Genomic DNA, 288,358 nt, shown 5'->3' on the forward strand with positions numbered 1-288,358 from the left:
CTGACCTCTAATGAGGGAGAAAAGGTACCAATTTCAATTAAATCTCACTTGTACACACAAGCAGAAAAAACATTCAGTCCCACAGAAAGAACTGTGAACGCAGTGCAAATCGCATTAGCAAATGAACGAGAACTAGCACACGGCAAACAGATTAATATCCTTACAGCGGAATCCGCCTTCGAGGCGCTATTCAGCCCAGTAAACCTGCCTACAGTGTCACTGGATCCGAAATGGATACAGTGTATAGATTCTCTAGGAGCGGAAGACGTGAAATACTATTTCGCCCCGCAATTTGAAGAACTGAATGATTTAGAATATGAAGAAGAATATCCTCTGCCAATCGAAATTCTGCCTCTCCCACAATACGCCTGTATAATCTATACAGATAGCTTTGTACAGCATTTCAACGTAGAGAGAAAATCCTACGATGCAGCATGTGCGATCATTAAAGGTCGTTGGCTGTGCGGTAAATTCAGACCGAAAGTAACAAAAACTGAATCTGTAAGAAACTGTTCGGTTCAGAGAACTGAAATCAGATCTTTAAAGATGGCGCTCGAAAATGCAGAACGTGAATTCCCGACACTTATAGTGTGCGATTCTCATTTTTGCGTCAACTCTTACAACAATAAACTGCAGAGTTGGATCAAAAACGACTACAAAGATGACGCAGGTGCCACAATAAAGCATAAATTGCTCTGGAACGAGGTAGCTCTTTTACACAAAGAACTACAAAAGACTCACGTGATTCACGCACAGAGTCTTCAACGTGATGGCGTTCACGTTGCAGGGAATTCATTGGCTAATACAGCCAAAGCGGAAGCAACTAAACCGGCTTCCGTAGCCACAAAAAAGCGTACAGATAAGTACATAGACGGGGAAACCATGCTGGCAGTAAAAACAACCGTAAAAGGCGACTGTGCAGCACTACCCGTAAACTATCCACTCAATTATGCATACATAATCGATGCAAACTCCGTTCCTTTTGCTCGAATCCCTGGAGTGGGGGACAGAGTAATTCCAAACAGGAGCAGGAGGGGCTTCCTCTTACTGGAAGCACACATGGGGTTGGGTCTGAGACACCAAACAATCAAGGTTTCTCTGAAAGAATTACAAGCAGAGTACTGGTGGCCAGGAATGAGTATAGATATTCAAGGTTTTGCTCAAAATTGTGAAAACTGCAACCGAGATCGCAGAAATGAACAGGCCAGTGTAGTTTCAGGATCCCTTCTAGACAGCATAAGGCGGTCTATCTGCGCAATCAAAGAAGAGAAGCGCGTCCCAGTGTACACCATTAAGACGAAAAGCACTTAAAAAAGGAGGCCTCCAGCGCTCGGCTGACGCTAGAACGGTTATAAAAGATTTGCGAGTCTATATCGGCACATACGCAATTACCACGTTCCATTCTGATCAGGGTCCTGCCTTTAGCTCTCGGGCTTATAGGAGGGCCATGGCTAGCATGGGAATTGGGTTGCGGTATTCTTGTCCGTCATACCCCGGAAGGGAATAGTGTGGTAGAAAGAAAAAACCGTGACATAAAGCAATCTATAACAGCGAAGGTATTAGGTTCAGGCTCTGGGTGGGTCAAACATTTAATAAGTGTCCAGACTAGTCTTAACAACATCCCAAGAAATTCTCTAAAAGGTTTCAGCCCATACGAACTATTGTTCGGAATTAGAATGCGAGTTCAGGACCTCGATAGTCAGATGTCAGTGGTACAAGAAGAAACAACAGACTTTGACATCAAAGATCGTTTGGCTGTTTTACAGGAACTGAATGAAACAAGAAAATCATTAAGCAACATAAAGTTAAAGCAACAGCCAAGTACCACTGACGAGGCTCCACCCGCAACAGCCCCAGCAACGCCTGTCTGGATTCCAAAGATTGGGGATCTAGTCAGAGAAAAGATCGCGGTGAAGAAGGAATTTGGGCCTTCTTACAGAAAAGCAGTACCTGTCTTGGCAGTCACCGGAACAAGATCAGTTGTGCTACCGCCCCTTGCTGGTAAAAAGGAGAACAGAGTCGTGTCTATCGATCTGGTAAAACCACAAGCATGTGGCCTATAATCAACAGTAGGCCCAGTGGACTCCCAAGAAACAACAGAATACCCAAACTTGCAACAATCCAAGAGGTTCAAACTGAAAGACTCATCACATTCGATCAGCCTGCAGTGCACAATGAAGGACTATGCAATAATGCCATGGAACTCGTGCCTCTTGAAACACAGATTGAAACAGTTCGTCAAGAAACAACACCGGTCTACAATGATGTGGCATCAGAAAGTGCTACCGAGAGACAGATTGAAAGATCAATCCCATCAATTGACAGAACTGCCTCTGGTTATTTCATCAACTTCGATAACTTCTATGAAGATCAAAACGACCCCGAAGTGATGCCAGAAACTAAAAAGACTTTTTAAGAAAAAGCAACGGGACTCTTTCATCAACTGAAGGAAATCTACCTAATTTCCCCTTGGCTAGAGTTCTGGTTCGGTCTAGGTGTATTTTTCCTCCTGCTTTGGCTCATCATGGTACTATGTTTGGGAAAATTCATTGAAGGAAAATATATTACAATGGACACAGCAAGTCAGAACATCAACCTAGTCCTGAAACCACACAGATCATCCCACGTGAAGAAAAGAGAACTGTCAACAGTAAATGTCACAGCAATTCCAATACCTGGTGGGGTAGTATGGGAGAAAACAGACTATGAGATCTATGGTCCGGTCAAAATCCTGAAGTATCCTCATCAACTAAAGGTTTCCTTAAGTGACTTTGTGACACCAAGTACATTCTCTGATGATTGGGACTTTAACAGTATTAATGACATGATGTCTGATTTAGTAATGTCAGCTAGATTCACAGATCATGATTATTTACAAGGTTCATCTAGTTATGAGCAGTTATTCTGTTACACCCATTATGGGGATCATTACTTGCATAAATCTGCACAGCCTAGAAATGTTTTTATGTATAATCAATGGGAACATTGTTCTACACCACCTAAAAGCAGTTCTAAAGCATTTTTTGAGAAATTCAAATACTTCTCAGGGTTTAACACCAGTGATGCAGAAACGTTTTATTACAAACTGTTAGATAAAACAGGAATGAAAACAATGCTGACAAATTCTAAATTGATATATTCAGAAGCATTTTATGACAAAATGATGACATTTGGTTTTGATTATTGGAAAAATAATATTGAAACGAAAACAATTTGGGGTACAAAAGATTGGCAGGTGCAAGGCATTGAAGCCCTACTTAGAACCTGCATGATACCTGAACAAATGTTATTTTTAAATGACACAATACACCAAACATCTTGTCTTGGCCTAGCTAAGATCAAAGACCTTAAAACACCATCTATACCAAAGCCAATACCTGAGAATACAACCACAGATATTGAGTTAGACGTGTCACAAATTTTACATTTCAACAGAACACATCCTGATTGGAAAAAGTGGTTAATCTGGCCTACAGACACAAATAGCTGTCAAGATAGATTCCTGAATAAAACACAGGGGTTAAAAATGACCAGATTAGACCATAGATATTCCCAGAGACAACATCCAGGGATTATAACAACATACAGTGTAGGGAAACTCTGCCTTGAATGGCTAACTACGTCCACACTGGCTGAAATTAAGCAACACTTGTCTTTACTAAAAGATGGTGCTGATTTGCGCGATTTCATTCTTGGACCACGCAAACAGCGTCAAAAGCGTTTCATAGCGACCAGTATCTATGCTGCTTACAACGAGGCTTGGAAAGTAAAGCAAATTGAAACTGCTGAAAAAATACGAGAAATTGATCGTATTAATTTGGAGAAATCACTTTCTGTGGTAGACAATGGGTTAACGACTCTGTCTTCCAGAATATATTAGTTGGACAATATTGTATCCTCTGCCTTTGATGTGATAGACAGAGATTTGCTAATGTTACAACATGGCCAATCTCAATTACGCTCTATTATAGAATTAGGCTGGACGCTGCAAAATCTTCGTTCAGGCTATGTGCCTTGGCGTTTAATCAACACGACGTCATTATTTTCCAGTTTTAACCTTACTGATAAACAGATCAGTTTGGCACAGAAAGGAGCAGACTATACAATCCTGAGCATCGAAAAACTCGAGAGATTACCATTGACAATGTCAGAGAGTCCTGTCATTGAATGGATAATACACGGAATTATCACAATTCCGATAACAACTTTCCGATTTAAAAAGTGCCTTGAGTACATACCTGCTGGCCAATATGAACAATTGGGTAAAGGATATGTAAAATCCGAATGGAAATTACCATACACTCATTCTTGCTATAGTGACAGTGACAAAAATGTATTTCTTAGTGGTGAAAATTGTAAACATTCACTAAGCGGTATACTTTTGTGTCAGGGTATTAATTTACACGGAGCATGTGATGGAAATTCAAACAACCTTTCATGCCACCAGCTAGTCACACCTGCAACTCAGATAGAGCCCTTCTTTATGCAACTCGCGAACGGGAGTTACATTCTTAGAACGGATCACAGATGTTGTGGCCTCGTGCCAGGGAAAAGTTATCTAGTAGAAGTAACATCCATGGTCAAATGCTGTATGCAAGCATTGTTTCCGAGTGGGCCTCCAGACATAGTGACTCCCATCTGGCCTCGTCTGAATCTCTATTCTATACGAATTGATACATTAAGCAAAATGAAATCTGTACTTTTACAGACAACAGTGCCTATAACGTCATCTAAAGAGACGTATGATCTTCTAGTTGCAAGGACAGCTACTGAAGTTCATGACCTTTTATCAACAAATTGCCCCGTGCCTTTCGTAGAAATGTTCAGCCAACTCCTTAACATGTCTAGTGCAACAAGCATCCCAGGCATATTTAAGACAGTCTTTACGGGACTGCTAACACCCTTCAAGGCAATTTTGGGAATCTTTCCTAATTTTGTGCACTCCATTTTTGGCGGCATACCATTATTTTTGGGACTCGTCGCAGGGATTCTATTTTTGACCCTCCTGCTTCGTTATGGCAAGCCTCGGCTCAGACATAGCTCCCATGGGAATGGAAGAGACAATCCTAGCAATGCGCTACCGGGACAGGATAACTAACGTCCTTGGATTGGCCAGGCTGAGAGATCTAAACATGACCTGGTTCCTTTCATTCAGACCGATATGGCAAAATTGCATTTTACCTGTGCTACGGTGTATGCTTTGCGGCGATGAATGCGTGTTGGACATCTGTCTTTCACTTCCATCAGTAGTACCAATGGACGTCGATACTTTGCTCAGTCCAATAACGGCTCACGCATTGTGTTGTCCCCAGCGGCTACCAATCCTGATGACGGCATTCGTGGAGACTCCTGTGCTACAGCCAAGTGGTAACAGTGGAGCGAGTGACAAAAGCAACATCATCCAGGTACAACGTTCTGTGAGCATTGCTGGTCCTGCCTTCGATGACAGCAATCATTCTCACACCTGCCAAGTTACAGCGCTATCTAATTTGGTTGAACTATCACCTGAATTTGTAGACCAATTCTTTGAGAGCCTGTCTGATACGATGTTCTCACCCACAGAGAAACAATAACTTTTGAGAAGCTTTCCGACACACAGCGTTCCCATGAACTCTGAATTCGGCCTTCAGTTTTGATCAACAAAAACTGCCAAGAGCTTTGGAAATCTATTTTTCCCCGTTCAAGCAATAATTCTTTGAATTGGACAATTTTTTTAATATTGACCCTTTTTTTGGCACGAACAATTCTTTGCTTAACGTAAAAACTATTCTTAGAGAACAGAAGCTTCACACTTCTATTTCTAAACACATCTAGAGACATAACAACATTACACCAGCCTCTAGCACACATGTTATTACAATGCATTTTTATGTGATGATTTATCTCGCTTTTCTTCTGTCAGAGATACTTCATGTGTAATTCCTTAATCATAATCGTTCATTGATTTCACATGCAATAATTTTTTGAATGATTACTATGCTTTTAAAAAAAACGTACAGTACCTATATTCCATGTATTACGAGTACGCCTATTTCGAATGCATTTATGTATTTTGGGGTGGGCAATGTTACACATGCATCTAATTGCTTTAGTTTTAGTAATTTTGATGGACATTAACCCGTGGAGTGGGTGTTGCGTGTTTATCTAGGTTCCTGATCGATACTGTGACCTTATGCCCCTATTCGGCTATAAATCCATTTATTCCCTATATTGGCATAACCGTTCAAGTGCGATTTTCTGAAAAGTCATCTCTGGCCTCACACGAACAGAGCCACATTCCAGCATAGTTCTCTCTGCCACTTCCTTTGCGACCAATTAGTGCAATGACAGAGCAGTAGTCACTATCTGATATTCCTAGATAACACTCCGAGTTCTTCAACAAGATAAAAACTCAGCAAACCTGGAAATCCCCGCTTGCTATGTTTTGATTAGTAATGGAACTCTAATGAGCAACTGATAACTATCACTTCCTAGTGACATCTTTAATTGACGTCTTATGTCCAGCAAACTTGCGTCAAACCCGGCACCTGTCAGGTATAAATATTACCAACGTTGCCTTAAGCAATGTGAGCTGTGAGCTGCAAGCTACTGTTGCTGATGCCAGCTGCCTGCAAGACCCCGTGTTGGTAAATCTAGCACTCTGTCGCTGCAGCCTGCTGTCCCTGTGGTGGTGAAGCTACTGATACCATTATCGCTGCTAAAGCGCAAACTATGGTGCAGTACGCTTAGGAGCTGAACAGCCGTCCCTCTGCGAAGACATCCAGCAGATTCCAGCTGCCCGCGGACGCTGTCCCCCCTCCTTCCTCGACGCGCTGAAGAGAAGCCGCTGCCTTTCTCCTGCAGAGAAATCCAGCCACGGCGTTTCCGGTCTACCCTCGCGGGTGACTGGGATATCGAGAGAGACCCCTGAAGGAGATACCAATCCTCCATCATTCTATTCAGAGGTATGGTGTTGACTAAACCGAGAATTCTTGAAACAAACCTTGGCAAAACCAACTTAACTTAAAGCTACTTACTTACTCCCCTTTCACGTGTTAGGCTTAGGTCAGGCACACTGGGGTAGGCTTAGTTAGAAGCACCAGTTGAGTATGTTAGCCTAATGTATATATGACTGTATATATGTTTTATTACTTTTAAACCATTGTATGGCTAAGAAACCATATCAATGCTTTTACAGTTCTATTTCGCAATACTTATCTTACTGTACGTACTTTTTATAATAACAATTATTGCAATTGTGGCAATACATTTCTCTTGTACGAGAAGAAAGACTGTTCAATAAATGTTAACCCTTTATTGACAAACGCCCGTCTCTCTATTCTCTACATCTCGTGAAAGTAAACTGCACTAGACTGACTGAGTGAAATACATGTCTATTGTTTCACACGACCCTAGAGATTGACTCTTGATCTGAGGAGCAAAGTTGTCATGTTGCACGGTTGTTGGAAAGCTGAATCCCTTCTTGTCTGTGCCATGGAAGCTGATCACTTCCTATGCAGAGAAGAAAGTTTCCAGTGACCTCTGAGCTAGTTGGTAACACAACCCAATTAAGTTTAGCATAGTCAGTGGAGGCCTGGAATATCCGCAGTTCCACGTCGATACTACTGTTTATGTTATTCCAATGCGCAGGGCCTAGTGGGAAACTAGGAACTACACTACACCGCTCCATACGTCTCGGCCGTAAGCTAACCGTGGCAGCAATGGAGGCGTATTCCGACCGAGCCAGTACGATGCGCGATTTGAACAGCCGGATTGAGTCGGAGCTTCCGGCTCACAAAAGCTCCCGGAGCTGGACTTTGGGGGTCCGCATCGGACCCCCTGTTACCCGCAGCCTTATGGCTCAGACACAGGGGGAGACCCATGGGTCTCCCCAACACAGGCATGTACGGTGCGGATGGCACCGACTCGTACACACTACAGGGGTCGCACTTGTCCGGAACGTACCCATTCAGTCAATGGGAGCCCATGTACTCGTTGTACGACCGACTCCCATTGACTTCAATGGGAGTCCAACCGAAACGAGCCCGACAGCATACGGCCGCTTCATACTCGCTCGTTTGGACTGTAGGAATCCGGATCGGTCAGAAAACACCCCGGATCCGGCTCAGTCTGAGTGATTTCCGACCCAGATCAGAATCGGCCCCATAAAATTTACAAAAAACTGTACATTTCCTTTTTTTTATTTCTGTAATTTGTCAAGCATACAGTCAAACATTTTGATTTTCTTTTACCTTCTCAACAGATTAAACCATATACATCAACAAGAATAGAGGAACACATTCATCAATCACAGCAAACTACAAAGCCCGTCACCAATGAAGAAGCCAAACTATACAAGGTAAAAATATTCAAAAACAACATAATGGTTTTTCTTTGCAGGTTTCAATTACAGAAGTATTTTATTTTAAAAAGTATCTTTGCAGTAAAAATGTCAGCCTCATAAACAAAAGCAAAATGACTTTCTTTGCAGGCTATTTGCCAAACAAAAAAATATATAACAAACTAATAACATTTCTTCATTTTTAACAGAACCAAAGAATCAAAACCACCTAAAACAACATAGTGAATAACTTAAAAAAAAATCCCAAATAAACCAGCAAATACACCAGGCCTTTTCAACAAGACAACAGAAAAACCTTAAAAAGGTAACCTTTACCATTCTGTAAAATCGCACCAAATTTAAACCTTTTTTCATCCAAGGAACAAAAGCAGGAAACTATTAAAAAAAAAACATTATCAAGCCAATGCAATTAAAACCTGGTACAATTATTTAAAAAAATAAAGATGTAAAATAAACAATGTGCACTAACTTTTCACTTGCAGGCAAATGATTTGTTAAAACAACAACACTTAAAATCGATAAAACAATCCCCTTCTCTTTGTCTTTCTACAGTGAATGGCAGCAAGGAAAGAAGCCAAAGATATGCAATCAAGCCATGGAAATAGACTGTTAAGTCACAGTTGGTACGTTTAATGTAAGGAGAGATTAACTGAGCCTAGGTGTCATTGGAGGTGTGTGCTTTATTACTCATCCCATTGCACAGGAAGAGCAGTTACTCTTGGTGACACTGTTGAAAGAACCACAGAGCATAACCACTCTGCCTCTGCAATGGCGATAGAGATTAGGAAGAATGTAAATGAAATTAAAGCCATGGCATCCACCTTCAATGAACCCTGTGGCTCAGTTTTGGGGGAGGTGTATCAAAACATTCAACACATGTAGCAAGTTGAATACCCACAATCCCCAACGCACGCAGAATTATTCAGCGTAATAAACAGGCAAGTAACCCCTTACGTGTAACACCCCAAAACTTTTCTAACATTAACATACTACTTGAACTTTCTGTAACCATTACTAATTAACCCTTTGTTTTGCATGACAACAAAAACCCTATTTAAAAGCATATTAATCTTTAGCATACAACATAATCTTGTTAAGTTGGAGAGTAGTGATATTTGGATGATGGATGGGACGTTTAGATCCACGCCCCATCAATTCACCCAAATATACACTATTCATGCCTACATTAATCAAACAGAAGTGCCCTTAGTGTACAGTTTACTTCTTGGTAAACAATCCTCAACATATACTGAATTTTTGTCAGTGCTAAAAGCTAAAACCATTAAGAAATGTCCTAAAAAAGTTTTAATTGACTTTGAATTACCTATGATTAAAACAATTATCAAAATGTACACGGATACCTAAATTCAAGGATTTTTTTCACTTTTCACTGCGATATTGTTGAAAATTTTAAAGAACATCCTTAGTTGAGGATTATATATCAGAAAGTAAACTACAATTTGAATTGAAGAAACTAACTTTTTTTGTCCCTCTTGACAGTGTAGATAAATAATACACATCTATTACTGAATCTGACTATTTTACTACAAACGAGGAAAAATTGGCACCCCTTTTAAATTACTTTGAAGACACATGGATTAGCCATCTAAGCAGGTCAGGTCACAGGAGGAAACCACGTTTCAATGTGAAGTGGTGGAACTGCTACTTGACCTGCTTTGAGGGAGGAGAAAAAACAAATAATTCCATAGAGGGATGGTACATCTCCTTCAACAAATCTATAAGTAAACCACCTCCTAACTTCTATACTTTCTTGGAAATTTTAAAGAAGAAACAAAGTTTCCGAGAAATGAGAATAGCACAATCAGGAACTGGTAGTCTCAACCCACAAATCTCTAAAAGAAGAAAAGAAATGTCAGAGTAACTATTGGGTGCAATTCAACAATTTTAGTTGATGGCGGATTCAGACTACCTATATAATATTGCACACATCCTACATTTCTAATCTACACTAACTCCTAAACCTCATTTATTCCCTGTTTTGACAAAGAATTCTGGTAATTCAATTGATATTTAAAAAGAAAAAATTATAAATAAAAAGTTGGGTTTCTTACCTTTAGATGTCTTCTTTTTTCAACTCTTGGACTTACGTACAATCCCACACTTCACCAAGGGTCTTGAGCAGTCCTTTAATCCACTATCCATGATTAGGGCTCCGGGTTTTATGGTATTTATTTTTCTCACATTTCCGTCTGTATTTATCCATATTTATTTTTTGGTCATTTTATCTGTATTTATCCACATTTATTTTTGAGGCAAGTAAAAAAAATGCTAAAGCTAGTATTTTTTCACATTTATTTAAATTGACATGCACACTTGCACTAGGTTGTTGTAGCTGTTTTAGGTCAGTCTGCAAGACCTGGGGTAAACAGAATACAGAGGGTAATCCCGGCTGCTGCTTGCCATTGGGTAACTCCTCCATTCTTCTTCTTTTCTGGCTATTTTTGGTTGGCTCTTTCGATACATCACTTCCGATGTATCGGAAGCAGCACCGACCAACTACTGTTTTGACACGCAGCAAGTGTTTAACTCTTTCGTTCTAGGACTACTTACTTTGTTTTGGCCTAGGGATATTTTATCACTGCGGCGCCAAAGGGGGCACCTAGTTTCATATTTTTTTTAATCTATCATCATGGTGCCCACTTCATGAGCCGCCATACACACATGTTAAATGCTTTCATCATTATTACCAGCTTTTTTATTCTCGTTTTTTTTCCTTTAACATGTAAACTCTGGTGTTCCCTGTGTGCTCTTTTCGGCCTCCTGCCTTCTCTCACTGACCCCTTCTCCGCTGTGTTTATGGGGGATGCCTGAATTAACTCTGCCCGGCATGGTGAACACTCACTGCTTTCTAAACACCATCCCTGCCAGCAGCCTGGATCCTTCTGTTTGTGCACTGCACCTGGGAAGGCAGACCTCGCTTTTAGCTGTTATACTGTTTCTCTATTTTCACCTTCAACAGAAGAGAACCGAGCAACGAATAGAATAGAGGAACACATTCATCAATCACAGCAAACTACAAAGCCCATCACCAATGAAGAAGCCAAACTATACAAGGTAAAAATATTCAAAAACAACATAATGGTTTTTCTTTGCAGGTTTCAATTACAGAATTATTTTATTTTAAAAAGTATCTTTGCAGTAAAAATGTCAGCCTCATAAACAAAAGCAAAATGACTTTCTTTGCAGGCTATTTGCCAAACAAAAAAATATATAACAAACTAATAACATTTCTTCATTTTTAACAGAACCAAAGAATCAAAACCACCTAAAACAACATAGTGAATAACTTAAAAAAAAATCCCAAATAAACCAGCAAATACACCAGGCCTTTTCAACAAGACAACAGAAAAACCTTAAAAAGGTAACCTTTACCATTCTGTAAAATCGCACCAAATTTAAACCTTTTTTCATCCAAGGAACAAAAGCAGGAAACTATTCCAAAAAAAACATTATCAAGCCAATGCAATTAAAACCTGGTACAATTATTTAAAAAAATAAAGATGTAAAATAAACAATGTGCACTAACTTTTCACTTGCAGGCAAATGATTTGTTAAAACAACAACACTTAAAATCGATAAAACAATCCCCTTCTCTTTGTCTTTCTACAGTGAATGGCAGCAAGGAAAGAAGCCAAAGATATGCAATCAAGCCATGGAAATAGACTGTTAAGTCACAGTTGGTACGTTTAATGTAAGGAGAGATTAACTGAGCCTAGGTGTCATTGGAGGTGTGTGCTTTATTACTCATCCCATTGCACAGGAAGAGCAGTTACTCTTGGTGACACTGTTGAAAGAACCACAGAGCATAACCACTCTGCCTCTGCAATGGCGATAGAGATTAGGAAGAATGTAAATGAAATTAAAGCCATGGCATCCACCTTCAATGAACCCTGTGGCTCAGTTTTGGGGGAGGTGTATCAAAACATTCAACACATGTAGCAAGTTGAATACCCACAATCCCCAACGCACGCAGAATTATTCAGCGTAATAAACAGGCAAGTAACCCCTTACGTGTAACACCCCAAAACTTTTCTAACATTAACATACTACTTGAACTTTCTGTAACCATTACTAATTAACCCTTTGTTTTGCATGACAACAAAAACCCTATTTAAAAGAATATTAATCTTTAGCATACAACATAATCTTGTTAAGTTGGAGAGTAGTGATATTTGGATGATGGATGGGACGTTTAGATCCACGCCCCATCAATTCACCCAAATATACACTATTCATGCCTACATTAATCAAACAGAAGTGCCCTTAGTGTACAGTTTACTTCTTGGTAAACAATCCTCAACATATACTGAATTTTTGTCAGTGCTAAAAGCTAAAACCATTAAGAAATGTCCTAAAAAAGTTTTAATTGACTTTGAATTACCTATGATTAAAACAATTATCAAAATGTACACGGATACCTAAATTCAAGGATTTTTTTCACTTTTCACTGCGATATTGGTGAAAATTTTAAAGAACATCCTTAGTTGAGGATTATATATCAGAAAGTAAACTACAATTTGAATTGAAGAAACTAACTTTTTTTGTCCCTCTTGACAGTGTAGATAAATAATACACATCTATTACTGAATCTGACTATTTTACTACAAACGAGGAAAAATTGGCACCCCTTTTAAATTACTTTGAAGACACATGGATTAGCCATCTAAGCAGGTCAGGTCACAGGAGGAAACCACGTTTCAATGTGAAGTGGTGGAACTGCTACTTGACCTGCTTTGAGGGAGGAGAAAAAACAAATAATTCCATAGAGGGATGGTACAACTCCTTCAACAAATCTATAAGTAAACCACATCCTAACTTTTATACTTTCTCGGAAATTTTAACCCCTTCGCTGCTAGGCCTTTTCCCCTCCTGTGCTGAGCCCTTTTTTGGCAATTTGGGGTAGTGCGCGCTTAGGCCCCTGTAACTTTTTGACCACATAAGGTATCCACGCCAAATTTGCGTCCTTTTCTTCCAACATCATGTGGAATCCAAAGGTGCCCAGGGTTTCTGGATTCTCTTGGAGGGGTCCCAGAAAGTAACCAAAATATAGTGATTTTTTTTGTTTTTTTCAGAAAAATTGGAAAAACGGGCTGCAAATGAAAGCCTCTGGGTTTTTCCCTAAAAACGTTATCAAAAAAGGGTTTGTGGGGCTGAAATCTCCATTTTCATAGCTTTTAGGGAATAACAGTCTTTTGTCAGAGAACCGACATTTTTCACACAGTATTGGCATTTTTCTGTGACATAGCCTATTTTTGCTATTTTTAGAGCTTTCTACCTCCTTCCAGTTAATGGTAGAAAAGAGTTTGAAAGCAATAATGGATCCTGGAATGCTGTACATTTTCGAAAAGTACACAAAATTCTGAATTCTGAAAGGGGTCATTTGTCTAAATCCATGAAGGTTTCTTTATAGAAACTAACAGTTAAATATCGAAAAAAATGAAAATTTGTTTAAAAAAACAGCCTTTTGTCTCAACGTTTTCACCTATAACTTTTTCTAATTTTGAGAACTCTTGGAAAGCAATATACCGTTATGTCCGTTAGACCTTCCTGGTTGTGGGGATATATAGGACTTGTAGTGTCACCAAGAACCCGACAAACCCAGATCCAAAAACTGAGGAGCAACTTGCAATGGTATTTTTTCATTTACCGGGTATAGAGCACTTTGTTTTGGAAAATGTATACATGGAAAAATCTGTATGAAAGTCACCTAGGTATTTCTGAATTGGGTACAAATTATAGAGTTCAGAAACAGTATATAATTGCTAATTTTCAAAATTGGGAATACTCATACTAGCATGAGAATTATTGGTCATTTTTCAAAAAATTTTTTTTTTAAACACAATGTGTTTCATTGAAAGGGAGAAATGCATGAAAGCTCAATGGGTAATAACAGTTAATTTACAAATTTGAATTACCCCAATTCTCCCGATAAAAACGGTACCTCACTTGTGTGGGTTGGCCTTGTGCCTGCGACAGGAAACGGCGAAAAATGCAACGTGCTCACACCTAAATTTTGCAGTTACAAATTGACCCTTTTTTGGCAAAGTGCCTACCTGTAGTTTTGGCACCCTAGCTCTGCCGGCATCTAGGGAAACCTTGCAAACCTATACATTTTTGAAAAGTAGACACCCAGGGGAACTCCCCCAGGTTTTGTTACCCAGAATCCCTTGCAAAGATAAGATTTTGACAAAAAAAACACATTTTCCTGACATTTCAGTGGTGGAAAGTTCTGGAATCTGCGTGGATCAACAAATTTCCACCCACCCAGCGTTCCCCCATGTCTCCCGGGAAAAATGGTACCTCACTTGCCTGGGTAGGCATAGTGGCTGCGACAGGAAACAGCGCAAAACGCAACATGGTCGCACCTCAATTTTCCTGTGAAATTTTGAGCTCTTTGGACAAAGAGACTACCTTTAGTTTTTGCGCCCTGGCTCTGCCTGCACCTAGGGAAACCTAGCAAACCTATACATTTTTGAAAAGTAGACACCCAGGGGAATTCAGGATGGGGTGACTCCTCTGCCTACCCTCAGGTTTTGTTACCCAGAATCCCTTGCAAAGCTAAGATTTTGACAAAAAAAACAAATTTTCCTGATATTTCTGTGGTGGAAAGTTCTGGAATCTGCGTGGATCAACAAATTCCCACCCACCCAGCGTTCCCCCATGTCTCCCGGGAAAAATGGTACCTCACTTGCATGGGTAGGCATAGTGGCTGCGACAGGAAACAGCGCAAAACGCAACATGGTCGCACCTTAATTTTCCTGTGAAATTTTGAGCTCTTTGGACAAAAAGACTACCTTTAGTTTTTGCGCCCTGGCTCTGCCAGCACCTAGGGAAACGTAGCAAACCTATACATTTTTGAAAAGTAGATACCCAGGGGAACTCAGGGTGGGGTGACTCCTCTGCCTACCCCCAGGTTTTGTTACCCAGAATCCCTTGCAAAGATAAGATTTTGACAAAAAAAACACATTTTCCTGACATTTCAGTGGTGGAAAGTTCTGGAATCTGCGTGGATCAACAAATTTCCACCCACCCAGCGTTCCCCCATGTCTCCCGGGAAAAATGGTACCTCACTTGCCTGGGTAGGCATAGTGGCTGCGACAGGAAACAGCGCAAAACGCAACAGGGTCGCACCTCAATTTTCCTGTGAAATTTTGAGCTCTTTGGACAAAGAGACTACCTTTAGTTTTTGCGCCCTGGCTCTGCCTGCACCTAGGGAAACCTAGCAAACCTATACATTTTTGAAAAGTAGACACCCTGGGAAATTCAGGATGGGGTGACTCCTCTGCCTACCCTCAGGTTTTGTTACCCAGAATCCCTTGCAAAGCTAAGATTTTGACAAAAAAAACACATTTTCCTGATATTTCTGTGGTGGAAAGTTCTGGAATCTGCGTGGATCAACAAATTCCCACCCACCCAGCGTTCCCCCATGTCTCCCGGGAAAAATGGTACCTCACTTGCATGGGTAGGCATAGTGGCTGCGACAGGAAACAGCGCAAAACGCAACATGGTCGCACCTTAATTTTCCTGTGAAATTTTGAGCTCTTTGGACAAAAAGACTACCTTTAGTTTTTGCGCCCTGGCTCTGCCAGCACCTAGGGAAACGTAGCAAACCTATACATTTTTGAAAAGTAGATACCCAGGGGAACTCAGGGTGGGGTGACTCCTCTGCCTACCCCCAGGTTTTGTTACCCAGAATCCCTTGCAAAGATAAGATTTTGACAAAAAAAACACATTTTCCTGACATTTCAGTGGTGGAAAGTTCTGGAATCTGCGTGGATCAACAAATTTCCACCCACCCAGCGTTCCCCCATGTCTCCCGGGAAAAATGGTACCTCACTTGCCTGGGTAGGCATAGTGGCTGCGACAGGAAACAGCGCAAAACGCAACATGGTCGCACCTTAATTTTCCTGTGAAATTTTGAGCTTCTTGGACAAAAAGACTACCTTTAGTTTTTGCGCCCTGGCTCTGCCAGCACCTAGGGAAACCTAGCAAACCTATACATTTTTGAAAAGTAGACACCCTGGGGAATTCAGGATGGGGTGACTCCTCTGCCTACCCCCAGGTTTTGTTACCCAGAATCCCTTGCAAAGCTAAGATTTTGACAAAAAAAACACATTTTCCTGACATTTCAGTGGTGGAAAGTTCTGGAATCTGCGTGGATCAACAAATTTCCACCCACCCAGCGTTCCCCCATGTCTCCCGGGAAAAATGGTACCTCACTTGCCTGGGTAGGCATAGTGGCTGCGACAGGAAACAGCGCAAAACGCAACATGGTCGCACCTTAATTTTCCTGTGAAATTTTGAGCTTCTTGGACAAAAAGACTACCTTTAGTTTTTGCGCCCTGGCTCTGCCAGCACCTAGGGAAACCTAGCAAACCTATACATTTTTGAAAAGTAGACACCCTGGGGAATTCAGGATGGGGTGACTCCTCTGCCTACCCCCAGGTTTTGTTACCCAGAATCCCTTGCAAAGCTAAGATTTTGACAAAAAAACACATTTTCCTGACATTTCAGTGGTGGAAAGTTCTGGAATCTGCGTGGATCAACAAATTTCCACCCACCCAGTGTTCCCCCATGTCTCCCGGGAAAAATGGTACCTCACTTGCCTGGGTAGGCATAGTGGCTGCGACAGGAAACAGCGCAAAACGCAACATGGTCGCACCTCAATTTTCCTGTGAAATTTTGAGCTTCTTGGACAAAAAGACTACCTTTAGTTTTTGCGCCCTGGCTCTGCCAGCACCTAGGGAAACCTAGCAAACCTATACATTTTTGAAAAGTAGACACCCTGGGGAATTCAGGATGGGGTGACTCCTCTGCCTACCCTCAGGTTTTGTTACCCAGAATCCCTTGCAAAGCTAAGATTTTGACAAAAAAAACACATTTTCCTGACATTTCAGTGGTGGAAAGTTCTGGAATCTGCGTGGATCAACAAATTTCCACCCACCCAGCGTTCCCCCATGTCTCCCGGGAAAAATGGTACCTCACTTGCCTGGGTAGGCATAGTGGCTGCGACAGGAAACAGCGCAAAACGCAACATGGTCGCACCTCAATTTTCCTGTGAAATTTTGAGCTTCTTGGACAAAAAGACTACCTTTAGTTTTTGCGCCCTGGCTCTGCCAGCACCTAGGGAAACCTAGCAAACCTATACATTTTTGAAAAGTAGACACCCTGGGGAATTCAGGATGGAGTGACTCCTCTGCCTACCCCCAGGTTTTGTTACCCAGAATCCCTTGCAAAGCTAAGATTTTGACAAAAAAAACACATTTTCCTGACATTTCAGTGGTGGAAAGTTCTGGAATCTGCGTGGATCAACAAATTTCCACCCACCCAGCGTTCCCCCATGTCTCCCGGGAAAAATGGTACCTCACTTGCCTGGGTAGGCATAGTGGCTGCGACAGGAAACAGCGCAAAACGCAACATGGTCGCACCTCAATTTTCCTGTGAAATTTTGAGCTTCTTGGACAAAAAGACTACCTTTAGTTTTTGCGCCCTGGCTCTGCCAGCACCTAGGGAAACCTAGCAAACCTATACATTTTTGAAAAGTAGACACCCTGGGGAATTCAGGATGGGGTGACTCCTCTGCCTACCCCCAGGTTTTGTTACCCAGAATCCCTTGCAAAGCTAAGATTTTGACAAAAAAAACACATTTTCCTGACATTTCAGTGGTGGAAAGTTCTGGAATCTGCGTGGATCAACAAATTTCCACCCACCCAGCGTTCCCCCATGTCTCCCGGGAAAAATGGTACCTCACTTGCCTGGGTAGGCATAGTGGCTGCGACAGGAAACAGCGCAAAACGCAACATGGTCGCACCTCAATTTTCCAGTGAAATTTTGAGCTTCTTGGACAAAAAGACTACCTTTAGTTTTTGCGCCCTGGCTCTGCCAGCACCTAGGGAAACCTAGCAAACCTATACATTTTTGAAAAATAGACACCCAGGGGAATTCAGGATGGGGTGACTCCTCTGCCTACCCCCAGGTTTTGTTACCCATAATCCCTTGCAAAGATAAGATTTTGACAAAAAAACCACATTTTCCTGACATTTCAGTGGTGGAAAGTTCTGGAATCTGCGTGGATCAACAAATTTCCACCCACCCAGCGTTCCCCCATGTCTCCCGGGAAAAATGGTACCTCACTTGCCTGGGTAGGCATAGTGGCTGCGACAGGAAACGGTTCAAATCGTACGGTGGTGAATTTACAATAACCAATAGCAACATTACCTTTTTTGGGGGGGGGGGGGGACTGAGTTTTTGGACCGGGGCTCGGCGGGCATCTTTGGAAAGTACCAAACCCAAACAGTTCTGAAAACTAGACACCCGGGGGAGTCCAGGGAGGTATGGCATGCGTGAGTCCCCCAATGTTTTCCTACCCAGAAATCCCTGCAAACCATAAATTTTGGTTAAAAAAACAGTTTTCCAAACATTTTTGCGTGGGATCTCCGTGTCGGCACAAATGTCCAACCACCCAGCGTTCCCCTTGTTCTCCCGAGTTAAATGATACCTCACTTGTGTGGGTGGGCCCAAGGCCTGTGTCTAAGGCAGTGGGGCTTAATTTGTAAAACATAAATACTACTTTTTCAAAAGTCATTTTCGGACTGTTCTGCTTTGGGGCACCCACACAAGTGAGGTATCCTTTTACTCGGGAGAACAAGGTGAACGCTGGGTGGTAGGACATTTTTGCCGACACGGAGATCCCACGCAAAAAAGTTTGGAAAAGTGATATTTTTACCTAATTTTAAGGTTTGAAAGGAGGTCTGGGTAGGAAAACATTGGGGGACCTATGCATGCCATACCTCCCTGGACTCCCCCGGGTGTCTAGTTTTCAGAACTGTTTGGGTTTTGTACTTTCCAAAGAATACCACCGAGCCCCGGGCCAAAAACTCAGGTGCCCCCCCCCCCCAAAATCAAGGTTGTTTTGCAATTGGCTATTGTAAATGCACCACCGTACGATTTGAACAGTTTCCTGTTGCAGCCACTATGCCTACCCACGCAAGTGAGGTACCATTTTTATCGGGAGACATGGGGGAACGCTGGGTGGGCGGAAATTTGTGTGAGCCCAGTGACGCCACGCTTTCCCACACAAAAAAAGTGTGAAAAAACGGATTTTTTCAACATAAATTGAGGTTTGCAAGGGATTCTGGGTAAAGGAACGTTGGAGGATCCACGCAAGCCATACCTCCTTGGAAGCCCCCGGGTGTCTACTTCTCAGAAATGTGTGGGTTTGGTAGGTTTCCCTAGATGGGCGTCTAGCACGGGGCCAAAAACCCAGGTAACCCCTCTTGCAAAAGCTGGCGGTATTGAATGTCAATACCGCCAGCTTTTGCAAGAGGGGTTACCTGGGTTTTTGGCCCCGTGCTAGACGCCCATCTAGGGAAACCTACCAAACCCACACATTTCTGAGAAGTAGACACCCGGGGGCTTCCAAGGAGGTATGGCTTGCGTGGATCCTCCAACGTTCCTTTACCCAGAATCCCTTGCAAACCTCAATTTATGTTGAAAAAATCCGTTTTTTCACACTTTTTTTGTGTGGGAAAGCGTGGCGTCACTGGGCTCACACAAATTTCCGCCCACCCAGCGTTCCCCAAGGTCTCCCGATAAAAATGGTACCTCACTTGCGTGGGTAGGCATAGTGGCTGCAACAGGAAACTGTTCAAATCGTACGGTGGTGCATTTACAATAGCCAATTGCAAAACAACCTTGATTTTGGGGGGGGGGGCACCTGAGTTTTTGGCCCGGGGCTCGGTGGTATTCTTTGGAAAGTACAAAACCCAAACAGTTCTGAAAACTAGACACCCGGGGGAGTCCAGGGAGGTATGGCATGCATAGGTCCCCCAATGTTTTCCTACCCAGACCTCCTTTCAAACCTTAAAATGAGGTAAAAATATCACTTTTCCAAACTTTTTTGCGTGGGATCTCCGTGTCGGCAAAAATGTCCTACCACCCAGCGTTCACCTTGTTCTCCCGAGTAAAAGGATACCTCACTTGTGTGGGTGCCCCAAAGCAGAACAGTCCGAAAATGACTTTTGAAAAAGTAGTATTTATGTTTTACAAATTAAGCCCCACTGCCTTAGACACAGGCCTTGGGCCCACCCACACAAGTGAGGTATCATTTAACTCGGGAGAACAAGGGGAACGCTGGGTGGTTGGACATTTGTGCCGACACGGAGATCCCACGCAAAAATGTTTGGAAAACTGTTTTTTTAACCAAAATTTATGGTTTGCAGGGATTTCTGGGTAGGAAAACATTGGGGGACTCACGCATGTCATACCTCCCTGGACTCCCCCGGGTGTCTAGTTTTCAGAACTGTTTGGGTTTGGTACTTTCCAAAGATGCCCGCCGAGCCCCGGTCCAAAAACTCAGTCCCCCCCCCCCAAAAAAAGGTAATGTTGCTATTGGTTATTGTAAATTCACCACCGTACGATTTGAACCGTTTCCTGTCGCAGCCACTATGCCTACCCACGCAAGTGAGGTACCATTTTTCCCGGGAGACATGGGGGAACGCTGGGAGGGAGGAAATTTGGGTGAGCCCAGTGATGGCACGCTTTCCAACACAAACATTGCTGAAAACATTGTTTTTTTTAAGTAATATTGAGGTTTGCAGGGAATTCTGGGTAAAGGAACGTTGGAGGATCCACACAAGCCATAGCTCCTTGAAAGCACCTAGGTGTCTACAATTCAAAAATGTATGGTTTTGGTAGGTTTCCCTAGTAGCCCATCAATTCCAAACACATACACACATACTGGTTGGATTTGGCACGAGGGCAAGTGATGGTTCAGTATATAAAAACATTAACAAGAGATTTCCCAAAAAAGAAATGCACTGTCAATTACATGGACAAAGAAACTGAACCAATTACTTGCAGCTCGTGAGCTGTAAAGCCAGCGTCAAGGCACCAACCGCTTTACAGGCCATTCACACTCCTTTCATACCTAAAACAAAGAAAAACAATCACACCACCATGCACAAAAGGAACACATCACAACATTTACAAAAAAAAAAAAAGAGCACCCGTACTGAAAAATATAAAAATTAAAAAAAAACAGCAAACAAATCCTCAAACACACACACTGGTTGGATTTAGCACGAGGGTGAGTGAAGGTGCAGCATATACAATTCAATTAGCAAGCAAATTCACAAATAATGAAATGCACTGCTAATAATTGGGAGAACGAGAAACTGAACCATTGACTCACAGCTCGTGAGCTGTAAAGCCACGACAAGGCACCAACCTCTTTACAGGCCATTCACACACCTTTCATACATGTGACACATACAAAACATTCACACCGCCAGCCGCAGGCCCTTCACATCAAAACACTCACACCAGCAGACAGCGCCATTCAAGGGCCCATCACATTCACACGCCCACATTCCAGACACAGCAAATACACAAATTGATGGACTGGGTGGAGTGGCACTTAGCTAGCACTGTGTGTAGTGACCATCAGAAAGTAAATACTCACACACCGCCAGCCAAGCGCAAGTCCACCAACACCACCAACCAAGCACTTGTCCACACTCACCGCCAGCCAAGCACCTAACCTTGCACACAAACACCAAAGCACCATCCATTCACACCGCCAGCCGAGCACCAATCCTTGCACACAACCAGCAAAGCTCCATGCACTCACACCGACAGCCAAGCACCTAACCATGCACTCCGCCAGCCAAGCAAAAATCCACGCACCCCCCAAGCACAACTCCAATCCATGCACTATGCCAGACAAGCACCAGTTCACACACACCACCAGCCAAGCGCCATCCACTCACACCACCAGCCAAGCACCTAACCATGCACTCCGCCAGCCAAGCAAAAATCCACGCACCCCCCAAGCACAACTCCAACCCATGCACTATGCCAGCCAAGCACCAGACCACGCACACCACCAGCCAAGCGCCATCCACTCACACCACCAGCCAAGCACCTAACCATGCACTCCGCCAGCCAAGCAAAAATCCACGCACCCCCCAAGCACAACTCCAATCCATGCACTATGCCAGACAAGCACCAGTTCACGCACACCACCAGCCAAGCGCCATCCACTCACACCACCAGCCAAGCACCTAACCATGCACTCCGCCAGCCAAGCAAAAATCCACTCACCCCCCCAGCACAACTCAAATCCATGCACTATGCCAGCCAAGCACCAGACTACGCACACCACCAGCCAAACGCCAGTCCACGCACACAGACAATCCAAGCATAATGCAGCACACACCACCATCGAAATTAGATTTTTTTAAAGAAATACCACAAATCAAATGATGAAACCTACAAATCTGCTAACACAAAGTCAAAAACTAAATGCTGTGCACCAATGCACACCTTAAAGCAGACTAAAAATATTACAGAATACAGACCAGACAGTACACTTACAAGCTCAATGAAACTCCCAAAACTTCTTTTGTGTGTGGTACGATTTAAAACAAGCTGGCACACACAATCCAGGTTTTGAAGGACAGTCAGGGCAGTACAAACGAGACTCCCTCCGCACTTCTCTTCGCCAACAGACTCTACATCTTTTAGTGGGATTGTCTTTTGCAGTTGTGGGAGGAATGTATTCTGGAAAGTGGCGATCTTTCAGTCTGGCAACTTCCTCCACCACTCCAAATCTTGGGACACTTGCCTGTTCCACTAGTACAAGGCTGCCTATTATAGTCTCCTGAAACTTAACAAAAGGCATCTTTACCTCAGGACAAGATTTCTGGAACACAACGAAAGCATTAAAGGATGCCAAGTGGAAAAGATGAATAGCCAACTTCTTGTACCAAATGTAAGACTTTCGTAGAGCAGCATAAGGTTCCAACCTCTGATCTACTCTGTCAACACCACCCATGTACTTATTGTACTGTAAAATGCACACAGGTTTACGCACTTCAGCACGCTCACCCCAAACAGGCAGAGCTTCAGTGCTTTCATCATGGATTGTAGTCAGCATGTACACATCTCTCCTGTCACAAAACTTCACAGCTAGAAGCTTACCACATCGCAATGCAGTAGACTGTCCCCGCACAAGCCTTTTGCAAACAAGTTCAATAGGGAAACCTTTCCGGTTACTGCGCATCGTGCCACAAGCAACAGTGCCCACTTTTGCCAATTCCTTGAACAAACGCACACTAGTGTAGAAGTTATCTACATATAAATGGTGGCCTTTGTTAAATAATCGTCTGCCTAGTTCCCACACAATTTTCTCAGTCACTCCAAAAGTGGACGGACAAGCAGAAGTGTTAATGCTGGAATCCTTACCGGTGTACACCCTGAAATTATAAACGTATCCAGTCTCACTGTCACACAGCATATACAGTTTGATTCCATAGCGTGCCCTCTTACTAGGAATGTATTGCCTAAAAACCAAGCGGCCCTTGAACAATACCAAAGACTCATCCACAGCTATTTGTTTTCCAGGAGCAAAGATCTCAGAAAAACGATCAACAAAGTGATCAAGGACAGGCCGAATCTTAAAAAGACGGTCACAATCAGGGTGATCACGTGGCAACGCTAAATCATTATCAACGAAATGCATCATGCGAAGAAGAAGCATATACCGATCACGAGTCATAACTGCTGGAAATATAGATGTTGCCATCAAGGGACTAGTGGACCAATAAGAAGACATTGATGGCTTCCTTAGCAAGCCCGTCAAAAAAATTAATCCCAAAAACTTCTTCATCTCTTCAACACATGTGGGAGACCAATAGGTAGCTCTAGAATGGGGCTTAAGGCTGGCACTGTGGTCCCTCAAATACTGCTCTGCATACAAATTAGTTTGCTCCACAATCTCTTGCAAAAACTCATCGTCAAAAAACAATTGAAAAAATTGAATTGGCAGAAAATTGTCAGTATTCACTCTACACCCTGGAACACCAGTGAAGTCTGGCAATTCAGGCTGCACCATGCCAGGGGCAACCCAGACGTCATCACTAATATCGGAAGAAGAAGCCACCCTAGCCTGCAGCCCAGCTGCCTCTTGCTGCACTACATCAACGGGAACACTAGCATCCCCAGCTGCCTCTTGCATCTCAACATCAACAGAGGAACTCGCCTCCCCAGATGCCACTTGCTGCTCAACAACAACAGAAAGACTAGCAGCACCAGATGCCTCATGCTGCTCTACAACAGGAAGACTAGCAGCACCAGATGCCTCATGCTGCTCTACAACAGGAAGACTAGCAGCACCAGATAACCCTTGGCGAACAACAGCAATGTGAAGCTTTTTGGGCGCAGCCTTTACCACACTTGCCTCTTCCCGACGAGAAAGTAAGCGAAACCTTAAGGACCTAGGCAGCCGCTCAGATGGCTCTTGCCTCTCTACCGGCACATCAATGTCCCTCTCTACCACAGGCACTTCATCAGCACTAGAAGAATCATCATCCGATGAAGAAGATACCATGCGAAGAGAAAACTCACTGCCTGAATCTTCTGCAAATTCCTCATGCTCCGAATCGGAGTCAGTGTCTGGACCATGCTCAGAGGAAGTCTCAAAAAGCAAACTAACAACGTGCCGAGCAGTCATTCTGCGAGCAGCCATTATCCTTGCTATGCAAGAAGACTACACACACAAGTGAACAACAAGCTACACTGTGCAAAGTACGAAGTAAACAAGGTAGAGTCTTCACGCAAAGAACAACACACTTTAAAAACAATTCAAATCTAACAAAATATAAGAACACTCACCAGCACCTACTCTGCTGAAACACAGCAAAAAGAAAGGAAATCCCACTAGAAAGAAAAAAAAGTATAGATTAGACAAAGTACACATCAAGCAGCAATACAAAAAAAAGTTAACAATCAAGAACCACAAAGCCACACAAACAGCAATAACTAGACTTTTCAAAAAAACACATTCATCTAGGGAAAGTAGTACAACATTTTTTTACTTACCAAGCACATGCAACTACACAAGCTGCAAAACCAGCAGTAACTGAACCACAACCTACACCAATAGCAACAGCAAAAGCCTGGATCAAAAACAAAGAGGAAATAAAAAAATTAATACTACATTTCACAAACTACATAACAAATAAACAAACAACACACAAATTTACCCACAAAATCACATCCACACAGATGGGCCATCAAAAAGGGGGGGGCAGAAAATCTAAGTTAAAAATCCAACCCACCAGGAAGCGACCCTTGCAAAAGGGGTCACTTCCTACAATCTAAAATGAAATCCCTGGTGCTAGTGGGGGCATTTCCACCGCACAAACGCAATGCTGTGCGCAACCGTGAGGCTGGAAAGAGACATCAGGAGAGAGGAAAATCACTTGCCTCTCCCCTGATGCCTCTTTGCGGCCCCACACCCCCAAGACTCTCAAAAATAAATTAACACCTCCAGGCGCAGGAAGCAAATGGCTTCCTGACCACCTGGGAATCCCTGAAGATGTTGCACATGCTGTGCGCGCTGACGTCATCAGGGATTATCATGGGGAGAGGGGCAACAGAATTACTGTGGATAACAGTGATGCTGGACAGAGGCACTTGCATCCTTCACTTTCACAAGCTACATCCAAAAACAACTCCTATCACCAGGAGCTCCTTTCACCCCATCTGGTGCTCTCATCTGTCTGTGACCATTCATACACATAAGAGGCATGTGAACACGCACAGAAGACCCCCGTTTGGCCCCGCCCACCAACTAGCGGAGTGCACCATCTTCCCTAAATTTACCCACTATGATGGACAGCTTACTCAAGGAACCTGTGCACACATCGGTGCGATGGCATAGTAACTCACACGGTCACTGGAGACAAAGCAAGCGCTCGAGTTGCAGCACAAATTCAGGAAAACATTCATCAGCCCAAAAACATTTGTGACCTTCCCACTATGATGGACAGCTCACACAAGGGACCCCTGCGCACATATGTGTGATTGCATAGTAAAGCACACTTGGACACTGCAGACAAAGATGGCGCTCGAGTTGCAGCACAAATTCAGGAAAACAATCATCAGCCCAAAAACATTTGTGAGCTTCCCACTATGATGGACAGCTCTCTCAAGGGACCCCTGCGCACATCTGTGTGATTGCATAGTAACGCACACATGGACACTGGAGACAAAGATGGCGCTCGAGTTGCAGCACAAATTCAGGAAAACAATCATCAGCCCAAAAACATTTGTGAGCTTCCCACTATGATGGACAGCTCCCTCAAGGGACCCCTGCGCACATCTGTGTGATTGTCTCCAGTGTCCATGTGTGCGTTACTATGCAATCACACAGATGTGCGCAGGGGTCCCTTGAGTGAGCTGTCCATCATAGTGGGAAGCTCACAAATGTTTTTGGGCTGATGATTGTTTTCCTGAATTTGTGCTGCAACTCGAGCGCCATCTTTGTCTCCAGTGTCCATGTGTGCGTTACTATGCAAAGATGGCGCTCGAGTTGCAGCACAAATTCAGGAAAATAATCATCAGCCCAAAAACATTTGTGAGCTTCCCACTATGATGGACAGCTCACTCAAGGGACCCCTGCGCACATCTGTGTGATTGCATAGTAACGCACACATGGACACTGGAGACAAAGATGGCGCTCTACTTGCAGCACAAATTCAGAAACACATTCATCACTATGATGGACAGCTCACTCAAGGGACCCCTTCGCACATCGCAGCGATGGCATAGTAACACACACATGGACACTGAAGACCAAGCATGTGTTAAAATTGCAGCACAAATACAAATAAACATTCATCAGCCCAAAAACACTAGTGAGCTTTGCCTAGGCAGGACAGGTGTGTTATTTAGCCACTTCTGATAAACACAAAAGTATACTTTATACATATATATACTTTACTATATGCCCTCAAAGCTTTACCAAGGGAGTAATTGTAAAAAAAAACAAGAAAGTGGCCAGGATGCAACCATGCCTCACTCCTCTGCTCACCTTTAAAATTAGCACTGTAATTGTATTTTTTAAATGTCCCCCATCAGCATTTTTTTAACCAAAAACGGCCAACACAAAACATCAGATGCTCGAAAACAGTTCATATTTTATGTTCCCCCAAAAAGGGGAGCGACCCTTCCCCAAGGGGCCGCTCCCCAAACAACGAAATTGCACAAAACATCAAAAAAAAAAAAAAAATACCTAGCATTCCAGCTGCACGATCGCACGATCGTGCAGCAGGAATGCTCAAAAGTGGCATCGAGGGAAAGGAAAAGCCTTTCCTTTCCCTCGATGCAAGTTTCAGGACAATCCCACCCGCCCCCGCCGCAAAACTAACCTGTTTACCAACGACGCGCAGGAAGCAAATGGCTTCCCTGCGCGTCGGTAAACAAAAGGCAACCTCCGGTGACGTCAGCGCGCCTCGCGCGCTGACGTCATTGATGACGCGGGCGGGGAGGGCGGGGGGAGGCAGGGGAAGGTCTTACCCTGCCATCCCCGCAGAAACGAACGAAATCGGACAGACTCGGGGAGAGCGCTGGCGCTTCCCCCGAGGGTGGGGTTCATGACGAGCTGGGCTCGTCATCAGTGTTTGAGGAGGCTACACCATGACGAGCCCAGCTCGTCATCAGCCCCGAAGGGGTTAAAGAAGAAACAAAGTTTCCGAGAAATGAGAATAGCACAATCATGAACTGGTAGTCTCAACCCACAAATCTCTAAAAGAAGAAAAGAAATGTCAGAGTAACTATTGGGTGCAATTCAACAATTTTAGTTGATGGCGGATTCAGACTACCTATATAATATTGCACACATCCTACATTTCTAATCTACACTAACTCCTAAACCTCATTTATTCCCTGTTTTGACAAAGAATTCTGGTAATTCAATTGATATTTAAAAAGAAAAAATTATAAATAAAAAGTTGGGTTTCTTACCTTTAGATGTCTTCTTTTTTCAACTCTTGGACTTACGTACAATCCCACACTTCACCAAGGGTCTTGAGCAGTCCTTTAATCCACTATCCATGATTAGGGCTCCGGGTTTTATGGTATTTATTTTTCTCACATTTCCGTCTGTATTTATCCATATTTCTTTTTTGGTCATTTTATCTGTATTTATCCACATTTATTTTTGACGCAAGTAAAAAAAATGCTAAAGCTAGTATTTTTTCACATTTATTTAAATTGACATGCACACTTGCACTAGGTTGTTGTAGCTGTTTTAGGTCAGTCTGCAAGACCTGGGGTAAACAGAATACAGAGGGTAATCCCGGCTGCTGCTTGCCATTGGGTAACTCCTCCATTCTTCTTCTTTTCTGGCTATTTTTGGTTGGCTCTTTCGATACATCACTTCCGATGTATCGGAAGCAGCACCGACCAACTACTGTTTTGACACGCAGCAAGTGTTTAACTCTTTCGTTCTAGGACTACTTACTTTGTTTTGGCCTAGGGATATTTTATCACTGCGGCGCCAAAGGGGGCACCTAGTTTCATATTTTTTTTTAATCTATCATCATGGTGCCCACTTCATGAGCCGCCATACACACATGTTAAATGCTTTCATCATTATTACCAGCTTTTTTATTCTCGTTTTTTTTCCTTTAACATGTAAACTCTGGTGTTCCCTGTGTGCTCTTTTCGGCCTCATGCCTTCTCTCACTGACCCCTTCTCCGCTGTGTTTATGGGGGATGCCTGAATTAACTCTGCCCGGCATGGTGAACACTCACTGCTTTCTAAACACCATCCCTGCCAGCAGCCTGGATCCTTCTGTTTGTGCACTGCACCTGGGAAGGCAGACCTCGCTTTTAGCTGTTATACTGTTTCTCTATTTTCACCTTCAACAGAAGAGAACCGAGCAACGAACAAGCCTTCAAGAGAGTAGAACAAAATTGAAATCGTGGAGGTAAACTATGCCCCACTGCTTTCGACAACACAAATCACACTTGTAAATACTGTCTTTCGTCCACTTTACTGGCTTTACTGGTTTTTCCCCAGAATTCAGCCTAAAGCCTCTTTTATGCACATTAACTCCGACCCCGGGAGCCCTGCATTGTTTCCGTCCTTCCATGTATCCCGATGTCTCCTATTATAGTTTCTTTTCATCAGACAAAGAGGTACAGAGTTCAATCGACGGTAAAACTTTGCAGCGTGGGGAGAATGTTCAGTCTTCATTTCTAATAGTCGTTTCACCTTTTAATGGAAACCCATCGGAATAAAAAATCATGTCAATGGAAGCTGCTAACTTGAAGCTCAGGACAGACTTTAAGCAAATACCAGAGAGCAGTCTCATTAGTTTTTTTTACAAGCCAGCCTTTGAACTACTGATGGGGAACTCTATGAATAGCCTGCCAGTGCTCAGACACTGGACCTTACCTCCACCAAGGCAGAAATAGATCTAAAAAATAAACTGTACATATGCAAACATTATATGCAACCTTTTTATGTGTACATTTATTCAGGTGTACATCTAAGCATGCATACAATATTAAAATCTATCACTCGCTACTTTTGGACCTCTGCCCCGTGACCCCTGCCCTGCCACATCAACCTCCTTCCCCCTCTCATTCAACAAGAAACAAAATGTTGCTGGAACAGCAGCCGATGTCCTGTGGTGTTTTCACACCTCTTATGGCTTGCACTGCTCCAACAATTAGAATGAGTGAACTGCCGCTGTGAGGGGTGCTGGAGTGTCTCTGCAAACACAGCGCTGCCAGTTCCCCCCACCTCTGGAGCAGTTTCAGGGCAGCAGATTCCTGTTTCTTTTGGCCGCCTCTGTGCATCTCTCACTCGTATTTTACTGAGAAGCACAGAGGCAGGAGGAGCATTTGCTTTTTAAGTATATTCCCGTTTCTATATATAAATACAGGCAAAAAACAAAACGTTTTCCGTCTGTATTTATATGTAAAAATCAGTTTAAGCGGAAAACCGGGAGCCTTATCCTTGATATAAGCCATGACCTGAGTTAAACTAACCAAAATGGACACAGTTTGGCAAAGCCATATTTTAACTGTGAAAATGAGCTGTGAAATGTAATGTGCTTGCATACAAACAACGCAACCATAAAAAGAATACTTGTTTGGAAAAAAATGCAACAGGATTCCATCAATGCAATTCTCTCTCGCTCGAATTTATGTTTAAAAAACCATGACAAAGTTAAAAAGATTTGTTAAAAATCACACCCAAAAAATCCATAGTTGAAATCCTCTCACGACCAAAGTCTAGCAAAAGTCCCAAAAACCATATAGCAATGGTTTAAAAATGTCCCAAAAAGGATTTTTTCAACACACCAAGGGGCCGATTAGGATGGAGGATTTTCCGCCTCCTCCGGGCCGGCGGAAGCCACCTCCGGCCCGGAGGAGGCGGAAAATCCTCTGCGGACTCACCAAAGACCCACCGCCACATTACGATGGCTGGTGGGTCTTGGTTTCTGTCCGCTGCTTTTCCGCCGCGGTCGGATTACAACCGCGGCGGAAAAGCTCTCATTTGGCTGGCAGTGTCTATCAGACACCGCCGGCCAAATTAGGATGCATTTGAAAACATGCTTTTCCGCGGCGGTTTTTCCGCCGTGGAAAAGCATGTGTACTTTTGCTTTTGGGGGCCCGTTGCGGGCCCCCAGGGTGTTGGTGGGTGGGGGGTGCACATGGGGGGTACCTATGGTACCCCCCAGCATTTACATGCACAATGCGGCAGGCACCGCGCGGTGCCTGCCGCTTTGTGCATGTAAATGTTACACATGCACTTTTAACATTGCGGCGGGTGCTGCTTGAAGCAGCACCCGCCGCAATGATAAATATCCAGGATGTGACCGCCAGGGTGGCGGTCACATCCTAATCGCACATGAGGGAACGCCGCAGCCCATGCGGACGTTCCCTCATACTCAGGGGTCGCGGACGGACTCAAGTCCGTCCGCGATCCTAATCGACCCCTAAGTCTTTGTCCATGTTCCTTTGTCCTATCCGGGAATACTGCGACGATGCAAAAACAAAATTTCTATAAACCCATTGAATCAAAAAAATTACCAAAAAGATTACTTTCATGACACTATTGCTTAATAGAAAATATAAACATTATTTTAAAAGTAATCCTATTAAACAAAAAGTGGCACAAAAGCATTCAACCTGATGTCGGCCTACAACTGTTACCTGCTTTGGATTTTTATTTTTAAGTTAAAACATACAATAAGATCAAAATACATCTTCCCAGTTCTTACTACCTCCCTCCTCTCTCCTTACAATAAACTATACCACCCTTAATTTATATTTAATAATTTAAATTTGTCCTACCTGGACGCAGCTCTCCCTTGCTTCAGATCCGGACCGCAACAAACCTCTCAATGACGGAACTTACGTACACGCTGCAACGTCATTTCTTTCCATAAAACGGAAAAAAGTACAATTTCACCCATTGACTTCAATGGGAAACCGTGGGAAAACCTACAAAGAAAATAAAAAATATATGTGACAATACATACAAAAAACTATGTTTATTTAAAAAAATACTACTACTAATAAAATATTTTTACCACATTTTTTGATAGTCTTATCGAGGGTCGTGATGGAGTGTGTTGTCAGTGTTTGGTATATCTGTCGAATTTTGTGTACACCCAAATCACTCGTAAGGAGGCGACCTTCTAATGGATGAAATTCAGGGAGGTTAGCTAGGTTTGTAAGCGCTGGGGTTAGGGCATGGCATAATTGGAGGTACATGTAAAACTGGGTTTTATGAAGATGAAACTTCTCCTGTAATTGCTGGAAGGATTTTAGAGTAGTGCCCTGCATAACGTCGCCTAGTGTGGAGATGCCTATCTGGTCCCACTGACGGAACCCCTACAATGCGGCCACCTGGCGTATATAATTATCCTGCCACAGGGGCGTTGTCTGAGTCAAACAACCATGCCACCCCATTCGCCGGACAGTATACCGCCATAGCCAAATCGATGTCCTGCTGGTGTGTGGTAGAGTTAAGATTCTGTGCACTATACAGTAACCGTAGGAGAGGGGTCCCTTCCATTGCTGCATGTTCTAGAGCGAATGCCAGATCAGCAGGTGTATTATACCACCAGTCATTAATGACCAAAAGGCGAGTGGCCACATATTATCAGTACACGTCTGCAGCAGTGATGCCACTGTAATAGATAGATTACACACAAGTCTGTAGCGCCACTCTAATTACACCTCTAACCCATAAGAAAATATTATGTATGGCGTTGATTTGCGTGAACCACTCTCTCGGTATATAATATGGGAACTTTTGAAGCCGATACAGCACTCTGGTGAGAGAGACCATTTTAAAAATTGCTGAATGTCTGTATAGCGAGAGAGGTAGGGGAGAACATATAGAAGTCTCATCTCGGAGGCTGGCAAGAAATGGGTTTATGTTGCATGCTCATGAGATCTTGAGACAAGGAGACATAAATATACCCAGATATTGGAAAACATCTGGGACGCGTTTTAGCTGAGATGCCCATCTACTTCTGCCCTGCTGACCGCATACTGGAAACAATACTGATTTAGAGGGGCTAGGATGGAGCCCGGTGGTCTGGCCAAAAACCCAGAGGATCTGTAGAATGCATGGGCCTGAGATCGATGGTTGAGTCATTAAGAACAAGGCATCGTCTGCATATAATGCAATACGGTCCGGTTGTGATCATGACCAATCGAAGCCTCTGAGCACCAGTTCCCGAAGAATCCATGTCGCCAAGGGCTCCACCGCCAAGGCAAACAGAAACGGGGACAGAGACAGCCCTGCTGTGTGCCCCAACTGATGGGAAAGAAGGGAGAGTGATGACCAGCAATGCGTACTGAAGCCGTAGGTTCTATATAAAGTAGGCGCACATATGCCCGGAAGCGTGGACCAAAATTGATCGCCTTCAGAAGTTGGAACAGTTACGACCCTGCTCTGGGGCAAATTCCATGGCATTATAGACCAGATGAATATTATGGTGGGTGGCCCGGTGTTGCATGAAGCCGGATTGATCCAAATGAATCAAATGTTGGATGCAGGTCCGCAGGCGATCCGCTACAACTATCCCCAGAAGTTTGGATTCAAAATTGATTAGGGAGATAGGACAGTATGAGGATGGGTCTTCTAGTGGGTGGCCAGGCTTTAAAAAGAGGATCATTTCAGCCTGATGCCAGTCCTGGGAAATAGTTATTTCTCGAGGGCCTCATGTATTGTTTACAACAGGTGTGGGCCCAACGTGGACATATTGGAGCAAAGAAACTCCAGGGGGAACCCATTGGGACAAGGAGCCCGACAGGTTCCCATGGCGTCCAGCACAGCCGTTAAGTCTTCCATTGTAATGGGGGTATCCAATTAGTCTCTCATATGGTCTGTCAATCTCTGAGAGGGAATGTCCCAGAAGGAACTCCGGTATGAGATCCACTGAGAGCTGTTCCCTTTGGGTGTGTAATGGGGAGAAATGATATGCAAATTCTGCAACCAATTCCTTGGGGGATGTATATAAGGCACCGTTGCTACCCCTGATAGCTGGGCTTGTGGCAGGGGCTTGCTCAGCTTGACAGAGTCTATGTAACATTTTACTCCCCCCACTGGTATATTTGGTATTGAGACGCAAACCAGATGTCTTTCCCCACCTCCGCAAGTTGATGTTGTAGCTGTTGTTGCATGAGGGACAAATTTCTCTGAAGGGTTTGGCTGGGATCCTGCCTGTATTGTGCTTCTAAGGATATGCACTGGGTCTTCAGTTCTGCCCGCTGAGCGGAGCATTTACCTTTGTTGTTTGCTCTGTAGCTGATATCCACCTCTCTGATTGTGGGTTTTAGGGCCTCCTAGAGGGTTTCTTTAGATGGTGCTGAGTCAGTATTTAGGATTAAATATTTTTGGATCACTGTGTGTAGACCCTCCTGATAATCAGGATCTCGGAGATGCCATGGGGACATCGGCCACCTAAAGGGTGGCCTTTGAAGGTGTACAAGGAGTGTCACCATAACCGGGGAATGATCGGACAGCCCTCTAGGGAGATGGGAGACCAGGGCAAACCTATGGATATAGCTCCTTGGTGTGAAAATGTAATCCGGGCGAGATAGGAACCATGAATCGTGGACAGGTATGTGTAGCCTATCTCGTAATATACATTTTTAAAGGATAAATTATATTTATTTGTTTTTTATTTAAGAAGTTTTATATAGCTCTAGCCTGACCGGGGGGTATCAGAACGCTTTACATCAGTTACAGAGCAGATGAAAAGAGAGCAGAACATAATACAATAACGCAAGCCAATCGTAATGACAATGACACAGAGTTCCATTTTGAGGACTTTCTAACACTGCATCCAAGAGGTGTGAGGTGTCAATCTCAAGGCTTCAGCTGCTTCTATCTGTTCGCTAGGGCTCGATCGAGGAAAAGGGTTTTGAGCTGATTTTTTAATTCAGCGAAAGAAGGAATAGTTCTGATGTGAGGGGGAATAGAGTTCCAGATTTTGGGCGCGTTACTAGCAAAGGACCTGGACGCAGTTTTTTGTTTTTGTGCTTTTAGCGGGATGAGAAGTAGGGTGTTGGAGCTTCTGAGAGTTCTGTTCTGGCCATCTTTCTTAAGTTTGGCCGCCAGATATTAAGGTTTGCCTGGGTGAAGTGCTTTGTGGGTGAGGCAGGCTGTTCTGAAGTTCGCGCGCAATTCTATTGGTAGCCACTTGAGATCTTTGAGTGCAGGAGAGATGTGATCAAATTTCTTTATTCCCATGACCATTCTGGCAGCCGCGTTGAGAGTTGTTTTCAGAGGAGCAAGATGTGTTTTCGCTATTCCAGAGAGGGCTGCGTTTCCATAGTCCAGTCTTGACAGCACCAATGCCTGGATGGCTTGTTTAAGATCTTTGGGCGGGATAAAAGGTTTAATTTTGTTCAGTAGCTTCAGGTTGAGGAAGGCGCTCTTCGCCGAAATCTTAATGTGTTTAGTCATGTCGAGTTTTGAGTCTAGGGTAATGCCTAAAGATTTAAGAATCAGCCAGAGTGAGGTTCCCATTGAGCGCATTGATAGCTTTTAACCATTCTACCATTTGTGGGTTCTCTTCTTTGTTCTAAAGGAGGAGTAGTTCAGTTTTGTCCGGGTTCAGTTTTAAGTGGTTACTTGCCAGCCAAAGTTGCACTTCTCTTAGTGTTTCATTGAGTCGTTGAATGTCTTTGGCCGCGGAGATTTCCAAGTAAATTTGAGTATCAGCAGCGTAAAGGTGAAAAGGGATGTTGGCTTTTCTGAGTAAGTCGGTGAGAGGTTCCATTTAAATATTGAAGAGTTGAGGGGACAGCACTGAACCTTGGGGTACTCCCCTATTGACGGGGTGGAAGTCGGACTCAAAGGTTTTGATTTTGATTCCCTGGAAGCGGTTGTGGAGGAAAGAGGAGAACCATTTGAGGACCACCTCGTCTAGACCGGCCCTGTCTTCGAGAGCCTTGAGGAGACGTTTGTGGTCTACTATGTCAAATGCTGCCGATTGGTCTAGGAAAATGAAGAGGCAACAATGATCAGAGTCCAATGACTTGTGGAAGTCATCAATTATGTTGAGGATCGTGGTTTCAGTGCTGCAACCTTTCCTGAATCCCGACTGATGGGAGTCGCGAAGGTTGATGTTGTCTAGGTGTTGGGTTAGTTGTTGGAGTACACATTTTTATAGGATTTTGGAGAGAAGAGGAAGGTTGGAGACGGGTCTGAAGTTGTTTAAGTCATTGATGTCTAGGCCTGTTTTTTTCAGCAGTGGGTTTACTAGTCCCACTTTCAGACAATCCGGAACGACTCCGGTTTTTAGGGAGCTATTAATAATCCTGCACCAGAGTGGGGCTGGGAAGAGTTTCAGCTTTTTAGTGAGTTGACCTGGTAGAGGGTCTAGGGCATGGGATGAAGGTTTGGAGGTGGAGATAAGTTTGACTATCTCTTCTTCAGGGATGGGCTGGAAGAGTGTCCAGGGTTTAGTAGCGAGAGAGGGAGCGCTACCAAACACCCCACCCAGGCTGCTACCGGGAAGGGGGCGCAATTGGTGTTGAGAGATTGCTAGATCTTGGAGTTCTTATCATTGAAGAAGTTGGTGAAGTTGGCGCACCTTTCTTTGGATGCTGACCCTAGGGACGTATCACGTTTGGAGGTTTGGCATCTGATGATATTAAAAAGCTCCTTGGGTCTGTTCTTAGCGCTATCCAGTGCAGAGCGAAAGTACAAGGATTTTTTGTTTTTGATATGACTGTTGTATTTCTTCCGGAAAGTTCTAAGTTGGTCGCGATGAATGGTAGTGGGCATGGTACTCCATCGTCTTTCTGTGGCTCTTAGTTGTCTCTGTTCATCATTGATGTCTGAGTCGAACCATGATCTGGACGGAATAGGGCGATTTCTTTTTTTTTTTAGTTTCAGAGGTGCAAGTTGGTCAAGCAAGGTAACCGTATTCGAGTTACAGAGCGAGGTGAGATCAGTTGTGGAGAGCTCATTGTTGCTAGGGAGGAGCGAGTTTAGCCTCTCTTCCATGACATCTTGAGGAATCTGGGTGATATTTCTGGACCATTGGGGTATCATGAACGGGCGGAAGGATTAAGACTTTTTGGTTGATGTGGAATAAGATCATATGGGGATCAGACCAGTCAACTGGAAGAATGTTGTCGATCGTGATTGCGTCCCGGTGGGCAATGATTGACTGAAGTATTTTGACTGACTGACTGAAGTATTTATAAAGCGCTCGAATGCCGAGGCGTCTTGGTGCTATAGTGGCAGGGAAAGCTGTGAGGCAGATCTTAATGTGAGGAGAAAAGCCAGGTTTTCAGTGCCTTTCTAAAACATTATTTTGATTTTTGTGAGCGCAGATCTGAGGGCATAGAGTTCCATAGTCTGGAGACTTGGTACGAAAAGGACCTGCCGCCCCATCGCATTCTTCTTATTTTTAGTTGACATATCAGATCATGATTTGCTGACCTTAACGTGCGTGATGGTACATATCAAGGGAGGAGTTTGGATAGGTCGTCTGGTCCCGTGCCGTACAGGGATTTGTGTGCCAGACAGAGGGCCTTGAACTGTATTCTTGCTCTAACTGGGAGCCAGTGAAGTTCCCTGATGGCTTTGGACGTGGGATGGCGGTAGGGAAGATTTAACAGAACACTAGCTGCAGTATTTTGGATAGCTTGAAGTTTATTTAGTTGTTTTTCTCCTGTGCCCAAGTAGAGTGAGTTGCAATAGTCCACTCTGGACATTATCAGGGCAGCCATTACAGGTTTTTTTTAGAGTTGGAGGGATATAGAGTAGAACTTTCCTAAGAACTTTTATGGTGTAGAAGCAGGTGGAGGTAACATGGTTTATCTGTGCTTTACAGGAGAGATCCTTATCCATCAAGAAGCCAAGATTTCTCACCTTTTCTGCTGGGCTGGGACAGGCGCCTGCCTCTGAGGGCCACCAGAGGTTGTTCCAGATGGATTGTTTCTGACCGAATTCGATTATCTCGGTTTTGTCTGTATTTAATTTTAGAAAATTACAGCTCATCCAGTTTTTTACATCGAGAAGGCAGTTTTTAAAACACTCTGCCATAGCTTCTATGGACTGGGATACTGACACTATAATTTGAGTGTCATCGGTGTAGGACACTAATTGTAGGCCATGCGATTGAATTAAGTCCGCTAAGGGGGTAACGTATAGGTTGAACAGGGTGGGCGATAACGCCGAGCCCTGAGGGACTCCGCCGGGTAGGGAGAATTCATCAGATTGCAAGCCTTCCCAGTGTACTTGCTGGATTCGAGAGTCCAGAAAGGATGTTAAAAGGGTTAGCGCAGTGCCAGTAAATCCTAGAGATTTTAGTCTGTTTAATAGGATCGAGTGATTCACGGTATCGAACGCCGCTGTAAGATCGAGTAAAATTAGGGCCGTTCTGGCGCTATCGTCCATTTTCCTGCAGATGTTTTCAGTTGCCATAATTAGAGCAGACTCTGTAGAATGGAAGGGGCGGAAGCCATGCTGGGACGGGTGTGGGAGTTTGTTATGATCAACATACCGCATCATTTCTTGATTTATGGCTTTTTCCAGAATCTTGGCTGGCAGAGGTAGGCAGGATATTGGGCGGTAGTGCTTGAGTACCGTAGGATCTAACAAGTCCTTTTTGAGGATCGGTCGAATGCAAGCTTTTTTCCAGCTGCTGGGGAAGTCACCAGACGTGATAACATTGTTTATCAGGGGGGTCAGGACGGCAGCCACCGTCTGTGGGATCATGTGTAATATACGTGGCGGACAGGGGTCTAATGGGGATCCTGACTTTATCTGCATAATTAAGTCTATCACCTGTATCTCCTCTAATAGGGGAAAACTGGGGTAGCTAGACCCTGCTAGGGGGGCAGTGATATTGTTGTCGTTGAGCATCGTTAGTGCAGATGAGCTAAGATCATCGTACACCGTCTGAACCTTTTTGCTTTAAGAAGGTTGCAATACTGGTCACGAGGTTTTGGTCAGGGCTGAAGACAGTGTCGCGGGGGCTCTTAGTCAGGTGAGTGACAGTTTTAAATAGTTCTCTAGTATTATTTGAGGCTGCCTGGATTTTATTTGTGAAATATGCTGATTTGGCCTGAACTATTGCTGTCTTGTATTCCTGTAGGGCTTCGGTTTATGCTGATTTATTTTGAGCACAATAATCTGAGCGCCACGACTGCTCAAGTCGTCGACATTTCAATTTTTTGTGATTCACCTCAGTGGAATACCACAGTGCAGTTGCGGATCGCCTTCTAGCTTTTTTTTATTTCAACAGGCGCCAATTGATCGACTGCCTGGTTGATCCAGTTTTGAAATTTGATCGCTCCCATGTTTTTGTTGCCAGTGCCGAGAGCACTGGCAACATGATGGCATCTTAGATTGCTCCTTTGTTATCCCCACTAGATCCACGACACAGAACATATGCAATATTTTTGCCTTATACCATAGCCTAAACCTGGAATTGCCTGCTGCGGCTGCACTTTTCGATGCGGCGAAGGCCTTTGATTCCATGGAGTGGGAATTCATGTTTACAGTCCTGTCCACAATGGGATTTCCGCCCCCCTTCTTGAAATGGATATCTTTATTGTATACTGGGCTCGAGTACGTATTAATGGTTTTACATCGAAACATATTGAAATAAGCCGAGGAACACGACAGGGATGCCCTTAGTCCCCTATCCTGTTTGCGCTCACCCTAGAGCCCCTAGCATGTGAAATCAGACAAAGACCTCATCAGCTGTTACCCTAATGACTCAATACACCCGGTAAAGTGCACATTCAGGGCCTGGCGCACCTTGGAGCTGCGAGCGCAGAAGCTACCGCCCTATGCCCCGGCGCTTCCGTTGGCGAATCACCCCAAACTATCGGTTACACAAGAAAAGAAGATGAGATCAGTGCTAGGAGATATGAGTTTAGTGACAAAGGGTGCGCTGTTCCCAAATAATGCTTTCATCCTGTTCCACAGCCCGTCCTTATGCGCACACCAAACGCCGTTAAAAATGTTCGCATATTTAAGATTAGCAATTAAAGATTTGTATGGAACATTTCCGGCAGAACCTGCACCATTACAAGCCCTACAGGTATTGTTAACTGCTCCCACACGCAAGAATCTAGTCACACGATTATATACTGCTTCCCAGAATGAACATATTCTAGGCCCTGATCGATCCCTCCAGAGATGGGAAGAGCTCACTGGGGAGACCATATCGGAGGACGACTGGAGCTATAGCTCGCGCAATTACACCTACTCATATTGAACTGTGACCTGAAGATCATCCATTTTAAGTTTCTTCATCAGACCTACTACACGCAGGTCAAGTTACACCGCTATGGCCTTAGGGCGGATGATAAATGTCAGCGCTGTTCCACACCGGGGGGCTGATTTTTTGCACATGGCATGGGCTTGCCCCGGTCTGTATAAATACTGGCAGGAGGTGACAGACGTGCTCGCATGCATGCTGACTGAACAGATCCTAAACGTACCAATAGTATGCCTACTGGGTATATATAAACTCAAACTGGCCAAAAGACTAAAGCAGTTGGCAGTGGCATTGTTACTTGCGAAAAGGCGAGTAGCCATTAAATGGGGCAGCAAACGCCCACCCAGATTCAAGGACTGGATAACTGATTTACTATACTGTAAGGAAACACTAAGCTCTTATGAGGAGGAAATACCTCAGGCCTCCATATCTAAAGATGTTTGGCAACCACTATTAGATTATTTACAGCAATGTGATAACGACTCTTAATCAGAAAGCAGAGAAAGATGCGCTGACGAGAGAGCGAGATTGTTAACCCATGCAGCACCATTGGTACATTACAATAAGTATGATAATTCACTTTGCTCATTGTTAGGCCATGGAGATTTTAAATGTACGGTTACTTGATTGTAACTATTTTTGTATAAGTAGTTCATGAAATGCCAGGAGTCGCTATGTGTATATGTATTGTTTATATGTGCTTTACCTGACGATTATTGAAGGCATGAGTACTCTGATTTGTACAAGTATTTCCATACTGTAATGTGTTTACCATTTACTGCTGCTTGGTGAATTTAAAAAAAAAAAAAGTTGCTCCTTTGTTGTGAGTTTCTTCCGACCAGTGTTGGGAAAGATTATTGTCACAGAGGAGGTTATTGAGAGATTGATTTAGAGAGTTGTTGGTTTCATTCCAGCGTAGGTTGAGATCACCCAAGATTAGGAAGTTAGTGTCTTTTAGTGCGCAATGGGCAATCAGGTCGGATAAGTGTTCCCCATATGTGGGGGTGTTGCCTGGAGGGTGATAGAGAAGGTGACAGGCTAAAGGGCTGTTGTACTTAGTCTTAATGATGACAGAAAGACATTCAAAGGAGCTGTACTTGCAGGAGTCAGTTACAGTGATGTCTATGTCGTCCTTGTGGATGATGGCTACACCTCCACCTCCACCTCGTTGATCTTTTCTATCTTTGTTGACGATGGTGAAACCTGGGGGTACAAGCATATCAAGACAGGGAAGGGAGATCTCATTTAGCCATGTCTCCGTGATGAACACAATGGCTAGATCAGGCGAGAGGATGGCTTCTGCTAATTCCGTTTCATGTTTGGGAGCTGAACAACAGTAAATGAGCAGGCAGTTAGTGGATAGTTTCTTTTTGCTAGGATACTTTCCTGATGGGGCCATGGGTATGGAGGAGAGTGAGGGCGGGGGTCTTGTGGCTTTTGAGGGGGTATTCTCTTCTGAAGCCTTTGATCATTTGGATATTGGATTTATAGGAGGCTGTGGGAGGAGAGTCAAATGTAGCGGCTAAGTCCGCTGCTTCTTCCACGGACATTGCTGCTTTGGTCCTGGAAGGTCTTTGCGTTTGGGTTACCGCATCCTTAATTAGGGGACTTTGAAGCCTTGACACGGGGGATTTGAATCTAGTGCAGGTCTGTAACGGGATCTCAGCGATGATTTTTGTGGGCCTCTGGAGCCGGTTTTCGAGGGTGAAGGAGGGCCCTGAATGGAGTATTTGGAAGATGGAGTCGGTTGGTGAAGAGGGCCAGGTATGGGATTGCTGGGGCAATCGAACCTTGTCTAGGTTGATTAGGATTTCGTCAAGGCCTCTGAATATTATTTCTAGCTGACTCTCTAATAGAGTCAGCCGGTGCATTATGTTTTCCGGGGCAGGGGGCATGCAGTTGTGGGAAGGGACCGCCCTTGAGGTGGGGGGCAAGATCTCATTGTGCGGTCCAATGCCAATTGGGTCGCCCAGACTGCCACTGTCCACGACCCTCAGTGGGGGGTAGAGTCAAGACCTCTTCCTCAGTGGTTCTACAGGATTCAAAAGGGGGTCTGTAGACCAGGCTCGTGGGATGGTGATGGGGTGTAGGGGAGGGTGAGAGGTGAAGGGGTCAGATCTACCTCGGAAGATTGACGGTCGCGATTAGTATGAAGGGAGGAGGGGGAGGAGCTTCTCGCGGGGGGCTGAATGGTCTCACCAGGGGAAAGGGAATGGGTATCTGGTGGGGATGGGTGACTGGGGAAGGGGGCTAGGGAGGTTCATATCGAAGGGAGTGAAGATGGGCGGAACGGAGAGCAGGGAAGAGGGAGTCGAAGGCCTCAAGGTTCTCGTTGTTAGCCTGTATCAACACTGTACCATGTGTTCCTGTTTCTAGTTGTCTGGTTAGGGAGAGAGGTCGTCAATTTACAGCTATGTGTGGTGGTCGTCGTTTTATATGTGTGAAGTTGCAATTTTAGTGTAGTGATCCAGTCCTCAGGTCTGTCCGTGTGGAAGATGAGATCCATCTTTACCTGCCCTTTGGAGGTGTAGTGGTAGGTGTCCACAAATAGTGTTTCAGAGTGTTGCCTGATTAGATTGTGTTTGCGATTTCTTCTCGCTTTGATGGAGAGATTGGGGGGAAGCTAATTGCATAGGCATTCGTGCCTAACGGTTTCGTGTGGATCAGGGGTGAGTTGACGGAAATTGGGATGCCCAGTGACATTGTTTTGGTTTCGTGTGGTTGGCAGGCACATGGGGGCTGTCGCTACTATGGTCGCCGAGGGGTTCGGTTGGTAGAGAGGGCTGTGGAGTAATGGATCAGCATTATAAGTGCTGATCCAGATCCAGTGTTCATCCAGATTCAGTAGGGAGATTGAGGTGAGTGCTGCCGAGGGCTGAAAATGACACAGACAAAGCAGGTACCTTTGTGTGGGCCAGGAGTCACCAGCATCTCTGGGGCAGTCGGAGGGTAATCCTGGGCTCCAGGAGGATGTCCCAAATCCTCATCAGGGATCTAAGAGAGTCAGGTACTGTGTTGGTTCGGGTTGCGCTCCAATAATCAATCTAGGCACGGTCCTGACTGTGTGGATACCCCGATAGACAGTCAGATGCCACTATCCATTTGCAGCGATGGAGTGTCGGTGGCCATCTTAGGGCAAGGCATCAGTGCAGTGCCAGTCAGGCTCCTCATCAGGCTTCCTACGGGGTATATCAGAGAAGGGAGGAGCCGCGCTTCCGTCCGGTGAGAGCTCCGGTTTGGAAGAGCAGGAAAACTGCGGAGAACGGGGCTGTATGCATAGGGACCATCAAGGTAGGTCCACAGCGTTGGCCATCTTAGGGCCAGGCAGAGCCTCCATGCAGATCCAAGGTGGAGTCGAGTGTCTTAATCAATTACCTTCTCGGCAGTTCAATGGGGGTAGAGGCGTGTCTTCCGTCCAAAGAGAGCTCCGGTGTGCAGGAGCAGGAAAAACTGCAGAAAACAGGGCTGTATGCATTGGGACCATCAAAAGAGGTCCACAGCGTCGGACATCTTAGTGCCAGGCAAAGACTTCATGCAGACCTGGAGCAGAGTCAGGGGTCTTTAACATCTAGCTTCACGGTGGGTCAAAGGGGTTGGAGCCGTTACCTTAATCCAAACTGCGCAAACGAACAGCAGGGAACATAGCTTAGAGAATTAGGTCCATGAGGCATTGTCTGTGGTGTCGGCCATCTTGGGGCCAGGCAACACAATCGAGCCCACAACTGAAGCTGAATCAGGGAACCTTCCCACTTTTAATCCATCCTGAGCACACGCGGGAATAAAGGGGAGACACTTGCGTGCTCCGGTGAGCGGGGCAGGGAGCCGGAGTTTCGAGGTGCTTGCTGAGAGTGGGCGACCCCCAGAGGCCCGTGCGGCGTCGGCACCGCTTCTTGTTGGCACTTCGTCGGCAGCGCTCCTCGTAATTTTACTCCCGGGGAGCGCCGGCTCCGGGATGCTGCTCTGAGCCTGGGGTGCCCTCGCTGCAGGACTCCTGCGGGAAAGATCGCTGGCTGACCTGGAAGACTGGAGAGCGCGACTGCCTCGAAGCCAAGGTCGCTCTCTGAATACTTTGTCCGTCACCCTGATTGTCACCGGTAAGTCCCGGGTCCAAAAAGGTGAGGGCTGTGGCGGGGTGAATGGGCCGGGTGGGATTCACACTAAAATCGTGAGCCCAAACCCAGAGCCCGATTCAGAGATCTTCTTCCTGCAGCCTTCCTTTAAATCAAATCACCCCTACCCAAAAACGCCCTGCATGTATCTGCAAATTACGTTTATACATGTTATTATTATATTTAATTAAAAAAATTACAATAAAAAAGTATAAATTAAATAATACTCAAGTATTAAAATGAGTACCTGAGTATTAATACACTTCCCCACCCAAACCCCCTGTTTACCATGCATCCTGTCCACGAGGATAGGTGCAAATGCCTTTTGTAAATATTATTACTTGAAGGACTCAAGCATTCTGAAAGTGTGTCAGAAGCAATGTAGAGTCTTTAGCTGATGCCAAATGTAATGTACAGCGAATGTTCCTCTCTCCATGCCTGTCCTACTCCTCTTTTTTCACCACAAATTTTTCTGTCCATTCCTACTTACTTTTCTTTGACTCTCAAAATACAAAATAGGGGCTAGCTATGAAAACACCAATGTTTAAACGACTACTACTCTTCTAGGCTAACCCTGTAACAATGGTTGTGATTGTATTCTTTATAAAAATAATTTACAAAAAAAATATTTAAAAAAAATATTTTTATAATGAACTATCACTAAATCTCAATATCAATTAATTCTCTAGAACTTCCCAAATCACCCCAGTTATCTGCAAATTACTTTTATACATTTCTTAATGTAAACATTTTACAATAAAAAAGTATAAACTAAGTAATGAATAATACTCAAGTATTAACATTAATTCCTGAGTATTAACACACTCCCCCTCCCAAAACCCCTGTTTCCAATGCATCCCATCCCAGAGAATAGGTGCAAATGCCTTTAAAAAAATATTATTACTTAAATATATTTTTATAATTAACTTGCACTAAATCTAAATATCAATTAATTCTCTAGAATTTTTTTAAAATACCGGAGTATTAATACACTCCCGCACCAAAAGCACAGATTTTCCACTTTTAATAGGCAAAAGCCTTTTAAATTAAATATAAATTATTTTTTAAATTATCTAACGGTAAAACTAAATTTTCATTAATTCTCAAGTATTAAAATGAATACCTAGCATTAATACATCCCCCAAACCCATGTTTCACATGCATCCATTCCCAAATTATAGATGCCTGAATATTTTACAATTATTCAAATTTAAATATCTTAAAATATTTCTATCACTATAAATACAAATTAATATTTTATTAGGATTAAAAATTATTACCTGAGTATTAAAACACTCCCCCACCCAAAACCCTTTTTCCCATGCATCCTATCCCAGATGATATGTACCTATGACTTTTTTAATAATAAAAAAAATGTTTTTACATTTTCTATAACTAACACTAAATATTATTTAATTCTTTTTTTTTTTCTTAAATTTTTAAAACCTTTATTATAAAAGAGCACACAGCTATTCAGCCTAACATCCCGGAGGCAAGGCAGCATAGACTCAGGAGGAGAATAGTGCAAGGCGATTTACATCAGTACATTGCAGGTTGTTTTTTATTTTTTTAATAACAAGATAACTAAACCAAGAAAAGAAACGCCAAAGGGCGCGGAAGATTGGCAATGGAGCGATAGAGACGTAAAGGAGTCGGCCATAGGCAGGGGGAGGACAGGTAGAGATTCGATAATAGAATGAGTGGTAGGATAGGGAGGGGGGGGGGAAGGAAAGAGAAGGAGAATTACAAACATCATAAAACAGTTGGTGTCACAGGTTACGGTGATAGGCGTTCGTCCAGGGGGACAGGTTCCGGCGGCAAACACACATCACCCCTGTATGCATTCCATGCCCCCCACACTTTATTCCATGTCTGAGGCCTCCCCCTGGCAACATAAACCGTCTTTTCTCTGAACATGCACCAGTCCATGTTGGCTTTCCATTGTACCACCAGGGGGGCTGTAGTAGCGTCCCACTTTTGAGCAATATCACGCTTAGCAACCATATTGCCCAATGTCACCCAACGAGTCTGTGCCGTGTTGTGGTCAGACGGTTCCCAAACGTTAAGGAGACACCTCCGCGCCTCTGCAGCCAACACAACCCCAGTCACCTCTCCCATAATCCGGTGTACTCTCTCCCAGTAGGGGGCAATGACGGGACATTCCCATAGAATATGCAAAAAGGTTGCGAGAGCACCACAACCCCGATGACAAAGGCCATCGGGCGAGAATCCCATGTGCAAGAGCCGAGGGCCGGTGACATACAACCGGTGAAGGATTTTGAATTGTACCAGTCGGAGACGTGAGGAGATAGCGACCTCCTTAGGGGAGGACACTGCACTCTGCCAGTCCTCATCGTCAAGTTCCAGGCCGTCCGCCGTCCATTGATCTCGTAAGCACAGGAGGAGGTCAGTTCGAACATTGATCAATTTCTTATAGGACAGGGAAATAGCACTGTCAGGCATATGGCCATCCAGAATCCTGTCCTCCAAGGGGGAGCTTTCGGGGATCTCACCCTCCGCCGGCTTGGCAGAGATCAACGCGTGTCTCAGCTGAGCGTAGCGGAAAAACTCCGAACCGCCCAAGTGATATTCGGCCTGCAATTGAGAAAAGGTCTTAACTTCGCCTTTAATAACCATATCGTCCACCCTGGAAATACCGATGAGATCCCATTTGTCAAAGCCCTTGGTATGCCACAGCCTGCCCAAGATATCAGAGTCATACAGTGGGGTAAACCTAGTCAGTCTGCCCTGCCAACCCTGCGCCTTGGTAATCGTCCGCCAAATGTGAACCGCAGCCTTGGTCGGGCCTGATAGGCGCAGATCAAAGGATCTGGAATACAGGGCACGATAGTAGTTGCCACCGCGTAAAAGCCACCTGTCCATTGCGTAACCTGGGCTATCCACAGGGCCATAAAAACTGTGGTTAATAGCAGTGAGCTGAGAGGACCAGTAGTACCGACGTACATCCGGTAGGGCGATGCCTCCGTCGTACCACGGCAATGTGAGCTTCTGGATGGCGACACGAGGTCGACCCTCCCAGAGCAAGGCGCGTTGCAAGCTCTCGATCTCCCGAAAATAGCGGGCCGGAACCGGGTCCTGAGTGTTCTGTAAAGCATACAGAAATCTGGGCAAGGACATCATTTTAAACAATGCTGCCCGGCCCAGAAGCGAGAGCGGGAGCCTGCGCCAACTATCCACGTCTCTCCGTAGTCGCTGGAGAGGAGGGAGGAGATTGTGTTCGTATCGCGCCTTAGAACTACCGGATATGTATATTCCCAGGTACTTAAAGCCCTGTCCGGCCATCTGGATATTGCAGCCTCTGGGGAGGCGCGGTGTGTCTCCCTTTAGAATGTAAAGGGAAGACTTGGCCCAGTTGATGACCAGGCCAGAGTGGCGTCCAAACAGCCTGAGAACATCGCATGCCACAATGAGCGACTTGCAGGGGGAACTAAGGTAGAGCAGAATGTCATCTGCGTACAGGGAAACTCTATCTTCAAAGCCCGGGGCCCAGGTTATACCGTGTAAGTCCGGGTGTACACGTAGCATGGCCGCAAGCGGTTCCAAAGCCAGAGCAAACAGGAGCGGTGACAGGGGACAACCCTGCCTGGTACCTCGGTGAAGGGCAAAGGACTCCGATACGCGGCCATTAACTGTGACATTAGCCAGCGGGCAAGCATAAAGGAGTTGCACCCAACTCCGAAAGACCGGTCCAAATCCCAGCTTTGCCAGCACCGCCCAAAGATAGCTCCACTCAAGGGAGTCAAAAGCCATTGTGGCGTCGAGAGAAGCAAGTACCGCCGGTTCCTCCAGGGTGTGAGCTCTGGCCATAACACCATGAAGCCGACGCAGATTGAGGGCAGTGTTACGGCGGGGGATAAAACCCAACTGGTCCGGGTGCACCAGATCACTAATGACTCCAACCAACCGATTGGCAAGCAGCTTGGCTAGGATCTTAGGTTCCACATTGAGGAGAGAGATGGGGTGATAGGACCGGCACACGTCTCTCGGTTTTCCCTCTTTGTGAATAACCACGATGGTGGCCAACCTCTGATCTAAGGGGAGGAGACCCTCGTCCCGTGCCTTCAAAAACATAGTCCGCAGGTGCGGGGACACCACATCCGGTCGAATTTTGTATAACTCGACCGGGATACCATTGGGGCCAGTCGCTTTACCCGACCTTAATGCACGGATCGCCAAGGCGATCTCGTCAGCGGATATGTCTCGATCTAGGTCGGCACGGTCCTCCTCAGAAAGACAGGGAAGGTCAATCGTCGAGAGGAACGCAGCCGAGTCAGCCTCGGAGCGGTCTGAGTTGGAAGTGTAGATACCCCGGAAATAATCAGCAAACGACTCGGCAATAGCACTCGGGTCCGTGATGGCCACACCATCATCACCCAGAATCTCAGGCACCACACGGCTAGCCATCTCGCGCCTGTCTAGCCAAGCCAGCAGTTTCCCGGCTTTGTCCCCAACGTCGTAGATACGACCTTGCTGTTCTTTGGCCAGGGTAATGGCAGCATTCGTGGCGAGATCATGGTACTCCGCTTGTTTAAGGGAAAGGTCATGCAAAAGAGAGGGGTCGGGCTCGGGTCCCAATCGGGACTCGAGGCGCAAAACCTCGTCCTCAACACACGCGAGGTCGGCATCTCTGACTCGCCTGGCCTCCGCAATGAGAGCAAGAGCCTCACCCCTCAACACCGTCTTGAACGCCTCCCACAGGGTGAGAGCCGAGCCTACCGAGCCCACATTCTCCGAGAAATAGAGGTCGATGGCCTTAGCAAGGAGTGCACGAGTCTTGAGATTACGGAAATACCATGGGTTAACCGCCACCGGACGGTCAGAGAGGACGATGTTAAAATCAAACGAGACCCACAACGGGGAGTGGTCGGAAATACCCCGTGCCAGAAAACGAGCCTCAGACACGGCAGACGCATGTGCAGCAAGGGTAAGAACGTAGTCTATACGGGAGAGACTACCATGGGCACCCGAAAGGAAAGAGAATTGGCGGAGCACGGGATGTAGTAGTCGCCAAGTGTCCACCAGACCCATGAAATCAAGAAAGGAAGGCAACCACAGTTGGGAACAGCGGAGATCTCTCGGCGGTTGGCGGTCCAGGGAACCAGAGCAGACTGAATTGAAGTCACCCCCCATTATCAATAGGCCAGCGGGCAAGGACAAAATGGCGCCACCAAGGTCTTGGAAGGTACTAGATTGCAGGCCCGGGGGAACGTAAACCGAAAGTAACGCTAGGGAACGCCCTTCCCATCTACCCGCCACTGCAGCGTAGCGCCCCCTCTCATCAATCACAGTGATGTCTATCTCAAGGGGAAGGGACGCACGCACCAGGATACCCGCCTCCCGGGAGCCCGAAGAGAACCCAGAGTGGGCCACCATCTTGTAGCCTTTTCGGTTAAGAGCTTTGCAAGAGTTTCCTATCAAATGCGTCTCTTGTAATAGCACAACATCGGGCATGTGTCTCTTAAGCAGTTGAATAACCACCCCTCTCTTAACACGGTCACCCAACCCATTAACATTCCAACTGATCACTTTTAATCTCCTACCCCCCATCATCCCGCAACCCGTCCCACCCAACCCCAGCCAACCCAAACATCAAGTAAACAGCAGTAAACACGATCCATTGCCTAAAGGAAAGATAAGAGAAAGAACGAACAAACAAATAAACTTGCATAATTGCACCCCCCACCCTGCACCCCTGCATCAGACTAAAAAGCCCCCCCAACCAGCAGTGTGCCTGTCGCCCCAAAAACTACTCTACAAAAAGAGACCCAGAGGAGTAAGGAATCTCCGCGAACACCTCCCGCCACCCTCCATTGCACGACAGGAAAGTCAACAGGGTCAATTAAGAAACAATACCCAACAGTCTCATGAAGCGGGATCATCAAGTGCCGGTGTCCCCACAATAGAGCCAAGTCTCATAGATCCGGGCCACCAGCCGCACCTCCATCTTGTTCATCTTGAGCGTCCCGACGCGGCGACAAAGTGTCCAACCATTCACTCACATTCTCGGCAAAGTCAAAGAACAGGGCACGGCCCTCATGCTCAATCAGGAGCTTGGCAGGAAATATCATGGAATACTTATATCCCATATCTCGCAGTCTCCGCTTTACTCCCGCATAGCTCTGGCGCTGCCGCTGTACCGTCCTGGTAAAGTCCGGGTAGAAGTGTATTTCAGCGTTCTGGTACTTAAGCGGTCCATGTCGTCTGGAAGCCTGCAGGACCGCATCCCGGTCCCGAAAGTTGAGAAGTCGTGCCACGATGGGCCTAGGCGCCACGCCCGACTTTGGCGGGCCGCCCGGCACCCGGTGGGCACGTTCTACTGAGAAAAAGTTACTAAGGCCAGACGGTGCCAAATGGGTCTTTATCAGGTCTTCCACAAAGAGGTCCGTCGCCGCGTCCTCTGATCCCTCCGGGACACCGACAATGCGGACGTTCTGCCGCCTGGCACGTCCCTCAAAGTCCTCCAGCCTCCTCGAGAATTGGTCCGCAGTCACCCGCAGGTTCCGGACCTCGGTTTGCAGGTCCGAGACGTTGGCCGTTAGGCTGGAGGTCTTAATGTCCAGTGTCTTCACTCTATCATTAGTCTTGCCCAGGTCGGCTCTAATGAGAGTCAGATCAACAGCCATGGTGTCCACCTTGTGAGTCAAGATCTCATGTTGGTGTTGCATGTCCGCCCGAAAACTAGTGATGGCACCCATAATGTCGCTCAGGGTAGGCTCGGAGCCGTCGGGCGAGCCCGTAGGTGGAAGGCTCTTGGCAGAGGATCCCGTGGCAGGCGGCGTCTTCGGCTGGACATATCGCTCAATTTTACTCTGCTGCGACTGTGTTTTCCCGCGGACACCCCTGTTTGATGTCTTGTCGGGGTCCCCTCTGCCCGCCATGTTGGTTCCGATGAGAACAAAGGGCTGCACCAGCCAAGCCCGAGCCCAGTGAGCCAAGTAGAGAGTCCGGGCTAAACAGTTAGGCCAGGCCGACGAAGGAACGCACTGTAGGCAGTAGTACTCCGCCAGCAGAGACAAAAGGCATTCACTCCGCAGCCCAATCATGCGGAGTGACGGAGACCGGAGAGACAATGGCACAGTCCTGGCACGGAGTTCCACTCGAAGTAGCTCAGCGTAGGAACCACCGATTCGAAAACGGAAGGCAGTTCCCGCCTCAGTAGACCATCAGCAATAAGAATCCACCCTCGTGGAACAGGATTTCAGACAGGATATATGAGGAGGATCGGAAGGTCCGCGGAGCTCCGAGCTTACGCGGCCATCTTGGTTGCCCGCGAAGCTCCTCCTCCTATTATTTAATTCTTAAGCATTAAAATGAATACCGGAGTGTTAATACACTGCCCCACTCAAAACTCCTATTTCCCATACATCCCGTCCCAGGGAAAAAGTGCAAAGCAAATTTAATATATTTTAAATTAATAAATTAATTTATAGATTTTTCATATTTTTTTCAATACATTTACAACTAATCAAAATGTTTAATAAAACTCAAATAATTAAAAGAAAAAACCTGGGTATTAATATACTACCCATCCCAGACCTATCGATTTGAATTAAATGATATGATATATATTTTTTAAACAGTTAAAATAAAACTATCACTATTAACTTTAAATTTCCTAAAAAATATATTAAAAAAATCAACTTACCTCACTTACAACCATTATTTACCTTACTATGCGTTGTAATGGCATGCGTTGTTATGGCATGCGTTGTAATGACATGCGTTGCAATGGCATATGCAATGTAATGGCATGCGATGTAATGGCACCTGCGTTGTAAAAATTGCATTGTAAAGGCGTTATGATGTAATGCCTGTGTTGCAATGGAGGTTTCTCCTTCAGGGGGGCCAAGGCCATGGTTCCATCGCCTCAAATCACGACCCTGGCACAGCTGCTTTTCTCAGGATATAGAGCAGCACTTAGAGAAGCCCTTGAGTCGTCCCCCATGAGGGCCACTCACAGTAGTCACCCCAGAGTTCCCGATCTCCAGGGCCCTGATTTTCCAGCGGGCACCTTGTCCCACACCTCCAACCAGTGCCACACATCCTCAGGATTGTCAAAAAGTTAGACTTTCCAGCTGACAACACCCATAACCTGGCCAGATACAGCAGCATGTACCTGAGGCCCATCGTACAAAGCTTAGCGCAGCATCAGTGTCTATTGTCACCGACCTTGTGAAAGCAACAGGATTGAACCCTTCAACCACGTTGGGATTGGGGTAGAGAGTATGCAATTAACATATAATATCCCAACTGGTATAACTTAGAGACAATTAGAGAAGATATGTATAAAACATTATCAAAAGGAGATAAGGAGTCTCTTTTGGTATTTCATTTAAGTGCACACGGCATCATATTTATTACAGATATAAAAAGGGAAACACACAGTAAGACAGAGAAATAATTTTGCAGTTATTGCAGCACTGCAAAGGGCAATGTAGCACATTCAAGAAAACCCAAATTGTACTTGGTGCTCAGTGCAAGTGAGTGAACGACACAGTAGCAACACAAGTGACAATAGTCAGCGACGGCGGCGCAGGTGACTGGTGATAGTTATGTACAGTGAGTAAAAGACAGCAAAAATGGTTCCTCATTTGTTTGAAACAAACTTCAGTGATACAGTTATTGTATTAGGAACCATAGGGTCTGGGGCGCCTATGTTCGTGCTGGACGGTCGACGGCGTTTCGATCCTTTTCAAATCAGGATTATCATCAGGACTTGGTGAAGGGGAAGTGCTTGGGCAGCGCGGGTCTAGCGCCAGGTCCGGAGTTGGTTTGAATCCGATGATCGGGAGCCTGGGGGTGAGTCCAGGGTTGGTTAGAATCCGACGATTAGAGGCCAATGACGGTGGGAATCCACGCGGGGAGAATTGGATCCGGCAATGAATCCGGAATTAGGTTTTACTTTATCGATCCGCGCAGGGATCGACAATCTGCCATCAGGGAATGAATCTCCAAGCGGCGAGGTATCTGCCGGGGAATGAGTCCGAGCTTGTGTTGCCCTTCAGGCCCTTCTAATTGTTTCAAAGTTATACCAGTTGGGATATTATATGTTAATTGCATATCTAGTCACCCGAAGCACAGTGTTGCTGTCCTTGTAGTTCAGTATGCGAGCAATGATGGCCCACAGCAGTGTCCTGGGTGAGGCAGAGCGGCCAATGCCCTATGTGCTGCCTCGATGGTGTACATGGGGGATAACCAACCTGGGGGCCTATTAGGAGGGCGGGCAGACCTGAGTCCGCCTGCCATACTAGCGGCACCGGGACCGCCTGCCTGCCATGTGGTGGTCCCACACCCCTGATCACGATGCAACCGCCACCGCGGAGGTTGCATCTGGCATTTTAACAGTGGGTCGGGTGCTGCTGACTGCAGCACCCGCCGCAATGGTAAAATGCCATGTTGTGCATTTCAATGCACAACGTGGCAGACACCGCGCGTTGCCTGCCCCCTTGTGCATGGACATGGGTACCCCCAAGTGCACCCCCCACCCCGCCTGGGCCCGCAACGGGACCCCAAAGCAAATCCCCACCAGCCTTTTCATGGCGGCGATAGGCACCGCCACCATATTTGAGCCCCAGCTCTGCCCGGCCGGCAATCGTAACGATTGCCGACCGGCGGAAAAGTGGCAGACGGACTTTCCGTCTGCCGCAATCGTAATATGGCGGTGGGTAATTCACGTTCGGTTCGAGGTTTCAGCAAAGTGTTACATGACTTTTCCTTCTGTCTGATCTGGGAACATAGCAGGTGCATGTTAGTGCCACATGATCTCCCCTCTCCATCCTCCGCACAAGCCTTCAGGGTGCTGGACTTAGAAGTGATAGACGTGACCTGTCTTTTCAGTGCAGTCGCCTCACCCTGCAATTCTTTAAAAGAATCCTCGGCCACCCTGACCTTGTGCGAAACTTTACCAAAGCTCTGTCTGCAGGGGAACAGACTCAATATTGTGCCCCAGAGCGGCCCTAGATGCCTGAATTGGCAAGTATCTCTGCCCTGGTAGGTGCTTCCATAGCAGGATTAGGGCTATTTCAGCCCTGCTTAAGACTTGTCATGTAGAGTGGTGCATAGCGGCACCAGGGGTGGAGTAGAACTCCATGGTGTTCCTGTGGGTGCCCCAGCTTGCTTATTACTCCCCATAAGGAGACAGACCCCTCTAAGTCAATAACTGGGCTGGAGTTTTGATTTGTCTGAATCACCTCCAAAATTGGCACTCCCACCTCAGCAGGTTTTAGATCCAGCCAAGATCAGTCCCCCTCCGGATCCAGTTCAGTCCGATGCCCACATTTCAACAGCAGCCCAGGAGCTCCCAGAGATATATTTTGCGGGTCTCAGCAGCAATCTGGCAGACCCATTCAGGTTAAAGCCATGCTGCTGGTGTTATTTCTAAAGCATGGGACCCCTGCGACTCCAATCAGCACTCCAGCATACAGAGAGACTGTCCTCGGGGTCTCCTCCAACATTTTCCCCAGGCCTCAACAGGGGCACCAGCAGATAGGAATGTTTCTCAGAGGGCCCGTTGACAGACCTGGCTTCATGGAATGGGGCTGCCACTGGGTGCTTTATTTCAAGGCCAAACCCGTTTTTGGTTGCAGTTGACGTGGCGCCACCTCAGTCACTGGGCACAGAAGATGCCACAACCCCACAGTGCTCCACCTTCAGGCATCCGGGTCCCCATTCCTTCCGCCTCCTCCATGACCACAGGAAAATCAGCAGGTTGAAAGCCATGCCGCCCTAGCTGGAGTAGAGACTACCCTTCACAGCCCTTCATCGACTGCCGCCCACTTCCGGCCTGGCATAGGTTGCCCCTGCACATTTTCCCACAAGCCGAGGCCACCCCAGGCACTCTTGGCTCCCTCTCCCATCAGAACGCACCTCCTGGAGGCCACAAGGCAGGCACTCAGCATCGATAAGGTCGTACAAGCACAGGAGGTGCAGCATTCACATGCTGTGCACAGGCCACGCCATCCTCAGTCTCCAGGCCTCCCCGCAGATGCTCCCTTGTTCGCTGCTGTGGGCACTCCCGGCAATCTGCTCAGCTGTTAGTCGGCATCAGAGCACGCAGAGAGTCAAAAGTCACTGTCAGTTAAATTAAGGAAGGATTATGCAGGGTATTATGGGGTCAGCCGTGATCCTCTTAGGAGCGTGTCCTGTCTGCAATCTTGCGTGGCCTGGCCCCCCAAAAGAATCCTGCTGTTAAAAAATTCTTGATGATTCTTCTTACTGGTGTGGCAGCAGAGGTAGATAAAAGAATGCTCATGAAAATGTGTTGTGGACAAGGGTTAGAAGGGCACCTGGAAGGCCTACTTGCTTTTACCAGATCCATAAATTCACTTTGTGATATTTGTTTGAAAGAATGCAGAGGCTGGGTCAGTCTACTCTTAGGGGGGATTTTGGAAATGGGTTGGTATTGGTGGTTTTCCTTTGTTCTAGATAGGAGTCCAAAGTGTCTGCTTTGGTTGTGTATTGATTTGCCAATATGTCTGGGTATTCTTGAGGTATGGGATGAGTTCCTTCTGTGCAGTTAGGTTTACAAAATTCTATGAGAATTTTATAAAATTTTTTATTTGCGCATTTATGGGCTGATTACGATGGCGGTTGTAGGCCCCTCAGTGGTGCTGGCGAAAAAACGTCCATTTAGTTACTCCTGCGGTGGACCGCCCTATTATAATGGGCAAAGATAGCCCAATTCTCGTCTGTCGCAGATTTTCCTGATCCGCAAGATATTTCGTTCCACAACGATGGTAGAGAAAGACCGCTGTGCGGAATGACGTTCCGACTGCTGAACAAATCACGATGCCTCAACCAGCCCATCAGAACGCAGAGGAGAAACCAGCCACTCATAGACGGTGGAAGCACAACTGCGGGGATAGAAACTCGAGTCCGAGACACCTCTGCACGTTCCTGGCCGCCATGCCCTTCCGCTGCTGTACTTCATCCATTGCCAGCAGATAAGACGCAGTCACAGTCAACACCGCAGGCGAGTCAATAACACATCCCCGCATACGACCCCAACACACTACTGCTGCGCTCAAATACATGTCCTGTCTACATCAGATACCCAGGTGGAGACAGGAACATATACCCCAGTGTAAGTACACATGTCCTACACATAACAATTTGACACCTCTGACTTGGAGTCACCCATCCCCATAGAAATTATTGCAACTAGCCCAGTTGTGCCGGTTATGTCACCACAGCAGTAAATCCGTGGGAAAACCTGCCCATAATGTAGTAGGAGTCCAGGACAATGTCCCAGATAAGCAAGACCAACATCACAACATCCACACCACATTTAACATAAAAGAAGCACCACTCAGCACAACATATCTGCAGTAAGAAGTCATGTGCAGGGACACTGTCTATAGTGTCATCTCATTAGGATCATCATCAATGGTATAGGAACATGAGTTTGGGGGGAGGCAAGAGTCCCTCCAACATTACAATAGTCATTGTTGCAGACAAATAAGGGTCAGTCCACATACAATGCGGAACAGAGGAGGGCAGACCAAAGAGGGTGTGTATGTGCATTTCACAGTAGTTCAACAAGGTGTCTGAAAAAGTCAGTGAGGCCAGGTAGACGAGACATTATATTATCCACCACTGCCACACAATCACAGATCACCACAGCCCCAATTAAACATTAATAGGCCCATCACATACAATGGCAGACCATATCACACAATGACAGCTCATACCATGCAAACCAGTAAGAAATTCCTGACTCAAACAGCAAACTCAAAGTAAGCACCACTGTGCATTTGACTCACAAGAGTACTGCTGCAATAAATGACACCATGTGAGTATATCCAGTACATCAACAACACCGACTACACTGCAGATTTACAGAACAACTACACATTACTCCACCTCAACAAAGGGAGCACCAACTACAAAGTAGTGAATGAATGCCAAAGTGTCAGGAAGACTCTATCTTGACAGCAGGAAACTCTGACCTGAGACTCATGACAACCCTCCTCCTCTTCACACCTGCCTTCTAATTATGTGAATCAAAGTGAGTAATTGAATAAATTAAGAGTCCCTGTGCAGATTAACAACCTTGGAACTGTTCACACTGATGGCAAGTCCTTCAGACAGCTCACACACTTAAACTTAGCCTCATACACATACCATAAGTCAGCAGCATTGTATGACAATAACTAAACTAGCCTAAAGTGGCGTGCACAGTGCAGGAAAAACATGGAAAGATTGCATATACCATTTGCACATGACATGCGAAAGGTGCCACATATCATACTACACCTAGGCCATCAAATCATACATGGGTGAGACAGTGATTGACATTGAACTAAAGTAATATCTGTGCAATATCCCTGTGATACAGTAATGCAAGCTATGCATTGGCCCAGGAATGATAGGAACAGTCATAAGCTATACTGTAACCAGCCCCTCATCTGTGTCAACTATCTTGACATACGTATGCCATCAGCACAACACTCATGGCTCATTGTCACACTCCTTGACAGTCAAACCCAAGAATGACCTTCACACATACCACTCATTTACCCATCTCACACCTTCACTACTCCACACCTGTAAGAAACACAGATAAAGTTGAAAATAATGTCCTGTAACTTTCATGATAACCAATGCCACACCCTTGTGTGTATCTACAAATGTCTGAATCCCCCTCAGATGTCTGAAGAAATACTGGTGACAAATCAATTGCAAAACACATGCATCACAAACAGCATCCAAAGAAGTCCAACAAGTCAGTCATGTGCAAGCAAACAGTGGATAGGCAATGTGATCGTAGACAGCACCGGAATAGATAACATTTTGTACTCTGGCCAACTGCTTAGAGATCCCATCATCCAAACCGATCAAAAAATACATGATCAAATGCCAATCATGAACCTTGACTGTGTACAATAGAACATATCTGCTAACACAGACAAAGACACTACACCAGTTACAAAGTGAGCATGGTGTCAATGTGTAGCACAAATATTGCACATGCACACTCCTGACAAGTGACTGTTGAAATATAGGAGGTCATAGAACAATTGTGGTGCACTCAAAACAAGCTAATAAACAAGACTCCACATTGCTGCATGTGACATTCACACAAGAAAGGCACACTACAAATTCAACACACATCTGTATGTATTCCAATACACACACTCCTCACACACAATGTCATGCAAAAATAACATTACACACACATGGACCTGTCTGTAGAAAAACCCAGCACAGGCCAAAGACTGCATACCTCTTCAACAAATACACAACAAATGCACATACAAAATCATCACGTAGCAAATTCAGGGGGACTCACAACAAGCAAGGACAAGGCAATATACACTGACAGCAGTGCATGCACAGTAATCAGTGTGGGAACACCAACACAATCAGTATCAAACATATCTGAGTGCTCCACCATGAACTTCAACATCACAAATCATCAAAGGGCACAGATCACATCACACTCGGGATGGTTAGCATTGTCCCAGCAAACAGACACACACTTTAGCTATCACCTACTGCTGCACAACTCTGGAAAACACTGATGCATGGAACATGACTAGAGGACTGTGCTGGAAAAACATCTGCACTGTACATGAGCAACCATGACTGCAATCAAGTAGAAGAAAATTGCACATAACAAATTGTGAAACAATCCTGAGTAGAACATTGGTCCTGGACACAGATCAGCCTCCCACAGTATAGTGTCACACTATGAAGTGGTGGGGAGGGTCACACACTGGCAAGGCATGGGGTGGAAGATTTTAGACTGAAGTGGTACGTACATTAGGATTGGACAGGTGAGGAGTGTACAGAGCAAAACACATAGAGGAGTAACTCACAATGTGTAGGCATCATATCCCCTATTGGGGATGGTATGACTCTTAATGCCACATAGTTGTCCAAACAAAGTGTAAATGGACATCAATTTATGAGAAAAGTCACTTAATATGTCAGTTTGCCTGAGCAGGTCAGCACAGAGAGCACACACGTAAGCAAGAGCCATGGCTGATCATCAAATCACAACACAGACATTGCAGTGACACACTCTGCATATTCACAACTGACAGTGACAACAAGTAGGTGTACCCCAGGACTACAAGTTCATACCGAAACACTGCACAGTGCTCAACCAACAACTCCTACATGTGCCCACAATCTAAAGCTGGTGTCTGATAATGTAAACAAACAGGTACTTATTACCTGGATCACACATGTGTAGGTGTCATGTTGAGGGGCACATACACATCAACACTTCAGCCAATGACAGGCCAATCACACTGTATAACTACTCAAGTGCACACATCCAAATGCACCCATGTGACTATGAAGCCAGGCCTACACATGATGACTACACAGCTACACTGCTGTTCACACATCAAGATAGATCCCACTGATTTGACGGACCCTGTCCACCCCGCAAGTTATCCTGTGAATAGAGTTCTCTTCTGTTGTGGTACAGCATTCAAATCTGACATGTCTACAAAATTGGAGACCTGAAAATAGAATGGTTAGGATAAGAGTACATCATCACAGACAACCATCATTTCACCCTTATGCCTCTGAGTCAAGATTCAAGAAGCACAAAAGTGGCTGATTATGTGTCACATGAACATATACACATATATTGCACTGCATCATTAGCAAGGGCAGTAACAAAGCTTACAACATGAATAACAGTCTTTATTACATAAACTCTGTATAGGCATCAAAAGTGCAAAACATCAAGGCCATTGGCCAGTCCAACTTTCAAGTCCGCACATGTGTGAATGAAAAATTGCACATCAAATAGGTAACACAGTCCACTGCCATGGGAATCACCACAGGTAAGGGGCTTTAAATGGGCAGTCCAGGCACCGCTCTGGGAGAAATGCTGTGGGGAGGGGGACTTGGCTTCAACTTTGAGTTGAAGTTGAACTGGGAGGGGACAGATTGTCTGGCCAGTTGGAGGAGTAGACCTGGGAGGGAGAGAACTGGCTGCAGTAGAGGGATCCATGGATGTGGGAGCCTGAGGACTGCTTGGACTGGGTGGAGTGGTGGCACAGGGAGGTGGAGACATGCTGTGTCGAGGCTCAGTGGCTGAGGTCTCAATTATTTCGGGATCCGATATCCTACCAGTGTCCTGGCTGGAGTGAGAAGTGAGGAGGGCACAACAGCCTCACTCTTCCCCAAAGGTGCAGCAGGTGCAGGTTGCATTACCATGGGGATTTTCTGGACCTGGTGGTAAGCTTGGGGTGGGCCTGCCTTTTCCCCTGCATCTCCTGTTGTTGATGTACACTCTGCACTATGCTCTCTTGTCCATGTTTCATAGGGGTGTGGGTGGGAGTCGAAGTTTTGGGTAATACTGCCTTTGGACTGTGTTTGGGCTTAGTTGTAGCAGGCCCCAGGTTCACTGCAGACAGGGCAAGTATTTGTGTGTCTTTGGGATCAGGTGTGGGGATGGGAGTGCCCTTGGATGGTGATGATTTGGAGGAATGTAATGTGGATGCAGGCGTGTTTGCCTTATGCCCCTAAGTATCCTGTGATGAGCTTTTTGTCCTGCGGTTATGTGTGCTTGTTTTGTATTGTGGTGATGGTGTATGGTGTCTGGTACACTTAGAGTGCTGATGTTGTGTGCTGCATGTGGATGACTGGGTGCCTGAGGGCTCTTGCGAGTGTGTACTCTGGTCAGGTGGGGACACGGGCAGGGTGGTTGCCGAAGGGACAGGAGCTGGACAGGGAGCTTGGGACTGCTGCATGGCTGCCTTCACTGTGGAGGACAAAAAATGAACAGTTCGGTGTAGGCCACCCACGTCCGAATTAATGCTCTCCTTGACTGCAACAACCTGTGACAAATTGTTGCCATGATCCTGGAGGGCATTCAGGAGAGCAGTCTGACCCACACACAGCTGGTGCAAAATGTCTATGGCCTCTACACTGGGGGCATCAGGGGAGACAGGGGCAGGGGTTCCTGGGGGAAGGAGACTCTATCCTTCTTAAGGCTGCGGGCATGGACAGCACTTGGTGGGAGCATCTGGGAGGGTTGCCACTGGACGAGGTATGCCGGAAGAAGATGCAGATCTGGTACTTCTGGTGCCCCCCAACATCGAGGATCATCACTGGACTGGGGAGATGTGGAGGTTGGTGTGTCTGGAAGGGAATCCTCTAGGGCAGTCCTGTCTCTCTCAGAGGTGCTGGTGCCCTCAGTGTCCCAGTCGTGCCAGTAGCTTTCCCAACACTGTTGGGCCCCTGCCCTTTCCTGCCTTTGATAGATGCTGCAAGAGACAGACACACAGGTTCAGTATAGTGCCATACTCACAAACATCATATGCAATCCAAACTCCAATCCTACAAATGAAATTCCCATGTTGAACTACTCCATGTACTTTCAGCATATGCCACATTTATGCAATCATCAGCTGATGCATGGAAAAATGCATAGTTGATTGTCATGTTCCATGTTGCATTGACACAGCCAAATAGCTGGGCCTGCGCCTACCTGTAACCACACACACAATTGTCTGTAGGCACACCTACGCTCCTGTAGGTAAGATAGCTATACATCCAAACATGTTGTCTTAGTCACACAAACACCACAGATACATATTCAAATATGTCCTTTTGCAAAGGAGATCACCTTGTTAAATCTACCATGTTGGGCTTTGAATCACAACTACAGTGGTCCATTGGTGTCAGCTGTGTAGCTGTTACAATGTATTTGATGTGCACAGCACACATCTCTAAATGCACATTAACATCGTGCTCACTGCTGTTCACTGCCAGTTGTTGTCTCTGACACTCACACTGCAGCATATGTCACAAGGCCACATTTTTACTATTAATGAAATGCAAATAAGCTCCATGTAACAATGTAGTCACATACACAATGCACAATATCAGAAGAATAGGAAATTAATGCTAGGCCTTCATAGGTTGTGACATGTCATATTCCAACATCTCCACAAGTGCCTGACAGGCCGTCATAGATCCAAGGCAGGATAGTGTCTTCTGTTGATGAGGAAGTCTGTGGACTCCATTGCGACAGCTAATGTGTGAGAATACCTAGGGTCTGGCATATGACATCCTTACGTTGTGCTGACTGATGACTTTAAGGACACATCAATGTGCCAAAAAGTCACTCACTGATTACATGCAGTAGCTACAACTTCACCATGCATTGATGTACATGGACACCCTTCTACAATGCACATACTGAGGACTGACACTCTGAGTAACCTTTGTTATCCAGTATTGGGGTATCCTTCATAGATTCACATGCCTGAATCATTCCCCGTCGTCGTGGCGGGAGTCCCACTGTAAATTTCAAAAGTAGTGCCAAAGGTAAATAATAATAGTAGGCCAAAAGAAAAAAGCCTGGGGCCTAAATCTTAGTAGCCTATCTACCTCATTATGGTAAAAGAACCAAAAGTCAGCTCCAACCAATCAGCTATCAGCACCCTCTAGAACACTCTCAGCAGAGTCAGTTCTCCTCAGATTTTCACCACACGTCGTGTGGAAGGGAGTCTCCCTGAGTGCCACTAAGTTTTCTTTACTTTAACTCCATGATGTCTGACAGAAAACCTTTATTCAAGCCCTGCAGGACCTGTGAGAAGAAGAGGGTCCATGTTGATGACCAACATAAGGACTGCATTTACTGCCTCTATCCTAATCATGAGGCAAAGGAGTGCAAGATCTGCTGTATCTTCCCTACTAAGACTCTTAGGGACAGAGAGGCAAAAGTGCTTTTGTGGCTCAAATCTTCTTCGGCTGAGGAGGATGACAGAGCCTCAACTTCCAGCAAGAGAGCTAGATCCCATGACAGCTCTTTGAGTGAGGGAAGAAAACACCATACATCTTCCCACTCTATTTCTGACCCTTCACAGAGGTCTCCTATCATTTCCTCTGGGTCAACGCTGTCACCACCGTCCTCTGCTCTCAAGGAGTCTAAGAAGGCGTCTACAAAAACTGTGAGTAAAAACCTTGTAAAATCTGTTAATTTGACTCCTTCGTCGATGATTTCTGTGACTTCTTCTGCTCCATCATCGACGGCTACGGTCTCGACGACGGCTATAACTTCACCTATTCTGTCTACGAGAGTTACTATCCTTTCCAAGAGGGATTTGTGCTTATGGTTTCCCCCAATACCACAAGAGTAATCGGCAAGATGAATCTGGAAGGTTGCCATCTGATCCTGATTGCACCCCAGTGGCCACAGCAGTACTGGTTCCAGGAACTTCTGTTACTATCTCAAGACAAGCCGATTCGCCTTCTTCCAACGCCCACAATGTTGTCAAGGGACAAAGGTCAGGAAGTTCACCCGGACCCACAGTCTCTACATTTACATGCATGGTTCCTGATTTCTTAGAATTCAAAGACCTTAAAATTTCACAAGACTGTCGTGAAATCTTGACACAATCTCGAGCCCAGAGCACTATGAAGACTTATCGTCTAAAATGGAAGCGTTTTTGCTGTTGGTGTGAGGCGAATAATATCCACCCGATTCAAGCTCTTGAGGAGCAAATTCTCCCTTATTTGCTCTCTATAGCAAGGTCTGGACTTACCTCTTCATCGGTCAAGGTCCATCTAGCTGCACTCTCCAGATTCTGAAAAGGCACCACGCTTCTTCTCTCTGTTCATCTTCATTCGGTTTTTCCGAGCCTTCCCTCCAGTACGGCCTCCACCGCCGGAGTTGGAACTCAACACTGTCCTAGCGCAGTTAATGAAACATCCATTTGAGCCGATCCACAAAGCCGAACTCAAATTTCTCACGTGGAAGGTCACCCTGCTTTTGGCTTTAACGTCCGCAAGAAGGATTAGTGAAATCCAAGCTTTCACTTTCTAGGAACCGTTTCTACATTTTACTCAGGTTTACGTAACCCTTCGGACAAATCCTACATTCATATCCAAAATACTGTCACAGTTTCATTTCAATGAACCAGTGCGATTAAGAACTTTCTTTCCGAATCCATCCACTCCAGCGGAAAGAGCTTTGAACTCTCTCGATATTAAGCATTGTTTAAAATTCTACCTACAAAAAACAAGACATCAGTTGATCCAACCAACTGTTCGTGGCCTATGGCCAAGCAACACTTGGAAATGCAGTCACGAAAGCCACAATTGCCAGATGGCTGGCATCTACAATTCATTTCTGCCATGACAAGGCCAACAAACCTTTGCTGAGGAAAGCCAAGGCTCATTCTACAAGAACTATGGCAGCGTCTACAGCTTTGTTTGCTGGAGTGACTCTGGAAAATATCTGTTGTGCTGCGACATGGAAGAATGTCCACACGTTCACGAAGCATAACTGTCTTCAATATGCACTACAAGATGATGCAGGGGTTGGACAGGCTGTACTACGCCATTTTTTTCTTTGAGGTCAGATTCAGGTACCTTTTTCTTTTAAATGCTATTTTATGGCTGTCACTATTCATGCTACATACAATTTTATGCATTTACAGAAATGTATTTTGTATATTTATACACATATTTATACATGGATATCCATATAGTGATATTTGAATGCATGTTTCATTTGATGAGGTATCTTACATGATTTTGATTTCTTAAAGACTTGTTTATTTTAAACTTTCTTAACCATTATGGATGCAGTTTGGGAGTTTACGAACACTTGTCTCCCACCATCCGCAACCGACTGTATACTTTGTATACTGCTTGCTACTCTGATTCAGGCATGTGAATCTATGAATACCCCAATACTGGATAAGGAAACAAGTTACTTACCTGTAACTACAGTGGTCCAGTATTGGTATCTTTCATAGATTCAAATGCACTCACCCTCCTCCCGGAGAATCAGTTCTCTATTATTTGGGATAATTTCTTCCCACTTGTACTAAGGAAAATCTGAGGAGAACTGGCTCTGCTGAGAGTATTCTAGAGGGTGCTGAAAGCTGATTGGTTGGAGATGCTTTTGGTTCTTTTACCATAATGAGGTAGATAGGCTACTAAGATTTAGGCCTCAGGCCTTTTTCTTTTGGCCTACTACTATTATTTACCTTTGGCACTACTTTTGTAATTTACCGTAGGACTCCAGCCCCGGCAACGGGGAATGATTCAGGCATGTGAATCTATGAAAGATACCAATACTGGATAACTGTAGTTACAGGTAAGTAACTTGTTTTCTTCCTTATCATCTTTCAAATTACTGTACAACACCTCAGTCACATCACAACTTGCCATACACACTGATCACTTCCAACCATGTTAAGCCATAGTGCCAAAACAATTTCACAATTGCCAGGTTCAGCTACATTGCATTTAAATCACAGAGTCTAACCATCCCAGTCAAGTTGCCAAGTGCACAAATGGCAAATGCAAATCAGCCAATGCATCACTGGATTCATCACCATCTACCCCATCAGCACCTATGTGCACTTGCTGTCACTGTGGCAGGAAATTACATCATGTGAATCCATGCTGATGATATTTGGCTAATATGTTTTGCAATGGTGCTGTCATCTCTATTATTGTGAAAAAAGGACCCATGAGACAGGTGTGACCTCTACCAACTCACTGCTCCCTGAGTCCACACTTGTGCATCTATCTAGCCACTTACACATCATCACATGAGCACACTATTGTGCTAGCCACACAGCACACACAAGCCTGACAAGTGTACTGAGCTACACACTTCACACAATGAATTATCCTGTGTAGGAAGGTCTCAGTTCAGACAGCATTCACAAAATGTGAGATGAAAACATGGCAAGATGATTTTATATGACAACGTTAATGGATTTAAACACGTGAGAAACACAATGTTGTACGAATGCAGAACTGCTGCATTCCACACTAAAGGCCACTTAGAAGCCATTGCATCACACTAGAGACAACACAGGGGTCGGCACTTGCTCAGGGCTGGGATTTATGCAGTCACTCATATGCAAAGTCACACTTTGCACAATATTCACCCTCAACTTGCTGCTGATTGGCCCTCAAGCGCCCATCCAGGTCTGGCTGCGTCACTGCCAGGATTAGGGCCATTAGTGGTGTCATGCTCCTGCGCGCCAACCTGCCACTTTGAGGGACCACCCTAGCATCATCTCGGTGAAGTTTTTGCTCAGGCGTCAAATGTCATCCCACCTCTTGTGGCAGTGTGTATGACATTGGTTTGAGACACCCAGAGACTGCATCTTGCAGGCAATGGCCCTCCATATGGCCTTACGCTGATGGATCTTAAGCTGCAGGCATGGGAGACAAGAAGAGGAAGTTTCTGTGATAATGTGTTGTGTACCACTGTGTGATAGTTGGAGCATGAAAATACATAGCACACTAATACATCGATGGAGAGCCGAGCCCATACATCATGTCACATAGTGCACTTGGATCAACCCATACCATAGCAATGTATACATCTATGATGATGGACACATTACATGACCATCTCATACACATGCAGAGTGCCAGCACAGAAACCAATGTTAAAATGGGCCTCCTCTGTGATGCACTATGTGAGTGAGCATGACATACAATACACTGGAAAAGATGTGTAGTGGTCAGACTCACTGTGTCCTACACTACACTCCCCTTAATGTCCTTGACCATTGTATAGCTACATGTGTCATGGTGGTCACATTTTGGTCCCTGATCTTACATTCTCACAACCTTCTCACAAGGTGTAGTCGTGTCTTGTGTACTCCTCAGGCCTATGATAGCTCATTAAGAAATAGGGTGGTGGACAACACATATGTTTTACTGAGTCCTTTGAGTGATGGGTCCTTGTAACATTGGGCAGTTACTGTGCATGCCAGAGGGCCTTACACTGAGGATAAACGTGGTCTATCACAGAAATCACATGCATGTACAATGAGAATGGAGAAACAGTGCATACACATCCTAGACTCAACACATCATAGAATCAATAGAAGGATGACCTGTCCACCTCACATTTAGCAGATGTGTCATAGGTGAATTACCACCAATAGTGAGAGTCGGGCATTGTACTCCTGCGTAGAATAGACACATCTCCATAGGGTCAATTTGAAAGCTGTACACACATTATTCAGTACCCTCTGGCCATTCTACATTTGAAATGTCACAAAGGAGTATTTGAACACTTAATGGCCTATGACATCACATGGCACAGGTAATGTGTGTTTAGAGTTCGAGTGTCTCAAATCAGCAGTGTAACTGTACAGCTGCTGAAACTCAGTATGTCATTCCCATCCTTAAATGCAGTCTGGGATCTTTTCGTTTAAATCTTTTATTGAAAGTTTAACACAGTAGACATAGGATACATCAACATCTCGGGCGAGCATGCGGTCACCTTGCCTTGAACCGCAACCCCTCTCCTCCCACCGGCAGGGTCCCTGATGGCTACAAGGTGCATGCCCTGCCGCGCCGAATAGGCCCTGCATACGGAAGCGAGTGATTATCCTGTCTTCCAAACATCAAACTCCCAACCCCCCCCCTGCCCTCCCCGGACCCACTCGCAATTCCCCCTCTCCGGCGTGGTGAGTGTGATGGCATCAGTTCGTCGTATTTGGCGCGGCCGCTGCGCCTAAGTAGGTGAGTAAGGTTCCCCCTGGAAATCCCTTGGAAGTCTAAGTACCCTAAGATATTTCGGGCAGGTGATTTCGTGGAACTCCGCTGACAGGAGGGAGACGAAGGGCTGCCATATGTCCAGAAATGCGTCCCGTGTTTGAGTGATGGAGGCCTGTATCTTCTCCATTCCCATAACATACCATAAGCGGTGAAGCCATCCCGTGTGTGTGGGTTTCCTGGAGGAGCCCCAGAGTGACAGGATATGTTGGGTGGCTGCTCCCATCGCCAGCCCCATCTGCTTGCCCCTGACCGACTTCAGAGGGAACGTGATGGCGTTGGGGAGGCCGAGGAGTGTGTAGGCCGGGAATCGGGGAATTCTGTGTCAAAGTGTGTGTCAAAGCTGTGGAGCACCTCCTCCCAGTACCCCTGAACCTCTGGACAGTCCCATAAGATGTGAGTGAGAGTCCCTCTTTGCCCGCATCCCCTCCAGCACCCGGGGTCTCTGCGTGGGTTGCCCTGGTGTAGCCGGGCCGGCGTGAGTTGCCAGTAGTACGCTATTTTCACCACCGCTTCCCTACTAGTCACATTGCGGGCGGTGTGGTGGGCCCGGAAATAGATGTCTTGCCACTCCCTTTCTGTGAAGGTGCGCCCTAGTTCGAGTTCCCATCTGTTCTGTCCCGCCGACCGAGCAGCAGGGGGAGGGGGGCCGAGCATCGTGTATAGATCTGTGATTGCGTGTCTGTCGATTTGTTTCGTGTGAAGCCAGCGCTCATAGACTGTCAGGGGTCTGCCCACGTGAGGTTGCACGTCTTTCTTTAAAAGCCAGTGTCTAATCTGGAAGTATTGGAAGCGTTGTATCTGCGGAGCGTGTAATAGTCCTGCAGAGTGCCCATTGTCATAAAGCCCTCGGGGTTGAAGAGGTCGCCAGCCGCTTTGCATTCCGAGTCACGCCATTGCGGGAATGACCGAGGGGCCATGCCCGGGGGGAACGCCGGATTTTCAAAAAGGGGGGACATCGGGGACGGGAACGTGGTGAGGCCTTTTGGCACCGCTACCTTGTCCCAAACCTGCATCACAGTTCTCGTGATGGGGGACTTCTTGAGATATGAGGGCCTGTCCTTGCGGCTCAGGAACGGGATCTTCCATAAGGACATCTGGCCCATGGCGCGATCCTGAAACAGCCATCGTTTTTCAGATTCGGGCCTGTTCCATTCCAAGAGGTAGCGAAGCTGTGTCGCCTGGAAATAGCGAAGGAGGTCAGGCACCCCTAGACCGCCTTCCGCTGTGGTTCGTGTTTTGAGGTCTCTACGGAGGCGAGGACGTTTACCCGCCCACACAAAGTGCGTGATGGAGTCCTGCAATTGTTTAAGCACTCCGATCGGGGGTGTGACTGGGATGGTCTGAAAGAGGTATAGGATCTTGGGGAGCAGGGTCATTTTTACCGCTGCCACCCGTCCCAGCCATGAGAGCGGTTGACGCCGCCATCTCGCAAGGTCACCCTTGAGGGCTTGGACCAACGACGCGTAGTTCTCTTCAACTGTCTGAGTAGTGCTCGGGGTAAGAGAAATGCCTAAGTAGGGTATTGACATCTGCACAGATAACTCCCCGTACGCGTGATGTTCGCATCGCGCCGCCGTCGCGTGCCGTTCCAATGGGAGGACTAGGGATTTCTCCAAGTTCATCTTGAACCCCGACACCTCCCCGAAGCGCTCCACCTCCGAAAGGAAAGCCGGTGCCGACGTCGAGGGGTCCTCGAGGGCTGCCAAGATGTCATCAGCATACAGGCTCACGGTTTGTTGTTCACCGCCAAACTGAACGCCCTGTGTGGACCCATTGTCTCGGATCCGTTGGGCCAAGGGCTCGATGTACAGAGTGAAAAGCAGGGGTGAGAGGGGGCACCCCTGTCTGGTGCCACGCCTGATGTCCAGGGGATACGAGCATACTCCATTGACCGAGATCCTGGCCTGTGGGGTGGCGTAACAGCCAGCAACCCACGTGCGGAACCTCTCTCTGAACCCATAGCGCATCAGGACGGCGTCTAAGTAACCCCAGTCCACCCCGTTGATGCCTTCTCGGCATCCATGGACAGGAGGACCGCATCGGAGCCGTTGTAGTGAGTTTTATCAATGACATGGAGCAGTCGTTTAGTGTTGTCCGCGCATTGCCTGCTGGGAACAAATCCCGCCTGATCCGGCTCAATAATCCCCGGTAGACATGGTCCCAATCTAGCCGCTAGCACGCTTGTGAACAATTTGAGATCGATGTTGAGAAGGGAGATGGGCCTGTATGCCTTACACTGGGACGGGTCCTTACCCGGTTTAGGGATAACCACAATGTCCGCGTCCAACATGTCCTGGGGGATGGAACCTCTGCCCTGGAATGAGTTGAATAGCTTGGTTAACAGCGGAGCGATTTGGGGCAGAAAGCTTTATAAAAGGTGGCCGAGAAGCCGTCCGGGCCAGGGGACTTCAGAGGCTTGAGGCGCGCAATCGCGGAAATGACCTCCTCGGTTCTGATAGGAGCGTCAAGGGAGACCCTGGCGTGTTCGTTCAGGGGCGTTATGTTCGCGTCGCGTAGGTAGATGTCGGTGAGTGTCTGTTCGGGTGGCGGTTCCGCAGTGTACAGTGAGGCATAGAACCCGCGAAAAGCTTCTGCGATTTGGACATCGTCTTGGGCGATCGTTCCGTCTTGAGCGCGGACAGGGGGTACTCTCGCCTTCAGGGTCTTAGCCTTGAGGCAACTCGCCAGTAGGCGTCCCGTTTTGTTCCCCCCCACGTAATACGTATGGCGCAGCCGTAGGGCCGCGTACTCTGCTCTGTCCAGGTCCAAGTTGGCCAGTTGAGCCCTAGCCGCTTTAAGCTGCCTCCATATCCTGGGTGCCCCGGGTCGGCTATGGGCCTGTTCGAGATCAAGCACCCGTGCTGACAGGGAGAGCCTTTATTCCTTTCGAGTCTTTGCTTCTGCCGCGGCCACCGAGATCAGCTTGCCCCTCACCACCGCCTTAAGTGCCCCCCACACCGCAGTCAGGGAAACCTCCGGGGTGTCGTTAGTCTGTAGATAGTCTATGATGCGGTCTTGGATTTTTTGCGTCACCCCCTTGTGTTGTAGGAGGGCATCATTGAGACGCCATCTGCCCCTGCGTGTGCTAAGCGCCGGGGTCCGCAAGTGCAGTAGGAGCGAGTCGTGATCCGAAAGCGATGCTGGGAGCACCTCTACATCCTCCATCAAGGAGGACAGTTCTGCGCTGCCAAAAAAATGATCAATGCGTGCGTAAGTGCGGTGTACGTGGGAATAGAAGGTGTACCTCGGGGAAGTGGGATGGTGCTCGCGCCACAGATCCGTGAACCCTTCCTCTGACAGCCAACAGCTCCCCTCTCGTGTGATCGCCCCCGCAAACCCCTGTCGGTGGCCTGACCTGTCTATGTCGGGATTCATCACTAGGTTTGCATCTCCTCCCACCAGTACCGCCTTAACATTGGGTTGCAGCGCCTCCGCTAATGCCCCTTTAAGAAATGGTTCCTGTTTGGAGTTTGGAGCGTATAAAGACCCGACCACCATGTCTAGCCCCCCTATGTGAAGTGTGTAAGCCAGAAATCTCCCTTTAATGTCGGCTACTTTATCCCCTATGGTCCCCTTGAAGTGACGTGCTGCCAGAAGAGCCACCCCCGCCTTCTTCTCAAGGGTCGAAGAGTAGTGTTGTGTCGGGAATGCCCTGGACCGCATCCTGCCAGACTTTGGAGAGCAAATGCGTTTCCTGGAGCAGACAGATGTCGGCCCCCGAGTTTTCTAAAAAGGACAGGACAGCTCTGCGCTTTATGGAATTGTTAAGCCCTTTCACGTTCAAGGTGAGGATTTTCAGTGGAGGATTAGCCATTCACAGGGGAAATGTGGACTCGGCGTTGTATGCTATGTGTCCTATGTGCGCCCGGCCTCCATGCCAGTATGCGTCAACGTAGATGAGCCACGCTGTGAGGGTTCCGGAACCTCCCCTCCCACCCCTCCCAAACCCCGACCTCCCTCTCCCCCGATCCCCTTCTCCCCCCAGTTCCCCCGCAACCCCCGGCCCAACTCCCCGTCCCCTCCCTGCCCGCCCTAACCCCAACATGTAACTCCCGTCCCCAAGTCATAGTCCCAGGCCTATCCAAAGTCAAATCAGGCCTGTAGGTAAAGTATTATTATTTACCTTTGGCACTACTTTTGAAATTTACAGTGGGACTCCCGCCACGACGACGGGGAATGATTCAGGCATGTGAATCTATGAAGGATACCCCAATACTGGATAACAAAGGTTACTCAGAGTGTCAGTCCTCAGTATGTGCATTGTAGAAGGGTGTCCATGTACATCAATGCATGGTGAAGTAGTAGCTACTGCATGTAATCAGTGAGTGACTTTTTGGCACATTGATGTGTCCTTAAAGTCATCAGTCAGCACAACGTAAGGATGTCATATGCCAGACCCTAGGTATTCTCACACATTAGCTGTCGCAATGGAGTCCACAGACTTCCTCATCAACAGAAGACACTATCCTGCCTTGGATCTATGACGGCCTGTCAGGCACTTGTGGAGATGGCGTAGTACAGCCTGTCCAACCGCTGCATCATCTTGTAGTGCAGATTGAAGACAGTAATGCTTCGTGAACGTGTGGACATTCTTCCATGTCGCAGCACAACAGATATTTTCCAGAGTCACTCCAGCAAACAAAGCTGTAGACGCTGCCATAGTTCTTGTAGAATGAGCCTTGGCTTTCCTCAGCAAAGGTTTGTTGGCCTTGTCATGGCAGAAATGAATTGTAGATGCCAGCCATCTGGCAATTGTGGCTTTCGTGACTGCATTTCCAAGTGTTGCTTGGCCATAGGCCACGAACAGTTGGTTGGATCAACTGATGTCTTGTTTTTTGTAGGTAGAATTTTAAACAATGCTTAATATCGAGAGAGTTCAAAGCTCTTTCCGCTGGAGTGGATGGATTCGGAAAGAAAGTTCTTAATCGCACTGGTTCATTGAAATGAAACTGTGACAGTATTTTGGATATGAATGTAGGATTTGTCCGAAGGGTTACGTAAACCTGAGTAAAATGTAGAAACGGTTCCTAGATAGTGAAAGCTTCGATTTCACTAATCCTTCTTGCGGACGTTAAAGCCAAAAGCAGGGTGACCTTCCACGTGAGAAATTTGAGTTCGGCTTTGTGGATCAGCTCAAGTGGATGTTTCATTAACTGCGCTAGGACAGTGTTGAGTTCTAACTCCGGCGGTGGAGGCCGTACTGGAGGGAAGGCTCGGAAAAACCGAATGAAGATGAACAGAGAGAAGAAGCGTGGTGCCTTTTCAGAATCTGGAGAGTGCAGCTAGATGGACCTTGACCGATGAAGAGGTAAGTCCAGACCTTGCTATAGAGAGCAAATAAGGGAGAATTTGCTCCTCAAGAGCTTGAATCGGGTGGATATTATTCGCCTCACACCAACAGCAAAAACGCTTCCATTTTAGACGATAAGTCTTCATAGTGCTCTGGGCTCGAGATTGTGTCAAGATTTCACGACAGTCTTGTGAAATTTCAAGGTCTTTGAATTCTAAGAAATCAGGAACCATGCGTGTAAATGTAGAGACTGTGGGTCCGGGTGAACTTCCTGACCTTTGTCCCTTGACAACATTGTGGGCGTTGGAAGAAGGCGAATCGGCTTGTCTTGAGATAGTAACAGAAGTTCCTGGAACCAGTACTGCTGTGGCCACTGGGGTGCAATCAGGATCAGATGGCAACCTTCCAGATTCATCTTGCCGATTACTCTTGTGGTATTGGGGGAAGCCATAAGCACAAATCCCTCTTGGAAAGGATAGTAACTCTTGTAGACAGAATAGGTGAAGTTATAGCCGTCGTCGAGACCGTAGCCGCCGATGATGGAGCAGAAGAAGTCACAGAAATCATCGACGAAGGAGTCAAATTAACAGATTTTACAAGGTTTTTGTAGACGCCTTCTTAGACTCCTTGAGAGCAGAGGACGGTGGTGACAGCGTTGACCCAGAGGAAATGATAGGAGACCTCTGTGAAGGGTCAGAAATAGAGTGGGAAGATGTATGGTGTTTTCTTCCCTCACTCAAAGAGCTGTCATGGGATCTAGCTCTCTTGCTGGAAGTTGAGGCTCTGTCATCCTCCTCAGCCGAAGAAGATTTGAGCCACAAAAGCACTTTTGCCTCTCTGTCCCTAAGAGTCTTAGTAGGGAAGATACAGCAGATCTTGCACTCCTTTGCCTCATGATTAGGATAGAGGCAGTAAATGCAGTCCTTATGTTGGTCATCAACATGGACCCTCTTCTTCTCACAGGTCCTGCAGGGCTTGAATAAAGGTTTTCTGTCAGACATCATGGAGTTAAAGTAAAGAAAACTTAGTGGCACTCAGGGAGACTCCCTTCCACACGACGTGTGGTGAAAATCTGAGGAGAACTGACTCTGCTGAGAGTGTTCTAGAGGGTGCTGATAGCTGATTGGTTGGAGCTGACTTTTGGTTCTTTTACCATAATGAGGTAGATAGGCTACTAAGATTTAGGCCTCAGGCCTTTTTCTTTTGGCCTACTACTATTATTTACCTTTGGCACTACTTTTGTAATTTACCGTGGGACTCCAGCCCCGGCAACGGGGAATGATTCAGGCATGTGAATCTATGAAAGATACCAATAATGGATAACTGTAGTTACAGGTAAGTAACTTGTTTTCTTCCTTATCATCTTTCAAATTACTGTACAACACCTCAGTCACATCACAACTTGCCATACACACTGATCACTTCCAACCATGTTAAGCCATAGTGCCAAAACAATTTCACAATTGCCAGGTTCAGCTACATTGCATTTAAATCACAGAGTCTAACCATCCCAGTCAAGTTGCCAAGTGCACAAATGGCAAATGCAAATCAGCCAATGCATCACTGGATTCATCACCATCTACCCCATCAGCACCTATGTGCACTTGCTGTCACTGTGGCAGGAAATTACATCATGTGAATCCATGCTGATGATATTTGGCTAATATGTTTTGCAATGGTGCTGTCATCTCTATTATTGTGAAAAAAGGACCCATGAGACAGGTGTGACCTCTACCAACTCACTGCTCCCTGAGTCCACACTTGTGCATCTATCTAGCCACTTACACATCATCCCCTGAGCACACTATTGTGCTAGCCACACAGCACACACAAGCCTGACAAGTGTACTGAGCTACACACTTCACACAATGAATTATCCTGTGTAGGAAGGTCTCAGTTCAGACAGCATTCACAAAATGTGAGATGAAAACATGGCAAGATGATTTTATAAGACAACGTTAATGGATTTAAACACGTGAGAAACACAATGTTGTACGAATGCAGAACTGCTGCATTCCACACTAAAGGCCACTTAGAAGCCATTGCATCACACTAGAGACAACACAGGGGTCGGCACTTGCTCAGGGCTGGGATTTATGCAGTCACTCATATGCAAAGTCACACTTTGCACAATATTCACCCTCAACTTGCTGCTGATTGGCCCTCAAGCGCCCATCCAGGTCTGGCTGCGTCACTGCCAGGATGCGGGCCATTAGTGGTGTCATGCTCCTGCGCGCCAACCTGCCACTTTGAGGGACCACCCCAGCATCATCTCGGTGAAGTTTTTGCTCAGGCGTCAAATGTCATCCCACCTCTTGTGGCAGTGTGTATGACATTGGTTTGAGACACCCAGAGACTGCATCTTGCAGGCAATGGCCCTCCATATGGCCTTACGCTGATGGATCTTAAGCTGCAGGCATGGGAGACAAGAAGAGGAAGTTTCTGTGATAATGTGTTGTGTACCACTGTGTGATAGTTGGAGCATGAAAATACATAGCACACTAATACATCGATGGAGAGCCGAGCCCATACATCATGTCACATAGTACACTTGGATCAACCCATACCATAGCAATGTATACATCTATGATGATGGACACATTACATGACCATCTCATACACATGCAGAGTGCCAGCACAGAAACCAATGTTAAAATGGGCCTCCTCTGTGATGCACTATGTGAGTGAGCATGACATACAATACACTGGAAAAGATGTGTAGTGGTCAGACTTACTGTGTCCTACACTACACTCCCCTTAATGTCCTTGACCATTGTATAGCTACATGTGTCATGGTGGTCACATTTTGGTCCCTGATCTTACATTCTCACAACCTTCTCACAAGGGGTAGTCGTGTCTTGTGTACTCCTCAGGCCTATGATAGCTCATTAAGAAATAGGGTGGCGGACAACACATATGTTTTACTGAGTCCTTTGAGTGATGGGTCCTTGTAACATTGGGCAGTTACTGTGCATGCCAGAGGGCCTTACACTGAGGATAAACGTTGTCTATCACAGAAATCACATGCATGTACAATGAGAATGGAGAAACAGTGCATACACATCCTAGACTCAACACATCATAGAATCAATAGAAGGATGACCTGTCCACCTCACATTTAGCAGATGTGTCATAGGTGAATTACCACCAATAGTGAGAGTCGGGCATTGTACTCCTGCGTAGAATAGACACATCTCCATAGGGTCAATTTGAAAGCTGTACACACATTATTCAGTACCCTCTGGCCATTCTACATTTGAAATGTCACAAAGGAGTATTTGAACACTTAATGGCCTATGACATCACATGGCACCGGTAATGTGTGTTTAGAGTTCGAGTGTCTCAAATCAGCAGTGTAACTGTACAGCTGCTGAAACTCAGTATGTCATTCCCATCCTTAAATGCAGTCTGGGATCTTTTGGTTTAAATCTTTTATTGAAAGTTTAACACAGTAGACATAGGATACATCAACATCTCGGGCGAGCATGCGGTCACCTTGCCTTGAACCGCAACCCCTCTCCTCTCACCGGCAGGGTCCCTGATGGCTACAAGGTGCATGCCCTGTTGCGCCGAATAGGCCCTGCATACGGAAGCGAGTGATTATCCTGTCTTCCAAACATCCAACTCCCAACCCCCCCCTGCCCTCCCCGGACCCACTCGCAATTCCCCCTCTCCGGCGTGGTGAGTGTGATGGCATCAGTTCATCGTATTTGGCACGGCCGCTGCGCCTAAGTAGGTGAGTAAGGTTCCCCCTGGAAATCCCTTGGAAGTCTAAGTACCCTAAGATATTTCGGGCAGGTGATTTCGTGGAACTCCGCTGACAGGAGGGAGACGAAGGGCTGCCATATGTCCAGAAATGCGTCCCGTGTTTGAGTGATGGAGGCCTGTATCTTCTCCATTCCCATAACATACCATAAGCGGTGAAGCCATCCCGTGTGTGTGGGTTTCCTGGAGGAGCCCCAGAGTGACAGGATATGTTGGGTGGCTGCTCCCATCGCCAGCCCCATCTGCTTGCCCCTGACCGACTTCAGAGGGAACGTGATGGCATTGGGGAGGCCGAGGAGTGTGTAGGCCGGGAATCGGGGGATTTCTGTGTCAAAGTGTGTGTCAAAGCTGTGGAGCACCTCCTCCCAGTACCCCTGAACCTCTGGACAGTCCCATAAGATGTGAGTGAGAGTCCCTCTTTGCCCGCATCCCCTCCAGCACCCGGGGTCTCTGCGTGGGTTGCCCTGGTGTAGCCGGGCCGGCGTGAGTTGCCAGTAGTACGCTATTTTCACCACCGCTTCCCTACTAGTCACATTGCGGGCGGTGTGGTGGGCCCGGAAATAGATGTCTTGCCACTCCCTTTCTGTGAAGGTGCGCCCTAGTTCGAGTTCCCATCTGTTCTGTCCCGCCGACCGAGCAGCGGGGGGAGGGGGGCCAAGCATCGTGTATAGATCTGTGATTGCGTGTCTGTCGATTTGTTTCGTGTGAAGCCAGCGCTCATAGACTGTCAGGGGTCTGCCCACGTGAGGTTGCACGTCTTTCTTTAAAAGCCAGTGTCTAATCTGGAAGTATTGGAAGCGTTGTATCTGTGGGAGCGTGTAATAGTCCTGCAGAGTGCCCATTGTCATAAAGCCCTCGGGGTTGAAGAGGTCGCCAGCCGCTTTGCATTCCGAGTCGCGCCATTGCGGGAATGACCGAGGGGCCATGCCCGGGGAGAACGCCGGATTTTCAAAAAGGGGGGACATCGGGGACGGGAACGTGGTGAGGCCTTTTGGCACCGCTACCTTGTCCCAAACCTGCATCACAGTTCTCGTGATGGGGGACTTCTTGAGATATGAGGGCCTGTCCTTGCGGCTCAGGAACGGGATCTTCCATAAGGACATCTGGCCCATGGCGCGATCCTGAAACAGCCATCGTTTTTCAGATTCAGGCCTGTTCCATTCCAAGAGGTAGCGAAGCTGTGTCGCCTGGAAATAGCGAAGGAGGTCAGGCACCCCTAGACCGCCTTCCGCTGTGGTTCGTGTTTTGAGGTCTCTGCGGAGGCGAGGACGTTTACCCGCCCACACAAAGTGCGTGATGGAGTCCTGCAATTGTTTAAGCACTCCGATCGGGGGTGTGACTGGGATGGTCTGAAAGAGGTATAGGATCTTGGGGAGCAGGGTCATTTTTACCGCTGCCACCCGTCCCAGCCATGAGAGCGGTTGACGCCGCCATCTCGCAAGGTCACCCTTGAGGGCTTGGACCAACGACGCGTAGTTCTCTTCAACTGTCTGAGTAGTCCTCGGCGTAAGAGAAATGCCTAAGTAGGGTATTGACATCTGCACAGATAACTCCCCGTACGCGCGATGTTCGCATCGCGCCGCCGTCGCGTGCCGTTCCAATGGGAGGACTAGGGATTTCTCCAAGTTCATCTTGAACCCCGACACCTCCCCGAAGCGCTCCACCTCCGAAAGGAAAGCCGGTACCGACGTCGAGGGGTCCTCGAGGGCTGCCAAGATGTCATCAGCATACAGGCTCACGGTTTGTTGTTCACCGCCAAACTGAACGCCCTGTGTGGACCCATTGTCTCGGATCCGTTGGGCCAAGGGCTTGATGTACAGAGTGAAAAGCAGGGGTGAGAGGGGGCACCCCTGTCTGGTGCCACGCCTGATGTCCAGGGGATACGAGCATACTCCATTGACCGAGATCCTGGCCTGTGGGGTGGCGTGACAGCCAGCAACCCACATGCGGAACCTCTCTCCGAACCCATAGCGCATCAGGACGGCGTCTAAGTAACCCCAGTCCACCCTGTTGATGCCTTCTCGGCATCCATGGACAGGAGGACCGCGTCGGAGCCGTTGTAGTGAGTTTTATCAATGACATGGAGCAGTCGTTTAGTGTTGTCCGCGCATTGCCTGCTGGGAACAAATCCCGCCTGATCCGGCTCAATAATCCCCGGTAGACATGGGCCCAATCTAGCCGCTAGCACGCTTGTGAACAATTTGAGATCGATGTTGAGAAGGGAGATGGGCCTGTATGCCTTACACTGGGACGGGTCCTTACCCGGTTTAGGGATAACCACAATGTCCGCGTCCAACATGTCCTGGGGGATGGAACCTCTGCCCTGGAATGAGTTGAATAGCTTGGTTAACAGCGGAGCGATTTGGGGCAGAAAGCTTTATAAAAGGTGGCCGAGAAGCCGTCCGGGCCAGGGGCCTTCAGAGGCTTGAGGCGCGCAATCGCGGAAATGACCTCCTCGGTTCTGATAGGAGCGTCAAGGGAGACCCTGGCGTGTTCGTTCAGGGGCGTTATGTTCGCGTTGCGTAGGTAGATGTCGGTGAGTGTCTGTTCGGGTGGCGGTTCCGCAGTGTACAGTGAGGCATAGAACCCGCGAAAAGCTTCTGCGATTTGGACATCGTCTTGGGCGATCGTTCCGTCTTGAGCGCGGACAGGGGGTACTCTCGCCTTCAGGGTCTTAGCCTTGAGGCAACTCGCCAGTAGGCGTCCCGTTTTGTTCCCCCCCACGTAATACGTATGGCGCAGCCGTAGGGCCGCGTACTCTGCTCTGTCCAGGTCCAAGTTGGCCAGTTGAGTCCTAGCCGCTTTAAGCTGCCTCCATATCCTGGGTGCCCCGGTTCGGCTATGGGCCTGTTCGAGATGAAGCACCCGTGCTGACAGGGAGAGCCTTTATTCCTTTCGAGTCTTTGCTTCTGCCGCGGCCACCGAGATCAGCTTGCCCCTCACCACCGCCTTAAGTGCCCCCCACACCGCAGTCAGGGAAACCTCCGGGGTGTCGTTAGTCTGTAGATAGTCTATGATGCGGTCTTGGATTTTTTGCGTCACCCCCTTGTGTTGTAGGAGGGCATCATTGAGACGCCATCTGCCCCTGCGTGTGCTAAGCGCCGGGGTCCGCAAGTGCAGTAGGAGAGAGTCGTGATCCGAAAGCGCTGCTGGGAGCACCTCTACATCCTCCATCAAGGAGGACAGTTCTGCGCTGCCAAAAAAATGATCAATGCGTGCGTAAGTGCGGTGTACGTGGGAATAGAAGGTGTACCTCGGGGAAGTGGGATGGTGCTCGCGCCACAGATCCGTGAACTCTTCCTCTGACAGCCAACAGCTCCCCTCTCGTGTGATCGCCCCCGCAAACCCCTGTCGGTGGCCTGACCTGTCTATGTCGGGATTCATCACTAGGTTTGCATCTCCTCCCACCAGTACCGCCTTAACATTGGGTTGCAGCGCCTCCGCTAATGCCCCTTTAAGAAATGGTTGCTGTTTGGAGTTTGGAGCGTATAAAGACCCGACCACCATGTCTAGCCCCCCTATGTGAAGTGTGTAAGCCAGAAATCTCCCTTTAATGTCGGCTACTTTATCCCCTATGGTCCCCTTGAAGTGACGTGCTGCCAGAAGAGCCACCCCGCCTTCTTCTCAAGGGTCGAAGAGTAGTGTTGTGTCGGGAATGCCCTGGACCGCATCCTGCCAGTCTTTGGAGAGCAAATGCGTTTCCTGGAGCAGACAGATGTCGACCCCCGAGTTTTCTAAAAAGGACAGGACAGCTCTGCGCTTTATGGAATTGTTAAGCCCTTTCACGTTCAAGGTGAGGATTTTCAGTGGAGGATTAGCCATTCACAGGGGAAATGTGGACTCGGCGTTGTATGCTATGTGCCCTATGTGCGCCCGGCCTCCATGCCAGTATGCGTCAACGTAGATGAGCCACGATGTGAGGGATCCGGAACCTCCCCTCCCACCCCTCCCAAACCCCGACCTCCCTCTCCCCCGATCCCCTTCTCCCCCCAGTTCCCCCGCAACCCCCGGCCCAACTCCCCGTCCCCTCCCTGCCCGCCCTAACCCCAACATGTAACTCCCGTCCCCAAGTCATAGTCCCAGGCCTATCCAAAGTCAAATCAGGCCTGTAGGTAAAGTAGATGTAGAGGAATGTGGCAGTGGCAGCCATTGCGGCCCCTGCCCCTCCCCCCCTACGAAGTGGCAATGCAAGTGTGGCCCCCCATCAATGCACAGTTCAGGGTGTCACAGTGGTGTCTTTAACGACCTCCTCGATGGCCGCGGCCTTGTCCTTCTCAATCGTTCCAGGGTCCGGGTGGTGGGTGTGCCTGGGGCCTCGGCGTCTCCTCACTTGCTGCCAGGCGCCCTCGGTCGAGCGGGGTCGGGTTGCCTGCGATGACCCCGGAGAGGAGGCCCGGTCCGAGTGTTCGTCAGGGAGTTCAATACCCAACAGGGCGCAGGTGTCCTGGAGCGAGCGGAGTTGGTGCAGGGTACCCTCCCATTTGAAGATCAGTCGGAATGGGTGACCCCAGGAGTAGGGCACCCCCTTGTCCCTCAGGAACGTGGTTACCACTCTGAAATCCTTGCGCTTCTGCAGAGTAATCGCCGAGAGATCCTGATATAGTTCAATGGGATGGTCACGGAAGCGGATGGGTTGTGCCTTACGCGCTTCTCGTAGGATCCTCTCTTTCAGGGGGAAGTCCGGGAGGAACGCCAGAATGTCCGGAGGGGGGGCAGGAGCTCGGCGAGGCAACCCCACCCGGTGAGCATGGTCAATGCGGATGGGGAAGTCGGCTGCTTCGTTGAGAACCTCTCGGAAGAGGTCTTGGAGATATTCCGTGACGCTGTTCCCCTCCGCCTTCAATGGCACACCCCGGACCCGTATATTGTTCCTCCGAGAGCGGTTTTCAAGGTCCTCCGCTCCTGAAGGCGGATGACTTCCTGTTGGAGGAGTACCAGATCGTCCCCCCGGGTCTGATTCGATTCTTCCACCGCCATAACTCTTTCTCCCAGGCCCTCCAAGTCCCAGCGCAGTTCCCTCTGCTCGCTCATCATGTCTTGCTTCAGAGTCTGGAAGTCCTCACGCAGCGTGTTGAAGAGGGACTCTAGGAACGATTTCGTGATGGGGGCCTCCGCAGGTTCCTTGGCCAGGGTGACAGTCTGAGTCGCCGGCATTGTAGGCGATTGGGTTTTCCCCGATTTAGAGGAGGATTTCAGGAAGAGTTTGTTGATCGGGCGGCCACCTCGGCGCGTATTGCTCGACATAGGTGGGTCGGGAACCAGCGCTGTGAAGGCGTCGTAACAGGGGGGACCCACCAGCCACGGCACCCGTGTAACACAGAACGCCGGGGAGTAAGGAATGCGGCCTACCGGGCTCGGTCCCCACCACTTGGGCCGGAAGCTGCCGTGTAGGGAGAGGGTAGCTGGCGCTCTTGGCTCCTATTGGGAAATCGGGGTGCAGGGCAAGCTTCGGGGTGCAGTCTACGCAAAAAAGTGTCACAAGGTCCTTCACAGGACGGATCCAGGGCTCCCAACTCCCGTCCCTCCGCTGGGGGCGCGACCACAGGCCCCCCGAGTTCCCAGCTCCTCACCTGAGATGTCGTTGGGTTGTCTGCGGCCCTCCCAGCCGCCCGCGGGGCCCGGTGGTGCAGCTCGGGCGGGCCCCAGCCGGTGCGCAGGGTTGGGGGGGGGGGCGGGCCGGGTCCCGAGTGTGCCTCTTACTTCTCCTCCTCAAGGCCCAACGCGGGGCCCAGCGTGAGGCGTCCTCCAGGCACAGCCCGCCTCAGTAGTAGGGTGCCTCACCGATCGGGAGTCTGCATCAGCCCGGGGGCCCCCGGTGCGGCGTGCCGAGGCCCCCCCCGGTCCGCTGTCTGCCTGTTTGTCGGGGGGGGCGGCTGCACACACCGCCGCTGGCAGGTCCGGGGCCCGCGCAGGCCCAAGCCGGGGAGCAGAGTAGTGGCGTTCCCGGGCAGCGCCGCGGGACAGTCTGGGGGCCGCCCAAGCCCCCAGGAGGCAGAAGATGGGGCCTGTTCTCGTCGGAGGGGGTCGCGTCTCCAGTCAGCAGTCCTCGACCCCCTCCCGACACTCTGTGGCAGGGCCTGGCACCTCGAGAGCGGGGGAGAGCCGTTGGGTGCGGGCCTGGTCCTTGGCGTCTTTCCGCTTTGCAGAGCGGCGGTGGCAAGGGTCCGTAGCGGTCGCCCTCCACGGCGGGTTCAGGGGTACCAGGGTGCTCCCCACAGCGTGTCGCGCTGGCAGCGACGTGTGGAGGGCCAGATGCGTCAGAAACTAGGGCTGCAGCGGGGTTTTCAGGGGATCAGGGCGAGGAGCTCCGCGGCTACATGTCCGCTCCGGCCGCCATCTTAGCCACGCCCCCCGGATCTTTTGAAATAAGGCTACACACCCCATTGACGTGAAGTCAGCATGCTCACACATTTACATTACCCAGTCTCAGAACAACATGTGTGTTTTTTGGCTTAAACAGAGCTGCGCAAGTGTTTATGTTGCCATCCTCCCCACATACTCAAGTGCAATAATTACTAGGTCATGTATGGACCAGGCTGTTGGCAAAATATTGATGCATGAACATTGTCTTGCATTCACAAGCACATACTACTGTAAAGTAACATCATGTGAGCATTCTGAGCAATCTCAAACTTTTACTCAGACACTTACCAGTACCTCTGGAAGACCATATAGCCTCCCATACTGTGCAAGGACCTCGTCAACCAGGAATTACAGCTCCTCTGTGGTAAAGGGACGAACCCTGATGTTCTCTGTTCGAGCCATCACTGGGTCCAGAGTACAGGTACAGCAGCAATTGGTGGTGATGAATGGCAGACAGCAGTGTCTGCATGCAAGTGACGTATGTGGTTCTCTCACATACATTTACAGGCCCCTAGGGTTGTTTCAGTGGTACTCTGCTGATGCAATTGGTCTACCTGGTTTGCATCTTTCAATTGTATCCAATGCCTGCGACTGTAGCGGCGCTACACGCCTACCGCACGTTTCAAAACTGTATTGCACTACCGCTACGGCGGTTGACATTGGTTGCAATGGCATTGGGATAGGCGTGTCATACCGCATGGCCAGGTGGTGTCTACTGCAATCCAGCATCTTTCAATTGTATCCAATGACCGTTACCGCAGTGGCCGTGCACGCCTACCACGATTTTCAAAACTGTATTGCACTACCACGATTGCAGTTCCCATTGGCGGCAATGGCATTGGTGGCCAGGTGGTGTCTACCACAATCCCACATCTTTTTTTTTTTTTAAATCTTTTTATTGAATTTTCAAGAGTAATTCATCTCAAATACAGTAAGAACAACTCCGACCAGTACACAACATCATTCGTCCACCCAATAATATGGGTTCCAAAAGTATACATATGTTGCACAGATACATCGTTACATTAATTAATTAGAAGGACATATACCATCTATATCATGGAGTAGTCGGATTAGCACTCAAATAATGTGTTAAATATTGCCAATAGTCTTTGGGTCTGGATCGGGAAGGGAGTTCTTCTTCATATGTCCGCAGAGTGTCTTAACAGTGGGACATATCACTGAGCCATTGTTTAACATTCGGCGTTACTTTACTGTCCCAACACATGGATATACGCAGCTTGGCGAGCAATAGGGCTACAGCACAGAATTTGCGTTTTGCAGCTCAGATTTCACTCAAAAGCCCCAATAGGCGCACCTGGATAGTGCATCCAAGGGTTTTACCCACCATTTCTGTCAGTATTGAGGTGACCTGTTCCCAGTTTGAGCGTATCTTTAAGCAGTTCCATGCTAAATGAATGAAATCAGCTTGGTCAAAGCCACACCGTTTACAGTTCGCGTCTCAGCGAAGCCCATATTTGCACAGTTTTACAGGTGTGTGGTATGCTTGGTGCAGATATTTGAAATGTACCACCCGTAGATTACCATTTGGTGTTAACATCTTAATCAAATGACAAGTGGTTTGCTAATCCACCTCTGAGAGTGGATCGTCTAATATCGAGTTCCATCTGTCCATGGCTTTGTGGGCATTGCCATTAATTTCATTTTGCGCTACAGTGTAAAGCCGAGACACTAAATGTGCAGTGTTTGGAGATGTCAGTATTAGTTGTAGCGAGTTGAGTTGCGGCGGTTCATCTGGATAGTCAAGGTATACTTGTTTGATCGCTTTTTGTAATCTGTAGTGGGTGAAGCGAAACATTAGCGTTTGGTTCTGTACATATGACAGATCTTGAATAGTTTTGAATTTCCCATTATTATAGAGATCTCCTAATGTATCCAGACCAACCTGTCGCAATAAGCCCATTCACACCTCCTCATTGGTGACCAATATGTCAGGGTGAAAATGAAGTGGTTGAGCTGGAGCGTAGAGTGGAAGTTTGTGTGCCATCTGGCCTAGTCTTTGCCATGCATTATTTGTAGCGTCAATAGTATTGATATCTTTATCATGTAGGGGCGATCGTTTGTGTGTAACAATTGCGGTTAGTGGTATTGGTCTTGCATCACCCTCCTCTATAGCCGTATGTGTCATGTCTGGAATTTGGTGATACCAGTACGTGGCATACTGTGTCTGCACACATAGGTAGTAAAGGAGAAAATCTGGAACACAGAGTCCCCCTTTGGAGTATGGTAGTGTCAGTGTGCGTAATTCAATACGTGCTTGTTTGCCTGCCCAAATCAGCTTTGTCACTACAGCTGATACTTGCTTGAAGACCTCTCTTGGAGGGGGGATTGGGATATTGTTTAATAGGTAAAGGAGTTTAGGGAGGATTACCATTTTGACAATCGCAATACGGTCGGCTAGTGACAGTGGCAGTTGTATCCATCGGTTCACCTTGTCTTCTATTGACGACAGTACCCGACCATAGTTAGTCCTAATAACAATTTCTGGGTCTCTGTGATACCATACTCCTAGGTATTTGATGGGATCTTCCTGCCATTCCAATGGGAATTCAGTGGTGTGTGGTAGGGTGGTGTCAGTTAGGGGAATAATGAATGATTTGTCCCAATTGATTTGAAGTCCTGACTGCCCTCCGAATGTAATGTACTCTCGCAATAATGGTGCTAAATGGGTCTCGGGGTCGCGAACATATAGAAGCATGTCATCCGCATATAGCGATATGTGCAAGGGCCTACTCGGGAATTGGAGCGCGGAGGGGTGGCGATGCTGTCGTACCTTGCATGCGAGTGGTTCTAAAGCTAAGGCAAACAACAAGGGGGATAATGGATAGCCATGTCTTGTCCCGCGCTCTATTTTTATGGAGTCAGGAATATAGCCATTGACCCTAATCTTAGCCACTGGTTGTCTGTATAATAGTTTAACCCAATCCCACAACTTTCAATTGTATCCAATGACTGTGACCGCAGCGCGGGGGAACACGCCAACCACACCTAGGGACACATTGTGCTAATGCATTGCCACTTGGCAATTTTCAGCACTGATCACTATACATTTACACTATATTTTTGCACCTGCATGTAAAGTGAAATGAGAGTGTGACAATTAACTCAATTCATGTTAGTACATATGAGTACATGCATTGGTATGTACTTCCTCACATGTCAAATATGATATTTGTGTGCATGTATACAGAGTCCTGCCGTCCCCCTGCCCCATCATGCCTTCTGCCCCGGACACGGAGTACACCCGTGACCCTTGCCCCCCCCCCTTTTTTCCCCTCTTAGATTCATTTCTACCCCGCCGATCTTCGCTGGACCACTGCCTTGATCTACATTCATCCTCCCCCAGATCGGACCATGCTACCTACCCTCCCCCGCATACTTCGAACAACCAGGTAATGCGACCACGTTCCCATTCCTGTTGTTTAGCCTGATCCTTACGGCGCTGGCTTGCACCCCCTTCCCCCCACCCATGACTGACCCCCCTGTCTTCCCTTGCACAGCGCACCGCCGCTCTACTGCCTTGCCCAGCTCTTTCCCTGCTGATGACCGTACTCGCTACTCGTAGCTGCCCCTTCCTGCACCAACATGTGCCCCTTTCTCCCACCCGTCACTGACCCCTCGCCAGTCATTTCTCGCGCAGCCGATCGCCGCTCTGCCGATTTCTCCCGCACCACCATGAGCATGGAGCTGCTGCCTCCTTGTACAGTCATTCATCGCGCAGCCGATCGCCGCTCTACAGGCCCATCCCGGACCAAGATGAGCATTACGCTACTGCCTCCTTGTCCGTTTTCGCACCCAAAGCGCGGCTTTTCCATTTCCACTCCTCACTCGTGACTACCACTCAAATGAGCCATGGCCACCAGTCCCTTCCCTTGGATGATCCTCTCATCCACCCCTACCCCCAGTGCCCGCTACCCTGTCCCTCCCTAATGTATGTTGATGCCTTCCAAGCCCTTCCATCCCACTAACCAACTTCTCTTACCCCATGTACAGCACTGTTTCCACCAACCCAGTCCCGATGAAGATCCCAAGTTAAGAGGATCGAAACGCCGTCGACCACGCAGCGCAAACATAGGCGCGATGATACAATGTTGTTCATCTAGAACAAAATAGACCACAGCTTAATTGAAACCATATTGTTGCCTTTATTCACTGTATATATTTGCACACTAGTCACCTTGCGCCGTCCGTGCTCTGCACATTGTCACTTGCGTCGCCACTGTGTACCTCACTTACACCCTATGAGCACCAAGTATAATTTGGGTTGTCTTTATTTGTTTTACTTACAGTGCTGCTACAACTGTAAAATTGTTTTGGATAAACATGATGCCTTGTGCATATTCATAACTATGTATGAGTCTCCTTTTTCCTCCCTGATAATGTTTTCTACATGTCAATTGTATCTGCCTTGAAATTATACCATTTGGGATATCATATGTTTACTTTGTACTACTTACCCCAATCTCCAATGTTGTCCCGTCTCTGCCCCTGATCTCGAGATCGCTCCTTGGCATTATCATGCGTTCGCTAATCCCCCTTTACACCTCCAGATTTAATCTTGATCCCGGGCCGATTACTCTCGGATCAACGCTTTCACCACGCCAGACAGGCATTCCGGGCAATCACGAACCTGTCCAACGAAATCGGAGCTTCGGTCTCCGCCTCTACTGGCTATTCCGGGCCTCCTTTCAGGTGAGCCCGACCGTCCCCCTGCCCCGTCATGCCTTCTGCCCCGGACACGGAGTACACCTGTGACCCTAGCCCCCCCTTTTTTTCCCCTCGCCCCCCCCCCCCTTTTTTTCCCCTCTTAGATTCATTTATATCCCGCCGATCCTCGCTGGACCACTGCCTTGATCTACATCCATCCTCCCCCGGATCGGACCACGCTACCTACCCTCCCCCGCCGACTTCGAACAACCAGGTACCGCAACCACGTTCCAATACCTGTTGTTTAGCCCGATCCTTACGGCGCTGGCTTGCACCCCCTTCCCCCACCCATGACTGACCCCCCTGTCTTCACTTGCACAGCGCACCGCCGCTCTACTGCCTTGCCCAGCTCTTTCCCTGCTGACGACCGTACTCGCTACTCATAGCTGCCCCTTCCTGCACCGACATGCGCCCCTTTCTCCCACCCATCACTGACCCCTCGCCAGTCAATTCTCGTGCAGCCGATCGCCGCTCTGCCGACTTCTCCCGCACCACCATGAGCATGGAGCTGCTGCCTCCTTCTCCGGTCATTCATCGTGCAGCCGATCGCCGCGCTACAGACCCATCCCGAACCAACATGAGCATTACGCTGCTGCCTCCTTGTCCATTTTCGCACCAGCAGCGAGGGTTTTCCATTTCTACTCCTCACCCGCGACTACCACTCACATGAGCCATGGCCACCAGTCCCTTCCTGTGGGTGATCCTCTCATCCCCCCCCGTGCCAGCTACCCTGTCCCCCCTAATGTATGTCGATGCCTTCCAAGCCCTTCCATCCCACTAACCACCTTCCCTTACCCCCATGTACAGCACGGTTTCCACCAACCCAGTCCTAATGAGGATCCCAAGTTAAGAGGATCGACCACGCAGCGCAAACATAGGCACGATGATACAATGTGGTTCATCTAGAACAAAATAGACCACAACTTAATTGAAACCATATTGTTGCCTTTATTCACTGTATATATTCGCACACCAGTCATCTTGCGCTGTCCGTGCTCTGCACATTGTCACTTGCGTCCTCACTGTGTACCTCCCTTACACCCTATAAGCACCAAGTACAATTTGGGTTGTCTTTATTTGTTTTACTTACAGTGCTGCTACAACCGTAAAATTGTTTTGGATAAACATGATGCCTTGTGCACATTCATAACTATGTATGAGTCTCCTTTTTCCTCTCTGATAATGTTTTGTACATGCCAATTGTATCTGACTTGAAATTATACCAGTTGGGATATCATATGTTTACTATATCAAGCTATGTTTAGCATGGTGCTGCCTGATATCGTGTCCGCATTGCAGACCTCCAAGGACCGCTACATCCACTTTCCAAGGAGACATGAATTGGCAGATATGAAGGGTGATTTTTATGACCTTGGACACATACCTAATGTTGTTGGAGCCATTGACTGCACACACGTTGGCCTAGTTCTACCACAGGCAAGTGAGCACATATACTGTAACAGGAAGCATTACCATTCCATTATTGTGCAAGTGGTATGCCAAGCGGATATGATAATCTCCCATGTATGTGCCAAATATCCGGGTTCTGCACATGACTCCTACATACTGTGTAACAGCATCATCCAACAAATGATTGACAATCTGCATCCGGAGCGTGCATGGCTTGTCGGAGAGTACTCTGAGTTGATTAGTGTGCTGTATATGTGACATGCTGTTCTCGTCAACTGTTTGTTTTACAAAATCTGTCAGTGTATCCCACACCTAGGTGACTCTCCGTATCCCAACCCGCCTTGGTTGCTAAGCCCACTGAGGAATTCAAGGACCCCAGGGGAAGTCCTCTACTATGATGCATATGGGAGGATCTGTTGTGTGGTGGAGTGTGCTTTGAAGCTTCTGAAGTCTAGATTTCGGCACCTGGACAAGAGCGGTGGTGCACTACTCTACTTTCCCCCAAAAGGTGTGTCAGATCATAGTTGCAGACTGCATGCTCCACAACCTTGCTTTGCACAAAGAGATCCCCTGATCCTGGACGATGATCAGCAGCAGATGCCCACTACTGCAAATCCACACATGCCCAGTGACTATGATAGTGGAGAAGTGGAAAGTGTGCGCCAATAACTCATCAACAACTACTTCCCTTGAGTGTAAGTAGCATTGTACAACAGTGACATTGGTTTTTAGCTTTGCAGGTAGTGGCTAGGCATAGATGAGGTTTTTGGTTGCTGGCTGTTGTTGGCTCACTGCTAACGGCTGATGTGTGTGGCACAGTGTATTGTTTTCCACATACCTCATGTCCTTGTTGATGGTGTTGGTCATTGTTATGTGTGATGGGTCTTGTCACCTGACAACTAAATGTCATTCTCTTGTGTCTTTCTAGGCTCCTTCACCCCATCAATGCCTCGTCACAATCAGAGCTTGTGGTGAATTGGAATCAGAGTTGACATTGCACATGCTGTGATAAACATGGAACTGACACAAAGGCATAGGTGTGTAAATAGTGTTTATTTTCAGTTATGTTTGCTTAGAATTAAACTGGTTGTTAGGAAATTTGTGCATAGTGAGTGTATGAGTTGTCGGTGATGGTAAAGGATACAAATAGAGGAGTCACCGCATTGATATAATCACACAGTCCAACAAACTCCTGCTATCATCATGGCAATGTGGGATAGGATAATCAACAAAGTAAATTTCCTGGGCAAAACAAATGCCATTATGGCTGGCTCAGCGACTTGGCTTTGGTTGGTGTTTTGCCATGTAATCCTCCTGTGGTGTTTCTCGGACGTCCCTTCTTATGTTTGGGAGGGGGGCATCTGCTGCAGGCTCAGAGGTGTCTGAGGAGTAATTGGTCTTGCAGCTCCCCCCTCTCTGTGGCCGCAGCTGAGGTGGTGGGAGTATCAACAGGCAGGCCACTGGAGGGGGGTTGTGCCGTCATTTGAGCAACATGTCTGTCCCTCAGAACTCCCACAAGCTGGCTCATGAGATCCACAAGTTAACCCATACATGTGTCCATAGACCTCAGAAGCAGGCGGAGCTCACACAATTCTTCAACAACCTGGCCCATCTGTCCCTGGTTTTGATGGTATGCACCAAGAACTCTTGCAATGATGGCCAGGGCTTCTATCTCAGTGTCCTCCTGTGATTGTTCCCCAGTTGCCCGCCCACCTGCCCTGCTGTTATAATAAATGGGTCCACCCACTAGTACTGGGACCTGGGTAATCAATGATATATGAGGAGGGGTCCCAGATGGAACAAATTAGAACCCAAAAATCAACAGTTTGACAAAATTCACTTCATCAATATGAATTTCAAAGAATGTTATTTAATATACATCCTTCTTTGAAAACTAATTACCAAGTTTTTTACAATAATATAATTTAAAGCATTTCATGATAAGCCCAGAGAAAAGCGTGAAGGGGGGAGTGAAGGAAGGAAATTTGTGCAACATAGGTTCAAATTAGTCATAGAGAAATAACATAGTATGCGGTCTCATCAGTATTTGCACATGTAGTACCACATTAGACATTTACACATTGTCATGTATCAACTCATAAAATAAAACAATCCTATCCTGTTAATGGCTGGCACAGTCACAAATGAACAGTTTGCCAACAGGTAAGAGCAGATAACAGTATGTCGACGTTTCGACCCCAGTTGAGCAGGCAACGCTATTGCCCTACAGCGGGGTCTTCCTCAGGACGGGTGATAGTGGGGTGTGGGGGTAGTATACAAGGGCACCTATAAAGGAGAGACTTAATTAGAATTAATATATTCTTAAAGGAAGAGATGGAGGCTCATTAAAGCCAAACCAAATTACCTACACGAAGCACGATGATTCTAATGGCTCCGTCTGATACCGTTGTTGGGCCAAGGGCTCCTAATGTCAAGAGAGCGTGATCCTAAAAGTAAATTAGGCATTTGTAAGACAGTGGACTGTATTTGGCTATAATCCACCCAAAACCTTAATTAATATAAGCACAAGTGTCTGAATTAATAGAACATCAAACACTACCCAGCCGGGTTAAAAACACATAAATTGACAAAACACACACCGGAGAACCAACCAAACCTGCCAACCTCAGGGCTGGCCTTAATCATTCCTGACATTCCTTATTCAAAACCAACCAGTGTAACACTAGTCAAAGGCTCACCTATTCACGCTGCGGCGCTCCTAGGTGTTATTTTATATGGAAAACAGCTTCTACTGTTGAAAAATGTCTCATCTGTAATTAACAAAAGAGCGAGAAAATACTGTTTTATCAAAAAACATATCTCTCATATCACAATGGCATCTAAAGCCACTATTTCGTTATTTTACTCACCATTAAAGAGTGCAACAAGCGTTTACGCTCGCAATGGCTTTTCACTTCAAAATTATTGCTTGGAAATGCTGCCTCTTCAAAGGCGCTAGAAATTTCCTCTCTGGTTTTTCCTGCGTCCCTGTGGGACAAAATAGATAGGAGGAGCGTTTTAAAATAAACACTAGCAAACTCCGCATGGAAAGGGGGATGATTAATGATTCATCTGAGGCTTACCCGAAGAATGGAGAAATGCAAGCGGGAAAGAAACCTCGCTACTCATCAGCACATCACTCCGTTTACTCGAGTGACTCACCGCGAGGCCAGGAGCGGTAATGGGAAAACGGGCAGCAGCTAGATGTCAGTGCTTTTAATGCAGCCAATAGGCGCACACTTGCAATGGTGAACAGACTCGACCCCGGTTGAAATTAAGCGGGGAAAATGCATGGTTTGTCGTTTTTACCGCGTTGGTGATTCTTTATTAGCACAACAATATACATAGTATAACTGCGAGGGCGCACAGACATCTATTACAAAGTCTGCTTCCTAACGCATCTGGATTGGGGTGACGAGATGCTCGTCTAACGTTTTACCGCGTTAGTGATTCCGAGCCATATTTAAGCACAAAAACAGATTGTCCTAAAAGGCGCACAGACATCAACTATTTATATTTAGTAAATCTGCTCCTGAACGCGTCTGGATTATTGTGACGAGATGTTTATCAGGACAAAACACCCAAGGGAATTCAGTATGTTAAAGACAATGTTCTACCCACCAATCCTATTACATTTCAAAAATGTGGAGGCTTACAGAAGTTGCAGACATGTAATAATTAGACACATGTAAACAATAATAAAAAGCATCTTATCTCAGTTGAATTACAAAAAAACCCGGCATATCACAGTTGGTGTTACAATCTTAGCACTGACAATTATATGTCACATCAGATAATCATGGCATGACATTACATTGGATCTGACACTATAAGCATGCCAATTGGGCATAATTATTCTCTTGTTCATTGAGCCCATGCACTATAGTGTCCAAACGGTGCATCCATTTGCTTTCTCTTACAGTGAGGATGGATGATATACTCCCTCCGCGGGGTCCCAGGGTCACCTTTTCAAGGACCACCCACTCTAGCTCATCTACTGTATGGCCAAACCTTCTGTAGTGGTCTACGAGTGGTGCCCCCACTACCTCACATCTGATCCTGCTTTGATGTTGCAAAATTCGGACCTTAATTTTCTGTTGTGTTTGGCCTACGTAGGCCAGGCCACATGGGCATTTAATACAGTAAATCACACAGGTTGTATTGCAATTTGTAAATGATTTTAAATCTACACATTGCTGTTTGTATTTGAACTGTTTTGTTTGTGCACACATTGGACAAGCTTTACACTGGCCACATCTATAATGGCCGAGCACTGATGGCAAATTCCACAAAGTTTGCAGGGTGGGTGGCTCAGGTGTCGCTAGGTAGGAGCTAACCACTTGATCCTTGATATTCCTAGATTTCTTAAACGAGTGCATGGGTTGCTGTGGTTGACCAATCTCATCTGACACCAGAGGCCAATATTTATTGACAATTTTCTTTATGTTGTTACTTTGTGTGTTATATGTGGTAACACAAATCATCCGCTCATTAATGTTGTCGTTTCTGATGTGCGGAGTGAGTAATTCATCTCTGGGACTATACCATGCCCGTTTCTGTGCTCTCTTCACGAGTCTTTTCGGATATCCCCTTTCCAACAATTTCACCGTTAGGACATCGGACTGCAAAAAATAATCATCTTTTTTGGAACAATTTCGTCTTATCCTGAAAAATTGACCAACCGGCAGGTTGTCCCTCAGGCCTCTAGGATGATGGCTATTATATAGTAAGAGCGAATTGCGTTCAGCAGGTTTCCGATACAGTGTTGTGGACAGTTGACCCTCTTCATGGAAGATAGTAATATCAAGGAAGTCAACTTTTTCTCGATGTGACTGCATGGTAAATTGAATATCAGTACTTCGTTGATTCAGCCAGAGGTGGAATGAATTCAAGGTTTCTTCTGAGCCAGTCCAAATCATTAAGACGTCATCTATGTAGCGACGCCACATCTTTAATTGTCCTCGGTAAGGATTGTCTTGATTCAGGACAAATTTCTGCTCAAAGTCTGCCATATAAATAATGGCCAGGTCCGGCGCAAAGGCTGCCCCCATAGCGACTCCCTTGGATTGTACATACAATTTGCCTTGAAACATGAAGAAATTCTTTCTCATTGCGATGGTTAGTAGTCGGATGATAAATTCAGTTGGCACCAGCACGGGTGCAGTCCGTCCATCAAGGGCCACACGTATCACCTCTAGTGCGTCCAGTTGTGGGATGCTAGTGTACAGCGAGACTATATCGCATGTCACCAACCTCTGTTCGCTACTATCGAAGGCAATGCCATCCACAAGGTTTATAATTTGCATTGTGTCCCTCAGGTATGTGATTGTTTGTTCCGCAATCGGTTTTAGAAAAAAGTCAATATATTTACGTAAAAGCTCAAGAATTGACCCACACCCGGACACAATAGGACGTCCTGGGGGTTCTTGCATGCTTTTGTGAACTTTGGGGAGGGTGTAAATAGTTGGCAATCTGGGGTCTTTTTGGTTAAGGTACTTGAATTCAAGCTCACTCAGGAAACCTTGATCTCTACCCTCTGTTGTCACTGCCAGGATCTCCAAGGCTAGGTCTTTGGTTGGTTCACTTCTTAATACCTGGTAGCTCACTCCGTCCTCCAATTGTCGTAGAATCTCGTTCTTGTATTTACCTACATCCTGAATGACGATTGCTCCCCCTTTATCCGCTGCTTTAATTACAATATTGCTATTGTCTCTCAGGGTGGTTAATGCTCTCCTTTCTCTTTGGTTGATATTGAACTTGGTGTACTTATGTACTGACAACATTTTTTCTACCTCCTTTAGTACCATATCTTCATAAGCTAAGATTTGGTTCGTCATTGCACTCTTGGGTGGTACAAATGTTGATGGTACTCTAAGGCCAGTAACAGATGGGCTGTTATAAGTTGAACTATTCCTAAAGAAATAGCGTAGCCGTACTTTTCTGAAGAATTTCATCAACTCTGTCTTTATTGTAAAGCAATTGGGGAGGGATGTCGGTACAAAAGACAGGCCCTTTTCAAGGATCCTGTATTCGTTCTCATTAAGTTCATAAGATGATAGGTTTACAACAGGACTAGATTCCGTGTTCACCACCGGTAGACCTTGCGGCGGGTCGAAATTTCCCCGTGGCTCTCCTGTGGGAAGTGCACCTGCTTCTGGGTCTGCCCTCGACCCTTGTCCCAGTTGTTGTTTTGGCCCCTTGTGAGTCCTCTCTGCCAGTTCCCTCTGCCCCGTGGCGGCCGCCATTGGCCCCCTCCTAAAAAAGGCGGGGGTTGATTGAATAGTTCCTGTGGCTGGTTCCACTGGTTCTGGTAGTTGTATCCTGAAGCAGTGGCTGACTGACCACTGTCACTATCACCACTGTAGGAAAAATCTGAGAAAGTGGTGAAGTTCCTGCGACCTCGGAAAGCTCCTCTACCCCTACCTGAAAAACGTCCTTGAGAATCTTGTTTGTAATAATCCTCATTCAGGTGTGGGTAGGTATTCTTCTTCTCATAGAACTTGATATCTTTAGCCAACTTTTCAAGTTTCCTCTGTTGTGTGTTGGTTTCAAAGTCCTTCAAAGTTTTTGATGCTTTTTCTAAAGCTTCTTTTGCATTAATTAAAGTTGCATCACCTGCAATCTCAGACTTCAGGTCTGCGATTTCACGGGTGAGTATTTGCACTTGCTGAGCAGCCGTCTCCACTCCCAGCACCATCCAGTGCCGGGAGCAATTATTAGCTACAAAACTGAAGCCTTCCTTAAATTTAGGCACGTCCACGAATATAGCAGGCTCGTTCTTAACCTGCAAACCAATTGGGATGATGTTTGATTCTAGATATTTGGTCAACAGATGGCCGTGCAACCGTGTCCTAACCAGTTTCTTTTCTAACCTTTCTAGGCGTGCTAGCTTGTCATTTAATGTATAGTCAACGTTAGGTGTATCAGAAGACAAAAATTGATTAGACCTGTCCTTAATTAGCTGGTTAATGTAGTCCTCGGTGTATGACAAAGTCTCGCTCTCTATCATTATGTGGAAAATAGTGACAGTGTATTTACAGTGATAATTCAAAACACAAAAGACCTCGCAGGCATGCACCTGCACAGATAATGTTATAATAAATGGATCCACCCACTAGTACTGGGACCTGGGTAATCAATGATATATGAGGAGGGGTCCCAGATGGAACAAATTAGAACACAAAAATCAACAGTTTGACAAAATTCACTTCATCAATATGAATTTCAAAGAATGTTATTTAATATACATCCTTCTTTGAAAACTAATTACCAAGTTTTTTACAATAATATAATTTAAAGCATTTCATGATAAGCCCAGAGAAAAGCGTGAAGGGGGGAGTGAAGGAAGGAAATTTGTGCAACATAGGTTCAAATTAGTCATAGAGAAATAACATAGTATGCGGTCTCATCAGTATTTGCACATGTAGTACCACATTAGACATTTACACATTGTCATGTATCAACTCATAAAATAAAACAATCCTATCCTGTTAATGGCTGGCACAGTCACAAATGAACAGTTTGCCAACAGGTAAGAGAAGATAACAGTATGTCGACGTTTCGACCCCAGTTGAGCAGGCGACGCTATTGCCCTACAGCGGGGTCTTCCTCAGGACGGGTGATAGTGGGGTGTGGGGGTAGTATACAAGGGCACCTATAAAGGAGAGACTTAATTAGAATTAGTATATTCTTAAAGGAAGAGATGGAGGCTCATTAAAGCCAAACCAAATTACCTACACGAAGCACGATGATTCTAATGGCTCCGTCTGATACCGTTGTTGGGCCAAGGGCTCCTAATGTCAAGAGAGCGTGATCCTAAAAGTAAATTAGGCATTTGTAAGACAGTGGACTGTATTTGGCTATAATCCACCCAAAACCTTAATTAATATAAGCACAAGTGTCTGAATTAATAGAACATCAAACACTACCCAGCCGGGTTAAAAACACATAAATTGACAAAACACACACCGGAGAACCAACCAAACCTGCCAACCTCAGGGCTGGCCTTAATCATACCTGACATTCCTTATTCAAAACCAACCAGTGTAACACTAGTCAAAGGCTCACCTATTCACGCTGCGGCGCTCCTAGGTGTTATTTTATATGGAAAACAGCTTCTACTGTTGAAAAATGTCTCATCTGTAATTAACAAAAGAGCGAGAAAATACTGTTTTATCAAAAAACATATCTCTCATATCACAATGGCATCTAAAGCCACTATTTCGTTATTTTACTCACCATTAAAGAGTGCAACAAGCGTTTACGCTCGCAATGGCTTTTCACTTCAAAATTATTGCTTGGAAATGCTGCCTCTTCAAAGGCGTTAGAAATTTCCTCTCTGGTTTTTCCTGCGTCCCTGTGGGACAAAATAGATAGGAGGAGCGTTTTAAAATAAACACTAGCAAACTCCGCATGGAAAGGGGGATGATTAATGATTCATCTGAGGCTTACCCGAAGAATGGAGAAATGCAAGCGGGAAAGAAACCTCGCTACTCATCAGCACATCACTCCGTTTACTCGAGTGACTCACCGCGAGGCCAGGAGCGGTAATGGGAAAACGGGCAGCAGCTAGATGTCAGTGTTTTTAATGCAGCCAATAGGCGCACACTTGCAATGGTGAACAGACTCGACCCCGGTTGAAATTAAGCGGGGAAAATGCATGGTTTGTCGTTTTTACCGCGTTGGTGATTCTTTATTAGCACAACAATATACATAGTATAACTGCGAGGGCGCACAGACATCTATTACAAAGTCTGCTTCCTAACGCATCTGGATTGGGGTGACGAGATGCTCGTCTAACGTTTTACCGCGTTAGTGATTCCGAGCCATATTTAAGCACAAAAACAGATTGTCCTAAAAGGCGCACAGACATCAACTATTTATATTTAGTAAATCTGCTCCTGAACGCGTCTGGATTATTGTGACGAGATGTTTATCAGGACAAAACACCCAAGGGAATTCAGTATGTTAACGACAATGTTCTACCCACCAATCCTATTACATTTCAAAAATGTGGAGGCTTACAGAAGTTGCAGACATGTAATAATTAGACACATGTAAACAATAATAAAAAGCATCTTATCTCAGTTGAATTACAAAAAAACCCGGCATATCACAGTTGGTGTTACAATCTTAGCACTGACAATTATATGTCACATCAGATAATCATGGCATGACATTACATTGGATCTGACACTATAAGCATGCCAATTGGGCATAATTATTCTCTTGTTCATTGAGCCCATGCACTATAGTGTCCAAATGGTGCATCCATTTGCTTTCTCTTACAGTGAGGATGGATGATATACTCCCTCCGCGGGGTCCCAGGGTCACCTTTTCAAGGACCACCCACTCTAGCTCATCTACTGTATGGCCAAACCTTCTGTAGTGGTCTACGAGTGGTGCCCCCACTACCTCACATCTGATCCTGCTTTGATGTTGCAAAATTCGGACCTTAATTTTCTGTTGTGTTTGGCCTACGTAGGCCAGGCCACATGGGCATTTAATACAGTAAATCACACAGGTTGTATTGCAATTTGTAAATGATTTTAAATCTACACATTGCTGTTTGTATTTGAACTGTTTTGTTTGTGCACACATTGGACAAGCTTTACACTGGCCACATCTATAATGGCCGAGCACTGATGGCAAATTCCACAAAGTTTGCAGGGTGGGTGGCTCAGGTGTCGCTAGGTAGGAGCTAACCACTTGATCCTTGATATTCCTAGATTTCTTAAACGAGTGCATGGGTTGCTGTGGTTGACCAATCTCATCTGACACCAGAGGCCAATATTTATTGACAATTTTCTTTATGTTGTTACTTTGTGTGTTATATGTGGTAACACAAATCATCCGCTCATTAATGTTGTCGTTTCTGATGTGCGGAGTGAGTAATTCATCTCTGGGACTATACCATGCCCGTTTCTGTGCTCTCTTCACGAGTCTTTTCGGATATCCCCTTTCCAACAATTTCACCGTTAGGACATCGGACTGCAAAAAATAATCATCTTTTTTGGAACAATTTCGTCTTATCCTGAAAAATTGACCAACCGGCAGGTTGTCCCTCAGGCCTCTAGGATGATGGCTATTATATAGTAAGAGCGAATTGCGTTCAGCAGGTTTCCGATACAGTGTTGTGGACAGTTGACCCTCTTCATGGAAGATAGTAATATCAAGGAAGTCAACTTTTTCTCGATGTGACTGCATGGTAAATTGAATATCAGTACTTCGTTGATTCAGCCAGAGGTGGAATGAATTCAAGGTTTCTTCTGAGCCAGTCCAAATCATTAAGACGTCATCTATGTAGCGACGCCACATCTTTAATTGTCCTCGGTAAGGATTGTCTTGATTCAGGACAAATTTCTGCTCAAAGTCTGCCATATAAATAATGGCCAGGTCCGGCGCAAAGGCTGCCCCCATAGCGACTCCCTTGGATTGTACATAAAATTTGCCTTGAAACATGAAGAAATTCTTTCTCATTGCGATGGTTAGTAGTCGGATGATAAATTCAGTTGGCACCAGCACGGGTGCAGTCCGTCCATCAAGGGCCACACGTATCACCTCTAGTGCGTCCAGTTGCGGGATGCTAGTGTACAGCGAGACTATATCGCATGTCACCAACCTCTGTTCGCTACTATCGAAGGCAATGCCATCCACAAGGTTTATAATTTGCATTGTGTCCCTCAGGTATGTGATTGTTTGTTCCGCAATCGGTTTTAGAAAAAAGTCAATATATTTACATAAAGGCTCAAGAATTGACCCACACCCGGACACAATAGGACGTCCTGGGGGTTCTTGCATGCTTTTGTGAATTTTGGGGAGGGTGTAAATAGTTGGCAATCTGGGGTCTTTTTGGTTAAGGTACTTGAATTCAAGCTCACTCAGGAAACCTTGATCTCTACCCTCTGTTGTCACTGCCAGGATCTCCAAGGCTAGGTCTTTGGTTGGTTCACTTCTTAATACCTGGTAGCTCACTCCGTCCTCCAATTGTCGTAGAATCTCGTTCTTGTATTTACCTACATCCTGAATGACGATTGCTCCCCCTTTATCCGCTGCTTTAATTACAATATTGCTATTGTCTCTCAGGGTGGTTAATGCTCTCCTTTCTCTTTGGTTGATATTGAACTTGGTGTACTTATGTACTGACAACATTTTTTCTACCTCCTTTAGTACCATATCTTCATAAGCTAAGATTTGGTTCGTCATTGCACTCTTGGGTGGTACAAATGTTGATGGTACTCTAAGGCCAGTAACAGATGGGCTGTTATAAGTTGAACTATTCCTAAAGAAATAGCGTAGCCGTACTTTTCTGAAGAATTTCATCAACTCTGTCTTTATTGTAAAGCAATTGGGAAGGGATGTCGGTACAAAAGACAGGCCCTTTTCAAGGATCCTGTATTCGTTCTCATTAAGTTCATAAGATGATAGGTTTACAACAGGACTAGATTCCGTGTTCACCACCGGTAGACCTTGCGGCGGGTCGAAATTTCCCCGTGGCTCTCCTGTGGGAAGTGCACCTGCTTCTGGGTCTGCCCTCGACCCTTGTCCCAGTTGTTGTTTTGGCCCCTTGTGAGTCCTCTCTGCCAGTTCCCTCTGCCCCGTGGCGGCCGCCATTGGCCCCCTCCTAAAAAAGGCGGGGGTTGATTGAATAGTTCCTGTGGCTGGTTCCACTGGTTCTGGTAGTTGTATCCTGAAGCAGTGGCTGACTGACCACTGTCACTATCACCACTGTAGGAAGAATCTGAGAAAGTGGTGAAGTTCCTGCGACCTCGGAAAGCTCCTCTACCCCTACCTGAAAAACGTCCTTGAGAATCTTGTTTGTAATAATCCTCATTCAGGTATGGGTATGTATTCTTCTTCTCATAGAACTTGATATCTTTAGCCAACTTTTCAAGTTTCCTCTGTTGTGTGTTGGTTTGAAAGTCCTTCAAAGTTTTTGATGCTTTTTCTAAAGCTTCTTTTGCATTAATTAAAGTTGCATCACCTGCAATCTCAGACTTCAGGTCTGCGATTTCACGGGTGAGTATTTGCACTTGCTGAGCAGCCGTCTCCACTCCCAGCACCATCCAGTGCCGGGAGCAATTATTAGCTACAAAACTGAAGCCTTCCTTAAATTTAGGCACGTCCACGAATATAGCAGGCTCGTTCTTAACCTGCAAACCAATTGGGATGATGTTTGATTCTAGATATTTGGTCAACAGATGGCCGTGCAACCGTGTCCTAACCAGTTTCTTTTCTAACCTTTCTAGGCGTGCTAGCTTGTCATTTAATGTATAGTCAACCTTAGGTGTATCAGAAGACAAAAATTGATTAGACCTGTCCTTAATTAGCTGGTTAATGTAGTCCTCGGTGTATGACAAAGTCTCGCTCTCTATCATTATGTGGAAAATAGTGACAGTGTATTTACAGTGATAATTCAAAACACAAAAGACCTCGCAGGCATGCACCTGCACAGATAATGTTATAATAAATGGGTCCACCCACTAGTACTGGGACCTGGGTAATCAATGATATATGAGGAGGGGTCCCAGATGGAACAAATTAGAACACAAAAATCAACAGTTTGACAAAATTCACTTCATCAATATGAATTTCAAAGAATGTTATTTAATATACATCCTTCTTTGAAAACTAATTACCAAGTTTTTTACAATAATATAATTTAAAGCATTTCATGATAAGCCCAGAGAAAAGCGTGAAGGGGGGAGTGAAGGAAGGAAATTTGTGCAACATAGGTTCAAATTAGTCATAGAGAAATAACATAGTATGCGGTCTCATCAGTATTTGCACATGTAGTACCACATTAGACATTTACACATTGTCATGTATCAACTCATAAAATAAAACAATCCTATCCTGTTAATGGCTGGCACAGTCACAAATGAACAGTTTGCCAACAGGTAAGAGCAGATAACAGTATGTTGACGTTTCGACCCCAGTTGAGCAGGCGACGCTATTGCCCTACAGCGGGGTCTTCCTCAGGACGGGTGATAGTGGGGTGTGGGGGTAGTATACAAGGGCACCTATAAAGGAGAGACTTAATTAGAATTAATATATTCTTAAAGGAAGAGATGGAGGCTCATTAAAGCCAAACCAAATTACCTACACGAAGCACGGTGATTCTAATGGCTCCGTCTGATACCGTTGTTGGGCCAAGGGCTCCTAATGTCAAGAGAGCGTGATCCTAAAAGGAAATTAGGCATTTGTAAGACAGTGGACTGTATTTGGCTATAATCCACCCAAAACCTTAATTAATATAAGCACAAGTGTCTGAATTAATAGAACATCAAACACTACCCAGCCGGGTTAAAAACACATAAATTGACAAAACACACACCGGAGAACCAACCAAACCTGCCAACCTCAGGGCTGGCCTTAATCATTCCTGACATTCCTTATTCAAAACCAACCAGTGTAACACTAGTCAAAGGCTCACCTATTCACGCTGCGGCGCTCCTAGGTGTTATTTTATATGGAAAACAGCTTCTACTGTTGAAAAATGTCTCATCTGTAATTAACAAAAGAGCGAGAAAATACTGTTTTATCAAAAAACATATCTCTCATATCACAATGGCATCTAAAGCCACTATTTCGTTATTTTACTCACCATTAAAGAGTGCAACAAGCGTTTACGCTCGCAATGGCTTTTCACTTCAAAATTATTGCTTGGAAATGCTGCCTCTTCAAAGGCGTTAGAAATTTCCTCTCTGGTTTTTCCTGCGTCCCTGTGGGACAAAATAGATAGGAGGAGCGTTTTAAAATAAACACTAGCAAACTCCGCATGGAAAGGGGGATGATTAATGATTCATCTGAGGCTTACCCGAAGAATGGAGAAATGCAAGCGGGAAAGAAACCTCGCTACTCATCAGCACATCACTCCGTTTACTCGAGTGACTCACCGCGAGGCCAGGAGCGGTAATGGGAAAACGGGCAGCAGCTAGATGTCAGTGCTTTTAATGCAGCCAATAGGCGCACACTTGCAATGGTGAACAGACTCGACCCCGGTTGAAATTAAGCGGGGAAAATGCATGGTTTGTCGTTTTTACCGCGTTGGTGATTCTTTATTAGCACAACAATATACATAGTATAACTGCGAGGGCGCACAGACATCTATTACAAAGTCTGCTTCCTAACGCATCTGGATTGGGGTGACGAGATGCTCGTCTAACGTTTTACCGCGTTAGTGATTCCGAGCCATATTTAAGCACAAAAACAGATTGTCCTAAAAGGCGCACAGACATCAACTATTTATATTTAGTAAATCTGCTCCTGAACGCGTCTGGATTATTGTGACGAGATGTTTATCAGGACAAAACACCCAAGGGAATTCAGTATGTTAAAGACAATGTTCTACCCACCAATCCTATTACATTTCAAAAATGTGGAGGCTTACAGAAGTTGCAGACATGTAATAATTAGACACATGTAAACAATAATAAAAAGCATCTTATCTCAGTTGAATTACAAAAAAACCCGGCATATCACAGTTGGTGTTACAATCTTAGCACTGACAATTATATGTCACATCAGATAATCATGGCATGACATTACATTGGATCTGACACTATAAGCATGCCAATTGGGCATAATTATTCTCTTGTTCATTGAGCCCATGCACTATAGTGTCCAAACGGTGCATCCATTTGCTTTCTCTTACAGTGAGGATGGATGATATACTCCCTCCGCGGGGTCCCAGGGTCACCTTTTCAAGGACCACCCACTCTAGCTCATCTACTGTATGGCCAAACCTTCTGTAGTGGTCTAGGAGTGGTGCCCCCACTACCTCACATCTGATCCTGCTTTGATGTTGCAAAATTCGGACCTTAATTTTCTGTTGTGTTAGGCCTACGTAGGCCAGGCCACATGGGCATTTAATACAGTAAATCACACAGGTTGTATTGCAATTTGTAAATGATTTTAAATCTACACATTGCTGTTTGTATTTGAACTGTTTTGTTTGTGCACACATTGGACAAGCTTTACACTGGCCACATCTATAATGGCCGAGCACTGATGGCAAATTCCACAAAGTTTGCAGGGTGGGTGGCTCAGGTGTCGCTAGGTAGGAGCTAACCACTTGATCCTTGATATTCCTAGATTTCTTAAACGAGTGCATGGGTTGCTGTGGTTGACCAATCTCATCTGACACCAGAGGCCAATATTTATTGACAATTTTCTTTATGTTGTTACTTTGTGTGTTATATGTGGTAACACAAATCATCCGCTCATTAATGTTGTCGTTTCTGATGTGCGGAGTGAGTAATTCATCTCTGGGACTATACCATGCCCGTTTCTGTGCTCTCTTCACGAGTCTTTTCGGATATCCCCTTTCCAACAATTTCACCGTTAGGACATCGGACTGCAAAAAATAATCATCTTTTTTGGAACAATTTCGTCTTATCCTGAAAAATTGACCAACCGGCAGGTTGTCCCTCAGGCCTCTAGGATGATGGCTATTATATAGTAAGAGCGAATTGCGTTCAGCAGGTTTCCGATACAGTGTTGTGGACAGTTGACCCTCTTCATGGAAGATAGTAATATCAAGGAAGTCAACTTTTTCTCGATGTGACTGCATGGTAAATTGAATATCAGTACTTCGTTGATTCAGCCAGAGGTGGAATGAATTCAAGGTTTCTTCTGAGCCAGTCCAAATCATTAAGACGTCATCTATGTAGCGACGCCACATCTTTAATTGTCCTCGGTAAGGATTGTCTTGATTCAGGACAAATTTCTGCTCAAAGTCTGCCATATAAATAATGGCCAGGTCCGGCGCAAAGGCTGCCCCCATAGCGACTCCCTTGGATTGTACATAAAATTTGCCTTGAAACATGAAGAAATTCTTTCTCATTGCGATGGTTAGTAGTCGGATGATAAATTCAGTTGGCACCAGCACGGGTGCAGTCCGTCCATCAAGGGCCACACGTATCACCTCTAGTGCGTCCAGTTGCGGGATGCTAGTGTACAGCGAGACTATATCGCATGTCACCAACCTCTGTTCGCTACTATCGAAGGCAATGCCATCCACAAGGTTTATAATTTGCATTGTGTCCCTCAGGTATGTGATTGTTTGTTCCGCAATCGGTTTTAGAAAAAAGTCAATATATTTACATAAAAGCTCAAGAATTGACCCACACCCGGACACAATAGGACGTCCTGGGGGTTCTTGCATGCTTTTGTGAATTTTGGGGAGGGTGTAAATAGTTGGCAATCTGGGGTCTTTTTGGTTAAGGTACTTGAATTCAAGCTCACTCAGGAAACCTTGATCTCTACCCTCTGTTGTCACTGCCAGGATCTCCAAGGCTAGGTCTTTGGTTGGTTCACTTCTTAATACCTGGTAGCTCACTCCGTCGTCCAATTGTCGTAGAATCTCGTTCTTGTATTTACCTACATCCTGAATGACGATTGCTCCCCCTTTATCCGCTGCTTTAATTACAATATTGCTATTGTCTCTCAGGGTGGTTAATGCTCTCCTTTCTCTTTGGTTGATATTGAACTTGGTGTACTTATGTACTGACAACATTTTTTCTACCTCCTTTAGTACCATATCTTCATAAGCTAAGATTTGGTTCGTCATTGCACTCTTGGGTGGTACAAATGTTGATGGTACTCTAAGGCCAGTAACAGATGGGCTGTTATAAGTTGAACTATTCCTAAAGAAATAGCGTAGCCGTACTTTTCTGAAGAATTTCATCAACTCTGTCTTTATTGTAAAGCAATTGGGGAGGGATGTCGGTACAAAAGACAGGCCCTTTTCAAGGATCCTGTATTCGTTCTCATTAAGTTCATAAGATGATAGGTTTACAACAGGACTAGATTCCGTGTTCACCACCGGTAGACCTTGCGGCGGGTCGAAATTTCCCCGTGGCTCTCCTGTGGGAAGTGCACCTGCTTCTGGGTCTGCCCTCGACCCTTGTCCCAGTTGTTGTTTTGGCCCCTCGTGAGTCCTCTCTGCCAGTTCCCTCTGCCCCGTGGCGGCCGCCATTGGCCCCCTCCTAAAAAAGACAGGGGTTGATTGAATAGTTCCTGTGGCTGGTTCCACTGGTTCTGGTAGTTGTATCCTGAAGCAGTGGCTGACTGACCACTGTCACTATCACCACTGTAGGAAAGATCTGAGAAAGTGGTGAAGTTCCTGCGACCTCGGAAAGCTCCTCTACCCCTACCTGAAAAACGTCCTTGAGAATCTTGTTTGTAATAATCCTCATTCAGGTATGGGTAGGTATTCTTCTTCTCATAGAACTTGATATCATTAGCCAACTTTTCAAGTTTCCTCTGTTGTGTGTTGGTTTCAAAGTCCTTCAAAGTTTTTGATGCTTTTTCTAAAGCTTCTTTTGCATTAATTAAAGTTGCATCACCTGCAATCTCAGACTTCAGGTCTGCGATTTCACGGGTTAGTATTTGCACTTGCTGAGCAGCCGTCTCCACTCCCAGCACCATCCAGTGCCGGGAGCAATTATTAGCTACAAAACTGAAGCCTTCCTTAAATTTAGGCACGTCCACGAATATAGCAGGCTCGTTCTTAACCTGCAAACCAATTGGGATGATGTTTGATTCTAGATATTTGGTCAACAGATGGCCGTGCAACCGTGTCCTAACCAGTTTCTTTTCTAACCTTTCTAGGCGTGCTAGCTTGTCATTTAATGTATAGTCCCCGCTGTAGGGCAATAGCGTCGCCTGCTCAACTGGGGTCGAAACGTCGACATACTGTTATCTGCTCTTACCTGTTGGCAAACTGTTCATTTGTGACTGTGCCAGCCATTAACAGGATAGGATTGTTTTATTTTATGAGTTGATACATGACAATGTGTAAATGTCTAATGTGGTACTACATGTGCAAATACTGATGAGACCGCATACTATGTTATTTCTCTATGACTAATTTGAACCTATGTTGCACAAATTTCCTTCCTTCACTCCCCCCTTCACGCTTTTCTCTGGGCTTATCATGAAATGCTTTAAATTATATTATTGTAAAAAACTTGGTAATTAGTTTTCAAAGAAGGATGTATATTAAATAACATTCTTTGAAATTCATATTGATGAAGTGAATTTTGTCAAACTGTTGATTTTTGTGTTCTAATTTGTTCCATCTGGGACCCCTCCTCATATATCACCTGCCCTGCTGACACGGATCTGTGGCGTTGGGAGTCGACGCACCCTCACACTCCCTCTGGCATCCTCAGATTGTGTGGTGGTGTTGCTAACCACTGAGGCAGGGACAGTGCTGCAGGCAGCAGTGGTGATGGTGGAGGTGGCTGCAGCACAGGTTGTTGTAGCAGGGGTCAGCGCTGTGGTTGTCGCTGGTGCGGTGGTGGGGACAATGAGGAGTGCACCCTGGCAGTCCTGAGGGGCCAGGTTGCTGCTCCTCATCCGAGAAACTGAGAGAATCAGCATCAGAGAGATCACGTTCCGGGGAGGGGGAGACTGGCTCTTCTGGTTGTTGGTGTTTTCAGCAGAAGTTGCTTGGGGACCTCCTGTCGAACAGAGCTTATATTGTCAGTTGAGTGCACTCCACAAGGTTGGTGTCAGACTTTTGGCAGTTCGGTAGATGTTTTCCCATGCAGACATATGACGGTCATGCATTTACCACCCTGACTGGGTCATCAGCAATTACCTAATCACAGTGTTCATAGTAGGGCTGGGCGTAGTTTGCGTAGCACCACTACGCACACTACGCAGAATTTTTTTTTAAAAATTGTGGAAAATAGGGGCGCGTCCTGAGGGTCCGTGTGCCCGGGACAGAGGTCCCTCGTGCCTGGGCAGACTCCCTGATCTCCCCGGCCTGGTTGGAGCCCGGGAGCCCGGGAGCCCCGGAGCCCGGGAGCCCCGGAGCCCTGCAGCCCCCGAGCCCTGCAGCCCTGCAGCCCCGGGAGCCCAGCAGCCCTGGAGCTCAGAAGCCCTGGAGCCCCTGGAGCCCTGGAGCCCTGCAGCCCCCATGGCCCTGCGCCCCCGAGCCCTGCAGCCCCAGGAGCCTTGCAGCCCCGAGCCCTGGAGTCCTCCTTGTGCCTGAGGCCCAGCGTTGGGTTTCAGAGCCCCCCTTGAGCCCTGCAGCCCGGGAGCTCTGGAGCCCCGGAGCCCTGCAGCCCCCGAGCCCTGCAGCCCCGGAACCCTGAAGCCCGGGAGCCTCGGAGCCCTGCAGCCTGGTAGCCCTGCAGCCTGGGAGCCCTGCAGCCCTGGAGCCCGGGAGCCCCGGGAGCCCTGGGAGCCCTGCAGCCCTCAGAGCCCTGCAGCCCTCAGATCCCTGCAGCCCCCGAGCCCTAGAGTCCCGGAGCCCTGCAGCCCGGAGCCCTGGAGGCCCCGGAGCCCTGCAGCCTGGGAGCCCTGCAGCTCTGGAGCCCGGGAGCCCCGGGAGCCCCGGGAGCCCTGGGAGCCCTGCAGCCCTCAGAGCCCTGCAGCCCTCAGAGCCCTGCAGCCCTCAGATCCCTGGAGTCCCGGAGCCCTGCAGCCCCGGAGCCCTGGAGCCTCGGAGCCCTGCAGCCCCGGAGCCCTGCAGCCCCGGAGCCCTGCAGCCCTGCAGCCCCGAGCCGTGCAGCCCCTGAGCCCTGCAGCCCCCGAGCCCTGCAGCCCCAGATCCCTGGAACCTCGGAGCCCTGAAGCCTCTGAGCCCTGCGGCCCCCGAGCCCTGCAGCCCCGGAGCCCTGGAAAGGCAGGCGGGAGCCCTCCCGCGGAGGCTCGGGGCAGGCAGATTGGCGTCATGTCGGTCCCGGCGATCTGGTCGCACCTTTCCACTTGGCCATCTGGTCGCACCCAATGCTTCCCAATAGGGTGACCAGATGGGCGGGCTTCCCTGGAAGTTCAGATGAGATGCCATTCGCCTCCAGGATCCCAGCCAGGGCTCCAGAAGGTCGGGCACTTCGCGCCTAGGGTCCCCTGAGCCGAGATGTGCGCACTTGTTCCCAGAAAGATGGGTAGCCTTCCTCCGGATTACTAGGGGCAAGGGTATGCCCGGACACCCTTCCGGGGCTGGCGGTTCTGCAGCCCTGCAGCCCTGGAGCCCAGGAGCCCCAGGAGCCCTGGAGCCCTGCAGCCCTCGGAGCCCTGCAGCCCCCGAGCCCTGGAGCCTCGGAGCCCTGCAGCCACCTGTTGGAGAGTGAGTTCTCTGACCCCAGGTAGCTCACATTAGAGGCAGACCATTTGGTGGATTTCAGAGGGTCTGGAGAGGCATTGGGGAGTGACCCTGAGGGGAGTGGCTCAGGTATCTACCAACCCAGAGTGGGGGAAGTGGTACAGAGTAGCCCAGCTAGGTCCCGTTGTAGTGGGAGGGGTGTAGGGGCTCACGTCCTGTCTCAGTGGAGCTGGAGTGAGTGTGGGGCTGTGTGTCCTAAGGTACCCAAAACCCAGTCTCAGAGCCTGGATGGTTCTTTAAGGGAACACAAGGTGGCGAGCCTAGGCAGCCCTGATGGGCCGCCCATTGACGGGGATCCCCTAGTGTCTGGTGAACTGGGAGTGTTTGTAAGCAGGCCTCCATAATTTTTAGCGTCTGGCAGTGCCACTCCTAAGTGGAGGGTGCAGAAGTCCAGACTGAGGGGTGCGAGGGGGCAAGAGTCCCCAGTAGATGAACCAGTGGGTCAGGGGCCAGCCAGAAGGGCTGAGTCACCGGTGAGTGACCATGGTGACACCACTTCTGTCCTGGGGACCTTCACACACTGTCAGATGGACAGGAGTCGAGAGATCTGTGCCAGGCAGACTGTCACACGACACATGAGTTATATGTCACCCTCGGGGGCATATGTGCTCCCAATGAAGTCCTGGTACGCTGGGCAAGTGTTCAACCACAGGGGTTGGTCCCTGGGTTGGGAAGCCAGGTTCAGGTATTGTCAGACCTGAAGGAAGGGGCAACTGAAACCAGTGTCCTGACCGATGTAGCTTCTAGGGGTACCACTCCAGTTTGGAGGGTGCAGTGCTTTGGAAGGGAGTGCAGTGGGAGGGAGTCTTCGCCTTTGACCCCGGTGCAGCCTGAGGGTTTAGACCCTAGGTTGGAGGGCCAGGTTCAGGGTATCCCCCCCTGACCCGGAAGCTCAGTTGCAGGATAGAACCCCTGAACTGGTGGGCAAATTGTGCAGGATACCTGCTACATGCACCCTGACCATTCTGGAAGGGGGTACCGCTCCAGAGGGGAGGGTACAGAGCCCCAAGGAGGAGGACCGGGTGTGGGAGAGCCCACTCCAGTCTCTTGTCCAGCTGCCGGGTCCAGGCCTGGGGCTGGTGGGTCAATGTTAGGATGTCATACCTGACCTGACAGGAGGGAGAGTGGACAAAGGGTGCCAAGCACCTGGGGCTACTGCCCCCGCTCTCTAACGCCACAGAGGTTTGAGAGCCCTGAGAGGCATAAGGCCTGGGTCTCATCCCTGACTACTGTCAGAAGCCACTGTGGCTTGCTGTCTGTCAACTGGGACATACCTGTGAGCAAGCTAAGGTTAGGCGCTGCACAGATGGCGTCCACAGGTCCATGTGTAGACCTGGAACTCCCTCCCGACCGACCCGCGCCTGACCCAAGACCACCTTGCCTTCAGGAAGAAGCTCAAGACCTGGCTGTTCGAGCAGTAGCAGCACCCCCCCCCCTAGCGCCTTGAGACCCTCCGGGTAAGTAGAGCGCTCTATAAATGTCTATGATTGATTGATTAGGTGAGGAGAAGGGTTCCCCAAGAGTTAGCATGGTGGGCCCTGAGAGAATGAACAAAGGGATCCAAAAAGGTTCAGACTGGGGTAGAACTGGAATATGCCCCTGCTGTTGCGGGCCAGGGACCATGTTCTATCGCCCAAAGCAGAGAAGCCCATCAAGGTAGTAATTGGTCCACCCTGCGTTTTGGCTGGAAGGGGGTTGTGTTGGACTTGGCCCTTTTTGCAGGGTCATCCCTGAACTTTTTGCCTTCCTCCTGTATTTAATCTGACCTGTTTTATTTTGTTTTATGACTCTGGGCACTTTACCACTGCTGTTCAGTGCTAAAGTGCATATGCTCTCTGTGAGAAAGTGCCATCTTTCTTGCATAGGTATGCCCCTACTTTTTGCTGAATTGCTGATGTGCTTTGACTGAGAGTGCCCTGGGCTCCTGCCAACCAGGTGCCCAGGACCTGTGTTCCTTCCCTAAAACTGTGTTGAAATCAAAACCCAATTGGCATCTCTGGCCACCTGTCAGCCCCTAGTAAATGGGACCCTAGGTACCCAGGGCATGGTGACCAGAGAAAACCCCTAAGGGCTGCAGCACTCATTGTGCCACAATTAGGGGCCCTGTCCAGTGACACCCACACACTGCCTTTGCAGGCTGATTGTCTAGGTACAGAACTAAACAAAGAGTCAACATGCCATGCCCACAAAACCCACTGCCCTGGCATACATCTGCGACCCCTCTAGCTGGGTGCCCTATGCCAGTGGTGTGGGAACAGGTGCATGATGTCAGGTGTCAGTTGCGCCAACAATACTAAGCCACTAACCTTCAGGACGGCCAGCAGGAACGATGCTGTGAAGAGTAGTTCCCAATGTCCCCTAAACACTACACCCTCCACAGTGTAGTAGTGCACTATGGGTAGCGAAGTATTCTAGGGAAAAGGGGAAGGGACAAAATAATAAAAGTAGCCTGTTCCGTCACAGGAATGAGAACCTTTTCTAATCTCCCTCTGGAATCCCTGCATATAGAAAACAACAAGAACAGTAATGAGTAGTTCCGCAATCACTCCCCCTTTTAGCACAGAAAAGCACACTCCGTTCACACTTACATGAACTGGTCAAGGATCTCTCTTCAAAGAAGGTTCGTAGGGAAGCAGGGGGCTTTGTGAGGAATGTTCCGTGGAGCGCTGGTCCCTGCGTGAGGTAAGAGAGGAACACGGACCTGCGCAGACTCCGCCTCTCCAGTTGCTCCTATCACCGGAGCGACGTCACCAGGAAGGGGGCTTACTAAGTCTTAGGGTTCACAGGCAAATCCGATGTGAATGTTCAAAATCAAATAATAAACGAAGTTCAAAAAGTCCTTCGGTTCGGTTCCAGAACCAGGACGTGAGAAGGAGGTGCTTCCGTGGAAACACAGTTCCGCTTGCAGGGAGGTTCAACTACACTCTCCCAACATGCGCAAAGGTATAGGCGTCTTCTGTTCCGCTCCTGGGAACAGAGACGCGTCTCTCTCTTGTTTCTGCGGTTAACCATGAACAATGCTGACAAGCTCAGAAAAGCGCCGTTGCGCTTCAGGTCAAGCGTTCCTCTTTTTCCGGACAGAAACGCTAGTGGAGAATCTCGGGAAACTTAGCAATCACAACGGCAATCAGGAATGAGCTCCGCAGGCAGTTTGCCAAGCGCCGTCTCATTTGGAGGCCGGGCTTAAATAGGAGGGTGCTCCTTCCTGTCGGCCTGCAATGTGCCCCTTGGCCTTATGGGAGATGTAGTCCCTACCGCATTCGTACGTGTCATGCGCAACCGAGAAAGGTGAGGGTTGGGGGCTGTATGCTGACCCGTGATCATCATGACAGAACCCCCTCTCAAGGACTGCCGACTCGGTGGTCGACCCGGCTTCCCCGGATGGGTGGCATGGAACTCCTCCAACAGTTCGGGACAATGGAGGTTATCTACAGGTTCCCAGGTCCTATCCTCCACCCCAAACCCTTTCCAGTCCACCAGGTATTGAACCCTACCACGCACTAACCTGGAGTCTAGGAGGGACTGAACCTCATACTCATCCCACCCTTCTACCTCAATGGGAGTAGGACGAACAGGTAACCTAGTGCTCACAGGGCATGGGAGGAGGAGAGAGACATGAAAGACAGGATGGATGCGCCAGGATACGGGCAAGGACAGTCGCATAGATACTGGGTTGACGACTTCCTCAATACCATAGGGGCCCACATATCGGGGTTTCAGTTTGTTCACACCCTTCAGAGGCAGATGTTTTGTGCTTAACCAAACTTTGTCCCCTACTTGGTAGGTGGGTTCAGGAGTTCTCTTCTTATCAGCTTGCTGCTTTTGAGATCGTTGGGCGGTTATCAAATGCCGCCTCGATCCGTCAATACTGCCTTAAGGTGAGCGTGGTGTTCACTGACGCTTAGCAGCCGAGACTGGATAGGCCATTCGAATGGGAGCATGTTAGGGTGGAATCCGTTTACACAAAAGAAAGGGGAGCATCCTAACGTACTGTGTTCTGAGTTGTATGTGAATTCTGCAGCCCATAACAACGGATACCAATCGGTGGCGTTCTGTAGGGAGAAGCAACGAAGATACTGCTCCAGGGTTTGGTTTAGACGTTCCGTTTTCCCGTCTGTCTGGGGATGATAGCTGCTGGATTGTTTAGCGTCAATGGACATGGATTTACACACTGCCTTCCAGAAACGGGATATGAATTGCGACCCTCTGTCTGTGATTATAACGTTTGGTATTCCATGTAAACGGACAATGTTCTGGAGGAATACAAACGCTAGCTCTACAGATGTGGGCAATCTTTTGAGTGGTATGAACCGGCCCATCTTTGACAAGTGATCCACAACGACTATGATAGTGGTGAACCCTTCACATGGCTGCATCTCTACAATGAAGTCCATAGAGACGGTGTGCCATGGCTTAGGAGGAACGGGGAGAGGGCGTAGAAGTCCTGTTGGCCTTGCATGGCTTGTCTTTCCTTGTGCACATACTGCACAGGTCTGAATATACTTCTCCACATCTTTTCGCAGCGTGGGCCACCAAAATGAGCGTTCTATGTTGGCGATGGTTTTAAACCGTCCCAAGTGTTTTCCCAAGTTGGAATCATGAGCCCATGCCAACACCTTGTTCTGGAGAGTGTAGTGTGGGACGTATAATGCATGCGCCTGGTATAGCAGGTCCTCCTTTTTGGTGCGGGATTCAGGGTTCTCTAGTCTGGAGGAATGAACCTCAGTTTGCAAAGCATTAAAACTTTCCAAGAGCGAGGTGAGTACTGCATTAGTATCCATCGCTCGGGCTGGCTAGTAACGTGGGCTTGACAATCTGACAGGTGTCAGTTGCGCCAACAATACTAAGCCACTAACCTTCAGGACGGCCAGCAGGAACGATGCCGTGAAGAGTAGTTCCCAATGTCCCCTAAACACTACACCTTCCACAGTATAGTAGCGCACTATGGGTAGCGAAGTATTCTAGGGAAAAGGGAAAGGGACAAAATAATAAAAGTAGCCTGTTCCGTCACAGGAATGAGAACCTTTTCTAATTTCCCTCTGGAATCCCTGCATATAGAAAACAACAAGAACAGTAATGAGTAGTTCCGCAATCACTCCCCCTTTTAGCACAGAAAAGCACACTCCGTTCACACTTACATGAACTGGTCAAGGATCTCTCTTCAAAGAAGGTTCGTAGGGAAGCAGGGGGCTTTGTGAGGAAGGTTCCGTGGAGCGCTGGTCCCTGCGTGAGGTAAGAGAGGAACAAGGACCTGCGCAGACTCCGCCTCTCCAGTTGCTCCTATCACCGGAGCGACGTCACCAGGAAGGGGGCTTACTAAGTCTTAGGGTTCACAGGCAAATCCGATGTGAATGTCCAAAATCAAATAATAAACGAAGTTCAAAAAGTCCTTCGGTTCGGTTCCAGAACCAGGATGTGAGAAGGAGGTGCTTCCATGGAAACACAGTTCCGCTTGCAGGGAGGTTCAACTACACTCTCCCAACATGCGCGAAGGTATAGGTGTCTTCTGTTCCGCTCCTGGGAACAGAGACGCGGCTCTCTCTTGTTTCCGCGGTTAACTGCGAACAATGCTGACAAGCTCAGAAAAGCGCCGTTGCGCTTCAGGTCAAGTGTTCCTCTTTTTCCGGACAGAAACGCTAGTGGAGAATCTCGGGAAACTTAGCAATCACAACGGCAATCAGGAATGAGCTCCGCAGGCAGTTTGTCAAGCGCTGTCTCATTTGGAGGCGGGGCTTAAATAGGAGGGTGCTCCTTCCTGTCGGCCTGCAATGTGCCCCTTGGCCTTATGGGAGATGTAGTCCCTACCGAATTCGTACGTGTCATGCGCAACCGAGAAAGGTGAGGGTTGGGGGCTGTATGCTGACCCGTGATCATGACACATGAGCCTTGTGCCCCTACAGTACCCAGGGTGTTTCCTGGGCACTGTAAGTGCAGTGATGCCATTAAGAGTATATGGTGCTGGGAGGTTGCTGTACTCAGCAACTTGCCCCCACCAGTTCTGACCCCCACTCTGGTGGGAAGACTGGTGGGAATCCCTACGTCAGGAAGGGGGATGTGTCAGCCTGTGCCAACTCCACCCCTCAGGTGGGAGAGGCGAGGTGAAGCACGACCCCGGGCTCCGGCCATCTTGAAGATGGAGAGCCATGCTCAATCACAGCTAAGCTCCTGCCCCCTCCCACAGGAGAGGAGGAGACTAGGGGGTGTACCGACCCCAGGACAGGGACCCATTGGTCCCTGCCCTTGCCCTACCTGTAACACCCCCAAATTTAGTATTTAGGGGCACCCTGAACCTTCTTTCCTCAGATCCCAATTGCAACAAGAAGAAGACCCAGAAACAAGAAGACCTGCTTGCAGCTGCTAACAAAAGGACAACGCCCACCGACTTGGCCCCAGAACCCTACAGGCCTGCTGATCCTTGAACCTGCTCCTGCGAAACTCCGGCGTCTCCTGCGGACAGCAACCTCGAAAACCCCAGAGGAACCTTCCAAAAGACTGGGACTTCCACGAGCAGTGGTTCTGCTCAAACAGCAATACCCTTGGTGCCAGCCAGGAACCGCAAATCCAGCCCACTATGCACCCGCCAAGGCCGGCCTGTGCCTGAGTGATCCAAGACCACGAGGACGTCCCCCTGGCAACTGGGACCCAACGTCCAGTGCCCAAAGACCCTTCTCGATGACCCAGAGGACGCCTGCAGCCTCAGATCCAGGGACCCCACCAACCGCGACCAGCTGAGGGCATGATTTCCCGATGCCAAAAGACACCCCTGCACCCGGCACCACACAATCCCCTGTGCCTTCCTCTGGGGTACCTACCTCTTCTCCAAGATCCCAACTTACCTCTCGAAGTGGTGGTCGTACCTGAAGAATCTCCGTCCCCGAGCCTGCAGCCTTCGTTCACTTTTTAACTTCCCCTTTGGATAACATTGAGCACCCGACGGCTCAAAAGCACCCTGCACCCAGCCGCCCGAGTGCCGCTGGAAATGCAACTACTACCCTACTCTACTTCCCCACTTGCCCTGAGTAAGTGACCAGGAGCTCAGCTCCCACAGCTGCGTGGCCTGCTTGCTTGCAGCCACCAACCAGAGGCCCCCTACCCGCCGTTGGATTGCATTGGGCCTACTCTCTCTGCACCTGGCTGCCACTGTGCCGCTGAGGGTGTAACTACTGTACCTTTCTGACCCTGGGAGATCCCTGAGTCTATGCTCAGTACCTTAACTCCACCAGTCGAGTACTTATCTCAAAGCCGATAACTCACTTTCCTTCCATAGGTTAACATTGACTGGTTTTCACTTGAAATTTCTTGAAATTTCTTCTAAGTGTGGAGTTTTGAAACTTTAAAATATTCATCTAATATCAGCCGAATAACGACTTGCGAATTACTCATCTGTGATCAGGAGAGAAGCTAGTACTGTACCTTTTAGAGCAGTACTGAACCGCGAAAGTAATCTTAACCGTACATACCAGTTACTTGTATTTTCTTCCATAGGAAAGAAACCATTGCTGAACTTAGGAGTTTAGTACTGGATTACAAAAGTAACAAGAACCTACTTTACCTGTGACTTGAATTTCCTCCCATAGGATAACATTGGTGGGTTTTCACTGAAAGTGTCAACTTTGAAAATACATTTATATTCTTTAAAAACGACAACTGTAACCAAAACGATTTTTCCTAACTGTTTATAGCTTATGTCCCGGGTCTGAATCCAGGATCCAGTCCTGTGGTTAGAAAACCAATCCTTAAATTAATCAACTGCATTTATGTAGAAACAACCATTGAGCTCAATATTACATTGTGTTTGAAATTGGGTTGCCTATTGCAACCACTGTAGCTATTGTACTTACAAAGTCTCTTGCCTTTTTGTGAAATAATTACCTAAAGTCACTCATATTGAGAAAAGTATATTTTGATACCTGTTGGTTCTAAAATAAAACAATTATATCTTTTAATATAAAACCATTGGCCTAGAGTTCAGTTCTTGAGTTTGTGAAACCTTTTGCTGAGTGGGTACAACAAATGCTTTACACTGTCCTCTGATACTGCCTTACTGCTCGACCAAGCTACCACTTTAGAGAGTAAGGTTATATCTAACTTTAACCTCTGGAGACTGGGGACTCTATACACCCACTGCACCTTACTTTGGTCCGGTATATATAGAGCCACTTTCCTACACTCTCCATATGGTAAATTGATGTATGGATTAGTGACACCATGATTGGCTGATTTGGTTTACTTGTCAGGCCCCAGTACAGTGCACTGAGTGTGCCCAGGGCTTGTAAACCAAATTCTGCGGGTGGGCTTGCAGCACTGGTTGTGCCACCCACAGAAGCAGCCTGTAAAATGTGTTTCAGGTCTGCCATTGCAGAGCCTGTGTGCAGCCTGGTACTGCCATGCTGACTGGGTAAGTGCACCCCCTTGCTAGTCCCTAAACCTTCCCTTTTCTGCATTTTAGTCAGCCCTATGGTAGGGCCAAGGGCAGGGTGCATTGTAAGTAAAAGGTAGGACATGCCCTGATGTGTGTGGCATGTCATAATAGTGAATTACAGCCATTTTCATGTTTCACTATTACAAGGCTACCTGTTCCCCATAGGCCAGAATGGGCAGTTTGATTATAACATCTTACAATCCTAACTGACTCAGGGAACTAGGTAGAAATTCGAGTTTAGTATGCCTGAACTCAGAATGATAAAATAAATCTATTAGTGAAGTTGGTTTTAACATTCTGTGTTTGAAACTACCACTTTTAGAAAGTAGATATTTTCTTGCCTAATTATCCAAGCCTGCCTCTGCTAGGTTGTGTATTCCTTGTCTGGAGTTTGAGTGACAGGGGCTGGGGGATTCCAGTAGACAGGGTGAGTCAGCATAAGGCTGAATAGAGAGATCTGCATGTAGATGGGTGGGAGGGGTTGCACCTGGGACCTGAATAGGGCTGTGCCTTCCCTCCACAATGCTGGCTCCACCTCCTGTGGTGTGTCTGATGTCCCTGGCCTAAACTGTGAAAGGAAAGAAGAAGTCATGTAAACAGAGTGCTCCAGGACTGACCAGAACTGGTTTGGACTAGGTAAAGGGCGCTCTACTTTTAAAGAACAAAGAAAATAGGTGTATAAAAGGGGGGACCCATACCCCAGAAATTTAGATCACTTTTGGGAAACAAGAAGAATCTTTGCTGAGGAGAGGAACCAGAGAAACTTAGGAGGAGACTATCCCGAAGCCGAGTGCTGTTTGGGGGATTGGACTGCAGTGGTTGCCTGACTGCCAAAGAAAGGAGAAAGGACTTTGTGCTACTTTCAAATGAACTTGTAAAGGATGTCCAAGGGCTTGAGAAAGAGCTTGCCTCCTGCTGAATTCTCAGGCACAACAGACTTCACCAACCAGCTCCCCTGCCTTCCCTTGCTGGGAATTGAAGTGCCTGCTGTTGAGCTGGGCCTTCTGAAAGACTGCGTGTCGCTGGGAGCTAGAATCTCGACTCAAGACAAAGAAGCCTGTTGCTGCCATTGTCGTTGCATCACCGGAGAAGAGTGTCACCGTCGCATCACCGGAGAAACGTACCGCCGCTGCTGCTGTCACCACCGCATCACCTGAAGCGCCTCGCATCACCGGAGAAGAGTGTCGCCGTCGCAGCAGACGCTGTCGTCACATCGCTGAGAGAGCGTGCCGCTGCTGCCGCTGTCACATTCCATCACCGAGGTGCCCTGCATCCTCGGAGAAGAGTGTCGCCATCGCAGCAGACACCGTTGCATCACCAGAGAAGCGTGTCGCAGGGCCTGTCGCGGCTCAGAAGAATTGTTGAGCCGTTGCACGGCTGTTGAGTGTGCACGCATTGTTGTCGTATCAAGAAGAAGACGCTATTTTGTTTTCATTGCACCGGATCTTCATCGCATCATGGCGCTGCTGGTCGCATCGCCACGGAAGCGCAGTAAGAAACCGACGCATCACCTCTCCACGCGGAGAAGAACCGACACATCCCCTACGCAGTAGTAGGGACTCAACGCATCACCGTTCTTTCGTGTAAGGAACCGACGCATCACCTTTCCTGAAACACTTTCATTGTATAGCGTTACGCATCCAAAGGTACATTGGACTTAAAGTGTCGCATTTTACATCTAAAGAGAACTAAGCTATTTCTTCCATTTTTGAAGTACAGTAGCGTGGATTTTTGTTGTTTGTGGTCTTGTGTTAAGTCTATATAAAAATACTTATTTTTATACTACAACTTGTGTGGTGTCCATCTGTAGTTTTGTCACTGTGTCACTGTATGTGTTTACAAATGCTTTACACACTGCCTCTGAGATAAGCCTGCCTGCTCGTGCCAAGATACCAAGGGGGTGAGCAGGGGTTATTTTAGGTGTGTACCCCCTTACCCTGACTAGATGCAAGGGCCCCTATCTGGTCAAAGGTACCTACCGCATCCAACTAGAGACCCCCAAATCTAACACCTGCCAGCAAGAGATTCAAACTTCTGAGAATATCCGCTCAACTCTGGATGACTAGCTCGGAAGCAGATACTAGCCCTGGTAGCACAGCTACCCTCTGATTACTCTGTAAATCACTCCACTTGGTGGTCATAGATGACTCTGAACCGAGTGGGATGGTTTAGGCCCCACAATTCAACTTTAAAGCATGAGATATGCAGCCACTGTCTAACTGTAGAACAATTTTGGGGTGGTTCTTCTTTTAAGGATCCTTTCCAGGCTGTACCTTAGACACAGCCTTTGTGTCGAGTGATGCTTCTCACAGCAAGGTTCTCTCCATCCCGAAGCACCCACAACAGAGGGTCAAAGACGTATGAGGTTTCTCCACCTGGCTGTAATCAGCCCTACAGAAGGAGCAATCAGAGAAAGACAAAAGTGCATGCCTCCTTTAAGAAGCTGAATTAATATTTGGGCACCAGATGACTATCCAGCTCAAGGAATAATCACAACCCTTGTCAGGGTAAACCCTCAAAGTCACTAAATAAACTAGAACTCAACCCCAGCCAGAACTGCCAAGCTATGTCTTCCCTGGACCGGAAAAAAGCATCCTGGGGCCGTTTTCGGATTCATAATCCTCATCAGCCAGGCTATACGACGAACAAAGCGATACCAAAGGGGATTGCTCACTCTGCCACTGGATTCAAGATAGCCTGGCTGATGAGGGTTATGAACCTGAAACCGGTCCCAGGATGCTGGTTTCCAGTTCAGGGAAGACATGGCTTGGCAGTTTGGGCTGGACTGTTACCATGAGGCACAGGGTCAGACTGATTTGCATGTGGCCATGTCTGAACTGGTGTGGTGGAGTGAGCTAAATAATGATGATGGAATAAACCCAGATCAATTGACTGGGAGTAAGTGTTTGGTTTGCTCAAGCACTCTGTCCATCATCCCCTTTGGTATCGCTTAGTATCTCACATCCAGCATGATTTAATAAATTCTTCTTTGGTGCGCACCACTTTTAAAAAATTCAAGCAAAATCCCTGTCTGAAGAGGGGCAACCATTGCAATCTCTCAAACCATTAGTAAAGGCCAGTATAGCAAGTTGCATTGTCCCTGCAGTGCAGGGTTGAAAAGAATTCAGTGCCAGACAAGAAGCACTAGCTACCAGACAGGGGTGGATGGGTGGGGGTGGGGAGATGAAAGTTATATAAAAAAAGACTTACCTTCTACGGCCAGCCGCCACCTCTCCTCCGTCCTCGTCATCTTCCTGTCCTGGACAGTAGCAGGAACCACCCGGGCACACAGGCTCCCCTGAGCCAATCACAATTCTGATTGTTCTGAGCGTCGTGGATCGGAGTTCAGCCTGGAAAAGGGAGCCTTTGCATGTTCCTTACCAGGCTGTGTAATGCAGCCGGGTAGGGACATGCAAAGTCCGCATGAACTGTTTGGTCGGTCCAAGAAGGCACTTAGGGAGTGCACACCCCTCCTTCCCTGCTCTGGCCAGCCCCGCCCGCCTCATCACAGACTGCAATTGGGAAAATAAAATGATGATAATGACATTTCTGATAGATACATCTGCCGTGTGGATTCCTCACCTTGTGAATATCCCCCTTGCTTCAGCAACGTTCGGAAATTTTCTTCGTAGCACGCCGACGTGGGCGACGTCACAGGAGCACGGCATCGCGCGCGACTCCGTCTGACGTCACCGACCCCATATCAGGCCCACGCCGGCGTGATGACGTCAGTTCCCTTTTTTCCGCGTCTCCGACGCTAACGGTTTTCGGGATCTTCAGCGATACCTAGTATCTTTCTGTTTAATAATTGTCACTGTTTCTCTCTTACGACTTGGTTCTTCTCCGGAGATGTCGTCGAGGAAAACAGGCTTTAAGCCATGTAGGTCTTGTGCCCGCATGATGTCCATCACTGACCCACATAAGGATTGTTTGTGGTGTCTTGGTTCGAGTCACGACGTCAAGAACTGCGATTCCTGTTTTAAAATGAATCCAAAGGCGCTTCGGGAGCGTGAAGCAAAATTGCTTTTGGCGAAGGTGAAACAGGACTCTGGACGACATTCGAGATCGACGTCACGAAGATCGAAGTCGAAGCAAAGGTCTCGGTCGAAGTCGGGATCGGCGTCGAGATCCGGAGCGGGTTCGAGGTCTGGAGAGGACTCGAGGTCTAAAGCGAAGTCAAAGTCCAGAGAGAGATCTAGGTCTAGATCTAAGTCGGCTTCCGGACATGCTTCGAGCTCCTCGAGGAGAAAGCATAAGAGGAGGAAGCACAGTTCGAAACATCATTCGGAGAAGGAATCCTCTGACTCGAAGAGAAGGTCTCACAAACATCGTAAAGACTTTGTCTCTCCTTCGCCTGCTTTGTCAAGAGAAGGTTCTCCGGCGCCGGAGCCGGAGCCGGAGCCGGACCCGGAGCCGGTTTCCTCGGAGCATGAAGAAGAAGAAGAGGTGACTCCTCAAGAACCGGCTTCAGCGGAGACTCCTGTGAACCCAGAAGGTCAGGGTGAGGATGTGTCGGGCGGCCTCCATTGCAACATCCGGTAGGTCCGTACCCTTCCTTTCCTGGTCCTGGACAGGATCCCTCGCATTTTCTCAATGCGATGTTTGGAGTTTATTCTAGGGCAATGTACCCCACTGGTGCACCTGGTGGCCCCATGGGTCCATTATCGTACAATCTGGGTATTCCTCAGTCGTACGCCCCTGCTCCATTTATGCCTTTCTTGCCGGCGCCTCTTTCACCATGGCTCGGTACGGCTCCACCGAGGTCTTCGACTCCGCATGCGGCTTCGCCGACTCCGGATCGACATCGCAGTCGAGATCGAGGTACCACACCTGTTCATGACTCTCGTCCTCCTGCTCCGGCTCCTCGATCGACGTCGGAACCGGCTCCGTCGGAGTCGTTACCGGATCCGTCGACTTCGATTTGTTTGGAGTGGTCGAGGCGAAGAGCTCAGCGTCTTCTCGAACAAAAGGATGATGAAAGTTCTGATGTGGAAGAAGGCGAGCTTCCTGATCATGATGACGATTTCGATGAGCTTCGGGATGCTAGTGGTCTGGAACTCTCTCCCGAGTGGGGTCTGCCTTCGACTTCTGATGCACCATCAAGGGACGTGGCACCCTATCACGTGGTTATTAGGAAGGCTGCTGACCTTCTTAGCTTAAAGCTGCCCACAGTGGAGTACAAGCCCAACACCCTCACAGAAGTCTTGCATTCTCCTTCTTCGATTGTGGAGCCTACACTGCCATTTACTGATGCCTTGACGGATCCAATTAAGGAGATTTGGAAGAGGCCGTTGTCTGCTCCTGCAGTTTCAAGGGTTATTGCAAGGCGCTATAGGGTGGCTCCTGTTGACCCTGCATTTCTTTCTACGCATCCATCTCCGGAAAGTCTTGTGGTTCAGGCGGCTTGCTCTAATAGGGCTGCAGGCTCTTTTCCTCAAGTGCCAGCTGACAAAGAGTCTAAGAAATTAGATCAGTCTGCGAAGAAGACTTTCTCTTCTGGGAGCATGGCTCTTAAGTCATCAAATGCTACTTGCCTTTTAGGTAGATATGTGCACGCGCTGATGGACTCAGTGAAGCAATTGTCATCAAAACTTCCTTAGGAGGATAAGAAAAACTTTAATGAGGTGATCTCTGACACTCAGGCTGCGGCCCGCATGGTCATTCAAAGCGGCATGGACACTGTGGATTCTGTTGCTAGAATTATGGGCTCATCCATTGCGACCAGGAGAGCCGCATGGTTAAAGTCATCTGATTTCTCAGCGGATGTGCAGTCTACATTGCTGGACTTACCCTTTGAAGGAACTGGCCTCTTTGGTAAGAAGGCTGATGTGGCCTTGGAGAGGTTTAAGGACAGCCGTGCCACTGCAAGATCTTTGGGTCTGCAGATGAGAGGGTCGACGACTAGAAAATTCAAGGGATTTGGTAAATCTTCTTTTCGTCCCTTCAAGCAGGGCCAACAACAACAACAGCAGCAGCAGCAGAACCCTCTATATAGGTCCTATAGAGGTAGACAGAGGGGTCGTGGACGTGGACGTCAAGTCTCCTCTTCCTCCACTTCCTCCAATAATGCCCAACCCCCACCCGCATCAGCAAAGCAGCCCTAGATCCACCATTCTGGATCATGTAGGGCCAGTAGGGGGTCGGCTTACTCACTTTCTACGAGATTGGGAATCGGTTACATCAGATCTTTGGGTTCTCAATCTCGTAGAGAATGGGTATGCACTTCCTTTTCAGGAGTTCCCTCCCAATTACCCTCCTTGCCAAGGTTATTGTTCGGAGGACCACCTGCTTCTCCTGCAGGAGGAAGTCCTGGCACTGTTTCGAAAGGGTGCAATAGAGGTGGTTCCAGAGCAGGAGAGGGGTCAAGGGTGCTACTCCCGGTATTTCTTGATTCCCAAGAAGGATGGCAGGCTTCGGCCGATCCTGGATCTCAGGATTTTGAACCTCTATCTCAAACAGGAGAAGTTCAAAATGCTCACCCTTGCTCAGGTTCTTCTGGCGCTGATGGAAGAAGACTGGATGGTGTCGATCGACTTGCAGGATGCGTATTTTCATATCCCAATCCTGAAGTCGCACAGGAAGTATCTCCGTTTTACGGTGGGATCGCAGCACTACCAGTTTGCGGTCCTCCCGTTTGGACTTACTACTGCGCCTCGAGTTTTCACCAAGGTGATGGCAGTGGTGGCTGCGCATCTCAGAAGGTCAGGGATTCCTGTATTCCCTTATCTAGACGACTGGCTGATCAAAGCAGAGTCGCCGGAGATGGTGCTCCATCATCTGCAGGAGACAACTCAGTTGTTACACAGGTTGGGTTTTTCGATAAACGTACCAAAATCTCACCTGGTGCCCTCCCAGCGCAACCTGTTCATAGGTGCGGTACTGGACACTTCTGTATGTCGTGCATTCCCTCCACCTCAAAGGATTCACGACATTCAGGAAATGATTCCTTTATTCTACAGTGGAGCGGTTGTTCCAGTCCTGAAGGTCCTTCGCCTGCTCGGTCTGATGGCTTCTTGCATTCTGTTGGTCAGTCATGCACGCTGGCACATGAGGGCGCTCCAGTGGTGCCTCCGCAGGCAGTGGTATCAGCACAACGGAGATCTCAGGGAGTCAGTGAAGATCTCCAGGGAAGCTGCAGCGGATCTGTCTTGGTGGGGCGTGGAAGGCAATCTGTCGCAAGGAAAGCCTTTTCAACTGCCTCCATCAGTGGCCACAGTGATAACGGATGCATCCACTCTCGGGTGGGGTGCTCATCTGGGAGACCTGGAGGTCAAAGGTCTTTGGTCTCCGGAAGAAAGGTTGTTTCACATCAACCTTCTGGAATTGAGGGCGATACGTTTGGCGCTCAAGGCCTTCCTCCCTTCCCTTCGCGGTCGTTCGGTTCAGGTCCTAACGGACAACACGACTGCGATGTGGTACATCAACAAGCAGGGAGGAGTAGGGTCGCAGTGTCTCTGCAGAGAGGCTCTGCGTCTCTGGTCCTGGGTTCAGGACCATCAGATTTGTCTGGTGACAAATCATCTGGCCGGAGTTCTGAACGTGCGTGCAGACAGTCTCAGTCGGCAGTTCTCTGCCGACCACGAGTGGAGGCTTCACCCGGAGGTTGTTCACGACATCTTTCAGATGTGGGGGACTCCTCGGGTGGACCTGTTCGCCACTCGCGAGAATGCTCACTGCCTGTCATTCTGCAGTCTCCAGTATCCGATGCAAGGAGCATTGGGGGACGCGTTTCAGTTGAGTTGGGGAGATCGACTCCTTTACGCGTTTCCTCCCATACCTTTGATTCCTCGGGTTCTGAGGAAGATTCGTCAAGACCGGGCCCAAGTCATATTGGTTGCTCCGGATTGGCCAAGAAGGGTGTGGTATTCGGACCTACTCCACCTATCCTCTCACCCGCCGCTCCGTCTCCCTCACAGGGCAGACCTCCTCTCTCAGATGGAGGGGCAGGTTCTACACCCCCACCTCCAGACATTACTCCTTCATGCCTGGAGATTGAACGGGGCAACTTGAGTTCTTTTTCTCTCCCTCACGAGGTGGTGGATGTCATTCTCTCTGCCAGGCGTGACACCACTAAGTCCATTTACTCCTATAGGTGGACAACATTTTTTTCTTGGTGCAGGGAGAGGGATATTGACCCTTTGAAGGCTCATTTGTCTAATATTTTACAATTTGCCCTTTATCTGGCACAGCAAGGTTTGGCTGTGGCCACGGTCAAGGGTTATCTTTCGGCCTTATCGGCGTTTCTATGTTTGCCGGATCAGCCTTCTCTCTTTAAATCTCCGGTGGTTTTGAGATTCTTGAGGGGTCTCATGAATATGTTTCCTCCTACTCCTTTTATTGTTCCTCATTGGGATTTGAATCTTGTGCTGACCTTTTTAATGGGTTCTCCCTTCGAACCCTTGCACAAGTGTCCATTGAGGCTTCTCTCTTTTAAAACTATCTTCCTCGTTGCAATCACCTCGGCAAGGACGGTAAGTGAGCTTCAAGCTCTAAGTTCCAAACCCCCATTCCTGACCATTCATGCTGAAAGGATGGTTCTTAGGACCAGGGCTGCTTTTCTGCCTAAGGTGGTGACTCCTTTCCATCTTGGGCAGTCCATTACCCTTCCTACCTTCTATCCTCCCCCTCACCCGTCTAAGGAGGAAGAGAGGCTGCATCGCCTGGACCCTAAGAGGGCGGTGTCTTTCTATCTGGACAGGACTAAGGACTTCCGGATGGACGACCAGCTGTTTGTTGGCTTTGCTGGCTGCAAGAAGGGCAGAGCGGTGCACAAGCGCACTCTTTCCAGGTGGATAATCCTGTGCATCAAGATCTGCTACTCCCTTGCGGGTAAGGACCCTCCTGAGGGTATTAGAGCTCATTCAACTAGAGCAAAGTCTGCAACATCTGCTTTGTCTAGGGGTGTACCTGTTGAGGATATTTGCAGGGCCGCGACTTGGGCCTCCCTCCACACTTTCGCGAAGCATTACTGCTTGGATACCGAGGTGAGGAGGGATGGCCACTTCGCGCGCTCTGTCCTCCAAGACTTCCTGGTGTAGCAGAGTGGACGCCCTCCTCCGGGAGTGGGGACTGCTGTGGGAATCTATTCACAAGGTGAGGAATCCACACGGCAGATGTATCTATCAGAAGAACAAGTTACTTACCTTCGGTAACGCTTTTTCTGGTAGATACTATATCTGCCTGTGGATTCCTCACTGACCCACCCGCCTCCCCGTTGTCCACTCTGCTATACCTGGTCTTTCTGTATATATGGTTATAATACTATTGTATTGATTTAGTTCTATATGTACTGTGTACATTGTATATTTGCATGTTTGCTATCGTTGGTCCGTCCGTGTGCCTCGAAGGCACGGAAAAAAGGGCGGAACTGACGTCATCACGCCGGCGTGGGCCTGATATGGGGTCGGTGACGTCAGACGGAGTCGCGCGCGATGCCGTGCTCCTGTGACGTCGCCCACGTCGGCGTGCTACGAAGAAAATTTCCGAACGTTGCTGACGCAAGGGGGATATTCACAAGGTGAGGAATCCACAGGCAGATATAGTATCTACCAGAAAAAGCGTTACCGAAGGCAAGTAACTTGTTCGTTATTATCATTTGATTTTCCCTTTTCTGCTGTGGGGTGACGCTCCTCCGCCTTAGCGGAGGAGCCCCCACTGTGGCATGACTAGGTAAACACCTAGCTTTATCATCCTCCTCAGTGGCAGAATATAAATGATTGATAGGTTCAATAGTTGTGTTAAAGTCACCCGCCGCAAGGCGATATGGTTTACCCTAAAGGTGAGACAGATGTAAGCCTAGCACATATATGGTTGTTGATGTTCTATTGTAAGGCAAGGACCAATTGTAAAGATTATAAATGTTCTATTCACTGTTGGTACTGGTTCTTATATTGAAGCCCAGCAGGATTGTGATCTTAGAATTCAATTTATTAAACCTAAATATTTGAAACAGATTTATGGTCTCCCTGATGTTGCTGGCAATGCTGGGACATAAAAAGAGTCATAACACAGTTTATGTACCCATGGCCCAGGTTTTCTAAAACAGACAGATGTCAAAATAATCTACAAAACTATGCCAATCGAGGTCAACCATGCCTGCTAAATTCTACGAGAAAAACAGAAAGGGTTCCATAATATGCTTGCTCCTATGTTTGCCCCCCACTATAAACAAAAGCAGAATCTTGGGCATTCTGTTTACTTCTGTATCCCCCCACTTTCAGGGTAACAAAGGAGAGCTTTTTAAGTACCCTGTTCTTTGATTGAACCCTCTGACCCAATAGTGCCTTGCGAGTCAAGGAGTGCTTTACTCACAGAATGTGTACCAGGCTCAACAATCATTGCAGGGACAGGCTGTAAGGCTGTGTATGATCCTTCATTGGTAGGGGACCCAGTATTAAGTAAATCAACTTTGCTGAGATCCGAGGCAACCAAGGGTGACCTTTGGATGCCCCTCCATGGATCCCCCTGTGGCGAAATATTGAAGTAACTAGAATATCCTGACTATGACCTATCAGGACATGCAGTTTAAACTGGATTTTTAAACCATCTGGGGGGAGGGAGAGTGTTTCGAATATCAACAACCCCTCCCTCTATTTATTATCTTTCAATATCAGTTTCACTGCATTGTATGGAAAGTTGCCCGGGGGAGGCTTTGGACATCTAAGAAGTCATAATTAATAAGGGAAAAACAATTTTGTTAATTTCTAGTTGAGTAAACTACTTTATTTTTTAATGATTCCAGGTCCTCCCTAACATGGAGGCCTAGCTCAGCAACGTCTGTCATTTATATGGTCAAACCTCATAATGTTACATCTCTCTGTGGGAGTCTACCAACTTTAGGTGAAGGGGTTATTCATTCTGTCTGTTGTTCACATGCACAACCCTCATGTAGGATCCTGTAGCAATTGTACCAGAGTTTTAATAAAAAGATCCATACTCCTAGCCACAACATTCAAAGCCAATGGGGAACCATGCGTGTGTTAGAAGAATCATTATGCTGCCAGGTCATAAACTTGCAATCTTGGGTGTGGGAGTCTAAAAAATATTTTACATGGGTAGTGAGAGCTGATAATGTTTGGTTAACTAGCTTGAAAGCAGCAGTACCTATTTGGGACATCAATTTTGCTATGTTCTTCACCTCTTTTAGTTAATTAAATATGACATCAAGCTTAGAATGAATCTGTTTCTATAATTCTCTCCCTGTAGGGCATGCCAATTATCACTGGGCTTCTCTTCAGAGTTTGTTTGCATTAGGGGAGTGTATCTATTTGAGCAAACAGTAACTGGTTCAACATGTGGAGGCACAGTACAAATGTGAGTTTGATGACTCTCCAGAGGGTCAATGGAGCTGTTCTCTAGGTTATGCACATACTACCCCTCCATTTCATGATAGCTTACTGTGTGGTTTTCTAACGCAGGCAGAACAACGAATGGGTCTGAACCACGCATTACATTTACAACCCAAGTCGTTACATTGACTTGCCTTAGGGGGTGGTGGACTTTGGAATAGTATAATTTACTATTCCAACTCCAGTCACTGTAACAGTAGGAAAAGCGTTGGACTTTAAATGCCACTTGACCTAACGCATGTCATTGTAACGACTTGTGTTGTAAATGTAATGCGTGATTGAGACGCATTCGCTACTCCGCCTGCGTTGTGAAGGCCACATGTTGCTCACTCCGTCGTTGTATTTGCTGTTTCCCCTGTTAATCACCTGGAGAAATAGGTGAAGCTCTGTCGTTGATCATTCCTTTAGTTTTCTGGTCTAACTAATAAAAACATGTAATTTTTTATTGAGACGTACGCAGGTTGGACGCAGATTTCCATGGATATAACAAAGACTCAATTTCACCAATAAATGTATCATTTTCATTAAGGGCATGCTTTCTGTGGTGTGCTTTGTCACCTTGGGTAGTTTTGAGGTCTGCTGTGCCTTACCCTTGCTCATTTCAAAGCTAAAATATATAACAGACAGAGTTTAGCAACAACTATAATCAACTGGGTACTATAGTCAGCCTGTCTCAGCTATGGCACACACTATAGGTACTCATTAAGGGACAAAAGTCCCCTGAATACAAATCTAAGGGGGGTAGTCCAGCCTCATCTCTTCCTCTCAATGACAGACAAAGATGGGCCTGCACTTGACAGTGGTAGTGGAGATGGCGCTAAATAGTGCAGATTGGGGTCTAGTTATTCCTTCCTTGGTCTTGTTGTTGCTGCTTCCAGACGAAGTGGTATGTGGGCCTTGCAGTCTCACCACCTATCCATACAAATACACTGGTCCCTTGGTCACTTAGTTACTTACCTCCTTTTTTAACCTTCCCAGCCACCACTTACACCCTCATACCTCAGTGAATCTGCAATGGTTGCTCATTGTCATGAGTGCTGTGCTGTATGGAAGGTTTCCAGGTTTTTAGGCGACTTTTAGGTAATTTTCCGGGAAGATTTTGTCAGCCTTCTTCAACTAATTTGAACAGAGACACTGTCAGCCATGCAGATAGGCAAACCGATAACCAGGCACACCTTGGACCTCCCACCCTGCCACATGTTCACCCTCCTAGCTCCCCAGTGGTGAAGAGCTGAGGTAAATGCTGGCACTCCGATGCCCAAGGGTCATGTAAGCAGGAGGGAAATTAATATATACTTGCTGCCTTCAAACATAGTGTATAGTGTGAGACGGGGCACATTGTCGGTGCCCACCCCTGGTGCTGAGTACCCAGCTGGCCCCGTCTGACAGTGGCAGCTGCACCGTGTTTGGGCCTTCTTGAGTTTGGAGGCCCCTTTGTGACTGCGCAGTGTGCCAGAACTTAATCTGCAGCGTAGGGGGCCAGGACTGTAGGGGTTGATGCCAGCTGACTGCGATGATGTTCAGGCTAATGGTTCATGTCCCCCTACCAACGTGATTTAGTCTGACGTAGTATGCCCCCCACGTTAAATGTGTTCATGCTAGTGAAGGTTTTAGTCCTGGTGTTAGCCGGCTTCAGAGGTTTCTGATGTTGCGCCTAATGTTTCCCCGCTTACGCATGATAATGCCTCCATCCTCATATGTCGCGGTGTAATGCTGTTACTTTTATTGCAAGGTGGCGAAGGTTAGGCATAGTGTACTTAGGCCTCCCGGGTTTATGATAATGAGGAGCCTCAGGATTCATGCACACATGTGAATGCCCCCACACTGAAAGTTGTTGTGCATAATAAGACCCTATGCTCACATGTTATGCTGTTGTGTTTTTTTCCCATGCAAATGCAGGAGGTGACGTATGCCCCTGATGCGGCCTAATGTTAAGGCACGATGTTCTAGGTGCTACAGTGTCTGCCCTGTTGTTCTGGGCCTATGGTGATACTTCCTGCCATTTTTTGCCTAAATATTATGCTTACAGCCGTACTGTTGACCTTGTTATTTCACCAGTAGGTACTGGTCAGTGTTCATTTATGGTTCTGCATTAGGTGACGAAGCTAAGCGCATTTCTTTTATTCCGCAGGTACGGACTGCTTCCAGTTATCATTATTGATGGACTTTGCATTGATTCTCCCTTGTCCTTTTGCAATGGTTCTGGCAGCGGCCCGATTGGCCCTGCCATGAAAATAACCCCCCCTTGTACATATTGCCTTGGCGCCAGTTGGCGCAGTGTAAAGTACTGTGATAATTATTCTGTGTTGACAATACAAAAGTTATTCTTTTCACCTAATCTACAGTGGTCTCTTTTTGTGGGGTGCCTTGTGTGTCGCCTGTGTGTACTGCGTGGATGCTTTGCACATGTCCTCTGGAGTTTGGCCCGCCCGCTCAGCACCATGCTACCCCATTTCTAACACTATGCTTAAAGACTTTGCTGTACAAATGGCAAAAGACTTTGTACCTTTCTATCTCCGCGTGGATGACATAGTGCTAATCCTATGCTTAAAGACTTCGATAGAAAAACAGACATTTGAGGTGAGCAGATCTAGAGTGTCACTGATGTTGAGAGTGCTCTATACATACCACCGTAACTTGAGAACTACCCAGAGTTCTCTGCATGTATATATATATGCTGCCTTCAAATATAGTGTGACTCTGTATATACATATCCTTCAAGTAATTGGATTAGATCGACCCACTTCATGCAAACAGAAGATACGTGAGACGCACTGCGGACTTACCCCCGTGAAGAATTTCCTGCAAGCATAGGTGGTGCAGTTGGGGACTCGAGGAGGCAACTAGCTTCTGGGGATACGGCATCTATGAGACACTGGAACTAGTGCAACTTTGCAGATCACGCATCCATTTGGCCGCCCTTTCCCGGCAGACTGTTGTATGCTGGGACATGCAGTGCATCAAACTACTGGGTTGCTGTGTATGGCCTTTAACAAAAGAGGGCGGAGTGATCGAGCAGCATTTCAACAGGTGAACTTTCAAACCAATCAGCGGCACTAGACTTTCCTTTCCTACTACACTGGGCGCTGAGGAGGCTACACGACAGCCGAAATGCATCCGCCCGATGTGCTTTCCTTTTGAAATAAAGAAACCTTCAAGATGTTCCCCGTTGTGGCCTCTGCCTTTCTTTCCGGAGGGTTCTGGTGCTATTTATCTTGCTTAACTGCCAGCGGCAAGTACAGAGGTCCCTGCACGCAAGTTTGGTCTGATCTACACTGGCTACTCGGCCTTTTGCCTCGGCGAAAAGCTACTTAATCTCCTTCAAGTAATTGAATTAGATCGGACCCACCTCATGCAAACAGAAGATACAAAACGGTGTCGGAGTTACTCAACCCCGCATTGGGTGAGACGCACTGCGGACTTACCCCCGTGAAGAATTTCCTGCAAGCATAGGTGGTGAAGTTGGGGACTCGAGGAGGCAACTAGCTTCTGTGGATACGGCATCTATGAGACACTGGAACTAGTGCCACTTTGCAGATCACGCATCCATTTGGCCGCCCTTTCCCGGCAGACTGTTGTATGCTGGGACATGCAGTGCATCGAACTACTGGGTTGCTGTGTATGGCCTTTAACAAAAGAGGGCGGAGTGATCGAGCAGCATTTCAACAGGTGAACTTTCAAACCAATCAGCGGCACTAGACTTTCCTTTCCTACTACACTGGGCGCTGAGGAGGCTACACGACAGCCGAAATGCATATGCCCGATGTGCCATCCTTTTGAAATAAAGAAACCTTCAAGATGTTCACCCGTTGTGGCCTCTGCCTTTCTTTCCGGAGGGTTCAGGTGCTATTTATCTTGCTGAACTGCCAGCTGCAAGTACAGAGGTCCCTGCACGCAAGTTTGGTCTGATCTACACTGGCTACTCGGCCTTTTGCCTCGGCGAAAAGCTACTTCTTCTCCTTCAAGTAATTGAATTAGATCAGACCCACCTCATGCAAACAGAAGATACAAAACGGTGTCGGAGTTACTCAACCCCGCATTGGGTGAGACGCACTGCGGACTTACCCCCGTGAAGAATTTCCTGCAAGCATAGGTGGTGCAGTTGGGGACTCAAGGAGGCAACTAGCTTCTGGGGATACGGCATCTATGAGACACTGGAACTAGTGCCACTTTGCAGATCACGCATCCATTTGGCCGCTCTTTCCCGGCAGACTGGACATGCAGTGCATCGAACTACTGGGTTTTAACAAAAGAGGGTGGAGTGATCGAGCAGCATTTCAACAGGTGAACTTTCAAACCAATCAGCGGCACTAGACTTTCCTTTCCTACTACTCTGGGCGCTGAGGAGGCTACACGACAGCCGAAATGCATCCGCCCGAAGTGCCATCCTTTTGAAATAAAGAAACCTTCAAGATGTTCCCCGTTGTGGCCTCTGCCTTTCTTTACGGAGGGTTCTGGTGATATATATATATATATATATATATATATATATATATATATATACAAAACAGCCTCCAGCGAACAGAAGGAAGGGGCCACACAGGGAATACAGGAACAGGCCTTTAGTTGGACAGCAGTGTAGGCATAATATATTTTGGCATACTTACCTTCCTCAGACGCCGCTGCTAACACTGAGAACAGCACCACACCTCTGCTTTTAAATAGTTCTGCAGGCCTCCTGTGATTGAAATGACACACCTCTCCAGTCATGTGATCGCTCACCTGCTGTAGGTCGGTAAGTCCTACAGCTTCCAGAATCCATCATCCCTGGGCTGGTAGTGCATGGGGGAACTTCTGATGTAAACTCTGTATGGCATTGGCGTGTTGCAGAGCAAGGTGCCTGTATCCAGTGTCATTATAAGTCCTCTGAACTCCCTGGGTCCCAGCATACGCTCTACCCTCCAAGATGCAAGTCTGCCGGGTCATGGGCTGATTTAAGTAGACCAGCACACCTCGTGAAGTCACGAGCTGCCAGCTGGCAGCGTCCCTTGCCTGACCTGCACTTAGGAGGTGGGCTAGAGCAATCGGATACCTCTGTCAAAACACAAGCTGCAAAGCAGAGCACCAGTACTGCCTCCAGCCAACTTGGCAGACCGGGCCCCTTAGCACGTCTCTGGCTGACGCGACAATATCCAAAACAGCCTTCAGCAAACAGAAGGAAGGGGCCACACAGGGAATACAGGAACAGGCCTTTAATTGGACAGCAGTGTAAGAATAATTTATTTTGGCATAACTGCCTTCCTCTGACGCCGCTGGTAACACTGAGAACAGTACCACACCTCTGCTTTTAAATAGTTCTGCAGTCCTCCTGTGATTGAAAGGACACACCTCCCCAGTCATGTGATTGCTCACCTGCTGTATGTCGGTAAGTCCTACAGCTCCTAGAATCCATCATTCCTGGGCTGGTGGTGCGTGGGGGAACTTCTAATGCAATCTTCGTATGGCATTGGTGTGTTGCAGAGCAAGGTGCACTGTATCCAGTGTCATTATAAGTCCTCAGACCTCCCTGGGTCCCCACATACACTCTAACCTCCAAGCTGCCAGTCCGCTGGGTTGTGGGCTGATTTAAGTAGACCAGCACACCTCGGAAATCACAAGCTGCGAGCTGCTGAGCAATCTCCCGCTCTGTCATTGCACACTGCTTTGCTTCATTGAAGCAAGAGCAGGAAACCTGCTCTCGCTTCAATGAAGCAAAGCAGAATTGCTTTTCCACAAGGGGAGCTGCATGCCAGCAGCTCCCCATTTGGAAAAGCAATGCTGGCTCCTGCAGGATGCGGGAAGCCGGCGGGACTGTGGGGGCATTGGGGCTCCCCCCACAGTCCCCAACGGATAGGGTCTGCCCTGGAGGATGGGGTCCCCAGGGCTAGAAGTGCCCCGGGAGGGGGGCCACATGGCCCTCTCCCCGGGGCCAATAGAGGCATCAGGAAGGGGGCCATGCAGCCCTCCATAAAAAAACAAAAAAGATGTGGCCATGCCCACACGGCCCCCTTCCCGTTCATATATTTATTTATTTTTTAAAAAGGGGTCAAGTCCTGGGGGATGGGGTCCACAGGGACTAAAGAAAGTAATAACAAGAGAGGGCCACACAGCCCCCTTCTTTTTAAATGAGCGCGATCGTGCCGGAGGCCCGTCCCCTCCAGCAACACTCTGCAAACGCACCCTGTGGTACGTCCTAAATTGGGGAATTAATTCCCCTTCAATACTGGGGGTCCCTGGGGGCCAACAAGCCACCAGGTACCTTCAGTAAGCGCAACAGTGCTGCATTGCAGAGAGGTGGTCCAGGCTACGCCCCTTTTTACACTTCTCTGCAACGCAGCTCTGTGGCACTTACTGAAGGTACCTGGTGGGCTAGTTGGACCCCAGGGACCCTCAGGATTCAAGGGGACTTAATCCCCCAACTTAAAATGCACCATGTGGGCATGTTTGCTTAGTGGTGAAGGGAGGGTGGTGGTGCCTGAGGTGACATGTGTGCACCTTTTACGTTGGGGAATTAATTACTCTTCAATCCTGAGGATCCCTGGGGGCCAACTAGCCTACCAGGCACCTCCAGAAAGTGCCACTGTGCTGCATTGCAGAGAGATGGTCCAGGACACTTCCCTTTTTACAGCTCTCTGCAATGCAGCTCTTTGGCACTTACTGGAGGTACCTGGTGGGCTAGTTGGACCCCAGAGACCCTCAGGATTCAAGGGAACTTAATCCCCCAACTTAAAACGCACCACGGGGCGTATTTGCACAGTGGTAAAAGGAGGGGGCGGGCCTGAGGTAGCATGAGTGCAATCACACCCTGTGGTGCATCTTAATTTGGGGAGTTAACTCCCCCCGTCACGGACCCCTCTATTTTGAATATTAGAGCCCCGGGGAGGTGGCGGTCCCCGGGGCGTGTGGGGGGGCTTGAGCCCCCCCACACAGGTTATTTTAAAAAAAATGTACACAAAGAAGCCCAGGGGGTGGCGGTCCCTGGGGCTGCAGGGGGGCGTGAGCCCCCCCACCAATATTGTGATGAAGCCCCGGGGGGTGGCGGTCCCTGGGGTTTTGGGGCCTTTGAGCCCCCCATCCATTACCTATTTTAAAAGCCCCAGGGGGTGGCGGTCCTCTGGGCTGGGGGGCTATGAGCCCCCCCACATTTTCTCTTGAAGCCCCGGGGGCGGTGGTCCCCATGGCTGGGGGGCCCCTTTGGGACCCCCACCCAATTCTTTCATTGCCCCGGTCTAATTACCACTGAAGCATGGGAGCCCGCGCTTCTTTTTGTAAAAATTTTGTCCGAAATTACCGCTGGGATAAGTGTATCACTTTTAAAACCATGTGCCTATGTCACAAAATCCTTAACAACAGAGGACCCCGCTATTTGCGCAACCTTGTAAGGCCTTACTTGCGTGACTGCTGCCTTAGATCCTAGGACACCGCACTTGCGGTGATTCCGAGGGCAAGGAAAGCCTGGATGGGCGTCCGCTTCTTTGGTGTTTGCGTAGCCAGATTATAGAACACTCTCCCCTTACATTTAAGATTTGAACCAACTGAGGCCCCCTTTAGGAAAAATCCTAAAACCTGGCTGTACAGACAAAGGTATTTTTCTTAATCTTCATTAGATCTTATCGCTGTCCTTTTCTCTCCGAGGTCCTTTTAATTTCTGATCATCTCCTGATCCCTCCTGTTTTCTGTCTTGATAGCAATCCTAGCGCCGGGATGCTCCAGCTGGAGCAAGCGGCATGCTTTACAAACCTTATAACATAACATACTTCAATCATGTTAGTGGGGCAAATAAAAAAACCTCAGTCTCATGTACTTGGTACCATTTCAGCTTCAAGACCATATAATTATGAGGACTAGTTAACAGTAAGGAAGGTAATAGTAAGGGGGCGTGGCTTGGATGGCAGAAGCTAATGGCTGCCTGATCGAGCCGTCGCGGCCGACCGGAGCCAGCGACTGGATTTCGTGAGCGAAGAACACAGCACCAAAGGATGAAAAGCACAGCAAAAGTGATCGGAACGGAAAGCCAACAGGAAACGACCAAAAAGTGAACCTGGTACGAACCAGGAACGGGACTCGGCGCTATTACACAATTGAGATGAGGAGGAGAAGCAGAGGCAAAATGGCGCTCGCCTGAAGCAGTTAACAACTCTGCCAAACATAAAGGTACCAGGAGCTTTAGACTTCAACTGATGACGGGAGTCAAGGGTGCAAGAACGAAGAGATAAACGTGCACACAGACAGAAACAGGTACCGTGACTCCCCGGCTGCCCCCGCCCTCGTCGTCCTATCCCAGCAACAGAAACACGGCAAACCAAGGCAGGCGAAGGGGGAGGGGCAAGACACAAGGGGATCGGAGCGAAGCAGGGAGGTCTTGGGCAAGAGCATCCAGGCAACCCGTAACCGCTACACCACCTCCCCATCAACTGCCAATCATCACCGCATCACTTCGCCCACACCGTCTCCCCTTGGGAAACAGAAACTGAGGCGAGGAGCGCAGCGGAGAGAAGGCGGAGTGGCGCCGGAGCAAGGAGCGAGTCCAGCAATCACTCTGCAATCACTCTGCACCTACTCGCCAGCAGAGCCAGCAACGACCAAAAGAGAAACTCAGGGCGTACCAGAAGCGGAACCTGGCACTTTTGCACATTTGAGACGAGGAGGGGACACGGATCCAAAATGGCGATCGCCTGAAGCAGTAAACAACCCTGCCATATAAAAAGGTACTGGGCGCTATAGACTTTAATTTACGACGGGAGTAGAGGGTGCGAGGAAGAGGAGAACATTCGGGCACACAAACAAAAACAGGCACCGCGACTCCCTTACTGCACCCGCCTCACCGGCAGACCAAGGCAGGCGGAAAGGGGAGGTGCGAGACGAGACGCAAAGGGATCGGAGCAAAACCCATCATCATCATCGCATCGCACCCACCCTCACCCCCATGGAGAACAGAAACTGAGACGAAGAACGCAACGAAGAAGGGGTGCCTAATCACCAGCAGAATCGGCTCCCCCTCATCCAGCAAAACCCAGCACGGCGTACATACTGTGAGCCGAGAATAACACAACAAAAATGTGCAGTTTACTATGAATATGCCTCACAAACTGCAACGGCACGGTGTAGCAGCCCCACAAGGATAAGAGGACCCCCATCAGGCAAATCGAGGAGCGGCGACCACAGCCTTGCAACGCGAGACCAAACAAACAGACACCGGGCACTACAGACAACAAAAGTAAAGAGAAACGGAGAAGAAGAAAACAGGGCGCACCTACTGCAACCCCTAGCCCACCGCCCACCTCCCCACAGCGACAAAAACAAGATAAACCGAGACAAGCAAGAGGGACGGGGGCAAAGAAAGACAGCTCCCCACTCCCCAGGTCCAGCAACTGCAGTTTGGGCACATAAGCCAAGCAAAGAAGGGCAATTCAAAAACTCGCCCAAAAGAAGCTGCCCCAGGCTCCAACTATACACTGGTCACGTCTATGGACAGATACTTTCTGCAGAGGCCCCCCACACTCCAGACACGGAAGGGAACGATCTGCCAACAAACACCGATAACACCAAAAACAGATCGTCGCGAGCTCAGGTACCCGGAGCAGAGAGCGAAAGTCCAAGCGTCGAGGGACTAAACACCCTCCTGCCATCAAACAACAGTGGAGGAGAGGTACGCCCTACGGTGGAACATCAAAAACTCAGAAAAACATGGCAGACAGGGAACCCAGGCTGCAGGCACAACTGCAGAAAAAAAGCAAAGGCAATCCTCTAATATCAGACTCACCAATGAAGCAGAAACCGGACATAAACACCACGCTGGACACCATCCTAAAGAAACTAGCTGAGGTGCACGACCTAGCGAAATCCACTAAACTCACCACTGAGTCCATTCAACTTGAGCTAGCTGCCGTCAGGGTTGATCTGAGCACAGTAAATACCAGGCTCGCAGTGGCAGAACAGCACATCAGTGACACGGAGGACACCACTCAACGCACCAAAAGAGAAGTGAGTGGTCTGAGCATAAAAACTGACTCTCTGCAAAGGCAAACAGCTGAATTGGAGGATAAGAGCCGTAGGGGTGTGAAAGATGAAAAATTAATTAGTCCTTTGGTGAAGGGATACATTAAAGTGAACCGTAGTTTTACATTAATTTCTGTGTTTCACCTGCTTGCAAATAATATGAGGCCACTAATCATAATGAAAGTCAGCTCCATGATTGGTTAAACTAAATTGTCTGAAATTCACCTAAAACCAAATGGATTGCAAATGAAAGAGTACGTGTCCCTTCTGTTGTAACTCAAACATGTGTAATAGTTCACTGGCCTTCATATATTTACAGAAGCCGGTTCAGAGAGTTAATTCCTAGAACTGGCTCTCTGAACTGGGACGTGTCAATCTGCTCTGCCCTGCTTGGGTAAAGTGTTTGCTTAGGACAAATATTGTGTGTGGAAATTGTGCATAGAAAGCAGAGACCACGAGCATCTGCTGACCACCTCAAACAGTGCATGTTTGACAAAAACAAGATAACAGATTTAGGCTCTAGGTCAGGAGGCAGTAGCGTAAGAGATTGGCTAAATATTAGCATGGTCATGTGCGTCATGTATAAGGTAAATGTACACGTGGACATATTTGTGAAATGCTCACACCATGATGTTGTTGTTAATGATTAATGTGTCTAGGTTCTGTAAAATGTATATAAGGACTGATTTCCTTTCTGTACAACTAGATCTCTTTGCAGTCCTACTAGCAAACTGTCTCAACTGCAGTTCATTGGCAATAAAGAGCCACTCTTGAAGCCTTTGTGTGTGTCCATCTTACTTACCCTTAAAAGACCGTGCTTTAACAGATGGTGCCGTGGACTCGCTGGGGACTGTTGGTCTCTGCAGGGGTTAAAGTACTGCGGTCTCAGGACTCTTCGGGGGCCTTCCAGTCTCAGTGTATGCTGCGCAGTTGCTGATTGGACCTGACATCAGATACCAGCAGCTCCCTTCGAGCCATCAGGTGATTTTTTTGCCACAACAAGAAGGACATATACAAAGGTGTTACTGGTCAGATGATCAGGTAGGCAGTGCTTAAATGCACTGAACTCAATTTTATAAATTGTATGTTGTTTTTATGATACCTCAAAGGGTACACACTGGGATTCATTAGGGGTCCCTAGGGGAGGTCTGAGGGCGCCTTTAAGATAGGTGCCTGAGGAAGGCTGTCCAGTCTGTGAAAGATCATGAGGATCCCAAGGGCAGAAGAGGAGCCATGGGTGGTTGCCCCAGGGGGCAGCGTGGGTGGTTGCCTCCAAACAGAGCATGCCTATGCATTCAGCTCTGAAAGACGTCTAAAAATATATGCATATGGTTAAAATAGGTTGCACAACTGTGTTTTTCTAGTATAAAAAATATATATATAATAAATAAATAAAAATGTTCAGTAAACTATTTCTAAGTACCGCCAAAGGGCGTAGGGCAGCCTTAGATGTCACTCAACCGACGCCTCCTCGCGGTACACCAGCATGGTATGTGGCACGAAAAAAAGGATATCCTACAGCTGTTCATCTAGATCAATGGACTCATTATACCAGGAAAAATCCTGATTTACAATGGCCAGAATATGGCACGTTTGATAGTGCTAAAATGCTTTATTTAGAAGATTGTTTTAGGGAACGTGAAAAGAAAGGGAAGAAAGTACGTTTATTACAATGGGATGCATTTCATGCATGGCGATCATATGCTGCTAATAGATGGTCAGGGGAACCTAGGACAACGAAAGGAAAAGCTATGGCACATGATAGGGAGAAGGCACAAGAAAGATGTGTAACAAGTTGTAGGGAAAAAGAAATGGAAATAGACAAATGCTTCACAGTTCACAAACCAATACCAGATGTTTACCCCACTCTACCTAATGCTCCCTTAGAACAGGAAGATACAGAAGATCTGTAATAGAGGCATTATGAACAACTCCACCATCATACAGTCCGCAAACAATGCAAACTCAGTCAGCAGTAAACACACAACAAGTTACATCACAAACTAGTAAGACAATAACTTTACCACAACAAGGTACGCCTGGTTCTCACAATGGAAGAAAAGGGTTACGGATAAAAATATCAGAAAAAGAACAGAAAGTGGTACACGAGTGGGTAACAGATGTTATGAAAAATGGTACTTCTCAATGGAAAATGCAAAAAGCCGCTTCCTAAGTGATTTCACGCCTGCACTTCAACGCAGCGCTTTGGAAACTTTAGACAAAAAATGTTTCTTCTGGTTTAAAGATTGGGAGAAATATTGGCCTGCTCAAGGCGGGTTCCCCCAACCTGACAATTTGTCCCGTGCTCATGTCAACACAATATTAGCAGTAATAGACAATGTAGGGGCACCAAGCACAGAAATATTGGATGCTGTCCAGATATTAGCTGAATGGCTAGACACGCTACTATTACTAGAACGCAAATGTGCAAAACTTAAAAAAAGTAAAGAGGAGGAAGCTAATACACTAACAAATTCTTGTGTTCTTTCTCCTGCTCACACCATGCCTTTGAGAGAAGTACCAGGAAGTCAGCCAGGACACACTACTATTAAAGTGCACACACCATGGTCTAACGTTGAGTTACACAGATTTGCGCTTCAGTTTCCAGATATTAGACAAGACAGAGAAGAATGGTATAGACAGACAGAAATAATACTAAGAGTTGGCACTATCACCCTGGATGACATAGAACAAATGTTTTCTATAATATTGCCACCAGACATTTGTGGAAAAATAAGGAGAGAGGATGATGAATATTTAAAGATAAAATGGGAAGATATAACTTCAGAAAAAAGGGAACAAGGAGAGGATATTTCAAATGATATTAAAGAATTACCTGCCAAAATAATGGCTAAAGTAAATATACTGGTACCAAGAAAACAAATTGACTGGCCAAAATTAAATGGATGTATACAAGACACTGAAGAAACTGTCTCTGCGTTTTTCACTAGAATACAGAAAGTGTTCACAGCTTCAAGTGGGTTAGACAGTGAAAAAGAGGCAACACAAAGTGCACTTGTCTCCTGTTTTGTAAATAATTTAAAACCTTCAATAAAGAAAGGGATTCTAGAGTACAACCCTACTTGGTCATGCAAACCTCTGACAGAGATTTTGCAATTAGCACAGTATTACGAGATGCTAGGGAAAAAGGATTTGGAATGTAAAAATAACAAAATAAAGGAGTTAAAAACAAAAGTTTTGATTCAGCAGGCAAACCAGTATAGCGGCCGAGGACAAAGGGGCAGGTGGAGAGGAAGAGGCCGTGGGGGCCCACAAAGGTAATTTTCGGCTCCCCCAGCACAGCATACCACCACAAATGAACAAATGACAACTACACAGGGATGCTTTAATTGTGGGGAACATGATCATTGGAGAGCTCAATGCCCACACCCCATCAAACAGTCACAAATAGGGGGTGGGATGGGGAGATCAAGAGGCCGGGGAAGGAGCATGGGAAGAGCTGGATATCAACAACAAGGACGTGACTCACACCCTGACCCAACACAGTACCCCCCAAAACAAATTTCTTTGATAATGCAGAAATACCAAAAATGCGGGTGCATCACCCTTATGAAGGGATCTATCAAGAAGGGCCCCAAGGGGAATGGGACTACCAATCACTAGCAGACTTCTAAAAGACTTTGCTGCCGGGACCCACCGATGACCAGGAATCCAGTTTGTTTAGTGCTGCTGGGGCTGAGAAAGGACGTGACAGGACACGCACTAGATTTGTCGGAGTGCCGCTGATTGCTGCTGTAGCGCTGCGGGACATGCGAGGCATTACCAACAGCTGTAGCCTCTTCCCACAGCGGCCACGCCCCCCTGCTTGCTGAGCCCATAACTTTTCGCGGCACCCGCTTCGCGGGTGCCACTCACTAGCAGACTTCTAAAAGACTTCGCTGCCGGGACACACCGAGGACCAGGAATCCAGTTTGTTTAGTGCTGCTGGGGCTGAGAAAGGACGTGACAGGAGACGCACTCAATTTGTCGGAGTGCCGCTGATTGCTGCTGTAGCGCTGCAGGACTGCGAGGCATTACCAACAGCTGTAGCCTCTTCCCGCAGCGGCCACGCCCCCCTGCTTGCTGAGCCCATAACTTTTCGCGGCACCCGCTTAGCGGGTGCCACTCACTAGCAGACTTCTAAAAGACTTTGCTGCCGGGACCCACTGAGGACCAGGAATCCAGTTTGTTTAGTGCTGCTGGGGCTGAGAAAGGACGTGACAGGAGACGCACTCGATTTGTCGGAGTGCCGCTGATTGCTGCTGTAGCGCTGCTGGACTGCGATGCATTACCAACAGCTGTAGCCTCTTCCCGCAGCGGCCACGCCCCCTGCCTGCCGAGGGCTACAAGAGAAGTCCAGGTTCTCCGCGGAGCGGGACGCGAGCGGGACGCGAGCGGGACGAGGCACGGGACGAAGCCCGGACAAAGGGCGGACAGTCTTAGACAGTCTGAGACTGGCCGTGACCGGACTGGGCCGACCACTCTGCTATTTTTACGCTTGAAGCAACCTCATTCTGTAAGACTATTTCATTTACTCCTACTACTTTAAATAAGAGGACTGTCGTTTTGCTCACCCCTCTCTCTTTCTATTTATGTACTGTTCGTCTACCGGCATAATACCTCCTATACAGGTTCATGCATCAATCTCGGCATTAGCGATTCCTTAATAGCGATTTTTAAGGAATCGCAATTAAGGAATCGCAAATGCCTATGCATGAAGAATTTGCTAAATAAATTGCGATTCCCTAGAATTCCTTAATTGCGATTCGCATTTTGCGAATCGCAATTAAGGAATCCCTTCCCCTTCATTCCTATGGGCCTAGAGGCCCATAGGAATGAATGGGAAGACAATCTCAATTTGCGATTCGCAATCAGCTAATCGTAAATTGAAATTGCGATTTCAAGGGTGCAGGGGTGTCCAAAGGACACCCTGTTGCACCCCTGAAATCAAACAATGCACATATGTTGTGTACACACATGCCCTAAGGGCATGTGTGTGCACAACATGAAAGTTAAAAATATGCACAAAATTGCATATTTCTAACATTTCGCAAAATTACCATGAGGTCCAACCTCATGGTAATTTTTTCACTCTAATTGCGATTCCTTAAAAGCAATCGCACTTTACAAAATCGCTAAAATAGCGATTTCTTCACTTTTAGGATGATGCATCCCAAATAGTGATTTGGGAATCGCAAACGGCCGAATTTTGCGATTCGCACCGCTTGCGTTTCCTAAATCGCTTGATGCATGTGCCTGATAGTCCTGTGGGTGCTAACTAGTAACTGTGTAATATGCCTAAAAAACCTGCTTTAATTGCGCCAAATACGATGGATAATTATATGGTCCAAGTAGCATCTAAAATAAACAGCGAAAGGCGTAAGTCATTAGGACTAAGCCAATCACCAGTACTCCCCCCTATAAGTCAATCCCAGCCACTCACTGTGGCCGATATATCCCTACAGGCTGCTGCTAGCGATGCCCCTGAGACCGATCTCCATGCCAGTGGCATCTATGATCAAAGCACACTACCAAAGGTCGACTTAGAAATTGATCCTGAGGTTACTTTGGAAAGTGATGATGATTTTGATCCAGAGATGCATGTTCAGGTCTTAGAAGACGACCTTTCCTCCGTAGAGCAGGAACCTAGGACAGACAGAAAATGCAAAAAAACTTTACCCAAGCGTGGTGGGTTACGCTCAGGTTTAAGGAAGAAAAGGGCATCACCACCCCGGAAAACTAAGGATAAGAATATGGACGCTGGGAAGGCTAGTGCCAAGCACACTATGGACGATGAGCTATTTATTAGGATAGCAGACATGATTGAGTGTAAACTCAAAGCCAATATTAAACCAATGGTGGCCAAAATTGATAAGCTCACTGCAGAGGTGAAAAAACTTGGTGGGATCCAGAATAAGTTAAATGGGGAGGTTGGTAATATAGTGACCCTGGTTTCAAACTTAACTGGTACTTCTGGGGAGAATGGTCAGACTGTGGTAGAGGCAGAGAAGAATATGACAGCAACTATTCCACCCGGTCAGGTACCAGCAAACGTAGGTATTCACACAACTGTAAGAGAGGAGGCTTTGCCAACATCCACTGCCCAACCAGCTCCTTGCCATGAAACAGATTCTCCCCAATTCATGGTAGAAGCTTCACCTCTGGTATTGGTATTGGCTAATGTCCCACCGCTGGCACCTGGGCAACCAGAATCCCCAACATCCCTCTCCAGTAAGGCGTTGCATTGGCTGTCAGGCAATATGTTGATGGCCCATGGAGGGAAACAGCAGCTAGCAGGGGAGATCACGTCGGTTAGAAGAACTGCCTGGATAGGGAGCAGACCGAAAAAGTTTAAAGAGGATTGTGTGGTGGTGAACTTTTCCCATTCAGCTGTACTCCCCAATGTTCTGTCAAATGTACTCCCGCCCCAACGTAGGAGTGGCACTTTTGTCCCCCTCACCTTAAATTTTTTTTACGGTGAGCGACAAAATGTAACGTACCCCACAACTCCAGGGCCAAGGTGGGATAACTGATGACTAGGTGGGGAGGAGGTCCTCAATCTAACGAATGGGGGATTAGTTTAGGAAATAGATATGGTATTCTGTCAGGGCTAAATGACTGCGACTGAATCCAGGGGGATCGTAGCAATGTATGTATTAAACTGCCTCAGGCCTGTGTAACGGACGATATTCTAGCTCACAGTCCCACCCACACAAGTGGTAGTCATTTGCCCCGGTCTAACATAGAGGGCACTTGTAAAATCCTAGAGGTTTTTGAAGGGACTGAGGGCGCAAATCATTTAAATGACTGGATGATATTAAATTCAGTTCAAAGTAATATCGATTCGAATCAGGAGGTATTGGTTACCAGTCTAGTTGGGGAGCTATCACTTAACCAAGACAGGGGTAGCGTTGACCCACATACTGCTCTATCAACTCTGGTGTCATGGAATGTGGCTGGGTTAAGGAGTAAGGTAACATCTCTGGACTGGCAAGCTTTTTTAGATAATAAGGATATAATCCTCCTGCAGGAAACATGGCAGGTAACTCCGGAATACAAACAAGGATATTTAATTTTTTATACCCCTGCCATCGCTAGTTTAAGGGGAAGACCAAAGGGTGGTTTGTTGACATGGGTAAAGCAGGACAGTAGACATTCTGTCACTCAGTTGGCTACAAACAGCCCAGATATTCTGCGAGCTAAACCTGAATGTACAGACCGTAAGGATCTTTTTATTTTTAATATTTACTCAAGAGGTCTCTCTGGTGGTAAACCTACTGAAGCAGTTGATCAGTTAGATAGTCTCCTTGAGCAATATCACTCAATAGGCAGTAATAATATTGTGTCAGGAGATTTTAACTGCTGCTTCGAACCGCTAGACAACCATGATATGGACCTCACAGTGGAAGAGGATTATATTTGGAAGATCCCTCAGCTAACAATATCACCGATCAAGAAATGGTCAGAGGCAGCATTACAACTCAAAGTCCTCAGCGTGGAGCATGGTTTACGTGCAAGAATGGGTTCTGATAAGCAGGGCGCCCCCACTTTTAATAATGGTATATCACATAGTCGTATCGATTACATCCTGACGAATAAGGAGAATTGGTCTACTATGGATGATATGTGGATAGAAGAACGGGTGGAGAGTGATCACAACCCATTAGTCCTTACATTAAGGTTATTTGATCTACCAAAATGTGAGGGCCCTGGTGACTGTGTGGAACTAGCCCTCTCAAATAACCTTAGACGGATTAGATGGGCAAACTGTGTTACGAACGAAGAGGGTCTAGCTGCCATGAGGGATCTAACAGTTCAGGCCATAAAAGACCTAAGGAACAATTCCACTGTGAGGCAATGGTGTTAAATACCTGTAGGATCCATGATACTCTCTTCACTCAATTAAGATCCTTTTTTACTAAAAAGGTGCCTAAAAAACAGAGTAGGCCAGCTAGGAAGGAGGACCAATGGTATGGAGAATTCTGTAGGGTTGCATAGAGGGCCCTATCAGATGCAGTAAAGACTAAAGAGATAGCTACTATTAAGACTGCCCGAGTCATGTATAAAAAAACACAACTTAAGGCAAAAAGTGACTGGGACAACGAATATTGGAAGTAGCTGCTAAGTGCTAGTAAAGAAAGATCTATGTGCTCCTTTTGGGATATGGTCAAATGGGTTAGGGGGATTGTAAGGGGCGACCCAACCAACTATGTCTCACCAAATGCTTGGGTCGCTTACTTTGCGTCCCAGTTTGCCGCTATAGATGCAGCAGGAGTAGAGAGCGAGGCTCTTTTAAAAGCAGTAGAGGGCTCAAACCACCTATCCTTTACTAAAGCTGATATTATAAAAATTTTGGATAACATCCCTAAAGCTAGGGCACCAGGCATGGACTCCGTCCCAGCAGATCTTTTTATGCATGACAAGGACCTTTGGGCTTCCTACATCCATTTGATAGCTAACGGTATTGCGATGGGCTCACCAATACCGGAGTCCTGGAAGGGAGCCGAGATTATTCCCATTTTTAAAAAGGGGGAGTGCACGGAACCCGGAAATTATAGGCCAATTAGCTTGATTGCCTGTATACAAAAGGTAGTGGCAAGACTCTTACTGCAGCGTATTCAGGGCTGGATAGAGGAAAAGGATATTCTGTCGCCCCTACAGGCAGGGTTTCGCAGTCATACTAGTACCATTGACCAAGTTTTTAGATTTGTTTTAATATATTGGCGTGTAGTGTTACTAGGGGGGGGGCATGCTTTTTGCAGTCTTCGTTGATCTTAAATCAGCGTTTGACCTGGTGCCTCGCACTAGATTCTGGGCAGCCCTACAAGAGCAGGGTATCCCACTTGAAATTCTGTCATTCCTAATTAGACTGCATGAAAATAATTTTGCCTGGGTACGCTGGAACCAACAGGGAAGCGTAACAGATACATTTCCTATTGATAGGGCGGTACGCCAAGGGTGTGTACTCGCCCCTACTCTCTTCTCACTATACATCAACAGGGTGATCGGCTATTTTGAGCGGCAACCAACTGATGCCCCTAAGTTGGACGGCAAGCCGATCCCCCTGTTGATGTTTGCTGACGATACGTTATTAATCTCGAGAACACAGCAGGGCCTTCAAAAGGCTGTTGGTGTCTTTGAGGTTTTTTGTAAGGACCATGGTCTCGTCGTTAATACATCAAAGACAAAGTTCATGATCCTACACAAAAATAAAATCGTCAGAGGGAAGATGCTTATGGATGGGGTCCAACTGGAACAGACCCAAGTATTTAATTACCTAGGCATAACCCTATCATCTAAATTAGATTGGAAACAGCATACCAACCAGCTTCTTACCAAACATGCACAATTGACAGGAGCTCTCACTAAGGAATTTTATTTATCCCATACTAAGCCAATTACTCTGGTCCTAAAGATCTATGATGCCAAAGTGGGAGCTTCAGTTCTATATGGGGCGGAACTGTGGGGATTTAGTAACTTGAAAAGACTGACGGGGGCGAAAAACAAATCTTTTCGTAACATCACAGGACTACCGGCCTCCACTCCACTGATCCCTCTCCATTATGACCTAGGGTCTCAAAATCTCGAGGACATGGCCAGATACAGATCGGTTGCCTACTGGAGGAGACTATGGGTTACTCCAGAACTCTCCCAGTATGCACGGGCCTTCGCCGAGGTAAGAGACCTTGATAAGGCCCATAAAATAGTATGGTTGAGGGAGGTTAAGGCTATCTACAAGGCTATGGGGTTATCTACATTGTGGGACGACCCAGTAGGTAATCTCTTCCCACCAAGAAAAACTTTTCGAGACCTGTACTGGAGTATGCTCGAGACAAAGAGATTTCGCCGTTGCATTGAACCATCTTTCACGGCAGACTTTCTTGAACTCAAGCACTCTCCGGCCTTTAAGGCTTATTGGGACTGGATTACCATCCCAGGGGACAGGAAGAAATACCATCAGTTTAGGGTGGGGACATTACCCATAAATGCTCTTACCGCCAAATGGCGAGGGGGCCAGGGATTGGCCTGTCCCTTTTGTCTTGACCAGTGGGAAGGCATTGGGCATGTCCTCTTTGCCTGTCCTGAGTATAAGGTTCCTAGGAGATCCTGGTTAAAACCAATTTGTCTCCAGCTAGGTCTCAAAACGGCTAGTGAGGCAGTCAGGATACTACGCTCTGACAACTCACAAGCTGTAGTTATAGCAACAGCAAAATTTCTTCACTGGATGTGGACAATACGGGCCCGTAAAATGAGCCTACAGTAACTTTGACCAAACAATACTTGAAACTGCAAATGTATTGAGGGAATAACGTTTCTGGTGATGAATTCTTCTTTTTACTCTGAAAGTTTTTATAATCATTGATGTCTTTTTTTAACACAACTTATTCATTGATTGTAATGTATTGATTTTAGGTTCGTTACCTGGCCAATAATAATTCTTAAATAACTGTTAAAGGAGTGACGAAGGGATGAATTGTGGATCTTATTAGCTATAAATGAGTTCTTTTTCTCTTTTTTTTTTAACCTGTTAAATTTTTGGAAATGTTAAATGTATTGTCTTTTATGATTGAAAAAATATCGAAATAAAGACTTTTTGATTTGATTTGACTACTATGTTCGATAGGGAGGCCCGAGAGAGTTAATACAGAGGATGGTAATCCCTGTAGATCCCACTGGACCATATATAAGGGGAAAGATTGAAGGTACACCTGTGGAATTATTAATAGATACAGGGGCCACCAATTCCTCCTTGACAAAGAAAATTTTTCCAGATGTTCCTCTCTCGGGACAAATAAATAAGTCAGTGGGATTCACTAACATACATGTAACAAGTCCAATTTCGGCCCCCTTGAAATACAGTATAGGCCCAATACAGGACACCCATTCACCTTGGGGGTAATTAACGCCGGCCGAGCTGCTTTGACCTGTGCTCCGCTGAGGCGTTCTGGAGATCCCTTGTCTGTGGGTGACGGCCGGGCTTTGCTCCGCTGAGCTGCAAGGAGGGCAGTAACCAACTTCCTGACTGGCTGGGCTTGGCTCCGCCGGTCAGGACTTCAACCCCCAGCAGCCTTGGACCTGGGACCCCGCCCCCCCGTCATCAGCCAGCGCTAGGAGGTGCATAAATCATCGAGTGTGCCCGAGGACTCTGTGGCTCACCTTGAGGGTAATTAACGCCGGCCGATCTGCTTTGACCTGTGCTCTGCTGAGGCGTTCTGGAGATCCCTTGTCTGTGGGTGGCGGCCGGGCTTTGCTCCGCCGAGCTGCAAGGAGGGCAGTAACCAACTTCCTGACTGGCTGGGCTTGGCTCTGCCGGTCAGGACTTCAACCCCCAGCAGCCTTGGACCTGGAACCCCGCCCCCCCGTCATCAGCCAGTGCTAGGAGGCGCATAAATCATCGAGTGCACCCTCGTCCCGCGAGGACGCGCGCGGGACACGCCGGGCGAAGCCCGGGCAAAGGGCGGGCCCTCTGAGGCCCTCAGAGACCGAAAGAGACTGGGCTGGGCCATCCCACTTGGCTTTGTTATCACACCAACTAAGGTAACCACTTCCCATGCTTGAGTGTAACAGGTAGTGGCCAGCGATAGCTCTGATAGAGGCTAAAAGTAGGGCTGCGGCCAAAAAGACCCCTATGCATACACGATCTGCAACCAGAAAAATAACATTGGCGCCAACCCCACTACCTACCCTAACCACTATTGATAGAATGCTGCAGCAAACAATTGGGGTTGTTGTGAATGCAATTGAAAATACTGAAAGAAGACTATCTTTACCACCTAGCATGTTCTTAATAACTCAATCACCACAAGTAGCAAACTCACCTGCAAATATTACAAATGTAACAACATTATCACATGACTCGCTTTTATTACAATCTTTTGTAGGTCTGTCAGGGAATGATTCAAACCAGGTTGTTGCACCGCAGCCTTTAGAACCTACTGTGTTTTCTGCTAGGGAGAGTAGTCAAAGTCAAGTCAAAAACCACTTGATTCGATTTAGTTAAAAATCATAAAAGCATTCTACAAGCAATTTAAAAAGGGACAATACAAATTCATGAGAAGTTACATACATCAATAACAATTTATATATACACAGTTTAAAAACAGCTAAAAGAAGAATAAATATTTAGCTAAAAATTACAGGTACAAAAAATACATTTCATCCTTCAGTGCAAAACCCCTATATTACATTTTAAGTCGTCTCCTCCTGATCCTAACAGCAGCAACAAGATAATTGGCCACGCTAAACATAACCAAAGCTGAATCCAACAATTGGAGATACAGGAGGGCTGGTTTTGCCTGATGGAAGGCTTTGTCCTTCAATAAAGGTGCCAGGTATTTCTGTCTGGGCACAATATAGAAATGACAGAACAGCATAAGGTGCATATTATCTTGCGGTGAAAAGTTGTCGCAGTTACAGACAGGTGCATCCTCCTGCTTATACCAACCTTGACTATCACAAAGGACCGTGTAAATCTGGTTAAACCGAAATTTAACCAGAAGCCACCTATGAAAAGGGATGTTAACAGTGGCAAGGTACGGTTGTATAGCAAGGCAGGTAATGGTCAAAAAATGGGCTCTAACCGTGGGTTTTGTAAGATGGCCTTCCTCCCTCTCCACGATTTTCAATTTGGAAAAGTTGAGCTTGACCCAATCTAAATCAGATTTCTTTAGACCTTGAGGGGCAGAAAAAATCTCAGGACGACCAAGGTCCAAAGAACACTTATGGATGTATGATAGCCAAGCAATATTTTTAGATTTATCCAATTTTAGACAGTCCCCCAGTATTTTATGATTCAAACCTAGATTGTTATTGGTCCAGGTCCTAATCCATAACAAAATAGGTGCCATTAGAAGGATATCAGTGATATACCCTAAACCAAGTTCCTGGTGAACTGAAAACGTGGCTGTTGATTGGGGGAGCCCTAGTATAGATCGAAGGAACTTATTTTCTTCCCTTTGAATAGATTCACAATTCACATAGCCCCACAGGCCTGAGAGGAGATTATCATTAACACCCAATCTGATAACAAGTGACATACCCCAATCTGATAACAAGTGACCGTCCTGACTTCGTCAGCAGCTGTCGCTCCCCCAGCTCCCTGCCTCCAGCAAGTGGTATCGTAGCGCTATCTGTGTAATTGATCATCTGCTAGTATCATTTGAGAATTGCGCTCGCACTGCTTTGTTAGTATCATTTTGAGAGTTGCGCTCGCACTGCATTGCTGAGGATATTTTGAATTGTGCTCGCACTGCATTGTTAATATTATTTTGAGAGTTGCGCTCGCACTACATTGAGTGTCTTGAGCTGTTCTTGCCGCATTTGCCTCACTCAGAGTTGCACGATTTCCTGCTCAGCCCACATCGTGACAATCAAAGTGTGCTGCTGCATACTGTAGCGCCTGTCCTGGTTTGTTTGTTTTGCCGCCATCTTGTTTGTTTGTGCCTTCCAGCCCGCCCCTCCACCCAGATCCCGCCTCCCAGCTGACCCTCCCTCGCCCCTCCCCTCCCACTATCCACATATGACAGATGCCTCTGCGCGCAGCGTTCACGCGCAGCGGTCGCGCCCCATGCGCGCTGAAGGCGCGCCAAAGGTAAGCCCGTCTCCGCCCGTCCGCGCCTGGACCGCGCCCAGCGCCATACCTCCTGGCCCCCGCACACCGCACTCCGGACGCATTAAGTATGATGCAGCCACCCTCCTAGCCCTTAACCCCGGACGCACACCCCAATGCTACGAAGCTGCCCCGGGACGTACTCTCGGGCCCTTCACCTGCCACTCCTGCAAATATACCAGCGTCAAGTCCCTTACCACATCCACTAACCCCAAACACAGCTCCGACTCTAACCACCTGAAGTGCATCCTGCTGAATACCCGCTCGGTCCACAGACACGCCACCGAACTCTGGGATCTACTCGACGCCATATCACCAGACGTCGCCTTCCTCACTGAAACATGGATGAATGCATCATCAACACCCGAATCGCCATAGCCATCCCGGACAATTGCAAGATCATCCGAAAAGACCGCTCCATTCAAACTGGAGGAGGCATCGCCATCGTCCATAAGAACACCATCAAAATCACGACCAGCTCTGACGATAACTTTACCACCGCCGAACACCTCCACTTCTAGATCCACACGGACCCCAGAACCACACTCAGAGGCACCCTCCTCTACAGGCCTCCAGGAACACGTAAACAATTCACCGAGGACATCACTGACTTCATCAGTCCTCATGCCCTCACCTCCGAGAACTACATTCTACTAGGAGATCTCAACTTCCACCTAGAAAAGAAAAACGACAGCAACACCACCACCCTTCTGGACAACCTGGCCAATCTCGGACTCAAACAACTTGTTGACACCCCCACCCATGTAGCCAGGCATACGCTAGACCCAATCTTCACTTCCAGCAAACACATCTCCTTCGATCGCACCACAGCTCTCCACTGGACGGACCACATTTGTGTTCACTTCAGCTACAAAACCACCTCGACCCACAACCCCCCACAACCTATTCCCCGAAGAAAATGGAATAAAATCACCACCGACCAACTCCTCACATCGCTCAACCAAAAACCACCCGCCTTCTCATCAGACCCAAACCAAGCTGCCATCAAATTCAAACAATAGATCACTCACAGTGCTGACGAATTAGCACCCTTGAAAAACAATCACACCAAACAAGACAGCAAAAAGGCCCCCTGGTTCAACGATGACCTTAATAAATCCAAGAAACTATGCCGTACTCTCGAGAAAACATGGAGAAAAAACCCAGCCGCCGACAACATGACCACCTTCAAGACAGCCACCCGCAAACACCACCAGCTGATTCGATCCACCAAGAAATCAGCACTCAAGAATCGACTCGACAACAATGCCCATAACAGCAAGGAACTATTCAACATCGTCAAAGAATTTACCAACCCCACCGCAGCCTCAAACGACATCACTCCCTCCCAAGACCTCTGCGATTCGTTATCCTCCTTCTTCTACAACAAAATTGCAGACATACATAACAGCTTCGAAAACAGTTCCAACGAACAATCCTCCCCACCCCCCTCAGAACCTAAACCGCCCTCTAACAATCTCAGCGCCTGGAACCCAATCACCACCGAAGACACCATCCGCCTAATGAATTCCATCCACTCTGGCTCGCCAACCGACCCATGTCCCCACCACATCTTCAACAAAGCAGACTCCATCATCGCACCCCATCTCCGTGATGTTATCAACTGCTCCTTCAACTCTGCTACCTTCCCAGAAAGCTGGAAAAATGCCGAAGTCAGCGCCCTCCTGAAGAAACCCACAGCAGACCCCTCTGAACTCAAAAACTACCGCCCAATATCCCTCCTCCCTTTCCCGGCAAAAGTCATTGAGAAAGCCGTCAATAGCCAACTCGCCGCCTTCCTCGAATACAACAACTCCCTCGATCCCTCACAGAACGGCTTTCGAGCCAAACACAGCACCGAAACCACCCTCATCGCAGCCACAGACGATATCCGAACACTACTGGACAACGGAGAAACAGTGGCCCTCATTCTACTCGACCTCTCCGCCGCCTTCGACACAGTCTGTCATAGCACCCTCATACAACGCCTCAACAACATCGGAATACAAGGAAAAGCACTGGACTGGATCATCTCGTTCCTCGCTGGAAGAACCCAGAGAGTAAGACTTCCGCCATTCAAATCAGAGGCTACCGAAGTCATCTGCGGTGTACCACAAGGATCATCACTCAGTCCCACCCTCTTCAACGTTTACATGAGTCCACTCGCATCCATCGCGCGTCATCACAACCTTAACATCATCTCCTACGCTGACGACACCCAGCTGATCCTTTCCCTCACCAAAGACCCTAACTCCGCCAAAACCAACCTCCACGAAGGCATGAAAGAAGTAGCCGAATGGATGAAAAACAGCCGCCTAAAACTTAACTTAGACAAAACGGAGGTGCTCATCCTAGGATCATCCCCCTCTGCCTGGGACGACTCATGGTGGCCCTCAGCTCTGGGCACAGCACCCATACCCACAGATCACACACGCAACCTGGGCTTCATCCTAGATTCCTCACTCTCGATAACCAGAAAAGTCAACGCCGTCTCATCCTCCTGCTTCAACGTACTTTGTATGCTCAAAAAAATCTTCCGTTGGATCCCCTCCGAGACAAAAAAGACTGTCACCCACGCACTAGTCACGAGTCGACTAGACTACGGAAACACCCTCTACGCCGGAATTACAGCCAAATTACAGAAAAAACTCCAACGCATCCAAAACGCATCAGCGAGACTCATCTTGGACATCCCTTGCCAAAATCACATTACCGGCCACCTCAAAGACCTCCACTGGCTCCCCGTCAACAAGAGAATAGCATTCCGTCTCCTCACCCACGCACACAAGGCCCTCTACAAACTCGGGCCCGAATGCCTCAACTCTCGACTATCCTTCTACACACCCACCCGCCAACTAAGATCCTCCAATCAAGGCCTCGCCGCAGTTCCGCGTATCCAAAGATCCACCATGGGAGGTAGATCCATCTCCTACTTGACGGCCAAGACCTGGAACTCACTCCCCACCCACCTCCGCCTTACACAGAACCACATCTCCTTCAGAAAAGAACTTAAAACCTGGCTATTCGATAAATAATGAACCCATCCCCAAGCGCCTTGAGACCCTCTGGGTGAGTAGTGCGCTATATAAATTCTTGAACTTGAACTTGAACTTGAACCCACAACATTGAATGATGTGCCTAATGATATAGGGGAGATGGATGGCTATGACATCAATGACATTATCGCTATTGCTGATTCAACTAACACCAGTCTGTTAAGTAGTGCGATCCACCATGGGTCTACCCGGCCCAAATAGAAATCCACTCACAGTAGGAAATTGTTGGTCGTTAATAAAGCTGGGCAAGAGATATAGATGCAAAAGAAAGAAAGTAACCCAAACTTCAATAGACCATGGAAGGGAGGGAGAGGTACTGCAACATAGCGGAAATAAACGCTCAAAGGAAAAACTAACCCCAACTAATATAGAGGGACTGGCGCAACATCTAGAGAATATGATAAAATCCTACATTGCACCAGTGACTGAAATTTTAGAATCCCTAAGTAAAAAAGTGGAGAACTTGGAAAAACTGGGCATAGCCAACTTAGATATTTTAAAACATCTGGGCATGCAAGTCAAGTCATCTATAATTAATGCACCAACTGGGAGACCGAGCAAAAACACGCCAAGCAGTGCAACCAGAGTCCCTAGTATGCCCACTATGGTAGAGACCCCGGTAGCAACCACAAGTGGAACGAAAATGTTACCCACCATCGCCCCAAATGTAACAACGGGCCAGAAAGTCGCTGTGGGACAAAGGGAGACAGGTGGCCCCATTCATAACAACAAGAACTTGCCAGCACTTAGGCGCCACACTAACAATATCATCCCTGCTACGATTAACCTTCCACCCGAATGTAGACCGTATGTAGCTATCCTTGCTAATGTCCCTAAACTGCAGCCTACCCAATTTGAAAATCAGGAAACCCTGAAAAACAAAACCTTGCACTGGCTCGTGAAAAACTGTGGATTTCCATCACGAGGGGCAAATCAGATTATTTCCACACAGAGAGTAGGATGGGTGGGACCAAGTAAAAAAGAGATAAATGGGGAATGTATAGTTATAAACTACAGGGCTACTGAATGGGCAAGAGACTCGATTCTAAATGCATCTATACCATCTAATCATGAATATAACACCACGTTGTTCCCACTTGACTATTTCTATAGGAACCAGTTAGGAAGACAAATCACAACACAGTTTTTCCAGCACCCTAGAGCTGTACATCTCAACTATCCCAATGTACCCTCTGTACCAGCACCATTGTATAATGTATATGACAATTTCACAATTCCGATCTGCAACAGATTTCAGGGGTTCAACTCACTAGAGGATTACGACTGACTGAATGTATCATCTATCGTTCCACATTCTGAATCTACGATATCTGGTGAAATAGCTACAATTGAACAAGGGCTAGGGGGTCAAAGTGGGGTAGAAGATGCAACTGTGTTAAATACGACTAGCATTGAACAATGTAAAAATAACGATGTAATTATGCCAAATGTAACCACACTTGCAGATATAAACATGAATGTGAGTCTAGAAACACTGTCACTGATTGACCATTCTGAGGTTACACAAGCAACCCTGTCGACTTTCTAAAGGTCACTACTTGGAATATAGCGGGAATGGCTGCTAAACTAACTACTTTGTTCTGGGATAATTTCATCATACAGGGTTACGACATAATATGTCTGCAAGAGACGTGGCATAGAGATCAAATACAAGTCGAAGGATATACCTCCTATAGTGTGGCAGCAGTAGCATCCAAGGCAGGCAGAGCAAAGGGCGGTTTATTGATTTTGGTATCCACTAAATTAACGGAATTCAGTACTGGTGGATATGTGGAGGTGGGTGAGCATGCATCAGTTTTGCGATTGACACATAGCAAATATAGGGATTTAGTTATTGTGAATTTTTATATTAACATTGTGGGGCCCAACCGGGGTATGATTGTATCGGACGTTGAGCGGGCAATAGAAGAAACACTTGCATTATCAAGCAAATGCCCTGTAATACTCTGGGCAGGAGATTTTAATATCAAAGCAGGTAGTCACGCTCAGAAGCGGATCTGTGGACATCGAGAGGAGTACCCTGTGGTGATAGCACTATCTTCAATCATTTCCCCCACAATAATTACGGAAGTGCATTGAACAATCTGGTAGCTAAATTTGATCTGGAACTACTAGAATGTACAAAGAATAAAAATAACGAGAAGTGCCCAACATTTAGAGGGAGAGATTCCCACTCAAACATTGATCATATCTTGGTGTCCAATGGTTCTGTCTATTCCAATGTCTGGGTAATAGAACAGCCAGTGAGTGATCACAATAGCATATCAATGGAATTAATGGGTTGGGGCCCAAAAACATATGTGTACGGTCGACCCATCCAAGGGATTATGGCTGAGAGACCAAATGGCATGAGGATCAAGTGGACAAAAATAGACCCCAATAAATTAATGGTGGATATTATCCGCAAATGTAGTAGAGAGGTAGGCTATTGCTTAGCACCTAATGTGATCGCGTCCCCTTTACTTTCTAATTTTTTGCAAATAACTAATACTGTTGAGAATTCCCTGGTAGCAAGAAACAGAAAGCCTAAGAGAAATAAAGCTGCGTGGATTGACAAGCACTGTGTCCAGTCACTAAAAAAGCAAAAAATAGTGCTCAATGTTAAACCGAGAGATAAAGACAAAATTAGAGAAGAGCGACTTAACTATAAGACTGCCATAGCATCTAGAAAAAAAGAGTTGCAAAATGATGCATGGCTGAAATTGGATATGGCTGCAGAAGCAAAAGACCACAAATTATTCTGGGAAATTGTAAATGGCCCCTTTTTAAAGAATGATAATATTCCTGAAATTAGTTCGCATGTCATTTGCCACGCATGGACTGCCCATTTTACTGGGATTTTTAATTCTGATTTTAATCCAGATGGGTCAATTTTAAGTGTTGATACAGTACCATGCCCTAAATGGCAGAAAATGCAGTTATCTTTAACTTTAAATGAAGTCACAGAGGCAATCAAAAATAGTAAGGGTGGCAAAGCACCTGGGCCTGACGGGGTACCCATGGATTTTTATAAACACAAAATGACTCTATGGGCACCAATATTGACACGTTATTTTAACGCGGCCGTAGAAGATAGTCTACCAATAACATGGGGACAGTCAATCATTGTGCCGCTCTATAAAAAAAGATCCAGGTCTGAAGCACGAAATTATCGTCCCATTTCACTCCTGGACTCGACAGTCAAAATCCTTAGTCGAGTCCTATTAGTGAGATTGGAAGCCTGGGTTGAGGAAAATGACATCTTATCCCCAGTGCAGTATGGGTTCCGCAAGGGGATGGGAACAATGGAGCAGTGCGTGAACCTGGAACTAATAGTCAGCAAGTACACTAAAGCTAAAGACGGTAATCTATTCTTGTGCTTTGCTGACTTGAGTTCAGCATTCGATCTGGTGGAACACGCACAGCTCTGGCCTATTTTGCTGGCAAAGGGTGCCCCTACTGAAATCATCCATCTCCTTGCCAGGCTGTACGACAACCTGTCCAGCAAAGTCAGATTTGGAACAGATGGAGAGTGCACCCCCTTTTTTAAAATCAAGAGAGGTATCCGACAAGGATGCGTACTTGCCCCATTCCTGTTCTCCCTTTTTATAAATCAAGTAGACCAAATTTTAAGACAAACCAATGCAGATGCACCTATCATTAATAGTAACCCAATCCCAATCCTTTTATATGCGGATGACGCGGTCCTTCTTTCCAGGACCCAAAATGGATTGCAATATCTAATCAATAGGTTCCACATATTTACTGAAAGTAGGAAGCTGAAAATGAATAAAGGAAAGACGGTCACAATGATATGTGGCAGGAAACCAAGAAAATGCAGGTCCTTTTTTTTTAGATGGGGAAAGATTAGAATCCGTCAAGAGTTTTTGTTACCTAGGCATCACTTTTTCAGGAGATGGGAGTGAACAAAAAAGTGTCCTTTTTAAAATGGCTAGGAATACAAGCTGTGTTTTTAGATTTGCTGCTAAACTAGGGGGTCGCAGAATTCATGAAATGTTGTCAATATATAATTCAAGATGTATAACATCAGCCATATACGGGGCCGGGATATGGGGATATAATGCCCAGAGTGCTAACTTGATTCAGCGCGAGGAGAACGTGTTTTTAAAACGATTAATTTGTGCCCCGGCTACGGCCTCAATTGAGATAGTACATACGGAATTTGACATAAATTATGTTAATGATCTAATTGCTTTAGGACCCTTGTCCCTATGGCGCTCAATCTGGGCAAAGGAAGAGACAAAATTTACTCAGCATGTAATTACTGATTGTTTAAAGCTTGATCGCCGCTCAAATATACCCTGGCTATGACACATACAACACTGGTATGGTCATAACATCTTTAAAGATTTAATAACAGGGTCCGTGTTGTCGAAGCGGGAGCTCAAACTTTCATTCCTTAAATATACAGATGGGATTAGAATGGAAAGATATGTAAAACAAAGTACGTTTAATCTTTATCTGGAATATAACATCAATGAAGGCTTCCAAACTTACCTTACTGTTGTTAGCACCAGTTCCCACCGTTTTGTATTGACCTGTCTACGGTTGGGAATTGTGCACCACCTAGTGGCATTCCCTACAATTAAGAAACCCAGTACATGTTTTTGTCCCTGTGATGGTAAATCCAAACAGAGTACTTGTCACCTTTTGCTATTTTGTAACTTTTATACTTCTTTTAGGAAATTTTACCTGAAACCCATCTTTTTAAAATACAATATGCTCAGTACAAAAACAGCGAAGCAATTGATGTTTAATTTAGAGACCCCAGATGTATGTTTCCATGTGGCCACTTATATTTTAAAATGTATTTTTGCACGAAAATCAATTATTGTATGAACTCAACCAATGATGCATTTTTATGACAGTTTAGCACTTGATTAAACTGCTTAGCATAGTGAACACTTTATATATGTAGAAATCGAATACCTCTACCACTTATATCACTTACAGCACTCTATACTGCCAATTTGCACACGTCCTGCCAGTAGAATGTAGTGAGAAACATTCCTAAAGCACCCGGATTTGTGCTGCTAAATGCATACTGCACTTTAGGAAGGATGGTACAGTCACTTTGCACTTTATTATGCTAATTTGCACATCTACTACCAGACGTATGCACTAAATAGGCACCTTAAAAAAAATGCCGGACATGTGCCGCTATTGTATATTGTACACAGAAAGAACGGGATAGCTGCTTTGCACTTTATTTAGCCACTTTGCACATGTACTAGTAGAAGTATGCTCCAATGTAAGCTATACATCTGTAAGGATGATATAATTAATTTTGCACTTTAATATTGCTAAATTTGCACATACATTAGTAGACAAATGTACTAAAAAGCACTTTAAAGATTCGGATATGTGTTGTTAAATGTATATGGTATTCAAGTAATTAAGGCATTTGGCAAACCAAAACTGACAAAAATGTATGCTGTATCTATTTTTATGTTTATTGCTATATGGTTGTATTCATACATACCGAATAAAGCATTTTGAAATTGAAATTGACACCCATTCATTTCTAATATCAGACAAATGTGCATTTAATTTGTTGGGATTGGACTTGCTAAAAAAAATGAATGCAACAATTAAGTGTAGGGCAGATGGAGTTTTCTTGGAAGTAGATGGGCAGATGACAGAGGAAATGGACAACTTTTTACTGTCAATAGGAATAAAAAATATACCAGCACAAATAATGGACCAGATAGATTCGAGAATTTGGGCAAAACATAAAAAAATGACACAGGGAGAATGAACATCACACCTGTAACAATTACAGCCAAGCAAAATGTGAAATTACCAATGATACGACAGTACAACATAGCTCCAGAAGGTCTAAAGGGGTTGCAGGATATAGTAGCTGACTTACTAAAAGAAGGGATTGTGAAAGAAATAACAGGAAGTCCTTGCAACAGCCCAATTCTACCGGTCCTGAAAAAGGGGGATGGAAATACTGATGAAAAGAATTACAGATTCATAGTTGATCTCAGAGAAATAAATAAAATAGTGGTGCCACAGTTCCTGGTTGTCCCAAATGTAGTATCAATATTGTCAACATTGTCACCAGAAATGGCATATTTTTCAGTAGTCGATTTAAGAAATGCATTCTTCTCAAATCCAGTAGATGAGGGTACCATGTACCTCTTTTCATTCTCTGTACACGGAAAAAGTTACTGTTTCCAACGTGTCCCACAGGGGTTCACAGAGAGCCCAAGCATTACAATCAGGCCTTGAAAAAAAGAGAACTAGACACATTCAATGTATCCCCCAATTCTGTGCTAATACAGTACATAGATGACCTGCTGATTGGTAGCACCTCTGAGACACACTGTACGACTGACACCGTTAATTTGTTAAACTTCCTAGCTGAACGTGGTCACAAGGTTTCACCAGAGAAAATACAATTTGTTCAACAGGAAGTGTCCTATTTAGGACACATCCTGTCGAAAGGGCAGAGAAGATTGGATGATAAGTGCATTAAATTGATTCTACATATACCAGTGCCATGCACCCAAAAACAGGTGCGAGCCTTTCTAGGTATGGCCAGTTATTGTCGACATTGGATAGCTAACTTTTCCTTGATTTCAAAACCTTTATTGGCCCTGACCCACAAGGACACGCCCAAACCCCTTCAGTGGTTACCAGAACATGAACAAAGCTTTCTTGCCATTCGGCAAGCTCTTTGCTCTGCTCCTGCTTTAGGCCTACCTGACTATTCTAAGTCTTTCCAACTCTATGTTCATGAGTTCATGAGTCTGACGGGTGTGCTCTTGGGGTTCTCTGCCAGCAGTTTGGTGACCACAAAAGACCATGCGCATATTTCTCTGCCACCTTGGATACTGTAGCCAAGGCTTTACCTTCCTGTATACATTCGGTTGCAGCAACTGCCTTATCATTACAACGTGCAGAAAGCATAATAATGGGACATGAAGTTGATGTCTATGTTCCACATGCCTTGGAGCTGATACTGAATAAGACACGTACTCAGCACCTCACAAATGCCCGCTCACGCAGTATGAGATCTGTTTATTTGCAGCACATGTAACACTTCACAAGTGTAATGTTCTTAACTCTGCCACTCTGTTACCTGTTCCCACTGATGATCTAGTGGACTCAGACCATGATTGTATTTTGTTAACTGGGGAGCAAACAAAAGGTAGAATAGATATGACTGATACACCCTACGCAGATGCTGAAGTAGAATTGTGGGTGGATGGGTCCTGCCTTAGAACAGAGGAAGGCAATACATCAGCAGCCTATGCAGTTGTAACAAATAAAACTGTAGTTGAGTCCTGTAAGATACCTGAGTTGTCTTCACAAGCCGCAGAACTTGTGGCACTCACACAAGCTTGCGAATTATCTGTAGGAAGGTGTGTTAATATATTCACAGACAGTCAATATGCATTTAATGTGGCACATTCCTTTGGAAGACTCTGGAAGGAAAGAGGTTTTATTACCTCACAAGGTACAAAGATACAGCACGGAGTGCTTATCACCAAATTACTTAACTCCTTGGCACTTCCAAAGAAATTGCCAATAGTTAAATGCAGTGCTTACAAAAAGGTTACAGACAAAGTAGGCCAGGGAAATGATTTGCTTATACAACAGCAAAACAGACAGCACAAAGTCATTCAGCATTAGTACTAACAGCCCAAGAATTACCTCTAGCAGTGAAGTCACTAGATCTAACAACTGAAGGCGTGAGACTAATGCAAAAAGGAGCAACAGCAGAGGAACAGATGAGTTGGTCAAAAAATGGGTCATTTGTTCAAGGATGCTGGATGAATGAGACCAAAGAGAAGTACATGTTGCCAGACAGAATGGTCTACTCCATGTGTTTGGCCATGCATGGCCCGGCCCACATATGCAGGGATAGCATAGTAAATTGTATGGACAAATTCTGGGTGAACAAGAACATAAGAAAAACAGCACAGGAGATATGTCAAACATGTATGGTATGTGCACAGAACAATGTGGGTAAGACTGCTCCAGTACCTAACGGCCACTTTGAAAAACCAACAATGCCGTTTGAAGCCCTGCAAATTGACTATGTGGAGATACCACCTACAAATAAGTATAGGTATATCCTGGTGGTAGTGTGTATGTACTCAAAATGGATAGAGGCATATCCAGTAAAACATAACAATGCCATCTCAACAGCCAAGTGCCTGATAAAAGAGTTGATCCCACGTTTTGGGGTCCCAAAAATAACATTTTCAGACAATGGCAGCCACTTCTGTAATGAAATAATAAATCTAACATGCAAGGCTCTGGGAATACAGCAGAAGTTGCACTGTGCCTATCATCCAGAGGCTGCTGGTGCAGTAGAAAGGAAAAATGGCGTATTAAAGAACAAAATAGCGAAAGTGTGTGCTGACACAAAATTGACCATGATGGATGCCTTACCAATTGCCCTAATGAGCATGAGGAGCACACCGGATGCCAAGACAAAACTCAGTGCACATGAAATAGTCACTGGGTTGCCAATGGTAGCTTGGGGAGTTCCAGACAAAAATGCTCTGCCTATGATGACGAATGAATTGTTGAATGATTACTGCATGTCACTTACACGTACTCTTGCTTCTATCAACCAGCAGGTGAAGGGGACCCTTCCAGAGCCACTGCAGGTCGAGGGGCACAAGTTCAAGCCCGGTGACTGGGTGCTCATCAAATTGTTTCAGAGGTCTAACTGTCTCTAAGCTCGCTGGAAGGGTCCACAGCAAGTCCTGCTCGCCACAAAGACAGCAGTAAAATGCACCAACAACAAATCCTGGATCCACGCCAGCCATATCAAGAGGGCACCTCCTGAGACTGCATCCAGCCAAGACCCAAGTCAGCAGCACATGCCAACACCAAAACTGATCAAAGAGGAAAAAAGGTACAATTTGAGGTCTACAAAGAAGAAGGAGATGAAATGTCAGTAATTCCGGTAACTGATCTTCTACAGGAAATAGATGAAGTACTACTACTAGATATTATCCTAACAGATATTTTCACAACAATTTTTGACTTTGAGAATAGCAGTGAAGAAAATAGCGAAGACGCACTCATTTACCTTCAGGAAGTATTTGATCAGCTAGAATACCAATTAATGCGAGATTTAAATAGTATAGCATTACACGAAGCTTTGAGTAGAGTACTTTCAGACTGAGAAAAATTCAACTAGGGCATATTGCACACTACCACCAGGGGTAATAGCATGTTTGCATAACAAGACAAGTCTTCAATAATTCATCAGGGAATGATTAGTCTACAAAGAAAGATGAATAGCAAAGAGTGTGCCACTGCAGCAATTAGTGGATGAACTGATCCAGGAGGTATTTGCGAGTCCTCCTGCCACTGCAAAGTGCCCGTCCCACTGCAGCAATTAGTAGATGAACTGATCCAGGAAGTATTTGCGAGTCCTTCTGTCACTGCGAGCACCCGTGCTGCTGCAGCAACCAGCAAAGAACTTTTTCCAGGTCATCAAGACAGCCAGCTTTAGAAAGCTACCTTTGGGGTGAGGTACAGTGGGCACTCCTGTAAAATAAAGTGTGGCTGCACTAACGATTGATATACATGATCAAAGGGTCGTGCATTACAAGAATTACATGCATATTTTTGGGAGGCGAGAAGTACCAAGAAATTCTCAGAGGCCATCTGAAATATTAACGAATAGCTGTTCGCAATATATTGTGTACTACAGCCTCACCTTATATGTGTTCATGCTTTTAGTGTGTTTAGCTTATATTATAGTAAAGATTCACAGTGATAATTCACAACATAATGTCATCAATAGCACTACATATAATTAAAGAAAGTATAGGAATAGATAGGTATGGATAGGGAATATAGGGGCATATTACCAAGCAATAGCGATAATTATCGCTATTGCTTGGTTAGAGACAAAAATTTACCGCTGGGCTGCGGCGATTTTTACCGCAAATAAACCTTGCTATTACCAAGGTTTATCGCAAGTGCAATAAAAATTGCCGCAATGCATGAATATCGCTGAAAAGTCAGCGATATTCATGCATTACCGAGCTAATGCTCTTAGCCATGTTATCCACCTCCCATTGGATAACATGGCTAAGAACTGCTCAGGGCAGGTGTTAGCTTTTGGAGATATTAGCGCTTAGCGCGAATATCTCCAAAAGTTGGTAATAGGAGATAGCGATGTTAGCGACTGTTTTCAGTCGCTAACATCTTGGCACGCCCACTTTGCATGTCATTAGTGATAAATATCACTGACATGCAAATTGGAGCCCAAGATGGTCGCTATCTCCTACTAGCTGTCGCTAACTGGTGTTAGCGACAGCTAGGTAATAGGGAGATAATTTTATCTCCCCTTTCTTGGCTTTTAAAGCCAAAAAAGCGGAGATAAACCCCCTTGATAATATGCCCCCAACAGCTCTAAAAATGAAGAAAAAATGGTACAAGTCTAAAATGTGCATACCTGGGGTGATATTCTGTCTGTTATTGCTAGCATTAATAACTGTATATCTATTGGACGTGTTCTATCCCATGGAACAGTTGGTCCCAACACCAACACCCTCTGCTACCATACCTGCATACACTTTGTCAACTGAAGAAATAGCCCACAGAGAAGATATGCACCACACTTCTTTTGTGACTTTGTTGCATCATACCAATAAGATATTAGCAAGGGGAAATTGCTGGATATGTTTGCAATTCCCAGCTTCTGTAGACCAAAGTCTACCCCTGGTTCAAGTTCCATTGCCTTTTGCAGCATTCTGTTACGCCATTTACATAACAATCGTAAAAATAGAGCTAATAGCTGTTTTGCAGAATTTAAAGAAAAGTACTTCTGGTGCAGGGACAACTATGGCTCCACCTGCAGGAACATTATATAACAAATATATGACAGATATTCTGACCTTGGGGAACTGCACGGAAGTAATAGAACAGAAAGCAACATTCCCCCTGTCTGACATCTTTACTCCGCTCTTTCCAACTCAGAATACAAGCACTGGGATGGTAGGTCCATCATAAGAGGCAAACAAGAATATACAACTTTTGAAGCTAAAAATAAGAAAACACAACGCAATAGGGAGTATTTGTATTAGAAGTAATGGGCCCTATCAGGTGGGCAATAGTACAAATTGTAACATGACATTTGAAATGACAGCCGGAAATAATAGCATTCTACTTTACATAGGTGACTCAATTTATTTTATTTGTGGAGAAAGGGCTTATACATGGCTTCCAACAAATTGGAGTGGTTGTTGTCACCTGGGTTTTGTACTACCTGCTATAGCGATAAAAGACACAAAGGAAGTACGGAGGGATATGCAAAAGTATGCACCATGGAGAGGCAGGAGAAGTGTGGATCAAAGAGATACAGCAGCAGAAATAACGGGTGATATATTAAAAGGAGTAATACCATGGATTGGTCCAGCTATAAATTCCAGGGATATACGTAGATTGTCCAGACTACTAGAAGCAACAATAAATGAAACAACAAGTATACTTGAAAATATTACAGTAGAGCTTCAAGCTGTGAGATTAGTTTAGTTACAAAATAGAATGATTCTTGACATGATGCTAGCAGAGAGGGGTGGAGTCTGTGCAATTATAGGGGCGTCCTGTTGCACCTGTGTCCCTGACTCCTCTGTTTCTGTCAGGGAAACAATAAAAAGACTGCATCATATAGGTGTAGAAGCACATAAGGATTCCGGCACATGGGATATAGGAGGTTCACTTTGGAGTTGGTTGAGTGCATGGGGTTGGAAGATAGGAATGGCGTTCATAACAACTTTCCTATTAATAATAGGCTGTTGTCTATTAATTAATTGCCTGCCAATGTGCTGTCAACTATTAGGACAGCTGACAAAATGCCCAGTGATGAGATCAAAGGAAAATGATAGAATAATGATGCAAACAGTCACTACTGAATTAATGCACGTAGACATTTCTGACAATGATATGGATAGACAATATAATTATTGAATATTGATGTGCTTCAAAATGAAATTATTTTAAACTAAGGTTCAAAGGGTCATTTATGAAAGATGAAAAATTAATTAGCCCTTTGGTGAAGGGATACATTAAAGTGAACCGTAGTTTTACATTAATTTCTGTGTTTCACCTGCTTGCAAATAACATGAGGCCACTAATCATAATGAAAGGCAGCTCCATGATTGGTTAAACTAAATTGTCTGAAATTCACCTAAAACCAAATGGATTGCAAATGAAAGAGTAGGTGTCCCTTCTGTTGTAACTCAAACATGTGTAATAGTTCACTGGCCTTCATCTATTTACAGAAGCCGGTTCAGAGAGTTAATTCCTAGAACTGGCTCTCTGAACTGGGACGTGTCAATCTGCTCTGCCCCTGCTTGGGTAAAGTGTTTGCTTAGGACAAATATCGTGTGTGGAAATTGTGCATAGAAAGCAGAGACCACGAGCATCTGCTGACCACCTCAAACAGTGCATGTTTGACAAAAACAAGATAACAGACTTAGGCTCTAGGTCAGGAGGCAGTAGCGTAAGAGATTAGGTAAATATTAGCATGGTCATGTGCGTCATGTATAAGGTAAATGTACACGTGGACATATTTGTGAAATGCTCACACCATGATGTTGTTGTTAATGATTAATGTGTCCAGGTTCTGTAAAATGTATATAAGGACTGATTTCCTTTCTGTACAACTAGATCTCTTTGCAGTCCTACTAGCAAATTGTCTCAGCTGCAGTTCATTGGCAATAAAGAGCCACTCTTGAAGCCTTTGTGTGTGTCCATCTTACTTACCCTTAAAAAACCGTGCTTTAACAGGGGAAACATACGAATACTAGGAATCCCTGAAGGTGCGAAAGATGAGGCGGGATCATGCGCCAAATTCCTAGAGGATCTCATCCCGAAGATCACAAACCTGAAATTTGACCGCCGATTCGAACTAGATAGGCTTTCAGAGTTCCTGCCTCAAGACAGCTAGAGACAAAATTCTCCAGACCAATCATCTGCAAACCACTGAGATCTCAGCACGCGGAAGAGATTTTTAACGACGCCAGAAAGAGCTACCAGATCATCTGGAAAGGGCAAAAAATCATACTGACACAAGACTACTCCAAAACAACAGTAGACATCAGGAAAGGCTTCCTCGCCCAATGCCAAGGGTTCAAGAGCAGAGAAATACTATTCACCTTCGTAGCACCAGTAAAGTTCAAAATAACCGACAGGGGCAAAAGCCACTTCTTCACCGACCCACAGGACCTGTACCAATACCTGAAAGGCCCCCGACCTCACAGATGGAAGTCTCAACTCATGGCACCGCCAAAAGAGGGCCCTCTCCTGATCCTACGAGTGAGTAATAACACAAGAGAACAAACCAAACTCTTCAAAAAACACGCAACCTTCTGCTACCTCAAGAAGAACCAGCCAGAACACTCCAAAGCAACCGTACCTACCTCACAAAATGAAGAAACACGTCTTGCACCTTACCTACCTCCAAGCAACCGGACCTACCTCACGAAATGAAGAAACACATCTTGAACCTTACCTACCTGAGGGAAAATTAACTCCGAATGTGCGATATGCTGGCAGTCCAGAGCGCAGAGTATCCTTTTCTTTTTACCCAGTATTTAGACTCCTACAATATTGTTTACAACTCAGGAATGTCAACCTCAATATGTGAGGCGTCCTGGCTCCCACTGCTATGCAACTCCTGAGCCGGTCACTATCCTATACAAGCTACTATCTTGAAATTTACCATTTGCATTGTCTTTTGAATCATACTTGGCTCCGGGAGGCGCAATGCCAACCCTGCGGTTGCACTTTCCAGAATCTAGATGCGGGGGGAGGAGGGAGGAAGTGGGAGGGGGGAGGCGGCAAGGGGGGCAGACGGGGGGAAGCCATGGACAGGGGAAAGGGAAGGGGTGATAGCACTTTTCTTTAATCTAACTTTCACACTTTCTAGACTTTACTTATTCAATCTATATTACAGCAGGATCAGGTCTTTGGGTTTAACGAAAATGCCAGTGAGAGTCGGGCACAGAGAGCGGAACACACACAACCTCGATAATGGCTAGCAACATCCCTGTCGCGCTTGCGACCGACCTCAAAATATCCTCACTAAATGTTAAAGGCCTGAATCATCCCATTAAGCGTAGGAAAATACTCGAATACCTTGCCAAATCAAAGAGTGATATAATCCTATTACAGGAAACTAAATTAGACGAGAAAAGCTACAAACTAGTTAGAGCAAAGTGGATTGCCCACTCGGTCTGCTCCCCAGCCACCCGAAAGAGGGGTGGCGTCATAACGCTCATCTCCAAGAACTCCAAACTCACGATAAACTCACACTCGTATGATAGCCAAGGCAGATTACTGATAACCAGCATCTCAAGAGGGAGCGATCAGATTCATGTAGTAAACCTATATGGCCCCAACTCAGATGATCTCCCCTTCTGGGAAGAAGTGGCTATCGCCCTTGATAAAGTGCCACAGAACGAGCTGCTAATAGTTTCTGGCGATATCAACATGCCCTTAGACCCACTATTAAACAGGCAATCCCACTGCCACTATCACCCCAACGGCTCCCACAGGGCACTCCTCAGCATATGCGCGAGATTCAACCTCAGAGACACATGGCGACTTACACACCCAACCACGAGGGATTATACCTTCTTCTCGAACCCACACAAATCGCACACAAGAAGAGACTACATCCTGAATTCAGGGACCCACACGCACATGACAGAGGAGGCCCTAATAGAGCCAAGGCTAGTATCAGGTCATTCAGCAGTCAGCCTGAAACTGGCTGGCCAGCATAACGAGGTAAGAGCCCGTAGTTGGAGGTACAGAAGCAGCGTCATCACAGACCCCGCACACAGAAAAGAAGTCACAGACGCCCTCACAGAATACATAGCCACAAATGATAATGACGAGGTAGGCATAGACACACTTTGGGACGCTCTGAAGGCCACAATCAGAGGGAAACTAATCAACATATCTGCTAAGATTCGAATGAAGGCACACTTAAGGGTAACTGAGTTTGAGGTGGAAATCAAAAAACTTGAACTCTAATTCATAAGGGACAATCGAGCGGACATCAGGCTTCACAGGCTAACGAGTGCCAGATATGAATACAACAAAATCACTAGCGAAAGAGCCGGCCTCTGGTTCAACAGATGAAAGGCACTGAACTTATGTGAAGCTAATAAAGCAGAGTAACTCCTGGCCTCATATTTGAAATACAAAAACAACCAGAGGGCAGTCGCATTGATCACTGACACTGACAGCAAAACATACACCAAGCACATTCTCAGAGTCTTCGGGCAATTCTACTCAGACCTCTACAAAAAACGAAAAACAGCTAGATAAAGACGCGTGCAAAAAGTACCTAGAAATGTTAGGTTTACCGAAGCTAGATAGTGCGGACAGCATGAAACTGGGGGCAGACTTTACCATAACAGAGGTAGAAATGGCAGTCAGGTCCCTAAAAAAGAACAAAGCCCCCGGCCCGGACGGTTACACGGGAGACCTCTTCAAATCCTTCCTACCGCAACTCGCACCACTCATGAAAATAGTATTTAACCATGCAGCACACACAGGGAGAATACATACCAACAACAATGACAGGAGCAACCATAACAGTTTATTTTTTTTAACTTTTTTTTATTAGCATTTCAAAAATACAACAATGTCATCTTGTGTCAAACATACAGTACAGAACATCGTATAAAACCACTGCATTACAACACTCCTCCTTCAATAGTGCATGCTTTTGTATGGTATCCTAAGGCAATCAGTGAGATGTACATTTACTTTCAGTTAACCCCCTGTATTGCAGAGTGTGCAATTCAAAGTTGAACATCGGGTACATTAAGGTAGGAAATTAGATAGCACCAATAGTCTCTGGGTCTTGACCGTAGTGGTAACTCTTCCTCATATGTCTGTAGAGTGTCTTTGCAATAAACCAGATCTTGTATCCAGTGTTTGACTTGCGGTAGATTCTTGCTGCCCCCGTTGAGTGAGACTCTGCGTTTCGCCACAAGGAGGGTTATTGCGCAAAATTTACATTTTAATTACCTGAACCCTGGTAATAATCCCAATAAGCACGTTTTTATAGTACATTCTATTGTTACATCAACCATCTCTCCCAATTTCTGCACCACTGATACCCAGTATTCCGCCACTCCTGGACAGTACCAAGCAAGGTGTATAAAATCTGCTGTCTCTGCACCACATCTTTGACATTTAGAGTCAGTACGGAGACCAAATCTGTACAATCGCGCTGGGTGTGATAGGTCTGATGTAAGTACTTAAAGTGGATCATGCGTAAATTACCGTTTGGTGTCAGTAATTTTGTGACTGTGCCTGTAGTGGCCCACTTGTTTTCAGTTAGTGGATCGCCCAAGCAATCGTTCCAATTTCGTATTGCCTTGTGTGGTGTTGCCCCTATTTCAATTTGTAACTCTACGTAGAGTTTGGAGACTAGATGAGTGGGGGTGGGGGATGTGAGTAGTACCTGTAATGTCTTGAGTGTTTGCGGTTCAGTAGGGTATGTCGGATACAGGGCTTTCACTGCTCTTTAAAGACGGTAATATGTGAATTTAAACAGCATCGTTTGGTTCTGCACATAAGTTATATTCTTCAACGTCTTAAACATACCCTCATAAAACAAGTCACCCATGGTATCTAACCCCACTTGTTTAAGTAGTTCCATTCCCACAGGTTCTTGCGTTATGGTTATGTGCGGATGGAGTGGCAGTTGTGGGGCGTAGATAGGAGTTTTATTCGTCTTTTGCGCTATGAGCCTCCAAGCCTCATTTGTGGTGTCTACGGTGTTTATATCCTGCTTGTGTATTGGAGGGTGTTTGTGTGTTAAGATAGCGTCTAACGTAATTGGTAGGGCATCTCCTTCTTCAATTGCCACATGTGTAAGAAAAGGGACTTAATGATACCAGTAATGAGCATATTGGGCTTGGGCGCACAGATAATACAGAAAGAAGTCGGGAACCTTAAATCCACCTCGGGCGAATGACATCGTCAGCGAGTGCAGGTCAATTCGAGCCGTTTTCCCTGCCCAGATCAATTTCAGTGTCACCGAGGTTAGCCGATGGAACACCGCCATGGGAGGCTTGATGGGGATGTTATTAAATAGATATAAAACTTTCGGTAGTAGCACCATTTTTACTATCGCCAATATGTCCGCTAGTGATAGGGGCAGTTGGATCCATCTCTCTATTTTCTCCTCCAGGGCCGAGACCACTCTACCATAGTTTGTACGGATGACCACTTCCGGGTCTCTGTGGAACCAAAACCCCAGATTGCGCACTGGTTCCGCTTGCCATTCTAAGGGATAATCTGTGGTGAATTGTTGTGTGGTGTCAGTCAGTGGTAATATGATTGATTTTACCCAGTTGATTCTAAGGCCTGAATGACGCCCAAATTTAACATATTCCCGAAACAATGGGTTTAGATTAGTTGACGGGTCTCGTACATATAATAACATGTCATCCGCGTACATTGAAATCTGTAGGGGTCTCTGCGGAAATTGCAACGCCGAGTAGTGATGCCATTGTCGTATTTTGCAAGCCTGTGGCTCTAAGGCTATGTCAAATAGGAGCGGGGATAATGGGCAACCCTGCCTAGTGCCTCTTTTTATGGGTATTGCCTCTGAGACGTATTTATTGACCCGTATGCGAGCAGTGGGCTCCGTGTACAGTAATTTTACCCATTGTAGAAACACTGGAGGAAATCCCATTCTATGTAATATCGTGTGTAGGTAAGTCCATGCTACTGTGTCAAACGCTTTAGCAGCATCTAGCAATATTGCGGCTTCCTTGGTAGTAGTGGATAGGTAGTGTGACAGTGCAAAAAGTGATCTGGTGTTATGGGAAGTGGAGCGTGTTGGAATAAACCCCGACTGATCAGGTAGTACCAGCCTGGTCATCAGGTGCTACAGTCTATTCGCTAACAATTTAGATAATATTTTGGTGTCTAGGTTCATAAGTGATAAGGGGCGATATGATTCGCAATATTCGGGGTCTTTGTCTGGTTTAAATAGCGTTAAAATCATAGCTTCTCTTAGTGTTTGTGGCAATATCAGTTTCTCATGCGCATCTCCAAGCATCGCTACTATATGGGGCACCAGTAAATCTGCATAGGCCTTGTAGAATTCCCCAGTAAACCCATCAGGGCCCGGTGCTTTTCCATTAGGAGAGCTTGAATGACTTCTGTGATCTCTTCTACTGTTATGGGCAATCAGAGGAACGTTCTCTGAGCGTCTGAAAGCCAGGTAAGTGCAATGTCATCGCAATATTGTGCAATTTCCCCAGCTGTAGCCGTATCTTCTTTTGTGTATAGTTTGCATATGTGTGCATAAACGCCTTCATTATACCCTGTGTGTCGTGTGTCAATGTGCCCTCAGCGTCTCTAACTGCTTGTATCACAGGAGGTGGTCTTGGAGTGCATATTTTGTTCGCTAGAGCTGCTCCTGGCCTGCCCCCTTCACCAAAGCTCTGCGCCATATGGCGTTTAGATACATATCGGAGTACTTCTTCCGCTTGTACTTGATATTCCGACAGCAGTGTTCGTATTTCCCCCAACAGGGTGGGATTGTTTGTTTGACTATACTCCAGTTCCAGAGCCCTTATTTTTTGTTCTCGCTGGACAAGTTGCTGACGTAAATCTTTTAGGATTCCCGCATTTGTGCTAATGCAGATTCCCCTAATGGCGGCTTTGAACGCTTCCCACAGTAGTTGTCAAGTTCACACTACGTCGTCCCTTACCTTTACAGCACTGGAATCTTGAGGATGACGTAGTAGATTTCGCAGAGACGCAAGAGACCAACTTCCCAAGTAACTAACTATAAACTTGGCTGACAAATCTACAGCTAAGAATAAAACTAGGAATTTGGGAGGAGGGCCGGTACTGGGTGTTGATGTGTAGGATTTATCTTGCTGTCAACCTGCGAAACAACAAGTGGGAAGGATTTATTAAACCTGTTCCTTAAGTCCTCCTTTCTTATCTACTTTCAAATCTAGTTTGGTTTCTCTTCTCAAAAATATGAGCAGTCAATCACTAAAATGACTCCTACCTGCGATCAGAGCTGTTCAGTCCTATGTCGAGTATTTCTTTGTCTTGTATAGTCGTGAAGTCGTCTGATGTTCTTGTCAGGTGTTCTAGAATTGAATTAGGATTATGGTCATTGCATTATATTCTAAAAACAAAAAAATATACCTTTAACAAATATTTTTATTAACATTAGTTTAGTACCCCCTCGGCACCTTGACTTACTTGCAAATGCTTTCAAAAGGGTGATATATTGTGGATTCTGTAAATTCTCTTGTGCCCAAAACCTGTTGTAAAACACGAAGAGAAAGAAGGCACTTCCCATACAAACACCTATCCAGAAATCTTTTGACTTTGACTAATAAAGGAAAAAACCTAAAATCAAACATTTACATTACAATGTATTCTTGCAATGTTTCTATCTTTGTAAACAACACTTGCACCAAGTTCTCTTCTTTTTAGAATGTCCAAAAGGTTCTTTTAACCAAAGCTTCTCGGGTTCCTGTCATTTTCCCCTTCTTGTAGAAAACGAAAATTGTTCAAACAATTATTTTAGGCTTTCTTGCATAGGGCGCCTGTCCTTAAAGATTAAAATGTACTTATCTCAAGTTAATTCTTTGTCTTGACAGGGTTCCGGATTGAAGGATGTGCCCAAGAGAAGTTTCTAGGAGCCGGATTTCTTCAAACAGGTAAGACAGCTGAGTAGCCTCAGACGCGACCTTTCTTCTTGCTGAAGCGGAAGGCAAAGCAATTTCTGGAAGCCTGGGTGCGGTTTAAATAGTTGACTGCACCCAGGAGATAACGTGCACACAACACGTTTAAGCCGCTGCGAGTAGAAACACTCAAAGCGGCTTTAACGTGAAGGACCCCAGAACTGGTAAAGGCCTTCCCAAGTGCAGAGCTCGCCCAGACCTTCCGAAATAATCACAAAAAGCAAAAGTCACATTAATAAAATAAACATGAGTTGTCACAATCCCTTAGTTCGGACTTGGGCGCTATACCAACATCAATCAGCATACCAAGTCTGCATAATGCATTGAAACTAACTCTTGAAACGCCTTCATAAGTATAATCTTTAAAACACATTACTCACAGGCGGTGCAGGTGCATGGGAAAGGGGTGAGATTTTCTAGAACTCAGATCTTAGGTCACGGCCTAATAAACCACAGATGAGAGAATCATGACAGTACTTCCTCCTCAAGATCCCCCCTAAAACCGGTAAGATAGGTTTTGGTTTGTCCAGATGTCTTACATGAAAGGATCTTACTAGTCTAGGAGCATTCTTTAAATGTTCCAAAGGTTCCCATGATCTTTCTTCGGGAACAAAACCCTTCCAATCCACTAGATACAAAAGTCTTCCTCGAACTCTTTTTGAATCCAAGATTGTTTTCACCTCGTATTCTGGGTTTCCTTCTACAATAATAGATGAAGGAGGTTGGATGAAGCGAGTTTGAGGGTGAAAGAGTTTAACTAAAGATACATGGAACACAGGATGAATTTGGTATTTTTGGGGGAGAGTCAATTTAACGCAGACAGGATTAATAATCTTTTCAATAGAAAAAGGACCAATAAATCTTGGTTTGAATTTACGATGGCCTTTTATCCTTAAATTCTTTGTACTTAACCATACCTTATCTCCAGGAGCATAGACAGGTTGTTTAGATCTATGCTTGTCTGCAGATTTTTTTTTATTTTCTTTAGCTTGTGCCAAATTGAAAGTGGCTTGTTCTTGAACGGAAGATAATTTGGAAACATAATCTGAAATTGTTGGTACTGAACTAACTTTCTTTATTTCACTAGGAAAACTTTTAGGATGAAAACCAAAGTTACAAAAGAATGGAGACATTCCTAAGGAAGTATGATCCACGTTGTTATAAGCAAATTCCATTTGACTCAACAACTCAGACCAATCCCCCTCTTCAGTTGTTAACATACAACGGATAAACTGTTCTATTGCCTGATTGGTGCGTTTAGTTAAACCATCCATTTGAGGATGATAGCTTGATGATAATCGTACTTCCATATTTAACAGAGAACTCAAATGTTGCCAAACGCGAGGAATAAATTGAGAACCTCTGTCAGAAATGACCACTGATGGAATTCCGTGCAAACGAATGATATTATTCATTAAAAGATGTGCTAATTCCATAGCAGTTGGTAACTTCTTTAGAGGAATGAAATGAGCCATACGAGAGAACTGATCCACAATTGTTAGAATGGTAGAATAGCCTTTCTTGGTTTCAGGAAGTTCAACTATAAAATCTAAGGAGATTGTGTGCCACGGATGAGGTGGAATAGGAAGAGGAGTTAGTAAACCACTTGGTGCCTGATGAGGTGGTTTATTTTGAATGGAAACACTAAAGGTTTCTACAAAAAGCTGTACGTCTTTATACATGAATGGCCACCAAAACGTTCTCTTGATTAACTCATAGGTTTTTCACTATGCTGGGATGAGCTGATAGAGAAGTGTCATGATGGAAATGAAGTATATCCTTTCTAATAGAATCAGTAAGTACAAAAATTAGATCATGCATAAAAATCAAATTTTCCCTTTTCTGCAAATAAGGAAGTTCTTTTTTCCAATCATCCAAGCCTTTCTTTTTTAATTCTTTCTTGATCTCAGCTACTATATCACAAGTGGATAAACTGGCTTGAAATCGAGATGTTGGTAAAATGGGCTGACTTTCTTCTGAAGGCTCAAGAATATTGTCGCCAATTCTGGATAAAGCATCAGCTTTTAAGTTTTCTTTTCCTGGACGATATGTGATTACAAAATTGTAGTCATTGAAAAACCTTAACCATCTCAATTGTCTAGCAGATAATGCCTTCAATGATTTTAGAGCTTGAAGATTTCTATGATCAGTATAAACTGTTACAGGATGACGAGCACCTAGCAAGTAATGACGCCATTCTTCAAAAACTGCTTTTATAGCCAAAAGCTCTTTGTCTGCTATTGCATAATTCAATTCTGCTTCAGACAATTTCCTGGAATAAAAAGCAATAGGATGCATTTGGCCAGTGTCTTTATTTCTTTGGGATAAAATTCCTCCAAGAGCGAATTGAGAAGCATCGGCTTCCACAATAAAGGGCTGATAGGGATCAGGGTGACTCAAAATCGGAGCAGAAGTAAATCTTTTCTTTAAATCCTGGAAAGCTGTTTCTGCCTGATCAGACCAGACAAATTTTACTCCTTTTCGCAGTAATTTAGTGATGGGAGTGATAATTTGGGAAACGTTTTGAATAAAGCGGCGATAAAAATTCGCAAAGCCTAAAAAGCTTTGTACCTGCTTTACTGTAGTGGGACTGGGCCAGGAATCAACTGCCTCTATCTTTTTTGGATCCATCTCAATTCCCTTAGGGCTGATGACATATCCTAGGAACTCAACTCTTGAGACATGAAATAAACTCTTTTCCAATTGTACAAAAAGTGAATTTGACAGTAGTTTTTTAAGAATGGCACAAACTTGCTGTACATGTCCCTCTTCAGAGTTGGAAAAAATCAAAATGTCATCGATATAAACTACACAGCATACATCGATAAATTCGTGCAACACTTCATTTATAAAAAATTGGAATGCAGCTGGAGCATTGCAGAGTCCGAAAGGCATAACTTGATATTCAAAGAGGCCGAATTTAGTGCGGAATGCTGTCTTCCATTCATCGCCTTTTCGGACTCTCGCAAGATGATAAGCTCCGCGTAGGTCCAATTTAGTATAAATGTTTGCCTTTTTGACCTGATCTAATAATGTAGGGATCAAAGGCAATGGGTACCTGTTTTTAATGGTTACATTATTCAAGGCTCTATAATCTATACACGGACACAACCCACCTCCTTTTTTTGGAATAAAAAAAGAGAAGATGACACAGGTGATCTGGAATGTCTAATGAAACCATTTGCAAGATACTCGTCAAGATATTCTCTAAGATGTACATTTTCATTTTTGGTAAGGGCGTATATTCTGCTACAGGGTAGAGTTGCACAGGGAACTAAATCAATTCGACAGTCGAAATCCCTGTGTGGTGGAAGGGTATTAGCTTTCTTTTTGTCAAAGACGTCAAAAAGATGTGAGTAAATGGAAGGGACTCCCTCTCAAGCCAAAACACTGGTAGAGTCAGCACAAAAGTCAAAACCCTGAACAACATCCTTTGTCTTTTCCAAAAGAAAACATTGATTGGAACAATGAATGGAATTAAATGTAATAGTCTTAGAAACCCAATCAATAATCGGATTGTGTTGAATTAGCCAAGGAATACCCAAAATTAGTTTGAACTGAGGGGCATCTATTTTTTTTTTTTTAAATCTGTTTTATTGAAACACTTGTCATACAGTTACATTTCTTGTGTGTATAATTCAAAGGGAAAAAGAAACAGTGATTCGAGTAGCTCTTACAATATCTGAGCGAGCGATGACGACGGTAGAAAGCCCAATAAATGCACTCTTAAGTGGATAACACCATCAGCTGTAATGGGGACAGTTTCTACATGCACCATAATGTACACTCCATCATTGTAGTACTACCTATTTCTCAGTGTCGATCCCACCAGGGGCAATCGGGGGGTAACGGTTGCTACAATTATTTCTGACCCAACAGGGGGAAATAGTAAAGGAATTGGGGGTGTAATGAACCTTAACTCGGGGGGGAGGAGGGGGTGCTGCAGTATGGGTCTTGACGTGCTAGGTCGGGGTATAGTGGCTACGCAGGGCGCTGTCGTCTAGTGGTCGCGGGGCGACGGTTCGGGTGGTGTGTGGGAGTTCCAAGGTCCTGGGCGGGGCTGCATCGCCGGGGTCAGCCGTGTGTGTGGCCCCTTCCGGCCAGGGGGGGTGGGGGGGGGAAATATGGGGGGGGTTCGGGTGAGGGGGGGCGAGAGAGAGGCCGCGGGGGTGGTAGCTCACGTCTATAGGAGTGTGGCACTTGCTCCTCCCTGCTGCTGTGTATCATTCTACCCAAATGTGTCCCTTCACGCCATGGGGGGGAGGGGGGCAGAGTGGCCATCATCTCACATCACCCCATTATCGTGACAGGCCTTGGTGAATGCTTGTAGGAAACCCTCCCAGATCTGGGCTATCGGGATGGCCCTCCGTCCCGCTGTTTCTTCCCTGCGTAACACTGTGCCTTCTGCAGTTGCCCAGTAAATGAGGGAGGCACTCCAGTGTTTCGTCTGTGGTGGGTCTGTGGCTTTCCAGTGACGTGTTATGAGCCTTTTGGCGGTTATCAGTCCCAGATCCCAGAACCTCGTGTGGGCTTTGTTGTGTTTTGTCCTGGTAAGTAGGCCCAGCACACAGGTGTCCCAATCGTGACGGAGTTCCATTGCCGTCCCTTTCGTCAACAGTGTAGTGACATCGTGCCAGTACGTACGCAGTTTGGGACATGCCCACAGCATGTGCAGGAGATCTGCATTTAGCAACGCGCGTCGTGGGCAGCTGGAGGTATCTAGGCCGAAATAGCGGTTGATCTTGTCCGGGGATAGGTATGCCCTGTGTGTGATGTAGTACTGTATTATTCTGAATCTCGAGTTGCGGGGGATGTGTTGTGGGCCTTCCAAGATCCTCTCCCACTCCTTATCTGACCAGTCCCTTCCCCTGTCAGCTGTCCACCTGTCTCTCAGTGACTGTAGGGAGCTTGTAGTGTGGGACCTTAGCGCCTGTGTTAGCCAGTGTATTACGTGCGACCCTGCCCCCATAACGTGTAAGTATTGTATCAAGAGGTGTGTCTGAGGTTCTTCAGTCATGTCGCCCCAGTGTTTCGTTAGGGCTCGGATCAGAGATGCATGGAACAGGAACTGTCCGACTGGCAGTCCCGGATTCTCTACTAGCCTCTCGAACAGAACCAGGGCGCCGTCGTCATATAGGTCCGCCATTGTCTCAAGTCCCACCCGCACCCAGTCGGTCAGGCGCGCTGCAGTCACCACACCTCCAGGCCTGGGCATCCCTTCCAGCGGAAGGGCTGGGGCGTAGGGCGTAGTCTCCTTAGTCAGTTTTAGTGCACGTTTGTAGCATCGTAGTGCCACCGCGAGGTGCAGTTGCGTCCCGCGGGTTGCGTTGCTGAGGGGGTGGAACATAGCGAGGGCCTCCGCTTGAGTCAGGGCCGGGGTCGTCGAGGCCGTGTCTTGCAGGTTTCTTCCCGCGAGCCAGGCCACCACCCACTGGAGTTGCGCAGCGAGCTAGTAGTGTTCCTGGTTCGGGACCGCAAGCCCCCCCGAGGACGTCGGGGCATATAATTTCTGCAGGGCCACTCTTGGTCTCCCTGTATTCCATATGAGTGTTCGCGCTAGGGTCTCCAGGTCTTTGAAGACCCGAGCAGGGACATACACCGGTATGTTCGAGTAATAGTAAAGGAGTCTAGGTAAGACTATCATTTTCGACAGGGTGATTCTGGCCGGAACGTTTAGTGGGAGCGTGCTCCAGAAACGTATCTGGGACCGCAAGGAGTTTATGGCCCGAGTCAGGTTACCATCCAATATGTCCGTCGTGTTTCTGTAAATGTGAATGCCCAGGTACTTGAAGGTGCCGGCATACCATGTCAGTATCGTGTCCCCCAACTGCACTGCCCACTCCTGCATTTCTGGGCGGAAGGGGTAAACCCATGATTTCCCCCAGTTGACCCTCAATCCCGAGTGGGATGTGAATTCTCGGAGGGCACCGGTGAGCCCCGGGGGTATCTGCGTGAGGTCCCTGACGTAGAGGAGCAGGTCGTCAGCATACAGCGAGACTGCATGTACGCCATCCGTCAGTGGAATGCCCCACTCGATACCCTGCATCCTCAGCAACTCTGCCAGTGGTTCCATAGCCAATGAAAAGAGCAGAGGCGACAACGGGCAGCCCTGACGCGTGCCCCGCCTTACCTGTATGGCGTCCGATAGGAGGCTCCCTATCCGGACTCGAACGTTAGGTGTTTGGTATAGGAGTCCCACCATGTCCAAATATGCATCACCCAGTCCAAACTTCTGCATAACCGCCCTGAGATACGGCCACTCTACCGAGTCAAATGCCTTTTCCAGGTCTAAGACTATACAACCCGATTGTGGCCAAGGACCCCTCGCGTATTCCTGCACCCTGAACAGCCGACGGATATTGAGTGAGGTGCTGCGTGTAGGTACGAATCCGTTCTGGTCAGGGTGGACCAGGGTAGGTGTATATTGGGCCAGTCTCCTCGCAAGTGTGGATGCTAATATTTTGTAGTCAGTGTTTAGAAGGGCGAGTGGTCTATACGAGCCTAGTAGCGACCCCTCCTTTCCCGGTTTTAAGAGGGAGACCAAGGTGGCTTCACTCAGAGAAGGAGGCAGGGAAGAGTCTTCCAGTGCCGTCTCGTACAGTTTAAGGAGTTCGGGGATCAAGAGGTCCGGGTATGCTTTGTAGAACTCCGCTGGGAGTCCGTCTGGGCCAGGGGACTTTCCGTTGGAGAGCGCCGCTATGACCTCCCGGAGTTCCTCTGAGGCAATGGGTGCCGCCAGGTCAGTGCGTTGGGCATCGCTGAGTGACGGTAGCGGTACCTGGCTGAGATATTCCTCCATGTCCGGGGCGGGGGTGGGCAGACAAGAGCGGTACAGTGTTTTATAATGTGCGGTAAATGCTCCATGAATCTCCGACTGTGTGTGTAAGGGCGTCCCATCATCGCCCAGCACTTTCGTGACTGGTTTCGTCCATTCCTCCCTGGCGATGAGCCATGATAATAATTTACCGGGCTTGTCCCCCCTATCGTGGGTACGTGCCGCATGCGCCGCATAATTCAAACATCTGAGCCTCTCCAGTAATCTTTCGCGACTCGCCTGCGCAGTTTGGAGCCCTGCAATGTTCCCTCTAACCGAGTCCCGTTCATGTCGGCTCAATTCCTCTTCTACCTTCTGTAGGTCCCTCTCCACCTGTCGCTTGAGATTTCCCTGCATGCCCAGGCATTGTCCCCTTATGACCACCTTGAACGCCTCCCATTCTATTTGCGGAGAGGTGGCAGAGCCCGCGTTCTCCTCGAAGTAATGCACTATATGTGTAGACAGTGAATCTCGGAAGGGCGCGTCTAGCAGGAGGTCTGGATGCAGTCTCCAGTTGGGGACAGGGGGACGTGCGCATGTCCATGAGATTGTGAGCATGTGTGGATTGTGGTCGGAGTGTGTCCTACCCATGTAATGTGCTTCTGTTACTAGCGGGAGTAAGTCGTCAGTGAGCATGTATCTGTCTAATCGGGTGTGTAGGGTGTGGGCCCCTGAATAGTACGAATACATCTTGGAAGTTGGATTCCGGTGGCGCCATACATCGTGCAAATTCCAGTGTGAGGCCCAGGCTACAAGATCTTTCATGGCGCCCACTACCGGTGCATTGGGCAGCGGTGGGAAGGAGCGGTCCAGTGAGGTGTTCAATACGCAATTGTAATCCCCCCCAATATCCAGGGAATCCCATGCCAATGTGCTAGGGTAGTGGACACTGTCTCGAGGAAACCCTGCTGATCCGTGTTGGGGGCGTAGAGCGACGCTAGTACCAGCAGTCGTCCATCTAGGCGTCCCTTCACTGCCACCAATCTCCCCTCCTTGTCTACGTGTGAGTCTTCAACTTCAAACGGGATCCCCGGTCTCACCCATATCAACACCCCCCTGGCGTAAGAGGAGAACCCCGTCGCGTAGATCTGGCCACGCCACCGCCTGCGTAGGGTGTGCACCTCAGGGGCTGTCAGGTGTGTCTCCTGAAGGAATGCTATCTGTACTCTGTGCCTCTTCAAGTATGAATATATCATGTACCTGCGTGATGGTGTATGTATTCCGCGTACATTCCAAGTACATATCCTGACTTCAGCCATCAGTATTCAACAAGTCAATTACGCTCGTCCTCCCCCCCGTTCCACACACCCCCCCAGGGAGCTCTCCACCATCCAGTCCCGGAACATCCCCACACTTGTCTGTAGAACACCGGAAAGAGTCTAGCGAGCACTTCCGTAGACCATGTATGCAGCTTAACACAATAAGGAGAAGGAGGGTGAACATGAACTGGGGAGAATACCATAGGGTCGGTTGCCAAACATGCAGCCGTCCAAACATTTTACAAAAAGTACGAACAATCCATTCTGGGGGGTTGCTGCCCATCACGCAGGCTAGGCGGCTGATGAGTGTCAGCTGAACGTGAAAGCGTGAGTGCCCTTTCAGGGGGGGAAGAAATATTGGTCCAGGCGGCCATCGGACGGGCCCACCGCCAGTTACGCTGTGTGGTCATAGAGTCATGAGATCGCTTCACAGTCCAGGTTCGGAGCCAGCGACCATTGCCCACCCAGTGGGACCCCTGCCATGTTGTGCCCCTTGAGGTGTGAGTGTCACAGGGCATCTGACCCGCAATAGGCTACTGTGAGTGTGGCACTGTCTCACTTACAGCGTGTTCAGCGTCAGCCTTCCCCGGTAGAAGCTGGGTCGACGCTTCCGCTTCACTCGATCGATCAATAACTCCCGGTCTTCTCCCACTAGTGCTTCAGGACCGTCGATTTGCAGGTGCAAGGGCAGAGGGTGGGAGGGAGAGTGGGGCAGGGCACTGAGAGTGCCGGGGTGCGGCTCTCCGTCAGCCATACAGGTCCGACGTTTGTGGGGTGATGTCTGGCAGACCACTCGAGATTTGTGAGTCCGGAAGACCATAGATCGCCTCGTCGTCGCTCGGCGACATCCTGGGGCTGGTGGCTGGCGGGGAGTGCTGTGACTGGGAGCCGCTGAGTTCCGAGACCATCCGCAGGGCCTCCTGTTGTTCCCGGCGCATTTCCTCCTCCGGTGGACTCGCGCTGTGCTGCGTGCCGCTTGCCGCAGGGGAGGTTGACCTAGCGCCGCGTCTCCTATTGGATCTCCTGCGTCTCCTTGACCTGTTCGGGTTTCCCGATCTCCCCGTGTTCTTGTCCGTCCCATTGTCCAGCCAGGCTTCCACATCTTCCGAGGAGTCAAAGAAGTGTGTTTTTTCATTTGCTATCACTCTTAGCTTCGCAGGGAAGAGGCGGGAATACGTAAGACCCAGTTGTCGCAGCCTCCGCTTCACCATCAGGAAGGAATGTCTCTGGCGCTGCACCTGAATCGTGTAGTCCGGGAAAAACATTATGTTTGCATTTTCCACCTGTATGGTGCCGAGTTTGCGGGTTTCTCTCAGGACAGCATCCCGGTCTCTGTAGTTCAGGATGCGGATGAGAAAAGGGCGCGGGTTAGAGCCGGTTTGGAGTGGCCTGGTCAGGACTCTGTGCGCCCGTTCCACCACGAAGTGCGGCGAGAGGGTGTCTTCTGGCAACAGGGTGCGCAGCCAATTCTCCACATGCGTGATCGGATCCTTTCCTTCCCATTTCTCGGGCAAACCCACTATGCGGACGTTGTTGCGTCTCGCCCGTCCTTCTGCATCCTCCGCCCTGTCTTCCAGGAACTCCACCCTGTTGAGGAGGTCTTTTATCTGTTTGTCTGATTGGGCAACCCGAGGCTCCAGGCCAGTTACTGAGGTTTCCAGGGTTTTGGTGCGCTCAGCTAGCTTCTTGTGGTCCTCCTTCAGGTGCGTGAGGTCTATGGCGACTCCATCTATTTTCGCCTCCAAGGACGTCTGTGTGGACTGGATGGAATTCTCCAGGCGTTCCATGGCTGCCAGCACCGAGTCCAGTCTGGCCGTTACCGGGTCCGCGTCCGTCTGCTTCAGTGACTTGTCCATTTTGCCCTTTTGGGACGTGCTCCCCACTCCTGTGCGTTTCCCTGCGCCTCCTGACATGGGCGGGTTCCGGCGCGCGGAGGATCTGGTTGGGGTGGTAGTCAGTGGTGGCGCCGATTGCCAGCGCCACTAGTAGGGACTGCGTCAGCGTTCCCAAAGTGAGAGGTGTTGAAAGTGTCCGCCGTGGAGCCTCACGAGGGGTCTAGTTGCGCACGTCGCTGTGCGGCCCAGTGTTAGCTGTGCCTCTGCTCGGTTTTCGGCCAGGGTGATGCGCTGTGTTGCTCTGCCTCCGCTGAGGTATGGCGCTGGATTCGTGTCGCTCCCTTGCCGTGCCGGCCCCCCAGCGATGCCGTGTCTCTGTGGGTGCTGGAGTCTACCAGCGTCCAGTCGTGTGCTTCGGTGGTGCCTGTGGTGTTCAGAAGGCGATGCCCTCCCCCAGTACCCTCCTCGCTGGGCAATCCACTTGGCCTGGGGGACGCAGTTATCAGTGGGACCCCCCTAGTAGGCCCCAGCCGTGGCAGTTAGCGCGGTCAGTCTATTCCCCGGGCTACCAGCTGGTCGATGGTGCCCCCTGGTGCTTCACCACTGTTGCCTCATGGTGTGGACTATGAGCGCGGCCTCCGGGGCGCCCTGTCAGAGGTGGCTCAGCTGCCCAGCAATTGGGTCGGGCTTGTGGTGCTGTGAGGGCCGGGGCCCGTTGATCCCGCTGTGTCAGAGGGGAGTCTCCGCTCGGCGCCGACTGGGTGTAGGGCCCTTTAGATATGCCCTGCGCTGTTGCACTCACCGCTCAAGTTCGCTGCAGGCGGCGCTGGGGGTCCGATCCTCGACCCGGGGGGTGCCCGAGTCCTCCGGGTGCAGCTCTATGGTGTCCGGGCGAGCATGCAGCGCGCTGGGTGTCCAGATGCCCACTGGGTCCGCTCCCCTCTATGCCGATGTACAGATCGAGGAGGGGAGGGGCTCCTCCTCGCGTCCTATTCAATCGCGGCAGCCCGGACGTCGGCCCCGATCCGTCGCTGGTGTGCCCCACTCCCGCTGTCTGGTGTTGCCAGTCGGGTCGCCGCCACCTCTCTGTTTCTGCCGAGGGCCCGTCCCGGCGCCGCCACCTCCGTCTAGGGCGCCCCATCCGTGAGGCTCTCGCTTCCGGTCTCGGCCTCGGACTTGCCTGGTGGGTCCCGCCGAGTCCGCGACTGTTCCCTCGGCTGCGGCGGACGTTCAGGTGCCGGTGCGGTTCCTGGGCTAGCTGGACCTCGAGACTCGGCCCGATGCTGGGTTATAGTCTCACGGCTGCCCGTCTCTAGTTTCGGCCGACCAGGTGGAAATTTTGCCGGATAATTTAACCCCTGATTATGGGATCACGCCGGAGCTCCGCTAAAGTGCAGCCAGTCTCGCTGCGCGCGTAGCCACGCCCCCCCTGAGGGGCATCTATTATGTCAAAATGAATCTTTTCTCTGTGAATGAGTGAACAGTCCATTTCCAATAACTCTGATTGTCTGTTGATAGGTCCTGAAGTCAGTTCCTTACCATCTACTGCTCTTATGATTTCAGGATGATCTTTTAGAATAGATTTGAAACCTAATTGAGAAAAGTAATGTGTGTCAATAAAATTACCAGTAGCTCCAGAATCAATTACTGCTTCAACTTTCTTAGATTGTGAGGAAGGAAGTAAACTTCTTAATTCTACAATAATACAGAAATGTTTACATCCAATAGGTGGAACAGTAGAGGCCAAACTGGAAATAGCACTCAATGAATTGACCTCGTCCTTCATCGAGTATTCTAGTTTTCCGAATGCTCTTGGATTAAAGCAACATCAGAGGATTTTGGCTTACCTTTATTGTGTCGTGTTGGACAGTCCCTGACAAAATGTCCTGTCTTACCACAATAAAGACATTGATTCATCTTACGTCTCTTGTCCTTTTCTTCTTTAGATAAAGGACCTCGAATAGAACCAATTTGCATTGGTTCTACCGGATCTAGCTTAGAGTTATTTCTCGGGAAGAAGAACTTCTCTCCTTTACAAAAAGAAATTTGTGATCACTTTTACCTTTTCCTCAAGTTTCAAGTTTTTATTGTATGATTTGGCTCTCATTGAGGGCCACATAAAATAACATACATATTAACATAACAGAATAAGAAATAATTACATATAGCTACAAAAGAAAACAATAGAAATTAGCCGAATAATGCACACATCAGCATCTCCCACTCTCATTAATATATGTCCATAAATTCTTTAAAATAGTTAAAAAGTCTGAAACAAAACATTTCATTAGGGGGGGAATACAGAGCATTACGGAACATTGTTATATTCAGAATTCCCAACTCAAGACAAATCGGTTTTATCCATTTTTTGCGCAATGGACGTAATATCGGGCAAACAAACAATACATGGTTAAGGTCTTGAGCAGCATAATTACATAGCTTACATAAGGGAGACACACCATACCATTTAGCGAGCAATGTATTAAGTGGAAGCAAATTGTGCCGTAGGAGGAACCATACCCTCCGAACACCATGTGGGATATTCCACCCAGTATATTGCTGTGCTTGTTTGGGTATATAAGTTAGGGCCAAGACTTCCCTTTCTTTATACTTCTGTTGATCCCTTATATCCATCTTATAGCACAATTCCCAGGTCCTACTTTTTAGTTTAAACTTTAGTTCATATGGGGAAAGAGAAAATAGCGTACTTTCATCGAGTTCTAATAAAGAAGCAGCTTTTCTGAAGTTTTTTACCAGCTGCGAGAACTCATTGAAATTACCTAAAAGCTCCATTTTTACTAATTCGCGTAGGGTTCCAGGTTTAGCTCTCGCCAGGGATGCTACCCACCTTACCAAAGCTGCTAAACCTTGTGCCCAACAGCTCCGCAGACCAAATTCCAGTCTGCATAGGGATGTGGAACACGCTGAATTAAGAGAGGAAATTTTCCTCAATACCTTTCCCTCCGTTTTTTGCATAAAATCCCATTGTTTTAAATCCACCAATTCCATTCCATAAAGGAGGGTGGAAGGGATCTTTGCGCGAAATACCTCTAAGCAAGACGAGAAATGCCTCTTCCCTGTGGCATTATAAAAGGATCGTAGACCCATTCCATGAGCCATAGCTTTTCTCGTATTGTTTTCAATGTGAGGCTTTTCACTAAGATTGGAAGATATTATTTTGCCCAAAAATGGATAAGAGTTGACTACCTCGAGTTTTTCTCCGCTTAATGACCAATTAAAGCTCCTAGATCTGCATTTCTTCTTACCGAAGATGCACATGATCTTGCTTTTAGAGCTATTAATTTTCATGTAGTGTTTATCTGCGAAGTTATTCAATGTATGAAGACGATTAGCGAGACCTTTAGGGGTCAGATCCAGAACTAATATATCATCTGCATACATTAAAATAGATATGGCAGTCCCTCCTATAGTTGGGGGGAGACCCTCACATTTAGCAACTATAGTAGGTAAATCGGCCATATACAGGGAAAACAGGGTGGGAGCCAATATACATCCCTGTTTTAAACCATTTCGGGAGGGAATTGCTTGAGTAAGTCCCCTTTCTCCGCCCTGTAACACTCTACACCAGGTATTACAATGTAAAGACTTAACTAAGTCTAATAAATATCTCGGCATACCCAACAGCATCAGTTTTCTCCACAGCGTCGGCCGATCAACCCTATCAAATGCTGCGGAGAAATCTATAAATGCTGCGTATATGCCCCCACCACGAACCCGCACATATTTATCTACGATTACATGTAGCATAGTTAGGTTATCTAAAGTTCCGTGGTCTTTTCGAAACCCTGTCTGCTCCCTAGGAATAATATTATTTAAGAATGCCCAGTCTGTTATTAATATTAGTAGGAGTTTGGCAAAAATTTTTCCTATCGCATCTAATAGCGCAATTAAGCGATAATTCGAGGGATTTTCACGGTCTCCTTTTTTAAAGATTGGAATCAAGATGCTTCCCCGCCAGGACTCTGGTACTGATCGATTTTTAAAACATGCCTGGAACACTGGAAGAAGAATCCTGCTCCAAGTAGTTATATCTTGCTTAATTATAGACATGGGAACTTCGTCCGGACCCATGGCCCCGGACGAGCGCATGCTCTTAATTGCGGAAGCTATGGTGTCCTCAGTGGGTAATTCCATTGAGTTAGCAATATTACAGTCTGGAACCACAGCCTCATCTTTTGTCTCATTGGCAGCATATAGAGTGAGCACAAATTGAGTCCAGACTTCTTCGGAAATGGCAATCGGCGTAGATGTTTTTACAACACCACATCCTTGCCTAATGATGGACCAAAAGGCTCTCGAATTTTTGCTCCTTGAAGCTTCTCTAAGATTGATCCAAATCATATCCTCTTTGTCTCTTTTGATCTTCGCTCTCAATCTCACCCTCCTTCTCTTTACCAAAGCTAACTGTCTCCGAATCTCTCCTGATCTATTAAGGTACTGCAACCTAACCAATTTATTAATCTCTTTATTTATCTTTAAGAGAGTACTAGGTAAGAAAGATTTCTTTCTAAACCTTCCTCGATTCCTGGCCATTTCAGTAACTTTTTGAATAAGCGTTTCGAGGGACCTAAATTCCCTACCTTGCCAAGAGTCGAGTTCAGTTAGAGATTGAATAAGGATGTTTTGCACATCCTTGTACTGACTGGTACCCCAGTAGCATCTCCCAGATTGGCAATTTATAGAGAAGCCTTTATTCTTTAGGGACCAGCGGTCAGATTCAGGAGGAGTTAGTGAAATAGATAATGTTATAATTTTATGGTCACTCAGCGGAGTGTGAGAGATTACCAGGTCTTTAAGAGAAGAGAACGTATCGAGATCAGTTATAGCGTAGTCCAAAATGGATTCACCACTAATAGAGGCATGTGTATAATTTGCTGGGGAATCGGAGGGCATTCTGCCATTTATGATAATTCCATCCACAGCACTGAGCTCCCCAAGAAGAATCTTACCCCTTTTATTCGTTTTTATTTTATTAGGGAAGAGAGCTTGGGGAATATTAAATACTTCTTCTTTTACCTTGTTTCTAAATATGTCAAGGGAAGTATTGGAGACTTTACAGTTTAAATCCCCCACCAATAATAAATATGGAGGATCATCCCCCTCTAATAACTGTTTTATGTATGTAAACATACGCTTTAAAACTGGGGTAAAAATGTCTTCGGGGGGAATGTAGGCATTTAAGATTATAAACGAAGATCTTTGTACATTATTATCCAGGTTAGAGATAGTTATGGATTGGAATAAATTACTCTCATCCTTGTAATGAGAAAATTGCCATTGAAATGTATTGGATAGCAAACAGGCGATTCCGCCTTTAGCATGGCCCCTTTTAGAAGGCGTTGCAGCAACTTCAAAGATGAAGTAATCATTCCCTCCAAAGGGGAGAGTATCACACCATGTTTCTTGAATACAATACACATCTGCATTCAAAGAAAAGAGATAATCAAGTTTCTCCGGACATTTAGACAGACCAGCAGCGTTCCAAGAAACTATTTTTAAACACTGGTTAAAAATATGCAGATGGTCGTGGGTTTCTCGAGGCAGTGTTTGAGAGAACTCCCGGTAACCAATTCCACATCGAAACATCATCAGCTAGAGGCTTTTCAGTACACCCAACTAGAGGAAAGACCTGCGAAACCATTCGTTTGCCTCTGGAGAGCCAAATCTTCAGGTCATTATTACCAACAAGAAAATCTTCCTGTCCAGAGGACCATTTTATATTTCTTTCAGAGAAAGAGAGAGATGAATTTTTATTAAGAAAAGGTACCACGTCTATTCCTCTACGTTGGAAAGCTTCTGCATGTTGAAGTACCAGGTTAGTAATTATTTTAGAGTAAAACTTTACCCTTATTCGTTGGTCATTTGTAGATCTTATAGGTAAAACTAGATCAATGTCATTCGTTAGGACCAATTTTAAACTTTCTATTTCTTTGCAACAGCTAAGTAGCCAAGATCTATTCATTCTTAAGTCCGAGTCAAGTAAAGGGAGAAAATCCAAAGTCAACGTATCCACATAAGAAATGTTATCTTTTAGTGTCGGATGTATTACATTCGTAGCTACATCTGTCTGAGGCAAAAAGATAGGAGCTAATGGATTGAATACTCTTGTTATAATTGGGGAGTGTTGGACAGCCACACTTGAAGGAAGGGAAACAGGGATTTCACTTGTGATTCCAGCTACCACCCCATTCGAGGTTACCTCAACAGCAGCCTCCATCACAGGTTCTGAAACCCCCCTGTTCGTAGAGAAAATAAGTGGGGTATCATTGGTAACGTTTAAGATCTCATCCCCATCCATATTATCCGAATTATCAGGAGATGGGCTATACCCTTTTCCTATAGTGACTGGCTTTTCAGTTATTACTTGTTTAGAAAAGATAATTTGTCTGGGTCTTTTCTTTTTGTATCTGCGTATAGGCTTCCCCTTTTTTCCTCTAGCTATCTTTTTGATAACGCGAGGAGACCCTAGGAGAACTTCTGAGTCCTTCGTTTCATGCACAAAAATGGGAAAGAGATCTTGACCCCCCTTTTGAACTGCTTCATCGCCTTCCTCTTCCTGCTCAGCTAGAGATGGTTCCATACTCAACGGGAGAGCATTTGAGGCACATTTATTAGGGGATTTATGGGTCACCACTTCTATAGGAAATCCCAAAGGGACAATTCCTCTCCCTTCAGAAGGATAAACCACCTCTTGAAGTACAACAGGCGGGAGATTAGGTGGGGAGTCAGGGGTCTTAGATACATTTTCAGCCTTTTTTGCATTTTGTGCTAACAGTGCCTGTAAAATTTCCGTAACTGAAGATAAAATACAGTCAGAATTTACAGCAAATTTTCCCATTAATAGTAATATGGAAGAAAGAATATGCTCAAGAGCTATAAGTGAATCAGAAATCGGTTTGTCATTTTTCGGGTAACTTGTAGATGTAAGGGGACAAATTCCTGATAAATTAAAATGAGGAGAATATTCATTACTTGGCGGTGACAAATTGTCTGTGGATTTAATGGAGGGGGTACTGCTATATAATAGCAGACCAGAAGGAGTTTCTCCACACGGTGTTTTATTAACTACTGAAGCAGGAAGACAGTTCTTATCCACATATCTTCCGCAAAGTTCGAAATCAATACTAGTAGCTATGGAGACATCACCCTTAACTTCCTCCAATATATCCTTCCCCCTGTGATCGTCATGTAACAAATTTTGTGATATTGGCAGGGAGACACCAGGGATCGGGAGTTCAGAAACAATTGAAGGAACTGCCCCATTAGTCTGACTTAGTGACCTATTCATTGCCTCTGTAGGCTCCACCTCACTATTTTCCATCTTATTGGGACAGGGAATTAATAGCTGTAGTGGATCTTTATCATCTTTTCTAGGGGCTTCAAGCGATCCATTCAAGCTTTTCTCCCAGATTTGTGTCAGTTGCGTCTGACCTTTCAAGATAACATTAATATTTTGTTTTTTCCTCGTAAGGCTCGACCCATGAACCGTACCATGGGTCTCCATAACAACCTTCCCGGATCGTAATGTCTTAGATTCCATAGTACTTAAGAATTAAAATACGCCCACTAGAATACCCCCGGACTTATAAAATCAGTAAATGAAAAAGAAGAATATAAACACACCAGAAATATAAAATGTAAATGGGAGAAAAGCTAACCCTACACCTCATTCGAGCCTATATTTCTATTAAGAATTATGTACTAGTATGACTTAAAATAACGCAGTCTATTGACATTGATAAACGCTTTGCAAGATTCAAAATACCGGGGCCCAGCCCGGCCTACCTCGGCCACTGAGGGCCACAGAGGGCCCGCCCTTTGCCCGGGCTTAGCTCCGGGCGCGTCCCGCTGGCGCGTCTATCAGTGCCTTATTATACTACACGTAGGCGGGAAGAGGGCCAGCTGAGGCGAATTGAGTTCCGCAGCGCCCGCTGGTCCTCGCAGTCCCTAGCACTCTGTAGCTTCCCTCGTCGATTTCCTTACAGGCTGACAGAGTCCGCAGATGTCAGGCACTCGAACGGCGCCCGCGAAGCGGGGGCCGTGAGTCGTGGGTTCAAGAAGCAGCAAAAGAAGCACCCGGTGGCAAAAGAGCAGAGTCTCACTTTGGCAGGTACAGACTATTGCGTTACACCTCCGCTTTTGAATCCGGCGGGAGGAGGAGGGAAGAGGGCCAGCTGAGGCGAATTGAGTTCCGCAGCGCCCGCTGGTCCTCGCAGTCCCTAGCACTCTGTAGCTTCCCTCGTCGATTTCCTTACAGGCTGACAGAGTCCGCAGATGTCAGGCACTCGAACGGCGCCCGCGAAGCGGGGGCCATGAGTCGTGGGTTCAAGAAGCAGCAAAAGAAGCACCCGGTGGCAAAAGAGCAGAGTCTCACTTTGGCAGGTACAGACTATTGCGTTACACCTCCGCTTTTGAATCCGGCGGGAGGAGGAGGGAAGAGGGCCAGCTGAGGCGAATTGAGTTCCGCAGCGCCCGCTGGTCCTCGCAGTCCCTAGCACTCTGTAGCTTCCCTCGTCGATTTCCTTACAGGCTGACAGAGTCCGCAGATGTCAGGCACTCGAACGGCGCCCGCGAAGCGGGGGCCGTGAGTCGTGGGTTCAAGAAGCAGCAAAAGAAGCACCCGGTGGCAAAAGAGCAGAGTCTCACTTTGGCAGGTACAGACTATTGCGTTACACCTCCGCTTTTGAATCCGGCGGGAGGAGGAGGGAAGAGGGCCAGCTGAGGCGAATTGAGTTCCGCAGCGCCCGCTGGTCCTCGCAGTCCCTAGCACTCTGTAGCTTCCCTCGTCGATTTCCTTACAGGCTGACAGAGTCCGCAGATGTCAGGCACTCGAACGGCGCCCGCGAAGCGGGGGCCGTGAGTCGTGGGTTCAAGAAGCAGCAAAAGAAGCACCCGGTGGCAAAAGAGCAGAGTCTCACTTTGGCAGGTACAGACTATTGCGTTACACCTCCGCTTTTGAATCCGGCGGGAGGAGGAGGGAAGAGGGCCAGCTGAGGCGAATTGAGTTCCGCAGCGCCCGCTGGTCCTCACAGTCCCTAGCACTCTGTAGCTTCCCTCGTCGATTTCCTTACAGGCTGACAGAGTCCGCAGATGTCAGGCACTCGAACGGCGCCCGCGAAGCGGGGGCCGTGAGTCGTGGGTTCAAGAAGCAGCAAAAGAAGCACCCGGTGGCAAAAGAGCAGAGTCTCACTTTGGCAGGTACAGACTATTGCGTTACACCTCCGCTTTTGAATCCGGCGGGAGGAGGAGGGAAGAGGGCCAGCTGAGGCGAATTGAGTTCCGCAGCGCCCGCTGGTCCTCGCAGTCCCTAGCACTCTGTAGCTTCCCTCGTCGATTTCCTTACAGGCTGACAGAGTCCGCAGATGTCAGGCACTCGAACGGCGCCCGCGAAGCGGGGGCCGTGAGTCGTGGGTTCAAGAAGCAGCAAAAGAAGCACCCGGTGGCAAAAGAGCAGAGTCTCACTTTGGCAGGTACAGACTATTGCGTTACACCTCCGCTTTTGAATCCGGCGGGAGGAGGAGGGAAGAGGGCCAGCTAAGGCGAATTGAGTTCCGCAGCGCCCGCTGGTCCTCGCAGTCCCTAGCACTCTGTAGCTTCCCTCGTCGATTTCCTTACAGGCTGACAGAGTCCGCAGATGTCAGGCACTCGAACGGCGCCCGCGAAGCGGGGGCCGTGAGTCGTGGGTTCAAGAAGCAGCAAAAGAAGCACCCGGTGGCAAAAGAGCAGAGTCTCACTTTGGCAGGTACCTTTTCCTCCTTTCCTTTCACCTAAGCGATGATTTAATTTGACCACTAAGTCAATGAAATCATTGATGTCTTCTGGTGGTTCCAGGATTTGTGTAACCATATCTTTTAAGTCGTCTTTTAAACCTCTATAAAAAATTGAAACTCTCTTATCGTAAGGCCATTTAGCTTCTAAAACCAATTGATTAAATTGAGAAATGTAATGAAGTAAATCAGAAGACACCTGCTTTAAGGTAAGCAACTCGTTATCAGCAGATTGTACGAAGACGTGCTTAGCAAAGATCTTTTTTAAGGCACGTTCAAAATTCTTAAAATTATATAAAATAGGATCATCCTTTTCTACCAAGGGAACAGCCCAAAGAGCTGCATCACCTCCAAAATAAGATAACATAAAAGCCACCTTGGAAGAGTCATCAGGGAAAGCAGATTTCCTAGCTAAAATGTGTAAATGACACTGTTGCATAAATATGGAAAACTTGTTGAAGTCTCCATAAAACCTTTCAGGCTGAGCTAAAGGAGTACGAATCGGCGTAATTACTTGAATTTGAGATTGCGCTCCTGACTCAGAAGATGAACCTTGAAAGGTTGCAGGTTTTTAAAATTGGTTTTTGTTGGAAAACAGTTTGTAAAGCTGACATATCCCTACGAATTGATGCATTTTCATCTTTTAAGTCTTTCAGAACTGCTGCTATTTCTTGTAAGGTAACTTGGTCCATTGCGTCTGGGCGAAATAATACTCGTGGGCTTTGCCTTCTGTCAAGTTCACACTACGTCGTCCCTTACCTTAACAGCACTGGAATCTTGAGGATGACGTAGTAGATTTCGCAGAGGCGCAAGAGACCAACTTCCCAAGTAACTAACTATAAACTTGGCTGACTCAAATCTACAGCTAAGAATAAAGCTAGGAATTTGGGAGGAGGGCCGGTACTGGACGTTGATGTGTAGGATTTATCTTGCTGTCGACCTGCGAAACAACAAGTGGGAAGGATTTATAAAACCTGTTCCTTAAGTCCTCCTTTCTTATCTACTCTCAAAATCTAATTTGGTTTCTCTTCTCAAAAATATGAGCAGTTAAATCACTAAAATGACTCCTACCTGCGATCAGAGCTGTTCAGTCCTATGTTGAGTATTTCTTTGTCTTGTATAGTCGTGAAGTCATCTAATGTTCTTGTCAGGTGTTCTTGAATTGAATTGGATTATGGTCTTTGCATTATATTCTAAAAACAAAGAAATATACCTTTAACAAATATTCTTATTAACATTAGTTTAGTACCCCCTCGGCACCTTGACTTACTTGCAAATGCTTTCAAAAGGGTGATATATTGTGGATTCTAGAAAATCTCTTGTGCCCAAAACCTGTTGTAAAACACGAAGGGAAAGAAGGCCCTTCCCATACAAACACCTATCCAGAAATCTTTTGACTTTGACTAATAAAGGAAAAAACCTAAAATCAAACATTTACATTACAATGTATTCTTGCAATGTTTCTATCTTTGTAAACTCAATTTTGGAAAAGGTGATGGACAGAGTTTCTGAATGATGCAGAATACTCCTACCCAATCAAGAGATCAAGGCTTCCAAAATTGATTTTATCCACACTAAGTGTGGGAGGGTATACTCAGACGTGAGTCCCTAGCTCATTGCACCATCAGGATTCAAGCAAGCCGGGCCGACGACGGCTGAAATGCCAGAAACCAGTCCCCGGAAGCTTGTCTCCTTCCCAGTATAAGAATTGGCTTGGTAGTTTGGTTTGCCCTGTTCCCATCATGCACTGGGACAGGAACAGACTAATTTGCATATAGCCAGGTTCTGAGCTGGGATGGTGAAGTGAGCTAAAAAAACGGTGATGGATCAAGCCCTGATCTCTTGACTGGGTAGGAGCATTCTGCATCATTCAGAAACTCTGTCCATCACCTTTTCCAAAATTGATTTTATCCACACTAAGTGTGGGAGGGTATACTCAGACGTGAGTCCCTAGCTCATTGCACCATCAGGATTCAAGCAAGCCGGGCCGACGACGGCTGAAATGCCAGAAACCGGTCCCCGGAAGCTTGTCTCCTTCCCAGTATAAGAATTGGCTTGGTAGTTTGGTTTGCCCTGTTTCCATCATGCACTGGGACAGGAACAGACTAATTTGCATATAGCCAGGTTCTGAGCTGGGATGGTGCAGTGAGCTAAAAAACAGTGATGGATCAAGCCCTGATCTCTTGACTGGGTAGGAGTATTCTTCATTATTCAGAAACTCTGTCCATCACCTTTTCCAAAATCTATCTTTGTAAACAACACTTGCACCAAGTTCTCTTCTTTTTAGAATGTCCAAAAGGTTCTTTTAACCAAAGCTTCTCGGGTTCCTGTTGTTTTCCCCTTCTTGTAGAAAACGAAAATTGTTCAAAAAATTATTCTAGGCTTTCTAGCATAGGGCGCCTGTCCTTAAAGATTAAAATGTACTTATCTCAAGTTAATTCTTTGTCTTGACAGGGTTCCGGATTGAAGGATGTGCCCAAGAGAAGTTTCTAGGAGCCGGATTTCTTCAAACAGGTAAGACAGGCGAGTAGCCTTCAGACGCAACCTTTCTTCTTGCTGAAGCGGAAGGCAAAGCAATTTCTGGAAGCCTGGGTGCGGTTTAAATAGTTGACCGCACCCAGGAGATAACATGCGCACGTCACGTTTAAGCCGCTGCGAGTAGAAACACTCAAAGCGGCTTTAACGTGAAGGACCCCAGAGCTGGTAAAGGTCTTCCCAAGTGCAGAGCTCACCCAGACCTTCCGAAATAATCACAAAAAGCAAAAGTCACATTAATAAAATAAACATGAGTTGTCACAATCCCTTAGTTCGGACTTGGGCGCTATACCAACATCAATCAGCATACCAAGTCTGCATAATGCATTGAAACTAACTCTTGAAACGCCTTTATAAGTATAATCTTTAAAACACATTACTCACAGGCGGTGCAGGTGCACGGGAAAGGGGTGGGATTTTCTAGAACTCAGATATTAGGTCACGGCCTAATAAACCACAGATGAGAGAATCATGACAGTAGTCCGGGGTCATCTACGGAAGTAGCATTCAGTTCAAAGTAGTCTATAATAGCTTTCCTAATCGTTTCTGTAGTAGTGCTTTCCCATTAAACCTCCAGCTGAATGGTGGAGGTATATAATTTGGTAACTTGAGGGTCAGAAGCACCGGGTTGTGGTCGGATAAGGTGCGGCATAGGTGGGATACATCCTCTACCCACAATGAGACATCTGGGGAGCCTAGCCAGTAGTCTATTCTGGACCAGCTACCGTGTGTCACTGTAGTGTGAGTGGCTTCGAGTTGTGTTGGGTGTGTCATTCTCCAAAGGTCTGTTAATTGCTTATCTAACATTATATCTCGCAATTTCTGCAATGCGCGTTTGTGTGTTTCTATCGAGTGTGGTGATCCGTCTACTGCATCATTTAGTGCAGCCTTAAAGTCTCCTCCCCACACCAATTGGACATCTGGGAGCTCATTTAGTTTCTGTCATAGCGTGTGGAAAAAAACTGGTTCATCTTTATTTGGAGCGTAAATATTAAGTAGGGAGACCCTTCGCCCTCTAAGCATACCCGTCACTACAATATATCTCCCTTCTTTGTCCGGGTGAACTTGTTCAGCTTTGAAATTGACCCCTTTGCGAATTAGGATAAGGACCCCTCTTGAGTAAGAAGAATACGCAGCACCATGTACCGATTCTGCCCATTTTGTCCCTATCCGGTTGGAGGAGTGCGGATCTTTATGCGTTTCCTGGAGGAAAGAAATGTCAACATGAAGCCTCGTGAAATATGCCAGGATTTGTCGTGTTTTTTCGGATTTTTGAGACCCCGCACATTCCATGTTATGAGCCATAATTTCCCAGAGGATAGGGTTTCAGTCATTCCACAGCCAGTACACATTCCTATACGCTTGTGAGTGTGATGCACAATCTGAATGCCTCGCTGTCAACTTCCATATATTAACAATGACGGTCCTGCATACCCCTTGAAGTACGGAAGTGTTTCTCAAATGCAGTGGAACAAAACAAATACCCACAAACCCCCCCACCCACCCCCTCCCACTTCGGCATCCCAATCATGCCAAAGACATACCCCATTGAGAACACACAACTTATCAAAACTGTAGTAGCGGGGGGCGTGGCTAGCAGCCGATGATGGCGGCAGCTTAGAGGGAGAGCTCCGCGGCTGAAGCGGCCTCCAAAGAAATCCGACAAGTAATCCGCGACACATTTGACCCAGGCAGGAAGGTACTGAGGCCCAGGACCGGGCGGCAGAGGTACGGCCAAGCGGGAAGAAAATCTGAGACCGGGGAGCCGAGATATCACGGTCCCCGAGCAGGCCCCTGAAGGGATCCCAAGCAGGAGACTGACCTGGGCGAGAGAGCCGGCAGGAAGTGAGCCGATCTGGGCAGAGGGCAGCCGGAAGCGCCCGCCCGCGACAACGACGGAGGGGGAGACTCCCCGACATCCTGTAGTGATAACCGGGCATCAGCAGCCCCGGGCGGGACCCCGGGCGACCCCGCGCTGAGTGGCGGGAAGCGGACCAGACGACCAGGGGAGTCGGGGGCAGACGTGCGGAGAGGAAGAACCCGGAGCGGTGCCCGCCATCTTGAGGACCCGACCGGGTCCCCGTGCACAGCCGAGCTGATACAGGCAACGCCGAGGGAACGCAGGTACAGTCCTTTTACAACGTACACGGCTCCCGGCCCCCCGCTGTGTGGGGGTGCACAGCACACACGGAAGGGCACAAGGGCCCTTGAGCAACACTACGTGGAGCCCTATCCCCGGACACGGGCGGAGGTGCCTGATAGGGAGGTAAATACTGCAACAGCGGCAGGGGAATAAAGCAAAGGACTCAAGACCGCACTACGGCTTGGCGCAACGGATATTGGGGGAGCGTTTCCACTGCTTGAGACCCGTAGACACCACACGATTGAGCAAAGTGCAGTCCAGCGGCCACACGTGTAGCTGACCAGAGGGAACGCACGCCGCCACGTGATAAGGCCGGAGGCGAGCCTGGGGTGCCATACTGAGACTCTGAGAGCCACGACCAAGGGTGAACTGTGCGCCATATACGTCCGGGATACTGGTGAAACGAGGGGCGGCCCCGGAGGAGTGTGGGGGGCCAGGTGTCATCGCCCGGGGGTCGGAGTACACAGCTCCATGAACAAAGATGGCTGGCAAGGGGCCGAAAAACAACGCGGCGCAATCCCGCCTTGATCGCTTTGCATACGAGAAACCTACCACCCCCCCGCAAGACGCCAAGTCGCAGACGGGCAAGACAGTGGAGGCGACGGGGGGCAAGAAAGCTACCCTGGGCGATGTTATGCGGGCCCTCACACAGGTGCAGGCCACGGTGGGGTCAATCTCAGCCGAAATCGCGCTGATTCGGGCGGACTTCCACAAGATGTCGGAGAAAGTGAACATGATGGAAATTGTGACGAAAGCCTTGGTGGAAGATGTGTCGGAGTTGCAGGTTAATATGGAACGTATCTCAAAAGAAAATAAGGAACTGAGAGATAAGCTCGATGACCAGGAAGGGCGCTCGAGACGGAACAACATCCGTATAATAGGTGTGCCAGAATCGGAAGACACGAGGTCGATGGACTTATATGTGGAGAACTTAATCAAGCAGCACCTACAACCTAAGGGACTTTCAAACTTTTTTACAGTGGAGAGAGCGCATAGAGTCCCTGGAGGGCGCCGACAGACGGGCGCTAACCCCAGACCGATTATAGCACGACTCTTTAATTTTAGAGATCGAGATGCCATTCTACAGGCGGCAAGGACCTCACCCCCCATTAAGATTCAAAACGCCACGCTAGCCTTTTTTCCGGATTACACGGCGGAGGTCGCGAGGAGGAGGAGAACATTCTTCGAGGTCAAAAAAGAACTCAGAGCCAGGGAGATCCCTTATTCAATGCTTTTCCCAGCCAAACTTCGGATTGTGGCCGACAATAAAACTTGGTTTTTCGACACCCCGGAGGCGGCACAGGACTGGATGGAGGGATGGCAGACGACAGGCCCCCCTCGTCGCTCTAGCAGACAAACCAAAAACCGTACGGGAGGATCCCAGCAGGGCCAGCAATCAAACGGTGGAGAGACGGAGCCACTTTCGCCTCTGAACGATATTCAGGAGGGGGGCGATGACGGAGAACAGTGATCCCCGGGTAATGTCCATTTGAACTGAAAGTACCGCGGCCTGAGAATGCCGCCCTGGACACTGGGCTGAGGGCCTCCGCAGATAAGGAGGGGGCCGCCGACTTCGGAGAGTCCTTCACCCCAGCGAGCAAGTACTATGTTATGGGTTGGGATCAGGCACTCTGCTGAGTTGGGGGGGCGGGCAGTTCGAAGTCCGTTGAGCAGGGAGGCAGGGAGGGGGGGAGTTGGGGATAGGACAGTTGTTGGGGTTTTAGAATGTTTGCAGGGTCTGGACAGAACACACGGGGCACAAGCGCGCAGAGTGGAGGTACCTTGGCATGGCATGAATGCTCATTACCTGTCCCAGCATGGTGGGAGGAGGTGATGTTATGAGGCAGGCAATCCCGTTGAACCTTATGTCCTGGAATGTGAGGGGTCTGGGAGATAAAATAAAGAGGGGGTTAGTGCTACAGGGCATAAAGAGACTGAATCCCGCACTGGTCTTACTGCAGGAAACACATTTAACGGGGGCAGCGACAAGGGCCCTAGATAGGAAAGGGTATAGTATGGTTGTCCACTCTGAATTTACGAAGGGTTCCCGTGGCACGGGGATATTAATGCACCGCACATCACAATTCATAGCCAAATCCACTAAAATCGACACACAGGGGCGCTTCGCGGCGCTACATGGACAGTGGGAGGGGAGGCCGCTTAACGTGGTCTCGGTATATATTCCACCAGCACTACACGCCACTGCTTTTCCAGAGTTGGGGACCTTCTTACTAGAACTGCCGGAAGGAGATCTTATTATAGGGGGCGACTTCAATGCAGTAGCACATACCTCTATGGACCGCTTCCCAGTACGCACACACACACCGGGGCCCTCCCGATTGCAGGACTTCATGGAAGCACAGGGGTTAGTTGACGTATGGAGGCAATCCCACCCGGACGACCGTCAATATACATATTATTCTGTGGTTCATGACAGCTTATCAAGAATTGACTACCTCCTCACACTGGGGGGGGGGCCTTCTCACTGTAGCGGAAGCCCAAATCCGTCCACGAGGGATATCGGATCACTCCCCTCTGACGCTGTCTCTTTCCAGTCATGAGAGTACACATAAACGCATTTACCCTATCTACCCGGGTTGTCTTCGTGAACCGGCGGTGGCCAAGGCATTAAAAAGGGGCACGAGGTCTTACTTTGCCGAGAATGCAGGGTCGGTGCGTTCCCATGCGACCTTGTGGGAGGCCTACAAGACGGTGCTGCGCGGACAGGCTGTTTCAGCTATAACACACCATAAACGCACACAGCGTCGGGAACTGGCAGACTTAGAGGGACAATTGGAAAGGGCCACACGAGATCATGAGAGAGACCCGACCGGGCATACACAACACGCGCTCCGGCTGTGTCAGCAGCGTCACGCAGACCATGAGCGTCGCAGAGCGTGTGCCAATGTGGCAGCGACGGCGAACACGGTATACGACATGGGCGACAAGGCGGGAAAACTGCTGGCCTGGTTGGAGAAGAAGAGGGGTGGGCAGAGGGCCATACTGCAATTGAGAGACCCGGACGGCGTGGTGCAGACCAGTCCGTCACAAATAGTGGAAGTACTGGCGAACTATTTCCAATCAGTATACTCCCCTGAATTCGAAGTCACCCGGGAAATGGCGGAGGGGTCTCTCGAGGGAATACCTACTAACACTCTGCCACAGGACAAACGGGACGAGCTGGACTCGGACCTGACGACCGAGGAGATACAGGCAGGCATAGCGGCACTACACCCCGGGAAAGCACTAGGCCCTAATGGGGTACCGATTGAGTGGTACAAGACCATGGCGGAGACACTGTCTACGCCTTTACTACAGATGTACGAGGAGTGCTGGGAAAAAGGGCAGCTTCCGCCCGACCAGCGCACGGCCACTATAATCGCAATACCAAAGCCCGGTAAACCCCCGGAAGAATGCGGATCATACCGCCCGATCTCTCTCCTTAACGCCGAAAGTAAGATTCTGGCGAAACTGTTGGCCACTAGGTTGCTGCCACATCTGGCGCACCTAATACACCCGGATCAATCGGGGTTTATGCCACACCGGAGCACGGCGATGAACCTTCGACGGCTTCACGGCGTAATGGCGCGCGCTCCGCTACTGGAGGAACAGGCGGCGGTACTATCCTTGGATGCCAAGATGGCGTTCGACATGGTAGAGTGGAGCTATCTCTTTGCGGTTCTGGCACATATGGGTGTTGGCGCATCCTGGGTCAGGTTATTATACACCGAACCCGTAGCAAGGGTGACGGCCAATGGTCACATATCGAGGGAGTTCCCGCTGGCGAGAGGCACGAGACAAGGATGCCCGCTCTCACCGTTGCTGTTCGCCTTAGTGCTGGAGCCCTTGGCGACAGTCATCAGAACAACACGGCTGCTGAAGGGCATTCAATGGGGAGGTGAATGGGAGGATAGGATTTCCCTGTATGCCGACGACATGTTGGTATACCTCACGGACATCGCGCATGGGGTGCCGGTCCTGCTGGCCCTGTGTGAGAGACATGGCACGGCGTCGGGGTATAAAATTAACTGGTCGAAATCGGTACTCTACTTGCTGAATGGCACTCCACCGCCCCTGACGGCGGACTGCCCGTTGCTGATAGAAACTTTCTCCTTCAAATACCTAGGGATTCAAATCACACGAGACCATACGACCTTTCGGGACCTGAACCTTAAGCCACTGCTGGATAGGTTCAAGGCAGACGTGCGACACTGGAAGGCCCTCCCCTTAACTCTTCTAGGTAGGGCGGCGCTTTACAAAATGATGGCGCTGCCGCGCTTCTTGTATGTCCTAGAAAACACCCCAGCAATGGTTCCACCATCCTTTTTCAGGCAGGTGTCGGCGCAATTGTCAGGCCTATTGTGGGGAGATAAACCGGCCAGGGTCGCACAGGTAAAGCTGGTGCGGGACTGGTATAGCGGGGGGATAGCACTCCCACACCTTGAATTGTATTACTGGGCAGCACACCTTAAGGTGATTAACCAATGGATACACATAGCACAAGATGACCCCGCATACCTAGCTGATAGGAGGCAACTAGGCACGAATACCCTGCTGGCACCGCTTTATAATAAAGGTCTGTTAACAAAATTGAGAGGCCCGACCAAACACACGGTCTCTATATGGCATAAAGCCCAAAGGCGACTAGCATGGGAGGGAGTGATTACCAAGCTCACACCATTATGGGATACCAAGGCCCTAGGCACTCTGCGACGCAGTAAGGGGTTTGACCAGTGGGACGACATTGGGATCTCTACGGTAGGAGATATGTGGACGAAAGATGGGGTGATCACATTCGCGGCCCTGAGGGAACAGTACGAAATGGGAATAACTGAAACGTATAGATATATACAAATCAGACATGCACTCCTATCGGTACTAGAGCCAGGCACAACGGTCCCAGAATCGGCTCCGTTAGAGGACCGGTTGCTTACAGACTACATGGAAGCGAGTGCTACCTCCCTCACCTACCGTAAACTGTTAAATAACCTACCGGACCCACTGGTAAGATTGAAAGAACGCTGGGAAGACGAGATTGGGGAAATGGATGAGGCAAACTGGAATGCAGCATTGGCTTCACCCAGGGAGGCGGGTATATCCACGCGTTTTAGATTGGTGCAGTATAAAATACTACATAGGGTCTATTATACCCGCACAACACTACACAGAATCCAGAGGGCCGATCACCCATACTGTCTGAGGAATTGTGGGGAGGAAGGTACGCTGTTCCACACGTTGTGGTCCTGTCCCTATATTCAGGACTATTGGAGGCGTGTATCACGCACGGTGGGCCAGACATTGCAAAACACGTTCACACCTGAACCCCGGGTTTGCCTACTGAATGTGTGGGACCCGACAGACCTGACACCGCATGGGAGGAAATGGGTGATAATTGGTATGATGCTGGCTAAACGTGACATAGCAATGAACTGGGGGGCGAGCAACACCCCGACCCTGACCCAATGGTGTAGAAACATGGATATGTTAATGATGACTGAAAGAGCGATTTATCAACAGAGGAATAACCCACGTAAATGGAATAAGATATGGTCTCCGTGGAATGTATATAGAGGGGAGATCTGTGAGCCACTACCTGAGGATGACGACATGGATAGTGAAGAGGAGGATGAGGATCTGGAATGAGAGGGAGGAGTGAGGGGTGGGGGAGGGACATCTGGGACGGCGGGAGGCAGGAGCCTCATGAATAGATATGTTGATAACTCCATAATTGAGACACAAAATGTACAATGCTTTGGAAACTCATACTCGCGCAAATGTCATAATCAACTTATTGCCAACAGTAAAGTGTCGTGACCCTTTGGTTTTCAGTTCTAAAAATGAAAAAAGTTAATTTGAAAAGTTGCATAATTGACTGATTGCGGCTGAATGTTGAAGCCACACAGAAAAACAATAACTGAAGTATGCTTGACCTGTTTCAGCAACAATAAAAACAAATTAAAAAAAAAAAACTGTAGTAGCGGAACACCCTGTTGGGGGGTCCACCAAGGTCACACGACTTCATCCAACATAGTGGATGTGGCCAGGCTCACTATAATAAAGCAAGTACCAATTGCTCTGCCTCTGCTCTGTCTTATCTACAAAAATGTGAAACACAGCGGATGAAGACATTGATATCCCTGGCTTACAGCGTATCAACAGCAGTCTGACATTAGTAATCATGTATTGTACCAGAGATGGACAAAACAGCAAATTGGACGCAGATACTGGTGCGGGGACCCTGACATCGAATCAGGCATTTAAATGTCTTTTGAACCATAAGTAGGGATTGACATACTTACGCTGTCGACATTGTCTGTTGTAAGTGGCGCATGTGCCCCCACCTCACCCCCAGTGAGCAGCCAGTGCCCCAACCGCTCCACACTCACTTAGAACGCCGACCATGAGTACCTTCTGGCTTTTTCTCCAACACCGTGAGGAGACCAGGCACATCGCACAGAGCAGGTGTAGCATTTCCCCACACGGGGGCGGGTCAAGATTTTTAACTCCACAGTACCGTGCAAGTGATGGACACCTAGACAGTGCAAGTGGGGTTTGTTATGGAGGTCGCCGAAGATTTATATGTCGCCATGTATTCAGTCCAAGTCTTGTTGTTGTTCGGTTCTACGATGATCTCGTCTTTTCTTTCCAATTTTCTTCATGAAATCCTGCGCTTCCTTCGGTGTCTGGCAAATAACTTGTTTACCATCTTTGGAGATCCTCAGTCGGGCTGGATATATCATTGCATATTCAATGCCCATTTCTCGCAGCTTCTGTTTCACTTTTGCAAACTCTCTCCGGGCCATTTGGACATTCATCGTAAAGTCTGGGAAGAATTCCAGTTTAATGCCTTGTGCTCGATATTTCCCTTTTCCCTCGCCAACCTCAGTATGACATCTCTGTCCCTGTAATTTAGGAGACGGGCGACTATCGGCCGTGGAGGTGCGCCTGGTTTCGGTCTTGGAGCGAGGGATCTGTGCGCTCTCTCGACTATAAAGACGGAGGACAGGTGTTCAGCCCCAAAGATTGTCCGCATCAAATCCTCAATATAAGTCTCCATTCCCAGTGTTTGTCGACTCCGGAAGGCCAGCTATTCAGACGTTGTTACGTCTGTCCCTCGCTTCCAAATCTTCTGACTTATTTTTAATGATTTCCAGGAGTCTGTCCATCTCGGAACATTTCTGCATGGTGGTATGCGAGTCATTCTCTACTGCAGACAGGCGGGTTTCGGCTTCTTCTATGCGCTCGCCATGTTTATCTAACTTCGCCGCCATGTTGTCCACTCTTTGTGATATCACATCTAGCTTTCCATGTACATCTTGCAGGCTTTTCTGTATGGCTTTGAGGACCTGTTCCATGCTGTTGGGCTGCGCCGATTCGCTGTATAGCTCAGTGTCCGATTGTGAAGTTGCTCCTTTCGTGGTTTTTTTCGCAGGAAAAGCCAGCGTGGATTGTAGCTTGTCCGGTTTACCCATGACGGCTTAACGGCTTAACTGCTGTAATTCTATAAAGGAGGGTGGGTGGATAATACACTCGCAGATCGTGGGTAACTACACCTTCCCCCTGTTTGATACCTCTATAGCGCCAGAAGTATAGAAACACGCGTTCCCTGGTCTAGTAGTGCCAGATAGAGGGATATGCAGATGCGCTGGATATTTTCACCAGGGGTGTTAGCGCAGCAGTGGATCTGCTGTATTTTATTCCTACAGGGCCGTGTATCAGCCCTGCGTCTTGCTGCATTTGTCGTAGGGAAAAGGTTGTCGTCTCTTGAGTCTGCTCCGTTCGGTGCTGGCTAATGTGGGGTCTGGCTCTCAGTGTCACAGCATTCGCGTAGTGAGCTTAGCGGCGAGGCGACCACGAACACATAGCTGTGACATGGGTTATAGCCCCCGTCAATTTCTGTGCCTTATGCTTCCTAAAGCGTTTATATGCTAGTCCACACGGCTGATTTCGCGTTATGTATGGAGCATAGTTGAGGCGAGAGTTATATTTGTAGTAGACAGTCACTTAGTTTTTTGTAACGAGCCCTCCTTATAGTCCATGGGCGCCGCCATCTTGTTTCTACTGTTTCGCGCCATTCCAGTTTCTCGAGCGAAGTTAGACTGTGATGCTCCGAGGTTCACCAGCACGAGAGCAGGCAGTGTCGAAGCATTCGTTCTGGGCAGGGGAGGCATCTGAACCGCGCATTCACTCATTGTGTGAACACGCTAGCTGTAACGATGCTCCGGTCGTTGCATATACAGGGCGCCGCCATCTTGATGAGAGCATCAGCGGTGCCCTGCAAAATCTTAACAGGCGAGTTTCAGGAGCAATGTAACTCTCACGGGCAGTGTGTTGCTTTTTTCCGAGTCGCTGAAGGTTCCGACAGCCTCTGAACCACGTTGGTGCCGATTAGGTACTCGCTAACCGCTGCATAATGCCGTTTTTTCGACCTGGTCGGCGGAGCTGTCTCACAAGACAGCCATCCCACTGTGCGCCCTCTAGCGCCCCCCCGGAGCAACCATAACAGTTATACCCAAAGATGACAAAGAGCACCAACTACCGAAAAATTACAGACCAACGTAGATTGCAAAATCTACGTTATGATTCTAGCAACAAGATTAAACAGGATAATGCCCAAACTGATAAGTAACACCCAGGTGGGCTACATGAAAGGAAGAATGGCCAGTGACAACACACACCTTCTATGTCATGTCCTAGAACAAACCTCAAAGAGCCCCTTCCAAGCCGTTGCCATAGCGCTAGATGCCGAGAAAGCCTTTGATAAAGTGTCATGGGCTTTCCTAGAGCAATGCATTGGAAATTACAACTTAGGGGAGGACTGCATAAGAATGATAATGGCCCTGTACCAGACACCCACGGCATGCATCGCAAAAGACGGGGGCATATCAGAACCACTGACCCTTCAACAAGGCACGAGACAGGGCTGTCCGCTATCGCCCTCCCTCTTCCTCCTGGCTCTAGAGCCCCTAATCCAAAGCATTAACCTAACGGAGAAATAAGAGGGATATGTATCAGCGAGACTACTATAAAAGTAGCTGCCTACGCCAACGATATACTAATAATGACAGAACAGCCAAAGACCTCGATAGAAGCCCTCATGTCCACAATTAACGATTACGCTACCCTTTCAGGATACAAACTTAACAATGATAAGTCAGAATGCATTCCGCTAAATATCCACTGCAACAAAGAGGTGCTGGGTACATCAGGAATCAAGTGGCGGCCGGGTCACGTCAGATACCTGGGTTTCTACTTTAGTACTGACCTGTTTACCACCCTTAGACACAACGAGAAGCTGGTGCTAGACAAGATCGGAAAGCAACTTGAGGCATGGTCTCCCAAATTCATGTCCTGGTGGGGACGAATCGAGACAATAAAAATGATGACACCCTGCTGGTGAACTACATCTCAAGCAAGCTCCCCATATTCCTTTCAGAAGACTTCCATCAAAGGCTAGATAAAATGTGCTCCAAATTCCTGTGGCGCGATAAAAAAGCAAGAATAAGCATAAAGAAACTAAGAAGAACCAAAAACCAAGGGGGTGAACCTTGCAGACTTTAAGACTTTCCAACTAGCTTTTCTAGACAAGCAAGGCACTCACTGGATAGAGCAAGCAAAAGACTACACACCAGCCTGGGTACAGCTGGAAAGAGCAATACTAAAAAACCTCAACCCACTGGCCCTTCGCACTGCCACCACACACCCACTTGCAGGCAACCCAATACTGAAAAACACCAGGATAGCACCGCTGCAACTAGACAGTAAACTGGAGGTGAGCATCAAGGGCTCCAAGGCTGAATCCCTGTGGTAGCGCCATAAAATACAGGGGCAAAAAACTCAATTTCGACAACTGTATAATGAAGGGCATCTCACACCCTTACCAATTCGAAGCGAACTCCGCACCTCTAACCGTTGCCAACCTAAAATCTTCCCTCCAACTACAAGACTCAGCCCTATACAAGTTCCTAAAGATCAAAACAGCCCTGACAAAGTCCAAAATATCAGACTCAAAGCCTACTATATTTGAATACGTTGCAAATAGAAATAGGCTAGGACACCAGGTCTCCTGCATATATAAAACCCTTACCTTGCAAAAAAACAACATCAATGAAAAGATAGAGAAATATTGGAACTCTCACATACACCCACCACTAGAGGACCGGGAGTGGGACAAGCTATGGGCATCAGCCACACAGGCCAAGATCACCCCAGTACTTACGCAGACCAAACTGTGGCTCTTACACAAAACGTTCTGGACCCCAGAGCGTCTACATAAGCTGGGACTCAATACATGCTGGAACTGAAACGGGGCCATGGGGGACCTAGAACACCTGATCTTCCAGTGCCCGACTATCAGGGAATTTTGGGGGAGGGTCTTTGATTTTATAGATAGGATGTTCAAATGTAGAATGTCAAGGGACTTCCACTGGATCATCACAGCCTCTATCCGGACCGACCGCCCCACAAAGGAAGAGAGAGAACTCCTGGACCTTCTCCTAATAGCGGCAACCAAGCTGGTACTCACAAACTGGAAAGACACAACTAAAGTGTCCTATGGCGGATGGCTCTACTGGATCACCTATTTAAGGGGAGCGTATATGCATAAATACCATAAATAAAACATAAAAAAAGTTTAAAAAAGGAAGGTAATAGTAAATTCCCATGTGCGAGCCTACTAAACTCTGTAGTGTTTTTGCGTAAGAGGACATTACAGCTGCCTTCTAGGCTGGGATCTTAAAATCACTGTAGCGTATTGCTCCATAACATACGCCTTTCAAGTCCCACTGAATTAATATTCTTTGGAGATTAAAGAGCCAATTGTTAAGATGTATTTTACCATTAGCCATTAGTTCTTTCTAAATATATATTTAGGGATTTCACCTCCGATCTATTTAGCCTGTAGCAGTACTTCCAGAACTATAGATCAGCTGTTGAGTTCAAGTTCATCATTCCTAATTCTTAGTTAAGTTGGGAGGAGGGGGTGCAACTGGAAAGACAAAACATTGCCCAAATTGGTGCCAAGAAGATCTTATCAAGGCCGAGATTTAGACATGCTCCATGTGATGGGAAATCATAGATAAGTGTCGGAATACATTTTACTTTGTATAATTTTAAAATCAAGGGACCGGACGGGATGTGCAGGGTATAACACAATTTCCATAGGGTGAGTTGCAAGTTCTTTGCTCGATCTCTCATTGTGGCTAGTTGTGCTTTGAGGCTTACTTTTTCATCCTGCCACACCCTCAAATATTAGTATGCATTGCACTGGTCAACCCTTTCTCCACCTATTCCCCAAACATAATTGTTCTTATTTTTTCAATGCAGTATTATTTTGGTTTCCTTTAAATTTTATCTAAGATCATTGCTTTCATTGTAACAATAAAGACAAATCAGAGCTCGTTGGAGGCTGGTGTAAATACAGTCAGGTAACCCAATCATCTACATATTGTAAAGTAGGAATGTGGACAGTAGAGTTGAAACCATTTTGGCTCTATAAAGATTAAATAGTAAGTATGCAAGCACACATCCCTGCTTCAGGCCCCGGTTTATATAGGCTTTCTTTGTACTGTCTTTCTTGTTCCTATCTGCATTCTCACCCAGGTATCTGTGTAGAGTATTCTAATTGCCTTAAATAATAATACTGGGTTTCTCCAAGATGCACATTTTTTCCATCAGGTGGCTCTATTCACCTGATTGAAAGCCAAACTGAAATCCAAATAGCAAGTATATGTTGCATTTATAATGCAGATCCTTGTTTAATGGCGTTCTCTGTCATTAGATTGATTAATAAAATGGTATCCAGCATCTTCAAGCCCGTTCTGAACCTGTCTGCTGCAAGGGTAGTATTTGATTCTCAGCTACCCAATACTCTAGTTCTGCAAATAGGTTCAAGGAAAATAATTTGGCACTAGTATCTAGCAGAGGAATTGTTCTGTAATTCTTTGGGCCACTTACACAACCTTTGTTATGAATCAGATGTAGGATGTAGATGTAGGATTGAACCCCTACAGGATTCAATCGTTACTGCTGTGTTTAGCATACTCAGGAAGCGACGGCAACATGTTTTTCACAGTTTTTAATGTTAGATTTAAATCGAGATACTGGTACACTATTTGGTCTGGTGTACTTTTAGATCTTGATGATGTTATGATCTTTTGAATTCCCTCCACTTCAATCCAAGGAGCTGGGCCACTGGCTTCAGAGGCTTCATTAAGGTTCCATTTCATAGTTGCTAATTGACAATAAGATGAACTTGATACCAGTGCACTCTCTTGTCTTGATGTCATTAAGCAGTGGTATTTTTATTCTCATTTCAATCTCAACTTGGTAGATAGTCCTCCTTTTGAGTCTGCTGAAATCTTATTGTAAGAAATCGGGTTATCAGTTGTGCAGGATGTGAAACCCCTGCAACTAATAGGGCCACAATTTTCTCCGTACTGGATACCAGGCATCCCATTGTAGCACTTGGCTCTCTCCGGGTAGCAAAGTAGTTTAAGGCCTACTCAGGGGAGGTGGTGGGGCTAGTGATCACCATTCATTGGCACGCATTAACAACATTCAATAAATGATTGTCTAGTTAGTGCTTTTTCTTTGACAAGGGAAAAGTTGATTTATTACACACACACTTCTAAATACTATTCATCAATTTACAAATGTATACATCAGGCATATGGAAATACCTTTGGTGACATTCTGAAATCACATTTCACTCCTAATGGGTCATGACCCACCTAAATCACAATATCCCCCACATATACCGAGTAGAATCTCACAAAATAGGGGGATGATATTTTAAATAAAACAGCCCTATTGATTTTGTCAAGGGATAACCACATCAATATATAAAGTGAGCCTATTGGCTTCTTCTTCATTAAAATATAAGGCAAGCCAATTGACATTGTCAAGGGGTCAACACATCATAAGACTAATAAACACATGTTTAAAATCGCCATCTCCTCACTGGAATTAGTAACCATGTTTAAATACAGTCATTAATTTCAATAAAAGCATTGCAATGTGCATCAAAAATCATTGTGTCAATAAAGCATCAAAAGTCAACATAACATGTCCGAGTGTTTCTTTTGCACTTCTATGATACATAAAATGCAGCCATAGGACCAACCGCTCGGGGTCCCTGAGGTATTCAGCAAAGCTCCAGCCCATAAGGCGGTTTACAAATGTTGAAATCACCCAAAGTCATGCATCCTGTGATCTGGGAGACATAGGATTACTCTTCTAATACATCCTGGGGAGGTCGGTGATGGGTTGATGCACTCCCCGTAGCCCCTACTGCACATCGAATGTTTGTTTGTGGTCCCTAGATGTTTTTTTTCGGTCCAGGGAGGACCTGACTTGGCAGTTTGGACTGACTGTTCCCATAAGGAACAGGGTCAAGACTGAATTAGCTATGGCTGGGTCTAAACTGGGGTGACATGGTGAGCAAAAGAGCGATGGATTTAACCCAGATCTCTTTACAGGGGGTGAATGGATGATTTATTCAACATTTCGCCCACCATTTGTTTGCGTAACACTTTTTGCCATAGGTGGCATGGGTATGCCCAGACGTGGGTCCCCTGCTTATTGTGCCACTGGATTCAAGCGGCCTGGCTGATGATAGGTAATACCCCGAAACTGGTCCCAGGATGCTTCTTTCCGGTCCAGGGAGGACCTGGATTTGCAGTTCAGACTAGACTGTTCCCATAAGGAACAGGGTCAAGACTGATTTGCATATGGCTGGACATAAACCTGGGTGGCATGGTGAGCAAAAGAACAATGGATTTAACCCAGATGTCTTGACTGGGGGTGAATGTATGCTTTATTCAACATTTCGTCCATCATTTGTTTGCATAGCACTGCCCTCCTTTGGACACCACAAAAGGCAATCAATATGTAAATAAACCTCCCATGAGGCATAATAGGTCATTCAAAAAACTGAGAGCAGGTGAATATTATATTGGCGTGTCTCTCACTAGATGACTTCACATGTTTTCATTTTTACAGCAGGGACACTCAGTCCAACCCATGACTTCCCACATAGAGGAAGATGTGGCGGGCTGCAGGAGGAGACCTAGAGTCACCTGCATGACCGGTCACTGGCACATGCACCTCAGTGCGGTCCATGGTAGCCAATCTCTCTGCACAATGGGAGCGAGTTATTCTTGTGCTTCTATTCACAACAGGAGCAATTTCCAGTCCTCTGCCTGTGTGAGCAGGCAGGTCGGCATAACCTGGCCCGCCCAAGCATGGTTGCAAGCTGCCCACCTTGCCACACTGGACTTTACTTTTGGTTCCCAGTGGATGGGGTCTCTGGGGCACAGTAGTTGCATCAAGCTCCCGGGAGAATGGTCCCCTGGGACCAAAAGTGGCCTGGGAAGGGTGTCTCCACACATGCCCCTCTTTTTTTCAACAATCTGCAACAGGAGCAATTTCCAGTCCCCCGTCTGTGAGGAGCATGAACAGGGAGTACAGTGGCTGGCTCGGCCTATCCCCCTCCCCCCACCCCCAGGCATGGACGAGCTGTGCGCCTGGCCATACAGGACTTTTCTTTTTTGTCCCAGGAGATGTGGTCCCCGAAGCACACCAGTTGCACCAAGCTCTGGGAGATGGGTTCCCTGGGACCAAAATTGGCTTGGTGAGGTGGACTTCACACACATCCCTCTCCCCAAACAATGCTTCAGTTTGGAATGTCCTGCTCCCCGATGTTGGCCTCCCCGGGTGCTTGGATATGTTTGAACGGCGATCTTCTAGGATGCCTTACTCGGCCCCCAATGGGCTGATTTTCCTGATATTGTGCTTCATTTTCATGAGGTGGTGCATCCTAGCCAATTGGAGCTGTTTCAGCAGGCCTCATGCCCTCAAAAAAGGATCACTCAACAGTGAGCTGGTTTTACTGGCTTCCTAAACCATTTTTTTCCTTGACCTAGCTCCTGGTGCTCCTGTCTTCCTGATGGAGCACATAAGCCCAGGTCTTCCCCCAACTGGTCCTCAGGTGGTGTGAGGGGGCCATCTAGTCCTGAGGATTGGCATGAGACACAGTCTTGATTCCAATTTTGTAAGGCCTCAGGTTGCTTTTACTTCCATCTAGGCATAATTTCACTTCTGTGGCTCCCAGGTCAATGGATTTCTCAACTATCACTACCTGGTGCAGGGCTTTTTAAGTTGGAGTGGAAGTTTCAGCAGCTAGGTACCATCAAGGCGTCAGGTTGTAGTGTAGTTCCTATTTTCCCAATAGGCCCTGCGCATTGGAATAACATAAACAGTAGTATCGACGTAGAAGTGCGGATCTTCCAGGCCTCCACTGACTATGCTAAACTTAATTGGGTTTGTTACCAACTAGCTCAGAGGTCACTGGAAACTTTCTTGACTGAAATAGGAAGTGATCAGCTTCCCTGGCACAGCCAAGAAGGGATTCAGTTTTCCAACAACCGTGCAACATGACAACTTTGCTCCTCAGATAAGAGTCAATCTCTAGGGTCGTGTGAAACAATAGACAGTTATTTTACTCAGTCAGGTTCGTGCAGATTACTTTCACAATATGTAGAGAATAGAGAGACGGGCGTTTGTCAATAAAGGGTAACATTTATTGAACAGTCTTTCTTCTCGTACAAGAGAAATGAATTGCCACAATTGCAAGACTTGTTATTATAAAAAGTACGTACAGTAAGATAAGTATTGCGAAATAATACTGTAAAAGCATTGATATGGTTTCTTAGCCATACAATGGCTTAAAAGGAATAAAACATATATACATTCATATATACATTAGGCTAAAATACTCAACTGGTGCTTCTAACTACGCCTACCCCAGTGTACCTGACCTAATCCTAATACTTGGAAGGGGAGTAAGTAAGTAGCTTTAAGTTAAGTTGGTTTTGCCAAGGTTTGCTTCAAGAATTCTCTCTAAGGGTTTAGTCAACACCATACCTCTGGAATAGAATGACGGAGGTCTGGTATCTCCCTCAGGACTCGATATCCCAGTCACCCGCAAGGGTAGACCAGAAACGCCGGAGCTGGATTTCTCTGCAGGAGAAAGATAGCGTCTCTTCTCAGCGCGTCGAGGAGGAGGAGGAGGAGGGGCAGCGTCCGCGGGCAGCTTGCCTCTGCTGGGCTCTTGCAGGGGACGGCTGTTCAGCTCCTAAGTTCACCACACCATCGTTCGCTAGTTAGCAGCGATAGCAGTAGCGATAGCAGCTATGGTATCATCAGCATGATAGCTTATTCAGCAGCAGCGAGATAGCTGGCAGCATCAGCTTCAGCGAAACAACGGCAGACAGCAACACAGCAGCATTGATAGCTTCAGCATCAGCGTTTGCTTAAGGCAACGTTGGTAATATTTATACCTGAAAGGTGCCTTGTTTGACGTAAGTTTTTGGACATAAGACGTCAATAAAGATGTCACTAGGAAGTGATCGTTTATCAGCGCTCATTAGAGTTCTATTATTAATCAAAACACAGCAAGTGGGGATTTCCAGGTTGCTGAGTTTTTATCTTGTTGAAGAACTCGGAGTGTTAATCTAGGAATCTCAGATAGTAACTTCTGCTATGTCATTGCACTAATTGGTTGCAAAGGAAGTGGCAGAGAAAGCTATTCTGAAATGTGGCTCTGTTCGTGTGAGGCCAGAGACGAGTTTCTGAATATTGCACTTGAACGGTTATGCCAATATAGGGAATAAATGGATTTATAGCTGAATAGGGGCAAAAGGTCACAGTATCGATCAGGGTCCTAGATTAGAACGCAACACCCACTCCACGAATTCATGTCCATCAAATTACTAAAACTAGAGCAATAAGATGCATGTGTAACATTGCCCACCCCAAAATACATATATGCATTTGAAATAGGCGTATTTGTAATACGTGAAAATTTAGGTACTGTACGTTTTTGAAGCATAGAAATCATTCAAAAATGATAGCATATGAAATCAATGAATGATTATGCAAAAAGAATAACACATGAAATATCTCTGAAACAGAAGAAGGGCGAGATAATTTCATCACATATAAATGCATTGCAATAAAATGTGCTAGAGGCTGGTGTAAAGTTATTATGTCTCTAGATGTGTTTAGAAATAGAAGTTGAAGCTTCTGTTCTCTATGAATAGTTTTACTTTAAGCAAAGAATTTTTCGTGCCAAAAAAAGGGTGAATATTAAAAAGTGTTCAATTCAAAAGAATTATTGCTTGAACGGGGAAAATAGAGTTCCAACGCTTTTAGCAGTTTTTGTTGTTCAAAACTGAAGGCCGAATTCAGAGTTCATGGGAACGCTGTGTGTCGGAATGCTTCTCTAAAGTTATTGTTTCTGTTCGGGTGAGAACATCATATCAGACAGGCTCTCAAAGAATTGGTCTACAAAAGCAGGTGACAGTTCAACCATATTCAATAGTGCTGTAACTTGGCAGGTGTGAGAATGATTGCTGTCATCAAAGTCGGGATCAGCAATGCTCACAGAAGGTCGTACCTGGGTGATGTTGCTTTTGTCACTCGCTCCACTGTTACCACCTAGTCGTAGCACAGGAGTCTCAACGAATGCCGTCATCAGGATTGGTAGCCGCTGGGGACAACACAATGCGTGAGCCGTTATCGGACTTAGCAAAGTATTGATATCCATTGGTACTGCTGATGGAAGTAAAAGACAGATGTCCAACACGCACTCATCTCCGCATAGCATACATCGAAGTACAGGTAAGATACAGGATTGCCATATCGGTCTGAATGAAAGGAACCAGGTCATGTTTAGATCTCTCAGCCTGGCCAATCCAAGGACTCTAGTTATTCTGTCCCGGTAGCGCATTGCTAGGATTGTCTCTTCCATTCCCATAGGAGTCATGTCTGAGCTGTGGCTTGCCATACGAAGCAGGAGGGTCAAAAATAAAATCCCTGCTACAAGTCCCAAAAATAGGGGTATGCCGCCAAAAACAGAGTGGACAAAATTTGGAACGATTCCCAGAATTGCTTGAAATGGTGTTAGCAGTCCCGTAAAAATCGTCTTAAATATGCCTGGGATGCCTGTGGCACTAGACATGTTAAGGAGTTAGCTCAACATTTGTACGAAATGCACGGGGCAATTTGTTGATAAAAGGTCATGAACCCCCGTAGTTGTCCTTGCAACTAGGAGATCATTCGTCTCTTTCGATGACATTATGGGCACTGTTGTCTGTAAAAGCACAGACTTCATTTTGCTTAAAGTATCAATTCGTATTGAAGAGAAATGCAGACGAGGCCAGATGGGAGTCTCTATGTCTCCAGGCCCGCTCGGGAACAATGCTCTATCTGCGTTGCAGGTGTGACAAGCTGGTGGCATGAAAGGTTGTTAGTATTACCTTCACAGGCTCCATGTAAATTAATACCCTGGCACAAAAGTTTACCGCTTAGTGAACGTTTACAGTTTTCACCACTAAGAAATACATTTTTGTCGCTGTCACTATAGCATGAATGTGTGTAAGTACACCATGGCCAAGGAGGGGCACTTATACCTGGCCTTTATGGACCTTTCTTCGGCCTTTGACTTGGTCAATAGGGCCAAGCTATGGTCCATACTGGCTGGTATTGGGATTGATCCCCCCCTAGTAGACTTCCTGGCCGCACTCCATGCAGACCTTTCAGCTAATATCAGAATCAACCGTGATGGTAAAACCACCAGACCATTTAGTTCCAGAAGAGGTGTCAGGCAGGGCTGTATCTTAGCCCCACTTCTGTTTACCATCTACATCAACTCCCTAGATAAAGCCCTGGAGGGGACCACACCCGATATCCCTTATGTCGGGGGGTCCGCAGTTCCCGTACTCCTCTATGCCGACGATGCGGTGCTTTTAGCCCGCACAGGGGTGGGGTTACAGAGGCTCCTTAATGCATTTGGTCATTTTATGTCCTCGCTAGACCTGTTGGTCAATAACAATAAATCACATATTATGCTGGCAGGGAAGCGACCAAGGCCAAAAAAGTTGAAATCCTTTAGTTGCTGTGGAGAGGGGATCTCGAGAGTACAAGTGTTTACTTACCTGGGAGTGATATTCGAAGAGAAGGGCTCTTGGTCCCCACAGGTGGACGCAAAATCCCTAGCTGTCACCAGATCCACCTCTGCACTTTTGAGTTTTGCCAAACGTCTTGGGTCTCGACCGATGGAGGCATTATTGAAGGTCTACAAAACCAAATGTTTATCTATAGCCTCCTACGGAGCCCCGCTGTGGGGCTACGCAAACTGTGGCAAACTACAAACAGCAGAAAACCACTTTCTCAGGTCCTTGTTGGGTGTTCCACAATCCACACCTGTCCTTTCTATACATACTGAATTAGGGCTGGGTTATCTCACTGACTCACTCCAACTAGCGCCCCTCATGTGTTGGACCAAAACTTGGCTGAACACGGACATTGCTTTGAACCATAAAATCCTCAGGGATTGCATGTCCTTGGATAACGCCTTAAAAATCCCATGGCTGAAATACATAAAGGGGGAGATGGGTAGACTTGGCAGACGAAACCTATACAGCCACCCAAACACTATACTCAAGGGAGATTTGAAATGGATCAAAGAAAACTTCATAAGGAGGGCAGTTCAAACACGGGAGGAGAAAGAACTAATTAAACCAAGAGTTAGAGCTAATTTCCTACTCCTGACTTCGCCCCAAATTGAACCTTATTTAATAATCGTGAGCAGACCGTACCATCGTCACCTGCTTATCAGATTCCGGTTCAATTTAATCAAATACTCCCTGGGCGATTTTCCTGTGTGGGGTGTTCCTGATGAATCTACCCCGTGTAGCTGTGATAACTTCTCTGAGCAAACCCTCATGCATTTCATTATGTTTTGTAGCCACTACAAAGCGAGCAGGTCGAGGTTCTTGGCACCCATTTTAAGAGATGCAGGTTTTGCCCAGGTACGGCCTGCTTTACTCTACCTTCAGCTATTAGGCAGCACCAGGACAATTCTCGGGGTTGCTAGCTTCCTGGTTGCTGCTATGCGTATTAGGACCAGGATGCTATCCCCGAGACAATTGGAAGGGTGATTTTACCACTATGATTTCCGGTTTGCTTTTAACCTCCATGAATTTTACTGAATTGTTCTGCCTTTGTAACTCACATGAATTTTATCAAATTGTAATGAATTTTATCAAATTGTAATTAATTTTTAAATACATGTTGTTTTGTTGCTTTTATGATTTTAAATGTAATCGAATAAAGCTTGTTTTGACTGACTGACTGACTGACTGACTGACTGAATGTGTGTATGGTAATTTCCATGCTGATTTAACATAACCTTTACCTAATCGTTCATACTGGCCAGTAGGTATGTATTCAAGGCACTTTTTAAATCGGAAAGTTGTTATTGGTATAGTGATAATTCCGTGTATTATCCATGCAATGACAGGACTTTCGTACATTGTCAATGGTAATCTCTCAAGTTTTTCGATGCTCAGGATCGTATAGTCTGCTCCTTTCTGTGCCAAACTGATTTGTTTATCAGTAAGGTTAAAAATGGAAAACAATGACGTTGTGTTGATTAAACGCCAAGGCACATAGCCTGAACGAAGATTTTGCAGCGTCCAGCCTAATTGTACAATAGAACGTAATTGAGATTGGCCATGCTGTAACATTAGCAAGTCTCTGTCTATTATGTCAAAGGCAGAAGATACAATATTATCCAACGAATATATTCTGGAGGACAGAGTCATTAACCCATTGTCCACTACAGAAAGTGATTTTTCCAAATGAATACAATCAATTTCTCGTATTTTTTCTGCTGTTTCAATTTGTGTGACTTTCCAAGCCTCGTTGTACGCAGCACAGATGCTGGCCGCTATGAAACGCTTTTGACGCTGTTTGCGTGGTCCAAGAATGAAATCGCGCAAATCAGCACCATCTTTAAGTAAAGATAAGTGTTGCTTAATTTCAGCCAGTGTGGATGATCCTAGCCATTCAAAGCAGAGTTTCCCTACACTGTATGTTGTTACTATCCCTGGATGTTGTCTCTGGGAGTATCTAGGGTCTTGTCTGGTCATTTTTAACCCCTGTGTTTTATTCAGGACTCTATCTTGACAGTTGTTTGTGTCTGTAGGCCAGATTAACCACTTTTTCCAATCAGGATGTGTTCTGTTAAAATGTAAAATTTTAGTTACGTCTATCTCAATATCTGTTATTGCATTATCAGGTATTGGCTTCGGAATAGACGGTTTGTTTAGGTCTTTGATCTTAGCTAGGCCAAGACAGGATGTTTGGTGAATTGTGTCATTTAAAAACATCATTTGTTCTGGTATCATGCAGGTTCTGAATAGTGCTTCTAGGCCTTGTACCTGCCAATCTTTTGTACCCCAAATGGTTTTTGTTTCAATGTTATTTTTCCAATAATCAAAACCAAATGTCATCATTTTTTCATAAAATGCTTCTGAATATATCAATTTAGAATTTGTCAGCATTGTTTTCATTCCTGTTTTATCTAACAGTTTGTAATAAAACGTTTCTGTATCACTGGTGTTAAACTTTGAGAAGTACTTGAATTTCTCAAAAAATGTTTTAGAACTGCTTTTAGGTGGTGTAGCACAATGTTCCCATTGATTATACTTAAAAACATTTCTAGGCTGTGCAGATCTATGCAAATAATGATCACCATAATGTGTGTAGCAGAATGTCTGCTCATAACTAGATGAACCTCGTAAATAATCATGTTCTGTGAATCTAGCTGACATTACTAAATCAGACATCATGTCATTAATACTGTTAAAGTCCCAATCATCAGAGAATGTACTAGGTTTTACAAAGTCACTTAAGGAAACCTTCAGTTGATGAGGATACTTCAGGATCTCGACCGGACCATAGATCTCATAGTCAGTTTTCTTCCATACTACCCCACCGGGTATTGGAATGGCTGTGACATTTACTGTTGACAGTTCTCTTTTCTTCACGTGGGATGATCTGTGTGGTTTGAGGACTAGGTTGATGTTCTGACTTGCTGTGTCCATTGTACTATATTTTCCCTCAATGAATTTTCCCAAACAAAGTACCATGATGAGCCAAAGCAGGAGGAAAAATACACCTAGACCGAACCAGAACTCTAACCAAGGGGAAATAAGGTATATTTCCTTCAGTTGATGAAAGAGTTCCGTTGCTTTTTCTTTAAAAGTCATTTTTATTTCTGGCATCACTTCGGGGTTACTTTAATCCTCGGAAAAGTTGTCGAAGTCTATGAAATAACCAGAGGCAGTTCTGTCAATTTGTTGGATTGTTCTTTCAATTTGTCTTTCGGTAGCACTTTCTGATGCCACATTATTGTAGACTGGTGTTTCTTGACAAACTGTTTCAATCTGTGTTTCAAGAGGCACGAGTTCCATGGCATTATTGCATAGTCCTTCTCTGTGCACTGCAGGCTGATCGAATGTGATTAGTCTTTCAGTTTGAACCTCTTGGATTTTTGCAAGTTTGGGTATTCTGTTGTTTCTTGGGAGTCCACTGGGCCTACTGTTGATTATAGGCCACATGTTTGTGGTTTTACCAGGTCGATAGACACAACTCTGTTCTCCTTTTTACCAGCAAGGGGCGGTAGTACTACTGATCTTGTTCCGGTGACTGCCAAGACAGGTACTGCTTTTCTGTAAGAAGGCCCAAATTCCTTCTTCACCGCGATTTTTTCTCTGACTAGATCCCCAATCTTTGGAATCCAGACAGGCCTTGCTGGGGCTGTTGCTTGTGGTGCCTCGTCAGTGGTATCTGGCTGTTGCTTTAACTTTATGTTGCTTAAGGATTTTCTTGTTTCATTCAGTTCCTGTAAAACCGCCAAACGATCTTTGATGTCAAAGTCTGTTTTCTTATCTTGTACCACTGATACCTGACTATCTAAGTCCTGAATTCTCATTCTAATTCCGAACAATAGTTCGTATGGGCTCAAACCTTTTAGAGAATTTCTTGGCAAATTGTTAAGACTGGTTTGGACACTTATTAGATGTTTGACCCACCCAGCGCCTGAACCTAATACCTTCGCTGTTATAGATCGCTTTATGTCTCGGTTTTTTCTTTCTACCACACTATTCCCTTCGGGGTGCGACGGACAAGAATACCGCAACCCAATTCCCATGCTGGCCATGGCCTCCCTATAAGCTCGAGAGCTAAAAGCAGGACCCTGGTCAGAATGGAACGTGGTAATTGCGTATGTACCGATAAAGACTCGCAGATCTTTTTTATAACCGTTCTGGCGTCAGCCGAGCGCTGGAGGTCACATTTTTTAAGTGTGTTTAGCCTTAACTATGTACAATGGGACGCGTTTCTCTTTTTGGATAGCGTGGATAGATTGCCTAATGCTTTCTATTAGGGTTCCTGACACTATACTGGCCAGTTCTCCACTGCGATCTCTGTTGCAGTCTTCACAGTTTTTTGCAAACTCATGAATGCCTTCACTCATTTCCGGCCACCAGTACTCTGATTCTAATTCTCTCAGAGAGTCCCTGATTGTTTGGTGTCTCAGACCCAACCCCATATGTGCTTCCTGTAATAGGAAGCCCCTCCGGTCCCTGTTTGGAATCACCCTATCCCCCACTCCAGGGATTTGAGCAAAAGGAACGGAGTTTGCATCGATTACGTATGCATAATTGAGTGGATAGTTCACGGGTAGTGCTGCACAGTCGCCCTTTACGGTCGTTTTTACTGCCAGCATGGTTTCCCCGTCTATGTATTTTTCTGTACGCTTTTTTGTGGCTACGGAAGCCGGTTTAGTTGCTTCCGCTGTGGCTGTTTTAGCCAAAGAATTCCCTGCAACGTGAACGCCATCACTTTGAAGACTCTGTGCGTGTATCACGTGAGTCTTTTGTAGTTCTTTCTGTAAAAGAGCTACCTGTTTCCAGAGCAATTTATGCTTTATTGTGGCACCTGTGCCATCTTTGTAATCGTTTTCAATCCAACTCTGCAGTTTATTATTATAAGAGTTGACTCATAAAGGAGAATCACACACGATAAGTGTCGGGAATTCACGTTCTGCATTTTCGAGCGCCATCCTTAAACATCTGATTTCAGCTCTCTGAGCCGAACAGTTTCTTACTGATTCAGTTTTTGTTACTTTCGGTCTGAATTTACCGCACAGCCAACGACCTTTTACAATCGATCACGCTGCATCGTAGGATTTGCTCTCTACGTTGAAATGCTGTACAAATCTATCTGTATAGATTATACAGGCGTATTGTGGGAGAGGCAGAAGTTCGATTGGCAGAGGATATTCTTCTTCATATTCTAAATCATTCAGTTCTTCGAATTGCGGGGCGAAATAGTATTTCACATCTTCCGCTCCTAGAGAATCTATACACTGTATCCATTTCGGATCCAGTGACACTGTAGGCAGGTTTACCGGGCTGAATAGCGCCTCGAAGGCGGATTCCGCTGTGAGGATATTAATCCTTTTGCCGTGTGCTAGTTCTCGTTCATTTGCTAATGCAATTTGCACTGTTTTCACAGTTCTTTCTGTGTGACTGAATGTTTTTCTACTTGTGTGTACAAGTGAGATTTAATTGAAATTGGTACCTTTTCACCCTCATTAGAGGTCAGGTATTTGAATCTGCATCTTCCTGGGATGACTCGGATTACAAGATCGCGTGTGTTGTCCCGTGTATCTAATTTTGTTTTTGCTAACATGTCTGTTTGCAGTGATCTCAAAATTTCTGTGTGTTTTTGAGTCCAATTGATTTATTTAAAATCAGGTTTAATTAGTTCGTAAAGAGGTTTAACCCTCTCTGTGTAATTTATAATGTAAGTTCTTCCGAAATTCAAAAAACCTAGTATGGATTATAAATTCTTCAGCGTTTTTGGAGCTTGGAGTACAGCGCACTTCTCTAAGAAGTTGTCCGCTAGGCTTTTTCCTTCACTTGATAATTCGTATCCTAAGAATAGTACTGTCAGATGGGCAATTCGAGACTTTTTTAAGTTGAATTTGTAACCCTCTGCTGCGAACCCAATTATAATGGTGTTCACTCTTTTCAGGTGAGTATCCAAGTCGTCGTCTGTGAGATAGATATCATCTACGTAAGATAATGCCTCATCATCATATAATTGTAGTAACTCTGTTACCCTAGCTGAGAATAGTCCTGGGCTGTTCTTGAACCCCTGTGGGAGTCGACAGAAATTTTTCTGCGACCCAAATGCTGAGAAAGCGGTCAAGTATCTGCTTTCTGGTGCAATGTTTTGACAAAAGAAACCATTAGATATGTCTGATGTCGTTTTATATTTTTTCCTAACTATGTTATTCATTAGGGCTGCACTATGCGAGTTTTGTACTGCAAATGTTTTGCAACATGCATTAAGGTGTCTGTAGTCCAAAACTAGACGATATGAATTGTCTGGCTTGGAGACAGGAAATAAAGGATTGTTCATTTGAGAGGTGCATGTTTCAATCACCCCCTGGTATTCAAGTTGATCTAAGATCTCCCTGACTTGTTTTTTAGCTTCTTGCTTAATGGGATACTGCCGTTGGGCAGTTGGTTCACTTTTTAACTGGATTTTGTGGGGAGGAGAGTCCTCATCCCATCCTACATGATTTTTATATAATGCCGGTGCCTGGGCTACTGCCCATTTCCTTGCATATGTATATTTTTTGTGAATCGGAATGTGATTCGAGAAGGCAGGCATAATCATTTCTTCGCCACGAGGGCACTCCCTGACAAACTCTGGGGGCCAATCTTTTTCAGCTAACAGAATATCATAGCCTTTTGAGAGCTTATCCCAAAATAGACCCTTTATTTTCCTAGTCTTATCACCCTCTATACGCAATGTTATTTCGTATATTTTATGGGGCTCGCTAAGTCTGGTGTCGGCAGTTTCAACCTGAATGAATTCATTCGTGTCCACTGTCTCCAGATGACTCATCAAGATCTTGAGGGCTATACTGATTTCTGCTGCACTGTCTAACATTGTCTGTGCCCACTCCCCGTTTTTCAACTGTGTCCTCAGTATTAACGGCATGGTTGATTACTCTAATACTGGCTACCTTCTTTTTTGGAAATTGAGATTTTTTACTCTGAGCAGGTTCCTTGTCTTTGGACTTGGTGTGCTCTCCTGGGTCTAACCGTCCTCTTCTTTCCGATTTCTGCGAAAAAGATCGAGAGGGACGTGTATCAATACTTTGATATCTATCAGGTTTTTTCAAATTATCCCTGTTTCTAAGGTTATATCTTTTCTCAGAGGGCTCCCTCTGGGGAGACTGGTGTTCTCGAGTCGGAGTTCTTTCCCTCCGTCGAGGAGACCTTCCTCTGGACTGGAAAACTTTTTCCTTGGGAGTGGATTGTTTATTTCCATCCCAGCTCTTTTTAGGAGTGTTTAAATTATTTTTAATAAATAATTTTTCAGGATTTTCGAGCAGTTGGGGCTTTACTGGTTTTCCACCCAAGCTCTCTCTACCTAATTCTTCATAGCATTTTTCTATGATTTTGGCAAGCTCAATTGGCTGATATGTTATATTTGTTTCCTTCAACTTCTGGCGGATCGCCACAGATGCTGCTTCTCCCTTTATGTTGGCTAATAATATAGCCGAGACCTGCTTGAAGTCTTTCAGTAATTTCATACCAAGAGTTAAAGCGGGCTCTGGACCGTATTCATTTTGAATCTGTTTTAGCACTTCTGGTATTACCACCGCCATAGACGGAACACCATGTGTTTTTGTGTAAATGGAAGCAAAGACTGTACCCCAAGTGTCGCAGTCCTCCACGTGTGGTGCGATTCCCATAGGAAGGCAGATGGTCAAGATTCTGTGTTTCTCGATAGGGGTAGTATCCGGAAATACTGCCTTTATTTGAGTGATTTTCTGTGCTAACCAGAAAGGAATTTGTTCCCGTTTTACGGGTGTTTTACCAAGACATGATTGTATGTTCTGTGGTGTAATTTTATTAGTTTCCCCTGATGAGGGGTCAGCTGTGGTACATTAACAGCTGGTTGGACTGTTGCAGTCCGCATTACATATTGGACTAATTGCCTATGTATTTTAATTAATGTTTTTAGCTGTACTAACAGCTCTTCTCTAGATATTTTTGCAATGTCCGGATGTGGTGTGTAGCTGGCTAGAACCGGCCACGTTGCTCCTGGTCTACCTAGTGGACCGAGCCTTGTAATATGATCATTATGTTTTAGGGCGCCATTAAACCAGAGCAGGTGCATTTGGAATTTTAGTGGGATTTCAGTCTCCTCGAAAGGAGCGTACTCATCCGGAGGTTTCTCTATTTTGTAATAGTGAAACTCTTTTGTTCTAGCGTTTGCCGCTGGAAAGTTTATCCATGAATAGAATACCTCTGCCTGCGGATATTCGTGTGCCTCTATCACGAAAATTACTGTACCACCTTGTTGTGTCAGTCCGTTTTCTATAAGGTTTAAAGTTATAGACTTTCTTAAATGTACCGGGATGATTATTGCATCCGGTTCAATAGTAGTGTCGGGACCCTGCTGAGTCGCATCTGCTGCGCCCCCAGTGGTTCCGTTTTCTAAGTCTGACATTTTATTGTCAGAAAAGTTTTTGCAGAGTAGGTCTCCAAGGAGACAAAGATTAGGTGCACAATATTTTGGAACACTGTATCCTTCAACGTTGAATAAACCAGAGCTTTACATAGGAATCTATTCCTACTGAGTTCGGGCGGATTTTAACCTTTCACCCACTCCAGACGTCTATTGGAGTATTTACGGGAGAAAGGGGTCTGTGTGAAAAATGCACGACTGAGTTACTCTAACGTCTTGCGTTAGTTTATCGTCTTACCAAACGTTGGGCGCCATGTAGTGTAGTTCCTATTTTCCCAATAGGCCCTGCGCATTGGAATAACATAAACAGTAGTATCTACGTAGAAGTGCGGATCTTCCAGGCCTCCACTGACTATGCTAAACTTAATTGGGTTTGTTACCAACTAGCTCAGAGGTCACTGGAAACTTTCTTGACTGAAATAGGAAGTGATCAGCTTCCCTGGCACAGCCAAGAAGGGATTCAGTTTTCCAACAACCGTGCAACATGACAACTTTGCTCCTCAGACAAGAGTCAATCTCTAGGGTCGCGTGAAACAATAGACAGTTATTTTACTCAGTCAGGTTGGTGCAGATTACTTTCACAATATGTAGAGAATAGAGAGACGGGCGTTTGTCAATAAAGGGTAACATTTATTGAACAGTCTTTCTTCTCGTACAAGAGAAATGAATTGCCACAATTGCAAGACTTGTTATTATAGAAAGTACGTACAGTAAGATAAGTATTGCGAAATAATACTGTAAAAGCATTGATATGGTTTCTTAGCCATACAACGGTTTAAAAGGAATAAAACATATATACATTCATATATACATTAGGCTAAAATACTCAACTGGTGCTTCTAACTACGCCTACCCCAGTGTACCTGACCTAATCCTAATACTTGGGAGGGGAGTAAGTAAGTAGCTTTAAGTTAAGTTGGTTTTGCCAAAGTTTGCTTCAAGAATTCTCTCTAAGGGTTTAGTCAACACCATACCTCTGGAATAGAATGACGGAGGTCTGGTATCTCCCTCAGGACTCGATATCCCAGTCACCCGCAAGGGTAGACCAGAAACGCCGGAGCTGGATTTCTCTGCAGGAGAAAGGTAGCGTCTCTTCTCAGTGCGTCGAGGAGGAGGAGGAGGAGGGGCAGCGTCCGTGGGCAGCTTGCCTCTGCTGGGCTCTTGCAGGGGACGGCTGTTCAGCTCCTAAGTTCACCACACCATCGTTCGCTAGTTAGCAGCGATAGCAGTAGCGATAACAGCTATGGTATCATCAGCATGACAGCTTCTTCAGCAGCAGCGAGATAGCTGGCAGCATCAGCTTCAGCGAAACAACGGCAGACAGCAACACAGCAGCATTGATAGCTTCAGCATCAGCGTTTGCTTAAGGCAACGTTGGTAATATTTATACCTGAAAGGTGCCTTGTTTGACGTAAGTTTTTGGACATAAGACGTCAATAAAGATGTCACTAGGAAGTGATCGTTTATCAGTGCTCATTAGAGTTCTATTACTAATCAAAACACAGCAAGTGGGGATTTCCAGGTTGCTGAGTTTTTATCTTGTTGAAGAACTCGGAGTGTTAATCTAGGAATCTCAGATAGTAACTTCTGCTATGTCATTGCACTAATTGGTTGCAAAGGAAGTGGCAGAGAAAGCTATTCTGAAATGTGGCTCTGTTCGTGTGAGGCCAGAGACGAGTTTCTGAATATTGCACTTGAACGGTTATGCCAATATAGGGAATAAATGGATTTATAGCCGAATAGGGGCATAAGGTCACAGTATCGATCAGGGTCCTAGATTAGAACGCAACAAGGTGGCTTGACTTTCCAGCTCTCCATGATACTGTGCCATCGCCGTCAAGGTCCAGGGTCTTACTCACTTTCTTTCCCTTGTGCAGGCAGTTTAAGTGAGGGTGTAAAGTTCTTGATGCCATGCATCCCTGGCCAATCCTAGGATGCTACATCATCCCTTCACCCCTCTCCCAACTCTCCTGCACAGCATTTTGGGTCAATCCAATATGACGCTATCAAGTTGTCTGAGCAGAGCTCCTCTGAGGGCTTCAGCTCTACCCCTAGTTAATGTCACTGGCAGATTCTTTCCCACCAAAACTTTTTTTTAAACTTTCTTTATTGATCATCATAGAATAGCAAACCAACACAGTCATAGGTGCTCACTTATCAACCATACAGAACATAGTAAATCAGTGTAATCATAGGAGCCCGCCAATAAATTAACCCTGTGGGATTCCTATAGCTATTTTTATCTTGCACATACCCTTTCCCACCTCTACTCATACTACTCTCAACACATATGTCCCTCCACTCCTCCGACTACACATCAGCAAAAAGAAAAGACCTCTGGCAAAGAGCCCCTTTGTGGGGCCTGTTGGTAATTGTAGTGCCGACCCAACGTGAAGCTGCCCGAAGATGAAGCATGACACCTCTTGGGGTGAGTAGCTGAAATGAGCTACTCCTTCTCTATCCTTCCTCCTTTTGAAACCTGGAACATTGCGCAAAGTTCCTCTTGCGGGCAGAGTTTTTCTGTGCGCCCATTTGTATTGTGATGGGAATATCAAGTGCGTTCTCGCATTTCAAATCAAACATGAATTAAACCAAGCGGTTCTCATATGTGTTCTTGTGTTCCAAATCACAGGCAAACGGCACCACGTGGTCCACATAGGGGCAGCCATCTTGTTTTTCTGCTCTCTGTTATGTTGCTGGGCCTAAATCTTAATCCCTGTAAAATGTAGATCCCCCTCATTTTTATTTTTCACTTTAGTGTGTTTACATTTTCGGGATTATTTTTCGTGACTTTATGTATATTGTTTATTTTCCCTTACTTCTTTCTTTTTTCCTTTTCCTTTTATTCTAACACACCCAGCACCATGGCATAGAGAGGACAGCTATGTTGCAGGTGGCGGAGCCGCCTAGGTGTGCAGCCCTGGGCAATCTTCGGTGAGGAGGATGTGGCAGCACCCGTTTTTTTGTGCAGCACCACCTCTCCTCCATGCTGGTTGCAGGCCCAGCAGCGGATACCCACTGAGGGAGCGTTGGCTGCGCTGGGGGAGGGTGTGCTGGTATGTGCGGCACAGCAGCCAGGCCTGGCGCACTGTCCAGCATCTGGGCGAATATGTTTGACCGGGACCAGGGCCTGCTCGACCTACTAGGCATCGAGATCTTGGGGCGTGGTTAGTATTAATTATTTGTTGTGTTAGTGCTCTACAATGCTAACTTTTTTTTCCTAATGGCATGCTGCTTCTACTCAGAGGTAAGTTACATTTAGTTTACGTTAAAATATTATTATGTGATTCAGTTTCTGCTTGGCAGGTGCTCAGCAGAGCTACCTAATCGTGCTCATCATTGGCTTTTACTTTGGCTGATTAATTAAAAAGCCATTGCAGACTGTCCTCCTGTCAGCACAGTGAATCAGTGATAACAGTGAGTTAGCGTTCTCTCTGTGACTTTGTTTACATAGCTCGCACAATCCCAAGCTAAAAGCGATGTGTAGTATGCATCTAAACATTGCAAAAAAGGGAGACTAGGTTGGTCCATCAATGGGGCTGAACTTCAGATTGAGAATAGAATCAAAGATCATTCACTGCAATGCATTACTTCCAAATGTAGTTTTTGCTAAGGAAATTTGGAATAGGGAGTTTAGGATTCATATGGGCAAATCAACGAGAGTTGAGAGACTGGAAAACAAGTACCATCGGGAAAGTGACCTGTTTTAGAGAAGTACAATTACGTAACTGCATCATAATAATTTTGTGGAGATTAACTGAATCACTAATCTGTTTTTTATCTGATTCATTTCTTACATCAGCACCCAAGGACAAGAAGAGGGACATTGTTGAGCGTCTGGGAGAAGCTGGTCCGGAGGTGCCGACCACCAGCACTGCTGCAGAAGGCTCTGCTAACCCCAGTAAGTCTATTATTTATTTATCATTTCCCTAATGTTGGGTTTTGTTATGATTGTTGGTGGCTTAGAGTAAAATCTTGGATTATATTGGAATATTGGTGATTGGTTCCTAAAGGGATGAATGGGCGAAAGAATGACTGGAAGAAAGGGTGGATATTGAATGAATGGATTGGAAATTTTGGTGAAAGACTGGATGAGAGAAAGTAAATCTTAATAATGATGGCTATGGGTGGATTAGAATGAAAGGATGGATGAATATTTTGATTGTTTTGATGAATCAGCAAGGCAGGCCTTCTCATGGAGAGGCAACACACACAAGATGATGGACGGAATGTTGCACAATGGCAAAACATTCACCCCCAGTCACAGATCAGGGTTTAATCCATCGTTATTTTGCTCAACAAACCACCCCAGTTCAGACATGGCCATATGCAAATCAGTCTGACCCTGTGCCTCATGGGAACAGTCTAGCCCGAACTGCCAAGACATGTCTTCCCTGGACCGGAATCAAGCATCCTATGACTGGTTTCTGGCTGTCAGCCATCTTCAGCCAGGATAGCCAGACTCCAGTGGCTTAGTGAGCACGGGACCCACGTCTGGGCATACTCTTCCCACATAGGGTGAACAGCAAAACACACAAGATGATGGGCGGAATGTGGCACAATGGCAAACATTCACCCCGTCACAGATCTGGGTTTAAACCATCGTTATTTTGCTCACCAAGCCACCCCAGTTCAGACATGACCGTATGCAAATCAGTTTGACCCTGTGCCTCATGGGAACAGTCCAGCCCGAATTGCCAAGCCATGTCTTCCCTGGACCGGAATCAAGTATCCTAGGACCAGTTTCTGGCTATCAGCCATCTTCAGCCAGGATAGCTTGACTCCAGTGGCGTAGTGAGCACGGGACCCACGTCTGGGCATACCGTTCCCACATAGGGTGAACAGCAAAACACACAAGATGATGGACGTGTGGAAAGGGTATGCCCAGACGTGGGTCCCGTGCTCACTACGTCACTGGAGTCAAGCTTTCCTGGCTGAAGATGGCTGATAGCCAGAAACTGGTCCTAGGATGCTTGATTCTGGTCCAGGGAAGACATGGCTTGGCAGTTCGGGCTGGACTGTTCCCATGAGGCACAGGGTCAAACTGATTTGCATACGGTCATGTCTGAACTGGGGTGGCTTGGTGAGCAAAAGAACAATAGATTAAACCCAGATCTGTGACTGGTCGTGAGTGTTTTGCCATTGTGCAACATTCCGTCCATCATCTTGTGTGTTTTGCTGTTCACCCTATGTGGGAAGGGTATGCCCAGACGTGGGTCCCGTGCTCACTACGCAACTGGAGTCAAGCTATCATGGTTGAAAATGGGTGATGGCCAGAAACCGGTCCTAGGATGCATGATTCCGGTCCAGGGAAGACATGGCTTGGCAGTTCGGTCTGGACTGTTCCCATGAGGCACATGGTCAGGACTGATTTGCATATGGCCATGTCTGAACTGGGGTGGCTTGGTTAGCAAAATAACGACGGATTAAACCCAGATCTGTGACTGGGGGTGAGTGTTTTGTGATTGTGCAACATTCCGTCCATCATTTGTGTGTTTTGCTGTTCACCCTGTGTGGGAAGGGTATGCCCAGACGTGGGTCCCGTGCTCACTACGCCACTGGAGTCAAGCTATCCTGGCTGAAGATGACTGATAGCCAGAAACCGGTCCTAGGATGCTTGATTCTGGTCCAGGGAAGACATGGCTTGGCAGTTCGGTCTTGACTGTTCCCATGAGGCACAGGGTCAAGACTGATTTGCATATGGCCATGTCTGAACTGGGGTGGCTTAGTGAGCAAAATAACGATGGATTAAACCCAGATCTGTGACTGGGGGTGAGTGTTTTGCCATTGCGCAACATTCCGTCCATCATCTTGTGTGTTTTGCTGTTCACCTTATGTGGGAAGGGTATGCCCAGACGTGGGTCCTTTGCTCACTACGCTACTGGAGTCGAGCTATCCTGGCTGAAGATGGCTGATAGCCAGAAACTAGTCCTAGGATGCTTGATTCCGGTCCAGGGAAGACATGGCTTGGCAGTTCGGTCTGGACTGTTCCCATGAGGCACAGGGTCAAGACTAATTTGCATATGGCCATGTCTGAACTGGGATGGCTTGGTAAGAAAAATAACAATGGTTTAGACCCAGATCTGTGACTGGGGTAAGTGTTTTGCCATTGTGCAACATTCTGTCCATCATCTTGTGTGTTTTGCTGTTCACCCTATGAGGGAAGGGTATGCCCAGACGTGGGCCCCGTGCTCACTACGCCACTGGAGTCAAGCTATCCTGGCTGAAGATGGCTGATAGCCAGAAACCGGTCCTAGGATGCTTGATTCCGGTCCAGGGAAGACATGGCTTGGCAGTTCGGTCTGGACTGTTCCTATGAGGCACAGGGTCAAGACTGATTTGCATATGGTCATGTCTGAACTGGGGTGGTTTTTTGAGCAAAATAACGATGGATTAAACCCAGATCTGTGACTGGGGGTGAGTGTTTTGCCATTGTGCAACATTCCGTCCATCATTTTGTGTGTTTTGCTTCTCATGGAGAGGGGCATGCTGCTCACCTACTTCGCTTACTTTGTTATGTAGGGTTATCAAAGCTATGGTTCAAAGTGGGGGGATTTAAATATTTTTTTCTACTCCCATGACTCACTGTATTTGTTAAGTGAGCCAGCTTATCCCACCCATCATTTGTCACCCCTTCCCATCGCATTTTGCCATTCATGACGCAAGTGCAGTATGGTTCAGTTCAATTCTTTTTTTTTTTTTTTTAAATCTGTTTATTAGCATAGTTTGAGAGCAGTAACAGCATACAATTTCGTATATATAAGTTCAGCGTTAGTCCAGGTGTTACATGGATGCGTTCGCTCAGAGCATATGTAGAAACATAGTGAATTCGATTTTTCATTTTATCGATGAACCAGAACAAACTAACAAACCCCGTTTACATCCTATCCCACCCTCCACCCCTATGAAGTCCCACCCGTCACTCTCTACGCAGGCACATAAATGAAATAGCGATATGTGGGTCGCACTCAATGCATTGATACATAGTGAAGGTTAACACACAGGTAGGGTGGGTAATGTGATCGATGGGTCAGGGCTACCCGTACCCCATCGTAGTGCACCGTAGGTAGTGGTCGTTGTGAGAAGTTGGCCCGATATGCAACGTTCGCTATTCTAGCGACCGCTATGTATCGTTCCAACGACCCTTATGGTGTTTGGTTGTAAGTCAACCTATAGACCAGCTATCCTAGTAGCGTGGATACGAGCAGTCTAAGGCTAAAGACTCGAGAGGGCGCGTTAAGCCAGCTGTTTACCACACATGTACCCCTTGAACACCCAGTGAAAGGACACCACACAAGTGTTATGAAAATAAACAGTATATTTATTAAGAATCACAACAGCCCTGTACTCTTCATGAGGACAGGGTACTAAGCACAAACCAAATCTCTTTAGCAAATACTTCAAGTGCACAATTAAAACAAGTGTCCGAGGACACGGAAAGATTAAGGTCTCGGGCGGACCCGATAAGGCAAGTCGAAAGCGAGGGACTCAGGACCCTAGAGTAAGGAGGCTATGCAGGCACCGAAATGCCGAGTTACCTAGCCACGAGGGCTGCGGCTGCACAAGTCTTACAGGCGTCGGGGTCTTCGCTGACGAGCCAGGAGCCGGAAGAAAAGGAGTTGCTGGCCGGCGACCAGTGCTGAATAGTTCGTAGAGATCCAAGCCTGGATCGGAGAGTGATGAAACCTGAAAGCAGAGGGGACCAAGTTCGTACTACTAGCCAGTAGTCAGAGGGTACCAGGAAGGCACCGGTTGGCCGTCACCTCGACCAGGTGAGTGGGCGACGCTAGGCTCTGCAGTCTCACGGACCAGGAGGCGTTGTCGGCGACCACGGTGGAGGTGCGAGCTGTCCCACGAAGGATGATGCTGTCGGCGTCGCTGGGCCCAGGATGGGGCAACAAGCCTTGGCAGATCTCAGGGCCACGTGGTGGGCCTAAGATGGCGTCTTGAGTGGACCAGGAGGGTCCGGGGTGCTTCTCGCAAAGATGGAAGCAAGGGCCAGTCTGGAGCAACCAGACCAGCAGTGATGATTCTCGGATGTCGTCACAGAAGGGCACAAGCCAGCGGCTAGTGACCAGACAACGTGCTGAGCAGCGAGCAGAAGGGCCCCACGCAGATCGTGGAGATGCTGGGAGACTGCACTTCGGTGCTGGAGCGGCTCAGGGTCGGGGCTTCTCGGACCCCAGAGCACTCACCAGAGAGTTACCTCGATGGTCGTGCTGGTTTTAAGAGCGTGCAGGTTCTGATGATGGCCGGTCCCTCGAGGTCTCGTCGCACCCACAGATCACAGCTGAGCTGATGACGTGGGTAGAGGTCAGAGGTGCCAGGGAAGCCGGTTCTCGTCGAGCTGGGCCGTCGGATTCCTTGAGGAAGGACTTACAGCAAACCGCAGAGTTCTTAGTTGGTGCCCGCTGATGCAGGGTGACTACTCCTTAGCCACAAGGGAGAAATCTTGAGAAGAGTCTTGAATGTCCTTTCGTAGAAAGTAGTTCTTGAATCAAAGATGATCTAATTTGGAAGGGTCCCCGCTCCGGTCTTTATTCTAAAGAAAGGGGTGGGTACATGACTAGGTCCTGCCCTAAGGGTGGGACCAGGAAGGGGGGTAGTTACGCCCCTCTCCCCTGCCGGACTTTCCCCAGGCCAGGGCTGTCGCCCCTGGAACTGGTTCTAACCGGCAGATGCGTAGTGAGCACCGGGGTGCCACTCTGCAGTCACCTTCTCGCCAAAGCCCTACCTACCCAGAATACACAAACCCTGTCTGGGACGGTGCGAACAGCGCCCTCGACAGGAAACCCTTTGTCCAAGTGCTCCTCGCTGGAAGGACTCCCAGCAGCAGGAGGTCAGACTCGTGTCTGTGGTGGCAGCATCCATTTTGTGGAGCTGAGGCTTCAGTTAACTTTAACCGGGGTTCACAGTTACGGACATGTCGTGTCCCTCTAGAAGGGTGGGATGCTAACCTCGCCGCCAGAATTGGTGAGAGGGCAGCACCCCGATTCGTATGACACCTCACTCGACATGCCTTGATAACGCGACACCGGAGTTACCGATATGGTATGCGTTATCATGGAACAGCTATTGGGTCTTGATTCCGCAAGCTGCAACCGGGCTCGGCTCGGGCCTGAACCTAGCTCACACGAGCCCACGCACTCTGCCTTCAGGATTGTTAAGGCCTGCCATAGGAGTGACTGATAGGAACTCGGGTGTCCATGGTATGGTTAGATATAGAGCTACTATACCTAAAGCGAAGGGTGGTTACACGTTCTTCGCCCCAGCTGTCGTGCAGCCAGTTGTGTCAAATTTAGGAGGCCAGCCAGGGGTGGCATAATACATGCTTCAGCCCCTGGCGGCCCTGGGTACACCTATGCCCTGCGTTACGGGGTCTGATAAGGTGGCCCAGTACCAATTGGTAAATGCACCTAGGGTACATATCGTAATTTAGAAAGAGAACAGCCAGGCTGTGGGTCTGATTAGCAGGCCCACAGCCAGAGAAAGTCGTAAACCAGTGAAACAAAAGCAAAAAATCTGGGTGATCATAGGATTGCAGACCCTACTCTCCTACATGACCCCCCCCAAACGTCGGAACAATAAGCTAACCTTGACCAGGTGAGTCTTCTTGTTCTAAGTGGAAATATCTGGAGAGCCCATCGGCATTGCCATGATCAGTACCAGGTCTATGTTCCACTGTAAAGTCCATCCCCTGTAGGGAAATGGACCACCTAAGCAGTTTGGGGTTTTCACCCTTCATCTGATTTAGCCACAAGAGGGGCTTATGGTCGGTCTGAATCTTGAAGTGAGTGCCAAACAAGTATGGCCTCAGCTTCTTCAGGGCCCAAACCACAGCAAAGGCCTCCCTCTCAATAGCTGACCAATTCTTCTCTCTAGGGGTCAGCCTTCTGCTTATAAAAGCAATGGGCTGGTCTTGACCATCAAAATTCAGTTGAGAAAGAACAGCTCCCACACCCAACTCAGAAGCATCTGTTTGGACAATGAATGGTTTGGAGTAGTCCGGACTCTTGAGGATAGGCGCCGTGCACATGGCCTGCTTTAGGTCATCGAATGCTTTTTGACAGCTCGCTGTCCACTGAACCTTTTTTGGCATTTTCTTACTTGTCAGTTCGTTTAATGGTGTCACAATGGAACCATAGTTCCTGACAAACTTCCTATAGTAACCAGTCAGGCCCAAGAAAGCTCGAACCTGAGTCTGGGTGGTTGGAGGAGCCCAGTCCCTGATTGACTGTATCTTGCTCTCCAGTGGCTGAACCTGACCTCCACCTACAAGGTGGCCCAGGTATACAACCTGTGTCTGCCCTATCTGGCACTTGGTGGCCTTGATAGTGAGACCTGCTGCTTGCAGTGCCTCTAACGTCTTCCGCAGGTGGACCAGGTGATCCTCCCAGGTGGAGCTAAAGACAGCAATATCGTCAAGATACGCCGCACAGAAGTCATCCAGCCCAGTAAGGACTTGATTCACCAACCGTTGGAAGGTGGCAGGTGCATTTTTCAGACCAAAGGGCATCACCACGAACTGATAATGCCCACCAGGGGTTGAAAATGCGGTTTTAGGCTTGGCGTCCTCAGCTAACCTGATTTGCCAATACCCAGCTGTCAGGTCAAACGTACTTAAGTAGTTGGCCGAAGCCAATCTATCGATAAGCTCGTCTGCCCTTGGTATTGGGTGGGCGTCAGTCTTAGTGACTGCATTGAGACCCCGGTAGTCTACGCAAAACCTCATCTCTCTCTTACCACCCTGGGTGTGAGGTTTCGGCACTAGAACTACGGGACTAGCCCAAGGGCTATCCGAGGGTTCAATGACTCCCAGCTCCAACATTTTCTGCACTTCACTCTTGATGCAGTCTCTAACGTGATCAGGCTGCCTGTAGATTTTACTCTTGACGGGCAAGCTGTCACCAGTGTCAACCTCATGGGTGCACCAATCGGTCTGACTGGGTGTTAGAGAAAACATATGTCTGAACGACTGAAGAACTTGTTTACAGTCGCTCTGTTGATGTTCGGAGAGGCTGCCACAAAAGACAACACCATCTACCGAGCCATCGTCAGGATTCTGAGTGAGCAGGTCGGGGAGAGGGTCACTCTCCTCTTCCTGTCCCTCATCTAGGGCCATGAGCAAACTCATGTCCTTCCTGTCGACATATGCTTTTAGCCTGTTGACATGAAGCACCCTGTGGGGGCTCCGGGGAGTTCCCAGGTCGACCAGGTAGGTGACCTCTCCCTTTTTCTCCAGGATGGTGTAGGGCCCGGACCATTTGTCCTTGAGTGCTGCTGGGGCCACTGGCTCCAACACCCACACCTTCTGTCCGGGCTGATAAACAGTCAAGACAGCCTTTTGGTCATGCCAAGCTTTTTGGAGTTCTTGGCTGGCCTTAAGGTTTTCAGATGCCTTTTCCATGTATTCAGCCATCCGCGAGCGGAGGCCAAGCACATAGTCCACTATGTTGGCTGCAGGCTTTTTGAGAGGTCTCTCCCATCCTTCCTTCACCAAACACAGGGGTCCCCTTACAGGATGCCCGTACAAAAGTTCAAAAGGGCTGTAGCCAACCCCCTTCTGCGGGACTTCTCTGTAGGCGAACAAGAGGCAGGGGATCAGGACGTCCCATCTACGCCGAAGCTTTTCCGGTAGTCCATGAATCATCCCTTTTAGGGTCCTGTTGAATCTCTCAACAAGCCCATTGCATTGTGGATGATAGGGCGTAGTGAACTTGTAGTTAACACCACATTCCTTCCACATAGCAGTTAAGTAGCTCGACATAAAGTTTGCACCTCTGTCGGAGACGACCTCCTTAGGGAAGCCCACTCTGGAGAACACTCCAACTAGGGCTCTTGCCACAACAGGTGCTGTAGTGGTCCTAAGGGGAATAGCTTCAGGATACCTGGTGGCATGATCCACTACCACCAGTATAAACTTGTGCCCTGATGCTGTAGGTGGTTCCATGGGACCGACGATGTCGATCCCCACCCGTTCAAAGGGCACCCCCACCACAGGCATTGGTATAAGGGGGGCCTTTGTCGTGCCACCTGACTTACCACTGGCTTGGCAAGTGACACAGGAGCGGCAAAACTCCTTGGTATCTTCGTTCATGTGAGGCCAGTGAAAGTGTGAGACAAGCCTGTCCCACGTTTTCGTCTGGCCTAAGTGACCTGCTAAGGGAATCTCGTGGGCCAAGGTAAGTAGGAAACCACGCTGAGACAAGGGTACAACCAGCCTCCTGGTCATGCCAGGCTTGGGGTCTCTTGACTCAGTGTACAGGAGTCCATCTTCCCAGTATACCTTGTGGGTACCTGTGGCGTTCCCAGCAGCCTCAGCAGCAGCCTGCTGTCTGAGGGGTTCAAGAGAAGGGCAGTCTAACTGGTCCTTCCCCAGGTCTTCCCTTGAGGGTCCCCCTGAACCCAAGAATTCAACTTGATCAAGTTCGAATTCCCTAGGCTCAGTTTCCCTCAATTCCTGTAGGTCAGCCTCCTCTGAGACTTGATCCACGACCTGGGGCAAGGGGGAAGGCGCAGCCTTAACCCTACCGCTCTTTTTCTTGGGAGGTGTCTGGTCCGTTGTTCCAGGATCCAGCACCTGTTCAGTGGGGCATTTCCTGACCTGTGACCTAGTCACAGCGAACACATGTGCTGGCAAACCTAACATTTCCATGTGAGTCCGGTGCTCCACTTCTGACCATTGTGATGACTCCAAATCATTGCCCAACAAACAATCCACTGGGAGGTCTGGACTAACTACAACCTTCTTTTGGCCAGTTACCCCTCCCCAGGAGAAAGCTACAATTGCCATACTGTGATTGGTAGTGACATTGCTTGCATTGGTCACCAGGAATTCTGTACCTGGCATGATCTGTCCAGGGTCCACAAAGTTAGGCGTCACCATGGTGACGCTGGCACAAGTGTCCCTATAGGCCTGAGCCATCTTTCCATTTATGAAAGGCGTCTGTCGGTATTTGCCCAAAGTATTGGGGCTTACGTCAGGGGATACGTCCGCGTCCCCTGTACTGACAAGGACAGCCTGAGTGAGTGTGCCAACTAAGTTGTCACGCCCCTCAGAGCCCAGGGTTAACCCTACTAAACCCTTGGGAGGCGCACTACCACTGCTGACTGTACTAGGGGGCACAGGTGCCTTAGGGGCTGCAGCGGCAGGAGTCTGCCCTCCTCCTTTCTTGGTGCACTCACTAAACCAGTGAGATTTACTTTTACAGTACTGGCACCATCTTTTGGATTGGCCTTCTTTCTTCTTTTGGGGAGCCTGACCCCCACCCTCTTTGGGTTGTTGGGGACCTGTCGAAGACTTCTGGTCATTTTGTTCCCCTTTAGAATCTTTACCCTTCTGGTCTGCTTTCTTCTGACCACCTTGATTCTGGCCCTGGTTCTGTTTAACTCTTGTACGAACCCATCTGTCTGCCTTCTTTCCCAATTCTTGGGGAGAGGTCAGATCCGAGTCGACAAGATGCTGATGCAACAACTGGTTCTGACAATTGTTTAAAATTTGTTCTCTCATCATCAAATTATACAATCCTTGATAATCAGTAACCTTACTGCCCAGCAACCAGCCCTCAAAAGCCTTAGTGGCACAATCGACAAAATCAGACCAATCTTGAGACTGCGTTTTCTGGGTATCCCTGAACAGCACCCTGTACTGCTCAGTGGTTAGGCCGAACCCTTCAACGAGTGTATTTTTCAAGATTTGGTAATTGTTAGCATCCTCCACCCTTGTGGTGAGGAGCTTGTCTCTTCCTTTTCCTTCAAAGGAGAGCCACAAGATAGCTGCCCACTGACTCTGGGGAACACCCTGCACAGTGCAGGCCCTCTCCAAAGCAGTAATCCATTTGTGGATGTCGTCCCCTTGTTTAAAGGGGGGCACTATCTTACCAAGGTGTTTCGTATCGAAACTCTTTTCCCTATTACTAGGTACATTGCTGCCACCAGTGGGGACTGCCCCACTTAACTGTTGCTCTCTAGCAAAGGCAAGCCTCTCTTTGGCCAGGGCAAGTTCTTCCCTTTCAATCCTTAGATTGGCTGCCCTTTCCTTAGCTTCGTACACTCTCCGCTGAGGGGACGTCATCCCTCTCTGAGAAGAGTTGCGAGAGCCATTGGTTTGAAGGGATCTGCCAGAGTCTCTTGACAGAGATCGGGCTCGTCCATTCCCAATGTTAAGCTGACCTGATAGTGGCCCCAGGGGTCCCCCAGTACCGCTATCATGTTTGCTTAAGTTGGACCTGCTTAGTCTGACGACTTCTACCTGTCCCTTATCTGCCTCATCCCCAGAGAGGTCCTCATCCTCATCCTCCTCCACATCTTCGTTCTCAGTTGCGAGGTGGATGAGGTCAGGATCGTCTCGGGTTCCCTCGAGGGGAGGCATGTCTCCTTCTGGATTAGAAGAGCTACGAAGTTTCTCAGCTCTCCTGGCATCATAAGTCTCCAAGAGACCAATCAGAAAGGACGTTGTGGGGTTAGACCCCTGCTGAATCTTCCTGGAGTGACACAGTCGTCTTAACTCCTTGAAGCTCAGCACAGTATATCCTGAAGGGATGACCTGTGGAGGGTCAACTGACACAAGGGGAGACCCAGAGTTTCCTCCTTTGTCCGACATACTGTTTCTAGTGTGGTGTAAGTGATGCACCTACCTACACTACGTGTTTACCTACTGTACCCTTGCTAAGAGTTGTAGCCAAGGTGTGCTAAGCCTTGAGGAGCTACAACAGCTGGTTCAGTAGAACTCAGAGTATTCTAAGCTTTTAGTTATATGTACTAACAGTACTTGTGCGATCTTTCAACAAGATATTCTTAGGATACGTGTGGTAAAACAACAGCAAGCTCAAATCCCACCGCTGCCACCAATGTGAGAAGTTGGCCCGATATGCAACGTTCGCTATTCTAGCGACCGCTATGTATCGTTCCAACGACCCTTATGGTGTTTGGTTGTAAGTCAACCTATAGACCAGCTATCCTAGTAGCGTGGATACGAGCAGTCTAAGGCTAAAGACTCGAGAGGGCGCGTTAAGCCAGCTGTTTACCACACATGTACCCCTTGAACACCCAGTGAAAGGACACCACACAAGTGTTATGAAAATAAACAGTATATTTATTAAGAATCACAACAGCCCTGTACTCTTCATGAGGACAGGGTACTAAGCACAAACCAAATCTCTTTAGCAAATACTTCAAGTGCACAATTAAAACAAGTGTCCGAGGACACGGAAAGATTAAGGTCTCGGGCGGACCCGATAAGGCAAGTCGGAAGCGAGGGACTCAGGACCCTAGAGTAAGGAGGCTATGCAGGCACCGAAATGCCGAGTTACCTAGCCACGAGGGCTGCGGCTGCACAAGTCTTACAGGCGTCGGGGTCTTCGCTGACGAGCCAGGAGCCGGAAGAAAAGGAGTTGCTGGCCGGCGACCAGTGCTGAATAGTTCGTAGAGATCCAAGCCTGGATCGGAGAGTGATGAAACCTGAAAGCAGAGGGGACCAAGTTCGTACTACTAGCCAGTAGTCAGAGGGTACCAGGAAGGCACCGGTTGGCCGTCACCTCGACCAGGTGAGTGGGCGACGCTAGGCTCTGCAGTCTCACGGACCAGGAGGCGTTGTCGGCGACCACGGTGGAGGTGCGAGCTGTCCCACGAAGGATGATGCTGTCGGCGTCGCTGGGCCCAGGATGGGGCAACAAGCCTTGGCAGATCTCAGGGCCACGTGGTGGGCCTAAGATGGCGTCTTGAGTGGACCAGGAGGGTCCGGGGTGCTTCTCGCAAAGATGGAAGCAAGGGCCAGTCTGGAGCAACCAGACCAGCAGTGATGATTCTCGGATGTCGTCACAGAAGGGCACAAGCCAGCGGCTAGTGACCAGACAACGTGCTGAGCAGCGAGCAGAAGGGCCCCACGCAGATCGTGGAGATGCTGGGAGACTGCACTTCGGTGCTGGAGCGGCTCAGGGTCGGGGCTTCTCGGACCCCAGAGCACTCACCAGAGAGTTACCTCGATGGTCGTGCTGGTTTTAAGAGCGTGCAGGTTCTGATGATGGCCGGTCCCTCGAGGTCTCGTCGCACCCACAGATCACAGCTGAGCTGATGACGTGGGTAGAGGTCAGAGGTGCCAGGGAAGCCGGTTCTCGTCGAGCTGGACCGTCGGATTCCTTGAGGAAGGACTTACAGCAAACCGCAGAGTTCTTAGTTGGTGCCCGCTGATGCAGGGTGACTACTCCTTAGCCACAAGGGAGAAATCTTGAGAAGAGTCTTGAATGTCCTTTCGTAGAAAGTAGTTCTTGAATCAAAGATGATCTAATTTGGAAGGGTCCCCGCTCCGGTCTTTATTCTAAAGAAAGGGGTGGGTACATGACTAGGTCCTGCCCTAAGGGTGGGACCAGGAAGGGGGGTAGTTACGCCCCTCTCCCCTGCCGGACTTTCCCCAGGCCAGGGCTGTCGCCCCTGGAACTGGTTCTAACCGGCAGATGCGTAGTGAGCACCGGGGTGCCACTCTGCAGTCACCTTCTCGCCAAAGCCCTACCTACCCAGAATACACAAACCCTGTCTGGGACGGTGCGAACAGCGCCCTCGACAGGAAACCCTTTGTCCAAGTGCTCCTCGCTGGAAGGACTCCCAGCAGCAGGAGGTCAGACTCGTGTCTGTGGTGGCAGCATCCATTTTGTGGAGCTGAGGCTTCAGTTAACTTTAACCGGGGTTCACAGTTACGGACATGTCGTGTCCCTCTAGAAGGGTGGGATGCTAACCTCGCCGCCAGAATTGGTGAGAGGACAGCACCCCGATTCGTATGACACCTTACTCGACATGCCTTGATAACGCGACACCGGAGTTACCGATATGGTACGCGTTATCATGGAACAGCTATTGGGTCTTGATTTCGCAAGCTGCAACCGGGCTCGGCTCGGGCCTGAACCTAGCTCACACGAGCCCACGCACTCTGCCTTCAGGATTGTTAAGGCCTGCCATAGGAGTGACTGATAGGAACTCGGGTGTCCATGGTATGGTTAGATATAGAGCTACTATACCTAAAGCGAAGGGTGGTTACACGTTCTTCGCCCCAGCTGTCGTGCAGCCAGTTGTGTCAAATTTAGGAGGCCAGCCAGGGGTGGCATAATACATGCTTCAGCCCCTGGCGGCCCTGGGTACACCTATGCCCTGCGTTACGGGGTCTGATAAGGTGGCCCAGTACCAATTGGTAAATGCACCTAGGGTACATATCGTAATTTAGAAAGAGAACAGCCAGGCTGTGGGTCTGATTAGCAGGCCCACAGCCAGAGAAAGTCGTAAACCAGTGAAACAAAAGCAAAAAATCTGGGTGATCATAGGATTGCAGACCCTACTCTCCTACAGTCGTGGCAATGTATGGTAGAGTGAGTCTGGGTATAGCAGCACCCCGAGTGAGTATTCACTAACATCCTCTTCATCCGTGTCATTGCCAGCCTCAAAGACCCCCAAAGTGTCAAACCATTCCAGTGAGATTGGTGTTTTGCGGAGGCCCTTATTCTCCTCTCTTTGTAGTGCCTCGCCCTCAGCCTTACCCCAGCGCACTACTTCCGCCCGCCACAGGTCAGGGTTGGGCGGTTTAGATGATTTCCATTGCATCGTGATGGCACGTTTCGCCAGCAACAAGGCCAGGTCTGAGAAGCGCGCCGCCACGGTTCTGGTGCGGGTCGATGGCCCCAGTCCTAAAAGTGTATGTTCCAGTGTGGGTGATCGGGGCAGTGTACCAGCCTTCTCAATTGAGTCATGGACAGTGTTCCAGAAATACCCTAATTTGGGGCATTGCCACAGCATATGTACCAGTGATGCGTCGTCTGCATCGCACCGGGGGCAGGTGCTCTTGGATGCAGGGAACATCACATGTAGGCGGTGTGGTGTCAGGTATGCTCTATGTAGTAACATCAGTTGGATGAACTTGTATTTGGGGTTTCTCGCCACCTTCCTGGGGAACTGAAGTATGCGCTCCCACTCCTTGTCTCTCAGTGGCCTGCCAATATCTACTTCCCATGTCGCTCGTAGTGGTGACAGTGTAAGTGCCCTCCCCGATTTAATGCTAGTCGTGAGCCACCTGGTCAGATGGCCGCCCGTTCCCATGAGGTAGAGCATTGCGACTAGAGGGTTCGTAACAGGTTCCCGCCCGTCAGGCGACCATTTGCGTGAGATATAGTGTCGGAGTCCGGCATGTAGGAGAAAGGAGCCGCCGTGGACGCCCTGCGTGGTTCTGAAGTCTTCGAAGGACAATAAGTGTCCCTCCGCAAACAGGTCACCTACGTGTGTCACACCTGCGTCATGCCAGGGCTCTAGTAGGGTCATCGTGAGTGTGCCCAAGCCTAGTAGTATGCCCAAGAGTGGAATCGTGGGGGCATAAGGTGTCCCTGGGGACGTGTATTTCAATGCCCTCCGCCAGTTTGTGATCGCCAGCTTGAGAAGCGGCGGGGCGTTTCTAGGTAGATCCGAGCCAGGTAGGAGCAAGATGTGTACCCTCCCCTTGGCATGGTCGTCCTTTGATATGTTAATTTCATGAAGATTGCGGCCTGCCACCCAGTAAGCTAGCCCTTGCAGCTGACATGCATAATTATAAGCCCTGAAGTCCGGTAAGCCCATGCCTCCGGAGTTGGAGGGGAGCTGCAACTTGGCCAAACCTATGCGCCTGCGGCCATGTCCCCACACAAGTTCGGTGAGTAGGGAGTCGAGGGTCTTAAATGTCGCCGCTGGGATCTGGAACGGCAGGTTGGTGAAGTAGTAGATAAGACGGGGGAGCATCACCATCTTAGATATTGCCACTCTGCCGGGTATGGAGAGCGGCAACGTTAGCCAAAACTGAATTTGTGACTTCAGTGCTCTAATGGCCCTCCCCAGGTTGCCGTCTATCATCATGCTCGCCTCTCTGTATATCTGTATTCCAAGGTATCGGAAGGTGGTGTCCGCCATCTGGAATTCATGAGGGGCAAATGGCAGGGGGGCCGACTCGCCTACAGCTGCAAATGTGAACCCGTAGGACTTAGACTCGCTGATGGTGAGGCCAGAGATTTCTCTAAAATCCTCAAAAACCTGGGAAACTGGACTCAGATCACCCCTCAGGTCGCGGAGATATAATATGATATCGTCCGCGTACGCAGATACAATGTGGTCCGTACCATGCCGTTGTATGCCATAATGGGGGGCCATCAGCCTCAGTCTACAGAGCAAGGGCTCGAGGGCAAGGACGAAGAGGAGAGGGGAGAGCGGGCAGCCCTGCCTGGTGCCTCTGGCAATGACCATGGGCTCTGAGATTTGATTGGAGGTGCGCACCCTGGCCGTGGGGATGGTGTATAGCAATCTGACCCAAGCGAGGAATTCGGGCGGTATCCCGAATTTCGGCAGGGTGGCAAACATATAGTCCCACCTTAAGGAATCAAAAGCCTGTTTTAAGTCCAGAGAGATGCACCCTTCGGAGCCCGTGTCCATATTGTCCCCGAGCATGAGCTGTGCCAAGCGCCTGAGGTTCATGGCCGTATTACGGCCTGTTACAAAACCGCATTGATCCGGGTGGACCAGCTGAGGTACGTATTGCATGAGCCTCGTCGCCAGCACCTTGCTCAATATTTTAGAATCAGTATTGAGAAGGGACAGGGGTCTGTAATCGGCCAACTGCAGACCATCTTTGGCCGGTTTCAAGAGGGACGTGATCAGTGCTTGCATGGATGATTGCGGTAGAGAGGTTGTACGTAGGGCTTCCAGGTAAACAGTGCGTAGCCGCGGGGCCAGGAGGTCTATGTATGTGGCGTAGAATTCTGCCGGCAGGCCATCCGTTTCAGGGGCCTTACCCTTCGGAAGAGCTCTTATCGCCTGTCTGATTTCCGCCACTGATATAGCACGCTTCAAGTCTTTGTGTTGATCGGCAGTTAGCCGCGGGAGATCCAGGCCCTCCTAGAAGGCCACAAGCGCGGGTTCTGACAGGGGCTGCGGGGGACCATATTGCGTGGTGTAATAGTCCTTAAACGCCGTATTGATCCCTATTTGGGTGGTAGCCAGACGGCCAGATTGGTCCAAAACCCTCAGGATGGGTTGGCTAATCGGGGAGTCCCGTAGGATGCGGGCGAGTAGGGGACCGGCTCGGTCAGCCTGCGTATGCTGTCTGTTTGTGTACTCCCTATAGTCTATAACCCGCAAATCTTCCAGTAGCTCCGCGTGCCTAATGTGTGCCTCTTGCAGCGGTGTAAAGGGAGCATTGGTGCCCGCTGCCTCATTCTCTAGGGATGCAAGTGAACCCTCCACCTCCTTCAGTTGGCTGATCACCTCACGCTTCCTTCCCACCCTAACAGTCATAGCAGCCCCCCTAAGACAGACTTTAAAAGTGTCCCATTCTATCTGTCGGGAGCTGGCCGAGCCCGCATTCGTGGCGAAGTAGGTATCAATAGTGTCGGACAGGGAGGACCGGAAGACCAAGTCCTCGAGGAGATCAGGGACCAGTCGCCAAGTCGGAATGGGAGCCAGCCTCCTACCCCACTGCCATGTAATTTCCACGGGGTTATGGTCCGATAGCGTTTTCCCCATGTGTTGGGTCTGGACAATCAGTGCTGTAAGGGAGCGGGAGCAGAAAACATGGTCGATTCTGGTGTGAAGTTGGTGGGGAGGGGAGAAAAGGGTGTATTCCCTTTCCATAGGGTGCATGCTACGCCACGCATCTGCCAAATCCCAGCCCTCAGCCCAACTCGCAAGTGCATCCGCTTGTCTACTGCTTTCGGTAGCCTGTAAGGGGGGATGTGATCTATCTAGCAGAACATCAAGTACAGCATTGAAATCACCCCCGATAATCCAGCGATGTTCAGCCCAATCTGCGAGCACCCCATTGACAGTGAACAAAAATTCCGATTGATTTGTGTTAGGTGAGTACACACATCCAATGACCACCGCCTCCCTATCCAACAGCCCCCGTACAAATACATAGCGACCCTCTTGATCAATCCGTTGCTCCAGCAGCTGGAAGGGAAGAGAGCCAAGGATCCAGATCGCCGCTCCCCTTGAGAATGCAGAATATGAGGTAGCATAGAGCTGCCCTCTCCATTTCTACCGCAATTTCACCGCTTCAGCAGCGTTCAAATGTGTCTCTTGTAAGCAAGCAATCTGTGTCTCCCTTCGGTTGAGTTGCGCAAGGATTCTATGTCGTTTGTGTACTGAACCCATGCCACGCACATTCCAGGTGCACAATTGGTAATTGTTAAGAGGTCCCATTCCCATCTGTGTGGTGTGGCAATGTAAAACGACTGGGTGACCCCACATGTCCAGTTGTGCTAAAAAATGAGAGTGTCTCTCAAACAATTAACCCCTGAACAAAAAGGTCCCTGAGCCAACGTACCCAGGAGCCAAACCATGGCGCCCAACGTGGGCATAAGACAGTCAAGCACGTGTGCATACCGGGGGGTGGTAGGCCTCCGTCGATTGGCACTGAACTGTCTGCATGGGCATGATAGCCCACGATACAATGGGCCCCTGCACACACAACCCACCATATATGAAGGAGGGGAGTAGTCATACGTTACCACCTGGAGAGGAGTAATCGTGTCGTGGTTCAGAACTCTTCCGCCATCTGGGCCTTGATCTTCGGGAAGAGCTGCAAGCTGTCAACTGAACCAGTCACCTCAGTGTGGGTGTCAGTGGTGACGGTGAGTCTGTCTCCGGTTGCTCCCGCGTCGTGGGCGGCCAGCGCCTCCTCTGTTAGACGCTGATGCGGGATGATGATGATTGGCCAGCCGCCTGGCGTCCGGGTGAATGCGTCGTCGCCGATGCTCCGTGGGATGAATGATGTCCGGGGCTATGAGCGTCGGTCCGTCGGCCTGGCGAGTCCCTGCAGACGTCACTGTGGTGGTCTGTGAACGGGTCCTGTGATGTCGGCGGGGTCAGGGTGACTTCCATCCATTCTGCCGCTTCCTCAGGCAAGTCGAAAAAATGGGACCTGTTGTTATGTAGGATTTTGAGCCGAGCAGGGAACAAAAGGGCATATTTCATGTTCCTGTCCCGCAATTTGCGTTTCACCCCCATGAAGTTGGACCTGGCCCGCTGCACAGTGGGCGTGAAATCAGGATAGACCGAGATATTCTTGTCCTCGAAGCGTATTGGCGCTTCCTCCCTGGCCGCCCGCAGGACAGTGTCACGGTCACTGAAATGAAGGAGACGAGCGATCAGGGGGCGAGGAGGTGGCCCCGGTTGTGGGCCCTTTCCACACTGTAGAGGGCGGTGAGGTCTCGCTGGCCCACCAGCTTCCTTAGCTAATCCTCCACAAACTGCGTGGGGTCTCTCCCCTCGCTTCTCTCCAGAATGCCCAGGATGCGGACGTTGTTGCGGCGGGCACGTCCTTCTGCATCGTCCACTCTACCCCACAGTTGCTTCAGTTGCTTCTCTATGTTTTCTAATTTCGTGGAGTGTTCCGTCTGCTGCGGTATAAGGTCATCCAGTGCTATTTTCTGCTCCGCCACTCGATCCGCCAGCTTGTTATGGTCAGCCTTAAGGAGGGACAGGCCGGTCGCCATATTGTCTATGCGCGATTCTAGCGCTTCGCGCGTCATGCGTATTTCATTCAGGATCAGATCTAGCTTGGCGTCTTGCGATCCCTTACCGGTCGGCGGGATGATGTCCATATTGGAGGAGGCCAGTGGGTCTTCAGATCCCGTGGACTGCACGTCTGTTCGGGCGCCCTGGTCCTGAGGTTTGCCCCTGTTCCTGCCCATGGTTCTTGTTAGCAGGGTGACGCTGTAGTGGATGCAGCAGCCCGCCGTTGTCTTTCTGAGTGTCCGGCTGTGACGTTGGACCGACCACTATGTACCGGGCAGAGGTGGGTGTAGCGAAGACCCCAGGGCTGGTAGGGATAGTGTAGGTTATCTTGCCAAGACGTCAACTTGGGTGGGTCGGTGCGCCGCCGGCGTCTCCTTGTGCAGGTATAATCCCAGGTCCGTGGAGGTGGTGGGGGGGAAGGGGTGGCGGGGACCAGGCCACTGCAGAGCGATCTCGTCGTGGCTGATGAGAGCGCGGAAAGGTCTGGGCTGCAGCGCTGCAAGAACGCGCCAAAGCGCGAGGCGCCCTACCCCTCCTCAGGCCCCTGTACCTGAGGTCCGTGGGTCTCCAGTGTGTGCCGCTATGTATTGCGTGGCCGTCTCCAAGTCTCTGTCTGGCGGCCTCGTGGCAGACAAGGCGAGACTGCTAGGGCCCGAGGGTCCTCATCAAGCCCTGACGTGGTGGCAAGATGGCGCCAGGGTCCCGGTTATGTCTGGCCGATCTGCTTTGCAACGCTGGCAGCCTGTGAAGGACGAAGCTGGGTCCGTGGCTTTGGCAATGAGTCATGTGCGCCGCCCGCGCTCTGGTCCTGGGCTCTGCGGCGGAATGCCGGAGCCCCGCAATCTCCAAGGGCGGGCGGGGGGGACGGCACGGAGGTGCTCCCGCGTCCCGGAGGGGCCGCGTAATAGTGTGGACGGCCTGTGGCGAAGCAGCTGAGCGGGGGGCAGCGAAGCCTCAGTGGGGGTGAGGGTTCCGCAGCGCACCCCGCGATCCCGGGTCCCGACTGGACCGCGAAGGAGGCTGGGGGTAGGCCGGCCAGGCTAATCACTGGAGGCCGGGGCTTCGCCTCGCTCCACAGGCCGCAACAGGATCCGACGCCGGAACTCCCCGCAGGAGCGGTCCCAGAGGGGCCAGGTGGCACCGTTACACGCCGCTTGCCCCCGGAGACAACCTGGGTAAGGAGCAGGTGGGCTGCAGGCAGGGGAGCGCAGGATAATTAGCTGGTGTTCAGGGCATAGGACGGAGCTGGCAAACTACACGTCCACCATCGACGGCTCCAGGCCACGCCGGTTCAGTTCAATTCTTGACTGCAGTGTTAGCTGTGCAATGCGCATCTGCTTCAGTTAAGGCGGCATTCACAATGTTTTCAATGCATTGCAAACTGAACACACAAGGTGTGTTGTTTCTCTTTGCCCACTCAGTCACCTCTTAGTACTTAACTCCTTTATTTTTTCCTAAGTTTCTTCTCCCCAACCTACCAAAAAAATTGGAAAATCCATTCTTGGCATGTACCACATTTGATTTTACCAAGGGAAGTGAAGTGATTCAAGAATATATTTCATGGTTTTTATAACAGATTAATTTTACACCTGTTCATATTTTTCCCTTTCGACTACCGCTGACTAGTACAGTGACTGAATAAGCCAAAGATGACAAATCGACGATCAGTGTAGTGACCCTTCCATTCGGTATCAAAAACTCCACCCTACCCACTGAATCCCTCTACCCTACCATGCAGTAGAGTAAGTCAAGTTTCCTTTCCTTGCATAATGTCCATCGAATTAATTTTTTGGAAATAATATGAAGTGGTGGGCGAGGCTAGTGAGTAAAATGGAAGTAAGCACATGATTTGATGTCAAGTTTGGTGTATGGCATACACTGTGATGAACGTGCTAAATACAATCTATATAGCTAGTTTCTTTCCCTGTAGTGCAGTCCATCTTTTTCCTCAATGTCTTCTTACGGCAGACAGGATAATATAAATATCGGCATTTTATATGTGAGGTGTGTGATGTAGTACCTTATTTTTTATTCATCTGCCTCTTTGGAGTCAGGGTAGAAAGAGAAATGCTTTTGAAGAAGAGCAGGGCCATTGGAATAGAAAACAGATAATTGTCAACTTCAGCTTCCCCAGCTGCAAACAGTAGCAAATACCTAACTCGCTGGCTAGCAATGAGCATGGCTCCATTATTTTAGCAGAACACGCAACTTGAACTCCATAGTGCATAATGCCATACTCATTAATGAGAGGTAATTTATGTTTCCACTCAAAGTGTCTGTTTATATTTGCTTGAAAAGCCTTTAGAAGCAGAAAACATTTAAATCACTTTTTTTTTCAATCTGGTGTTATTCTGCCTTAATATGTTTCTGCCACACAGTTAGTGCTTTTTATGAAAGGCTTGTGTGGGTAAAACAAAATTGGCCGTGTGACTCTCCTAATCATAATCGCATTCCAGAGACCCTAGGGGACCAGCAATGTACTGCTACTGCGCCACCCACTCATTTAAAACAATTGTTTGCACCGAGCATTATTTACAATTTCCTTTTTTATTTTAGTTTTTCTCAATATCGCTATTCCTGCTTGTGCACCCAGAGGACCCAACAGGCGAGAGATAGCGGCTTGTCTGCGGCAGAAAAGGCTGGAGTGTATACAGCAATAATACTGGTGGTCCTGAAAGAGTTGTGGTAAATATTTGATTTACCGTCCTAATTTCTATGCAGGTAAGTACTTTAACAAAAATAACTCAATCGGAAAGAAAGAGGCAGAGTCCGTGGGTTAGAGTTCTTAGGGGTTTTATTCCTTAAAAAGGAATGGTCATGGTACCAGATCGGATATCATGTTCCTGCCACCACTGGGGTGCAGGAAGGGATAGAGCCATATTTTATTGACAATACATAGCTTTTATACTTTAAGGCATATAATAGAAATCAATTACAGTAGGCGTAACAGCTGAGAGAAGCAAGATAGGAGCACACACGTGGTAGTGATACGTAATTAGAAGGCGTGAACTAGGCGTGAACATAGAGGCGTGTGCTAGAAACGTCATATGTAAGTGTCACAAGTAGGTGGATACAAAGCAGAATCTTGCAATGTCAGCAGAAATCTGAGGTCTGGATGCGCGCGCAGCTGCATGACGTGTGATTGACGTGGAACTGGAGGGTGCAGGGGACTTGACATTTACGCTAGCGGAAAGAGACAGAAGTCTGGCATGTCAGATCAACTCGTACCTATATCATATCTGATATCTGATGTTTGGGAACCATATTATCTAGAGGGAAAGGTCCTTGGGGCAGAAGCTATTCTATACTGACTGTGAGTGCGTGTATAAGCGTCTAAGTGTCTGCATGAGATGCGAGGGGGGCATGGGCCTACCATGGTAACGGAGGCTATGAATTACTTGCACGGAGACAGTGAGGCCGGGCCCTTTGCTCTGCAGCTGGGGAGATGTTTACTTAAACTAGTAGGTAGGAATGCATTTTCGAGGAGCGGAACAGATAATTTGAAGGTTGAATACAGTCTTGGCAGGCAGCAGGCTGAGCCAAGCGCCGTTAGCCGCACAGGGAGTAAGGCAGAGGTCACGGGTACAGAGGCAGCCTGGGCTGAGGCTTTCAGAGTCAGAAGGCAGGAAAAGGCTCGATGGCAGAATTCAGGGCCTACTTCGTCAGAGCTGAAAAACGTGTAAAGTACACCACAAAAAGACGTTGGCATGGCATACTTAGGAACGGAATATTCAACCCATTCAGGGTGGATCTGAAAGAGGACATGTTAACGTTGGACGCAAATGTATTTGCGTCTTCATAGCTGGCACAGGAGGGAAGTTACATGCACTTTAAGCTGGTACATGGAGACGGTGGGGTACACGTTAGGGAACATTACTTGACCATAAAATGTATATTTCCTCATTCCCTCCTTGTTCCCTACGGACCCTTCATGATATATCGATCCTCATGAATCTGTTCTTGTAACATCATTTGCTCTTCTTTCTTCTTTTCGCGTTTTGAGTGAAAACTGGAATGTGCAATGCACGATGTGGCGCACAGACCACAAATCGCTGGCCCACACTGTAGGCACAGGCAGCAACTGAATACTATAACAAGGGCAATGCCTAGGAAGGATAGGATCTTCCATCCCCAAGCGGTCAACGTTGTCCAGAACCAACCGGACCAAGTCCAGGTGCCTGGATTCTGATGTATTAAACTTGCAATTTTATGAAGACGTGTAATAGCTTGGTATACCGTTGGCGCGTTTTCTGGAATGAAAACACAGCAACTTGACCCGATGACCTTACAAGCTCCGCCTCTATCTGCTAGGATGACGTCAATAACAAGACGATTTTGGAGAACAACAACCCGCATGGCAGATTGCTCCTCTGTTAAGTTGCCTAGAGCGGAGGCAGTTTCATTCACTACTGCTTCGAGTGTTCTAGTTAATCTGCGTATTAGTTTACTATTTTGGACGGGGCCTGTGAAGAAAAAGAATCCTTTATTGAAATCTGTGTATTGCTCCCATGCCGTTTCAGTATAGTCGACAATCGGGAGATCTCTTCGGAGTCTATTCTTTACTAGATTTGTATTTCTGTGATAATCAGGAGGGGCTCGAAAAACAGGTGGCAGAAGGAATGCAATGTAACAGGTACCATCCCAATCTAGAGGTAAGCGTATGTATGCGGTATGGCCACAAGCAAAGTAGGAATGTCGAGTAGCTCTAAAGGAAGATTTGCCTTGATCACTGAATTCGACCACAGTAGTGCATGTGCTATGACCTAAGTGTACTGAACCCTTCTTTCTGACACATAAATCACCAGTGACTGGTAATACTGACATAGCAGGGAGCACTGGTGCGGCTTCGGATTCGACAGTAAGAATCATAAGGTTAATTGTATAATTACCTAATCCATATACTTCATTTTCTAGATCAGTTCCTATTCTAATGGGGAGTCCCTTTTTGTCAGGATAACAAGCATTGAGGAGGACTAAGTTCAAGTTTCCCCAAACCCAGTTTCCTTTGAAAACAGCAATATCAGGATCTAAAGAATTAATTATTCTAAACCATGCTCCACATGAGCCATTGTGTGTGAACGGGTACGGAAAGAGGGGCAGAACTCCCTTGTATTTCTGATAGGGAGGGCGTCGGCCACATATCCAACAGTTTGTAGCATTGTTAGTCTGATGGGAGTGATGTAACATACTAATGAATGTGTTGTTGCGCAGCGCGAGTCTGTAAGATAGTTCATGGGGAGGTAATTCACTAAAAGAATGTTCAGCAGTGACATTGTAAGCAGATTGTTCACGCTTGAAGATAGGGTAGTATATGGGAAGCAATATACTGGCAACAATAATCAGAAGACTTAGAAAAAACATAATCAATAGTGTCACTATACAGTGACTGCGGAGTGATTTACAATATGTACGTTTCTTGAGTTGTCTCTCTCTCTCTCTATCTCGATCTAGGGGATACATGTCAGAAACTATTTAACCGATTCACCTAGGGGAGGACTTAAACAATTAAACTGTCTGACTTGCTAGATCGAAGTTTTGTTCGATACTCCTCTTGGGGAGTTTTCTCTCTTTTTGGAACTTTGAAGTCTTTAGTATCGAGGCAGTCCTTTGAGGGGGTGGACGAGTCAGTTTCTGGCAACAGTTCATTACATTTTTTAATATGACTCGTATGGATCCACCCCTTTCGGCCTTCCACTTTGATTGCGGTCCTCGTGGTAAGAAGGACGATCTTCGGCTCCTTCCAGCGGGGCTCCAGCGGACTTTTCCTGTCGAAGTTCCTAATTACCACCGTATCTCCAGGACGGACATCGTGCGGCTTTACATCAGTGTTGTCGGGAAAGGCTGCAGCAACCTGTGAACGACATGATTGGAGTGCAGACATCAAGGAGGCAAGGTAATCTGTCAGCATGTTACAATCAACATCGGTTATTTTCTTAGGCATGGGCGTCCCCCACATATTCGGTGGTCTGCCAAAGACCACTTCATACGGGGATAGTCCTGATCTCGAATGGGGGACCATTCTCATATAGAACAGTGCAACTGGCAGGGCGACTATCCAGTCGACCCCTTTCTCCTTACATATTTTAGCGAGGCGGGTTTTTAGTGTCTGGTTATGCCTTTCTACAAGGCCAGCGGCTTCGGGATGTCGGACACAATGGAATCTCCACTGATATCCTAGCAGCAGGGAAACCTGTTTCATGAGCTCGGATGAGAATGGCTGTCTGTTATCTGAGTACACGACACGAGGCAAGCCGTACCGTGGGAAGAATTCTCGAACCAGCTGCCTGGCAGTGGTCGGAACAGTGTAATCTGAGACTGGATATGCTTCGGTCCAACGGGAAAGTGCACAAACAACTACGAGGACGTACTTGAATCCTCGACAACGGTCCATCTGGATATAATCCATCTGGAGGACTTCAAAAGGGTGATCGGGAGGATGAAATCCACCTTGCTCTACAGGGACGCTTTTACCTGGATTGAACTGACAACAGATCATGCAAGTACGCACTTTCTGTTTTGCTGCTGCTCGTAAGTGTTTGTTGTACCAGAGATTCTGTAAACTGTCTAACATCGCTTTTTCTCCTAGATGTGCTGGACTATGTGCGGTATTTATTATGACTTGAACCATAGAGTCGGGGAGAAACCATGTAGATTTTCCCTTCGTCATCCAACCTTGATCTGTCTGGATCCCTCCTAGTTCAGTCCATTTCTTGATTTCATCTGGAGTAGCATGTGTCTGAATATCGATTACATCTAGTGTGGGATCCCTAACTGTCATACACTGTGTCGGCACTATTGTCTTTGTCACATCAGTTGTCTGGGTGTGAGTCAATGCTGTATGTTTTGCTGTTTGGTCTGCCAGGTCGTTACCCTGGGAAACGGAATCTGTGACTTTAGTATGTGCTTTACACTTCATGATGGATATGCCAGAAGGCAGATGTATTGCATCTAACAGTGCTTGAATGAGGGGACCGTGTTGGATCTTGGCACCGTGAGAGGTCAAAAAACCTCGTTCTTGCCATAACACTCCGAAGTCGTGTACGACTCCGAAAGCATAACGTGAATCGGTGTATATGTTAACATTTCTGTTCTTGGCTAATATACAGGCTCGGGTCAGAGCGATGAGCTCTGCTGCTTGAGCGGACAGTGTATCAATACGATATGTTTCTTTAACTTCAGTTTCAGTGGTCACTGCATATGCGGCCACTAATTCTCCTGTACTTGTTCTCATACAAGAACCATCCACGTAAAGTGTCAGGTCTGGATTTGTCAATGGAACATCTGTTAAGTCTCGTCGGGGCTTTGTTACTGCATTAATGATCTCTATACAATCATGTGGGGCTGAATTTGTCATAATCGAAGGTAACAATGTTGCTGGATTCAGAATGTTGCAGCGTCTGATTTCTATGTGCGGCTGGAATAGTGTCAGTTCATAACCTGTCAGTCGTGCTATAGTTAAGTGTTGAGTCTGAGTTCTGTTTAAAAGAACCTCTACAGAATGTGGAACTTGTACTGTTAATGGATGTCCTAAAACAATTGAGTCGCTCTGTCTGATTGCTAGGGCTGTTGCTGCTACTGACTTTAAGCACGCAGGGAGTGCCTGGGCTACTGAATCCAATGTACTTGAAAAATAAGCGCAAGGCTAATGTGATCCTGCTTGATCTTGAGTGAGGACAGACAACGCTGTACCATCACGTTCTGTAACAAAAAGTGTAAAAGGTTTGCTGTAACACGGTGTCGCTAAAACTGGTGCTTGGCATAAAGCTTTCTTTAATTCCTCAAAGGCCTGTGTATGTTCCTGAGTCCAAGGAAGGACAGTCGAAGTCGCTGCCTCCTGTGTTGTTAACTGAATGAGTGGTTTAGCTAGAAATGCATACTGAGGAATCCATTGTCTGCAGTACGAGGTGAGGCCTATAAAGGCCCGCACTTCCTTTTGTGTCTGGGGTTGTGGCATATTTACAATTAACTGGATACGGTCAGGAGTGAGCTGTCTCCCCACTTTGGACAGCAAGTGACCCAAGTACACAACTTGCTGAACACAGAATTGTAGCTTCGAAGGAGACACCTTGTGTCCCTTGTCGGCCAGAAAATGTAAAACTGTCAGTGATGCTTGTTCACATTCGGGTTCACTTCGTGCGGTGATCAGCAGATCATCGACATATTGCAGTAAGGCGGTGTTAACTGGCATTTGAATACAATCAAGTTGTCTTTTGAGTGCTTGACTATAGATGCTGGGGCTTTCTGTGAATCCTTGAGGTGCGCGTGAAAATTTGAAACTTCGTCCATTTAAACTGAATCCGAAGAGGTATTGGCTCTCTGGATCAATGGGCACACTGAAGAAGGCGTTCTTGAGGTCAATTACAGTAAAGAACGTTGCTTCTGAATCAATAGCAGTCAATAGGGAAGAGATGTCGGGAACCACAGGGTACTGTGGAACAATGCATTTATTCAGTTCTCGTAAATCAATCACCAGCCGATATACTGGCGGTGCATTGGGATCCGTACGTTTAAGAATCGGAATGATAGGGGAATTACAGATATTGGAGTCGGTCTCTACGACCACTCCTTGGGCAATGAGCTCTTCAATGATTTCCAGTAAAGCCACTACAGCATCGGGTGGTAACTTGTATTGTCTTATTCTCGGTAAAACAACTCCTTGTTTAAGTGTAACACGGTATGGTGTAATGTGCATACAGCCTACATCGGTTGGGCCTTGAGCCCACAGGTGTTTCGGTACATTTTTCAATCTGACATCAAACTCTCGTAATACATAGTGACCCTTAAAGTCACGCAAGAAAAGTCTAACTCCTTCCGGAGAACAACATATCACAGCTCCTAGAGCCTTCAATGTTTTGATACCTAACAGATTTTCGGGACATGATTTCGTAAGTAACAAGTCTGTAACACGTGATAATGGACCCACAGCCAGGGGGACTGGTTCCGATACCTCATTTACAATAGGCTGTCCTGAAAAACCAAGGGAAACATTCTGTGAGCCTGAGAGGGGTGCCCCTGGGACTTCATCATGGCTGATTGTTGTGCGGCTTGCCCCTGTGTCAATTAAAAACTTTCTGTCTTTTCCCAATACTTGACTGTGTACATAAGGACCCTCTTGATCTACAGGAACCTCAATAAGAGGCAAGCCAACCTCCCTCTCTAGGCTGTTTCATGTGTATCGCTGATAATCGGGATAATCAGATTGGGCATACAGGTTCATCTGTCGTGAGACTTGCTGTGTCGCGGCAATGGGCTGTGGCTGTGGCTGTGATACCGCTGCGGTCTGTGCTGTATATGGTGGAGCATGCATAGGTTGTGAATTCTGTGAAGTCTGTGGCTGACCCTGGTCTTGTCTAGGCGGATGCGGTCTTTCTTTAGTTTTACCGGTTGCTATATTGTGTTTCAGGACTGGGCATTCATGTACGTAGTGACCTGGCTGCTTGCAATAATTGCATGTCCCTTTAACGGGAGCTGCGGCATTACCTGTCTGGGTCGTACCCTTTCTCTGGCCGTCGGCTGGAACCGACTGGGCCACTAACATTTTCATTTTCGTGTCTTTCATACGTCTCTGTTCATGATCCTGTTCTTCTCTGATTCTGTTCTGGTGGTATTGTAACATTTGTAACATCTGTGATGGCGTATTTGCTTGCCATGTACTTTCAACCTTATATACACGGTTTTTAACTGCTGTCAGGGAATTCTCGACTAACTTCGATACAAAAAGATGCGGGTACGACTCGCTACCTGGTTTTAGGCCACTATTAATAATGAAACATTTCTCGAATCTTGAATAGAAGTCACTGGTATCTTCATCGTGTTTCTGTTTACAGGCTGAGATTGCGTCCCAGTCTTCCTTTTTAGTGGTCAATAATCTTGGCAAGACCTGTACTATTAAACCTGGTAATGCTTTAGTTTTCTCCCCAAGGCCTAGCCCTGGAGTACGAAGTTTTTCCTCGTCTTCTATTTCTGTCCATATAATCTTTTTGTCTCCCACCTCCCATTCTCTTTCCTTTAGTTTCTCGTAGATGCCGGTAGGCAGCAATACCTTTAATAATTTCATAACATCAGTATATGTGTAATCCCCCATCAGTAACATGTCTTTAAGTTCTCGGTGAAAACCTGCAGGGTCTTTATCGTGACTCGGTATTAGTTTCTTCATTTCTAATAATTCTAACTTAGTCAGAGGTGTGTATACATACACACGTTTCAGGGTATTATCGGTGCCCATAACTGGATGTACTTCTCGTAATGGGTTCTGCCTTTCAAGACGTTCCATATGATACATTTTTCTTTCTGGGGGCGGAGCGGGAACATATTGTGGGCCTAAGAAAGTGTTGTATCTGTGCCGTTGTTCTAGAATTATTTGTATTAACTTGGTACTTAGGCCTCTCCATCTATCCATGAGTAGTGCTTCTATTGTATCGTGTAAGGGACCTGGATCAGAATGTTTATTTCTGTATAACGTGAGGAGGTGCTGAATCATATATATACCTGCTAATTTCTGCTCGTCTGGGGATAGGTTCAGAAATGTCTGCGCTACTGTGTCATCATTGTATATATTAGGATTGTCAGCCCATAGTACTGCTGACCGGGCTAGTTCTTGTTCATCCATAGAATTGAGTACATGGTACCCCATCCGTTCTCGAAGCATTTTGTCAGTGTCTTGAAACAGATATTCAGGAGAATTCGGTTTTGATATGCCAGAGAGAAAAACTCTCTTGCTTTCTGGACGAATGCCTTTCCTAAGGTAAGTTCCCTTACCTACATACGCTATCGTATCTGTAGTCGTTTCTTGTTCTTCAGGTCCTTCCTCCTCCTCCTCGGAGGCATTTTCTTTTTCTTTTTCGTGTATTTCTATTACTGTTTTTCTTATTTTCTTGTACATACTAGCTATACAATTCACTTTATCATGTTTTCCTTCGGATATATTTTGACCCCACCTGTTTAATGCTTCCATTTCATCCTGGTCTGTCCCAGGCCTGTCTCGTTCTCTTATTAAGCAATTTATGAAAAAACGTAATATATATGCTTGAGTGTCAACTTTCTGATGTGCCAGGGCCTCCTTAATACTTTCAGGATTTTCCCCAGTCTGGACAAAATGATATATTCTATCTAGGTGATCAGTCATCCCTGAGAATAACACTAGGTAATCTGTAGCTTGTCGCAAGCGTAGTGATGCTATCAACATTCTATCGTCCTTGCCGGGTACTGGATCGTATCTGCAGACTGGAAGTTGTTCTTTGAGTATGTCGAGACGGGGTGATTGGAGTATAGGGTGCTTCTGCATGTCCCTAAGGTGTAATCTGTGTGTTGCTGGCGGGGTCTGGAGACCCCCTGTCGCACCTCCTGAGCCAGAGGCTTGAGCATTGTCCTTCTGTGGAGTCTGTATGTGTACTTGAACTTGTCTCTTAATAGGATCAGGTAAAAACGGATTCGGTATATTAATTTTAGCTGCGGGAAGTGGTGGAGGAACAGGCTGTCGGACGGGGGAACCTTGTTGCAGTAATGGCGGGATATGGTCTGGAGGCGGGTTGCCATTTCCGTCACCGTCAGTAGGCGGGACGTGGGCACGTGGATTGGTGTAAGCGGGTGCTACATCATCTAGATAGGAATTCAGAAATATGTCCTTAGTAGTCCTGTGATTTACTTTAGTTGGAACCAATGGTGACGGCAGATTTTTCGGTATTTCTGAAGTGGCTTCAGGCGAACCCTCGGCCACTAAGTACATGCCATTTACAAGATTGTTTCGCGCGCGGTCTACTTGTTCTGATTTTACTCGGATCCCTTCAGTAACTAATTCGTTCTCCCGGGCTCTATCTGACTCTTCTCTGTGTCTGTCTTCTCTACGGAGTGCTTTTTCAGCACGTTTATGTGATTCTTTACGCCAAAATTCTATGGCGTCTTTCTGAGATTGTCTGGCTTTCTTTTTCCATAGCGCTTCTTCTACCTTCATGATGCACTCGGCATCCCATGTTCCTGTAACAGGCTATCTGTGTCTCTCGTCTAGGTGCTTAGTATAATCGGCCCATAAATCTAGATACAATATGGCATCTAAGCCATGCTTATGGTACATGAAATTTCCAGGCGTGTCCCTAGGGGGGATAGGAATTTCTTCCTCTAGTATCCCTTTCCTAGTTCCTATCTGCTTTAACTTATTGAAAAACGGCATTTTGTTTCTTAGTACTGGATACTCGGTACTTGTTACTTATTCTGAACACAACTAATTACACAAAAACACAATAATGTACATCAAACAGTCACTCATACCACGACATTATTCACATGAAAAACATTTTGAACATATATCTCTACTCTAGATACTGGATGTACTGCTAAACAGCACAGATACACTGTCGACGACAGTGCAAGAACTTGAATAACGGATATACTGCTAAACAGTACAGATACACTGTCTAAAACAGTGCAGACCGTGTTTGTGTACCCAAACCCGTCTTTACCGGATACATAATAATGCACCCGTCTAGATACGTCCCAGCAATGGTACTCACCGGGAAGCACGGAAATCGGAAGGCCTCGGAAAACTCGACTGGACTGGACCGGACTGGACTGGACTCGACTCGACTCGTGGATACTTCGGAAACTGGTGGGCCTCTTGACACCTCGGACCTTGCTTCTTTCAGCTAGGCTCTGGTCGGGATCCTCCGCACTCCTCACCGCCTCGTCTGGGTGCTGATCGCAGTCTCCGTCACCTCCGTGGGCCAGAGGGAGATACAGGAAATCCTGCGGGTACGCGTAGTTCCGTCTTGACTGATGGCAGGGGGCAAAGCTTGCAACGCACCAACCGGCGCGTGGGGTGGGGGAGGGGTCCCTGTTCGGGCGCCAAAATAATGTGGTAAATATTTGATTTACCGTCCTAATTTCTATGCAGGTAAGTACTTTAACAAAAATAACTCAATCGGAAAGAAAGAGGCAGAGTCCGTGGTGTTAGAGTTCTTAGGGGTTTTATTCCTTAAAAAGGAATGGTCATGGTACCAGATCGGATATCATGTTCCTGCCACCACTGGGGTGCAGGAAGGGATAGAGCCATATTTTATTGACAATACATAGCTTTTATACTTTAAGGCATATAATAGAAATCAATTACAGTAGGCGTAACAGCTGAGAGAAGCAAGATAGGAGCACACACGTGGTAGTGATACGTAATTAGAAGGCGTGAACTAGGCGTGAACATAGAGGCGTGTGCTAGAAACGTCATATGTAAGTGTCACAAGTAGGTGGATACAAAGCAGAATCTTGCAATGTCAGCAGAAATCTGAGGTCTGGATGCGCGCGCAGCTGCATGACGTGTGATTGACGTGGAACTGGAGGGTGCAGGGGACTGGACATTTACGCTAGCGGAAAGAGACAGAAGTCTGGCATGTCAGATCAACTCGTACCTATATCATATCTGATATCTGATGTTTGGGAACCATATTATCTAGAGGGAAAGGTCTCTGGGGCAGAAGCTATTCTATACTGACTGTGAGTGCGTGTATAAGCGTCTAAGTGTCTGCATGAGATGCGAGGGGGGCATGGGCCTACCATGGTAACGGAGGCTATGAATTACTTGCACGGAGACAGTGAGGCCGGGCCCTTTGCTCTGCAGCTGGGGAGATGTTTACTTAAACTAGTAGGTAGGAATGCATTTTCGAGGAGCGGAACAGATAATTCGAAGGTTGAATACAGTCTTGGCAGGCAGCAGGCTGAGCCAAGCGCCGTTAGCCGCACAGGGAGTAAGGCAGAGGTCACGGGTACAGAGGCAGCCTGGGCTGAGGCTTTCAGAGTCAGAAGGCAGGAAAAGGCTCGATGGCAGAATTCAGGGCCTACTTCGTCAGAGCTGAAAAACGTGTAAAGTACACCACAAAAAGACGTTGGCATGGCATACTTAGGAACGGAATATTCAACCCATTCAGGGTGGATCTGAAAGAGGACATGTTAACGTTGGACGCAAATGTATTTGCGTCTTCATAGCTGGCACAGGAGGGAAGTTACATGCACTTTAAGCTGGTACATGGAGACGGTGGGGTACACGTTAGGGAACATTACTTGACCATAAAATTTATATTTCCTCAGAGTGGGAAGAGGAAATAAATGTCTCTTCGCCGGGCCCTAGTACAGCCTATCCCCATCTGTCTCCTGCCTCCAAGCCATAGCATCGCCAGAGCCAGCCTACTGCTGCCACCCCTCCCACACTGACAACAGGCCATTGCTATGCTGTATCCTACAGTGGCTGGACACTATCGAGTGCCGGGTCACCACAATTGAGCAAAACCTGGACAAGGCCCAGACCAACATCCATACTGCCTTCTTCTAGCCCTTTTAAAAAAAATTGTTGGCTGAGGTTAGTTGCGGATGGGTGGGAAGGAAGTTGGGACCCGGTTTTACTTTCTTTGGACATTTGGTACATTGGGGCTTGGGTCAGTTCAGTTTGTTTGGGGAGAGGAGTGGGCATGTTGTGTATATGGAAAGAGTGGTTATACTTGTAAAAAAAATAAAGGAAAATGTACAGTTTATCTTAATATATGCCTGAAGTAGTTTTTTTGAATTTTACTTTGCACTGCTGCCTTCAGTTTTCATGCAACCTGTTTATGTGCTTGTAACGGAGAGTGTACTGCTTAGTTATAGAGTTATACCTCTCTAACTATCTTAACCATTAGAGGGGATGCTGCCATGACCTAGATAAATGGTAGTAGCAGTTAGTTACTTAATTACTAGTACACTTCACTCCATAGTAGTCTTACCTGAATCTAGATGAAGCAATAACAGGGAAGGCATCACAACTTCACTAGCGAGGTCCCACTTCCAGTTCCACCCAGGTGAACTCCAACTGTAGGATTAATCAACAGAATGATTTTCCATTGTAGGCAACTAAATGGAAATACAAAGACTGAGTTGTTGGGTTATATCAAAGCTTTACAAAGAATTGACACCAGAGTACTATACATTGAATTGAAGACACAACAAGAATTCCTGATAGTGATCAAATAACAAAAAATAATCTGGCTAATGGGGAACTAGTAGTAACTTAGTTACGAAATCCTTGAGTCTTAAAAAATGGACTCAAAGTCTGGAGTGGACAAGCTTAAATTAAGTATTTACGGTTATGAACACAAGGCCTGAATTGTTGCGTGTTTATCTAGGTTCCTGATCGATACTGTGACCTTATGCCCCTATTCGGCTATAAATCCATTTATTCCCTATATTGGCATAACCGTTCAAGTGCGATTTTCAGAAAAGTCATCTCTGGCCTCACACGAACAGAGTCACATTACAGCATAGCTCTCTGCCACTTCCTTTGCGACCAATTAGTGCAATGACAGAGCAAAAGTCACTATCTGATATTCCTAGATTAACACTCCGAGTTCTTCAACAAGATAAAAACTCAGCAAACCTGGAAATCCCCGCTTGCTGTGTTTTGATTAGTAATGGAACTCTAATGAGCAACTGATAACTATCACTTCCGAGTGACATCTTTTATTGACGTCTTATGTCCAGCAAACTTGCGTCAAACCCGGCACCTGTCAGGTATAAATATTACCAACGTTGCCTTAAGCAATGCGAGCTACTGTTGCTGATGCCAGCTGCCTGCAAGACCCCGTGTTGGTAAATCTAGCACTCTGTCGCTGCAGCCTGCTGTCCCTGTGGTGGTGAAGCTGCTGATACCATTATCGCTGCTAAAGCGCGAACTATGGTGCAGTACGCTTAGGAGCTGAACAGTCGTCCCTCTGCGAAGACATCCAGCAGATTCCAGCTGCCCGCGGACGCTGTCCCCCCTCCTTCCTCGACGCGCTGAAGAGACCCGCTGCCTTTCTCGTGCAGATTTATCCAGCTCCGGCGTTTCCGGTCTACCCTCGCGGGTGACTGGGATATCGAGAGTGACCCCTGAAGGAGATACCAATCCTCCATCATTCTATTCAGAGGTATGGTGTTGACTAAACCCTTAGACGAGAATTCTTGAAACAAACCTTGGCAAAACCAACTTAACTTAAAGCTACTTACTTACTCCCCTTCCACGTGTTAGGCTTAGGTCAGGCACACTGGGGTAGGCTTAGTTAGAAGCACCAGTTGAGTATGTTAGCCTAATGTATATATGACTGTATATATGTTTTATTACTTTTAAACCATTGTATGGCTAAGAAACCATATCAATGCTTTTACAGTTCTATTTCGCAATACTTATCTTACTGTACGTACTTTTTATAATAACAATTCTTGCAATTGTGGCAATACATTTCTCTTGTACGAGAAGAAAGACTGTTCAATAAATGTTAACCCTTTATTGACAAACGCCCGTCTCTCTATTCTCTACATCTTGTGAAAGTAAACTGCACTAGACTGACTGAGTGAAATACATGTCTATTGTTTCACACGACCCTAGAGATTGACTCTTGATCTGAGGAGCAAAGTTGTCATGTTGCACGGTTGTTGGAAAGCTGAATCCCTTCTTGTCTGTGCCAAGGAAGCTGATCACTTCCTATGCAGAGAAGAAAGTTTCCAGTGACCTCTGAGCTAGTTGGTAACACAACCCAATTAAGTTTAGCATAGTCAGTGGAGGCCTGGAATATCCGCAGTTCCACGTCGATACTACTGTTTATGTTATTCCAATGCGCAGGGCCTAGTGGGAAACTAGGAACTACACTACATGGCGCCCTAACGTTTGGTAAGGCGATAAACTAACGCAAGACTTTTAGAGTAACTCAGTCGTGCATATTTCACACCCCTTTCTCCCGTAAATACTCCAATAGACGTCTGGAGTGGGTGAAAGGTTAAAATTCGCCCGACCTTAGTAGGAAGAGATTCCTATGTAAAGCTCTGGTTTATTCAACGTTGAAGGATACAGTGTTCCAAAATATTGTGCACCTAATCTTTGTCTCCTTGGAGACCTACTCTGCAAACCTCGCATTTTTACAATGCCAGAAAACGGAACCAATGGGGCCGCAGTAGATGCGACTCAGCAAGGTCCCGAACACACAGACCCGGATGCTATTATCATCCCAGTCCACTTAAGAAGATCTATAACTTTAAAACTTATAGAAAACGGACTGACACCTCAAGGTGGTACAGTAATTTTCGTGATAGAGGCTCACGAGTATCGGCAGACAGAGGTATTCTATTCATGGATAAACTTTCCAGCGGTAAACGCTAGAACAAAAGAGTTTCACTATTACAAAATAGAGAAACCTCCGGAAGAGTACGCTCCTTTCGAGGAGATTGAAATTCCACTTAAATTTCAAGAGCACCTGATCTGGTTTAATGGCGCCCTAAAACACAATGATCACATAACCAGGCTCGGTCCACTAGGTAGACCAGGAGCCACGTGGCCGGTTCTAGCCAGCTACACACCACATCCTGACATTGTAAAAATGTCTAGATAAGAGCTGTTAGTACAGCTAAACACATTAATAAAAATACATAGGCAATTAGTCCAATATGTAATGCGGACTGCAACGGTCCAACCAGCGGTTAATACACCACAGCTGACCCCTCATCAGGGGAACACAAATAAAATTACACCACAGAACATACAGTCATGTCTTGGTAAAACACCCGTAAAACGGGATCCTTTCTGGTTAGCACAGAAAATCACTCAAATAGAGGCAGTGTTTCCTGATACTACCCCTATTGAGAAACACAGAATCTTGACCATCTGCCTTCCTATGGGAATCGCACCACACGTGGAGGACTGTGACACTTGGGGTACAGTCTTTGCTTCCATTTACACAAAAACACACGGTGTTCCGTCTATGGCGGTAATACCAGAAGTGCTAAAACAAATTCAAAATGAATTCGGTCCAGAGCCCGCTTTAAATCTAGGTATGAAATTACTGAAAGACTTCAAGCAGGTCTCGGCTATATTATTAGCCAATATACAAGGGAGATGCAGCAGCAGTGGCGATTCGCCAGAAGTTGAAGGAAACAGATATAAAAGATCCTGTTGAGCTTGCCAAAATCATAGAAAAATGCTATGAAGAATTAGGTAGAGACAGCTTGGGTGGGAAACCGGTAAAGCCCCAACTGCTCGAAAGTCCTGAAAAATTATTTATTAAAAATAATTTAAACACTCCTAAAAAGAGCTGGGATGGAAATAAACAATCCACTCCCAAGGAAAAAGTTTTCCAGTCCAGAGGAAGGTCTCCTCGACGGAGGGAAAGAACTCCGACTCGAGAACGCCAGTCTCCCCAGAGGGAGCCCTCTGAGAAAAGATATAACCTTAGAAATAGGGATAATCTGAAAAAACCTGATAGATATCAAAGTATTGATACACGTCCCTCTCGATCTTTTCCACAGAATTCGGAAAGAAGAGGACGGTCAGACCCAGGAGAGCACACCAAGTCCAAAGACAAGGAACCTGCTCAGAGTAAAAAATCTCAATTTCAGAAAAAGAAGGTAGCCAGTATTAGAGTAATCAACCATGCCGAGAATACTGAGGACACAGTTGAAAAACGGGGAGTGGGCATTGACAATGTTGGACAGTGCAGCAGAAATCAGTATAGCGCGCAAGATCTTGATGAGTCATCTGGAGACAGTGGACACGAATGAATACATTCAAGTTGAAACTGCCGACGCCAGACTTAGCGAGCCCCATCAGATATACGAAATAACATTGCGTATAGAGGGTGATAAGACTAGGAAAATTAAGGGTCTATTTTGGGATAAGCTCTCAAAAGGCTATGATATTCTGTTAGCTGAAAAAGATTGGCCCCCAGAGTTTGTCAGGGAGTGCCCTCGTGGCGAAGAAGTGATTATGCCTGCCTTCTCGAATCACATTCCGATTCACAAAAAATATACATATGCAAGGAAATGGGCAGTGGCCCAGGCACCTGCATTATATAAAAATCATGTAGGATGGGATGAGGATTCACCTCCTCACAAAATCCAATTAAAAAGTGAACCAACTGCCCAACGGCAGTATCCCATAAAGCAAGAAGCTAAAAAACAAGTCAGGGAGATCTTAGATCAACTTGAATACCAGGGGGTGATTGAAACATGCACCTCTCAAATGAACAATCCTTTGTTTCCTGTTTTCAAGCCAGACAATTCATATCGTCTAGTTTTGGACTACAGACATCTTAATAAATGTTGCAAAACCTTTGCAGTACAAAACTCGCATAGTGCAGCCCTAATGAATAACATAGTTAGGAAAAAATATAAAACGACGTTAGACATTTCTAATGGTTTCTTTTGTCAAAACATTGCACCAGAAAGCAGATATTTGACCGCTTTCTCTGCCTTTGGATCGCAGAAAAAATTCTGTCGACTCCCACAGGGGTTCAAGAACAGCCCAGGACTTTTCTCAGCTAGAGTAACAGAGTTACTACAAATCTATGATGATGAAGCATTATCTTACGTAGATGATATTTATCTCACAGACGACGACTTGGATACTCACTTGAAAAGAGTGAACCCCATTATACTTGGGTTCGCAGCAGAGGGTTACAAATTCAACTTTAAAAAGTCCCGAATTGCCCATCTGACAGTACTGTTTTTAGGGTACAAATTATCAAGTGAAGGGAAAAGCCTAGCGGACAACTTCTTAGAGAAGTGCGCTGTACTCCAAGCTCCAAAAACGCTGAAGAATTTACAATCCATACTAGGTTTTCTGAATTTCGGAAAACTTACATTATAAATTACGCAGAGAGGGTTAAACCTCTCTACGAACTAATTAAACCTGATTTTAAACAAATCAATTGGACTCAAAAACACACAGAAATTTTGAGATCACTGCAAACAGACATGTTAGCAAAAACAAAATTAGATACACGTGACAACACGATTGATCTTGTAATCCGAGTCATCCCAGGAAGATGCGGATTCACGTACCTAACCTCTAATGAGGGAGAAAAGTTACCAATTTCAATTAAATCTCACTTGTACACACAAGCAGAAAAAACATTCAGTCACACAGAAAGAACTGTGAAAGCAGTGCAAATCGCATTAGCAAATGAACGAGAACTAGCACACGGCAAACGGATTAATATCCTTACAGCGGAATCCGCCTTCGAGGCGCTATTCAGCCCAGTAAACCTGCCTACAGTGTCACTGGATCCGAAATGGATACAGTGCATAGATTCTCTAGGAGCGGAAGACGTGAAATACTATTTCGCCCCGCAATTTGAAGACCTGAATGATTTAGAATATGAAGAAGAATATCCTCTGCCAATCGAAATTCTGCCTCTCCCACAATACGCCTGTATAATCTATACAGATAGCTTTGTACAGCATTTCAACGTAGAGAGCAAATCCTACAATGCAGCGTGTGCGATCATTAAAGGTCGTTGGCTGTGCGGTAAATTCAGACCGAAAGTAACAAAAACTGAATCTGTAAGAAACTGTTCGGTTCAAAGAACTGAAATCAGATCTTTAAAGATGGCGCTCGAAAATGCAGAACGTGAATTCCCGACACTTATAGTGTGCGATTCTCATTTTTGCGTCAACTCTTACAACAATAAACTGCAGAGTTGGATCGAAAACGACTACAAAGATGACACAGGTGCCACAATAAAGCATAAATTGCTCTGGAACGAGGTAGCTCTTTTAAATAAAGAACTACAAAAGACTCATGTGATTCACGCACAGAGTCTTCAACGTGATGGCATTCACGTTGCAGGGAATTCATTGGCTAATACAGCCAAAGCGAAAGCAACTAAACCGGCTTCCGTAGCCACAAAAAAGCGCACAGATGAATACATAGACGGGGAAACCATGCTGGCAGTAAAAACGACCGTAAAAGGCGACGGTGCAGCACTACCCGTAAACTATCCACTCAATTATGCATACATAATCGATGCAAACTCCGTTCCTTTTGCTCGAATCCCTGGAGTGGGGGACAGAGTAATTCCAAACACGAACAGGAGAATATTTTTAATAGCAGACGCACATATGGGTTTGGGTCTTAGGCACAGAGAGATCAAGGAATCACTGACTGAATTACAATCAGTATTCTGGTGGCCGGGAATGAGTGTAGAACACCAAATATATGCAAACAACTGTGAAAACTGTAATAGGGATCGCAGTAGCGAACCTTGCTACCGGCTACCAGTCAGAAAGAGCGTAACGCTGCCTACACCCCATCCTGCGTCCTATTAACAGTTAAGACGAAAAGCACTTAAAAAATGAGGCCCCCAGCGCTCGGCTGACGCTAGAACGGTTATAAAAGATTTGCGAGTCTTTGTCGGCACATACGCAATTACCACGTTCCATTCTGACCAGGGTCCTGCTTTCAGCTCTCGAGCCTATAAGGAGGCCATGGCCAGCATGGGAATTGGGTTGCGGTATTCTTGTCCGTCGCACCCCGAAGGGAACAGTGTGGTAGAAAGAAAAAACCGTGACATAAAGCAATCTATAACAGCGAAGGTATTAGGTTCAGGCGCTGGGTGGGTCAAACATTTAATAAGTGTCCAGACTAGTCTTAACAACATGCCAAGAAATTCTCTAAAAGGTTTCAGCCCATATGAACTATTGTTCGGAATTAGAATGCGAGTTCAGGACCTCGATAGTCAGATGTCAGTGGTACAAGAAAAAACAACAGACTTTGACATCAAAGATCGTTTGGCTGTTTTACAGGAACTGAATGAAACAAGAAAATCCTTAAGCAACATAAAGTTAAAGCAACAGCCAAGTACCACTGACGAGGCACCACCCGCAACAGCCCCAGCAAGGCCTGTCTGGATTCCAAAGATTGGGGATCTAGTCAGAGAAAAGATCGCGGTGAAGAAGGAATTTGGGCCTTCTTACAGAAAAGCAGTACCTGTCTTAGCAGTCACCGGAACAAGATCAGTTGTGCTACCGCCCCTTGCTGGTAAAAAGGAGAACAGAGTTGTGTCTATCGATCTGGTAAAACCACAAGCATGTGGCCTATAATCAACAGTAGGCCCAGTGGACTCCCAAGAAACAACAGAATACCCAAACTTGCAACAATCCAAGAGGTTCAAACTGAAAGACTAATCACATTCGATCAGCCTGCAGTGCACAATGAAGGACTATGCAATAATGCCATGGAACTCGTGCCTCTTGAAACACAGATTGAAACAGTTCGTCAAGAAACAACACCAGTCTACAATGATGTGGCATCAGAAAGTGCTACAGAAAGACAGATTGAAAGAACAATCCCATCAATTGACAGAACTGCCTCTGGTTATTTCTTCAACTTCGACAACTTCTCTGAAGATCAAAACGACCCCGAAGTGATGCCAGAAACAAAAAAGTATTCTAAAAAAGAAATTACAACAGGACTCCTTCAACAAATCAAAGAATTATATCTGGATTCACCGTTGATTGAGCATTGGATTATCTCAGGGGTATTCATACTCCTACTATGCCTAATTTTAGTTTTAATTTTAGGAAAGTTTATTACAATTGAATGGACACAGCAAGTCAGAACATCAACTTAGTCCTGAAACCACACAGATCATCCCACGTGAAGAAAAGAGAACTGTCAACAGTAAATGTCACAGCAATTCCAATACCTGGTGGGGTAGTATGGGAGAAAACAGACTATGAGATCTATGGTCCGGTCGAAATCCTGAAGTATCCTCATCAACTAAAGGTTTCCTTAAGTGACTTTGTGACACCTAGTACATTCTCTGATGATTGGAACTTTAACAGTATTAATGACATGATGTCTGATTTAGTAATGTCAGCTAGATTCACAGATCATGATTATTTACAAGGTTCATCTAGTTATGAGCAGTTATTCTGTTATACCCACTATGGGGATCATTACTTGCATAAATCTGCACAGCCTAGAAATGTTTTTATGTATAATCAATGGGAACATTGTTCTACACCACCTAAAAGCAGTTCTAAAGCATTTTTTGAGAAATTCAGATACTTCTCAGGGTTTAACAACAGTGATGCAGAAACGTTTTATTGCTGACAAATTCTAAATGGATATATTCAGAAGCATTTTATGACAAAATGATGACATTTGGTTTTGATTATTGGAAAAATAATATTGAAACGAAAACAATTTGGGGTACAAAAGATTGGCAGGTGCAAGGCATAGAAGCACTATTTAGAACCTGCATGATACCAGAACAAATGTTATTTTTAAATGACACAATACACCAAACATCTTGTCTTGGCCTAGCTAAGATCAAAGACCTTAAAACACCGTCTATTCCAAAGCCAATACCTGAGAATACAACCACAGATATTGAGTTAGACGTGTCACAAATTTTACATTTCAACAGAACACATCCTGATTGGAAAAAGTGGTTAATCTGGCCTACAGACACAAATAGCTGTCAAGATAGATTCCTGAATAAAACACAGGGGTTAAAAATGACCAGATTAGACTCAAGATATTCCCAGAGACAACATCCAGGGATTATAACAACATACAGTGTAGGGAAACTCTGCCTTGAATGGCTAACAACATCCACACTGGCTGAAATTAAGCAACACTTGTCTTTACTAAAAGATGGTGCTGATTTGCGCGATTTCATTCTTGGACCACGCAAACAGCGTCACAAGCGTTTCATAGCGACCAGTATCTATGCTGCTTACAACGAGGCTTGGAAAGTAAAGCAAATTGAAACTGCTGAAAAAATACGAGAAATTGATCGTATTAATTTGGAGAAATCACTTTCTGTAGTAGACAACGGGTTAATGACTCTGTCTTCCAGAATATATTCGTTGGACAATATTGTATCCTCTGCCTTTGATGTGATAGACAGAGATTTGCTAATGTTACAACATGGCCAATCTCAATTACGCTCTATTATAGAACTAGGCTGGACGCTGCAAAATCTTCGTTCAGGCTATGTGCCTTGGCGTTTAATCAACACAACGTCATTATTTTCCAGTTTTAACCTTACTGATTGACAGATCAGTTTGGCACAGAAAGGAGCAGACTATACAATCCTGAGCATCGAAAAACTCGAGAGATTACCATTGACAATGTCAGAGAGTCCTGTCATTGAATGGATAATACACGGAATTATCACAATTCCGATAACAACTTTCCGATTTAAAAAGTGCCTTGAGTACATACCTGCTGGCCAATATGAACAATTGGATAAAGGATATGTAAAATCTGAATGGAAATTACCATACACTCATTCTTGCTATAGTGACAGCGACAAAAATGTATTTCTTAGTGGTGAGAATTGTAAACATTCACTAAGCGGTATACTTTTGTGTCAGGGTATTAATTTACACGGAGCATGTGATGGAAATTCAAACAACCTTTCATGCCACCAGCTAGTCACACCTGCAACTCAGATAGAGCCCTTCTTTATGCAACTCGCGAACGGGAGTTACATTCTTAGAACGGATCACAGATGTTGTGGCCTCGTGCCAGGGAAAAGTTATCTAGTAGAAGTAACATCCATGGTCAAATGCTGTATGCAAGCATTGTTTCCGAGTGGGCCTGCAGACACAGTGACTCCCATCTGGCCTCGTCTGAATCTCTATTCTATACGAATTGATACATTAAGCAAAATGAAATCTGTACTTTTACAGACAACAGTGCCTATAACGTCATCTAAAGAGACGTATGATCTTCTAGTTGCAAGGACAGCTACTGAAGTTCATGACCTTTTATCAACAAATTGCCCCGTGCATTTCGTAGAAATGTTCAGCCAACTCCTTAACATGTCTAGTGCAACAAGCATCCCAGGCATATTTAAGACAGTCTTTACGGGACTTCTAACACCCTTCCAGGCAATTTTGGGAATCTTTCCTAATTTTGTGCACTCCATTTTTGGCGGCATACCATTATTTTTGGGACTCGTCGCAGGGATTCTATTTTTGACCCTCCTGCTTCGTTATGGCAAGCCTCGGCTCAGACATAGCTCCCATGGGAATGGAAGAGACAATCCTAGCAATGCGCTACCGGGACAGGATAACTAACGTCCTTGGATTGGCCAGGCTGAGAGATCTAAACATGACCTGGTTCCTTTCATTCAGACCGATATGGCAAAATTGTATTTTACCTGTGCTACGGTGTATGCTTTGCGGCGATGAATGCGTGTTGGACATCTGTCTTTCAGTTCCATCAGCAGTACCAATGGACGTCGATACTTTGCTCAGTCCAATAACGGCTCACGCATTGTGTTGTCCCCAGCGGCTACCAATCCTGATGACGGCATTCGTGGAGACTCCTGTACTACAGCCAAGTGGTAACAGTAGAGCGAGTGACAAAAGCAACATCATCCAGGTACAACGTTCTGTGAGCATTGCTGGTCCCGACTATGATGACAGCAATCATTCTCACACCTGCCAAGTTACAGCGCTATCTAATTTGGTTGAACTATCACCTGAATTTGTAGACCAATTCTTTGAGAGCCTGTCTGATACGATGTTCTCACCCGTACAGAAACAATAACTTTTAGAAGCTTTCCGACACACAGCGTTCCCATGAACTCTGAATTCGGCCTTCAGTTTTGATCAACATAAACTGCCAAGAGCTTTGGAAATCTATTTTTCCCCGTTCAAGCAATAATTCTTTGAATTGGACAATTTTTTTAATATTGACCCTTTTTTGGCACGAACAATTCTTTGCTTAACGTAAAAACTATTCTTAGAGAACAGAAGCTTCACACTTCTATTTCTAAACACATCTAGAGACATAACAACATTACACCAGCCTCTAGCACATGTTATTACAATGCATTTTTATGTGATGATTTATCTCGCCTTTCTTCTGTCAGAGATACTTCATGTGTAATTCTTTATGCATAATCGTTCAATGATTTCATATGCAATAATTTTTTGAATGATGTCTATGCTTCAAAAAACGTACAGTACCTAAATTTCATGTATTTCAAGTACGCCTATTTCGAATGCATTTATGTATTTTGGGGTGGGCAATGTTACACATGCATCTAATTGCTTTAGTTTTAGTAATTTGATGGACATGAAAACGTGGAGTGGGTGTTGCGTGTTTATCTAGGTTCCTGATCGATACTGTGACCTTATGCCCCTATTCGGCTATAAATCCATTTATTCCCTATATTGGCATAACCGTTCAAGTGCGATTTTCAGAAAAGTCATCTCTGGCCTCACACGAACAGAGTCACATTCCAGCATAGCTCTCTGCCACTTCCTTTGCGACCAATTAGTGCAATGACAGAGCAAAAGTCACTATCTGATATTCCTAGATTAACACTCCGAGTTCTTCAACAAGATAAAAACTCAGCAAACCTGGAAATCCCCGCTTGCTGTGTTTTGATTAGTAATGGAACTCTAATGAGCAACTGATAACTATCACTTCCGAGTGACATCTTTTATTGACGTCTTATGTCCAGCAAACTTGCGTCAAACCCGGCACCTGTCAGGTATAAATATTACCAACGTTGCCTTAAGCAATGCGAGCTACTGTTGCTGATGCCAGCTGCCTGCAAGACCCCGTGTTGGTAAATCTAGCACTCTGTCGCTGCAGCCTGCTGTCCCTGTGGTGGTGAAGCTGCTGATACCATTATCGCTGCTAAAGCGCGAACTATGGTGCAGTACGCTTAGGAGCTGAACAGTCGTCCCTCTGCGAAGACATCCAGCAGATTCCAGCTGCCCGCGGACGCTGTCCCCCCTCCTTCCTCGACGCGCTGAAGAGACCCGCTGCCTTTCTCGTGCAGAGAAATCCAGCTCCGGCGTTTCCGTTCTACCCTCGCGGGTGACTGGGATATCGAGAGTGACCCCTGAAGGAGATACCAATCCTCCATCATTCTATTCAGAGGTATGGTGTTGACTAAACCCTTAGACGAGAATTCTTGAAACAAACCTTGGCAAAACCAACTTAACTTAAAGCTACTTACTTACTCCCCTTCCACGTGTTAGGCTTAGGTCAGGCACACTGGGGTAGGCTTAGTTAGAAGCACCAGTTGAGTATGTTAGCCTAATGTATATATGACTGTATATATGTTTTATTACTTTTAAACCATTGTATGGCTAAGAAACCATATCAATGCTTTTACAGTTCTATTTCGCAATACTTATCTTACTGTACGTACTTTTTATAATAACAATTCTTGCAATTGTGGCAATACATTTCTCTTGTACGAGAAGAAAGACTGTTCAATAAATGTTAACCCTTTATTGACAAACGCCCGTCTCTCTATTCTCTACATCTCGTGAAAGTAAACTGCACTAGACTGACTGAGTGAAATACATGTCTATTGTTTCACACGACCCTAGAGATTGACTCTTGATCTGAGGAGCAAAGTTGTCATGTTGCACGGTTGTTGGAAAGCTGAATCCCTTCTTGTCTGTGCCAAGGAAGCTGATCACTTCCTATGCAGAGAAGAAAGTTTCCAGTGACCTCTGAGCTAGTTGGTAACACAACCCAATTAAGTTTAGCATAGTCAGTGGAGGCCTGGAATATCCGCAGTTCCACGTCGATACTACTGTTTATGTTATTCCAATGTGCAGGGCCTAGTGGGAAACTAGGAACTACACTACAGAATGATAATGATGACTGATGTTCTTCGTTCTATATTTAAAATATGATAATTTTTCATGCGCAGGTGGGTAAATGGGGCCAGTGTGGGCTATTGTTTAAAAGATCCTGAAAGTAAGTTGGTGTTGCTTTCAACCCATCTACCCCACCATGTGTGTGATCCATTGATGAGTAAATTAAGCCACACCTAAATAAATCACACAGCCTGGGGGAAGAGCGTTAGGGGTTTGATGAATGGATGGGAAAGGGGACTTGGGAAAGGTTTGACAAAGACACACAAGGATAACATTCATCTGGACAATGAGCAGAACATCATTCGTCATCAATCTGTTGTGGAAGGAAACAAAGGAATGATTATGACAGAGTACAGTTAAATGCATTCAATCAGTTGTTCTGCTCCCGTGACCCAACTTATCAGATATCTAAATGGATATCGTATGGGCTGGAAGTGAAGTGAAGCCATCCACCCAGTTCTTCTAATATGATTTTTAAACAAAAAATGATACTTGTATTGCAAAATTAGGTGGTGCATCTGCATTCTCCTCTGGAATGTCAATCACTCTTGTTTGCCTGTCTGGACTGGTCCAGTAGGTAAGCAGGAGTTTGAGATCCTCTTTTGCCTTTCGTTCATGCTGGATACTTGCTCAACCTGTTTTGCTATCGCCTCTGCACTGGTCCTGAGCCCTGCCGATTAAAACCAATACAATGCAGAGGTTGGATCCGGTCCTTCTGTTGCTGCTGGTGTTCTGGTTGATAGTGTTGTTAGCTGCTGTCAGACAAGACTGCCCTCTCTAGAAGTTGAAGAAGGCACCCTTAGAACTGCGGGGTGGGACTCGAAGTTCCAGCCATTCTTCTTTCAAGTCTCCGACTTGCTCTACAATCCACCTCTTTTGTTTTAAACATTCCCTTCAGCAAAAAGAATGAAAGTGGGCAGAATTATTTTACCCATGAATCAAGTAGTGTGGCACAGCTGTAGTCTTTGGACACGATGATGTCATGTTGCAGCCTTGCATTACAAGTGAAGGATTAAGCTCTCAACCAAGGCACACGCTTCTGTGTTTTCATTTACACCTGCTTGGGCAAACCTTTCAGACACCTTCTTTTCCTGGTCCTGTAGGAGATGGAACAATTAGGATAGCTTTGCCCATCGTATTGTCCTCCTTGCTAATTTCCGGTGTGAAAATCTCAAAAGGCAGTAGCATCTGTGTCAGGCATTTGACTGGGCCCCATTTGCCCACATCCATGGTCATAGCTTTCCTAACTGCATCCCCTTCTCTTTGAATGACATAGTCATTGATCTGTTTGTATTGCTCAAACAGATATTGCAACATGTAATAGGTCGAGTTCTAACATGTTGGCACCTCCTGTATCAGGGCTTAACTGGTGCTCTATTATTATGCTGAATCAACTGCTTCCATGTTTTCAAAGAATTGCTAAAATTGGTGCAGACTCTTCTGCAGGTGGTCAGTATGTTGCTGACTATATCTTCTTTTTTAGGCAGTCTTGCACCACTAGGTTGATGCAATGGGCCAAACACAGGACCCTGAAATAGCCTCTATCTGTCATGGCCCTGACTATGTTACTGCCATTGTCTGTGGCAACAATTCTGAGGCCTCTGGGTCGCAGCCATTTTTACACCTTGCTGATAAATTCCTTCAAGATGTTTACAGCTGTCTGCGATTTCTCCATGGCGAACATGGCCACTGTTGCATACCACCGAACACTCTTAAAACTTTCTTCAGGGCCAATACCTGCAGATATCTTTTGCTTTACCCCTGTGAAAGAGATCCAGTGTGCAGTGATGCACATGTAATCAGTCACCTGACAACTGGTCTACATGACTGTTGTCAGGTGGATGGTGTGAGCAACACTTTGCTGCAAAGCTTGTTGAACCAACTGCTTCAGATCAAGATGCAGCGCTGGAACAGCAACTCTGACAAAATGGGTCCAACTTGGTACCTTTTGTTTCGGCCAGATGGCTGCCACAAATTCTAAGAATCCCACTCTTTCCACAAAAGAAAAAGGGAGGTGGTCCAGGCTAACATTTTTGCCAGATTCCCATTGTGCAAACATGCGGTTGATTTGTTCTGCTCGTAGGGACCCTCCTGCCTAAACATGCCAGGAATAGTAGCCTGGATTTTCCTCTTTTCTGGGTCCACTGACACAGGCATCTTTCTAGAAGTATAAAACACTAGAACAGGGGTATCGGGCCAAAAAAGCTGCACTTTATCCAATCTGTTATGGTCCAGTAGATTTGTTGTGGGTGCTAATAACCAGAAGTCATATACCCCTAGACTTCCAACATAATTCAAAACAACACAATGGTTCAGCACCCCACACAGTGTGCATTTGAAAATAACATTCAGTACAATGGTCCGAAAGAAAATACTTCAGTAGGACTTAAAGTTCTTTTCTTGCTTTTATTGACAATCTTCAAGTAAAAAAACGTAGCCAACGCGTTTCGTCCGTAGGACTTCTTCAGGGCGAAAGGTATTCCTACGTATTTTTTTTAAGGTTTTTCTCTCAGAACTTTTTGTATTGTGCGTTTTCAAAATTTCAGCTGTGAATTGCATTAACGGCCTTATTATGTGCATAAACAATGCACCACATATCAAAAATATGACAACAAAGGAGAAAGCGCTGACAAGCGTTTCGGAAATGCCACTGCTTGAGACATCCTTCATCAGGGTGCAGGTTTCATCATTTTAGTTTGTGGCCATGTGGTAGCCATCAACATTCAAGATAAGCAGAGTATGGTTGTATGAGCAGGGCTCTAAAGACTGTCTGTGGGGACAAATGAGCACCAAATAAGGAATTTGTGTATAAAAACTGCTAAAATAGTCTAAAAGAGGAAGAGACTCGAAACTAATCATAAAGGGAACCATCACCAATCAATAATAATGGATCACCTTGTAGTGCGTGATAGTGAACAAAGCACACCTACATATATCTGAGTCAACCAACCCTAAGAGCCCAAAGGGTGAGGGCAGAAATTGAAACAGAGATGAGAAAATATATAAAGAATAAAAAGAAAACAAACCTCAGGAACAATACACAGCGAAGAGCATGAGGTAGATACAAAATGTAGGTATAATGGCATTACACCAAAAGTTAAAATACAAGGGAGATAAGAAGGAAAAATATATGCATGAATCAAATCAAAAAATGAGCAGTGGTGATTAAGGAATACTGAAAAAGCAGAATAAAAAATGAAAAAAACACCGGTTTCCCATTCATATCTATGGGCCAGGAGGCCCATAGGAATGAATGTGAAATTATTCTCAGTTTGCGATTCGCAATTTGCTAATCGCAAATTGAGAATAATTTCAAGGGTGCAAGGGTATCCAAAGGACACCCTGTTGCACCCCTGAAATAAGCATGCGTGCACATGTGGTGCACATACATGCCCTAAGGGCATGTATGTGCACTCCATGACACTTTGAAAAATGCAAAAATTAAAAATTTTCAAGAAATTCGCAAATTACCACCAACTTGAAGTTGGTGGTAATTTGCGATTCCTTAGGGACAATTAGAAATTTTGCGATTCCTTACATGCAATCGCAAAATAAGGAATCGCAAATTTGCGATTCCTTATTTTGCACTGAAATTTGCTACATACATACCATTTTGCTCAAATGAGTTCGCAAACGCCGAAATTCTGTGAATTTTGGCGTTTGTGAACCCATTTGAGCTTCATACATCTGGCCCATTGCGATTCCCTATTTTGCACTGAAATTTGCTACGTACATACCATTTTGCTAAAATGAGTTCGCAAACGCCGAAATTCTGCAAACTTCGGCGTTTGCAAACTCCTTTGAGCAAAATGGTATGTATGTAGCAAATTTCACTATGGGCCATTCTGCATTACTTTTTAAAAGCTATGCTTCTACCGACTGTTAAAAGAAATAGGTTCAACCTTACTCTAAAGCCCCACCTACACTCTTAAGAGAGTTTTGTATAGCAACTCTAGCCCTTCTTTAACTTGTCCAGCCATGAATTCAAATGTTACCAAGTTTATTAATGGGATTACTATGGTGTTGGTTAGTATTGCTCCACATAATGTTGCAATAGAAAAGTGCTATCTGCACCCTGGTTCTCACAGGAATTAGATACAGCCAAGAGACACTATACAACCTTAGAATGATATTGGAGGGACTAATCAAATCAAATCAAAAGACCTTTATTTGAATTGCATAAAATTCATAAAAGCAACAGATACAATTCAATCGTCCCAAGATCTCTTTACAAAACAATTTACAATGACCAGAATTTAAAAACTGTTACAGCTCTCATACATCAAATTTCATGGATTTTCCATCATTTTGCGGGAAAGAGTTATCAGTTTCAGAAAAGTGCTAGTGCCAAAAACCAGTTCATCAGTGTCCAAAGAAAGCAGCATTAAATAGGAGTCCCCTAGAGAAAAGGGTCTTCGTTTTCTAAAATATGATGATAAAAAACATTTAATACATTTTAGATAAAATTTACAGAAGAATAGAAAGTGCAAATCATTTTGTGTGCTCATTCCATCACAGGGGCACGGTTTAAGATGTGATGACTGATAAAGACCCAAGGGGAAACATAATAAGAATTTTACTGTGCCAGCCCTGAGGCGAAACAGTAACGATCTTTCCCAATTAGACATAGGCAGGGTAAGATATACTGGAAGTGGTTGCCCCCATATAGGTTACAACTGATGTTTTAAGTGATTCAATTCCCATTCTTTCTGAGTTGTAAAGTGCGTATAGTGCTTGTTTTAACTCGTTTTTGTTTTTAAGGTCTATTCTTGATGGGTCATAGATGAGATCTCCCCTGCCCACAGCGCGCAGGGTTTTGTAGAACCCCGCTAGTCAGGGGATTGCTAGACCTTTTTCACAGCAAAGACAATCATTTATGATATCCTGAGTTAGGGCAGCAGAGTTGTTTTTCCAGATCCTGAGCCAGAATAGGACTGGTCTAGTCCTAATGAAATCGCATGTATAAGGCAGGTTTAACTCCTTGTGACAAATGGACTCATTGGGGCCCCAAAACCTTTCTGCAGAAACAATTTTCTTCTCTTTGAATGCTGGGGGTTTTACCCAAGCCCCAAACCTCTGCCCCATATGTGGCTGCTGATACGCACTGTAGTTTAAAAATGTCGTCTGCCCCCACATTCTTGTCTATCCTATTTAAGAGTCAGTCTACACCCTCTAAACCTGATAGAGCCACGAAACGATTAGTAGTAGCAAAGGTTTCCATTTGACCCAAAAGTGGCCTAGTGCGTGAATATCGTGGTCCATGTGTTCTCTGGGAGTGCCCTACTAAAGCCCTGGGGTAAAAATAACTGAGGTCTTGGGTGGTTATACCATCGTTGATACCCTCAGTATACCAGTCTCTGATAACATTTGTGGCCCTACAGTCTTTAAAATTAATAATAACAATGTCCCCATGTAGGTCCTTTGGTCTGCGGCCCACCCATCCCAGTCTTCTAACATGTAGAATTTTGCTGTCAATGTTATAAGGTAGAGGTCTATTCTCCCCTAACCAATGCACTACCTTGTTCTTAAGGTTCTGGTGGCCTTCCAATTTACCCTCAGTTAAAACCGGTACTCCTGTAAGTACAATGACGTAGGGTTCTGCCTCAGGTGGGAGATCCATATGTTGAGTCAGGGCATATACGTTTTTATCCAGAAGAGGTCTCCTACCAAGTTATCCCTGTCCATCCTCCTGCTTATTTTCTTGTCCTTTGAATCTCCCATCCACAGATTTTGTCTGCTCAGGCGCTGAAATTGTGTCCTGTTCAGCCGGGGTATTATTTTTCCCTCTCGTTGGGGAATCCCTCTTCTTTGTGTGCCCAGGTTCTTTGTTTGTGCATTGTCTACCAGCAGGATTATCAATTGCCATGGGTAACGACTTTGCACAGTTTATCAAGATATTTGGATTCTGGGGTGGTATCGAGACAGGATGAGGTAAGTCAGACTTTTTTGCTGCCAATTCCTTAAGTGTATTCATATTAGTAATCCCAATGTCTTGAATAGCCCCCAGTTGCTCCGATAACCTCTTTACCCTTTCTGTAAGTGGTAACAGTAAAGATTTGAACAGATGTTCTATCTTCCCCATTAGATCTTGGTGAGGATGTGTGGTTAATTGATTTTGGAAAGGATTATTAGCTGAGTGGTCTTTAGTTCTTTTAGGGCTAGTGACTATTTTGAACAGTTTCCTTTATGCTTGTTTCCACCCCATTTTCTTTTTGTGGCGGGAGCTAAACGTGATGTTTTAACAGTGGCGTCCTTACTAGAAGTTTGGCCCGATATAGCTGCTACTGTGAGCTCCTCCATAGAGGAATCAGTTTGGCAACCTGTGCTAATATCTATCGGGTCTGATTCCCCTCTCCTGGCCTGTGACTCTGTCAGGTCCTGTAACTGCAAAGGAATGCCAATATCGGTTAATGGGTCTGTAACAGGGGCATGACTTGATGGTGTGGTTGCTAGCTGTATAGGACATAATGAGGAGCGTTTATTTTGCAATTCAGAGGACAGGCGCCGCTCAGCGCGAGCGATTTCGCGGTATACCGCGTTTGCGGCCCTTGTGATGAACTGATCTAAGGTCCCTCTTGCAGTCCCGCCCACCAAAGAAGTCCTGCCCAGTTTTAGCCGGGTATTCATTTTACAGCAAGGCAAATTAAAGAAAAAAATAAAATAAATAAGAAACAGACCACAAAATGCCCAAATTCCTTGATGGCAATGGACTAGGTATATGGTACGAATGTCAAAGGTCTTACTTGATTAATCAGTTTAGTCCGAAATGTGGGATAAAAGAGGGGGGGGCCCAGCCCAGCCTAGGCCAGCCCTGGACGGCCACAGACAGCCCGCCCTTTACCCGGGCTTAGCCCGGCACCGCCCGCACGCGTCCCGCGACGCAGAGCAAGCGCAGATCCATTGAGCGCCTCCGGGCGCGGAAGTGTGGCGTGTGGGCGGCTCAGTCCCGCTAAGGCTTCTGGGGCATGTAGTCCCCCCGCACTGTGGCCACTGAAGTGGAGGTTAGTGGCGGCGGGGGGGACCGGCAGGCGTTGACGCGCTCTCGGCGCGAAGCAGGGCAGCGGTAACACAAATGTTCCTCCCAGACACACGGACAGGTTAGGCAGCAAAATCCAACACAGCTAATCTATCCATTTGAATTGAAACATATAAAAAATGTGTAAATCTAGATATTTTGAGGAGAAAATATTTTTCTTAAAGAAGTCTTTTGGCAGACATGAGGATAGATTTGAAGTCAAGAGGTGTTGTCTGCCCTCGATTCAATTTGGCCAAGCTCTTTGTCCTTCTTCAAATTTTTACATCTTTGTGCTCTGTATAAGCACGTTCTTCCTGGAAGAACCTTGACAGATGAAAGAAACAGCTCCTCTGATTCTGGCCATCCTCGAGCTTCTGGTTCCTATGGTTGTTCGAGTCCTCTTTTTCGGCATGCGTAGCTCATGTGTAGCTCAAAGGCGGCTGCCCCGTCCTGAGGAAAACACCATTGCGCAGTGTATTTTCTTTATATAAATATCCACAAGCCTCTATAAAATGGAGACAATGAGAAAGGAGAGGAATTTAGCGCAATAAAACTGCTGGGATCACTCACATTTAGCCACTGGTGTCACATGGTTCACAAAGTGGGCTCAACTCCCTGCAATACCTAATAAATCAGTGCGACCAGGGGCGCAACTAGAACCGAGCTTCAGGGGGGGAGCTAAGGCTCCCAGCCAAGGCTGTCCCTAGCACTGTTCGCGCACAGCTCAACAGTCTTTTTTTGTGCACCTCCCCCATTTATTCCTTCTCCATGAATTCCCACACTACCACTCGCCAACAATGCACCTCAGCTCTCTCTAGCCCCTTTCTGACAAACATATACTTTTTTTTATAGGGCTACTCATAGTTTACTCACATTCAGTTCTGTGATCTGCATGGTACACGTTCTTTGTAGCAAGCACATTAACCCTCTGCGCTGTTTGAGCAATAGGAGTACCCATGTGAGTCCACGGTGAGCGATGCAACAGTGTAAGAGTAGTGTGAGAGGAGTGACGGCAGGGCGAGCGAGGTGATCATATGAATTTGGGTGCAGATGTAAGTGCAGAGTGGGACATATTAATGTCTGGTTACTGATGGGCTTGTTTGAGTGAGATTGCAGAGGGAGCAGTGAGGGGGATAGATGAGTGAAGTCACCCACGGCCGGTAGTAGGTGTAACTGCAGGACGGTGACGTAGGAAGGGGGAGGGGCAGGGTGGGGGGTTGTAATGTATGGATTACGGACTATAAGGTAAGTAAACTTATAAATAAATAAAATGAATTTCGTTGTGTGCACTGCATCGCATTTGGTGATGCAGTGCACACAACGAAATTCGTTTTATTTATTTATAAGTTTACTTATCTGTTATAGTCCGTAATCCATACATTACAACCCCCCACCCTGCACCTCCCCCTCCCTAGGTCACCGCCCTGCAGTTACACCTACTACCGGCCGTGGCTGAGTGAAGTGTCCCATAAGTGCAGGGTGCCTAGTGTGCTTGGGTGACTGCAGGGTGAGGTACTGGGTGAACAGCGCAAGTGCATTGTGAGTGCAGAGAGATCACTGTGAGTGAAGAATGAGTGGTGTGCTTATGTGACCACAGGGTAAGTGGAAGGAGAACGATGTGAGTACATGGCGAGTGGCATAAGTGCTGTGTGGTCATTGTGAGTGCAGGGTGAATGGAGTGAGTGCATGGTGATCAGTGTGAGTGCATTGTGATCGCTGTGAGTGCAGGTTGAGTTTGGAAGTGAAGGGCGAGAATGAGGAGTGAGTTGTCTGAATGCAGGGTTCACTCCCAGACACTTAAAGTAACTCAGCATGTTAGTGAGGGCTGGCGTAGGGGTTCAGATATCAGTTAAACTACTGCTATTATGGCATTATTCAGGGACAAATCCGGACTGGCTGTAGTGAGCACCAGGCATTTTCTCAGTGGGTCGGAAGGGTGGGGGCTGATTTTGGACAGGTGGGTGCAATTTTTGGTACAGGGGGACGGTTATGCAGCAGTGCTGCAATAGGGAACCCCTATACCAAAATCAGCTGCAGTGTTTTCCATGTGCACCCTCCCCCGCCCCCCACCACCCTCCTCTCTGGCCGGTCCGACTCAATTGCCAAGGCCGGTTCGAGTTCCCAGTCCGGCCCTGTGCATGGATAGAAGGTGGAGGAAATAAATATTGTGCTCATCCTCCAACAAACTTCCAGTCTTGTGATGAGGGTTGCCAGCTCATTATATTGATGTTGCAGACATTACAAATATAAGCAGTCACCTAAAGCATATTTTCAGCACTTATCTGTGCATTCTTGGAACAGAAAATATAAATAGAAAGCATTTTTTATTGTGTTGTAGGGCTGCCGAATGATCCAAGACTGATAATTGGGAACAAAGACATAAAGTCACATTACAAATGAATACATACTTTTTTATTCATAACCCTATTTATTGTCAAGACAGGTCTTTGCGACCTCTTTAAACAACACATGGCTGGTATTTTTCTGTTTGCAACCTTACATTATATTTATTTTTATGAAATGCATTCTCACACTAAGGCAGTAAAAGTAAAATCCAAATGTAAGGAATAGGCAGAGTGGGGGCCCATGGGATACTGGAACCAGAAAAAGAACTCCGTCCGCCATCCATTCGTGTCACAGGACCACCCGCCGTTGGTGCGGGGGTCCCGTTGGTGACATTAGGATGTGCCCGCCAGACTGGCGGGCGCATCCAGCATTCTGGACATTGCGGCGAGCGGTGCTCTCAGCACGGCCCACAGCAATGCCAAGAAGGCTTGTCCTGCACTTCCAAGCACAACGTGGCAGGCACCGTGCGGTGCCTGCCATGTTGTGCATGGAACTGCAGGGTGTACCATAAGTACCCCCCATGTGCACCCCCCAACCCCCAGAATCCCTGGGGGCCCGCTATGGGCACCCAATGTAAAAAAACACCTGCCTTTCAATGGCTGTAACTAATATGGATGGCGGTGTCTACCAGACACTGGCACCATATAAACTTATTTTCCGCCCGGTAGGCAATCAGGTGGATTGCCTACTGGCGGAAAACTGGCGGACTGTCTTCCCGTCCTCCGGGGTCCCCCCCGCCATGATAACGTGGTGGGGGAATTCTTATGTGGGCGGTGGTTTTCTGCGGGCAGATCGCCACTGCTCTACGGGCAGTAGCGATCCGCCCAATATCTTAATGAGCCCCCAAGCCTTGTTAAACAGTTTACAAAGGTATATAAATGGTAGTTCAAAGACCTGTGAAAAACGCGGGCATCCAAGAGATAAAATTCTAGACCCTGCGGAGCCGAGCCCACAGCAGCTCAAGCTGCAGCAGCTCTGGCTGAGACACTGGAAAGGGGTGTGCGGGGATTGTAGGAAGCACTTTCAGCCCTTTGGGCGTTGCGTCCCTGAGTAAGACTAATAAAAACAGCCAAAGATTTGAGTTTACCAGATAGGGATAAGCATAATCCATCTCCAACAGACTCATCTATTACCTCCTCACCTCATATAGAAGGGGTAATTTCTAACATGTTCTTTCCTACAACTTTAATTTCAAACATGCCACAGGGAAGTATTTTGGAGAGTGCTGCTGTAACCTTCATGGCCAGTGGTACATGTGACTCTCAGAAGACTGCAATGGCGGTGGAATAAGCTGTTAACATACAGCAATAGGAGATGGCTTCTTCAGAGGTAAATGTCGGAGAACAGATACTGTTGTGGTTTAGTCAGAGACAACAATATGGGCTTTAGATACTGCTCCTAGCAGGCCAGTACTGAATGCGTTTCCTTTATTTGAGACTCACAAGGTGGCTTTATAAGTTTCTGATAACAATTAAAAGAGCCTTCTTTTGAGACATCTGAAGTCAGCTTAGTCTATAAATCAACAAACCTGGCATTGTTACAACAGTCTCAAGATATGATTGTGGAGCAAGGGCCACAATTTGCATATCCCATGACTCCTCGGGTAATATCAGTTGGCCAGTTATACAATATGGACACTGACCCAAATTGTTCCAAGCGCTTTATTTCAGTGCTGGAATAAGTTCTGGCAGAGATTGAAACAATAAAACAGATTCAGATAGAGATGGCAGATTAGGTCAAGGGGCGTTTAGATGGACACATGACCCAACTATTTGTTAAAATGGAAGAGATGGGACATAGTATGTCT

At 46.7% G+C, this 288,358-nt stretch overlaps 1 long non-coding RNA gene across 1 annotated transcript; it reads left to right on the top strand.

The window, feature by feature from the left end:
* Positions 1 to 11,388: 11,388 nt before the first annotated feature.
* On the top strand, positions 11,389 to 197,635 carry LOC147748123 (uncharacterized). The gene is made up of 3 exons (XR_015308701.1): positions 11,389 to 11,416; positions 175,342 to 175,401; positions 197,576 to 197,635. It is a non-coding gene; the product is annotated as an uncharacterized LOC147748123 (long non-coding RNA).
* The last annotated feature ends 90,723 nt before the right edge of the window (positions 197,636 to 288,358 follow it).

The sequence above is a fragment of the Lissotriton vulgaris genome, chromosome 1_1 (assembly GCF_964263255.1).
Source record: "Lissotriton vulgaris chromosome 1_1, aLisVul1.2, whole genome shotgun sequence".
Lineage (NCBI taxonomy): Eukaryota > Metazoa > Chordata > Amphibia > Caudata > Salamandridae > Lissotriton > Lissotriton vulgaris.